The sequence below is a fragment of the Rhinoderma darwinii genome, chromosome 4 (genome assembly GCF_050947455.1).
Source record: "Rhinoderma darwinii isolate aRhiDar2 chromosome 4, aRhiDar2.hap1, whole genome shotgun sequence".
NCBI lineage: Eukaryota > Metazoa > Chordata > Amphibia > Anura > Rhinodermatidae > Rhinoderma > Rhinoderma darwinii.
In genome coordinates, this window is record NC_134690.1 from 156,035,170 (window position 1) to 156,278,962 (window position 243,793).

The window sequence follows — 243,793 nt, forward strand, 5'->3', positions numbered from 1 at the left end:
CAACGTGTGCATGTAGCCTTAGGGTCTTAACAATTTACGTCTTAACAATTTACGTCTGAAATTACGGAGCTGTTTTCAGGCGAAAACAGCTCCTGAATTTCAGACGTTTTTGCAAGTACTCGCGTTTTTCGCGGCGACCATTACGGACGTAATTGGAGCTGTTTTTCAATGGAGTCAATGAAAAACGGCTCCAAAAACGTCCAAAGAAGTGACATGCACTTCTTTGATGCGGGTGTTTTTTTACACGCCGTCTTTTGGCAGTGACGCATAAAATTACACTTCGTCTGAACAGAACATCGTAAGACCCATTGCAAGCAATGGGCAGATGTTTGCAGGCGTAATGGAACCGTCTTTTCAGGCGTAATTCGAGGCGTAAAACGCCCGAATTACGTCTGAAAATAGGCCGTGTGAACATACCCTTAAGCTTCGCATTCAAATCATTGGGACAACGCACAGTTAGTACATACAACACGCTTTTTTTTACGCAAGCCTATTTAAAAAAAATGCATTGTGTAAGAAAGAAGCGTCAGGTCAATTCTTTAATGCGTAAAACATGCTGAAGACGCTCCAAATGTTCCCATAGTCAATGGAAGGCCTAATTGCGCATTAAAAAATTTGCAAAAATCAATCACAAAACGTGTAAAAAAAACACGTGAAAAACTCGTCAAAACACTTGTATTTTAAAAAGCGCTAGCGTATTTGACACGTTTACACACTTTTTTTTTTTTGAGCGCCGGGTGAACGTGCCCTTATAATGATCTAATCATTTGCACCTGATCTGGTGCACCTTATTCTAATTTTAGATCTTTACTTTAGTGATAAAGCTGGATTCATATGTCGCGGTGAAAATGTGATTTTGCAAAAACTGGTTTTGCAGTGGTTTACGGCAAAAAAAAAAAAAATGCATTTTGACCATGACGCGTAAACCCAGAATAAAGCCTTAGTTACACATTGCAGTTTTGGTGAAGTTTTTTCTATGCAGTTTTTTTAAGCCATAACCAGGTGTCAATCGTAAAGGGAGGAATAGTATATAGGAAATATTCTACTTCACTTTATTTTTAGTCGACTACTGCTTGTAACTGCAAAAACGGCACCAAAGGAACTACACCAAACATCACTGTGTGAATGTACCCTAAATGTATTCACTTTTTCCACGAAAGGAAATTTCACATCTATCAATTTTTTGTTTAATAAATGATGTCATTTTTCTTTTTGCCATTATATTATCTTACGGATGTAGCAATCTTTATCTTGACTGATAACTTGTTGCAGCGTGTTATCAACAAAAGCCGTTGAAAAGTCATTGAAAAATTCAAGATAAAGGATCTTGCTACTGTTTATTTAATGCGTTAAAAGTCAAGATAAAGACGGCTACATCTGTATATACTGTTTCTATGAATATCAAATTTTGATATATTTATATAAATTACGTTATCTAAAACGTTACATGAAGTGAAAAATTTCACATGCCTAGGTAAGCGATACAATAGAAGAGAATCTTTGTCAAAAAAAGTATTCAAACTTCTATTCATCTTGGTAGGAAGACGTGAATAATTTTCCCTGGCAACAAATTGTGACAATGTGCCTCTGGCAGTTCCTGTGCAATTGACATCACAAACAATAATTTTCTCATTGTTCTCAGGTAGCACACTGGAATGGTTCCCTAACCTACAACTGACAGAAGAGCCCATAATTAGTACAAATAAGTGAATTAAAATCAATTAGTCTAATTAAGCACCCATAGAAGCCTCCCACTGACACAGTAACATCACTTTGTTTTTGTCTTCAGCTCACAAGTGGCAGAAGAGTATTTTTCTTTATATTAAAGGGGTTGACCAGGAATAATTTTTATTTTTATTTTGACTTAATTTGCCATTTACAAATAATTTTGTAAGTTACTATTTGTTTCAATGTGCCAGCGTTTCTTTAATGCGGCCACGTGACTGCAACTTCTGTAAATGTTTAACTCTGACGTTCCGTGACTCAGCCTGCACTTCGGACTGAGCCAAGGCACGGCTCGTCATCAATTACGTGTACAGGCAGTGGGCCGGGCAAATGTTCCCTGAGCTCTTCAGAGCTCCACCTCTGGTCCTGCTGCCTGTCCGCCTCCTCTCACAGCATCCACGTCCCCTCCTTCTCTCACGGCGTACTCGCTCCCACCTCCTCTCACTGTGTCCTGGACCCCGGCTCCTGTCGCTTGGGAAAGCCTTTGAAGCCCCTGTCCATCTATGGACAGTGACGTCAGTGGCTCCTCCAGTAGCGGAATCCCCAGCAAGAGCGGGGATTCCGCTGCTGCCAGGGATTCCGCTCCTACAGAAGCCCCTGGCGTCACTATCCATATATGGACAGTGACGCCAGGGGCTACACTTGGAGCGGAATCCTCTTCCAGATTGTTGCCGACGCTCTGGCCGGGCATTGCTCTCCTAGAGTGAACCTCTGGCGTCACTATCCATATATGAATAGTGACATCAGGACTACTTGTGGAGCGGAATCCCCTGCCAGGGCATTGCTGACACTCTAGCCGGGGATTCCACTCCTAGAGTGAACCCCTGATGTCACTGTCCATATATGGACAGTGACGTCAGGGGCTACTCCTGGAGCGGAAACCCAGGCCACTCGGTGGCTGATGCTCTGGCTGGGGAGTGTGCTCCTAGAGCAAGCCCCAATGGCGCCATCTGCAGGGGGTAGCGCTATCTACAGGGGGTTGGTGCCATAATCAAGGGGGGTGTGGTACTATGTACATGGGCACTGTGGCACTATATAGGCACTATCTACAGGGGACCCTGTGGCGCTATCTACTTGGGCACTGTGTGTGGCACTATCTACATGGGCACTGGCGCTTTATATGTTGGAACTGTCACTAGGGGCAGCTAAGGGGGAATTATACTGTATGGAAGCAGCTATGGGGCATTATACTGTATGGGGCAGAAATGGGGGCATTATACTGTATGCGGCAGCTAAGCAGGCATTATACTGTATGGGGCAGCTGTGGGGGCATTATACTGTATGGTGGCAGCTAAGGTGGCATTATACTGTATTGGGGAAGCTATGGGGGCATTATACTGTAAGGGGACAGCTATAGGGGCATTAAACTGTATGGGCTGCTATGGGGGGCATTATGCTGTATGGGCAAACTATTCGGGCATTATACGGTCTGGGGGCATCTGTATGGGCATTATAATGTATGGGGGCATCGGCAACGCTTTCGCAGGGGATTCCGCTCCAGGATTAACTCCTGACATTATTGTCTATATATGGATAGTGACTCCAGGAGCGCAATCCCCGGTTAGAGCATGGCAGGCATTACGCGCCCCTATTTAGCTCCAGAGCGCAGGAGGAACTTCTTAACGAGAGCTGGAGCATCCACGTTCTCTTCAGGTTCCCAAGACCTCTCCTCAGGACCAAAACCCTTCCAGTCTACCAGGTAGAAGGTCTTCCCTCCTCCCTTCTTGTAGTCCAGGATCTCCTTTTACCTCAAAGACATCGAAAGCACCACTGGGAGAAGTGGCCAGGGGATTTGATGTATCGGTTCAAGACCACAGGCTTCAGGAGGGACACATGGAATGAGTAGGGAATCTTGAGAGTAGGGTGTAGCCGTAGCTTGTAAGACACAGGGTTGATTTGTTGTAGAATTTCAAAAGGATCAAGCAATCTGGGTGGGAATTTGTAGGAGGAGATTTTCAGACGAACATTTTTTGAAGATAACCAGACTTTGACTCCAGGAAGAAATTAAGGAGGAAATTTTCTCTTTCTATTGGCAAATTTCTTCATGTGGTCGACTGCCTGCAGGATCATGGACTAAGTTTGCTGCCTGATGTGAAGAAAGCTTTCAAAAGAAGAATTTGCTGCAGGCACTTCAGATGTAGCCGGTACAGGAAGAGGAACACGTGGATGATGGCTGTAAACAATGAAGAATGGAGAAGAAGTATCTGACTCACTCGTGTAATTATTGTAAGAAAATTCATCCCTTGGAGGAAGAGGCACCCAATTGTCATGTTGAACAGATATAAAATGACAAAGATAATTTTCGAGTACTTGATTAATCCTTTCAACTTGGCCGTTGGATTGTGGGTGTTAACAAAAGTCTAATTTTACATCCAAAGTTTTACACAGGGCTCTCCAGAATTTAGACGTAAATTGTACACCCTGATCAGACAAGATATGGAGGGGTAGTCCGTGCAGATGTAAGAATATGTTAAACAAACAAATCTGCCAAACGAGGAGCTGAGGAAAGGCCAGACAGATGGACAAAATGTTCCATCATAGAAAAGCGATTCACGACTACCCAGATATTGGTACATCCAGCAGAAGGAGGAAGGTCGGTAATAAAATCCATGGCAATGTCTTGCCAGGGACCATTAGGAACAGGCAGAGGTTTAAGCATACCAGCAGACTTGGAATGGGTAGTCTCGTTTTGGGCACAGTTGGTACAAAAAGAGTCCACAACATCTTTAGGCAGTGTGGGCCCCCAGTAGTGACAAGACATAAAGTCCCGAATCTTACAGACAAAAGAGTGCCCTGACAACTGGAAATTATGACCCAAGATGAAAAAAAAAAATTCCGTCAGAAGGAGGAATGTCTCTAATCTGCAGAGGGTTAACAGAAATAATCCTACAAGGATCAATGATATGTTGAGTCATCAGTTTCAAATGACCGAGACAGGGCATCGGCCTTTATATTTTTATCCGCAGGACCAAAGTGAAGTAGGAACTGGAATCTGGCAAAGAACTGTGACCCATCTGGTTTGATGAGGGTTCAGTCATTGTACCGACTGTGAATGCGTGAGATTCTTGTGATAGGTGAAGATGATAATAAGATTAATAGCCCCCTCTAGCAGGTGCCTCCACTCTGTTAAGGCTGATTTGATGGCCAGTAACTCACGGTCCCAATGAAGTAGTTGTGCTCTGAGTTTAGAGAAGAAGCCACAGGATACTGCCTTACCATTGAAGTTTCTTTGAAACAGATGTGCTGCAGAACCAATGGAAGAAGAATCAACCTCCAACGAGAACTACTGAGACACATCAGGATGGTGGAGAACAGAAGCTGAAGTGAAGGCGCTCTTGAGGTTGGTGAATTCCGACTCTGCCTCAGGAGTTCAGAACTTAGCGTTCATTCCCTTCTTGCTGAGAGCTAAGATTGGAGAAGTAAGAGACGAGAAGTTTGGGATGAATTGATGGTAGAAATTTGTGAACCCAAGAAATCTCTGTATGGCACGGAGACCTTGAGGACGTGGCCACTCTAAGACTGACTTCACTTCTCCGGATCCATCTGGAGTCCACGATCTGAAACTATATAGCCCAAGAAGGGCAAGGATTTCTTCTCGAATACACACTTTTCAAGTTTAGCGGCAAGGGGTATTTGTTATTAACAGTGATTTAGTTTAAACCACCGTAGTCTATACATGGAAGGAGAGAACCATATTTATTTTCAACTAAGAAGAATTCAGCTCCGGCTGGAGAAGAAGACTTTCTGATAAACCCCCTCTTGAGGTTCTCCTTGACGTATGCTGACATGGCTTGGGTTTCAGGCAGGGAGAGAGGATAAACCCGTCCACGTGGAGGTGAAGCTTCAGGGAACAATTCAATAGGACAATTGTAAAGACGATGGGGAGGAAAGACCTCAGCCTTCTTCTTGCTAAAGACACCTGCAAAACAGGCATACTGTGGTGGCAAACCAGAGAGCGACTGAGATATTGGGGACTGGACAGGACAAGCCTCAGGCAGGCAGTGATGAAGACATTGAGAAACCCACTAAAGAACCTCTCTGGTGTTCCAGTTGAGGACAGGAGCATGTTGGCCGAGCCATGGTAGTCCCAGCAGGATAGGGTTAATAGCTTTTGGCAGAACATAAAATGCTATTTGTTCTGATTGAATAACTCAAACTTGCAACTTCAGAGGTTCTGTAATGGAGAAAATTGGGTCTGGCGAAGGCTGACCATTCACAGAAGCGACTGCTAAAAGGTCTCTCCAGAGAAGTAATGGGCAAATGGAGACAGTCTACTAAGGCCTGCTGGATGAAATTCTCAGCCGCTCCAGAATCCAGATAAGCGGTAGTAGCGTGTGATTCTTAAATAGAGGAGATTGTGACATAAATCGATAATTTAGGAGAGAGATCTGCAACTGGCGTCAGTCCACCTATTGTAGTCTCTCCTATCAACCCTAGGTGCTGGAGTTTCCCAGCTTCTGGGGACATTGACACACAAAATGACCCTTATGGCCACAATACAAACATAGCCCTGCAGAACGTCTGTGCTGCCGCTCCTGGTCAGACAGCCTGAGTCTGTTCAATTGCATAGGCTCGTCATGAACAACAACTGAAGGATGTAGCAGAGGTCTCTGGAACTTAGGTGCCAATCTGTAGGACCTTTTTTCCCTACAAACTTTATAGGCGCGTTCCTATAACCTCATGTGGATCCGTGTAGCCAGAAGAATTAAGGCAACTAAGGAAGATGGAAGAGCCACTATCTCATCTTTTATTTGAGGAGTTAAAGCTTGACAGAAGGTTGGCACCAAGGCCTCATTATTCCACTGCTGCCAAAGTACGAAGCTAGATAGCGTACTCTCCTACCTTCGATTCCCCTTGATGAAGAGTTAGAAGCAAGGCAGCCGCAGAAGACGTTCGGCCCAGTTCTTGAAACACAGTGCGAAAATTGTCCAGAAATAGATGTAGGTTGGAAGATTCCAGTCCCTCACATTCCTAGATAGGATTCGCCCATGCCAAAGCTTTGCCAGAGAGGAGGAAAACAATAAAAGCAACCTTGGTCAAGTCAGAGGGAAAAAGATGAGTGTGTAACTGAAAGTGGATCTTGCACTGATTGATAAAGCCTCTACAGGTTCCCACATCTCCATTGTAATGAGGTGGAAGTGGCAATGAAATTCCGGGCCCCTTTCTGATTGGAGTGCTGGCGGGCAGTGGAGTAGGTGGGGAAGTTACTGAAGCATGATCCAAGCATGTAGCTATAGCATTGACCACTTGCAGAAGCTGATCCTGGCGTGCTTGGAGATCTCACATGTCTGCTTCCATTGTTTGAACCATCGTCTTGGATTGACAAGCGGGATCCATGGCGTGAGCAAACTGTCACGGCTGTGGGGTATGTGGACCCACTGGGCCGCTCTGCCTTTGCGGAGAAGCAGCTGGCCAAACAAGAATCAATGAAAGTCTTTAGGACAAGAGTACCTGGGTAAAAGATTTGTGCCGGACTATTTGAAGCTTGGCTTGTGCAGGTCAATCTGAAGCAGGCTTGTGCTGGACTATAGTAAGCATGCTGGTGCTGGACAACAGGACTTGTCTTTGGTACAGGACACAGATACTGGACTTGACACTGACTGTTGACTTGGCACTGACACTTGACTTGGCACGCACATTTGACTTGGCATGGAAACTGAACACAGATACTGGATACGGGATACAAGATACAGGATACAGCTAGGGAACCATTAGCAGAGAAACACTGGGAAAGACACAACATTGCTCAAGCAAAGAGGGAGTGGGCAGAGTTCCTTCTAAAGTCCCAGGTGTGCTGGGATAGGTTAGGGGAGAAGTTAGTGGTGGGCGCTGGACCTTTAAGAGCGGAGGCAAGTGCGCGCACCCCATGGGCATCAGCCTGGAAAGTTAGCAGTGCGTGCTGGCCTCTCTGGGGTAGGAGACGCTGGCAAGGCTTCAGTGTCCTGCGGTCACCGCTGCCAGTAAGTGGGGAATGCCGGCGATCATCTTAATCATACTATATCTGGCTACTCTATAGATAAATATTAGGGCGCTGTCTAAATATTTATTTTATGCTGTTCTGTATTGCCCGGCACTATATAGTGCTCAGGTCGCTGACTGCTCCATTCACTTAGAAAGAACATTGATCAAATAGCTTCTTTTCAGACAATCACATAAAAACCAAAGGGCCTGTATTGAATTAGAAGAGTGGTGTGTTAAAGTATGTTTCTCATTTGAAGGTACAGTGCATTCGGAAAGTCTTCGGGCCCTTTCACTTTTTTCACATTTTGTTATGTTGAGGCCTTGTGCTAAATTTTAAAAAATTCAAGTTTTTCCCCATCATTCTGCACGCAATACCCCATATTGACAAAATGAAAACAGAATTTTACAAATTTTTACAAATTTATTAAAAATTAAATACTAACATTACGTATGGGCATAAATATTCAGACTATAACACTTGAAATTTAGCTCTGTGGCCTCCTAGTTCTCTAGATAATCTTTGAAATATTTCTACACCTTTATTGGAGTCCACCTGTTGTATATTGATTTGATTGGACATGATTTAGAAAGACACCCATGTCTATATATGGACTCACAGCTGACAATGTATATCAGAGTAAAAACCAAGCCATGAGGAGAAAAGTACTGTCTGTAGAGATCAGGAACAGGATTGTGTGGCGGCACAGATCTGGAGAAGGGTACAAAAAAATTTCTGCTGCACTGAAAGTTCACAAGAGCACATTGGCCTCCATACTTCTTAAATGGAAGAAGTTTGGAACAACCAGAACGCTTTCTACAGCTGATCTCCCCACCAAACTAAGTAATCGGGGGAGAAGGGCCTTGGTAAGAGAGGTGACCGAGAATGGTCACTGTGCCTGAGTTCCAAAGCTCCTATGTGTAGATGGGAGAAACTTCCAGAAGGTCAACTATCACTGCAGCCCTCCACCAATCTAAGCTTTATGGCAGAGTGGCCAGATAGAAGCCACATTAAAAGACAAATGAAAGCCCATCTGGAGTTTGCAAAAAAGCACCTAAAGGTGGGGGTTGTTTTTTTAGTGGCTGGGACAGGGAGACTGGTCAGCGTTTAGAGAAAGATGAAAGTACAGAGATATTATTTTTTTAAATCAGATACTTTTTATTGAAGAAAAATTTTAACTTTTCATACACATACAGTAGAAACATTGTATGACAATCCCAGGCCTCTGTGCAAAAATACATATTAAAAGAGAGCAGGATCATCACAACCACCATTTCAAAAAGAGTTTATACGTTAATGATCTGTACCATCGATTTGAAACTACACTGTTCAATCAAAGAGGCATCAGCACCATATACCTGTGATCCCCATATCTACTACACCACTCCCTAACGTGGCAGGTTTGAGAAAATTCTGCTCCTTAGTAACGCCTGCGACGCCATTCCTGGCGTGTCAATCTTTTGTCACCATTGTTGTTCAAATTTATGTAACGTGTCAAGTTTCAAATATACACCCCTCTCTAAATAATAGAGTAAAATAGGAAGGAAAAATAGGACCAAATATGCTAGGCGCTGCTATAAGTAACTTATTTAATGGCTGAAATGAAATACAGGCTACGCGTTTTGACGCAGGACATGCGTCTTCATCAGGCCATCCGCATGTCCTGCGTCGAAACGCGTAGCCTGTATGTAATTTTATCCATTAAATAAGTTACTTATAGCAGCGCCTAGCATATTTGGTCCTATTTTTCCTTCCTATTTTACGCTATACCTGGCGGTAAATTTCCGTTTACCGGTTTGGACCTGGGCAGCAGCTGTATATTTGATCTGCCTACACACACCCAGGGTGTGTCTGCTTCCAACACATCCCAAACAGTGGTGATTAACATGTAGGCTGATTCATTCCTTTCAACAGTGTTGTGCCTGATCAGCATAACTTCTCTAGGTGAGTAAAATTCACCTTATCTTTGGCCAATAATTCGTGGATAATCTGCACTATGTGGCGCCGTGTGTTGTTTTTCTTCTCCTCTTCCAGTATCTCTAAATAATAGCACAGAGTTCACTACTCATAAAAATGTGTCTATTGATGTGAGCGCATCACCTAGCCAATGTCTGGCAATAGTCTTTTTGTCAATAGTCTTCCTGGCTGGGTACAAAATCTTTGCTAGTTTCGTCATCACAGATAATGGTAGGTCTTCAACATATCCCAAAAGTCCTGATATAGGTGTTTTATAAATCAACTGACCAAAGACCTTATGAAGCAATGCATAGATCTCATCCTAATATGAGGACAGTAAAGGGCATGTCCTTAGATCTAATGCCCATTTTGCACATCAGATGTGGTGTATGGTAGACTCTATGTATAAGGACACAGATATTATTGAATGTTGCATCGCTACCACTGTAGCAGCCATAGCGGCTGCTAGCGGCACCACCGGGCCCCGTAGCTGCCGTGGGCCCCGTAGTGGCTGCTGTGGCTGCTACGGCAGTAGTTACATCACTGCATACAGGCACATATATACAAGACAGCTGTATATATACACACACATATACAGGCACATAATACATACATAGGCACATATATACAACACATAGGCGCATATATACACAAAGACACATATATACAACATACACACATACAAACACACATAGGCACATATATACACACTGGCACATATATACAACACATAAACACACATACACACACTTAGGCACATATATAAAAAACAGGCACATACAGTATATACATCCTATAGTCACATATACACAAAAAAACAGATGGCTTCTACAGTAGACACTTTTCTTGCAGGGGCAGGTTGTGGGCGGAGTCTCTCTCCTCCCAGAGTTTAGGTTTTGCTGGATAAGAAAAAAACATGCCATGAATAAGAACAACTGATTTGTTTAAAACGCGTAGGCTCATTGCATCCACCCCCTGTGATTGCAGCAAATTCAAGAAAATTCACAATAAACTGGAAAGTATTCCTTTTAAACCAAGGGCTGGATCAAAAAGTTGTTTTTTTTATCCTGTGGCACAGGTAGCACACCCCTAAAACCAGTCCTGGCTAGGTGTATTCAATCCAGCACCTAGCCATGCAGTCTGCCTTTACAAACATTTGTGAAAGTATAGGTCGTTCTAAAGAGCTCACTGAATCCCAGCGTGGTACTGTAATAGGATGACACCGTTGTAACAAGTCAGTCCGTGAAATTTCTTCCCTCCTAGATATTCTGCAATCAACTTTGTGTGATATTATTGCAAAGTGGAAGCATTTAGAAGCCACAGCAACTCAGAAGTGCAAGACCACATAAAGTGACAGAGCAGTGTCACCGAGTGCTGAGGCGCATAGTGCAGAAAAGTCACCAACCCTTTTCTGACTCAATAACTGCAGAATTCCAAACCTCCTCTGGCATTAACATCCGCACAAAAACTGGGTGCCGGTAGCTTTATGATATGGGTTTCCATGGCCGAGAAGCTGCATGCAAGTCTTACATCATGAAGCACAATGCCAAGCATCGGATGGAGCAGTGGAAACGTGTTCTATGTAGTGATGAATCACTCTTCTCCATCTGGCAAACTGATGTACGAATCTGGGTTTGGCAAATGCTTGGATTGCCTGCCTACAGTGTCTGACCTCACAAATGCTCTTCTGGATGAATGGGCAAAAATTCCCACAGACACACTCCAAAATTTTCTAGAAAGCCTTCCCTCGTAAATGGTTGTTGTTGTTTTAGCTGCAATTGGAAACCAACTCCACATTAATGTCTATGGATTTAGAATGTGATGTCATAAAAGCTCATGTAGGTGTAATGTGTAGGTGTCCCAATACTTTTGTCTATATATGGTATATACAGGGCTGCATAGCATTAAGGCGCATATTAGTATTATACAGCATCCAAGTCAAGGGCAGTGAAGTTTAATGTCTGCTTCCCTGGTGGTTTAGGGCAGTGAAAAGGTTAATTGACCAGTGGTTACTCTCCTCTAAAAGGCTTCAGCGTTGTCCTGGCTGTAACAGGAGATAGAACACTGGTCCTTCAGCTTCCTATACAGCTGCACAGTTATCAGAGTGCAGAGCGATTCAGGAGTTCTGTGCCTGATCACTTAGAACAGAGCTCAGGGAGTCTGCCTGTGTGGAGATTTTTTCTTACACCTTTTGCACACGACCGAGATCGGGCCTGTTCCATACTGTACAAAATGATACAGTACGGAACAACAGTTCGGCGGAGAGGCAGGGACTCCTAGCATCATAAAATGTCTACAATGCCAGGAGTCCCGTACCTGGTCGGGCCGGGAAATCCAGTCGACACTCGGGCCGTAAAACTCGGTCATGTGCAAGAGGTGTTAACAGGGATATCTTCTGGGCTGTGTGGCCGCACTGCTGCACAACTGAGGGGCAACACTGGTTGTAATATCATATAAAGGAAGGGGTAAAGTACACTCCAGTCAGTGTTAGCACACAACAAACACTAAAGTGTAGCAGTGGCCATTTCAATAAAAGTTACAAAAGAAAATTGTGTGAGTTTGGTTGATTCTCAATAACTATATTAAACTTGTTAAACTGTCACTTTGTTATTAATCTCAAATTCAGACAAAGTGGGTCTGTGTAAGAACATAATAATAATAATGGGAAAAATAGAGCACAATTCTCAAATAAAAAGTCAGAATTCTGAGAAAAAAACAATGCTGAGGTAAAAAATGCATGGCAAACTACACTCATGCACATTGCCAGGGGTGTAGCTATAGGGGGTGCAAAGGCAGCAGTTGCGCCCGGGCACTGGACCCTGAGGGGGCCCAAAATCTCCTCAGCTGCATTAAAAGATACCAGTATTACAAATGATATATAGTAGGTGTGGGCCCTGTTATCGTTTTTTCGTTGGGGCCAGGAGCTTCAAGTTACGCCTCTGCACATTGCCATACCACAGAATTGATCTACCAACCAATCGATATGACCAAGTGACCTAGTGTTTGGTCCACAAATCATGGTTCCAGTGCATTTGCTTGCACTTCCTAACAAAAAAACAAAAAACATTGCTGCCAGCCACATATGTCCTTAGATGCCCTTTGTTACTTGCTACCTCTGTGCAGAAAACGTAAAATGTTGTAGCACCAGTAACTCCATGGCACGTATGATCAATATATCCATATGTCACAATTCTGAGGGGTTTTTTTTTCTAAAGATCTGACTTTTTATTTTAGAATTTCATTTTTTGCCTCAGATTTTTACCTAAAATTGTGTTTTTTAGGTTTGTTTGTTTTTACTGGGCTTTTACGTGCACAGACATTTGTGATAAAGTTATAAATTCATTATCTATATTTATTATTAGTTACACAGCAATGAATGATTGTCACATAGTAATCACAACTACTGAAAGGTAAATACGATGGGTTGCAAAATAAGGAAAGTACGAAAGCAGAATGCTGAGCACATACAGTACAGTACCAAAGACGTGAAAATCCAACTGTGTACATATACTTGGATTATAAGAAAAGTTTACACAATGCCATCTGTTAAAACAGTAACTATAAGTTTGTGCCTTCTGTTTGTCGTAACGCTAAACTGTCTAAATTCTGTAGAGTTTCTAATTTGCTGACAGGTAAAGTGTTTGCTTTAAGTATATAATACACGTCAATGGAAATTTTCAGTTGACATATCTGTAAATAATATTTGCATGAACATCACTTGTATAGAGATGAGCGGTGTTACTTGGGTGTTTCTCATATCTTCTGCGCCAACCACCGATTGACTGATATGTAGTTACAGAGTACTGTAATGCTTCTAATGTACACAAAGCTTCTGCGTTGCACAAACCAATAGGATACTTCCACTAACTAAGGAATCTTCAAATTAAATAAAGCTCAATTTTAATGGTATACTCAATTTTGATGAAAGTTTACAGAGTACTGTGCCCTGAATGCTGTAGAGCCGAAAGAACAGCTGCTGTAGATCTTTTTTTATGAAAATGATTCTGGAGATTCATATCAGTAAATTAATAAATGGTGGAGAGGAAGCTGCTGAGGTACGTATTATAAGGAATAATGTTCCATGTACTATAAATTCTTAAAAGTAATAGAAGTCACGACAGATTTCCATTGTGTGCATAACTGAACTCGGCCTCATACTTTTATATGGTCATAAGACTAAAGGGGACATTACAATTGAAAATAGTAGAAAATATAACTTAGCTAATAAATGACACTGATAAATAAGGAATTGTAAAGGTAAAACATTCAACAAGCCCGCTGCGATACCGACTTTGATAATGCAGTAGACTGGGCTGCACGTGGTGAAATATGCTTTCAAGGAACCATGCTACTGCTGACTAGGCTAAGGTCCCCTCAGAATTGATCTTAAGACACTAGAAAACAGCATAGCATCTCCACCTGTTCATGCTAATAATACCCAACGCCTTACTCATGCTCACCAGATGTATTCCTAAAAATTGTGGACTCAGATCATCCACACTTGTCGCTTTACTGAGCCTGTTTGTCCTAGGCATTGACATGCTATCAATTTTAATCATCAGTGAAATTGCTACAGGAGTTTTATTGTCTTATTGATGCGTATAAATGTGTGTGTGTGTGTGTGTATATATATATATATATATATATATATATATATATATATATATACACCAGTAGAAAAAACTGCAGCACTCAAATTCAGTGTATAAATACCAGTAATGAAGGGTGCAAGCTGATAGTCCCGATCCAAAGACCATGTGTATATCCAAAAAGAAAATTCAGCAGCACTCCAATGATCAAGGTGAAAAAGTGGTGAAATTTATTATGCCAACATGGCAATGTCCAAATGTGTAAGTTTGTTTGTAACTATGTCACATCGTATATTTTTGCGTATACAAGTTGAATGTGGGATAACTATCAATCCAATAGCACCTAAATTACTCTGTATTTGCGATCGGTTAGTACTTACCGTTCCTAACATCTTATTCCCGTTCCGGTCCTTCATTGCTAAGCTCCGTGGTCTCGTGCGGTTCATTATGCGGTCCAACGTTGGTCTTTGTCCCTCCTCGGCTTCCGTAGTTTTTTCTGTCGCTGTGACAACCAGTGACGCTTGACTCAGCAGTCTTTTGATTTTCTAATATTCTGTTTCTTTAGATCTAACACACATTTGTAGTTAACAAAGTGATTGTTCTAATGCCCTGTATGATTATTCATAACATGCATATATAATAATCTGTTCGGTTTAATTTTTATCCTTACGGTATAACGGATCTAGCATAACTGATATACACTCGTAATATGTGAAATACTTTCAAATTATCACCATCATCCCCTTCTTTTATGTGTTAGAGATATTTGACTATTGATAATGTATGGTTTCGTTGTTATTGTAGTCCCGTTTTTTCTTGTGACCTTTAACCTGTCTGTTCTGGCGGTTCTTTTCCTTGCCTTCTGGGTGTATAAATAGGCTGGAACCGCACAGTCTGTATTGGCCTGAGGAAGACACCGGTTCGGTGTTGAAACGCGTAGCCTGTTTGACAAATAAAGTCCTTTTACTTAGATGGTCGTCTAAATCTTCATAGTGCTAACACTTTCATATAGCAGCGCCGTTGGTCCAAGTTTTCTCTTTTTGCAATCACCCTCTCAACTGACAACAAACTTCGTTTGGCTGTGTTTCGGACCTGGCTGCAGCTATCCATGCCTTTATGACACCTATTGGTGTCCACCACCCGAGGTGAGCGTAATTGTCACATCCATCGTGGTCTTCTGGTTTACCCGGCTCTTATTTTGTACTTTGTGGCGCCGTGTCCTTTTTTCCATTTTATTTTAGTACATACAGAAATGCACGCACGTACACGCCTTAGCATGCTATCAGTGAGGTTATTAATGGCTGTCTGAGGACTGTTATGTCACGTTGAATACACTTGGGCACGCATATCACCAACATTGGCTTCTGGCAGCTCCCTTTTCAATTGCAGATCAATGACGTCTCAGACGTGCTCGATGAGAGACAAGTTCGGAGACACTGCAGGCCATGGTAGCACATTTAGGCCATGCAGGCTGCTCACAGTAGCATGAGAAACATGCGTCCTGGCGTTGTCCTGTTGAAAAACGGCTTCTGAGACACTTTGGTGAAATGGCCATAGCACTGGTTCCACGATCAAATTAATGTAACGCCGAGCTGTTAGTGTACCTGAAATGAAGGATAGAGGGGTCCGGCTACCAAACATTATGCCACCCCACACTATAAATCCGGGTGTAGCAGTAGTGGGATGTTCCCTTGCAAAGGCTTCTTCATGGTGTTTCCCATTGGTCTCCAGACAAATCTCTGGTTGTCACTGCGTCCGAGACAAAAGCGGTACTCATCACTGAATGAAGGGGATAGACCTCCATTCCAGCCTCCATTGCCATCTTGCTGTGCACCATGATAGCCTTTCAGAGTGGTGGCGAGTGGTCAGTGGAAGCTGTAGCTTGACGTCTGGCTAGTAGCCCAATATCTTCTGATGGTTTGTGTCAACACTAGTTGCCGCCCTAGTCTTGGGATTCTTCTAATCAGACGATCCATCCATGCAGAGGTTAGCCTCTGCGCGTCTATTGTTAGGAAAACACTTGCTCCCTTAAGATCGCTATGACGACTTCCCTAGTTTCTAGGCAGTTCTTCCTTTGCCTTGAGCCTATCTCTTTTCCCAGTCCGTCTGCCAATAAGCTGTGGGGTTGTATTTATGCCTGTCTTTTCCACCTCTCCTTTGCTTGTGAATTTCCTCCTTTGATTTCTGATCAAGCTTCTGACATCACCTGCACTTCTGATTGTGGACCTCGTGTACATTGACCTCAGCATGTCTCTCATTTACTCTCTGTTTTCTTATTTTGATTATGGACTCCCGGCTGGCTTTAACCTTTTGCTATTCCTGATATCCGCTTGCCTTCTGTTTTGAACTTTCAGTTACCCTCTGGCTGTCTGGTTTCCAGCTCAAGTTTGCCTGCATTGCACCTCTCGTCCCAGAGTGCACTCTGCTAAGACAACCTGGATTCTGAGCAGCAAAGTCCATCCCACCTTGTGGTCGGCACTCGTGAACACCTCAGAGTAGCCTTAGACGCTGTCGATCAGAGTGGTTGCGGATTTGGGGTTGCAGGTTACGTGCACGCTCTCTCCCGGCAGACTCCAGCAGTGTTGAGGTAATCTCTAACATTACATATTCACAAGCCCAAAATATATTAAAACAATTCCACAATGGAACCTATGGTGGACCAGATGCAAGATTTGACTCAGCTGGTGCAAGGTCTGGCTATATGGGTTCAACAGCATGAAACTGCGCAGGCCCAAGCAGTCGCTCCTGCAGCATCGCCTGTTGAGCCGAAAGTGAACTTACCTGATTGTTTCTCTGGTGATCTTAAAGGGAATGTGTTGCCAGAAAAACATGTTTGTTTTTTTTTAATTAAACATTTAGTGTGTAGGTGATTAAACATTGTTCAAATTTTTTTTATTTTTTTCACGAGTCAGGAAATATTATAAATTAGATTCTAATTTATAATATTTCCCATTGCTGGTCACTAGATGGAGCTATTCCCAAAATTGCAGCATTGCATGTGGTAAAGCAACCACATTGCTTTATGCTGCAAAATTGGGTAAAAAGCCCTCGCTCTAGTGAGCTCTCAGCATCCCCCCCTCCTTTATCCTGGCTAGTGCCGGGATAAACGAGGGATTTGAACGGTCTAACCTCCTACACTGTGTGTCGCCATTTTTTGAGCTAACACACAGTGTAGTAGGTTTACATACAGTAGTAAACGTACACAAACACGAACATACATTGAAATCTCTTACCTGCTCCTGCCGCCGCGGCTCCCTCCGGCCCGTCCGCTCCGTCTGCTGCCGCTGGTCCAAGTGCACAAGTCCGGAAGCCGCGACCGGAAGTAGTAATCTTACTGTCCAGCCGCGACTTCCGGTCCACAGGAAAATGGCGCCGGACGGCGCCAATTTCAAATTGGACTGTGTGGGAGCGGCGCATGCGCAGTTCCCACACAGACAGCGTACACAGAAGTGGATGGGACGGGAGCCGTTCGCAGTCCCTATAGGACTGTGGCTGCCGTATTCCATGTCTGTATGTGTCGTTAATCGACACACACAGAAATGGAACAAAAAATGGCAGCCCCCATAGGGAAGAAAAAGTGTAAAAATAAGAAAAAGTAAAACACAAACACACAAATAAATATAAACGTTTTTAATAAAGCACTAACATCTTTAACATATGAAATTTTTTTTTGTGATGACACTGTTCCTTTAAGTCTTTTATTAATTTTCGGGGCAGCTGTAAATTATATTTTCGTCTGAGACCTATCTCCTCTGTAGCTGAGCAACAACGCGTGGGGATCATCATTTCACTCCTGCAGGGTGTGCCTCTAACCAGGGCCGTTTCATTGGGACCTGATGCCCCTGAACTTTTGTCTGTGGAAACATTTTTTCTGCTCTGGGACTAATTTATGGAGAACCAGAAGTCACTGCAGTAGCGGAGGCCAAGATGTTAATTCTATATTTCTTAATATGATTCCTCAAAATCGGTCCCTCTTTAACCCCTTAAGGACGCAGCCTAGTTTGGGCCTTAAGGCTCAGAGCCCATTTTTCAAATCTGACATATTTCACTTTATGTGGTAATAACGTCGGAATGCTTAAACCTATCCAAGCGATTCCGAGATTGTTTTCTCGTGACACTTTGGGCTTCATGTTCGTGGTAAAATTTGGTCGATATATTCAGTCTTTATTTGAGAAAAATTGCAAAATTTAGAGAAAATTTAGAAAAAATAGCATTTTTCAGAATTTAAATGCATCTGCTTGAAAAACAGACGGTTATACCACCCAAAATAGTTACTAGTTCACATTTCCCATATGTCTACTTTAGATTGGCATCGTTTTTTGAACATTCTTTTCTTTTTCTTGGACGTTACAAGGCTTAGAACATAAACAGCAATTTCTCATATTTTTAAGAAAATTTCAAAAGCCATTTTTTTAAGGTACCTGTTCAGTTCTGAAGTGGCTTTGAGGAGCCTATGTATTAGAAACCCCCATAAAGCACCCCATTTTAAAAACTAGACCCCTCAAAGTATTCAAAACAGCATTTAGAAAGTTTTTTAACCCTTCAGGCATTTCACAGGAATTAAAGCACAGTGGAGGTGAAATTTGCAAATTTCGTTTTTCTTTCTGAATTTCAATTTTATTCTATTTTTTTTCTGTAACAAAGAAGGTTTTACCAGAGAAACACTAATAAATATGTATTGTCCAGACTCTGCAGTTTTTAGAAATGTCCCACATGTGGCTCTAGTGCGCTCGTGGACTAAAACACAAGCCCCAGAAGCAAAGAAGCACCTAGTGCATTTTGGTGGTGCTTTTTTATTAGCATATATTTTAGGCAGCATGCCAGGTTTGGAGAGGTGTTGAGGTGCCAAAACAGTAGGAATCCCCCAAAACTGACCCCATTTTGGAAACTGCACCCCTCAAGGAATTAATTTATGGTTATTGTTACAATTTTGACCCCGTAGTTTTTTCACAGCGCGTATTTGAATTGGGCTGTGAAATTAAAAGAATGACAATTTTTCCAATAAGATGTCATTTTTGATCAGAATTTCTTATTTTCACAGGGAACAAAATGCCCCATTTTGTTGCCCAATTTGTCCTGAGTGCGGCAATACCCCATTTGTGGTGATAAACTGCTGTTTGGGCCCATGGGAGGCCTCAGAAGGAAAGGAGCGCTATGTGTTCTTAGGAGTCCAGATTTTGCTGGATTGGTTTTCGGGTGCCATGTCGCATTTGCAGAGCCTCAGAGGTATCAAAGCAATGGAAACCCACCAAAAGTGACCCCATTTTGGAAACAAAACCCCTCAAGGAATTTATTTATGGGTGTTGTGACCATTTAGACCGCACAGTTTTTTCACAGAACTTATTTGAATTGGGCTGTGAATTTTAAAAAAAAAACTTTTTTCCAATAAGATGTAGTTTTGGCTCAAAATGTCTTATTTTCACAACGAATAAAATACCCCATTTTGTTGCCAAATTTGTCCTGAGTGCGGCAATACCCTATTTGTGGCCATAAACTGCCGTTTGGGCCCATGGGAGGTATTAGAAGGAAAGGAGCGCTATGTGTTCTTTGGAGCCCAGATTTTGCTGGATTGGTTTTCGGGTGCCATGTCGCATTTGCAGAGCCCCAAAGGTATCAAAGCAATGGAAACCCACCAGAAGTGACCCCATTTTGGAAACTACACCCCTCAAGGAATTCATTTATGGGTGTTGTGACCATTTAGACTCCACAGTTTTTTCACAGAATTTATTTGAATTGGGCTGTGAATTCAAAAAAAAAATATTTTTTCCAATAAGAGGTAGTTTTGGCTCAAAATTTCTTATTTTCACAAGGAATAAAATACCGCATTTTGTTGCCCAATTTGTCCTGAGTGTGGCAATACCCTATTTGTGGTGATAAACTGCCGTTTGGGCCCATGGGAGGGCTCAGAAGGAAAGGACCACCATGTGGCCTACTGGAAATTTTCTGGTGCTAAGTCGAGTGTGCAGAAGCCCCTGAGGTATCAGTACAGTTGAAACCCCCGAGAAGTGACCCCATTTTAAAAATGACACCCCTTAAGGAATTCATCTAGAGGTGTAGTGAGCATTTTGACCCCACAGGTATTATGTAAAAGATAATGCGCAGCAGATGGTGCAGAGTGAGATTTGCAATTTTCTATATATATGCCATGTCAGTGTCCGATATATTGTGCCCAGCATGTGCCACCGGAGAAATACACCCCATAAACTGTAATGTGGGCTCTCCCGGGTACGGCAATACCCTACATGTGGCTGTTATTAGCTGCCTGGGCACACGGCAGGGCTCAGAAGGAAAGGACCACCATTTGGCCTACTGGAGCTTTTCTGGTGCTAAGTCTTGTACGCAGAAGCCCCTAAGGTACCAGTACAGTTGAAACCCCCAAGAAGTGACCCTGTTTTAAAATCTACACCCCTTAAGGCATTCATCTAGAGGTGTAGTGAGCATTTTGACCCCACAGGTATTGTGTAAAAGATAATGTGCAGCAGTTGGTGCAGAGTGAAATTTGCAATTTTCTATACATATATGCCAATTCAGTGTCCGATATATTGTGCCCAGCATGCGCCACCGGAGATATACACCTCATAAACTGTAATGTTGGCTCTCCCGGGTACGGCAATACCCTACATGTGGCTGTTATCAGCTGCCTGGGCACACAGCAGGGCTCAGAGGGGAAAGATGAGGAGGGGTAAGCTGTGCGAAGTGGATCAGAGCGAGTAAAACTGGGGTAAATTAAAAATAAAGGGATGTATGATAAATTTTAAAACACTCTTTCATACAGAGCTCTGGTTTTTCGGGACACGTGTCACATTGGTATATGGTGTCCTTCCTTATCGCCCTCTTATAGCAGACTCTGCACCTCTTTTGACTTTTTCCCTTCTTGCCAGTTTGGGGAACTTCTCCTAAAAAGTGTTGCCCTGGTACGATGCCTGTGGCCCCGCTTCCAGAAGTACTGTAAGGCTTCAGGACTTGATCTGACAAGTCCACCCCTCCCATGTACCTATTGTAGTCCAGGATGCAGTCTGGTTTGGGGGTCTCTGTACTGGTACCTCGTACAGGTACATGGGTACTGGTGTGGCATCTCTCTTGTCCTTGTACTTGACACACAATATGTTGCTGCTAGAATGTGCCCTGCTCTCACCCCTTCTGAGTGTTTGCCCAAGCAGAGTCTTAGGGAGGCCTCTCAGGTTTCTTCTAGCAGTGCCGCATGCCACAGGACTTCTGGAAGCGAGGCAGTTGAAGAGTGGGACGCTGGTATAAAATTTATCCAGGTAGAGGTGGTAACCCTGGTCCAGCAGTGGGTGCACCAAATCCCACACAATTTTTGTATTAACTCCCAGTAAGGGGGGGCATTCTGGGGGCTGAGTACTGGTGTCCTTCCCTTCATATATCCTAAATCTGTAGGTATACCCGGATGCCCTCTCGCACAGCTCATACATCTTCACGCCATACCTTGCCCTCTTACCCGGCAGGTACTCGCGGAATTGAAGCCTCCCTTTCAAATGTACCAGGGATTCATCTATAGAAATACACTTCTCGGGGGTGAATGCTGGGAAAACCGGGCACTGAAATGGTCTAATAGGGGTCTCCGTTTATACAAACGGTCAAAACTGGGGTCATCTCGGGGTGGGCACAGCTCATTATCAATATAATGTAAGAAGCGAAGTATTGCCTCATTTTTATTTTATTTTTTAGTTTCCAGCTCAGTTCTGAAGTTGCTTTGAGGGGCCCATATATTAGACACCCTTATCAAACACCCCATTTCAGAAACTAGACCCCTCAAAGTATTCACAACAGCATTTAAAAAGTTTATTAACCCTTTAGGTGTTTCACAGGAATTTAAAGCAAAGTAGAGGTGACATTTAATTAATTTAATTTAATTTATTAGGCACCATGTCCGGTTTGAAGAGGTCTTGTGGTGCTAAAACAGTGGAAAGCCCCCAAAAGTGACCCCTTTTTGAAAACTAGAGACCTTGAGGAATCCATTGTAGTTTTCTTGGGGTGCATGCGACTTTTTGATCAGTTTTTATTCTAATTTTAGGTGGCGTGGGGACTAAAAAAACAGCAATTTTACTATTGTTTTTTATTCAATTTTTTTTACAGCGTTCACCGTGCGCTATAAATGACATATTCACTTTATTCTGCGGGGCGCTACGATTACGGCGATACCAGATGTTTATAGTTTTTTTTATGTCTTATGGCGTTTGCACAATAAAATACATTTTGTAAAATATCATTTACTTTTTGTGTTACCTTATTCTAAGAGCCATAACGTTTTTATTTTTCCATCAGGAAAGTCGTGCGAGGACTTATTTTTTGCGTAACGAACTGTAGTTTCCATCAGTACCATTTTTAGGGACATGCGACTTTTTGATCTCTTTTTATTCCATTTTTTGGGAGGTGAAGTGACCAAACAATTGTGATTGTGGTACGGTTTATTATTATTTTCTCTTACGGCGTTCACCGCGCGGGATAAATAATGACATCGTTTTGTAGTTCAGGTCGTTACGGACGCGGCGATACCAATTATGTATAGTTTATTTGTTTATTTATATATTTTTATTAATAATAAAGAACTGATAAGGGAAAAAGGGGGACTTTTACTTTTATTACTTTTAAATCTTTTATTTTCTTATTTTTACACAACTTTTTTTTACTTTTTTACACTTCTTTTACTTTGTCCCACTAGGGGACATGAGGGCAGGAGGCTCTGATCGCTATTCTAATACACTGCACTACATACGTAGTGCAGTGTATTAGAGCTGTCAGCTGTTCGCTGACAGCAAGCATAGTGGGTCCTGACTTTGTCGGGACCCACTAGGCTTCCGTCGATGGCGTAGCCAGAGTCCATTGTTAGGATTCTGGTTGCTATAGTAGCCATCACGGCCCGCTATCGTGTAGCAGGCCGGCGATGGCAGCTTAACCCCTAAGAAGCCGCGATCGCTATTGAACGCGGCTTCTAAGGGGTTAATCGGCGGGGACCACCGCGATCGGTCCCTGCACACTAAGCTGTGATAGCCTGCTGTCGGAAACAGCAGGTATCACAGCTCAAGCACGCGCCGGGATTAAATGGCGCCGTGTTTACTCAGGTCAGTAATAGTACTGACCTGAGCGCGAACGTTCTACTTAGCAGGACGTACTATTACTGACCTGAGCGCGAAGGGGTTAATAAGGTACTATGGTTACACTTAATAATAGCTGATAAAGCCATGATTCCCTTATATTGACGTCATACTGAAACATCATCTATCTCTTAGACTGGATTCACACGAGCATGTTACGTCCGTAAAGAACGGAACATATTTCGGCCGCAAGTCCCAGACCGAACACACTGCAGTGAGCCGGGCTCCTAGCATCATAGTTATGTACGACGCTAGGAGTGCCTGCCTCGCTGCGGGACAACTTTCCCGTACTGTAATCAGGTTTTCAGTACGGGACAGTAGTTCCACAGAGAGGCAGGGACTCCTAGCGTCGTACATAACTATGATGCTAGGAGCTCGGCTCCCTGCAGTGTGTTCGGTCCGGGACTTGCGGCCGAAATACGTTCCGTCCTTTACGGACGTAACATGCTCGTGTGAATCCAGCCTTACTGGTTAGAAAAAATTCCAACATTTCTAGATTGGAGACAGTCTCATAGATACTCATAGACAGTCTACAGTCCTCATTGTCCCCTATCTCTTCCCTCTCCTGTCCCAATCTGGAAACCAAACATTATAATAACACTCTCAAAAATGCATTGGAAGAAGCAGCCCCCCCTACACTCCGAACCACCCGACAAAGACGACGACAACCCTGGCACACGCCTCAACTCCACACTATCTAATAATCTGTGCTGAAGACATGGCCACTTATTTTAAAATTAAAATTGACAACATCCGGCATGATATTATCTCCCAGTCCCCTACTATCATCGATCCCCTTCCCTCCCACACTCCCTCTTCTTTAATTTCAGCATTTGACCCAATAACAGAAGAAGTCACTAAGCTCCTCTCTTCTTCTCATCCCACTACCTGTCCTAGTGATCCTATCCGCTCACACCTCCTCCAATCATTCTCCCCAGCTGTCACTAGTCACCTGACTAAAATATTTAACCTCTCTCTTTCTTCTGGTATCTTTCCCTCCTCTTTTAAATATGCCATTGTAAACCCATTACTGAAAAAAAACAACTCTTAACCCATCCAGCGCTACTAACTACCGACCAGTCTCTAATCTGCCCTTCATCTCCAAACTCCTGGAACGCTTGGTCTACTCTTGCCTTATTCACTATCTCTCTGCTAACTTCATTCTAGACCCTTACAATCTGGTTTCTGCACTCTACACTCCACAGAGACTGCCCTTACTAAAGTCTCAAATGATCTCTTGGCAGCTAAATCGGATGGTAAATACTCTCACCTGATTCTTCTGGATCTCTCTGCAGCTTTTGACACCGTAGACCACAAACTCCTACTTAACATGCTCCACTCTATTGGCCTTAAACACACAGCTCTCTCTTGGTTTTCCTCCTATCTCTCTGATCGCTCATTCAGTGAGTCATTTGCTGGTTCCACTTCTTCTCCTCTTCCACTTGCTATCGGGGTTCCTCAGGGATCAGTCCTAGGTCTGCTCCTCTTTTCTCTCTACACAGCACCTATTGGACAAACTATCAGCAGATTTGGCTTCCAGTACCATCTCTACGCTGATGTCACCCAATTATATGCCTCTTCCCATGACATCACCCCCGCTGTAATACAAACACCAGTGATAGTCTGTCCACTGTCTCTAACATCATGTCCTCTCTCTATTTGAAACTGAATCTTTCTAAAACTGAGCTCCTTGTGTTCCCACCATCTACTAACTTACCCAAACCAGATGTCTCCATCTCAGTGTGTGGCACTACCATAACTTCTAGGCAGCACACCCACTGTCTCGGGGTTAGTTTTGACTCCGATCTTACCTTTACTCCTCTCATTCAATCACTTACATGTTCCTGTCATTTTCACATCAGAAACATCTCAAGAATCCACCTGTAATGTCAGGATAGGGAGACAGACAGGTGAGCCCTAATCTACCCGCCACTCAGTCCCTGCCTACTTGCACAGCCTGTCCTAGGCGACGGCGTACAACTGGGCGACGGTCCCTACGCTCAATATGTGCATGACAGACAAACAAGACAAGGGTACACAGAAGCAAAGGAAAGTGGGGCAGTTGCCCACGGCAACACCGAGAGCAACAGAGTAGTGGATGAGCCGAGTCAAACCAGGAGTGTACGTGGTAACAAATGCAGAGCAGGAGAATAGTCAGTCAAGCCAGGGTCAATATGAAGCAGAGGTCAATGGTAACAGCAGGAACAGCAGAGCCAGGAAACAGGAGAATCACAGGCAAAGGACAAACAGCAAATGAAGGTATACACCGCGTTCCAAATTATTATGCAAATGTTATTTTTCGCTGATTTTCCTAAATAGTCGATGCAAATGACAGTCAGTAGAATCTTCAAGCCATCAACCGTTGGAGTATAATGCGAATTTGTTTGAACAAATCTCCTAATGATAAGATTTTTTTTTAGAAGTAAAAATCTCAAAATGCACTGTTTCAAATTATTATGCACAACAGAGATCAAAACATTTTAAAGGTTGTAAAGAGAACTAAAATGTTAATTTGTTGAATGTGCAGCATCAGGAGGTCATATTTACAGAAATCAAAAGCTCTTTCAATAAAAAAAAACCTAGCAGGCCAAGTTACATGTTAACATAGGACCCTTTCTCTGATATCACCTTCACAATTCTTGCATCCATTGAATTTGTGAGTATTTGGACAGTTTCTACTTGAATATCATTGCAGGATGTCAGAATAGCCTCCCAGAACTTCTGTTTTGATGTGAACTGCCTCCCACCCTCATAGATATTTTGCTTGAGGATGCTCCTAAGGTTCTCAATAGGGTTGAGGTCAGGGGAACATGGGGGCCAGGGGCCACACCATGAGTTTCTCTTCTTTTATGCCCATAGCAGCCAATGACACAGAGGTATTCTTTGCAGCATGAGATGGTGCATTGTCATGCATGAAGATAATTTTGCTACGGAAGGCACGGTTCTTCTTTTTGTACCACCGAAGAAAGTGGTCAGTTATAAACTCTACGTACTTTGCAGAGGTCATTTTCACACCGTCAGGGACCCTAAAGGGACCTACCAGCTCTCTCCCCATGATTCCGGCCCAAAACATGACTCCGCCACCTCCTTGCTGACGTCGCAGCCTTGTTGGGACATGGTGGCCATTCACCAACCATCCACTACTCCATCCATCTGGACCATCCAGGGTTGCACGGTACTCATCAGTAAACAACACGGTTTGAAAATTAGTCTTCATGTATTTCTGAGCCCACTGCAACCGTTTCTGCTTGTGAGCATTGTTTAGGGGTGGCCGAATAATAGCTTTATGCACACTTGCAAACCTCTGGAGGATCCTACACCTTGAGGTTTTCTGGACTCCAGAGGCACCAGCGGCTTCAAATACCTGTTTGCTGATTTGCAATAGCATTTTAGCAGTTGCTGTCCTAATCCTATTAATTTGTCCGGCAGAAATCTTCCTCATTATGCCTTTATCTGAACGAACCCGTCTGTGCTCTGAATCAGCCACAAATCTTTACACAGTACGCTGATCACGCCTAAGTTTTCTTGAAATATCCAATGTTTTCATACCTTGTCCAAGGTATTGCACTATTTCACGCTTTTCGGCAGCAGAGAGATCCTTTATCTTTACCATATTGCTTGAAACCTGTGGCCTGCTTAATAATGTGGAACGTCCTTCTTAAGTAGTTTTCCTTTGATTGGGCACACCTGGCAAACTAATTATCACAGGTGTCTTAGATTGAGTACAATGATCCAAAGAGCCCTAAGACACAATACCATCCTTGAGTTTAATAGAAAAACTAATAAGTAAATGTTTATGACACTTAAATCCAATGTGCATAATCATTTGGAACACAATGTAAGTAGACCAAGGGCGGGAGCTAGAACTGTCTGGCCAGGCTGTGATAGGCTCTCCCACTCCTCAGCCTACCAGCCTGCGTGGTAGCAGATTGAGTCACTCTAGCAGACCTAGGAACATATGCAGGCTGATTAACCACTGGCATCGACACAGAAGCTGTGTCAGGCAAATCCTTTACAGTACCCCCCCTTTTATGAGGGGCCACTGGGCCCTTCCTAGGTGGACCTGGCTTGTTGGGGAACCGAAAATGGAACTTCCTGAGCAATAACCCGGCGTGAACATCCCGGGCGGGTACCCAAGTCCTCTCCTCAGGCCTGTATCCTCTCCAATGGACCAGGTACTGGAGGGAGCCTTGGACCATCCTGCTGTCCACAATCTTGGCCACCTCGAATTCTACCCCTTCAGGGGTAAGAACAGGGACCGGAGGTTTCCTGAGACGTCGGTCAAGACGTACTGATAAAAACATAACCTGATCTAGAGAGTGAGAAGAGGGATAACTAGCTAACAGGTTATTTCAGAGCGTTCGACAGCCCAATCTAAACTGGCACCTCAAGGCAGGATCATTCCACCGAGAAGCTACACACCCCTTCCTAAAGTCAGAACAGTACTCCTCAACGAGTCTCTTACCCTGACGTAAGGTCACCAGCTGATTCTCGGCAAAGGCAGTCTTGTCAGTCTTGTCATAGAGTCCGATAGCCGAAAAAAAAGGTCAACAGAAGAGAGTTCAGGTGTGTCAGGGGCCAAGGAGAAGGCCCATTCCTGGGGGCCGTCCTAGAGCCGGGACATAATTATACCCACTCGCTGGCTCTCAGAACGTGAGGAGTGGGGCCTTATACGGAAATAGAGCCTACAACTTTCCCGAAAGGAGAAAAAAGTCTTCCGGTCCCCTGAGAACCGGTCAGGCAACTTGAGGTGGGGTTCAAGAGGTGGGGTGGAAGGCACTACCTGGGTCACATCACGCTGGTTGCACCTCTGAGCCAGGTCTTGGACCCGTAGGGAGAGACCCTGCATCTGCTGAGCCAGGGCCTCAAGGGAGTCCATAGTGTGTCAGGGACCAGGGTAGAAAAGGTATATGGGCCTGTGATTATGTAATGTCAGGATAGGGAGACAGACAAGTGAGCCCTAGTCTACCCGCCACTCAGTCCCTGCCTACTTGCATAGCCCGTCCTAGGTGACTGCGTACAACTGGGCAACAGTCCCTACGCTCAATGTGTGCACAACAGACAAACAAGACAAGGGCACACAGAAGCAAAGGGAAGTGGGGCAGTTGCCCATGGCAACATCGAGAGCAACAGAGTAGTGGACGAGCCGAGTCAAACCAGGAGTGTACATGGTAACAAATGCAGAGCAGGAGAATAGTCAGTCAAGCCAGGGTCAATATGAAGCAGAGGTCAATGGTAACAGCAGGCACAGCAGAGCCAGGAAACAGGAGAATCACAGGCAAAGGACAAGCAGCAAATGAAGGTATAAGTAGACCAAGGGCGGGAGCTAGAAATGTCTGGCCAGGCTGCGATAGGCTCCCACTCCTCAGCCTACCAGCCTGAGTGGTAGCAGATCGAGTCACTCTAGCAGACCTATGAACAGATGCAGGCTGATTAACAACGGGCGTCGACACAGAAGCTGTGTCAGGCAAATCCTTTACACAGCCCTTTTCTTACTGAGGAAACAGCCAAAACTCTTATTGTTGCTCTGATTCACTCTCATCTAGACTACTGTAACTCATTATTAGTCGGTCTTCCCCTCACTAACTGCTCCCCTATCCAATCTCTCCTCAATGCAGCAGCCAGGCTCATCTTTCTGACCAACCGCTACACCAACACCTCTACCCTGTGCCAATCACTACACTGGTTGCCCATCTCCTCCAGAAATAAATTCAAATTTATTACTGTTCTGCCAACGACCTTAGATTAAAATCCTCCATAATCCGAACCTCCCACTCCCATCTCCAAGATTTTTCTCGTGCTGCACCAGTCCTATGGAATGCGTTAGCACAGACAATCAGATTAAGTCCCAATATCCACAGTTTTAAATGTGCCCTGAAAACACATCTTTTTAGACAGGCCCTATATTATTCCTTAATTTTACTCCTTTCCTTGGCCCCATTAGTCATCAGAATAAGATTCTCTCATACTCCTTGCACCGTACTGTATTTCATGTCCGTCATGCACGGATACTGGCTGGTGACCAGCTCATGCAGCTTTATGTGTACCACCCCATGTGTATAAAAGATGGCTGGACCATTGTACTGAACAAACACTTTTACATTTTGTGTCTCCCTTAATTCCTCATAGATTGTAAGCTCTTGCGAGCAGGGTCCTCACTCCTCAGGTTTGAGTTGTAAATTAACTTTGTCACTATGTAATGTCTGATATTGTTTGTTTCATGTTTCCCTCTAAATTGTAAAGTGCTGCGTAATATGATGGCGCTATATAAATAAAGATTATTATTATTATTATTATTATTATTATTGGAGGAACTGTGTTAATTGGAACAAGGGAACTCAAATAAAAACAAGAAATCCTGGTTTCCATGGCTAGAATATCTCCAAGATTCTAATATAAAAAACATTATAACTTTATATCCTTTTATCTAATTTTGTTAGATATATTATTTTCCGGCCTATAATTCCAAACTATACAATGCTAAATATCTTCATTCATGCACAAAAGGATCATTGGTACAATCCTTACCTTAAAGAGGCTCTCTCACCCGATCATAAGTGCCCTTTCTCCTACATAATGTGATCGGCGCTGCAATGTAGATAACAAGAGTGTTTTTTTATTTTGAAAAACGATCAATTTTGAGCAAGTTATTCACAATTTTAGATTTATTCAAATTAGTTTTAATAGACAACTGGGCGTGTTTTTACTTTTTTTTACCAACTGGGTGTTGTGAAGAGAAGTGTATGACACTGACCAATTAGTGACCAATCTGCGTCATACACTTCTCTCCATTCATTTTTAGCAGTACTCGCAACACAATCTTGTGAGATCACGCTGTACTGTCACATACTCCCACATTAACTTTACCGAAGTGTCTTGAGAATGAATAGACATTGCCTCCAGCCAAGCCGCGGTCTATTCACACTCCCAACACTTCGGTAAAGTTTCTGTGAATGACTGCACACGTGATCTCACGAGATCACGCTGTGCTGTGTGAGTAAGTCCCCAAGAAACTTTACCGAACTGTCGGGAGTGTGAATAGACATCGCATCCTGGCTGGAGGCAATGTCTATTAACTCTCAAGACACTTTGGTAAAGTTAATGTGGGAATATGTGACTGCACAGCGTGATCTCGCAAGATCACGCTGTGTTGCGAGTACTGCTAAAAATGAATGGAGAAAGTGTATGACACTAATTGGACAGCGTCATACACTTCTCTTTACAATGCCCAGTTGGTAAAAAAAGTAAAAACACGCCCAGTTGTCTATTAAGAAACTCATTAGCATAAATCGAAAATTGTGCAGAACTTGCTCAAAATTGATCGTTTTTCAAAATAAAAAACACTGTTGATTTCTATATTACAGCGCCAATCACATTATGTAGGAGATAGGGCACTTATAATCTGGTGACAGAGCCTCTTTAGGTAAAAAGGAAAAATATTTTTCCCCTATTGGTACTGTATACTGGATTCCATGTTAGTTTTTATGGCAATGTTATGCTACGTTATCTGCTATTCTTTACATAAAGGGTAATGTCAAATAGAGAAAGTGGACTAGATGCAAATCTCTGTATATTAAGAATTAATTCTTCATGATGTTCATCCTTGTGTCTATACCATGATATACCACCCTCTGTTTCAGTATAAATTGTGAAAAAAATCAGATAAAAAAGATATTTGAAATAAAAATAACTAACTCTGAGCAATGGTGAACGCATCTGATAAGCATTCAGACACATATACTATAAGTACTTTTCTGCATTCTCAAAGCTCAAAAACGCCCCAACTTCAGTCTCTAAGGATAATCTACATATTGCATGTGCATATTTTGCTGCAGAATTGAACCAGATTTGAAGCGAAATTTAACATCAGAAAAAGATCACCTAGTCTGATTTCTTGCTATAATGTACAGTAAATATTCTGTACATTTTATATATATATATATATATATATATATATACATATATATGTTACCAATGTAATTATTACAATGTAGTAAGTTTTCATAGACATCATTTACTTTCTTGTTTTACATATATATATATATATATATATATATATATATATATATATATATATATATATATATAGAGTAAAAAAGAAATAAAAAAAAGGGCAGCACTCACAAATAGTGAATAAAATAATGCTGGTTTATTCACCCATATGTTCACATATGTTTTCTTTCACAATTCGGTAGTAATGGTCTTTTTTTTTTTTTTTACTCTATATCAAGGTGGATTTTGAGCCAGATTCCACGGCTGTGCATCCCTTGTTGAAGAATTTTGGTGCTGACAGAGAGTGAGAGATAGTAAAATACAGAATACAGATAAGTGAGTTTGTTTCAAAGTGAGAAGAGAATAGATAGATATAAAATAATTTTATAAAGAGACAGATTTTAGAGAGAGCCAGGAGTCAGCGAGTGTCAGTGTGTTAGTTAGGCAGGCACAGGCAGCCATTGCTGTGAGTTGTTGCTTCTACAGTTATGCAAATCATTCTTATATTAATTTGTTAATCACCAATCTTCATCCAGTCATTTAAAAATACTTCAATAATATGAACCCAGGTGCTGATAACACGCCGCTGCCTTCTGAAATAGACGTCACTGACATGACGTCACTCATTGTTTTGCATATATCTATTAGGTCTACCACAAAAGGATGATTTTTTAACCGTTTTCTAATTATAAAACGCATAAAAAAATCTGACAGTGCAGTGTGTTTTTAAGCAGGCTGTTTGTTACCAACAGCTTCCATCCCTTTACCCATAGCCATATCTGTTTTGACATTACTAATGCTGTCTTGGCATTAAAGAGTTTAATAGGGTTGGATAGGGTCCTAGAAGACCTCAGGGCAATAGGGGTACTTTCGATTTGCAACAAATCTATTCGACCAGATCGAATTTGACTGCTGGTTCGATAGGATCAAACCTGAAATTAATTTCCGGAAATTCACTCATTTCTGCTCATTAGTCATTATTATTTTTTTTAGTTAAACAGTTAGTATATACATGATTAGACATTGTTCTAATTTTTTTATTTTTATCACAAGTCAGGAAATATTATAAATTAGATTCTAATTTATAACATTTACATGTGCTGGTCAATAGAGGGAGCAATTCCCAAAATTGCAGCATTGGCATGTGGTAAAGCAACCTCATTGCTTTATGCTGCAAAATTGGAGAAGACACACTCGCTCTAGTGTGCTCAATTAATCCCCCTCCTTTTTCCTGGCTAGTGCCAGGAGAAAGGAGGGACTTGAATGTTCAAACCTCCTACACTGTGTGCCACCATTTTTTGAGCGAATGCACAGTGTAGTAGGCTTACATACAGTGGTATTCACACAGTAAAACACGAACATACACAAACATATCTTACCTGCGCCTGCCGCCGCCACTGCCGTCGCTCCCTCCGCTCCGTCCGCTCCCTCCGCTCCTACTCCTTGAATCTGAACACATGTCCTGAAGCCGCGACTGGAAGTAGTAATCTTACTGTCCGGCTGCGGCTTCCGGTCCACATGAAAATGGCGCCGGATGTCGCTCGGCCGAAGACCTTCGTTTTGCACTGTGTGGGAGCGGACGGCGTACACCATAGTGAATGGAACGGCTCCCGTTCGCATTATCTATGGGGATGTATGTGCCGTATTCCATCTCTGTATGTGTCGTTAATCGACACATACAGAGATGAAAAAAAAATGGCAGCCCCCATAATGAGGTAAGAGTTAGAAAAAATAAAAAAGTAAAACACAAACACACAAATAAATAAAATGTATTTTATTAACACTCTAAAAGCAAATTTATATAAAAAAAAATTTTTCGCGACACCTGTCCTTTAAGGAAAATCTGAGTGCTAGAGAATACAATGAAATTCCAGATAATTATACGTTTCTGACTTTGTTGGTTAGCTTTCCTGTTTCATCTCGACAATGTTCTTTTGCACAAATTGAGGTCCATAAAGAAATTATTTGCTGAGTTTGATGTCTTCTTAGAGTCATGTTCTTTACCATATCAAATATCTTTTGAATAAACTCGAATGCTGACTATGTGCCAAGCCTTATCACCAAATGTCACCCAGACTCTTGAGATTGAATGGATACAGACTTCCAAATGGGTAGAGGCTGTAGAGACAGCCGACTCTATATTAATCTTCAAGTTATAAATTCAATTTTAAGCAAGCACATATGGATGGAATGTTCTGATTTCCACTTTCTTTCGGCATGTAATGAAAAATAAAATATTATTTCTAAGTTATATTTTTTAATAATAAACTTGATTATTATGGTTATTTTCAAAAGTTGTAGCTTTTATAACTAAGTGACAAAAAGTTGCTTTAGGCAAACAAGGAAATGCCATGGAAGTGTGCAATAACAATATTTCAATCCACGTATTTCAAAACTATTAGGCAATTTATAAATCTTGATCATAATGACAGGGGTGTGTTTTTGGGACAGAGGATACATAAGGCACATTGTGAATGAATGGTTGATATAGGGCATGCCCGAAAATTCTAACCAGTGCAGAACAGTTACCTGCAGTGATATTTCACTGGGCAGAAATTCTCAGAAAATATAATTTTAATGGAAAGCAATGGCAATAAAAAACAACAGTCCATTCTTAATCAAGGAGAAGAAAATGAGATGGTGAGACTTTTTTTTATTATGTTGTAAACTGCTGTAAAATGTATTTTATTGGTTGCAATTTCATTATGAGTCTCTGCAAGGTTTATTGACTTTACTGTCTGTGTAGGTATTGAGTTTAATCAATATTTTATTCATGGTTTATTTGGTGAGTAAGAATTGTCAAGTACTGTTGGTATAAGATATTATATTATTTCACGTGATATGTTTATTTGAATTGAATGCCATACTTACTGATGCTACATAAAATACAGAGATTATACCCACCATATTAACTACTTACAGAATATATCAGTGTTTTCAGCTATGTGAAAGTCATGTCAATGCTTAATAAAAATTTGTGAACTGCTCAAAATAATATGTTTTTTTCCCCACCAGCATTATCGTTATTTATTTGTTTAATAGTGACCACTATGCCAACGACAAAATGTAGCAAGTAAAACAGCAAGATTCATAGTAAATAAATGACAGAGTTGTCAAATGGATATAATGTATCTCTTATAATAAATGCATGTAAAGTAGACTACAATGTGAGTGATGTGTTATGTTAAAGAGAAATAAAGCCTACATTGCATAAATAATTGCATTTTAAACATATGATGGGTGAAGTGAATGAAGGTTTGACAATCGAAAATAATCTTATACCGATTTCTATATATAGCTTTTCCATGATAGGAAGCCATTTTTACACTTTCATCTGCCCTAGCCTTTTTCGCTTAGCAGATCCAAATTAAGCAACTGTCCCTTGCGTGTTTGCACCAATATCCAACAGTGCTATTATTTTGAAGCAGAAATACAAGCAATTATTGACACAAACTAATATAAAGTAGTAAAACTTTTGGTTATATACTGCCTACAATACTGTGCTGCACTGGTTACAAGTAAATATAACATACAATAGGGGCAGTAGGGGGTAAAACACTAAAGGTCTATTTTATTCACATAAGTCCAGGGTTAAATGCTGCAAAGCCCAATTTAATGGTGTTATCTCAAGGTTTTATAAACTCTATTGGGTGTAATAGAAAATGAATGATTCTTTCAAGAAATACACATACTGGGGCATTCCCACAATCTTTACTCGTATATGACTCTATTCTCATGAGAGATAAACTTTCATTGTCATAGCTGCTGTTAGGGTATATAGGACACGGCCAAACCTTACTGTTTAATAATTGAATACCATTGTATGGTTCTAGGCAGCATAAAACTCAGTTGGTTATAACTACAATCTAAATGATTAGTATAATATACAAAATAAGCATATGCCAAATAGATAAGCCCCAGAAATACATAGGGAACTTAGGGAACTTTATTATTGTTTGTAAATATCAAACCAGCAAACGCATCAATTTATCTGTTAATACTAAAGGACATGTCACTAGGGCAACTAAGTTGAACTTGTTAACTGGCCTGAATATCGCTGTCTCCCTGATTCCAAAGCTGGGTTGTTATTTTTTTGGATCCCCTAGAGATATGGCCCACTGTTGTGTTGGCTCCCTATATGCTAATTTTCTGTAGTTAGTCAACGGGGTGGAGCAAGCTTCCCTTCCTCTGATGCTGACCAATCAGTGCAAGGCAGCTTTAGGGTAGTGAAAGCCCTGTAGGCTAACTACAGCAAACTAGTATAGAATGAGCCAACACAACAGTGGGCCATATCTCTGGTATCGTGGAGACATCGCTATTTGGGTTAGATAACCAGTTCAACTTATATGACCTAGTGACAGCCCCTGTAAGTTTGCTTTACCAGTTGTCTGCTGATATTGTTTTGTTCTTCATGTTAAATATTGATACCTACCTGTTTTAAATGAGTAATATGGAAACAAATTTATGAAAATACTTTATTAAATACCTGCGCAATATGACATAGATAAGTCTGGTATTTGGTGATTATAGGTCCTCTGTCTGACTTGCATTATCGGTTCTTATGCCATTAGTTACTAATGTGAAAATACTTAAAATGATACTCCATGCAAAAGCTGAAACTATCTAGCCCCAGCTGATCAGAGAATTCAAGAGTGTTTCTTGGCAGACTGCTCCAGGACAGTGGTTGTAGTGACCCACCACTGAACCTGGATAGAGAATTACTCGCTGCAAGCACACAAGCATTACAGTCCTATGAAAAGTAACTTCAAGATGGTGTTGTAATACCATTCCAGTTTCTGCCCAAGATCCCATATTAAATAATCATTGAAAAATATTATTTACCTAATTATCTTTTGCTATTTTTTTTCAATATTGTGAGATACTTTATGCTGTGGCAACTATTTTTGTTTTTTCTTATAGGAAACATTTGGATATAAAGAACAACCCTACAAAGGTTTTCTCTGTTCTCTTGGATATATATTTACCTGTGGCTTTCTTTGGTTGATTTTCTATTGGAAGCCTGCATGGCATGTATTGGCACATTGTCTTCCATGCTGCTTGCAAGATGCTGACACGATATTGCTGAAAACAACTGTGAGTAGTGTTTATATAACTAGTAGCGGTCATATAGATGTATTAAATGAGAGCAGACACAAATATTAATTTATGTTGTTAAAATAGGTTAGAGAACAAAAAAGTCTTAACCCCTTCGCGCTCAGTGACGTAATATTCCGTCACGCTAACCAATACGTTCGCGCTCAGCGACGGAGTACTACATGCATTGCCATTTTCCTCCGGCGCGTGCACAAGCTTTGACAGCTGCTGTTTCCGACAGCAGGCTATCACAGCTCAATACGCCGGGACCTGCCGCGATGGTCCCGCCTCCACGATCGCCCCTATTGGTCAGTTAGTGAGTAACTGTCCAATAGTGGCGATCGGTCGCTTCACTTCCTCTCCCTGACCTCACATCCGCCCTGAATGCCCTGTTGGAGATAGTGAGGCGTTCAGAGCGGTTGTGAGAAAGAGAGAAAGAAGAGAAAGAGTGAAAAAAAGTGAAAAAATAAGTTAAAAACAACTTTTTTCTGCTTCCCACCTCCCCAATGAACTACCCAGTCCTGTACCCTTCCTCTTTGTGTCCCCCCCCCACGTTTTTGGTCAGTGATCTCCTATCACTGACCACTTCTTAGTCTTCAGGACCAATTTCTTGGTCCCTAGGGATTATTTTTTTCTTTTTTTTTCTTTATAAAACATATAAAACAAAAAAATATATAAAAATTTAAAAAAAACTTAATTTAGACAATTTAACTGGTTAGTTTAGTATTAGGGTTAGTTAGTGTCAGGGAACCATCAAAAAGCGTAGCTAGGTATAGCGTCAGGGAATTTAGCGTCAGTAATCCGTCACCGTAGTTAGATCTAGCGTTAAGAGTCCATCACCGTAGTTAGGTTTAGCGTCAGGGAAGCTCGGAATAATCTAGATAGGTTTAGTGTCAGGTACCCGTCACCGTAGTTAGGTTTAGTGTTAGGGAAGCTCGGAATAATCTAGTTAGGTTTAGTGTCAGGGAATAGTCGCCGTAGTTAGATTTAGTCTCAGGGAAGTTCAATTAAAATCTAGTTAGGTATAGTGTTAGGAACCCTCGCCCTAATTAGGTTTTAGTGTCAGGGAAGCCCACTTGTTCTATAAAAACATCAATATTTTTGGCTGGTTTAGGTAGTAGCCTATTGCTCCTAGTTAGGGAAGCAATCAAACATGTCCAAACGGACATTTAGTGCCGAAGAGGCATATTCATTTCTTGCCTCCGACACAGAGTCGTCGGGTGGTGAGACTCTGTTTTACTTATCCACCTCCTCATCCAGTGATGAAGAAGAGGAACCCCCTAGGAGACACCCCAGGACCATCACTGCAGTTGAAGCCCCGAGCGAAATGACCCCGCCGCAGTTCAAGCCCCCGAGTGAATTGACCCCATTTGCACCCCCACACCAGACATTTATGAGCCCCAAATCCCAGAGTACACGGGCAGCTCAGGGATAAAATTTAATATGGCAGGGCTCAGTGAAATGGAATTTTTCAAGTTCTTCTTCACTGATGACTTTATAGATTTATGGTCTCCCAGACTAATTTATATGCCCAACAGTATATTACTAAGAACCCCACATCATTTTATGCCCAATCCCACAGGTGGACCCCTGTAGATGCAGCAGAGTTGGCAAGTTCTGGGGACTTCACTTGAACATGGGGCTTCTGAAAAAGCCATCCATTAGGATCTACTGGAGCACGGACATCTTATACCACACCCCGATGTACCGTATGGCCATGTCCAGGATGCGTTATGAGGCAATACTTCGCTTCTTACATTATACAGATAATGAGCAGTGCCCACCCCGAGATGACCCCAGTTTTGACCGTTTGTACAAACTGAGACCCCTATTAGACCATTTCAGTGCCCGGTTCACCCAAGCATACACCCCCGAGAAGTGTATTTCTATTGATGAGTCCCTGGTACATTTTAAAGGGAGGCTTCAATTCCGCCAGTACCTGCCGAGTAAGAGGGCAAGGTATGGCGTGAAGTTGTATAAGCTGTGCGAGAGTGCATCAGGGTATACATATGAATTTAGGATATATGAAGGGAAGGCCAGCAGTATTCAGCCCCCAGAATGCCCCCCCTTACTGGAAGTTAATGCAAAAATTGTGTGGGATTTGGTGCACCCACTGCTGGACCAGGGTTACCACCTCTACCTGGATAATTTTTATACCAGTGTCCCACTCTTCAAGTGCCTCGCTTCCAGAAATACTGTGGCATGCGGCACTGCTAGAAAAAAATCTGAGAGGCCTCCCTAAGACTCTGCTTGGGCAAACATTCAGAAGGGGTGAAAGCAGGGCACATTCTAGCAGCAATATATTGTGCGTCAAGTACAAGGACAAGAGAGATGTCCTTGTATTGACAACAATACATCGCCACACCAGTACCCATGTACCTGTACGAGGTACCAGTACAGAGACCCCCAAACCAGACTGCATCCTGAACTACAATAGGTACATGGGAAGGGTTGACTTGTCATTTCAAGTCCTGAAGCCCTACAGCGCCAGGCGGAAATCGAGGGTGTGGTATAAGAAGCTGGCCGTGCACATCATACAGATGGCATTGTACAATGCGTACGTGCTATATCGATGTGCAGGCCAGAGGGGAACTTTCCTGGAATTTCAAGAGGTGGTTATCAAGAACCTAATCTTTAGGGACCAAGAAGAGGGGGCACCCAGTACTTCTGGAAGTGAGGCCACACGCATCATACCAGGACAACACTTTCCAGGAGAAGTTCCCCAAACTGCCAAGAAGGGAAAAAGTCAAAAGAGGTGCAGAGTCTCCTCAAAGAGGGGGATAAGGAGGGAAACAATATACCAATGCGACACGTGTCCCGAAAAACCAGGGCTCTGTATGAAAGATTGTTTTCTAATTTATCATACATCCCTTAATTTTTAATTTACCCTGATGCACTCCGCACAGCTTATCCCCCTCATCTTTCCCTTCTGAGCCCTGCCGTGTGCCCAGGCAGCTGATAACAGCCACATGTAGGGTATTACCGTACCCAGGAGAACCCACATTACAGATTATGGGGTGTAGATCTCTGGTGGCGCATGCTGGGCACACTATACCGGACACTGACATGCCATATATATATATATATATATATATATATATATATATGTAAAATTGCAAATCTCACTCTGCACCATCTGCTGCGCATTATCTTTTACACAGTACCTGTGTGGTCAAAATGCTCACTACACCTCTAGATGAATGTCTTAAGGGGTGTAGTTTTTAAAATGGGGTCACTTCTCGGGGGTTTCAACTGTACTGGTACCTCAGGGGATTCTGCATACATGACTTAGCACAAGAAAAGCTCCAGTAGGCCAAATGGTGGTCCTTTCCTTCTGAGCCCTGCCGTGTGCCCAGGCAGCTGATAACAGCCACATGTAGGGTATTGCCATACCCGGGAGAACCCACATTACAGCTTATGCGGTGTAGATCTCCGGTGACGCATGCTGGGCACACTATATCGGACACTGACTTGCCATATATATATTGAAAATTGCAAATCTCACTCTGCACCATATGCTGCGCATTATCTTTTACACAGTACCTGTGGGGTCAAAATGCTCACTACACCTCTAGATGAATGTCTTAAGGGGTGTAGTTTTTAAAATTGGGTCACTTCTCGGGGGTTTCAACTGTACTGGTACCTCAGGGGCTCTGCATACATGACTTGGCACCAGAAAAGCTCCAGGAGGCCAAATGGTGGTCCTTTCCTTCTGAGCCCTGCCATGTTGCCACACTAAGGACAAACTGGGCAACAAAATTAGTATTTTGTTCCCTGTGTAAATAAGACATTTTGATCAAAAATTACATCTTATTGGAAAAAAATGAAATTTTTTTAATGTCACAGCCCAATTGAAATAGGTGCTGTGAAAAAACTGTGCGGTCAAAATGATAACAACAACCATAAATTAATTCCTTGAGGGGTTTAGTTTCCAAAATGGGGTCACTTCTGGTGGGTTTCCATTGGTTTGATACCTCTGGGGCTCTGCAAATGCGACATGGCACCCGAAAACCAATCCAGCAAAATCTGGACTCCAACAAACACATAGCGCTCCTTTCCTTCTGAGCCCTCCCATGGGCCCAAACAGCAGTTTATCACCACAAATGGGGTATTGCTGCACTAAGTACAAATTGGGCAACAAAATGGGGTATTTTTTTCCCTGTGAAAATAAGAAATTTTGATCAAAAATTACATCTTATTGGAAAAAAAAATTATTTTTTAAATTTCACAGCCCAATTCAAATTGGTGCGGTGAAAAAACTGTGCGGTCAAAATGCTAACAACAACCATAAATGAATTCCTTGATGGGTGTAGTTTCCAAAATCGGGGTCACTTCCGGTGGGTTTCCATTGCTTTGATACCTCAACACCTCTTAAAACCTGGCATGCTGCCTAAAATATATTCTAATTAAAAAAAGGCCTCAAAATGCACTAGGTGCTTCTTTGCTTCTAGGGCTTGTGTTTTAGTCCACGAGTGGACTAGAGCCACATGTGGGACATTTCTAAAAACTGCAGAATCTGGACAATACATATTTAGTAGTATTTCTCTGGTAAAACCTTTTATGTTACAGAAAAAAATTTAATACAATAGAAATTCAGCAAGAAAAATGAAATTTGCAAATTTCACCTCCACTTTGCTTTAATTCCTGTGAAACGCCTGAAGGGTTAAAAAACTGTCTAAATGCTGTTTTGAATACTTTGAGGGGTCTAGTTATTAAAATGGGGTGTTTTATGGGGGTTTCTAATACGTAGGCCCCTCAAAGCCACTTCAGAACTGAACAGGTACCTTAAAAAAAAGCTTTTTACATTTTCTTAAAAATATGAGAAATTGCTGTTTATGTTCTAAGCCTTGTAACGTCCAATAAAAATAAAAGAATGTTCAAAGAACAATGCCAATCTAAAGTAGACATATGGGAAATGTGAACTAGTAACTATTTTGGGTGGTATAACCGTCTGTTTTACAAGCAGATACATTTAAATTCTGAAAAATGCTATTTTTTCAAAATTTTCTCTACATTTTGCAATTTTTCACTAATAAACACTGAATATATCGACCAAATTTTACCACGAACATGAAGCCCAATGTGTCACGAGAAAACAATCTCAGAATCGCTTGGATAGGTTTAAGCATTCGGACGTTATTACCACATAAAGTGAAATATGTCAGATTTGAAAAATGTGCTCTGAGCCTTAAGGCCAAAACAAGGCTGCGTACTTAAGGGGTTAAGGAGACTCTATCACCACATTATAAGTGCCCTATCTCCTACATAAGGAGATCAGCGCTATAATGTAGGCGACAGTAATGCTTTTTATTTAGAAAAACAATTATTTTTACCACTTTATGAGCGATTTTTAGCTTTATGCTAATTAGATTCTTAATGCCCAAGTGGGTGTGTTTTTACTTTAGACCAAGTGGGCGTTGTACAGAGAAGTGCATGACGCTGACCTATCATCTCTCCATTCATTTACATTGCACTAGCGATATAGCTATATCGCTATTGGCAGCCACATAGACACGGTATAACATTACTGCAGTGTCCTGATAATGAATATACATTACCTCCAGCCAGAACGTGATGTGTATTCATAATCCTGACACTTCTGTAGCATCTCTGTGAGATTTCCAGCAAGGCAAATGTAATCTAGCGAGATTACGCTGTAAACTGTCATTTAAAACGAGATTACGTTTGCCTTGCTGGAAATCTCACAGAAAAGATTCAGAAGTGTCAGGATTCTGAATACACATGACGTCCTGGCTGGAGGTAATGTATATTCATTGTCAGGACACTGCAGTAATGTTACAGTGTGTTTATGTGGCTGCACATAGCGATATAGCTATATCGCTAGTGCAGGGTGATTGGTCAGCGTCATACACTCCTCTGTACAACGCCCACTTGGTCTAAAGTAAAAACACACCCACTTGGGCATTAAGAATCTAATTAGCATACAGCTAAAAATCGCTCATAAAGTGGTAAAAATAGTTAGTTTTTCTAAATAAAAAGCACTGCTGTCACCTACATTATAGTGCCCATCTCCTTATGTAGGAGATAGGCCACATATAATGTGGTGACAGAGCCTCTTTAAATTGAATACTAAAAATGTGAAAGCAGATATTCTAGAAATATGTTGAAGTGATCATTCACATTCTCTCCTATCCCTTGGTGGAACTTGATGGACATAAGTCTCTTTTTCAACCGTATAACTATGTAACTATGTAATTATGATTTTTATACATCAATTGTTTTTTTTTTTATCACAGGATGAATTCGAAAAATATTTTAGAAAGAAGGTGACATGGATTCAACTTCAGGACCTGAATATATCACTGAATACAACATCCGCACAGCCACTGATTGCTGATGGCAAGTCTATCATTAACAAGGCCATTCGAAAAACAGATCTGAAGGTAATATATAGTACTGTATATCTGTGATTTCATATATTATTAGTAGTATATGATGTAATGTGATAAATAATCCACATTATAGTATTGATATTAGTATTTAACTATTGTCTGTTATACACAGATTTAATTATACAATTTTCCTTGTTGATTTTTTTTGTGAATGCTCATTTGGAAAGAGGCTTGGACGAATACATACAGTATTACTCATTATATACAGGGTATAAATAATACATTTTCTGACTAATGAAGAACCAATTGTTTTTAGTATCATAAACAAGCTAATTTTTGTTACAGATAATAAAATGACTCAGTTCATTAAAGTCTATGGTCAGCATTACCCATAGTTAGGCTCCGTGGAATATATTTTCTCAATGCAAAATTTATAAACTTCACAAAAAGTCTTTAGGGCAAACCTCCAATAAATTCCTGATCATTGCCCTGCAAACGCTCGTTCATCAGCTGATCATGTTGTTTATGCAGCGATGAATATCGTCAGCAGCACATCTCCCTGTGTAAACAGGGAGATATGCTTCCAACATGATGGAAATGTATAGGGACCAACGATCGTAGTAAGAATCGCTCGTCTCCATACAAAACCAATCATTGCTCTTTGTGAAAGGAACAAACAAGCGTCGATATGTTTTAGTGCTCGTTATCACAGCCCAAATTGGGCTGTGTAAAAGGACCTTTACTATGCAAGCTCAGGCTTTCCATTGTATTCCTTATCACTGCCATAGTTTAGGTTTTGAGTGCTTAGCAAATATAGGAAGTTTCATAACAAAGTGGCTTTGAGGTGGGAAACAGAGTGTGAAACAGAGGACTAGTAACCTACCACAAGCATAAATTTAGGATTCAATTTTGGCAGCAACCTATAGCGGAAACATTCGTTATTCATTCTATTTCTGATTAGGCTGGTTACTAGTCTGGTATGAGAAAATGAGTTCAGTTTTCAGAATTTGTGCTATACTTCTGAACATGGCACATGCTGGTTGATGGGTATGGCACAACTACTGAGCTGTGACAGCCTGTACCTGATGTAGCTCAATACCACTTTTTATTGTGTAAATGGGGCAGAATTATTTTGGATGCAAATTTCACAGTGTATGACTTGCAAGCCACACCACCTTTTTCTGATACTGCAAATTTAGAAGTCCCAGTGAAGTGACCGGAGCTTCTTAAATATGTCACTAAGCTTTATTAGGTATTATGTTGTACAGAATCTTATGGTAAAAAAGGCAATGAGGCCTTGAAATATTTCTCATTGACATTCACAGGTTAAGCTGATCAAAGTTCAAAAAGTCTGTTATGTTTGGGATGAAGAGGAGCAAACATTCCGTAGAGCAGGGTGAGTACAAAATCATACTGGTCTCCTATACAACCACATTATATACCAGTGTACACCCCATCTCATTGTATCTCATCTTTTCAAACCCTGTACTTGTGCTGTAGAGTTCTTGAGGACAACCTTACCTGTTACGACATTCATACAATATTTGCTTCTGGGTTAACAAGTGGAGAGCAAAGCATCAGGTAACTATACATGTTTATCATGTACTATATATACACCAGAAACTGAAATATATAATGATATTAAACAGAAGTGATGATGATGAATATTATTATTATTACTTTTCATTTAACATACTAGATTTCTCTTACATTGAGATACATGTATGAATGAAAGTTTGCACATTAACGGCAAAGTAGCAGAAATGTATGGGTGTTTCTTCCAAATTGTGGTGACAATATATACATTAACAAGTGGGAAACATCACAAAGAGATCATTGCCTATTGATGGAAACGGAAGAACTCATGTACATGCATAAGGTGGAGCCTTATCCTGAAATCGTGATCCTACTTTTCTTTGCAATAATGATCTTACTGTGAGAATCTGCCCCCCTTCTCAAGTATATATATATATATATATATATATATATATATATATATATATATATATATATATATATATATATATATAATATATAGATAGATATATAAAAAATTAAAGTAAGTGATGTCTATGAAAACTTACTACATTGTAATAATTATATGGAACCTTACATTGTTTTACCATTACTATGTTTATTACTCATATTTTCCTCTTTAGGCGTTCTATTTGCGGACCCAATGTCATTGAAGTTGATATTGAGCCAATCTGGAAATTACTGTTTAAAGAGGTAACTTTTTCATAATCTGTCTGAATTAAACATTTTCAGGAGCAATGCAGAAGCATAAACAGTAAAGGTACATAAAACAACCCGTAGAATCTAAATGATTAGCTATTAGAATGGCTTGAAATAAAGAACAGAAGAGGTAATTTTACATGAAAAATGTCAAAAGCAACGGAAAAAAAAACACTTTACAAGTTCAAGTTTAGGGCAGTTTAATGCATAAGAACATTGACATGCAGAATCAGGGACGTAAAGGTGTCTGTCAAAGGTGGCTCTATGCTGCCTCTTGTATTCTTCACAGTTCTAGCTTGGCTCGCACTTGTAGTAGCCTATGTTAAGCAATATACCAATAATAATCACAAATTATAAATTATAACAATGGAACCATTTAGAAAACAAAAGACGGCTCAAGGCAGGACTAGCAGTGAGCTGTGAACTGGAAATTAGCTCAGCATTTTAAGTTGTTGGAAAACCCATTTCAGGGAACGTTGCTGACACTGAAGTCTTTAGCTGATTGACTTCAAAGCTGTTAGAGAAATTCTACATTCTAGATACACTATATGGACAAAAGTATTGGGACATCTACACATTACACCTACAAGAACTTTTCTGACATCCCATTCTAAATACATAGACATTAATATGGAGTTAATCCCTCCGTTGCAGCTAAAACAGCTTCCACACTTCTGGGGAGGGTTTCGATAAGATTTTGGAGTGTGTCTATGGGTCTTTGCCCTATTTTGACTAGAGTGCCTGGCTTTCAATCTTCGTTCGAGTTCATTCCAAAGGTGTTTGATGGGGTTGAGGTCAGGGCTTTATTTTTATAAACCTGTGGCAATGGGACTGAATAAAGCACCTGAGTTCAACGATTAAGAGGTGTGTCCAAATACTTTTGTCCATATAGTGTATGTTATCTATGTGATATAGTTTGATCTGGTAGAATTTCAATAACAAAGAGAAAGCAAAAAGAAAATCCTGATACATTAGGTTAATTTAACTTTGTCAGCACCATGGACAGGGGTCTTGTGTGCTAATCATATAAATTTTCCTTGATATTGTGTCAAATGTGGTACATAATATTAAAAGTACTATAAAAGGGAACACATAAAAGTAATTTTTCAAATCATATGAAAACTGAGAAACATATTAACAAAGTGTGCCTGTTTTGCTGCAGCTTTTTGGATCTGATTTTTCCAAAACTACAGAAAAGCCCTAGTAAAATCAGCACATGTGAATACAACCGTACTGGCTTCACCAATTATATAAAATAATCTTTCCTACAAAATCTGTTGCATATAGTCCAAAAGTCCAAATATCAGCAACCCTATCCTATAAGCGACAAATTTAACAGCAGGGCAGCCACAATATTATACTATACCCAATAGCCCATGACAGCCAACATATATTCTTATTGGCTCAATGTAAATTATTAACTAACTGTATGAGACAACAGCTCCTGTTGTGTCGCCTTGGCCTAAATTTAGGAATAGAGAGAAATGAGTTTCTACATTGATTCCCATTTTCTTTCTATGAAGTGAATATTGGTATTTAGGAATCCCAGGATAAACACTGTCCAGTTTAGGCTCTGTTCACATCATGTTTTTCATTTAAGTCTTTGGCTTATATGCCAGAGACATTTTTAAAATTATGCGCTGAACATAAAGGCCCAACATATGTCACTGTATGCTATATATTGCCCACAGGCCCCAATGTTAAAAAAAATGTATACCATTCGGTATAGGTTTTTTTGCGGTCGCCCACTGTATAGGAAAGCGCAGAAGACTATGCTTTCCTATACAATAAAAATAATTGTCCACAGGACAATATCCACATGTCCAAAAGATATGGGCCCTGCACCTTTCTCTAGAACAGGGCCCCCTAACCCCCGTTCTACTGTACCTTCTGCCGCTGTTGCTGGGCTCCAGCCATTATCTGATGAGAGGCTAGATTTTTCTGTGGATATGCCACAAATGTCTGAAAATGGAACACCACATAAACACATGTTCCGCCTGCATAACGAAATATGTCTTATGTGCCGCTGATGAAGTGGTAAAAAAAACAAAACTAATACTTTTCAGTACAATATCTCCAGAATTGGGGCCCCACTTTTAATTTTGCCCAGGGCCACACTTTGTCTAAAGCCAGCCCTGGTCTGTGAAGTGCTTCATTTTTTTCAAAACCAGAACTAAGGATGTACAATTCTTGCAATATATCCCATGCATCAGGATATTATTGGATTAAAGAGCAAGAATACCTAGTTTCATGGTACAAGCAATAATTGTTCTCTTGTCTCTAATTTTTTGCAGGTTTTAAATCCTTTCTATGCATTTGAAATGTGTAGTTTGGCGCTTTGGTTGGCTGTCGGCTTCATAGCATATTCCATTGCTGTTATCATAATGACTCTCATATCCATTATTTTTACTGTGCATGATCTTAGAAAGGTAGGTAACACCATACAAACCATGTTAAGCCTCCAAGTACAACTAAAGTCCTAGAAGTTCACTCAGCTATGGGAGAATGCTTCACTTGTGTTGCACCACTATTGCCCGTGTCTAAACCTGGCTTATGATTGCAATCTATTGCCCAATCATAAGTCGGGTTTCTGCATGGGCAATAGTGGTGCAACTGAAAACAGCACTACAACTGCACACTAATATATGTGTTTTACTAGAAATGTAAAGTATTTTCAGAGGGTAGTTTATTTTAAACACAATGTTCTTACCATAAGTCAATATGAATTATATAAGAAAAAAAAAACAACAGATAATTTGTGCTAATTCTGGACAACCCCTTTAAAGGGATCCTGTCATCAACATCTTACCTGTTAAACTCGCCTGACCCCTCAATGGCCGCAGCTGTCCAGAGTTCGTTCCTGTTCTCTTCTTTCCTGAAGTCCTCCTCTGTCTGTAAATATCTTCGTTTAAACTCTTCCCGCCTTTTATGGTAATTATTTTTCCCTCTGGGATGCAGCTTCTTAACCCCGCCCACCGTTGCCACCTGTCTGGCCCTGACTGGCTAAGGATCTGTCAATCAAAAAGAAGGAGGTGGAGTCCACTCTGAGACGCTGGAGGAATGAAAACCTGACTCTTTTCAGATGAAGATTTGACTCTTTTCTGCTCATTTGCATACGGTGTGGGACCACTGAAAAACGGAATACTAAAGCTACAGAGCTTACTTAGAACATATTTATAGCTTAGATGACAATGATTTTTCACCCACTTTCACCAGGTATTGCTGGCTTTATAGCTAAAATGCTGGTGACCGGTTCCATTTAAACCTAGATTGCTGGAAGTCCAATAAATTAATAATATTTAAAACAATGTCAAGTTAACTTAATTTATTTTAATCAGTTTATTAATATTTTGCTTCTATAACTCAGGCTTCAGATACAAACGTAATGTAATTGTCCCTATGCTTTCCATGTTTCTCTTTTCTAACAATACGCTTAGCTTAATACAGGGAAGAAATGCTAGCACAGGCTTCAAGTATCCGTAGTTTCAGTTGCTGCACATCTCTTATCTTCATAGCATAGACAATTGCCTTCAGATGACCCCAAAGATAAAAGTCTAAGGGGGTCAGATTGGGAGGCATTTCTTCTGCGGTGTTGCTATCAGTGTCCGAAGAGTGGGAGAAGAGGGTTGCATTGACAATCCAACACAATGGGCAGCACTTTGAACACATTTTATAAGTGGTTAGAAACTTGTAAATAACTCATGAAAGAATAAAGTAACGAGATTGATTTATAGTTTTGTTAGAAAAAAATTATTTAAAGTACCAAAAATTTGTACATTGAAGAAATCACAGGAAAAAAAACAGCTGATCAAAAAAATTACACAGTAAAACGTAACCATTAATTAATATATTGGAACAAAAAAGGGAAAATGATTATCCTTCCAAATAGTGATGCAAAAAAAAATAATAATAAGCCCCCTCCCCTCACCCATATTATATCCCCCTCCCCTCACCCTTATTATTATTTTTTGCATCATTATTTGGAGGGATGATCATTTTCACTTTTTTATCGCAATATATAAATTAAAGGCTACGTTTTACTGTATAATCTTTTTGATGAGCTGATTTTTTCTGTGATTTATTTTTTGACTACATAATCACTGACTATACTTTTGACTTGCCAAAGCAGCGGTATTTGTTTGGTTCTGTGAGAATAATTTGTACTTTATTAATTTAAATCCCTGCTCAATCTGGGCTAAAGAGTGCTGTAAGTGGTGGTCCTACTCAGTAATGTCCAAAGTAAAAGGTTCCCTTTAAGCCCTGTATATAAAGTAAAATATAAGGTTCCAATCTCCCAGGAGGCAGCAATAAGCACTTTCCTGGCCTGCAGATACCCTCAGGGAAATGTCTGCCCAGGATTGAGCACAATTCATAGGTGCAAATGTCACCAGTGGCATGTTCAGAACAGAAGTGAAAGGTTTCCTTAGCAGAGAGAGAATAGTGATAATGGAAAGGACAATTCAACGTAAAAAGAGGACAACTATTTAGCAGTTATTCATTGTCTCCGATTTAAAGGCTACAAATGCCCTGCCTTTCTTTTAATCTGGTATTGTATATAAAATAATGTGATCTGATTTACTTTTTCAAATATAAAAAATGCAGTTCTGTATTTAAACAAACCGAGCTATAACTAATTTTATAATATATTAATATTATTTTATCCAAAGGAATCTGTAAAGCTTCACAACCTTGTAGAATCCAACAACAGTATCAAGGTGACCATACGGCAAAAAAATGGAGGTATGCTCCTTTAAGAATTACACGGTAGTAGAATGATTGATTGAATGGAATGGGCATGATAGATTGAGTATTTCTCTATAGTGTATATTTGAATCTGTATAATTCTATGTGCATGAAAAGCTTGAATTTTTGCACATTTAACATAATGTACAGACTGACATAACTGATCTGAAAATGATTATCCAATAGTGTTCTGTCCATACAATTGCCAGATAAACTGCAAGTTTTCCCTAAAATCTAAAAATCACCAGTAAATATAGATCAATGAGATTTCTTTTTCTGTCAGTTGTCTCATGCTCATGGCCATATTATTATCCATACTATACCTCTGTGTTCCTCTGATTTTATACAGGCGCACATGTCAGGTCTTTTTATGGCATGCTCCATTGCATGCTGTGTTACAGGGGTGTGCTCTCTCGTAAAAGCATCGATTTTAGGGGAAAATATTGTGCCTAACGAAGGCAATACACGTGGCACACAGAATGTCTGGAAATTGAGGACACACCAAATAATTATATTTGTAGGTGAACTTTCTATTTTAGGAGGAAGTTTTGCTAAACCGTTTAACTCTTTGGTAGTTCTAGAAAGCTAAATAACCAAATGGTCTTATTTCCTTCTAGTTTTTTTTGTGTTTTTTTTCAATGATTTGTTAAGACAGATGTTTTTAGTTTTTAGTTTCTTATGGCACAGGCTTATAAATTGTAATATATTGAAGAAGAAGAATACATTTTTAGCAATGTTTTAAATTTAAGATTGTAAATGTCTTCTTTTTTAATATACAGTCAAATATTTCTAAAATATTCCCATTATGAGTATTTCATTTGCAATACCTTCATAGTATAATGATCATGAAAAGTTTGAGATCTGTTATCTAGCTTAAGCAAGAAATGCTATCATTGTTGGAGAGTCAGACAAAGTGTAGAATTTACTTACTAGCATAGTATTCTGAATAATGGGTTAAATATGTCATTGTTAGTATTAATTTTCCGATATTGCTTTCTTGCAGAGTGTAAGGAAGTAGAATCCCGCTGCTTGGTGCCAGGTGATGTAATTGTCCTTACGGGAAAGAAGCTTTTTCTTCCATGTGATGCCATACTCCTGAGTGGAGGCTGCATTGTGAATGAAAGCATGCTCACAGGTATCATATAAACTGGGGTAGCCCAATTCTGAAAACCTAAAATTATTATTACTATAAAGCTTCATTAATTTTCCTTAGAATCTGTTCTCACTAGCGTCATGGCTTTAGTTTATAAAAGAAACATGACAGCTCTGCTGGATCAGCTTTTGTACGGATACAGACTTATCCTGACGGATACTGTTGACTTATAGTGGGGTCTGTCAAGCTTCTTGCTGGGTTCCTGTATTTTTGGCAGGATAAATAGAGTTTAGACTATGCTACTCGTCATGAAAACTGCCAGAAACCCTATTTATATGTCAAATATACCAGAGTGAACAGAGCAAACAACATTAATTCCCTTCTTTTGTAGATCACCATTGACTTGATGGTCCATGACATTGAGATGGTCTTTAATTTGTTTTTCATCAAGCATAGATAGTCTGTGATAACCATGCTCCAATAAGAATCATAATATTAAGCGCTTAACGCTGTGACGTAAAAATTTGTCACAGGTGTTGTCCTGTTACCGCAAACTGACGGACTATTACGTCAGAGCATTAACAGGGTAGTGTGTCTGCAGACAGGTCTGCAGACACAGTTTTAGAGCAGTGATAGCTTAAAGCTATCACTGCGGCAAGGCAAGGACCAGAGTTAGCCTTTGATCCGGCCGATTAACCCCTTAGATGCAGCGCTCAAAAGCGAGTTCTGCATCTATGGTGCGTACAAGTAGATCGGAACCCCACAATGAAATCGCGGGGTTCCGATAACTGCTCTGGCAAACCGGAGGCCTAACAATGTCCTCCGGTTTGCCAAGTACGGAAGCCTGCTATGTCCCGCCCAGAGGCGGGGCCTAAAAGGTGTCCGGCCGCAGTAACAAGATGGCGCTAGCTCAGAAGCTGAGCCTGCGACATCAGCCACTGGTGTCAGCTGTATGTTACAGCTGACACTGTGTTGTAATGGCAGGGAATGGAACTAGCTCCGATCCCTGCCATAAACCCCTTAGATGCCGCGATCAAACGCAATTGTGGCATCTTAGTGGTTTGTAGTGATCGGCATCGACACAATGTGAGCGTGAGGTTGCCGATCGTTGCTATGGCAATCGAAGGCCTAACAATGGCCTCCTGGTCTGCCACGTAAGATAGCCTATTAGGCCCCGCCCACATACGGGACCTAATAGGCTTGCTATCAGTGATTGACTGACAGCCCTAATGCATTGCACTACGTGGGTAGTGCAATGCATTAGAGTAAATATCAGAGGTGCAGGCCCTCAAGTCCCCAAGTGGGACAAAAAATAAAAAGTTGAATAAAAGTGTAAAAAGAAAAGTTTCAAGTTAATAAAAACAAACACTGACTATTTTCCTATAATAAGTCTTTTATTATAGGAAAAAAATGAAAACGTTAAAAAAAGTACACATATTTGGCATCGCCACATCCGTAACGGCCGAATCTATAAAACTATAATGTTATTTTTCTCACACGGTAAACAATGCAAAAAAAAAAACAATGCCATAATCACTATTTTTTTTTATCACTACCCCTCCCAAAACACGGAATAAAAAGATAGATCATAAAGTCTGATGTGCCCCAAAATAATACCAATAAAAACTACAACCCGTCCCGCAAAAATAAACAAGCCCTTACACAGCTTTTTTGACTGAAAAATAAAAACTTTCTGGCTCTCAGAATACGGCGAGACAAAATGTGCAGAGTGTCCAAAAGCGGATAAGATCGGGCATCATTTATCAGTGCGACATCGGCCACATATCTATGAATTATGATTTATTTACCCCATTATTATACCCTCTTATTATGCCCTGATGTACTCCGCACAGATTACATATGCCCCCACATTATAAACTGAAATACCAGCAAAGCCGCAAACAGAACAACTGCCAAGCAAAATATGCGCTCCAAAAGCCTCCATTTGGAACCCTACAGTGTGCCCAAACAGAAGTTTACGTCTACATATATGGCATCACCATACTCAGGAGAACCAGCTTAGCAGTTTACGAGGTGTGTGTGTCTTCGGTGGGACAAACTGGGCACAACATATTGTGCACTAAGATGGCATATCAGCGGAAAATTGCAATTTTCCCTTTGCACCATCCGCTGTGCATTAAATACTAATGAAAAAACACCTGTGCGGTCAAAATGCTCACTGCACCCCTTAAAATTCCTTAAGGGGTGTAGTTTCCAAAATAGGGGTCACTACTTGGGGGTTTGTTTTATTATTTGACCTCAAAGCCTTGAAATTGTGCGCCAATGCTGTGAAAATCACCAAAATAGACCTCATATGTGCATGTTGCTCTTCACTTCTGAGCCCTGTCATATGTCCAGGCAAATGATAAATGCCTTGAGGGGTGTAGTTTCCAAAATGTGGTCGCTTCTTGGAGGCTTCCACTGTACTCTGGTACATTATGGTTTTGCAAATGTGACATGGCGCCCAAAAACCAATCCAGCAAAATCTGAATGCCAAATAGCGCTCCTGCATTTCTGAGCCCTGCCGCGTGTCCAAACAGCAGTTTATGACCGCACGTGGGGTATTTCCGTACTATGGAGAAATTGCTTTACAAATGTTGAAGTACTTTTTCTCCTTTATCCCTTGTGAAAATGAAAAAATGCAACCTTTTTAGTGGAAAAATATGTTGATATTAATTTTTATGGCCTAATTCCAATAAATTTTGTAAAAGACCAGTGGGGGTCTAAATGTTCACTATATCCCTAGATAAATTCCTTAAGGGGTGTAGTTTCCGAAATGGGGTCACTTTTGGGGGTTCCTACTGTTTTGGCCCCGCAGACTCCTTCCCTTTTGAGCCCTGCTGTGTGTCCAAACAGCAGTTTATGACCACTTAGGTAGTTTTCCCGTAATCGGGAGAAATAGATTTTCAAATGTTGGGGTGCTTTTTCTCCTTTATTCCTTGTGAAAATGGAAAAATCTGAGCTAAAACTACATTTTATTACAAAAAATTTAGATTTTCATTTCCACGGCCTAATTCCACTAAAGTCATCAAAAAACCTTTGAAGTCAAAAGGCTCACTATACGCCTCGATAAATAACTTGAGGGGTGTAGTTTCCTAAATGGGGTCACTTTTGGGTGGTTTACACTGATTTGGTCCCTCAGGGGCTTTGCAAATGCGACATGACACCCGAAAATCATTGCAGCAAAACGTAAGCTCAAAAAGCCAAATGGTTCTCCTTCATTTCGGAGACCTGCCGTGTGTCCAAACAGCAGTTTATTACCACATATGGGGTATTACCGTAATCGGGAGAAATTGCTTTTCAAATTTTGGGGTGTTTTTTCTCCTTTATGCCTTGTAAAAATTGAAAATTTCTACGTTTTATTGGAAAAAATTTAGATTTTAATTTTCACGGCTTCATTCCACTAAATTTGGCAAAAAACCTGTTGGGTCAAAATGCCCACTATACCCCTTAATAAATTCCTTGAGGGGCGTAGTTTGCTAAATGGTGCCTTTTTGGGGGTGTTTCCATTGTTTTGGCATCACAAGACCTCTTCAAACCTGACATGGTGCCTAAAATACATTTGAATAATAAGAAGGCTCCAAAATACGCTATGTGCTCCTTTGCTTCTGAGGTCTATGCTTCAGTCCATAAGCACACTGGGGGCACATGTGGAATATATGTCTAAAAACTGCAAAATCTGGGCAATAAATATTGAGTTGCGTTTCTTTGGTAAAACCTTCTGTGTTAGGGTATGTTCACACGGCCTATTTTCAGACGTAATTCGGGCGTTTTACGCCTCGAATTACGCCTGAAAAGACGGCTCCATTACGCCTGCAAACATCTACCCATTGCTTGCAATGGGTATTACGGTGTTCTGTTTAGACGAGGTGTAATTTTACACGTCGCTGTCAAAAGACGGTGCGTAAAAAGACGCCCGCGTCAAAGAAGTGCATGTCACTTCTTTGGACGTTTTTGGAGCCGTTTTTCATTGACTCCATTGAAAAACAGCTTCAATTACATCCGTAATGGACACCGCAAAAACGTGAGTACTTGCAAAAACATCTGAAATTCAGGAGCTGTTTTCGCCTAAAAACAGCTCCATAATTTGAGACGTAATTTGTTAGGATGTGTTAACATACCCTTACACGAAAAAAAAAAAGGATTAAAAATGAATTTCTGCAAAAAAAAAATTGGCATTTTTCACAATAAAATACTGAATGTATCGAGCAAATTTTGCTACTAACTTAAGTACAATGTGTCACGAGAAAAAAATCTCAGAATCGCTTGGATCGGTAAAAGCATTCCAAAGTTATTACCACATAAAGTGACACATGTCAGATTTGAAAAATGGGGCTGCGTCCTGAACGTGCCAACAAGTCCACGTCCTTAAGGGTTTAAAGAGAATTTAGGGGGAAAAAATTGCGTGTTTAACTTAATTGCATTTTTGTTCCCTTTAACAGGTGAAAGTATTCCTGTCTCTAAGACACCTCTGCCTCACAGTGACTATAGTAGGCCATGGAAGGTGCACAGTGGAGAAGACTTCAAAAGACATGTACTTTTTTGTGGAACAGAAGTGATTCAGACCAAGTCCACAGGCCAGGGGCAAGTAAAGGCTGTTGTCCTAAGAACTGGTAAGTAAACCATCATAATATTCTAAATATACCTAGATAGGTCTTTATATAGTTATCTAAGCCAAATCTTATATGGTGTGGCTGGAGCCCACCTTTAAATATGACTCTTCATCCGGGACTAATGTACATATGTTTGTGACTGTTTAAAATGCGATTTTCCTCCATGTTGCTGCTTTTTTTAAAATACCAGTGATCACAGCTCTGAGGAACTGCAGTACTGCTGAACTGTATTGATGTCTGCACTGCTGTTGTATACATATTTTATTGATGAACTGTTATGCCCTGTATATGTGTTATGGTAATCTGGTTCTGTGTGCTGCTGCTGCTGCTACTGCCACTAGATGGCCCTGTTACACTAGCCAGGGCTGGCAACAGGAAGAGGAGATCCAAATGTAGAAATGTAGTATAAACCACATGGACTGGTAGGAGATCCTGCTTTTCCTAGGAGAATAGAGGTAGTAGTGTGCATGTTGAAAGAAGTGACGGAGGCCGCTTAAGAGGAAGAGTGTGCCAACTGCAGAAATGCTGCAGACAGCGCAGTAAAAAAGACTGTGGAATCCAGCAGAGTGATGTAGAGTCAAGGAGGGGAATCACCTGTGAGGACTGATGAGACAGAGCTGCAGTACAATTGTTTGAGTGAGTCCCATTAAGACAGAGGCCATGAGGACTGCCTAGTGAGGGAAACACAGACTGCTGAGGGAAGTCAAAGATACATGACGGCTGTAGAGAGAGTTTATGGCATGTGTCAAGAGGCCTTGTGTGTAAAGCTGCATGTCCTGTTGAGGAATCGGGTCAGTCACAAAAGGGCAGTTGAAGCTAGTGAGCACGTGAGCTGCTAAGTGTTGAAATAGTGCCAGTGGTATGGTGAAGCAGTTGTGCCCGACAGTTGTGCACTGTATTCTAGGCACCTGGGATGAGCAGGCTCCCTGCATTGGTGGTCCCTGCAGGTAGAGAATGGGTCTCCCTGAATCTTGGATCTGAGATGAGCGGGTGGAGGCTGGAACCTCCCTGCACTGCAATTGAGATGGTAGGTGAGGTCCATGTTTGTATGCCCCAAGAGAAAGAGAGACTGAAACCGATCATGGGCGGATGATTTCCCCCCACCCCCCCCCCCACACCATGAGGCCTAGGAGTATACCCCTGCATAAGGGAAGAGCTTGTTAGACTGCCCACTGTGTCCATGCTGTGTACGTAGAGACTTCATATAGTGATTGCTGTAACCGTCAAACATATGTTCCTGTGTGAGTAAAAGCAATAAGCTTATGAGCCTAAACTGCTGCAACCATTATGCATACGGACTGTACAAATTGTAATTGCCTTGTGCACTATTTACTGTTGCGTCATTCTTCTTCAGGGCGATGCTCCAATCCTACCACCCCTGGTATTTCAATAGCACTAAATTATTCTACAATTTCACTCAAAAAATAATGTAGTATATAATATTAAAATAAAACAAAGTATATTTACATTGATTATTTCTTCTCAACATCTATTTTTGGATCCGCAGGATTTAATACGGCCAAAGGTGATTTGGTTAGATCCATCTTGTATCCAAAACCTATGAATTTTAAACTATACAGAGATGCCTTCAGATTTCTTATGGTTCTAGCAACTGTTGCAGTGATTGGAACAATCTATACAGTTGCTGTTTTTGTCGTACAAGGGGTAAGATAAACAATTCCTCCCACTTCTCAATTGTTTCTTTTATGAAGAGTTTATGTGTTGCTTATTAAATGCTATGTACACCTTTGAGGGCATTTTTTATTTTTTTATTTTTTATTTTTAGATTAGTGAGATTAGAGTAACATTGTAATTAGTCTTTATTATAAAATTCCTTTTACTTTTGGAGATACAGCTGATCCATATTCTCTATACAAAGCAGCTGTATCTTTTTCTATGACCTGAATCCGTCAGTCTCGCGGACCTGACTGGTTCAGTATCAGCGGGTCCATGCAGGATCCACCTGTAATCGATCATCCGTGTCACAGAGACACAGGACCCGCCGACACTGAACTTGTCAGGTCCGCGGGATTGACGGATTCAGTGTAAAACGAACTATACAGCTGTTCTGTATAGAGAATACAGAACAGCGGTATCTCCAAAAGTAAAATGATTTTTTAATAAAGTCTAATTACAAAGTTACACTAATCACACTGACTAATCCATTTATTAAAAAATAATAATAATGCCCTCAAAGGTGTCCATAGCCTTTAATTAAATTTTTATCCTGCTTTATACAGAACATCATAGGGATATAAAACAATAAGGCTAGGAGGTAAGTGCTGTAACAAGAAAAACGGTAAGCCCTCATGAACACGACCATAATTATTTTCCGCAATTACGGATCCATATAAAAAACTGACCCATTCATTTCTATCGGTCACGGAAAACTTCCCATATATTTTTGGGTGTGCGTCCGGCCCGTAAAAATTACCTGCAAAAAGTAGGACATGTCCTATTTTTTGCATTTACGGATCGTGCTCCTATACTTTTTACAGTGAGCACGGTCCGCAAATGCCGGTGACACCCCACAGCCCGGTCGTGTGCGTGAGGCCTAAAAGAGGTGCACCCTCTGTCAGAGAGGAGCTAGCAAAGACAATATTTAATAAAAGCCTTGTTTATCCTTGTAAAATACCCTTGTATAATGAAAAGTAAAACATAATAATAATGAAAATAATAAGAATGAAAAAAAATTAAAATAATTATAATACATTATGCCTAAATCCATTTATTATTTATTATTAAATATCTGTGCTTGTTATCAGAGAATGGAATGTCGGAATGGAACATTTTTGCTAACATCTAGAGGCCTATATACGTAGACCTAATGCTTCTCAAATTTGAGCATTTGCTACAATTATATCCAGTATTGGCAATCATCTGTGAACTAAGCACATGCACATCATCAGAACTAATCTTTCCCTTTCTAATAGTTTAATACAAGGGCTCGGAATTGCCGCGTTTTTTTCCGGGCAAAATTTCGTAAGGAAAAAAACGCAGCAGAATACAGTAGCAGCATAGTGGATGAGATTTAACAAATCTCATCCACATGCTGCGTAAAAATTCAGAAATTTTTTGCAGCAATTCCGTTGTGTGTGGACAAGCCCTAAAAATAAATTCAGACAATATCTGTTCTAGCACATGCTCTGAGAGGATTTCATAGATTGGATACAGTTTTAAACTTTAAAATTAGTTTTGAACCCTTAGATGTGAGAAGTATTAGATCTGTATCAGTATTCCAAATGCAAACAATGAAGGTTTCCATTCACTGACAGGAGAGATCATGAAAATAGTGAGGAACTGAAACACAAAATATAATACAATGTTGAATATATTTGTACTGTACAATGATTATTTTCATAAGATTTGTATTCCTTCTTGAAATATTGCAATGTATTGTTAATTAGATATCAACAGGCAAGGAATGGGAGATTGGGAGCTGTTACATCTTAATGAGGATGTCACTAGTTTATTAATTCCCTATCTCCTAACTAATCTAATGGGCGCTGTGATGCTGATAACTGCAGTGTCATTTTTTGCTTTAAAAAACGTTTATAATTTGCAAAGTTATGAGCATTTTTCTAAAAAGGCTAATCTGGCTATACTTGCCAAATAGGAGGTAACAGCCTGAGATATGGCTGTTTGAAGTGATCCTCCTTCCCTCCAGCCTCAGTCTCTCACACTGTGTGAAGCAGCTTCATGCCTATAGGACAGCATCAGAGGCTGTGAGGTAGCTCCACCTCAGGAGAATCGCTGGTGTTACCGCCCACTATTCTAGTATAGGCTCATTTACATATTTAGAAAAAAGCTCATAACTTTTATAATAATATACTTTTTAGGACACAATTTTCACTACCATTATCCGTGTGACCTCGTCTATTAGATTAGCTAGGAGAGTGGGCATTACTAAACTAGTGACAGATCCTCTTTAATATCTATGATGGCAATTATGACTATGAAATTATATTTTCCATACTTTAGTGGGTTCACTATTGAGTTGCTGAATATACTGAAATCATACAAACATAATAGAACAATCCCAGCTGCAAAACTGACATTTATCTTAGTGCATCTTAGTATAATGAAAACTACTTTAAAGGCTATGTACACCTTAGACATTTTTATTAAAAAAAAAAAAAATATTTCAATCAGTAGGTTTAGTGCAACTTTCTAAATACATTTTATTAAAAATTATTTTTACTTTTTGAGATACAGCTTTGTATCCTGTATAAAGAGCAGCTGTATCTAGTGCTGAAACCTGTATCTGTCAGGTCCGCAGGACTGACGGGTTCAGTGTCAGCGGGTCCTGCGTGTCTCTGACACGCAGGATCGAGCTTTTATAGATCACATCTAAGTTATGAACTTAGATGTGATCGGTAACAGCTCGATACTGTGTGTCAGAGACACTAATCTCGTCACTGAACCCATCAGTCCCGCCGACCTGACAGATACAGGACTCAGCGCAAGATACAGCTGCTCTGTATACAGGATACAAAGAAGCTGTATCTCAAAAAGTTAAAATAATTTTCAATAAAATGTTTTTAGAAATTTGCACTAAACACACTGAAAGACATTTTTATTATATATAGATACAAATTTATGTATACAGTTAGGTCCAGAATTATTTGGACAGTAGCACAAGTTTTGGCATTTTAGCTGTTTACCAAAACATATTGAATATACAGTTATATAATGAATAAAGGCTTAAAGTGTAGACTCTCATCTTTAATTTGAGAGTATTCTCATCTTAATTTGAGGAAGGGTTTAGGAATTGCAGCTCATTAATATGTAGCTGCCCAATTTTCAAGGGACCAAAGGTAATTGGACAAAGCTATTTAATGGGCTGCATGGGCTATTCCCTCATTAATCCATCATAAATTAAGCAGGTAAAAGGTCTGGAGTTGATTCCAGGTGTAGCATTTGCATTTGGAAGCTGTTGCTGTGAACCCACAACATGAGGTCAAAGGAGCTCTCAATGCAAGTGAAACAGACCATCAGTAGGCTGAAAAAAGGAAGAAATCCATTAGAGAGATAGCCCAAATGTTAGGAGGATGATTGCAGAATCCTTTCCATGGTGAAGAATAACCCCTTCACAACATCTACCCAAGTGAAGAACACTCTCCTGGAAGTAGGTGTATCAGTATCTAAGTCTACCATAAAGAGAAGACTTCATGAGAGAAAATACAGAGGTTTCACCACAAGGTGCAAACCATTAATCAGCCTCAAAAATAGAAGGGCCAGATTAGACTTTGCCAAACAAAATGTAAATAAGCCAGCCAAGTTCTGGACAAGTATTCTTTGGACAGATGAAGCTAAGATCAACCTGTACCAGAATGATGGGAGGTAGAAAGTATGGAGAAGGCTTGGAATGGCTCATGATCCAAAGCATACCACATCCTCTGTAAAACATGGTGGGGGCAGTGTAATGGCATGGGCATGCATGGCTGCCAAAGACACTGCGTCACTAGTGTTTATTGATGATGTGACTGAAGACAGAAGCAGTCGATGAATTCTGAAGTGTTCAGGGATATACTTTCTGCTCTGATTTAACCAAATGCAGCAAGGTTGAGTGGACGTCGCTTCACAGTACAGATGGACAATGACCCAAAACATACTGCGAAAGCAACCCAGGAGATTTTTAAGGCAAAGAAGTGGAATATTCTGCAATGGCCAAGTCACCAGATCTCAACCCGATCGAGCTGCATTTCACTTACTTAAGGCAAAACTTAAGGCAGAAAGAGCCACAAACAAGCAACAACTGAAGAACGCTGCACTAAAGGCCTGGCAAAGCATCACAAAGGAAGAAACCCAGTGTTTGGTGATGTCCATGGGTTCCAGACTTCAGGCAGTCATTACCTGCAAAGGATTCTCTACAAACTATTAAAAAAACACATTTTATTTATGGTAATGTTAATTTGTCCAATTACTTTTGAGCTCCTGAAATGAGGAGGCTGTGTAGAAAAATGGTTGCAATTCCTAAACGTTTCACAGGATATTTTTGTTCAACCCCTTGAATTAAACCTGAAAGTTTACACTTCAATTGCATCTCAGTTGTTTCATTTCAAATCCAATGTGGTGGCAGGCAGATCCCAAATCATGAAGATTGTGTCACTGCCCAAATAATTCTGGACCTAACTGTATATATATATATATATATATATATACACACACAGTCCAGAAAAAATGAACACAGCACTCCAAACAAACTGAATATCATGCCATGTGCACGTTACCGGAGGATGAATCAGTTCCACAATTTGAATGTAGACAGAACCATAGAAGAAGGCACGGCACCAGGACTTCAGTGTAGATGAAAACAAGGTTGTTTAATTTCACCCCAAAGTGAGCTCAATTTCCAAAACCTAGCTTCCTTACTAATTTGAGGGAATTTTGCCACATTTTCCATTGATAAAAAGTTTAGTTTGATTTTATCTACAGCGAAATAGATACATTGTGATAAATGATTGTACTTGTTTAAACTGTAGGAATCTCCCACTGAAGTGTTAATAAAAGCGTTGATCATTATGACTACGGCTGTTCCTCCAGCATTGTCAGCCGCCTTATCTACAGGAATCATGTATGCACAGCGGAGACTCAAAAAGAAGGGCATTTTCTGCATCAGCCCTCAAAGAATAAATGTATGTGGCAGATTGAACATTGTTTGTTTTGACAAGGTAAGAAAACTTCCATTTCTAACTTATTACATACATTTTATTAACTCCAATAGAGTATTAGCAAAAATTCACATTGCATTTGTATACTTGTTCACATATGTATAAAATGAAGATGAAGTGACTGCAAATTTTCTATAAACAATATTTGGCATTTTACATAAGCTTTTGCTTTTATTTTATTATAGACTGGAACGTTGACTGAAGATGGATTGGATTTATGGGGTGTTCTTCCTTCCCATGGAAACTAGTATGTTCCATCACCACAATTAAATAGTTATATTTCTGTCATTATGTTTACAGTCTGCTCAGTTTTGTAAAACTATAGGCTTGGGTTTCACTGTGACTATTTCTGTGATATAGATAATGCATGATAATGCATTAGGCTGGGTTCACACGACCTATTTTCAGATGTAAACGAGGCGTATTATGCCTCGTTTTACGTCTGAAAATACGGCTCCAATACGTCGGCAAACATCTGCCCATTCATTTGAATGGGTTTGCCGACGTACTGTGCAGACGACCTGTCATTTACGTGTCGTCGTTTGACAGCTGTCAAACGACGACGCGTAAAAATACAGCCTCGTCAAAAGAAGTGCAGGACACTTCTTTGGACGTTTTTGGAGCTGTTTTCTCATAGACTCCAATGAAAACAGCTCCAAAAACGGACATAAAAAACGCAGCGAAAACGCCACGAAAAATGCAGCGAAAAACGCGAGTTGCTCAAAAAACGTCTGAAAAGCAGGGGCTGTTTTCCCTTGAAAACAGCTCTGTATTTTCAGACGTTTTTGGTCACTACGTGTGCACATACCCTTATAGGGGTTGTCCACTTTGGACAATCCCTTTGTGTTAGAATGGTCTCCCAGAAATCAGCTGATTACAGGTAGTCCCACTATCGGGTAACCCAGAAATCAGCTGTAATATGTGGGGGAAACCAGGCAGCAAGTGTTTATTTTCCCTGTAGCGCCACCACAGGAGAAATAAAGCATTACACATTTCCCATTGAAATCAATGGGCTGTTCATGCAATGCATGTTCAAGCTGGGTCTTCCAAAGTGAGGGACACTCTTTGTAGCACCTCTGGCTAATAGATGAGGATCCAGAACAGGAGACCCCAATCCATTTATTCAGAATACCCTAATAGTATATTTAAAAATAGGTTTTCTAAACTGAACAACCCCTTTAGGCATTAACGCGTGTGATGGCTTTAAGTTTGTTTGGTATGTTATAGGAAGAAAATTGTACATTATATTTTCATATTAATAACATACTGTAAAATATATTACAGTATATTGAAGTTACAAAGTTTTTTACTCGCAATGTTGTAGACAACCCTTCCTTACAGTATAAGATTTTATGATATTAACTTTTTTTTAATCTTATGTACTGTTAAAGAGGTTGTAACATTAGGGCAACTTCTGTCCATATGCCCTATGAAAATCATAGAGAGACCCCCCTGACAAAAGCAGAGAAACACTGCAAAGAACATCTCCGGCTTTATAGGGCTCTGCACAACCTTGTATTATATAGTCGCCCATTCATTTTAATGGGCACCATGTAATACCACTTTTTTCCGCAGTAGATATCCCCATTTTCCCAGGTTTGCCAAATGGCAATATCTCTTTTTTTCCTCACACAAAATATTGTTTTTGCCATATAAGACAAATACAGACCTGTATTTTAGCCTCCATTGACTTAAATATGGGACATTCACTACTGTAAAATATGTTAATCTGCAAATCAGTGTAAACAGTTTTGAAAAATTTAATTACTTGGTTTTCTAAAACTGAGATGTTAATTGGTTAAAGTGATTAACATGTTGCAAATACACCCAAGTCACAATGACATCGAAAGTTATAAAAAATTAATAAAATATATAAATTTAAAAAAATGGTCAAAAATGAATAAGACCTTATTACAAACTTAATAAAATAATAAAATTAATAATATTAAATATTTGGATACATTGAAATTGATGCTCTTTACACATATTGTAAATAAATGTTAACGTTACACATTCTTTTCTACTATTAGTTTCCAGGAGGTGCACAACTTCACCTCTGATAGTACTTTGCCCTGGGGACCTTTGCATGGAGCTTTGACAAGTTGCCACTCATTGGTTGCTATTGATGGAACAATCCAAGGAGATCCATTGGATTTGAAGATGTTTGAAGCTACACACTGGGTAATTATTCTGTTGTCAAAAGTGACCAGCACAAGCTAAAGAGCAATGAGCCAGGCTCTTAGAAAGATCATAATGAGTCTATTTGCTGTGATAATTTGTATTAATAGTTGACAAAATGTACTTCTAGCAAGTAAATTAGTAATCATTCAATACATTATGGTTATACCACAAGGCTTTGTAAGACCGCAATAAAACTGCGACAAAAATCTGAACAAAGCCTAAAACAAACTACCAGCTTTTATCAGCTAAATAATAAAACGTTTGAACTTATTTTCCATTAAAATGTCATATCAATATATGTCTCTTTTATGTTTCTTTATTCACTATCTTATACGTTTTATTAAAATCGTTTTCAGGAAGTGACACAGTCAGTTACAGAAAATAATGAAATGTTCTCATCTAGCCTCATTGTTAAGCCTGGAACAGGTAGAAGCATGGTGAGACTTAAATCCAAATCTTTTTTAAAACATACATACTATTTATTAATACTCTAATAGGAAATCATTCCAGCAGTTGAGACACAATACAGAGTGAGATGTGTCACAGAAATTTAGGATGGTTTAAATAGCCATTATTAGTAGTAGGTATTTTTGAGTAAATGCAATTAACATGGCAACCTTGTGAGTGATTGCCCACAATGTTTTTAGTCTATGAGATTCAAGTTTGCAGACACTTAATATACAACTGGTTCAAAATATTTGACTTCACTTAAAAGAGTTGTTTCAAGAAGAAAAACCTTTTTTTAACTGGTATCCAAAGTGGTGATCAGTTGATTGCTTCTGGTGTCCGGTTTCTCGAAGCCGTGTCTTTCCAGACACGTAACGCAATGGCGGGCCGGGTCCGCACAGAGCGACTTTCCTGGTTTCCTCACAGAGGGAGTCATGAGGGTCTTTATGAGACAGTCCATTTCATTCTTTAAATACAGTTTGGATGTTTCATGCTGCTCAAAATTTTCAGTGTGTGTGTGGGAGTGACATATTGCGAGAAAAAGGGGACTGAAAAAATTATTTTGTCCAAAAACATAGTCACAGCATCACATATATAAACCCAATTATTTGAGTAAAGAATTTACATTGCACTTTATTTAAATCACATTTACCGATCTTTTTAACCTTCTAGGGTCCAGCTGAAGGAATCACCCTTGTCCACCAGTTTCCATTTTCTTCCAGCCTACAGAGAATGTCTGTCATTACCCAAGAAGTTGGTCAGGATAAGCTTGTTGTATTTATGAAAGGGGCTCCTGAGATGGTGATAAAGTTTTGCAAGGAGGAAAGCGGTATGACTGTTTACCTTGTGTGATTTATATATATGTGCATATGACTGGATGATTTTATAAGAAATAACTAGAACAAGGAATTAACTGGTCTAAGCATCCTTCAAGTGTCATGTATGTTTGACTTTTACAGTTGAAAATAGACGTTATTATTGTTGTGATTTTGTAAAAAAAAAAAAGAACAGTGAAGCACATATAAAGTAAATTAGGAATGTTTTTGTAATTTAATATCTTAATTAAACATCATACAAATGATTTGTTCTGTTCATTTTAACTTTGTCCTATTGTATTTAACATATAAAAAAATCATTATTACAAACGAAATTATTTCTGGCCTGTAAGTGTAAATCAAAGGTAAGATAGCAAAGGATGGAAAATGTGTTGAGAAATAGTGTAAGAAAGTCCTAGGGCAATACACATAGCTGAGTCGTATGCACGGAGCCTGTATGGTGACACGGCAGAATAATAGAAACTACATGTGATGTATGGTACCTTTACAGGGCACCATATTATGGAGGTATTCTCCCCAAAATCAAGCCTACTAGGGTAGAATACGTCTGTAATACATCATTCCATGGTGAATGGCACCTTTGTGGAATCCTATAGGAAAAAATATTTTGAAGGAAATCAGAGGCATACGGAGGTACAGCAGATCCCCCATAGACTTATTTGGACATGGTATTATGGCTCTGTACAACTCGGAGCTTGTACGGACCTGTAATATGACTGTATGCATGAGATCTAAAATACACAGTGCAACTTTTGTTAATAGAATTTTTAAATTGGGCAATTTTTGTCTTTAAAATTAAAATCTATGTTTCTTTTTATTAATATAGTCCCAAAAGGCTTTACTCAAGAACTTCAGTTTTATACAACGAAAGGCTTTCGTGTTATTGGCCTTTCCTACAAAACCTTAGATCAGAAGATTGCAGCAGATGGCAACTTTATTAGGTACTGTATACCAACGTGTTATTATATCCTATTTAAAAAAAAGACTGTGGAGCAAACATAATAGCAAGTGTCAGAGAGACAGCGTTATATATTAGTGAAGCTTTACCACCAAGATTATTTTAGTTGAATAATTTCCTACATTAAAATAAATTAAATTAATACTAATTTCTTAAACAACTTATGCTAATCTAAGAGTATACCTGATACAGAACAACTTTGTAATTTAATTACTATTAAAGTTTAGTAGTTTTATCCTGCAAGTTCTGTGTCAATTTACTGCCACTAGGTGTCTCCCGTCCTATAATCTGCTGTCCACCACTGTTGTCAAGCAAAATCCTTCCCTAGTTACAGACTGACTGCAGAAAGTGGGAGTGTGTCTCTACCCTGCCTGCCAATACTAGTCTATGAAGAAGGGAGGGGAAGCATGAGGAGTGAGCAGAGAATGAAAGAGACAAAGACAGGCTGCCCATACATGTCTATGGAGAGAGAAGGGGCGAGCAGGAGCAGAGTGAAAAAGACACAGACAGACGTGCTAGAGCTTCCTGGCAAGAGTTATGTCTCACCTCAGTGCTGCATTCTCAGCTACACTGCTCATCACTTGTCTATAATCTCCTCGATACTGCTACAGCTTGTATATATGTAAAAGATAGATATATGAGAGCAGGATTCTCTTCTCTTGTATGTGTGAAGTGTATAGAAGACATGATAGCCGTTACGCTTCACTCACTAGCTCAGAGACAATTAAGAGTTAGAGATAGAGCCTGTAGAGGATATTGCTAAAACATGTAGCATACAAGCCATATAATGTTCAGAAAGTGTTATTCCTCATGTACACACATATGACAGCTTATTCTGAAAAGTTAAGTATGCTTTAATCTGTTCAGAAAGTATAAATATGCTAAGTTGATGATTAATAAAATGTGCACTTTATGCACAAAAGTATAGGGACACCTACACATTACACCTACAGGAGATTTTATGACAGCCCATTCTAATTCCATAGGCATTAATATGGAGTTGGTTCCCCTTTGCAGCTTAAACAGCTTTCACTATTCTGGGAAGGGTTTATTAAAAGATTTTGCAGTGTCTCTGTGGAAATTTTGGCCAGTTCATCCAGAAGAGCATTTGTGATGTCAGACACTGATGTTGGACAAGAGGGCCTGGCTTGCAATCTCCATTCTAGTTCATCCCAAAGATGTTCGATGGGGCTGAGGTCAGGGCTCTGTGTGGGCCAGTCAAGTTCTTCCACACCAAACTCACCCAACCATGCCTTTATGAACCCTGCTTTGTGCACTGGGACGCAGTCATACTGCAACAGAAAAGGCCTTCTCCAAACTGTACCCACAAAATTGAAGGCATACAATTGTGTAAAATGTCTTGGTATGCGGAAGAATTCAGATTTCCCTTCATTGGATCTAAGGGGCCTAGGCCAATTCCTGAAAAACAACCCAATGGCAGTATCCCTTTTCCATCAAACTTTACAGTTGGCACAATGCAGTCAGGCAGGTAACATTCTCCTGGCATTCACCAAACCCAGACTCATCAGACTGCCAGATAGAGAAGCATGATTTATCACTCCACAGTACACATTTGCACTGCTTTCGAGTCGAGTGATAGCCTGCTTTACACCGCACCATCCGACACTTGGCATTGCACTTGGTGATGTCAGTCTTGCATGTAGCTGCTTGCCCATTGAAAACCCATGCCATGAAGATCCCGAGGCACAGTTTTTGTGCTGATGTTAATGCCAGAGAAAGTTTAGTACTCTACAGTTATTAATCAGAAGAGTGTTTGCAACTTTTATGCACCATGCGCCTCAGCCCTGGACGACCTCGTTCTGTAGCTTTACGTGTGCTGCCAATTTGTGGTTGAGATGCTGTGGTTCCTAAGCGCTTCCACTTTGCAATAATACCACTGACAGTTGATTGTGGAATATCTAGGAGGGAAGAAATTTCACGGACTGACTTGTTGCAACAGTGGCATCCTTTTACAGTACCACGCTGGAATTCAGTGAGCTCTTTAGAACGACCCATTCTTTCACAAATGTTTGTAAAGGCAGACTGCATGGCTAGGTGCTGGATTTTATACACGTGTGGCAATGGGACTGAATGAAACACCTGAACTCAATGATTAAGAGGTGTGTCCTAATACATTTGTCCACATAGTGTATGTGAATTTTTTTTTTTTATTAGGTTACAATTGAATAATTTAGGGATAACCAAGTGATTACATTTTTTAGGGAGGATATTGAATCAGATCTGGAATTCCTTGGCTTGCTTATATTAGAAAACCGACTGAAACCAGAAACTAAACCTGTTTTGCAAGAGTTGAGCACTGCCAACATCCGGACAGTCATGATCACAGGTAATTCAAAGGCCTTTCTTGTGTGCCAGTATCTTGTAAATCTTGTCCTTTGTAAATATTGCTTGTACAGTAAAGTATCTAAAATGCATTCAGTAAATGAATGTGCAAATATAGAATATTTTTAGTAGGAGCAAATACAGATTCTAAAGCTAGTTTAATGGAGACACACAAGGCAATTGACCCAATTGATGGGCTCATATCAATTACCAGAACAAAAAAAAAAGTGGAGTAAAAACAGAAAATAGTCATCCATTTGAAACCAAATGTGTCATACAAACTAGACTGGGGAAGATTTACTAGTGTCTGGGTCTAGAATGTGTAAAAAAAAAATGCAGCTCACTAGACACTTAACTAGATCACAGAAGCTACAACATTTTCTTATTATTCTTTTATATTTTCTTAAAGATTTGTAAAACTAAAATGTAAATATATTTATCATATGGCATCGTACAAAGTACATTGTATTGCAAAATGTTTCAAATATTTGTACATTGTACTGTATGCAAATATACACAATTTTTTTTATTTACTTTGTAATTCAGTTTATCTCTAGTATAAAAATATTGATATTTGTTCTAAATTGCCAAATAATTGGGATTCTCAGGTCACAGTATTGTTTTACTTCCACAGGGGACAACTTACAAACAGCTATAACAGTGGCAAGAACATCCGGCTTAGTTCCAGCCAACAGTAATGTCATTCTTGTAGAAGCTGAAGAACCAATTGGACTGAGGTCAGCAAAGATTTCCTGGCATCCAGTTGACGGACTTGATCAAAGTTCAGAAGATATCCCAGTAAGATGTTTATTTCATGGAGTATATGGTCTGTTTACTTCTGAATGTTCATTGTACATATTTTACATATATTAAATTGTAAATTATACAGAGTGATTTGACATTATTTGCTTATTATTATACTATATTTATATTACAGGTGTCAATCAACATTGATATTGAAGGAAGAACAATTCTAGAGGAGGCCCAGGGGAACTATCACTTTGCCATGAGTGGAAAGACTTATCAAGTTGTGGTGGATCATTTCCAGAGTTTACTACCAAAAGTAAGATGGGTTCAGATACAATTTGGAAATTTACAGACTTATTATAAAATAAATGCTTGTTTTGTTTACCTAAAATATAATACTATTGATCAAATAGTTTTTTGCAGGCGGAATTTCTGCCTCAAAAATCCGTTTGGAAGTTTGAGGCAGATTTTCCTCTCCCTGCACACCGAGTTTCGCTGCGTTTTTCACAGCGTTTTTTCGCCCGCGGCCATTGAGCGCCGCGGGCATAAAACGCCTCGAAATACGCTTTCTCTGCCTCCCATTGAAGTCAATGGAAGGTCAGAGGCATAAATGCCCGAAGATAGGGCATGTCACTTCTTTTTCCCGCGAGGCGGTTTTACCGCTACGGGATAAAACCGCCCCCGCCTCCCATTGAAATCAATGGGAGGCATTTTAGGGCCGTTTTTGATGAGTTTTGCGGCGCGGTTCCTGCGTAAAAAAACGAGTCAAAAAACTTTGATATCAAATACTTATATTAATTGTAAAAGACAAAATATTTAGAAGCTCTCACTCACTTCTGTATTACTTACTTCTGTATACCATTTTTTTATGCGGTACTTCAACACTAATCCCCAAAATACTATTTTGCAGTATATACAGTATACAACCAGAACATTACACTGAATGCATAAAAAATAAATAAATATGTGAACTAGAATAGTAAAATAGCAAAACAGTAAAATGCAATCTGAGGATAATCTATGGTAAATCCATAGCAAATCCAACCCGTATGAACATGGCCTTAGTGAGAGAGACATGCCAACAGGAGGAAAGTCTGAAATTAGCAGCAGGTTACAAACTGCGTATCAGGGGGTCTAAAAATGTATGAAGGAATAAAGATTGCAGAATGAACCACTAACATACAGTATATAAAAATCTGTTTTCCATGTCAAAGATGTTCATAGCCTTTATAGAGCCTTTAGTGTTTTTGAAATGTGAAAACAATGGGGCAGATTTACTATCGTTATTGCACCAATTCTGGCACAAGTTGCACCTTTTTCTGCGCAGATTAATTTAGACAAATTAATTATTGATTTGCGCCAAAAAAGAACAAACTTCTCAAATGTCTAGAAAAGGGGTTGGCTTAGCAGAAAGGGGTGTGACTTAAATTGTGGCATCAAGCGCCAAAATTTGGGTGCAAAAAACTGGTGTAAACTAACTAACCAAGAAATGGTATAAGGAAAAATGTCTAACATGTCTAATAAGATGTGCCAAATTCATCATGCAGTGTAAATTTAGTGACGGAATAAGTAGACCAAGGGACCTGGGATGTTCTCCAAACCTGAGCCTCCCTTTTCCCCTGCCACCCTGCCATGCCGTGTCCGTAGTCAACACCACCTTTCCGTGCTGGCATTGACAATTGGTTGTTACCATTTCCCTTGTTAAAGAGGCTCTGTCACCAGTTTATAAGTGCTCTATCTCCTACCTAATGTGATAGGCGCTGTAATGTAGATAACAACAGTCTTTTATTTTTTTTAAAACATTTATTTTTGACGGAGTTCTGACTATTTTTCGTTTTATGATAATTTCTTCTTTATGCCCAACTGGGCGTTTTTTTTTTTTACTTTAGAGCAAGTGGGTGTTGTAAAGAGAAGTCTATGATACTGACCAATCAGCGACCAATCAGCGTCCTACACGTCTCTTCATTCAAGTTTACCTGTACTCACAGCACAGCGTGATCTCGCGAGATCACGCTGTGCTATCACTTATTCCCACATTAACTTTACCAGAGCGACGGGAGAATGACCAGACATCGCCCCCAGCCAGGAGGCAGTCTTTTCATTCTCCCGACGCTCCGGTAAAGTTATTGTGGGAGTAAGTGACAGCACAGCGTGATCTCGCGAGATCACACTCTGCTGTGAGTACAGCTGAACATGAATGAAAAGAACATAACAGCTCATGCTCTTCTCTGTGGAGTCTTGCTGCTCTACTCTCTGTCTTCAGGGCATGCCCACATGGCCATGTGACCATATGGCTGCAGGTTTTTCAACAGTTACAAGCCATGCAAACATTTGTTCATCAGACCTTATGTCTGCAGGTCCTTTTGCAGGTGCTGTACAACACAATTTTTTTTTTGCCAAAACAGCAATGTGCTTTAACTGTTTGGACAGCCACAGGCCCGCCGAGATCTCCATGCCCCGGGCGGATGCCTCAAATGCCCCTATGGTTATACGCCACTGCATATGCCTCTGTTCCTTTTCTCTAATATATCCATAGACATATTTATATGTCATAGAAAATTAAAGGGGTTGTCGAATCAGGGGCATGTGAAAGAGCTGTTCATGCTCTTGAGTACTTAACACAACCATTTACTACATAGTTCTCTATTCTTTCCCATGGATGCTGTATAAAGCAACATGTGTGTGGTCACCAGTAGATTCCCCAGTAAAGTCAACTAGTTATGATGGGTTTAACTACCAGGACCTAAAAGTGGTCAGCTGATGTTACATCATGGAAGCCCTTCTAAAGTTGTATTCTGATTGGTTGCTGTAATGTCCAGGGTACCCTATGATAACATTGATCAGCCAGAGTACAGAGACAGGAAGTGTTATCCTGTGGAAACATGTAAATAAGCTCTTTTTATAGAACATATATTATTTCAATTACTAATAATTTGATTTAGGATAATATATGGATTTTTTTTTCACATTTTTATACCACTCTAAAGATTTTCTGGTAGTTCTCATTTGAGTAAATTCCTAAATGTGCTACCAGAAAATCTGAAGACAAATAAAACAAAACTGAATGTTTTGCACCTAAGTCTACGATACACACGCAGAACAATAATAGTATTCCAAGTAAGGTCTCATGCACACATCCTTCACCGTTTTCACGTCCGTTTAAAACGGATCCGTGTGTCCGTTGTGATATCTGTGTGGTTTCCGTTGTCACTCCGCATCCGTTCCATTGTTCCGTTTTAAAATGACTTTGTTCTTCCATTTGTTTTCCGTTTTAAACGGTCCGTTAAAATACATCTTGTGTGTTGAATGCGGTGAACTTTGGCACACCCTGCTGTTGCTTGGCAATGGATCCGCGAAAAACGGACGGCATACGGATGCCTTCCGTGTGCCGTCTGTTGTTTTGACGGACCCATATGCTTAAATGAACGAGACGGACACTGAACAACGGACAGAAGTAGGACATGTTCTACTTTTGACAGAACGGACACACGGAACTGTTAAAACAACTGAAGTGTGCATGGCCTCATAGAAATGAATGTGTCAGTGTGCTATCCGTTAAAAAAAACAGATAGCACCCTGAAGAAAATACCTGAAGTGGGAATGAGGCCTAAGTATTTACCTATAAATGGATTGTAGACACACTGATGCTTTGTCAATTGGATACAATATAATGATTGTCAGATGCCGTGACACTTAAGTGAGACACAAGTTATGTACACCTTTGACATTGTTTTTTTTTTTTTTTTATAAAATTGTACATCAGTGTGATTGAAAAACTTCCTGAATACATTTTATTAAAAATTATTTTTACTTTTTGAGATACAGCTGCTTTCTATTGTGTATACAGAGCAGCTGTATCTTGCAATGAATCATGTATTTGTCAGGTCCATGGAACTGACGGGTTCAGTGCCAGAGGTTCCTGCATGTCTCTGACACACAGGAGCCACCTGTAATCGATCACATCTAAGTTATGAACTTAGATGTGATCTTTAACAACTCGATATGCAGGACCCACTGACACTGAACCCATCAGTCCCGCGGACCTGAGGAATACAGGATTCAGTGCAATATACAGCTGCTCTGTAGACATGTATTTAGGAAGTTGCCCCAATCATACTGATGCACTATTTTATTTAAAAAAAAAACAAAACAAAACAAAATTGGTGTCAAAGGTGTACATAGCCTTTACGGCCCTTTTACACGGAACAATGATCGAGCAATTGAGCTTGTTCCTGATAATTTTCCTGAGTAAACGGGACAACATTCAGCCGACGATCGAGCAAATGCTCGTTCATCGCCTGTTTAGATCAATTGCACGAACTATAAAATGGTCGCTAGTCAACAGCACAGCTCCCTGTATGCTGCTGACATGATGCAAATATGTGAGATGAACGATCGTAGTAACAATCGATTGTCCCAAAACTTCCCATCATTGCTCCTTGTGAAAGGAGCAAACAAGCGCCAATCAACAAGCTGTCTTGTTGATGAGCGCACATTTTCACGGCCCATATCTGGCCGTGCCAAAGGACACTTAGGCACTAGGTTGACCTGCATTTGTAGTTTGGTAACATTGATGAAGGTAAGGAAGATCAATCCAAACATCAGCCAATTTGATCTACGAGATAAAAAGCTAAGGAAAATGGAAATTTTTAAACCATCAGGGTATGTTCACACAGCTCCCGATTTTCAGACGTTTTTTACGACCGTTTTTGGAGCTGTTTTTCAATGGAGTCAATGAAAAACGCCTCCAAAAAACATCCCAAGAAGTGTCCTGCACTACTTTGACGAGGCTGTAATTCTACACGCCGTCTTTTGACAGCGACGCGTAAAATTACATGTCGTCGGCACAGTACATCGTAAGTCCCATTGAAAGTAATGGGCAGATGTTTGCCGACGTATTGGAGGCGTTTTTCCAGATGTAATTCGAGGCGTAAAACGCCTCCCTTACGTCTGAAAAAACGGTCATGTGAACCCAGCCTTATTGTCCTATGAAGAGAAAAAAATGAGATGTCCAGCCACATGCTTACAGAAAATATTCTTCTCTACAATGTACTGAATACAGAAGGGGTTATTTAGTTACTGATACTTTTATTCTGTAATAACCTAATATTTACAAGGCTATAGAAAGACATAATTCTTATTCTTCAGTGTTTTAATACAGTATACATGTGTTTTATTGCAGCTTCTGGTAAATGGAGCCATCTTTGCTAGAATGTCACCAGGACAAAAATCCAGTCTGATCGAGGAATTCCAAAAACTAGAGTATGTTTCCTTCCTAAATAGAAATATATTATCTATATAAAACTTAGTAATAAATAACAATTTAAACAGAGGTTTTTAGAAATTATTTTAGACTGCTGCTTGTAAGTCAATGAATTGGCTTATGATAAATGCTGTATGAGAATGAAACAGGGACTCATGTTTGGGTTGCTAGGTGGTCATATTGTTCCAGTATTAACATTATTAAATGTGTTTGAATACAGCAAAGGGACAAACACAAACCAAATTTATTCCTATGTGAGAAAAAGGAGATAACAATACATATGACTGCCAAATATGACCATAAGGTTTTTCATTTATAGCACTGAGGACTATTAAAATGGATGAAGGCGGTACCTACAGTGTTTTGCACAGAGCACAGCTGCAGTATAAAGCATAGGGGACAGGGCAGCAGCCTGAGCCCTTGATGAGACAGCAGGTGGATACAGGCTACTTTAGAAACCCATTTGACACGGTAGCTGGAAACACTGATTATAGATGGACCTTGATAGAGCAGACTTATACAGCATACAAATATTCAATACTATAGAAAATAAATAGCTGTTAGGTACCACAGAAAAACACTGACAGGGTTTTCCTTAAAATTGTATGCCTACGACTAAATACAAAAGTTTTATTTTACAAATATTAATTTGTGTTTTTGACCTTTTTTGGAAGTGATGTACAACATATTATACACTCATTTTGATTTTTCTTCAACAGTTACTATGTTTGCATGTGTGGGGACGGAGCCAATGATTGTGGAGTAAGTGAATATTGTTCCTCATTGTTAAATGACCATTTCAATTGTACAAGATGTGTGGGTTACCAGGTATCAGCACAACTTCCCTATAATGTAGCTGACTATCGAAGCTGTCAAATAGCAAACTTTTTATCTAAAAACATAAAGCAGGAGAATTATTGCGCACAAACATCTGATCGAGGATGACATAGTTGTTGCTGCAGTTTTACTGTTATCACCTGGGGAGAACGTAGCACTTTCCTATGGAAAAATAGTGATTTTACATGTCGCTGCTAATTGTGGTTTTCTTAGCACACATTTGTTGTATTGCCGTCATTGGGTAAACAAGCCGAGTGTAGGAAATGATGCTGTTTGAAAAAATAAAATAAAAATGGCATTATACTCTAGAATTGTGGTATTGACATATATTGCATGAATTCGATCTTTTTATTATCCTGTCTACCACAATGTAACATCTGGCTGGGGTTAGACAATTATCTACAGCTACCAGAATACGGAAAATCCATAAAATGTCAACATAGCCTTACAACAAGTTCTATGATTTCTTCTACCTAGGCGCTAAAAGTAGCCCATGCTGGTATATCTCTTTCTGAGCAAGAAGCATCTGTCGCATCTCCATTCACATCACATACTCCAAACATAGGATGCATCCCAGAGCTCATCAAGTAGGTCAAGCAGCATGTGCTTCATATTTGTATGTTTTAAATAATATGTGGAGAATATGGAGGATATAAAGCAAATTGATTTGTTAGAACTTTACATTTAGCGGTCCATTACTATCTTCACTATGTTATAATATTGGTCATGTATAATATAGAATGTATTAGAATAGCTATATATGTGTGTATATATATATATATATATATAATATATATTTATTTATTTATTACACACGTAATAGTTTATTGCTTTTTTGCTTGAGGTGCAGGACATAATACAAGTTAACTATTGTGCACATATTATACCATACTCTAAAAAATCTTGTTCATCGGGTTGATTCCCCGCCTTTAATCACTTAATTGAAAATTTCTCAACCTTATTCAGCATCAACATCAATTGGTATTTGTCAGCAAAAAGGTCATATGCAAGTAACAAGCAACTAGTAAATAATTGCTATATGCAAGTAACAAGCAACTAGCAAGTAATTGCTATATGCAAGTAAGGGCCTGTTCACATCAGCGTTGGCTTTCCGTTCAGGGGAACCCCTCAACGGAAAGTCAATCGGAAACCTTAGCTTCCGTTTGCATCACCATTGATATCAATGGTGACGGAAACATTGCTAATGGTTTCCATTTGTCACCATTCTGTCAGGTTTCTGTTTTTTTGACGGAATCAATAGCGCAGTCGACCATTAGCAATGTTTCCGTTACCATTGATATCAATGGTGATGCAAACGGAAGCTAAGATTTCCGTTTGACTTTCCGTTGAGGGGTTCCACGACGGAAAGCTCAGACGGAACCCCTGAACGGAAAGCCAACGCTGATGTGAATCGGCCCTAACATGCGACTAGTAAGTAATGGCTATATGCAAGTAACATGCGACTAGTAAGTAATTGCTATATGCAAGTAACATGCGACTAGTAAGTAATTGCTATATGCAAGTAACATGCGACTAGTAAGTAATTGTTTGCTATATGCTGTAGCACATACTTGCATGTTTTATTATTTTATCATTGGGGTTCTCCAGTGCTATTTTACTTTGTTTATCGGGGAGCTGTATGCTCTTACACGTTTATATTTTTTACAACCATGGCTATAGTGCTCAGACAAGCGTCTCCTATATGTGTGTTTCTCCACCATGATCTATGATATATTAAACAGTGTGAACATATCCAGTCCTTTCTTTAAGAGACTAATTTTCAGTCTCTTAGGAACCTTTAGGGTCACACCTCACGTGGCTTATTTGCTTTCGTTTTCCACATATAAAAAATCACTGAAGAAAACTTTACAATGAAAGCCTACAGGAAACATATTTCGCAATGCAAAAGATTGAAAAATTTGTCTAAGTTGCGGAATATTTTTTCCATTGCACATTATACAATTTTCCGCATCATATTGTTATACTGTGGAAATACAAGGCAAATATGCCACGTGTGATTGCACCTTGAAAGGGAGACATTTAAACATAATTTCATTGCTAGATTTATAAAGTATTTGCTAATTATTTTCATAATGTATACAGGGGCTATAGCTTTGTTTTTCTGATACAGAGTTCCAAATCCCCTATGTAGCCATAGAGTCAAATAATAAACTGTAACTGCTATTATTTAGAGTTTAGGAGCTGAAAGGGGTAATCCAGAAGTTTTAACATTTTACAGGACAGGGGAGAGTTTAAATAACTAACAGGTATTCATTCACCTTTTGAAACGCCCCGTGCTCCTGCGCTGACACCCGGTTGGAGCAGGGAGCTTTTCGAAAAGTGAGTAGTACCTGTCGGTTTATTATTTCATATGCTCCCCTGCCTGTCGTCAAAATGGAAAAACTCCTGGATAACCCTTTTTAATACATATGGATAATTATTGAGTTTAATGAGAGCTGTATGCAGTAAGCAACTCCTAAACTCCACCTACAGTTGGCTGCTGGCAGCCAGGAGTTTATTGCTTCAATCTATGTCTGTGCAAAAAAAATAATTCTGTTGATCATAAAACGGTATTCACTTTGGACCACTCTAAATATGAACAGAGCTTCTACACCACATCTAATGAGGATATAAAGCCTGTTCTGTAATCCTTGTACCTGCAATTTGATTATTGATTACTCAATGTGATGATTCACTAATGCACAACATTTGTTTTCTGCTTAGGGAAGGAAGAGCAGCCTTGGTCACATCTTTCTGTGTCTTCAAGTACATGACACTTTATGCCATGATTCAATTTGTTTGTCTACTGCTGTTATATTGGGTAAATTTACTTAATGATAGTTAATGGATTATGATATTTATTATTTTAATGGTATATTGCATAGAGCTGATATTACTTAGTTTATACAAACCAAATATAAAATCTTTTTAATAGGTGGATAAATGGTAGATAATTCAGTACAGGCTTAAATTGAAGATTCTGTACACCAATGCAAAAAAAATAATAAAAAATAATAGAATAGAAAAGAATACGTAAAAGATATGTAATGCATTTACAAAGTTACTCATTTAGTAATCTATCATACATAATATCTATTTTACATTTACATAATATTTTTTTTTTTCTGTAGCAAATAAATATCCTTTCCAACTATCAGCTCCTTGTCCAGGATGTGGCTGTGACTATAGTCGTCTGCTTAACAAGTAAGAAACATGTTAAATTCAGTATGATCTCATCCTAGGATATTTTACTAAGTTCATTTTACACATGTTCTGTAAGAGGGGCTTAATAAGTGATAGTGTCGCAAGGATAAGCAATGACTAACTGATTGTGGGGGTCCAACTGCTCGGACCCCCACAATCCTCATAATGAAGGACTTGCAGTGTAGTTAAGCTAGTTAAAGAATATGTACACATTTGTTAGCATTTTTTTTAATTATTATTAAGTTAATGCATTTAGTGTTTTTATACCCCTTTTAAAATCATTTTTATTAAAAAAGTAAAATTTTAAGATACAGCTTCTATATATGCTGTATACATAGATGTTGTATCGTTCTGTCAAAGTCGATTCCATAAGTTCAGCTGAACTGACGGAATCGCCTTTGACAGTACGATACAGCTTCTATTACAGCATATATAGAAGCTGTATCTTAAAAGTAACATTTTTTTTAAAGTAAAAGTGATTTTAAAAGTTGCACAAAACACTAAATGCATTAACTTAAAGATATTATTATTAATAATAATAATAATAATAATAAGAAGAAGAAGAAGAAGAAGAAATGCTAACAAAGGTGTACATATCCCTTAAGCTGAATGGTACTCTTTTATGGACAGTTCACATTTAGTTTTTGGCACTGATTTTGATGCAGAAACCACGTCGGAATCAGCGCCAAAACCAGCCAAAATCACTACCCATTGATTTCAATGGGAGGCATCAGCGTTTTTTTCCCAAGTGGCTTTTGGCCGCTCGCGGGAAAAAAGGCTGCATGCTCATTATTATTGCGGTTTCCGCCTCTGACCTCCCATTGAAATCAGTGGGAGGCAGAAAAAACCTGCAACGCTCGTTTATGAGTGTTTTTCGCTGCGTTTTTTGGCCGCGTTAGCTTCAATGGCCGCAGACACAAAAAAAAGCGAAGGCAGCTTAAAACCTGCCTCAAAATCCCTGAAGAAATTGTGAGGCAGATTTTTTCTGCCTGCCAAAAACTCAGTGTGAACAGGGTCTTACAGTTTCCTGCTAAGTGGGTGAATTGGAGCTTCATGGGCTCCAGATGTCAGGCACTCAACAATCCTAATGTTCTGGCATCACCTAGCAATATTCTATAACATTACAAAGTATAAATACCCCTTTAACAAATTGTGATTATAAAAATGTTTAGATACAAAGTCTGGTCAATAATAGGCACTTACTGGAATTACATTTACATTTTTTTTTTATAGAGGCTTGACAAAGATGCTCTTAAATAACATTAACATCAACTGTGATTTAGATACAGGGATTAAAGATCTTCTAAGGCTGGATTCACACTGGATGAAAATGATTCAAATTTTCCGCAGCATATGCGCAGTGTTTCCTCAGCATTTTTGCTGCAAAATCCGCACGTGCTACACATGAATTTGCTGCAGATTTTGCTGTAGATTTCACTATTTCTACATTGAAAGGCCCGCTGCACACGAGTCGGATTTGCTGCAGGAAAAATCAGCAACAAATCCGACCCAAATACCGAAGGGAATTCCATCCGAAAGTCCGCACCAAATCGTGCTTGACTTGGTGCGGACTTTCATCCAAAATTGCTGCTGCGGATACCAGATGATCGTAAAAAAAGTCAATACTTACCTCCCCCTGGTCTCCTATAATGACGCGTCACTCCTCCCAGGGCTTGTGTCAATCTTGCTGACCTCCTGGGATGACGTTTTCTCACATGTGATCGTTGCAGCTTGTGATTGACTGCAGCGGTCACATAGGATGAAACGTCTTGGGGAATTCCGCAACAAATATAACACCTTTCCGCAGCATAAATTGACATGGTGCAGTTTAATAAATCTGTGCCGCAGGTCAGATCCAGCACAGAAATCTATCAGAGCAATATATTACATTTAACAATGTATTACAGTCTGTTGCCAATTACAGATGCAACACCGGCAAATTTATCAATGCAGCAGAGCTAAGTTTTCCATCTACAACTCATCATATTTAATTAGAATAGGACCCATGCACGAAACTCTCCAGGCATCATTTGGATGCCGCGATAACTGTACTGCCCAGCATGCACTGTGTACCAGAGGATGCCCGATGTCAGATCTGGCAGGGGAATGTAATTGGATTGAAAAGGTAAATGACCAATTAAGCTCTGCTTCATCTACCACAAAAAACACTAATGTCCACAAATATTTTATCCGTTGAAGTAGCACTATGAAATTAAGACTGATCAATTGGTATAATTAAAAGTGAACTTGTATGATTTACCAGTAAACCATTCATTTTAAAGTGTTGTAATGTATCCTGTACTGAGGCTGTAATTGACTGATGCATTTTCATTTCCAACAAGCACCGGGCCATTGCTATGCAGTCACATATATTCTGCATGTTCACAATATAAAGTGTAAATAGAACACAGTCAGTAGATCTCTACAGTACTTGAAAGTAAAGAACTGATCAAGTTGTACTTTCTTTTTTTCTTTTTTCCCAGTGAGTTTAAACCATGCCTACCCCAAACTAGCTCCATACAGACCGCCAGCGCAGCTTATGTCGCCGCCTCTGTTGTTGTCAGTTGTATTGCATGTACTTTTCACTATAGCGATACAAGTGTATGGGTTTGTTGTTGTCCAGCAGCAACTTTGGTACTCTGAAAACCCTGACACGTAAGTATTTTTATGTGTTATACTGAAGACCTAAAATCATAGTTCTTGAAATTGTCCATTAGTTTGGAATATACCCAGTTATCCATTCACTTTGACATGTAGTTAGATAAAATTACTATTGCACTAAAAACAGAAATGTCCTTTTGGGGGAAATGGGTTGAACAAATTAAATTTGAAATTACTTATCTGTATTTCCTGGTATAATCATTTACCCCAAGTCTTCTCTCGCTGGATCAGTTAAAGGGGTTGTCTCAGATTAAAAAATGGGTCTGGGTTCTTTCCAGAATCTGTGCCACTCTTGTTCATGGGTTGTGTCCGGTATTGCAGCTTGATGACTTGATCCTTTTTTTTAATCTTAAACAACCCTATAACATTTAAGGGCTCAAGCACATGGGCATACAAACACTGAGTTGTTCAGAGCTGTAATGAAGCACCCATAGCAGTCTATGTGACAATACTGTACCTCCCTATACATCTAATATCATATAGAAGTATACAGACCTTTTCTCTGTTGGATTCATACGTAGGCTGACTGAAAAAACATATATTCCACATCAAATGCTTTTCTATAGTGGTATTAAAGGGAAGGTAGTTCAAGCTGTTAGGAAAGAATATCTCAGCGGGCGTACAGATATCAGCGGGCGTACAGTCTCCGTGCACACGGCTTTGCCTCGTGCATGGTGCCTTAGAGATTAAGTATTTATACAGAGGATGTAGTGGATCATGACTCCACCAGCAGTAGTTTAGGGTGTCAATGTCCTGGGAGAACTAACCTGGAAGAACCCAGGAGGTCTTCAGGAACAAGTGAGAGATGCATTTTTAGGTATTTGCCTGAAATTACTGGTTAAGGTGGGGGAATTTAACAGAAAATAAATAAAAGTAGAATCTCATCTAGAGGTTTGTTGAATGCAGAGAAGTAAAATATGAAAGCCATGCTAATGGGAAAACAATAACCTGTTATTATTTTTCAGTACTTGCATCTATGGGAATGTTAGTCTTATGAATATCAGTGCACTGAGTAACACCACAACTACAAATACACAATCAAGCCTTCAGCTGAATATGAGCCATAAAAGTTATGAGACGACAACGTTGTGGCCTCTGACTACTATCCATTGTATTATAGTGGCTTTTGTGTTTTCCAAAGGCAAGCCTTTTCGACAGCCAATATATACCAACTGTAAGTACAATTCTCTATTCATTGTTGTAAGATACCATGACAATATTACAGGAAATATTTTCCAACCATAAACCTTATTTTTTTTAGATGCATTTACTTCAGTATTGGTGGCCCAGGTGGGAATCTGCATTTTCCTGTTATTTGCTGACATACAGAGTATATACAATGTAATGGAGGTAAGTAAATAGTATATAGTGCTATAATGTATATATGGGATAGAGTTACAGTCTAGATAATATTCGAACAATTAAATATTGTGATAATGCAATAACATTGTGTAATTATAATTATCCTTTATAATCCATTCCACGATTATTACCTGTTTATTCCATGCTTGTACATTATGTGATTGTTTGACTACTTATAATGATTTGCATTTATACTGACTAATCTTTATCTCAGTATATCTCTTATATGATCAATGTAAAATGCCACTCACTAACCTAGTAATCTACATTCACCTTGCCACATACAGGGCATGTTTTGTGAGATTAGTGAAAAATTCATCATAACATAATTAAGAATCCATTGCGGCATCTTTTTAAATTAGAGTACCTATTAGTTGTCCTCATTAAAATAAGGCAGTGGTTTCTACCACAACAAGCAAGCAGAACCCCAAACTACTATTGGTGGGGCTGCAAGCAGTGCTGGATAAAGAAGACCATAGGCTCTGGGCTGTTCCTTACAATTGGGCCCCCCTTCATCGTGTCTATAGTCAACACCACCTTTCTGTGCTAGCATAGACAACTGGGTGCTACCATTCCCATTGTCAAATGGTTGTGTCCCTACTCACTGACAGCCTCCAATCATCGCTGGCAGTATCACACTATGTAGGGACACATCCTCCTGACATCGGGAATGGTAACACCCAGTTGTGTATTATTCCTGACCGGCTCAGAGACTTTTTGTGGAATACAATAATTTTCTATGAGACATGTAAAGAGAGATGGCCCCTCCTCTATAAGTCCAGTGACTCACAGGTGATGTGTTCTCTTTCCTTTTATTCTCCATCCGGTCCAGACACTTATGGCGACTTCTCCTAACCAATGCAAAGTTTTCTGCCGAGACATCTGTGACTCCTTGCTTCTGCAGCCCTCATCAGCATCTATAGCAAAACAAATAAATTTAGACCCCTGGCAGGACCCCTAAATTATTCCATACCGCAGTCCAGACCCCTAAATTATTCCATACTCTAGACCAGATTCATAAATTGTTCCATATCCCAGACCAGACCCATAAATTATTGCATAGCCCGGACAAACCACTAAATTATTCCAAACTTCAGACCAGACCCCTAAGTAAATTCAGACCCCCAGGCCCATACATTAAATCAGTCCCCTAAATTCAGACCCCAGACCAGACGCTAGAATAAAGACAGACCCTAGACCTCTTAAACTACTAAAATCCCCACACCAGACCCCCCTGAACAAATACTGACCCCATAGCAGATACCCTTAATAAATATAGACCCAGACCCCTTAAATACAGACCCCAGACTAGACCGCCTAAACTAATACAGACCGCAGACCAGACCCATTACATATCAGCTCACACCCTTCTCTATGGTCTTGCTGCTCTACTCTCTGGCTTCAAGACCCACCCACATGGTGATGTGACCTTATGTATGCAGGCCTTTCAAGAGTAACAAGCCATGTAAACATATGGTCATCTGACCTTATGTCTGCAGGAAAATTGCAGGTCTTGCACAAAAGCAGTCTTGTTGCATTTCTTTTGCTGTGATTCGCGGCAAAACCCGCAACAAACCCGCAATGTGCTTTAGCTCTTTGGGCGGACATGGGCCCTAAACCCCCTAAACTTCTCTATTGTAATCCACCACTGGCTGCAAGAGAAAGCTCACTAAATAGAAATTATTGTGAGCTACATACACAACAACTTAGCAAGAAAGTAATAATTCAAAGAGAATAGCATATCAATTAATGGGACTGATTTTTGTTCAGTCATTGGTTCCAAACATTTGCACTGATATATTTTAGACGTCTAATGTCCTTAAAGGACAAAAGAAATACAATTATACAATTATTATTAGTGTTGCCATTGTAAAATGTTATTTTGTATGGCTAGCCTAACTTTTAAGCAACCTGGAAACTGAAGGGTTTCACAAACTATATGACCTATAAAGCGCAGATGTGTCCTAGATTAAATCCATTTTTAGAAAATAGGCTTGTTATAAACTATATACATAAGAATTAGCACAATGACTAAACTTTAGAACTGGCTTAGGCAGCATGTGATGATGCCAAAGTGTGTGGGAGAGCTGAGCAATTCAAGAGGGATACATTTTTACAGTTGATGCTGATATTATCATTCTTAAAGTGTACCTCCAGTCATTGATTAGAACAACCGCCAGACATTTACATGTGCCGCCGAGAGATCAAGTGTTTTTTTAGCGTAGGCAACGATATGACACTGTACGCCTCCCCTGTAAAGTTTTATTATAATCTAAAAAACATATAACTGGAGGTACACGATAGGACTCCAGTATAGTCTGGTTCATTTATTCATACTACGACTCCTACACCTTATGTAAATTATTCAAAATGTATAATTAGGAATTGGTGTTCTGAATTTTGGGGAGTGGAAAGTATTAGAATTGAATATATAGCCTAATCAAATCTCTAATATATGCTAATACCTGTGTTTTCGTACTTAGATTGTGTGCACACCAACTTCTTGGAGAGTCACTATTTTTATCACCCTGGTGATCACAGTAGTTGTCTCAGTCTTGGCTGAAGTAAGTTCTGATTTTATGGTATAGAACTAGTAAATATATTTACATGGGTAATTATTCACCTGCTTAAAATGTACCACTAATAAAGTCTCAAATAATAATATGATGGAATGTAAATTGCAATTATCATATTATTACAGTTCCTTCTAGGAAACAAGCATGTTGACTGCCTAATTTCTACTATCAGTGTTTTCTATCTGAATTTTATGTAGCGTATTGAACGGTGTATTCTTTATTAAATATGTGCGTAAAGGCTATGTACACCCTTAACATCATTTTTTTGGTTTGTTTCTTAATAAAATTGTGCATCAGTGTGATTGGTACAACCTCCTAAATGCATTTTATTTGATTTATTTTTGAGATACAGCTGCTTTGTATACTGTATACTGTAACTTGCACTGAAACCTGTATCCGTCAGGTCAGCGGCACTTATGGGTTCAGTGTCAGCAGGTCCTGCGTGTCTCTGACAGGCAGGATCGAGCTGTTAACAATCACATCAACGTTCATAACTTAGATTTGATCAATCACAGGTGGATCACACACAGAACCCACTTTCACTGAACCTGTCAGTCTCGCGGACATAACGAATGCAGGTCTTAGCGAATGATACATTTGCTCTGGCGACAGAATACAAAGCAGCTGTATCTCAAAAAAGTAAAACATATTTTTAATAAAATGTATTTAGAAAGTTGCACCAATCAAAATGATGCACAATTGTATTTAAAAAAAAACTATGTCAAAGGTGTACATAGCAGTTAACGTTACAAAAATTGTATTCTTTATGCCCAAATTAATTGCAATTGTATAATTAAAGGGGTATTCCAATTTTAGTAAATAAATCCTATTGTTTGCATAATAAAATATATACACATATTTCTTATATACTTTCGGTATTACTTCCTCATGGTTCTCAAAATCTCTGCTTGCAGTAATTAAATAGAAGTCTTCATTGTTTACTTCCAGTGGATAAAAAAATCTGTCCTGATCATGTGATAGACATACAGGTACAGGACTGATTACAGTTATCAAAGCTGTGTCTTGTAATGAGCCATGCACCTGTGGGATCATCACATGGCCAGGACAGATTTCTAGCCCCTCGGAGTAAACAGTGCAAGTTCCAATATAATGACTGCAAGTAGGGATATTGAAAACCATGAGGAATTGGTTCTCAAACTATTTTTGAAACATTTTCAACTTTGCATTACACAAAATATAGTATATATATATATTTTGGTCATATCTTTACCACTTTTTATTTTTCTTTAAAAACGCAGTCCAGCTATATTTTTTGCCTACATAGTACAGCATGTGCTACTAATAAAGGATATTGTAGAGGCTCTTGTGTATACCTGTTTTAGTTGATGTGCAATTTATAGGTTGTCTGCCATCTTGGTTCCTCCTTCCCCTCTGATATGTTTCCCCTTATGCAGGATACATTTCCAATGATGCTTCTGGATTTGCAGATGCAGAGGGGGTGGTTTCGTCACACTGTACTTGATCTGCTCTAAATCTTATCTAAGTACAGCAAGGGAAACTTCTGTACTCACACTCCAGATTCTTCAGTGTATTCTATGTGATGCAGCTTCAGCCTTCCTTCTGCTTGTGATAGATTTCTCTCTGTCCGTTTCTACACAAGAGGCAGTGAGAAGCAGCATCTCATAGAAATACATTAGACTCTGCAGCTAATAATTGTATGGGCTCACCTACTATATCACTGCAATCCTACTCCCTAAAATGGGGCAGAAATAATCTGTTGAGGTAGCTCTATATGCATGAGGGACATACAGAGAAACAAGGGGTAGTGAGGGGAGGTATCTCAGAGCTGCTAATTGGGATTTGATAGGTGATGAAATGCTCGGGTTCACAGGAAGTCATCTACACAGGAGATAGTGACCTCCTGTTTACACATAAGAGCATGGTCTATATTGGTGGTCAGACTGAGATCCCATGACATAGCTGTCAATAATAAAACAGTTTAAAATGTATAGAGGCAACTGTGCTGGGAAGAAACAAATGACACTGCTAGACTATAGCTGGTGAGTTAGCATTTTATGTGAAAAAAAAATTCTGGAGTGCTTCTTTAAATACTACTTTTTTATTCGATTTATGCGTATTCTACAATGTGGTCATGATTCCCAAATGGAAACGCATTACAGGAATAAAATAGTACTGTATATTAAGAAACTTCTACCAATAAATGTACACTAATCTGTTGTTTGCGACTTTAAAATGATAGAACGTGGTTACATGAACATGACTATATAGATTGACTAGATAAATTGACCAGTTTAATCATGTTCCCTATGGGTAATTTCATGCACATTCTAATGTTGTAGTGTTCTTCAATATTTCTTTATGTGTTTATATTAGGAATTTGTAATAGAGAACAGAAAGCTTTGGCTCCTCATAAAGAGATTCTTAAATTATAAATCAAGAAGTCAATACCGAAAAGTTATAAGAGCCATTGAAATGGATCAAAGCTGGCCACCTATCAACCGAACATATGGTACAAAACCTGTCATCAGACATACGAATGAGAAAAGTGAAGTCTACAGCAATCCAGCCTACGAACACAGTGAAGCACTCAAGTAGCGCCATGAGATCCATGTGTCATCAGGTTACAAATAGCTTACCTACCTTGCCCTGCCTTTTGTCCATTGTCCTGAGGGCACTGGTACAGAACTTGTTAGGCTCATGTCACACTGATAGCAAAAAATGGAATGTACAGATCATTGTAAAGATATCACAGATATGTACAGACATGTACTCTCTGTACTAGTCTGTTATTTTAAACTTTCTCAATAGCCAACTTTTGACTAATGTATATATACTTTCTAGTTAATGTTGTAAATGTGTACTTTCATTAAATATATTTAAAAGAGTAGGATATGTAGTTGGTACAAGTGAATATATTTTTTATATCAGTATGAGTATCTATGAGAATGTAATAAAAGATGCATTTTTATTACTACTGAATGACGTCTTTCTGTGCTCCATACCAGGTTTTCCTCTAATTTCTAGTTTTTAAATATTATTTTCAGCATTTTCTCTTATCCTAAAGATGTAAGGGATGCTAGATGACTGCCACTCATGGTAGCTCTAACAAAGTCAAAGTAGTAATGAAATGAAGAAATTAATCGGCACTTACACCCTAAACCCAGGTGCAGAAAAAATCACACTGGAGCAGAAAAACTCGTTGGAAGATATTAAGAAGTGGTACTCAGTGTCAAATTAACATGTAGAGTTATGCAATCTTAATAAGTAAGAAGAAAAAAAGGAAGACACGGCACTCACCTAATCCAGATTTTCTTCACTTTATTTTCATAATCCTATATGTTAACACCACATGGACTAAAAGGACACAAACCAAAGGTGCGGTGGCCCTGGGCCCACTGAGATGGTGGGGCCCACCATGACCACCCCCGCCATGACCGCCGATCCCACTGCCCCTGCAATGGCCACGCCATACAGGACGGCCTACTGTCTGTCTGAGGGGGTGGCAGTGCAACTGAAACCAGCTGCCGCCACCCCCTCCTACACTCATTTTACTTGTGTCTATAGGACGCAGATACAATTACATGCATAAGCGCTGAATGGCGCTAACAATGACACTGATTGGCGGGGCTGTTGAAATGCGCTGATTGGCGGGGCAAGTCATTCTGTCCTGCCAATCAGTGCCCTTTAATGACGCAAGCGTCGTTCAGTCCCAGCATGTATGGTGCTATTATAATCAGGGAAACAGTGTATGGTGCTATTATAATCAGGGACACATTGTATGGTGCTATTATAATCAGGGACTCAGTATATTGTGCTATTATAATCAGAGACAGTGTATGGTGCTATTATAATCAGGGACACAGTGTAAGGTGCTATTATAATCAGGGACACAGTGCATGGTGCTATTATAATCAGGGACACAGTGTATGGTTCTATTATAATCAGGGACACAGTGTATGGTGCTGTTATAATCAGGTACACAGTGTATGGTGCTATTATAATCAGGGACAAAGTGTATGGTACTATTATAATCAGGGACAGTGTATGGTGCTATTATAATCAGGGACATGGTGTATGTGGTATTATAATCAGGGACACAGTGTATTGCACTATTATAGTCAGGGACACAGTGTATGGTGCTATTATAATCAGGGACACAGTGTATGGTGCTATTATTATCAGGGTCACAGTGTATTGTGCTATTATAATTAGAGGTGCAGTGTATGGAACTATTATATTTAGGGGCTTAGTGTGTGGCACCATGAGAATTGTATCTTCGTTTATAGGTGCAGAAAGGTTTGAAAAGTGAGAAGCTGAAGACATCTGAGCGGCAAACTGCAGAACTGGGTTGTGGTCATCATAGAGGTCTGGACCTGATGGAGAAGAAAAGAGAAAAAGAACAACTAGAATCTGAAAAGATGAGTAACTTTATGTAAATGTTTATTCTGCCTCTTATCAGTACTGTAGTCACTGTATGATTTGCAGCAAGATGATGGGTGGTATGATTTTTTTTTTTGTGAAACAGCAACTCCCAGAATATCCTTACCACTGTTCGGGTCATGCTGGGAGCAGTAGTTGTACGCCGTACAAACCTAATACGGCAGGGGTAGCCTGGCTGGTATATACAGGGATGATGGGGTTTATATACAGGAATGATGGATGTTATATACAGGGATTATGGTTGTTATATACAAGGATGATGGTTGTTATACAAGGATGATGGGTAGTCCAGCCATCATCCCTTCATTAACCCGCATCTTCCCTGTGTATACCAGCCATAATCCCCTTATATAACCCCCATCATCCCTGTATATAAACCCCACCATCCTTGTATATACCAGCCATCACCCCCTTACCTGTATATACTAGCCAGGCTGGTATATACAGAGATGATAGGGGTTATATACAGGGATCATGGCTGGTATATACAGGGATGATGGCTGGTATATTCAGGGATGATGGGGTATATATACAGAGGTGATGGGGGTTATATACAGGGATGATTGCTGGTATATAATTAGACTGCGCCTCTTCAGTTGTAAACATGCGTTGGGGGGCCCACTGGGTTGGGGCTCACTCAGATATGTTTTGCTCCCACTGTGCTAAAGCCCTAGCTACGCCTCTGACACAAACAAAGTACTCCAAAAAGACCTGCACTTTTGGGGTACTATGTTTGTTTCCTTGAAGCCCAAGTGGTTTTATCATATAGGATTACGAAAATAAAGTGAAAAAAGTCTGGATTTGGTGAGTGCCGTGTCTTCCTTTTTTTTTCTTCTTGCTTATGTAGATAGTTAAAGCAGTTGTCATCAAGGTTGTTTCAGAATCTGTCATATGAATCTGTATTGCTACTAAACATGGCCCTAAAATGCATATTTTCCGCATATGTCATTCACAGGATGTGAAAGGAAGAGTAATAACCCTTGTGGCTCATTTGTTTTCCCTCAAACAACATAGAATGTGAATTTTTTTTTATAGAAAATACCTTTCACTTTTATTCCTAGCATTTTATTTGTGTGTAAATCTTTGGTACTAAACACATCATCAGAAGTTGAAAAAAGAGGCTGTATGGTCATACATTATTTGCATTGACCAAGTAGATTGGCATGAGATTCAGCCAGTAATTTGCAGTTACAGATGTTTTACCATTAGGTTAAATGGTGCTCAAATGATGTATGATGCAAAAATAAACATGTTTGTAATTTACTTCTATTTTTGACATTGCAGTGTTATAAATTTAGACACTTACTTATGCACAATATGCCTCCCTTGTTGAGGCATCCTATAGCCATTAGTAGCGTTCACCCGGTAGCTACTGTATGCCCCACAAAATCATGTTGCACACTATCAAAACAGTTCAATTGTTAGTAACACATTTTTTCTCATTGTACTATACTATTACATGCACTAGGAGTGGTCTGCAGCAATTATCAGCGGCTCCTGTGTTACAAAGCACAGCAGCTGTGAGAGCCGCTGGTAATCGTATTAGGGACTCATAGGCACTCAGTGGGCTGCCTATGTCACTTTTAAGGGGGGAAACGCTTTGAAATACAGCATTTGTTTGAACTTTTTTCTCATTGTTTAAAGGGGTTATGTGGAGACCAAAAATGATTAGCAGTGTTCTCACTGCAGTATGTGAGTACACTGCTAATATACCTTGCAGTCCCTCGTCACACTGATTCTGAGATTTTCATCTATTTTTATAGCGCTGCCGGAGGATCGGAAGTCTAGATCCCCAGCCTTTATTGATGACGATACGACACGACTCTTGGTCATGTGACCGGCCTGGCTGCACTCTATGTACAAGCAGTAACAGTCCACCGGCAGCTCTATGAAAATCTGTAAAAATCTCAGAATCAGCACGATGGATTCAGCACAAGTGTACTCACATACTACAGTGAGTACACTGATAATAATTTTTGGTCCCCACATAACCCCTTTAATAATGAAAATACCTTTGGGAGCCTTTAGGATAGGCTATCAATATCAGTTCGGTCCAACTCCCCCACCGATCAAAACACCTTTGTGTGCCTCTGAATTCAATCAGAGGCACACAGACGTACAGTGTGGACGAATAGAGGTCCACGGGCCCCAAAAGCAATGTATGGGTCCTCAATACATGTTTTGCCACTTTTTTTTAAAAGTGTCTTCTGCAAGTATACTATTTATAAAAAAAACATTGAAAAAGGCCATACTTACTGACATAGGCAGGTTCAAACACCAGCTTGCAACCCGCATCAAGGGTCCTTTTCATCTTGAGAGAACCTACACTCACATTTCAAACAAATCACTGAAAAGGATTTTTATTTACTTAAAATTACAGAAAAGGGCCATACTTACTAATACAAGGGCAGGCGAAACACCAGTTCCCAGCAGGATGCAGACAAGACACAATGCTAGATGGAGGGAGATTGCTCAGGTGCAAAATACTGATGAACAACCCCTCGCACACCTCCTATTCATGAGGGTAGTGGTTGCTTAGCATTATCATTGCACACAGCTAAAGCTTCTATAAGAGTCACACGGTTACGTGTAGTGCACCATGATAGTCTTATCCTATTAGTTAGAGATGAGCGAACTTATCAAAAGTTCGGTTCGGCTAGTCCGCCGAATTTCACAAAAAAGTTCGGTTCGGACCGAACCTGTCACTTCCGTGCGCCGAGCATGCTACTGTCCGGGGTGCTGATAGAGTTAATGGGCTGCACTAACTCTTTCAGCAACCTTGACAGTACATGCTCGGCGCGCGGAAAATACAATTTAAATGTAATAAAAAAATAAAAATTATACGTTCGTACTTACTTTCCTCCTGTCCGGCCTCCAGCGATGACGTTTCATCCCTTTCGCCGCTGCAGCCAATCACAGGCTGTAGTGGCGGTCACGCACGTCAGGATGACGCTTCATCCCACGTGACCGCCTCTGCAGCCAATCACAGGCTGCAGCGGCGACATGGATGAAACGTCATCGCTGGAGGCCGGACAGGAGGTAAGTAAGTATGAACGTATTATTATTATTTTTGGGCATGTATGTATGTTGGCATGTATGTATGTATGTATGTATGTTGGCATGTATGTATGTATGTATGTATATATGTGCATGTATGTTGGCATGTATGTATATATGTGCATGTTTGTATGTATATTTGCATGTATATATTTGCATGTATGTATGTATGTTTGCATGTGTGTATGTTTGCATGTATGTATTTTTGCATGTATGTTGTCATGTATGTATGTTGTCATGTATGTATGTGCATGTGTGTATGTATATTTGTATGTATGTATGTATGTTTGCATGAATGTATGTATGTATGTTTGCATGTATGTATGTTTGCATGAATGTATGTTTGCATGTTTGTATGTATATTTGCATGTGTGTATATATATACAGTGGAGCAAATAAGTATTTGATCCCTTGCTGATTTTGTAAGTTTGCCCACTGTCAAAGTCATGAACAGTCTAGAATTTTTAGGCTAGGTTAATTTTACCAGTGAGAGATAGATTATATAAAAAAAAGTAAAGAAAATCCCATAGTCAAAATTATATATATTTATTTGCATTGTGCACAGAGAAATAAGTATTTGATCCCCTACCAACCATTAAGAGTTCAGCCTCCTCCAGACCAGTTACACGCTCCAAATCAACATGGTGCCTGCATTAAAGACAGCTGTCTTAAATGGTCACCTGTATAAAAGACTCCTGTCCACAGACTCAATTAATCAGTCTGACTCTAACCTCTACAACATGGGCAAGACCAAAGAGCTTTCTAAGGATGTCAGTGACAAGATCATAGACCTGCACAAGGCTGGAATGGGCTACAAAACCATAAGTAAGACGCTGGGTGAGAAGGAGACAACTGTTGGTGCAATAGTAAGAAAATGGAAGACATACAAAATGACAGAAGAGGCTGGACGCAGCCCGCAGGGATTAAGGGAAGCCGACATGACCGTCCTGGTAGGGAAAGGGTTAATTAGGTGAGGGAGAGTTGGTAGGAGCTGGAGGAGGGACGGGGAGGAGTTAAGGGGGACGGGGGGCCGTTCTGCGCTTCCCGCTGTTTCTCGGCATTGAGCCGGAAGCAGCGGGAGGAGTAACACAAGAACAGTAAGCTCCCCGTTGCCCGTGCTTTTAGGGATGGCAGAAGCCTTAATGTTAGAGCGGCTGCGTGCCGCTGCTGTGCACCACGGTCCCGGATGGCTAGAGGAGACCGTGGCTGCCATAACGAGGATCCCGGACGCCGTTTCGCCGCGTCGGGCACGGCGTTCGGGGTCTGTTGCAAAGGACAGGCTCCCCTCCCCCGGCCCCCTCACGAGCATGGCTATGGCGGCGGGGGGGGAGTCGGCAACAACCGCTCCTGCGCTGGGCGGGCAGAGAGCGTTGCCAGGGGTGACGGCGACGCAGGCCGGGTCGACCCGTCCCTCTCGGCGGTACCGACCTCCAGAGCGCCTCAGCCCGGAGGCAGTCCCGCGGACACGGCGTCGCAGAGGGAGCCCGATCCCGGACGCTGCAGGCCAGGCAGCTGGGAGGACCGCCCCTTCCCAGGCCCTGCGTCCTGGCAGGAATCCCAGGCCGCGACGGGGTCCGGCGGTAAGCAGGGAGTCGCAGGCTGGGCTCCCTGTCACCCCTCCCCCATCAGATGGAAGATGTGGAGTACAAGGTACGGCCGCCCCGCATGGTGATGTTCCGGCCAGGGGGCAGGCTTCGTCAGGATCGTCTAGACGGACGCCTAGATCTGCAGCGACGTCGAGGCAACAGGTCCGGTCGGAAGTCTGGGTCCCGGCGGTCGGGTGGCAGGTTGCCGGCCCATCGGTCAGCGCGTCCTCATCCCCGTTCCGAAGATGTCGTTGGGATGGACAGTCGTCTGCGAGAGAAGAATTGGAGGAAGGTGAACTGGACGTGTTTCGTCGAGGTCAGGATGGTCCGGCTGACGGGAACACAGCGCCTGTGCAGCCCGGTGAGTGTATAACTCCATCATTGTCTTATCCAGCGATTTTTATGTCGGGTGTCGGCGGGGGGGCTGCTAGCATTGCATCGGGGGCCGGTAGTGGCGCGGGCGGACGCGACGGAGCGGGTTTGGCAGACTTAGTGGGTTGCTTACGGGAGCTAGTGGGGCGCCTGGACAGGGCCGCGGCGCCGGTAGTAACGGAAGTGTCCCCTGCGGTAGTTTGGGAAGGCCCCAGGGACGTGGGATCGTTACAGGCGCGTCCGGTGGCGGCGGTTAGAGAGGCGGTCGCGGTGTCGGTACAGACCGAGGCGCAGAAGGACGGCGATCGAGTGCGTATTGATGATCGTGCTCGGGGGGAGGTGTACGTTTGTTTTGAAGGTCCGTTGGGGGCGCATTTAAAGCAGGAGGTGCGCGAGCGGATCTGGAAGGACGAGTATGTTGAAATTTTTTCTCTCTTGCCGCTCGCTAAATTTAATTTGGATAAAAGCAAGCGGGATGAGAGTAAAAAGGACGAGGAAGAACGGCGGCGGTATAGGCTTATCCCGCAGACGTTCGTTAATTGGTCGCAGGCGTTCGCCATATTGGCTAGTGTGATAGGGGAAAAGGCGCCGGAAAATTGTTCGGCGTTGTTTTGTTATTTGGATGCCATTGGGGAGGCTCATAGGGCGTATGGGGGTCAAGCGTGGCTGCGATACGATGAGCAATTCCGTCAGCGGAAGGCGGTTCGGTGGGACCAGAAGGATATTGCTCTCTGGTTACGGGTTACGGCTCCGGTTAGGCAGTCCTTTCCCGGGAGCGCCGGCCAGGGAGGCCAGTCTAGTCAGGTTGGACAAAGCGGCGGGGGAAAGGCGGGGTTTTGCTGGCAATTTAATGAAGGTCAGTGCAAGTTCGGGGCCACGTGCAAGTTCAAGCACGTGTGTTCCGAGTGTAATGGTGCATCACACGGGGCGGCAAAATGTCTGCGAAAAAAGAGGTCAGGTAACCAGCACGCGGCTGGTCAAGGGGGTGTCGCCGGTGAGGGTGGAAAAGATGGCCCCTTATCTAAATGAGTATCCGGATAGGGCGGCGGCTAAGTTGCTTTATGAAGGGTTTCGTGTTGGTTTTGTTATTCCTCCGCCTCCTTATGAGGTTCCGGTTACGCGGAGGAATTTAAAATCGGCTTACTTGCATGCAAAAGTCGTGTCGGAAAAGTTGTTAAAAGAAGTTTCGTTGGGCCGCATGTCGGGGCCGTTTGTTGAGTCGCCGGTAAAAGATTTAGTTGTGTCCCCGTTGGGTATTGTCCCTAAACGCGAGCCCGGAAAATTTCGTTTGATTCAACATTTATCGTATCCCAAGGGTTCGTCGGTAAATGACGGGATTGATCACGAGTTGTGCTCCGTAGTTTATACCTCATTCGATAAGGCGGTGGGGTTAGTGCGGGCTGCGGGTCCTGGGGCGCTGCTGGCAAAAACTGACATCGAGGCGGCGTTCAGGTTGTTGCCGGTCCATCCAGAAAGCCAACGGCTGTTGGGTTGTTTTTGGAATGGGGCTTTTTACGTGGATCGGTGCCTTCCGATGGGGTGTTCCCTTTCTTGTGCATACTTCGAGGCGTTTAGTAGCTTCGTGGAGTGGGTAACGAGGGGAGTATCCGGGGTCGACTCGTTGATCCATTACTTAGATGATTTTTTGTGCGTTGGCCCGGGGGGTTCGCCGGTTTGCGGTAATTTGCTTCATGCTCTACAGAAGGTGGCGAGGGATTTTGGGATTCCTTTGGCGCCGGAAAAAACGGAGGGCCCGGTAGCGACGATTTGTTTTTTGGGAATCGAAATAGACTCGGTGGCAATGGAGTGTCGTCTCCCGGCGGATAAGTTGGGTGCTTTGAGGCTGGAGGTTCGACGGGCTTGTAGAATGAAGAAAATGACGCTGAGGGAGCTTCAGTCGCTGCTGGGGAAGTTGAATTTCGCCTGCCGGATTATGCCGATGGGCAGGGTGTTTGGTAGGAGGTTGGCGGCGGCAACGGCGGGAGTGCGTGCGCCGCATAATTTTGTGCGGCTCAAGGAGGAGCACCGAGCTGATCTTCAGGTTTGGGATGACTTCTTGGGCCAGTACAATGGTCGCTCGCTATGGATGGCCCCAGCGCAGGATACGAGTGATTTGAATATTTTCACGGATGCGGCTGGGGCGGGTGGTTTTGGAGCTTACGGGGGAGGTCCGTGGTGCGCAGGTCAATGGCCGGCTAGCTGGGTGTCCAGTGGACTCACGCGGAATCTGGCCCTGCTCGAGCTGTTTCCCATCGTGGTGGCGGCTACCATTTGGGGGGACAGGCTCAGGGATAAGAAGGTCCGTTTTTACTGCGACAACATGGGGGTGGTGCTTGCCATTAATAACATCACGGCATCCTCTCCTCCGGTAGTTCAATTGTTGCGACATTTAGTGTTGGTGTGTTTGTCGTTGAACGCGTGGGTGGTGGCGGTGCATGTCCCGGGTGTACGGAATTGTATCGCTGATGCTCTTTCTCGCTCGCAGTGGGACCGGTTTCGGCAATTGGCACCGGGAGCGGAACGTCTCGGTTTGGCTTGTCCGGAGCATCTTTGGGATCTGGTATCGGTCCCATAGAACAGCTGTTACAAAGGTCTTTGGCGCGCACGACGTGGAGTGCTTATGCTGCTTGTTGGAGGCAGTGGGAGGAGTGGGTAAGAGAGTTGGGTGACGTCAATACGGATAGAGACAGGTTGGTGGCACTTTTGTACTGGTTAGGGGACGCCTGGGAGGCGGGGTTTTCAGTTGCGAAGGTGAACCGGTTCATATCTGCGGTGGCGTTTGGGTTTAAGTTGCGGGGTTTTCAGGATGTATCGAAGGAATTTCTGGTATCGCAGGCTTTGAAGGGGTTGCGCCGAGGTAGGGTGGAGGCGGATAGTAGAAGGCCGGTGTCGTTTGCTTTGCTTAGCTCGTTGGGCGGTTCATTAGCATCGGTCTGTCGTTCTTCAGACGAAATGGATTTGTTTCGGTTGGCTTTTTCGTTAGCATTCTTTGGAGCATTTAGAATAGGTGAGTTGGTGTCGCCAAGTACCAAACGGGCAGGGGGGCTGAGATCTGGGGAGGTGAGCCTATTCGTAGACCGGCTGGAGGTATGGTTGCGTCGATCTAAAACTGACCAAGTAGGGAAGGGTAAACTGATAGTTTTGTTCACCCTCCCGGGGTCGGTCATGTGCCCAGTAGAGTGCATGCGGGGTTTTACGAAAAATAGTGGGTCTCCAGATTTGCCTTTGTTACGTCATGTGGACGGGTCGTTTTTGTCCAGGTTTCAGTTTGGAGCTGTATTTAAAAAATGTTTGACGGCGGTTGGTGTTGCGGCAGGCTCATATTCATCTCATTCCTTCAGGATTGGCGCAGCAACGGAAGCAGGGCGCTGGGGGTTGGATGATGAGGGGGTGAGGCGTATTGGTCGTTGGGAGTCTAAAAGGTTTAAGTCCTATGTCCGCCCCCATAGGTTATAATGTTGTTTTTTACGCTTTACAAATGTTATATGGTGGTGCCTAACTGTGTTTTCCGTTTCAGATTCGCCTCCGTGTTTGGTGTGGTTGATGGGTCATTCGTACGTGCACTGGGGGGCTTTGAGGGCGGACGTCCGCCCGGATGGTCGCCAGTTGCGCATTCCGCGACAGGACGCGGTTGTGCATTGGCTGGGTTTTAGAGGCATGTCATGGAGCAGGGTGTTGGCGGAATTCCAGACATATGCGCGGCTTGATAGGGTTCCTGAGGTCTTAGTGTTGCACGTGGGTGGGAATGACTTAGGAGTCCGCCCCTTTCGTGAGTTGGTGCCGGATATCAAACATGATATGTTGTGTTTGTGGGTATCTTATCCCAAGCTGGTGATAGTGTGGTCGGACATAGTCCCAAGAAAGCATTGGCGGTTAGCTAGATCTGTGGAGAGAGTCAATAAGGCTCGCATTAAAGTTAACCGGGCGGTGTCCCGTTTTGTGGCAAGAAACGGGGGCATTTGCGTGAGGCATAGGGATTTGGAGTCAGGAGTGGGGAATTTCTGGAGGAGTGACGGGGTTCATCTGACCGAGGTTGGCATTGATCTTTGGAGCTTGGCGATAGCAGAAGGCATAGAAAGGGCGGTGGTGGTGTGGAGGAACTCACAGGCTTAAGGTGGTCAAGGCCTGTTTCGCTGTGCGGGGGGAGTCCTTGAGGCCAGTCAGTACAAAATGGTGGGGGGGTCGCATCGGGGGTATGCGTCCCCCAAAAAAGGTACATGGTTGAAGACTTCATCGGGTGTTATCCCTTTGAAGTGGTCTTCTGGTAGAAGGTATATCACTTGAAGGCTTCATCGGGTGTTATCCCTTTGAAGTGGACTTCTAGTGGTCGGTATATCACTTGAGGGCTTCATCGGGTGTTATCCCCTTGAAGTGGACTTCTAGTGGTTGGAGCCATCTGCAGAGGTGAACGGTGCTTCCGAGCTGGTTTACGGCTGGAGGTAATTGGTGGTTTGCAGATGGCTAATTCGGTGTGTTCTTAAAAAGGAACATCTGAAGGGGCTTCAAGGACTTCCTCTGCTCGGGTTAATGTTAACGTTAAATTGTTATTTACGATTCTGACCCATGTTGGGTCATGTGAATTATTAGGAGGAATTCTATGGCGGATTCCAAACTAGTTATCCGAATGTTTCGGATTTAAATTGTTTTATAAAACTGTGAAATTAATAAACGGCTGCTGTGGCCATTTCACATCCAACCTCGGTGTCACGTGTCTTTACTAAAGTGGGGGTGGGGGGATAGGATGATCTAAGGTTAACGCACGACTCTACCTAGGCAGGTCATGTCAATCGACATTGATCTGGGGCTCCATGCAAAATCTCACCTCGTGGGGTATCCTTGATCCTGAGGAAGGTGAGAGCTCAGCCGAAAACTACACGGGGGGAACTTGTTAATGATCTCAAGGCAGCTGGGACCACAGTCACCAAGAAAACCATTGGTAACACATTACGCCGTAATGGATTAAAATCCTGCAGTGCCTACAAGGTCCCCCTGCTCAAGAAGGCACATGTACAGGCCCGTCTGAAGTTTGCAAATGAACATCTGGATGATTCTGAGAGTGATTGGGAGAAGGTGCTGTGGTCAGATGAGACTAAAATTGAGCTCTTTGGCATTAACTCAACTCGCCGTGTTTGGAGGAAGAGAAATGCTGCCTATGACCCAAAGAACACCGTCCCCACTGTCAAGCATGGAGGTGGAAACATTATGTTTTGGGGGTGTTTCTCTGCTAAGGGCACAGGACTACTTCACCGCATCAATGGGAGAATGGATGGAGCCATTTACCGTCGAATCCTGAGTGACAACCTCCTTCCCTCCACCAGGACATTAAAAATGGCTCGTGGCTGGGTCTTCCAGCATGACAATGACCCGAAACATACAGCCAAGGCAACAAAGGAGTGGCTCAAAAAGAAGCACATTAAGGTCATGGAGTGGCCTAGCCAGTCTCCAGACCTTAATCCCATCGAAAACTTATGGAGGGAGCTGAAGATCCGAGTTGCCAAGCGACAGCCCCGAAATCTTAATGATTTACAGATGATCTGCAAAGAGGAGTGGGCCAAAATTCCATCTAACATGTGTGCAAACCTCATCATCAACTATAAAAAAAACGTCAGACTGCTGTGCTTGCCAACAAGGGTTTTGCCACCAAGTATTAAGTCTTGTTTGCCAAAGGGATCAAATACTTATTTCTCTGTGCACAATGCAAATAAATATATATAATTTTGACAATGTGATTTTCAGTTTTTTTTTTCATATAATCTATCTCTCACTGGTAAAATTAACCTAGCCTAAAAATTCTAGACTGTTCATGTCTTTGACAGTGGGCAAACTTTCAAAATCAGAAAGGGATCAAATACTTATTTCCTTCACTGTATATGTATGTATGTATGTTTGCATTTATGTATGTATGTTGGCATGTATGTATGTTGTCATGTATGTATGTATGTATGTATGTATGTTGTCATGTATGTATATATGTGCATGTATGTTGGCATGTATGTATATATGTGCATGTGTGTATGTATATTTGCATGTATATATTTGCATGTATGTATGTATGTTGTCATGTATGTATGTATGTATATATGTGCATGTATGTTTGCATGTATGTTGGCATGTATGTATACATGTGCATGTTTGTATGTATGTTTGCATGTGTGTATGTTTGCATGTGTGTATGTTTGCATGTGTGTATGTTTGCATGTATGTATGTTGTCATGTATATATGTGCATGTATGTATGTTTGCATGTTTTTATTTTTGCATGTATGTTTGCATGTATGTTTATATATATGTGCATGTATGTAATTATGTTTGCATGTCTTTATGTGTGCATGTATATTTGTGCATGCTTGTATATATGTATGTATGTATCTTTGCATGTATGTATGTATGATAGTTTGCATGTATATATGTGTGTATGTTTGCATGTATGTATATTTGCATGTATATATGTGCATGCTTGTATGTATGTTTGTATATATGTATGTATGTATGTTTGTTTGTATGTATGTCTGTATGGCCATGTATGATACTGTTTGCTGGCGCCCTGTATCTAAGTCAACTTCGCGGCAGGCTTCTATACATGGTATAACAGTCAGTATCACACATTAAACGGAATCTAAGCCTACGACATGTTTTATTTCATTTTTTTTTAATTTATTTTTTTACAGGTTTGGTGTTTGGACTACGTCGGTTTCGAGGACTAATTAGATTAAATTTTTTTTTCTACAATAAAATGGTTAATGAGGGTTGTGTTGGGGTTGCTTTATTTCAATAAAATATTTTATCTATATCTTTGTCTTTTCAAATTTTATTACTACCACTTTATTAATGGCCGCTGTCTGAGTGACAACATCCATTACTAAGGCGAGGCTTAGTGTTAGCCGTTGCAGAGGCTAACACTAACCACCATTATTACCCCGGTACCCACCACCACCAGGTGTGGCGGGAAGAGCCAGGTACGATCCAGTACCCGACCATCTGTTGTGATGGTCGGGCTCTGGGGCGGCCACAGGCTGGTATTATGAGGCTGGGAAGGGCCAAAAACAGTGGACCTTCCCACCCTTGTAATGCTAGGCTGCTGCTGCTGTGTTGTATCTGGCTGGTTATAAAAGTGGGGGGGACCCCACGTCATTTTTTTAAATTATTTATTTTAATTTTTTATTAAAAAAGACATGGGGTTCCACCCAATTTATCATAACCAGCCACATACAACACAGTGTTATTAGCCTGGGATTGGACAAAACCAGTGGCCCTTCCCACCCATGTAATGCCAGACTGCTGCGGCCTTGTATATGGCTGGTTATTAAAAATGTGGGGGACCCGTCTATTGCTAAATTTGTTAAATTCAAAAAAAAAAACGACGTGGGGGTCCCCCCCATTTTTATAACCAGCCCGATACAACACAGCAGCAGCAGCCTAGCATTACAAGGGTGGGAAGGTCCACTGATTTTGGCCCTTCCCAGCCTCATAATACCAGCCTACGGCCGCCCCAGTACCCGACCATCACAACAGATGGTCGGGTACTGGATCGTACCAAGCTCTTCCCGGCACCCCTGGTGGTGGTGGGTACCGGGGTAATAATGGGTGGTTAGTGCTAGCCTCTGCACCGGCTAACACTAAGTACCGCCTTAATAATGGATGCTGTCAATCAGCCAACTGCCATTATCTAGGCACTAATAAAGTTTAAAAAAAACCACAAAGACAATTATTTTTTATTGAAATAAGAAATCCCCAACAAAACCCTCGTTAACCATTTTATTAAAATTTGAAAAAACATAGATCTACGCAGTAGTCCAACGAATTGAAGATGTAGTCCAATCGGTACATCAAAATCTGCAACAACATAAAAAAACAGTTATCAATGTGAACAATACCAATACTTCTACTCAACTACACACATATATACACGCACACACAAACAACCATACACAAACACACACATGTATACACAAACACAACAAGATATACACACACACACACACATAAACAGACAAACACACACACATATACACGAACTCACACATATACAAACAAAAACACACATATCCAAACACACACACACACACACACACAGTTATACACACACATACACGAACACATATACACGAACACATATACACAAACACATATACACAAACACATATACACAAACACATATACACAAACACATATACACAAACACATATACACAAACACATATACACAAACACATATACACAAACACATATACACAAACACATATACACAAACACATATACACAAACACATATACACAAACACATATACACAAACACATATACACAAACACATATACACAAACACATATACACAAACACATATACACAAACACATATACACAAACACATATACACAAACACATATACACAAACACATATACACAAACACATATACACAAACACATATACACAAACACATATACACAAACACACCCATATACACAAGCACACACATACAAAAACACACACAAACATCTACACACAAACATATGCACAAATACACCCATATATACACAAACATATACACAAACACATATACACAAACACACCCATATATACACAAACACACACACATATACACAAACACACATATAAAAACAAAAACAGACAAAGACACATACCCAAACACACATATATACACAAACACACACATACACAAACACGGTTTCTTTTAAATGCTGCTGGGGAACCCGCTCGATCCACTATATAAGGCTGCGCTACAGTGCAGCATTTAAAAGAAACAGGATCCTGACCTGTCCATAGAGTTTAAGGCAGCACAGAGTATTTCAGGAGATGAGCGTGCAGATTCAGTGCTGCTGTGAACTCTGCTCTTACCATTACGTAGCTCTCAGTCTGTTACCTCTCCTCCACTCCTGTCCTCCAGAACACCTTCACATGATTGACAAGTCACCACGTAATGGTAAGAGCAGAGTTCACAGCAGCACAGAGTATTTCAGGAGACGAGCGTGCGGATCTTGTGCGGGGTGGTGACTTGCCAATCATGTGAAGGTGTTATTGAGGACAGGAGTGGAGGAGAGGTAACAGACTGAGCTACGTAATGGTAAGAGCAGAGTTCACAGCAGCACAGAATCTGCACGCTCCTCTCCTGAAATATTCTGTGCTGCTGTGAACTCTGCTCTTACCATTACGTAGCTCTCAGTCTGTTACCTCTCCTCCACTCCTGTCCTCAAGAACACCTTCACATGATTGGCAAGTCACCACCCCGCACAAGATCCACACGCTCATCTCCTGAAATACTCTGTGCTGCTGTGAACTCTGCTCTTACCATTAAGTGGTGACTTGCCAATCATGTGAAGGTGTTATTGAGGACAGGAGTGGAGGAGAGGTAACAGACTGAGAGCTACGTAATCGTAAGAGCAGAGTTCACAGCAGCACTGAATCTGCACGCTCCTCTCCTGAAATACTCTGTACTGCTGTGAACTCTGTTCTTACCATTACGTAGCTCAGTCTGTTACATCTCCTCCACTCCTGTCCTCTATAACACGTTCACATGATTGGCAAGTCACCACCACGCACAAGATCCGCACGCTCATCTCCTGAAATACTCTGTGCTGCTGTGAACTCTGCTCTTACCATTACGTGGTGACTTGCCAATCATGTGAAGTTGTTCTTGAGGACAGGAGTGGAGGAGAGGTAACAGACAGAGCTACGTAATGGTAAGAGCAGAGTTCACAGCAGCACTGAATCTGCACGCTCATCTCCTGAAATACTCTGTGCTGCCTTAAACTCTATGGACAGGTCAGGATCCTGTTTCTTTTAAATGCTGCACTGTAGCGCAGCCTTATATAGTGGATCGAGCGGGTTCCCTAGCAGTATTTAAAAGAAACAGGATCCTGACCTGTCCACAGAGTTTAAGGCAGCACAGAGTATTTCAGGAGATGAGCACGGGCAGCCGTTCGTTTTTCCGAGCCGTGCTCCCATTATGCACACGGCCGTAAAAACACCCGTTATTGCGGGTCGTAATTACGACCCGCAATAACGGGCTCATAGACTTCTGTTACCCACGGGTACCTTTCCGTTTTCTCACGGGAAGGTGCCCGTGCCGTTAAAAAAATAGAACATGTTCTATTTTTCTATTTTACGGGCCGTGCTGCTATAATTATAATGACAGCACGGTTCGCAAAAGCGGCCGGCTGCCCGTGGCCGGCCGTGCTCATAATTACGAGTCGTAATTACGAGCACGGCCCGTAAAATAAAAAAATAGAACATGTTCTATCTTTTTAACGGCACGGCACCTTCCCGTGAGAAAACGGGAAGGTACCCGTGGCTAACAGAAGTCTATGGGCCCGCTATTTCGGGTCGTAATTACGACCCGTGATAACGGGTGTTTTTATGGTCGTGTGCATGAGGCCCTGTAATGACGGGTGGCTACACTAATTACGTCCGTAATTGACGGACGTATTTCGGCCGCAAGTACCGGACCGAACACAATGCAGGGAGCCGGGCTCATAGCATCATATTTATGTACGATGCTAGGAGTCCCTGCCTCTCCGTGGAACTACTGTCCCGTACTGAAAACATGATTACAGTACAGGACAGTTGTCCTGCAGAGAGGCAGGGACTCCTAGCATCGTACATAACTATGATGCTAGGAGCCCGGCTCCCTGCACTGTGTTCGGTCCGGGACTTGCGGCCGAAATACGTCCGTCAATTACGGACGTAATTAGTGTGTGTGCACATACCCTAAATAGTCACTGTCCAGGGTGCTGAAAGAGTTAACTGATCGGCAGTAACTGTTTCAGTACCCTGGACAGTGACTACCGATCACAGTACCTGTAAAAAAAAAAGACGTTCATACTTACCGGGAACTCCCTGCTTCCTCCAGTCCGGTCTCCTGGCCGTTGCCTTGGTGACGCGTCCCTCTCGACATCCGGCCCGACATTCCTTGATGACGATGCAGCCCATGTGAGCGCTGCAGCCAATCACAGGCTGCCGCGGCCTCTGCAGCCAATCACAGGCTGCAGAGGCCTCTGCAGCCAATCACAGGCTGCCGCGTCAGAAAAGGTCGGACTGGAGGAAGAAGAGGGACTCGTCACCAAGACAACGACCGGGTACGTATGAAATGCTTTTTATTTTATTTTTAATCAGCAGCCTCTTTTCTCTATCAGTGATTGATAGAGATAAGTGGCTGCCGATTTGTATAATGTTTTTGACCGGGTTCGGTCAAAACGGGTACGGCCGAACCCGGTGAAGTTCGGATTCGCTGCGAACCGAACTTTTCCGGAAGTTCGGACCGAAACCGGGTTCGGTTGTCCCGGTTCACTCCTCTCTACTATTAGTTATATTATAACATACATATATATATATATATATATATATATATATATATATATATATATATACAGTGAAGGAAATAAGTATTTGATCCCTTGCTTGGACCACGCTCCAAATCAACATGGTGCCTGCATTAAAGACAGCTGTCTTAAATGGTCACCTGTATAAAAGACTCCTGTCCACAGACTCAATTAATCAGTCTGACTCTAACCTCTACAACATGGGCAAGACCAAAGAGCTTTCTAAGGATGTCAGGGACAAGATCATAGACCTGCACAAGGCTGGAATGGGCTACAAAACCATAAGTAAGACGCTGGGTGAGAAGGAGACAACTGTTGGTGCAATAGTAAGAAAATGGAAGACATAAAAATGACTGTCAGTCGACATCGATCTGGGGCTCCATGCAAAATCTCACCTCGTGGGGTATCCTTGATCCTGAGGAAGGTGAGAACTTGGGGGGGAACTTGTTAATGATCTCAAGGCAGCTGAGACAACAGTCACCAAGAAAACCATTGGTAACACATTACGCCGTAATGGATTAAAATCCTGCAGTGCCCGCAAGGTCCCCCTGCTCAAGAAGGCACATGTACAGGCCCGTCTGAAGTTTGCAAATGAACATCTGGATGATTCTGAGAGTGATTGGGAGAAGGTGTTGTGGTCAGATGAGACTAAAATTGAGCTCTTTGGCATTAACTCAACTCACCGTGTTTCGAGGAAGAGAAATGCTGCCTATGACCCAAAGAACACCGTCCCCACTGTCAAGCATGGAGGTGGAAACATTATGTTTTGGGGGAGTTTCTCTGCTAAGGGCACAGGACTACTTCACCGCATCAATGGGAGAATGGATGGAGCCATGTACCGTCAAATCCTGAGTGACAACTTCCTTCCCTCCACCAGGACATTAAAAATGGCTCGTGGCTGGGTCTTCCAGCACGACAATGACCCGAAACATACAGTCAAGGCAACAAAGGAGTGGCTCAAAAAGAAGCACATTAAGGTCATGGAGTGGCCTAGCCAGTCTCCAGACCTTAATCCCATCGAAAACTTATGGAGGGAGCTGAAGATCCGAGTAGCCAAGCGACAGCCTCAAAATCGTAATGATTTACAGATGATCTGCAAAAGAGGAGTGGGCCAAAATTCCATCTAACATGTGTGCAAACCTCATCATCAACGACAAAAAATGTCTGACTGCTGTGCTTGCCAACAAGGGTTTTGCCACCAAGTATTAAGTCTTGTTTGCCAAAGTGATCAAAAAACTTATTTCTCTGTGCACAATGCAAATAAATATATATAATTTTGACAATGTGATTTTCTGTTTTTTTTTTTTATATAATCTATCTCTCACTGGTAAAATTAACCTAGCCTAAAAATTCTAGACTCTTCATGTCTTTGACAGTGGGCAAACTTACAAAATCAGCAAGGGATCAAATACTTATTTCCTTCACTGTATATATATCTTTAGCTATTTAAATGGTCAAGACATAACAATGTCAATATATAATAAACCAGAAATTAATGTCTCAAAAAATGCACATTTATTTAATCAATAAATATAATTTAAATTTTATTAGTTCACAATTGCACAAACATAACCCCCCAACAAATATGTACTACAGACATATAAAGAACATTAATACAAAATCAACCAGGTGTAACACCATCATAGTCATAATTCATAGTTGATCTACAGATAACAATAGTTACAAGCACGGGCAGTTAATCAAAAAATAAATAATAATAATAACCCACGCCTGTATAGTACTCAAGGCAGTAATCCTCAAAAATATAAACAATTGCAAGTAAGTATACCTGTGGAAGACATGATGGTGGTTGGACCTTACACCAGGAGAAACACACCTCGACGCGCGTTTCGCAATTTTCGTCAGGAGGTGAACGTGCTACTCAAAATCCTGGTTTAAATATTAAATGGAGAGAGCGATAGCCAATGGCGCATGCCGTATCACGTCCACAACATACATCACTCCATCAGTGTCAGTGCTGCCCATCGCTACATGCAGTATTGCCCATAAGTGATGTCCGCCAATAGTATGACAACTTCCGGTCTGCGGCAGAAGAGTACAGCAACACGCATGCGCACGATCGCTGTAAGTATAATCGATGCATAGAATTTTTATTCTTAAAATGTTTTTAGAAAAAGATAATATATTCGTACAAAATAACAACCGATCCATGCCATGGTACTGAACCAGTATATCTATCAGGGAGAAAAAGACAAAATATTATAATAGACCCAAAAAATAAATCTCCAAAAGAAAAAAAGGGGGGGTTGAAAAAGTTAAATAATTTGTGGTATGAATAATAATAAAAATAAAAAGTAAAATAAAGAAATATAAATACAAAATATAATATATAAATATAAAAATATATATAAAATAATAAATAAGAGTTGGGGAACAAGAAACCCCAAAAATAGCGCCATTGTTCAATTGCCAATCACTACACCACTACATTAAACCAAAAATTTAATAATACATATTTATATTTATGCATGTGAAAAACATGTACAAGTGTAAAGGTAATTTAAGAAGGCTACCATTGTTTTTTATACAAAAATAACCTAAAGAGTTGAAAAAAAAACAAAGTGAACATGAAATGATTCCCAACATGAGCCAAAAAATGCCAGCAAACAGGACGGAAGCCCGAGCCATCCACCATACGAGGGTCCAATCGCACAGCGATACAGAACAGGCGACCAAAACCTGATGCCAGAAAATTTGACAATTGCCAGGAAGACAGACCATGCGCACACTAGGACAATAAAGAGCGGATTCATAAAGTGCAAAAAGTGCAAAAAAAACTAAATTATAATATTACTATTATGAAAATAAATTCATCATATTACCAAATTAATTAAAAAGTAATAAAGAATATAAATACATAATCAATAACTAAAATAATATAATAATAAATTTCTAATGTGTAAAAGCCATACTAAATTGGTGAAAATACTATTAAAGATATATATAAAAATATATCTAAGTGCCACAAAACCATGTGATGTAAAGCATTATGGAGAACAATTAAAAACAAATATCCTCCATATTCATAAATAATTATCAAAATACCATCAATTAAATACATAACCATTTAGTTTATCAATATTTATTATTCTTGCCACCCCTCCCCATACCTCCCTCCTCCTCTTTAACCTCTTCAGGACCAAGCACATTTTGGCCTTCAGGACCAGACCCATTTCTTCAAATCTGACATGTGTCACTTTATGCGGTAATAACTTCGGAATGCTTTTACCTATCCAAGTGATTCTGAGATTGTTTTCTCGTGACATATTGTACTTTAGGTTAGTGAAAAAATTTGGTCGATAAATTCATTGCTTATTTGTGAAAAACACCAAAATTTTGAGAAAATTTGAAGAAATTATGATTTTTGTCATTTTAAATGTATCTGCTTGTAAAACAAATAGTAATACCACACAAAATAGTTACTAATTAACATTTCCCATATGTCTACTATATGCTTGCATCATTTTTTGAACATCCTTTTATTTTTCCTGGACGTTACAAGGCTTTAGAGCTATTTCTCAAATTTTTAAGAACATTTCAAAAGGCTATTTTTTTCAGGGATGAGTTCCGTTCTGAAGTGGTTTTGAAGGCCCTATATATTAGAAACCCCCATAAAACACCCCATTTTGAAAACTGCACCTCTCAAAGTATTCAAAACAGCATTCAGAAAGTGTTTCGACCCTTTAGGCATTTTACAGGAATTGAAGGAAAGTAGAGGAGAAATTTTAAAATTTCACTTTTTTGACAAAATTAATTTGTAATAATTTTCTGTAACACGGACGGTTTTACCCAAGAAATGCATCTCAATATTTATTGCCCAGATTCTGCAGTTTTTAGAAATAGTGTGCTAATGGTCTGAAGCACAGGCCTCAGAAGCAAAGGAGCACCTAGTGGATTTTGGGGCCTCCTTTTAGAATATATTTTAGGCACCTTGTCAGGTTTGAAGAGGTCTTGTGGTGCCAAAACAGTGGAAACCCCCAAAAGTGACCCCATTTTTGAAACTACACCCCTCAGGGAATTTATCTATGGGTATAGTTAGCATTTTGTCCCCACAGGTTTTTTGCTAAAATTATTCGAATTAGTCTGTGAAAATGAAAATCTGGAAAAACTTAGAATTTTCAAATTTTTGCAAGGAATAAAGAAGAAAAAGCACACCAACATTTGTACAGCAATTTCTCCCGATTACGGAAATACCCCATATGTGGTAATAAACTGCTGTTTGGACCCACGGCAGTGGTCAGAAGGGAAGGAGCTCCATTTGGATTTTGGAATGCTGATTTTACTGGAATGGTTTTCGGTGCCATGACGCGTTTGCAACGCCCTGGAAGGACCTAATCAGTGAGCATTTTGACCCCAAAGGTTTTGCAGAAATTAGTGCACACTGGATGTTGCAGATTGAAAATTGCCATTTTCCACAGATATGCTATTATAGTGCCCAATGTGTTGTGCCCAGCTTGTACCACTGGAGACACACCCCATAAATTGTTAAGCAGTTCTCCAGAGTACAGTAATACCCCATATGTGATCATAAACTGCTGTTTGGGCACACTGCCAGGCCCAGAAAGAGCGCCATTTGGCTTTTGGAGCACAGATTTTGCTTGGTGGTAGTTTTGTTTAGTGTTTTACTGGTGTTTCAGTTTATAAAGTGGGGGCATATGTAAGCTGTGCGGAGTACATCATGGTATATATAAGCTGGGCGGAGTACATCAGGGTATATGTAAGATTGGCGGAGTGCATTAGGTCATAATAGGATGATGTAATAATGGGGTAAATTAATAATAAAATTAATTATCCATGGATAGTGACGTATGCTTTGAACCAATCCTTCATGCACAGGCCTGATTTTTGGGTGCAGGAGTTGCACTTCCTAAGGGTGTCCGTGGTATTGTACAAAATGTCCGCACTCCAGCATTGCCCAATCTTTGACTTCTTCACTAGCCCCATATGTAGCACAGACCCCAAAATGTCATAGTTTTTCGCTACATTTACAGGGTCTACCAGTTGGGGCTAGTAAATGATGACGTGGGGTTTTAGGTGAAGAACTGCTGCACATATAAATTAGTCTGGGCCGTTGCTTTGCATTATTGCGTTCAGAGAGTCATAACTTTTTATTTTTCCGTTGACGAGCTGTGTGAGTGCTTGATTTTCATGGGACGAGCTGTCATTTTTATTAGTATCATTAGTACATGTGATAATTTGATCAGTTTTTATTACATTTTTAGGGAGGTGAGAAGACCAAAAAACAGAAATTCTCTCGCCGTTTTTTTTAGCAATTTTTAACGCCGTTCTCTGTGCAGCAAAAACAACATGTTTACTTTATTCTGCGGTTTGATACGATTATGGCAATACCAAATTTATGTAGCTTTTATATGTTTTACAACTTTTACACACTAAAAACACTTTTTTCTAAATAAAATGTTTTAGTGTCTCCATATCCTGGGAGCCATAACTTTTTAATTTTTTTGTTGACGGACCTGTGTTAGGACTTGTTTTTTGCGTTACAAACTGTAGTTTTTATTGGTACCATGTTTGGGTACGTGCAACTTTTTGATCACTTTTCATTAAAAAAATGTAGAAACAACGTGACCATTGTTCTTTATTGTATTTTTTTTTACGGTGTTCACCGTGCGGGATAAATAATATGATATTTTTATAGGTCACGCAGATACAAACGCGGCGATACATATTTTGTCTCTTTTTCCATTTTTTTCTAATTATAAAGGGCTTGATCAGGGAAACCAGGCAATTATTGTTTTTAATATTTAAAACTTTTTATTTATTTATTTATCTAAAACTTTTTTTTTTTACATTTTTTTCACTTTTTATTTTACACTTACCAGGGGACTGGGAGATCTGATCTTCTGATCCCCAGTACAATACACTGCACTACTTATGTATGTACTTGTGTAGTGCAGTGTATTGTAACTGTCATTTTACAACTGACAGTTGAGCCCATTATGTCCTGCCTCGAGCAGGACCTAATAGGCTCCCATACCTGGCAACCAGGAAGTTGTTGCTAGGCTTCCCGGTTGCCATTGCAACCATCAGCACCCCACAATTTATTGCGGGGGGCCAATGGGGTACAGAGGGAGCCCCCTCCCTCTGTGTCAATCACTTAAATGCCGCTGTCGCTACTGACAGCGGCATTTGAGGGGTTAAACGGCAGCGATCGGAGAGAATTGGGATCGCCACCGCTGCAGCGGGATGTCAGCTGTATATTACAGCCGACACCCGCTGAGGATGAATCGTGCATAGCTCCTGTGCCCGCTTCATCCTCAGGGCGTTACTGTACGCCCATTTGCGGGAGTGACCCACTAAAAAGGAAGCACAGTAACGCCCATTTGCGGGAAGGGGTTCATTTTCTTTCTTAATTATTTTTTCGCCTTTCTTCTCCATTTTTTATTTTTTCATTATTTCATTAGAATCCTCAAATATAGCTAGTACCAGTATCTACATCAAAGTCAATCAACCAGGATCTGTCAAACAATAGCAAATATTAAAAATAATAACACATAGAACAATACTTATAGAAAAGATGCAAAGCTTTGCGATTCATTTAGACCCTTTGGGGACATTGTGTCAAGTGTCACAATCCACTTCATCTCCTTCCGCAAAATATTCTTTAAAGATATCACCACCACAATTTCCTTTGTAAATACGGTCTATCCCCTTAACCTTAAGCAACCTCCAATTTCTGCCATGGTAGTCCCTGAAATACCTAGCAAGGGCCTTACTTCTATCACTAAATCCCTGCTCGCAATCACTATGAGTGATCCCTTTGATGTCACGGAAGTGTTCCATCACGCGCACATTGAGTTCCCTTGTGGTCATCCTCACATAGATTTTGTTACAAGGACAGTGCGTGTGATAGATCACATTCCTAACATTACAATTGATAAAATGCAAAATCTTGTATGATTTGATACAATCCGACCCTGAAAAAGAATTAGTTCTCTCCATCACTTGACATGCACCACAGGATCCACAGGACACATTAACCCACTTGGGTCCATTAGATCCAAATATATACTTATTATTTATTGGGGGTACATAGTGACTCCAAACTACCATATCTCGTAAATTAGGACTCCGACTAGGTGTCATGGCTGGGCCTTGGTTCAATATCTTATACTGACGTTTGTCCATATGCAGTATAGACCAATGTTTCCGAAAAATATCACAGATAACATTCCATTCCTTATTATACCTGGAAATAAATCTTACCACATTACTGTCGGATCGATTTTTTGATCTAGGTTTCAAAAGATTGTTTCGTTTAAAAGTCTGTGCATATTCATAGTCCTGATTAACATGGACTTTATCATAACCTCTCTTGAGAAATCTCTTCGTTAGATATTTAGATCGATTTTCAAAACATTCATCAGAAGAGCAGATATGTCTTGTATGCACAAACTGCCCTCGTGGCATAGGCTCTAATGACATGCCTTGGATGGGAGGAGTCAGCCATCAAATAGGAATTTACGGAGGTACTTTTTCTGAAAATATCCGTGACTACCCGACCATCGGATTCAATCATGATTCTCAGGTCTAAAAAGACCATCTGTGTGTGACTATATTTACTCACAAGTTTGAGATTCATATCATTCCTTTTTAGATAATCCAGAAACAGTTTGAGATCCTGCTCACTACCCTGCCATACAAAAAGCACGTCATCTATAAATCGTCTCCAAGACAACATGGATAGCTCATAAGGGTTTTGTTCACACAATATTATCTGCCGTTCACAAAAACCCATGAATAAGTTTGCGTATGATGGAGAACATGTAGCAAACACGGCCGTACCACGACTCTGAAGATAGTATTTATCCTTGAAAACAAAGAAATTGTGACAAAGCACAAATTCCAGTAATTCAAGGACATGTTCAATAGGATTAGGGGCTAAATTACCAGTCTGTAAGAAAAATCTACACGCCCGTAGACCATGATTATGATGAATAGAGGTGTAAAGGGACTCAACGTCACTAGTGATGATATACATGCCTTGTTCAAGTTTTAAACCCTCCAGAGATAACAAAATATCCGTAGAATCCCGAATATAAGAAGGGAGAGTGTCAACGTGTGGTCTAAGATAAAATCAATAAACCTGCATGAAAGTTCACATATACCCCCTATTCCAGAAATAATCGGTCTACCCGGAGGGCACTAGTATCCTATTAGTTATGCCTGTACTATTAGATCAGGCGGGATGCCCAACACCTTTTAGGATAGCCCATCAATATCAGATAAGTGGGGGTCCGACTTCCGGCACTCTCATCAATAAGCTGACTGAAAGGGCCACGAAGTACCATTTATCGTGGCCGTGCCAGGTACAGCCACTAACCGAAAACATCTTTAATAAATAACAGTTCCTGTTCACAGGAATATAAGAATGCACACTTAATTGTATAACTAAGGTGTCATGCAGTATTATTATCCACAGTACCAATGCAGAATAAACTTGAATGTTCATGCATCTACAATTAATAGTAATGATGAACATGGTTAGCTTGCAGTGTGAAGTAAGAAATACATCTCTGTGATCAAGTCAGTTTGTACACAATAAGTGACTAACGCAATAAGGACAATAACGCAGCTGTCATATTACAAATATTGTAAAGGCTGTATGATAATTCTTATTCAAATAAAGATTATGCAATTGTTAAATTCAAGAAACACCCCAGTATTCTGAATCATTACCTGAAGGGTAATGAGAGTGTCTATTTGCCGGCACTGTGATTGTGAAGAGAACAACACACTGAAGAACGTTGTGAAACTTGTCACAGGACTATGGGGATACTCGTGCAGGATGACTCCAGAGCACTGCTTAATAAAGGACAGGACAATGAGATGGTAAACTTTCCGCAACTACTTTCCAATTGCTTGTCATGTTCTGTCTCATAAAATGCTTTCTCTGTATACCTGCACTATGGCATTGCATTTTATATGTTCAGTTCTATGGCAACTGAAGAAGCAGCTCTTGTGCATTGGTATATGTAACTCTAGATTTAACGGCTAGGTACACCTTTGAATGCTGTTGTTTTTTTCCTAAATCAATGGGTTTTTTTAAGCACTTTTTGAATTGACTTTTATTTATTTTACTTTTTATGATACAGCTTTTATGTATCCTGTATACATAGAAACGGTATAGTTCTCTCTCAGCTGATTCCGTCAGTTCAGCTGAACTGATGGGTCGACAGAGCGGTTCCTGTGTGTCTCTTGTGGATCATTCCATAGTGATGTTTATTGCTGGAAGTATATATACTTGGGTGGTCATGTTGAGTGCATTTATAGGAGGGTACTGTGAATGTTTGAAAAAAACGAGTCGATCCAGCCATAGTAAACTTTGTTTTCTACGTTCCAATGACAGGAGCCATTCCTGTTGCTCTTTTACAGGAACATAACAAAGAAGAAAACTGACAAGTATGTCTTTATAGAATATTTAATAAAATGATCCAGACCAAAATATCAATTTTACTGATTAATAAAGAACCTTTCATTTCTGAATACTTACAAATTTCTGAAATTAACAAGAGTGACACTTTTAATATATGCAACCAACTATTAAATAGAAAGGTAATATTAAAAAGTTACTAATTTTATCTTCATATTCTATTATACAGTAAAAATCATGCCACTTTAGGTAATTCTTCTTCTTCTTCTTCTTCTTCTTCTTCTTCTTCAGAGGATTGCAAGGAAAAGGTTAGCTGTAAACCCCAAAAGCTTGGTTTGTCTGAAATTAAAACATCAACATTTGTATTTATAGGAGTTCCTAATTCATAGGGAAAGTCCAATATTCCACCCTGGATATACAGAGAAATACATATTTTGTGAACTGCCAGAAAAGTAAATACCCAATGTTCAGTGAATAGCAGGTTACATAAAACAGTTTGTATAAGGACAAAGCATGCCAACTATAATAAACACAAATTACCTTAGGGCTCAGTTGACACCTTGCATTTTGGTGTTTTACTTTTTGATAACAAAAGCTGAGACTGGATCCAACCTACTTTTTTGGCTTAAAAGTTGTCTGTCAATTGGGTCTTATGGAAATTCCCCCATCCCGAGAATGCGGATCCATGTGTGGGCATTCTCTATTAGGCTTCGTTCACATCTGCGCTAGGGCTCTGTTCTGACATTCCAGAGTTTTCAATGCCCTGACAGACACAAATGGATACCATAGTTTTCCGTTTCCATCACCATTGTTTTCAGTCGACTACGCAATTGATTCCATCAAAACTACGGAACCCTTGCACAGCGGAGACAAACGCAAACCATTGGCAATGGATTTGTCACTATTGAAAACAATGGTGATGGAAACGGAAACCTATGGTTTCCGTTTGTGTCAGTCAGGGTCTTGTTCCCACGGAAAGCTCAGACGGAACGTCGGAACATGACCCTGGAGCAGATGTGGACGATGCCTTATACTCTGTGGGAGAGACAGTAACAGCCAAATAAACTGTGGTGGCAAAACCTTAACATGGTTGTCAAGTTTAAAATAGGATTCACTGAAAACAATTTATTTTTATAGCTTTCTAGATAAATCATCCATGGGAAACCAAATAAAAAGCTTTGGGAGGTACTTACATAAAGCACTAAGTGCAGGTGCTGTGGTTCTAAAACTTCACTACATGATCTTAAGCAGAAAATTACTTCTGGTTTCTCGGTTTCTAAATCTGAGGCTGTAACTAATCCATTCCTATAATTTTTCTCCATTTCATCTGCACGTTTCAGACAACAATGGCTTTTCGTATTATCTTTCTCAGCGTATATACAGTACATACCTGACAAATTACTTTGATAGGATTATTATAGGGTTATGATATCCCTCTTGTGCCACATGCTGGCATGTTTTGCTGTGCAGTTGCTATAGGTGTGCACAGGGTGTGCACCCATAAAATGCTGCTATGGGTGGCACCCATAAAATGGTGGCAATAAAAACTACAACTCATCTTTCAAAAAGCTTTGTTGACAAAAAAATAAAAGGTTATAGCTGTTAATAACCTGTAGGGGGAGATCTGTATAAAGCACTATGCAGTGAACTCCCTCTAGTGGTGACTGTAGGCAGAAATATTTTTTTTATTTACCTTAAAATGGTCATATAAAGTGATTTGAAGCACTGACCTAAAAAAATAATGTTGTACCTTTTTAAATGAAGTAAAAGTGCGTAACATTTGGAAGTATTTTATCATATTTACTGTGGACATCAATGCACTTGGAAACTTCCCTTGTTCAATAATTAGTAGTTTATATATTAACTTGCTTTATCAATTTACTATAGCTAGCACTGGAATCACATGACTCCTTTGCATAATAGGAATGGTCATTTAGAGGGAATGTAACAATGTTTCTTTGATAGTTTTCATGCGTAAGAATGTTGCAAATGACCAAAAGGAAAAAAGAATTGTTACTTTTGGGGCGCTTCCCCTGCTTTTGTTACCTTTAAAAAAAGTTGGTTGAGCTTAGCGAAAGTGGGGGTGGCCACCTTCAGCCCAGCATAAAAATAATCCGATTTTATTCACTCTCGCATGGATAGCTGAAGAAACTACAAATTTATTAAATGGTGTGTGCCTCGTAATAAATTTGTCGCAACCTACTCTAGCTTGTTTTTATTAAGTCTGGTGCAGTCTTAATCCATCTTCCCCTATGTGTTTCATAAATTCAAGCAATATTCCTAAAAGAATAAAACGATTTAACCCCTTACATGACGTATACATCCGTCACAAGCGTGAACCTTTGGTGAAATAAATCAATTTTTTATGTGGAGTGCTGCTTGTTCGTTACTAACTGGTGGTATCTGTCACAAGCGAGTGCTAGTTCCCACTGTGAAATAGTTATATATACGTCACTTGGATCTTGTGGGTACTGCCACTGATCATTTTACTCAGCCGGACTCCTGTTCCAATGCAGTTTAACCCCTTAGATGCCATGGTTAAGAACGACCACATCATCTAAGTTGTTTGACAGTTGTTTCCCTCTGTTAGCCCATTGGCGCCAATCGACACAATCTTCGGGTTTCTATGGGTTAACATGGCAGTTGGAGGGGGGTAAAAAAGGCCCTCAGGTTTATCACGGTTGAAAGCCTATTATTTTGTTTTACACTGATACGCAATAATGATTTAGAATAATATGTATTTCAAAGCATTATACAAGCAATCAAAAGATTGCAGCTTCTAGTCTAGTGGGACAAAAAAAGAGTAAAGTTAGGATCATAATCGTAATGACCTGTAGGAAAACGATAACAGATTAATTATATCCTATTGCATATGGTGTTAAGAAAAAAATTAAAAAACAATGGTGGAGATTTTTTTCCTCTTTCCTTTTGTAAAAAAAATTCTGAAAGTCAAACAATAAAATACTTTTCAGCTAAAATGGTATAAAAAAAAAACCCTACCAACAGGGCCCGCAAAAAAACAAAAACAAGTCTTCATACAGCTATGTCGACAGAAAAATAAAAAAGTTGTGGGTCTCGGAATATAGCGATACAAATTTTTTTTTTAGATAAAACATGTTTTTATTCAGCAAAAGTAGTAAAACATAAGAAAATTACATAAATTTGGATTCCACTGTAAGCCTATTAATCCATAGAATAAAAATATGACATTATTTATACCACACGGCGCATGGCGTAAAAGAAAAGCGCAAAAAAAGCGTGGCAGAATTGCTGTTTTTATTCCATCCCCTCACTAAACCAGTTTATAAAGAGTAACCAATAAATTATATGTTTCCCAAAATGATGGCAATAAAAACTACAACTCGTCCTTCAAAAAACAAGCCTTGTTGATGGAAAAAAAAAAAAGTTATAGCCGTTAACCCATAAATAACAGTAATTGTCTTCCCGTAAACTACACTGCCACATGGATTTCAATAAGAAATATAATTTTAAATGGTATTTAATGAGATCTATAAAGCAAATAATGTTTGTTTTTTCTCTTTCATACAGGAAATATTTGGATATAGAACAGTTCTGTGGCAGAAAGCCCTTTGCATTGCTGGTTATATATTTTCCTTTGGATTGCTCTGGCTTTTCTTTTACTGGAAACCTGAATGGAATGTATGGGCTTGCTGCGCCCCGTGTACACTCCAAGAAGCAGATGCTGTATTGCTTAGAGAAACGGTAGGCAACCGACATGCTAGTGTTCACATTAGAGGAACGAGTAAGTCCCTTCAGCTTATTCCCTGCACAGTAGCGCTCTCGGCCTCCCGTTATTCAGGAAACTGCAACAAAGTCACATGCAAGTTTTTGTTTTTTTCATGTAACTAATTAAAAAAATCATCAAACATTGTAGTCATCTCATTATCATCAGAGGCGGATTTGAAGAAAGGTATTATAAAACTATTATCGCTAGTATAAAGAATAAAGCAGATAACACAGGACACAACACTGTCAATAGGTAATGGACATCTCCCCTCCTTCTCCCTGCACAGTGACCTCTGTACATGTCAAATCAACAGATCGCTTTCTAAGGCTGGGTTCACACGACCTATTTTCAGGCGTAAACGAGGCGTATTATGCCTCGATTTACGCCTGAAAATACGGCTCCAATACGTCGGCAAACATCTGCCCATTCATTTGAATGGGTTTGCCGATGTACTGTGCAGACGACCTGTAATTTACGCGTCGTCATTTGACAGCTGTCAAAAGACGACGCGTAAAATGACTGCCTCGTCAAAGAAGTGCAGGACACTTCTTTGGACGTAATTTGAGCCGTTTTTCATTGAATTCAATGAAGAACAGCTCTAAATTACGGCCGTCAATGACGCCTCACAAAATGCGAGGACGAGCAATTACGTCTGCAATTACGGAGCTGTTTTCTCCTGAAAACAGCTCCGTAATTTCAGACGTAAATGCAGTTTACGTGTGCACATACCCTAACTGAGGATTCTTATGTCCATGTGGATTTTGTAAAGCAAATCTGTGAACTGCTGTACAGAGCTCAGAGCAGCAGCTCAGGCAAGATGGCTACCCCATAACATGAACAAAAAAATAATATAAACATTATATACATTAAAGAGGTTACCCCAGAATCAAAAAATATGACCTATCCATAGGATAAGTAATAATTTTCTGATCGCTGGGGGAACCCACCGCTGGGACCACCGCCAATCGTGAGTATGTGGGTGCTGAACCCTGTTTCTCCTCACTTCTCAACCGCAGTGAGGAGGTCATTGAATGGAGCGGTGGTCGAGCATTACATATGGATTGTAAACAGAAAGGATAGGCAAATATAGGCGGTGTGTGAGCAGCACAGCTAAGGTATATATTATATATTATTATACAGGGGGGTGCTAAAGTAGGTATACAGTTTAAGGGCCAGTTCACACTGAGTTTTTTTATACGTTTTTTGGCGTGGAAACCGCGCCTCAAAATGCGCCAAAAAACGTCCGAAAATGCCTCCCATTGATTTCAATAGGAGGCGGAGGCGTTTTTTTTCCTGCGAGAGGGAAAACCGGCTTGCGGGAGAAAGAAGGGACATGCCCTATCTTCGGGCGTTTACCCCTCTGACCTCCCATTGACATCAATGGGAGGCAGAGAAAGGGTATTTCGTGGCATTTTATGCCCGCGTCGCTCAATGGCCGCGGGCGAAAAACGCTGCGAAAAACGGAATTTTGAGGCAGATTCTCCTCCTGCAAAAAAACTCTGTGAACTCAGCCTAAATAGTATTTTATAGAATAATAAAACAACTAAGTACAATCTTTTATATGCTGAACTTGGCGTCCCTCACTATTTACACATTGCTGTAATCTAGTTTTTACACTCTCACTTTGACACAAAGTTTTTGTTCTTTATTGGTATTAAATTCTTGGCATGCTTCTTTTATAAACTGAATCATGTTATCAACCGTGCATGTTTTTTTTGAATATACCTTATCTATGAGATCTCCCGAAAAAGAAAAAGTCCATCGGGGTAAAGTCTGGTGATTGCGGTGGCTCTTCAACCATCTCTGGTCTACCTATCCACTTATTGGGTAATCTTTAATCCAAAAAATAATGCAGCACTAAAGCATAGTGAGGGGCTACATCTTGCTGAAAATAGAAGTGTTCATGTTCATGCTCCAACTTCAATTGTGGTATTACATGTTCTTAGAGCATGTTAAGCTACAGGTCTGAGGTAACCTTTGTATTGTAGAAGATGGGTCCAATTACCCCTTTACATGAAGGGGCCGACCAATCTGTAACCCCAGGTGGATTCAACTGTTCTTCAATTGTACCAAGAGGGTTTTCTGTTGAGTAATAAACACAGATGCGCCTATTAACAGCACATGAAAGTTTGAAGTTGGCTTCATCGGAACAAGTTATTTTTCTAATAATGCCGAATCCTTGTGTTTCTTCATCCAAAATTACCTCACAACATTGTAATTAGACTGAAGAATCTCCCCCTGTGTACCTACTTATGCACCCATCTGGATATAATATATTACAATTTGTTTTATTTTTAAGATTTAGCCATATTAAAACTTATATAAATATCTCAGAAAACACCTTTAAAGGGAACCTGTCACCAGCATTTCACCTATTATACCAGCAGCAATACCAGGTGGTAGCAGGTGAAAAATCATTTCTATATAACCTATAATTGTCTTCTTAGTCGGCTCTGTATTTTTAGTATTCAGTTTTTAGTGTTCCCACACCATATGTTAATGAGCATAAAAGAGTCATATCTTCGTTTGAAAAGAGTCATATCTTCATTCCTCACGTCTGTCCGAGTTTACCCCGCCTCCTTACTTTTGATTGACAGCTCCTTGCCTTCCCCCAGCACACAAAATCCTGCACTTGTGCATTGATATACCCTTCTGCTGTGTGCGCACAAAGGGATACCAGATTATTATGATAAAAAGAGCAAAATGTTTGCAGACCGTTATTTACGATCGGAGGAGGAGTTTAGGAGAGGGGATAGCGGCAATTAAATTTTGATAGCAGTGGCAAGTGAGGGATAAGTAAAGTTCAATAGGTGAAATGCTGGTGACAGGTTCCCTTTAAGTTTCTTTTCTTTCATTGAAAGAATGCATTCAAAAAAGTATTTAGCTGGTAAACATTTGAATCTGTTTAACAGACACTTTTTTTTGTTAGTATTTTTTATTCAGACGATCCAAGCAAGTATTATGCAAATGAATGCAACCATATGCAATATGTTTGAATTTGTCTGACCATTGACTTTTATTCTTAAAAAAAAGGCATTAACAAACCACACTATTTCTCACCTCCAAAGTATATATAGACATAAACCTATGCAAAATATATGCCAATACATAATCATGCCTCAAAAGGACAAACTTCTGCTATATATTGGCCCCAAAGCATAGAAACCTACAGTATATGTTTGTAGATTTTTGTTTGTTATACTAACCTTTATTTTAGATATACTGCGTGGCCCAAATGCAATGTGATCAGGGACTTAATCTTTATTAAAAAAAAATTGTCAGGGGCATGGTAAAGCACTACAACAGATGGTATGCTTTTCAGCTGAGCTCCGCTGGGATTGCCTGCCCTCCAGAATAATCCAGGCTTAAAGTAAACCTACAGTGCTAAACTAGAGGCGTTCTTTGTTCAGTGCGCCACGCTGAACATTTTGAGGGTCAGATCGTCTTATTGGACCGAAATCTGCAGTTGCACGCCTAACATACAATCCTCAGCCTGCCGGCCCAGAGAGGAAGCCATTGGAAGCCTCTATCATTTACTGTGGTCACACTCTGAGTCATGCTTACCTTCGGGAGCATTTCCCTTCGAAGAGCTGCTGAGTTGGCCCAATCTGCTTTGGCACATTGGACTGCCACAAAGGTGAGGTGCTGGAAGACAGTTTCATGTCATAGGTTCAACATGGCAAGACAGAACACAGCAACAAGATACAAGGTAGTTATACTTAATCAACAAGGTATCTCCCAGGAAAAGATTTCAAAGCAGACTGGAGTTTCAAGATGTGCTGTTCTAGCTCTTTTGAAGAAGCACGAAGAAATAGGCATTGTCGATGACCGTAGATGCAGTGGTTGGCCAAAGAAACTTAGTGCACCAGATCAAGGACACATTTTGCTTACTTTCCTTGGAAATCTGAAGATGTCCAGCAGTGCCATCAGCTCAGAACTCGTAGAAACCAGTGGGACCCAGGTACAGCCATCTACTGTTCAAAGAAGTCTAGCCAGAAGTGGTCTTCATGGAAGAATTGTGGCCAAAAGCCATACCTCAAAAAAGGCCAAGTGACTAATCTATGCATGAAAACACATCAATTTGGATGCAGAAAAGTGGCAACAGGTTCTCTGGACGGATGAGTCGAAGTGTGAAATATTTGTCTGTAACAGAAGGCAGTTTGTTCGCTGAAGGGCTGGAGAGCGGTACAATAACGAGTGTCTACTGGAAACAGTGAAGCATGGTGGAGGTCCCTACCAAATTTGGGGCTGCATTTCAGCAAATGGAGTTGGCTGTTTGGTCAGGATTATTGGTGTCCGCAATGCTGAGAAATTCCAGCAGATACTTATCCATCATTGCAATACCATTAGTGAGGTGTCTGATTGGCTCCAAATTTATTCTTCAGCAAGACAATGACTCCAAACATACGGCCAATATCACTAAGAACTATCTTCAGTGTAAAGAAGAACAAGGAGCCCAGGAAGTGATGATATGGCCCCCACAGAGCCCTGATCTCAACATCACGAGTCTGTCTGGGATTACATGAACAGACAGAAGCATTTGAGGAAGCCGACATCCACAGAAGATCTGTGGTTAGTTCTCCAAGATATTTGAAACAACCTCCTTGCCGAGTTCCTTTGAAATTTGTGATTAGTTTACCTAGAAGATTTGATGCTGTTTTGAAAGCAAAGGGTGGTCACACCAAATTTTGATTTGATTTAGATTTATATTCTGTTCATTCACTTTGTATTTTGTTAATTTAAAAAAACAAAACAACTATTAACAATTCTATTTTGAAAGCATCCTTACTTTGCAGCATTTTTCCACAACTGCCTAAAACTTTTGCACAGTACTGTAACTATGTATCCTACATGTCATAAAGCATCCAAAAGTTAAACTATTCTGCTGCAGGTTCTGAAACTCTCAATTGCTATTTAATGTTGGCATTTTTTTTTTTTTTACATAATAATCTTCTGTCATGTAAATGGCTACATTGATCTGTGGATATTACCTTGTGGCACGGAGCCCACTGATTAGCCTGGGACATAAAGGCACAATTCACATTAGATAATAGTCATACTGTTCAGTGCCATAGTTTCAGCTTAACTTTATCAGAAGCATTCAAGCTGTCAAATATATTGTACCAAACATACAACACTGTTTTATTTCAGACCGGTATAACTGCTAATGTAACCAGCATTGTAAGCTGAAGGAGCCGGGCACTTCACATATGCAGTCAGGATTCTGAACTTTTGTCCCTAGTCCGGGAATAATATAACATTAATCAGTCTGTAAATATTATCCGTGTATTAGGCCTTTTGCACACGACCGTAATCGTTTTTACTGTCTGCAAATATGGACACGACGGCTACGTCAGACAATTGCAGACACATCCGTAGCCGTCTGCAATTGCGGAAGCACACATAGTCTTCTGTCTGTCCTTGCCGAAATTGTGGACAAAAATAGGAAATTTTTTGCGGATCATTTCTACGGCCCGGACAGACATTCGTAAATATACAGAAAAGTGTCCGTGGCCAATAGAAATGAGTGGGTCCGCAAGTTCGTTTGTAATGACATTTATCGTAATTACGAATGAAAATTACGGTGGTGTGCATGGGGCCTAACATATCTGCAAATAGGCATTTAATTTTTTCAAAATACTATTTAAACTCTTAGGCTAAGTTCACACTTGCGTTGTATAATCAGTTACTCTGATAAGTTTTTAGATCAATGGATGTTATAAAAATAACTCAAAAATCAAAAATCCAATATTGTCTTTATTCAGAAATCTCACTTCAGTCCACAACATGTCCCTTGCTTATCGCGTAGCTATTTTCCTACATGGTTTTATAGCACATATTTTTCAGCCTCTAGAGGTGTGAGTGAAAGCAGATGCCTTATAGATTATTTTCCTCTATCTCAGACCCGGATGGGAGGTAAATGTTTCTGAAGGGTTTTATCGCTAATTTCCCAGTGACGCTGGTTAATCTTTATGCCCCTGACATAGTCCAAGTTGACTGGTTAACCCTAGATAAATTGCTTCTTTTTGCGGAAGGGGGTCATAATTCTTGGTGGCAATTTGAATCTTGGCCTGGAGCCCACTGTTAATACCTCTAGACGAACCAGCTCCCTTTCACACAGGGCCCTGAGAAAGTTGACATCTCTACTTTGCTTCTTTAGATTAGTTGATATTTGGAGGCTGCATAATCCATCAATGAAAGACTTGAACTTCTACTCACCGACACATCATACATATGATCCCTAGATTTAATCTTTATTTCTGAATGACATTTACAGGATGCGGTACATTCTGAAATTAGTACCATAACGATTTCAATCATGCTCTCTAATCAATCCCTACCTGTGAGAACTTGGTCATGGACTCTTAATGAAACATTGTTGGCAGACACTTAACATAAAGATAACATCTCACGCCATAACTGAATGCTTAATGATACACCAGATATTTGGAAAGCTACCATTTAGGAGGCACATAAGGCTGTCATAAGAGGAGAACTTATCGCCCTGGGCAATAGACGTAAAAAGCAAAAAGAAACCAAAATGAATACGCCTTTCACCAAAATCTCACCGCTAGAAAGTTTTAGAAAGAAAATCTAGGTAATTAGAGGGTTATTGAGGATTTGTAAAAACAATTAAAAACCTTCATAATATTAGGACGCAGCCTAGTTTTGGCCTTAAGGCTCAGAGCCCATTTTTCAAATCTGACATATTTCACTTTATGTGGTAATAATGTCGGAATGCTTAAACCTACCCAAGCGATTCTGAGATTGTTTTCTCGTGACACATTGGGCTTCATGTTCGTGGTAAAATTTGGTCGATATATTCAGTGTTTATTGGTGAAAAATTGCAAAATGTAGAGAAAATTTTGAAAAAATTGCATTTTTCAGAATTGAAATGCATCTGCTTGTAAAACAGACAGTTATACCACCCAAAATAGTTACTAGTTCACATTTCCCATATGTCTACTTTAGATTGGCATCGTTTTTTGAACATTCTTTTATTTTTCTTGGACGTTACAAGGCTTAGAACATAAACAGCAATTTCTCATATTTTTAAGAAAATTTCAAAAGCCTTTTTTTTAAGGTACCTCTTGAGTTCTGAAGTGGCTTTGTAGGGCCTATGTATTAGAAACCGTGATAAAACACGCCATTTTAAAAACTAGACCCCTCAAAGTATTCAAAACAGCATTTAGAAAGTTTTTTAACCCTTCAGGCATTTCACAGGAATTAAAGCAAAGTGGAGGTGAAATTTGCAAATTTCATTTTTCTTGCTGAATTTCAATTTTATTAATTTTTTTTTCTGTAACACAGAAGGTTTTACCAGAGAAACACTACTAAATATGTATTGTCCAGATTCTGCAGTTTTTAGAAATGTCCCACATGTGGCCCTACTGCGCTCGTGGACTAAAACACAAGCCCTAGAAGCAAAGAAGCACCTAGTGCATTTTGAGTCCTCTTTTTTTATTAGAATATATTTTAGGCAGCATACCAGGTTTGAAGAGGTGTTGAGGTGCCAAAACAGTAGGAATCCCCCAATAGTGACCCCATTTTGGAAACTACACCCCTCATGGAATTCATTTAGGGTTGTTGTTACAGTTTTGACCGCACAGTTTTTTCACAGCACGTATTTGAATTGGGCTGTGAAATGAAAAAAAAGTCATTTTTTCCAATAAAATGTCATTTGTGATCAAAATTTCTTATTTTCACAGGGAACAAAATACCCCATTTTGTTGCCCAATTTGTCCTTAGTGTGGAAATACCCCATTTGTGGTGATAAACTGCCGTTTGGGCCCATGAGAGGGATCAGAAGGAAAGGAGCGCTATATGTTTGTTGGAGTCCAGATTTTGTTGGATTGGTTTTCGGGTGCCATGTCGCATTTGCAGAGCCTCAGAGGTATCAAAGCAATGGAAACCCACCAAAAGTGACCCCATTTTGGAAACTACACCCCTCAAGGAATTCATTTATGGTTGTTGTTAGCATTTTGACCACACAGTTTTTTCACAGCACCTATTTCAATTGGGCTGTGACATTAAAAAAATGACATTTTTTCCAATAAGATGTAATTTTTTACCAAAATTTCTTATTTTCACAGGGAACAAAATACTCAATTTTGTTGCCCAATTTCTCCTGAGTGCATCAATACCCCATTTGTGGCAATAAACTGCCGTTTGGGCCCATGGGAGGCCTCAGAAGGGAAGGAGCGCTGTGTGTTCTTTGGAGTACAGATTTTGCTGGTTTGGTTTTCGGGTGCCATGTCGCATTTGCAGAGCCCCAGAGGTATCAAAGCAATGGAAACCCACCAGAAGTGACCCCATTTTGGAAACTACACCCCTCAAGGAATTCATTTATGGGTAATGTGACCATTTAGACCCCATAGTTTCTTCACAGAGCTTATTTGAATTGGGCTGGGAATTAAAAAAATATATATTTTTTCCAATAATATGTCATTTTAGCTCAAAAATTCTTATTTTCACAAGACATAAAATACTCCATTTTGTTGCCCAATTTGTCCTGAGTGCGGCAATACCCCATTTGTGGTGATAAACTGCCGTTTGGGCCCATGGGAGGCCTCAAAAGGAAAGGAGCGCTGTGTGTTCTTTGGAGTCCAGATTTTGCTGGATTGGTTTTCGGGTGCCATGTCGCATTTGCAGAGCCCCAGAGGTATCAAAGCAATAGAAACCAACCACAAATGACCCCATTTTGGAAACTACACCCCTCAAGGAATTCATTTATGGGTGTTGTGACCATTTTGACCCCATAGTTTTTTCACAGAACTTATTTGAATTGGGCTGGGAATGAAAACAAAATAATTTTTTTCAAATAATATGTAGTTTTGTCTGAAAATTTCTTATTTTCCCAGGGAACAAAATACCCCATTTTGTTGCCCAATTTGTCCTTAGTGTGGCAATACCCCATTTGTTGTGATAAACTGCCGTTTGGGCCCATGGGAGGGCTCAGAAGGAAAGGACCACCATTTGGCCTACTGGGGATTTTCTAGTGCGAAGTCATGTATGCAGAAGCCCCTGAGGTACCAGTACAGTTGAAACCCGCAAGAAGTGACCCCGTTTTAAAAACTACACCCTTAAGGCATTCATCTAGAGGTGTAGTGAGCATTTTGACCGGAGACCTACACCCCATAAACTGTAATGTGGTTTCTCCCGGGTATGGAAATACCCTACATGTGGCTGTTATCAGCTGCCTGGACACACAACAGGGCTCAGAGGGGAAAGACGAGGGGCTATAAGCTGTGTGGAGTGCATCAGGGTAAGTAAAATTGGGGCAAATTATATACCAAGGGATATATGATAAATTTTAAAACACTCTTTCATACAGAGCTCTGGTTATTCGGGACACATGTCACATTGATATATTGTGTCATCCATTATCGCCCTCTTATAGCAGACTTTGCACCTCTTTTGACTTTTTCCCTTCTTGCCAGTTTGGGGAACTTCTCCTGGAAAGTGTTGCCCTGGTACGATGCGTGTGGCCTCACTTCCAGAAGTACTGGGTGCCCCCCCTTCTTGGTCCCTAAAGATTAGGTTCTTGATAATCACCTCTTGAAATTCCAGGAAAGTTCCCGTCTGGCCTGCACATCGACGTAGCACGTACGCATTGTACAAAGCCATCTGTATGATGTGCACGGCCAGCTTCTTATACCACACCGAATGGCGCAGTAGGGCTTCAGGGCTTGATCTTACAAGTCCATCCCTCCCATGTACCTATTGTAGTCCAGGATGCAGTCTGGTTTGGGGGTGGCCTTTCCTTCATATATCCTAAACCTGTAGGTATACCCTGATGCACTCTCGCACAGCTTATACATCTTCACGCCATACCTTGCCCTCTTACCCGGCAGGTACTCGCGGAATTGAACCCTCCCTTTAAAATGTACCAGGGACTCATCAATAGAAATACACTTCTCGGGGGTGTATGCTTGGGAAAACCGGGCACTGGAACGGTCTAATAGGGGTCTCCGTTTATACAAACGGTCAAAACTGGGGTCATCTCGGGGTGGGCACGGCTCATTATCAGTATAATGTAAGAAGCGAAGTATTGCCTCATTTATTTATTGTTTTAGGTTCCAGTTCAGTTCTGAAGTTGCTTTGAGGGGCCCATATATTAGAAACCCCCTATCAAACACCCCATTTTAGAAACTAGACCCCTCAAAGTATTCACAACAGCATTTAGAAAGTTTATGAACCCTTTAGGTGTTTCACAAAAATTTAGAGCAAAGTAGAGGTGAAATTTACATTTTTTTTTTGTCAGAAAATCCTTTGTATACCATTTTTTTTATAACACAAAAGGATTTATCACATAAACGCAACTTAACCAGTTCAGGACCGGGCTATTTTGCGCCTTCAGGACCAGACACCGTTGAGCCATTTTTAGCACGTGTTAGTTAAATGGCTATAACGTTTTTATTTGTTGGGCTAACGACGTGATTTTAGCGACGTTTTTTCCGTAGACAATGCAGGTTTCATTTTTTATCGTTTTTATACACACCTTTTTTGCGATTTTAGAATTTTTATTCATAAAGTTTGAAAATAATAGTAAAAAAATAAGCTTTTTTACGTTTCAGCTATTTTTTTGGGGTAATAACATAGTTTTAACCTAAAATAGACCTTTTATTTGTGATCGTCATTGTCTACCGTAAATTTTAATATATTACATGTCTATATTAGGGTAATTGGGTCAGCGCTAGCGTTACAACAATGTTTGGCGGGGGGAACATGTTTTTTTGGGGTGGGTATTTTATGTGTATTTATAATTTAATTTTTTTTTGCACTTTACTTTATTATTTTTTTATTACTATGGTCTGTCCCCCAAAGGTCAAAAAAGACCCTTGGGGAACTTTATATATATTTTTTCTTTCTTTTACACCATCTTTTCCACTGTAACTGGAGCTGCACAGCAGCCCCAGTTACAGGGGAAATCAGCCCTCTCATAGTGACGATTGTCACTAATAGGGCTGTGCTGGGTCTTGTAAGACCCAGCAGCAGTCTGTCACTAACGGGACCCGGCGATCATGTGACCTGTCACATGATCACCGGGAGGAATAGAGACAGCGCCGCTGCTGTCTCTATTCCTATACACAGCGTTCATTGAACGCTGTGTAAAAACACATCGGAGAAGACACAAGCAGTGAAAGCTGCTTCTATCCTCTCCTCAGGGTCCCCGGCAGTCACTGACAGCCGGAGACCCGACATTCAGCTGCCCGATCGCGCGGGCAGCAAGTTAAAACCCGAGCCGTAAAAAGTCTATGGCTCGGGTTTTAAGGACCCTGACCGCAGGCCGTAAATATACAGCCAGCGGTCGGGAACCAGTTAATACTTATTGCCCAGATTCTGCCGTTTTTAGAAATATCCCACATGTGGCCCTAGTGCGGTAATGGACTGAAGCACTGGCCTCAGAAGCAAAGGAGCACCTAGTGGATTTTGAGGCCTCTTTTTTATTAGGCACCATGTCCGGTTTGAAGAGGTCTTGTGGTGCCAAAACATTGGGAACCCCCCAAAAGTGACCCCAATTTGGAAACTAGACCCCTTGAGGAATCCATTGTAGTTTTCTTGGGGTGCATGCGGCTTTTTGATCAGCTTTTATTCTATTTTTAGGTGGCGTGGTGACTAAAAAACAGCAATTCTACTATTGTTTTTTTATTCTATTTTTTTTTTACGTGCACCGTGCGCTATAAATTACATATTCACTTTATTCTGCGGGGCGATACGATTACGGCGATACCAGATGTTTATAGTTTTTTTTTATGTCTTATGGCGTTTGCACAATAAAATACGTTTTGTAAACAATCATTCACTTTTTATGTTACCTTATTCTAAGAGCCATAACGTTTTTATTTTTCAATCAATAAAGCAGTGCGAGGACTTATTTTTTGCGTAACGAACTGTAGTTTCGATCAGTACCATTTTTAGGTACATGCGACTTTTTGATCTCTTTTTATTCCATTTTTTGGGAGGTGAAGTGACCAAACAATTGTGATTGTGGTACGGTTTATTATTATTTTATTTTACGGCGTTCACCGTGCGGGATAAATAATGAAATAATTTTGTAGTTCAGGCCGTTACGGACGCGGCGATACCAATTATGTATAGTTTATTTGTTTGTTTATATATTTTTATTAATAATAAATGACTGATAAGGGAAAAAGGGGGATTTTTACTTTTATTACTTTTAAATCTTTTATTTTCTTATTTTTACACATCTTTTTTTAACTTTTTTTTTACTGTATTACTTTGTCCCACTAGGGGACTTGAGGGCAGGAGGCCCTGATCGCTATTCTAATACACTGCACTACATGCGTAGTGCAGTGTATCAGAGCTGTCAGCTACTCACTGACAGCAAGCATAGTGGGTCCTGACGTTGTCAGGACCCACTAGGCTTCCGTCTATGGCATAGCCGGACGCCATTGTTTGGTGTCCGGTTGCCATAGTCACCATCGCCGGCCGCTATCGCGTAGCAGGCCGGCGATGGCAGCTTAACCCCTAAAAAGCCGCGATCTCTATAGAACGCGGCTTTTAAGGGGTTAATCAGCGGGGACACAGCGATCGGTCCCCGCTGTAGGAGCTGTGACAGCTGCTGAACAAGACAGCAGCGTCACAGCTCCTGTATGTGTCGGGAGGACGGCCGAAACGGCCGTTACTCCCGAGACGTACTATTACGGCATGGAGCGCGAACGATACAGCTGCCATGACGTAATAGTACGTCAAGGAGCGGGAAGGGGTTAAGGCTGCTAGAGATTTCAAAATACGTATATTTAAACAGTATGCCCATGGCGATAAAGCTTCCAAACGAAACCCTCTGCTTAGTAAAAAATAGAAAAAAAATCCTAGAATTTAGACTAAAAAAGGGTTTTACAATGACACTGCTTATGCCAAGGAATTCGAGAAATTTTCAAGGAATTCGAGAAATTTTATGAAAATCTTTATAACCATAATCACTCAGACTCTTCTGCGATCCTCGTTGACATTAGAGCAGACTATTTCCCTTTTACTTAACCCCTTAATGACCAGCCTATTTTAAACCTTAATGACCAAGGTATTTTTGCCATTTTTCCATCGTCGCATTCCAAGAGCTATAACTTTTTTATTTTTGTGATGACATAGCTGTATAAGGTCTTGTTTTTTGCGGGACAAGTTGTATTTTTTAATAGCACCATTTTGAGGTACATAGAATTTATTGATCAACCTTTATTAACTTTTTTTTGACGGGGAATAGAAAAAAAAACCAGAAATTTTGCCACACTTTTTCGCGTCCTAAATCTACGCCGTTAACTGTGTGGAATAAATAACACAATAATTTTATTCAGCGGGTTGTTCCGATTGCAACGATACCAAATTTGTATACATTTTGTATGTTTTACTACTTACACAGTAAAAACGCTTTATTTGTTTTTGTGTCTCCATATTTGAAGAGCCATAACTTTTTTATTGTTCTGCCGATGCAATTGTTATGAGGGCTTTTTTTGCGGGACGACTTTTATTCGTACCATTTTGGAGTAGATGCGACTTTTTGATCACTTTTTATCACATTTTTTTTAAGTCAGGATTCACAGAAAACAGCAAGCTTTCCATAGTTCTTTATTTAATTTTTTACGGCGTTCACCGTGCGGGTTAAATAATGTAATAACTTTATAGTCGGGGTCGTTACGGACGCGGCGATACCAAATATGCATAACTTTTTTACTTTATTTTGGTTTTTTAATAGTAAATCAGTTTGTAAGGGGAAAAAGTGGGTTTTTCATTTTTTTTCCACTTTTTTTTAATTAACTTTATTAAACTTTTTTTAACTTTTTTACTAGTCCGACTAGGGGACTTCACTATGCGATCCTCCGATCACTATTGTAATACACTGCAATACTTTTGTATTGCAGTGTATTACTGCCTGTCCGTATAAAACGGACAGGCATCTGCTAGGACATGCCTCTGCCATAGCCTAGCAGGCATTCACTACAGGCAGACCTGGGGGCCTTTATTAGGCCCGTGGCTGCCATCGGAGACACAGACACTCGGCGATATTATCGCCAGGTGTCGGTGGGAGAGAGAGTGGTTAAACGGGTGAGATCGATACTTATATCGATCTCACCCGGCAGAGCAGGGAAGCCCCCAGCTCTCAGCTACCTCTGGCAGCTGAGAGCAAGGAGATTTGACAGCTCCCTGCTCTGTTTATTTATTGTGATGCAGCGCTGTAAAAAGGCTTATGCATCAGAATAAAGCCCATTAGTCTCCGCCGTGAAAAGGCGTATTGGCGGTCACTAACGGGTTAAAGAGAACCTTTCACCTGCCCATATACGTACAGCTGAGTGCAGCATGTAATAGGCAATGCTGCACAAACACTGTTTCACTTTGAAAAATGTTTCCTATCCTCCTCCGTTTAGATATCGATGCCGTTATATTTAGCGCCCGATATGTAAATAACCCCCTGAACTGTCAATGGGGCATGTAAATAGAAAGGGGGCATGTTACTTATCGCTGTGACACTGTCCAATCAGCTACGGAGAGTGTCACAGCTGCTTGTGGTCTGTGATCTCTCTCGCGAGATCGCAGTCTTTCCCCCCTGTCTGATACGAGATGGAGATGCTGTAATTTAGTCACTAATCTGTAAAATAGCAAGAAATAAATAAACTTCTCAATGCACACATCCAAATTTACTTTGGACAAGGACATACTGGATTATAATAGTACAGAACAATATGTTGCCGTATTCTAAAGAGAATTTATATATGTTTAATATGTATATATTTGCCATTAGGATTTTCGTAATGAAAGTTATGTAATGTCAGGCTCACAAACCTTCTATATAAAGGTAAAAGAAAGACTTGGCTGTACGTCATGAAACTGGAAGACACTTTATTAAATAAACAGAGGCGTAATTAATAAAATAAACTAAAGTAAATAAAGGGATGATGAAAGATAAGTATAGTATAGCACACACATGGTTTAGAATGAGATTCTACATTAATTTTTTACAAATATTTTTTATATAACATAATACAGGTCTTCTAAGGGTCCTGGATCCTGTATGACAGTGTCAGATATTGGTTGCTGTTCCACTTTCCTCCCAGGAATGGATTGAGAGGCCCCTGGGCCATAAGGGTCATGGTCACCTTTGGTCTCCATGCTAATTTTAATTTCTAGAGGTTTTATGTGACCTCCCTCTCAAACCTGCATTACTTAGTGGCTTCTTCCAATAGCTGCATGATATTACATCCCCATGGACAAAAATTTACTGTGGCAAAGGATTCTAAGGCCAACAGTCTTTTGAAGATGTTACCACAGAACATGACATTACACATGGATACAACGATAATATGGTCCAGAGCATGGCGAATCGTGGAGGAATTTTGACATGTTTTTTTTTTTCTACCAGAAACTGTACAATATACTGTATTTTTATAGAAGTTGGATTTTTTTCTGTTAAAGAGCTCAAAATCCTCTGCTTTCCTTTACACAGCCAAAATTAAATGCCAAAATTCCTGCTGCCTGCCGCTGCTACTACATATGGATTTTTACTCCTTCCTTTGAACTCAATGAGAGCTGTATAAATCTGTATGCAGTGAGCTCCCCCTAGTGGTATTTGTATACAGTTTAAGGTTTATAATTTACCTCTGTGATGGGAAGATTCTAAGCTGTCAATAACACCCACTTTCCATATCTGTGTAAGGACAGTTGCAGCAATTGGCTAGAGCTGCAAGAAGTATGTCATCCCCCACTGTGGCAGTGGCTTTTTACATAAAGCTGTGCTAGTGCCGGTTGCTTAAATCCCCAGTAATCATTGCTTACATGGGTTCCAGGAATATCCCTCTATCAACTTGGTCCAGCATGTAAAACAATATGTTTTCCAGTACAATCCTGGTAGGTGCAAGGCACTACCCAAAAACGGAATAATCTGCAATCTGCATTGCAGTTGTCATTGACCTGTATGTTATGTTATCGTGTTAAAAAAGTAGCTACCGCTGGGTATTCTTAACCACCTGATCTAATGTATATGTGGGCCTTCAGAGTTTACGCTGATAGCAGCTGTCGAGAAGAAAGAAGGATCGGGTTTGTTGAACTTCAACATGCCTTTCCTTTTTTCCCACGGGATTCAAGCTGCTACCAGAGATGTCTAGCAGTGGCGTATTCCCCACTCCTCAATTAAATAAACATGTATGCTTGGCCGAACATGCGTATAAATGGGGGGAAGGAAGAGGGTAAAATAATTCTTGGCAGAACCAGCATTTTGCAACAGTTATCTAATGTATATGGCCACCTTTAAAGTTGTTGAACATCTTTGCAAACAATTTTTTAATGCTCCAATGCATCTAAATTAAAAAAGTAAGCAGCACCTTTGCAAGTAGTCTTAATTAAAAATATCTTACCATTTTGTGTCCACAGATCCCATGCAGACTTATAAAGTCAGACTACAAATAAATACTGTTTACTCTAAGGGGGAGTTCACACTGAGTTTTTTTTAAAGAGTTTTGACGCGGAAACCGCGTCGGAAAACGCGACAAAAAACGTCCGAAAATGCCTCCCATTGATTTCAATGGGAGGTGGAGGCGGTTTTTTACCGTGAGCGGAAAAGCTGTCTTTCGGGATAAAGAAGGCCTTATCTTCAAGCGTTTACTCCTCTGACCTCCCATTGACATCAATGAGAGGCAGAGAGAGCATATTTTGCGGCGTTTTTGGCCTGCGGCGCTCAATGGCCGTGGGCAAAAAACACAGCGAAAAACTTAGCGAAAATCGTCGTGCAGGCAGAGCAAAATCTGCCTCAAAATTCCAAATGGAATTTTGAGGCAGATTTTCCTCCTGCAAAAAATTCAGTGTGAACCCAGCCTAAGGCTATATTCACACCACAGTGGAAAAAAATGTCCATTAAAAACTGGTCAACTATCAGTTTTTCATGGCCGTTTTGCATCAGGGTGTCTCTAAATTTTCATCCATTTCCAGTCCGTCTGTCCATTTTTCATGGCCGTTTGACATCCGTTTTGCATCAGTTTTTCATGGCCGTTAAAAAAAACTGATGAATTTCAATGGTCAGGCTTTTTTTTGTCCCAGCCCCCTGAAAACACCCAAAGGAAGGTCACATGCAGGGCCGGCCCTAGGATAGATGGCGCCCTGTGCGAAATGATCTTCCGGCGCCCCACCCCATCATTAAAAAAAAATGCCCCATAAAAAAATTATAATGCCCCTTTAGTGCCCCCATACAGTATAATAATAATATTTAATAATATCATATATTACAACCCCTTCAAGGACACAGTATTTTGTCCTCTAATTGTGCCCACAGTATTATGCCCCCTGTAGTACCCCTACACAGTATAATGTCCACTTAGTGGCCCCCACACAGTATAGTTCCCCCCTGTAGATTTTGCCATATAGCCTCCCTGTAGACAGTGCCATAATCCCCCACCTCCTTTTTGTAGATCGTGCCATACAGCCACCCACACCTCCCCCTTGTAGACAGCGCCCCCAACAAAAACAAAAATTTTACTCATCTAGGCCCCGTTCCCATGACGAACTGAGCTGCTCCATGACGGGACCCTAGTACAGAGTTTACCAACCTTTTCGGACTCGAGGCAGCACTGGAAAAACAAAATTTCCTCAGGGCCCCCCTACCAAAAATTGTTTTGAGAAAGACAGAAAACGGCTAAGAACAAGCACTCCACTCGTAGGGCATGTTCACACACGTTTTTTGTAAGGCAAAAAAAATCTGCCTCAAAATTCCTTCAGCAACTGACAGCGTTGTGTGACCTTTTTTTTGTGTTTTTTCTTAAGCTGTTGAAGCGAATGCAAAAGACGCAGGAAAAAAAAAAGCTCCAAACGAGCGCCGCAGGTATCTTCTGCCTCCTATTAATTCTAATTGGAGGTCAGAGGTGGAAACCACTTGAAGACCATCAGCCCCCCACTCACAGAAAAATGACCATCAACCCCCCACTCACAGTAAAATGACCATCAGTCCCCCACTCACAGCAAAATGACCATCAGCCCACCACTCAGTAAAATGACCATCAGACCCCCACTCACAGATTCCCCCTGTAGGTAGCGCCACACAGCCCCTTGTAGGTAGCGCCACACAGCCCCTTGTAGGTAGCACCACACAGCCCCTTGTGGGTAGAACCGCACAGCCCCCTTGTGGGTAGCGCCAGACAGCCCCCTTGTAGGTAGCGCCACACAGCCCCTTGTGGGTAGCACCGCACAGCCTCCTTGTGGGTAGCACCACGTAGCCCCTTGTAGGTAGCACCACACAGCCCCCTTGTGGGTAGCGCCAGACAGCCCCCTTGTAGGTAGCGCCACACAGCCCCCTTGTAGGTAGCGCCACACAGCCCCCTTGTAGATGGCGCCTCACAGCCCTCTTGTAGAAGGCGCCACACAGTCCCCTTGTAGATAGCGCCACACAGCCCCCTTGTAGATAGCGCCACACAGCCCCCTTGTAGGTAGTACCACACAGCCCCCTTGTGGGTAGCGCCAGACAGCCCCCTTGTGGGTAGCGCCAGACAGCCCCCTTGTAGGTTGCGCCACACAGCCCCCTTGTAGGTAGCGCCACACAGCCCCCTTGTAGATGGCGCCTCACAGCCCCCTTGTAGAAGGCGCCACACAGCCCCCTTGTAGATAGCGCCACACAGCCCCCTTGTAGATAGCGCCACACAGCCCCCTTGTAGATAGCGTCACACAGCCCCCTGTAGAGTGTTCCACACAGCCCCCTCTCGGGAGGTCCACACAGCCCCTTGTAGGGAGTGCCGCACAGTCCCCTGTAATGAGTGCCGCAAAGCCCCCTGTAGAGAGTGCCGCACAGCCCCCTTGTGGGTAGCGCCACACAGCCCCCTTGTAGATAGAGCCACACAGCCCCCTTGTAGATAGCGCCACACAGCCCCCTGTAGAGTGTGCCGCACAGCCCCCTGTAGGGAGGGCCGCACAGCCCCATGTCGGGGGGGGCACACGGGGATTCCGCTCCTTCAGGGAGCTACGGTGGCGCTATCCTGGAAGGGGGAGGGGGTTGATATCTACAGGGGGGCACTATAGCAGAGCAAGGGAGGTATCTCCCTGCTCTGCTGTCTACTAGCGCCGCTGTAGCTGAAGGGACCTACAGTGGCGCTAGTAGACAGCAGAGCAGGGAGATATGTCCCTGCTCTGCTATAGTGCCGTCGCTACCGCTATAGTAGCCACAGCAGCTGCTAGCGGCGCCTCCGCCCTCATGCCCGGTGTCACCGCTAGCAGCCGCTATGGCTGCTACAGCGGTAGCCACTAAGTGAAGAAGCGCCCGGGTGCGACTGCAGTTAGTGTGTGTATTCCCGCTGGTAGTTGCAACGGCACGGGGATACACACACTCGCTGGCGCCCCTCTTGCCATGTGGCGGCTGGTGCCCTGTGCGACCGCACTGGTCGAACATAGCTAAGGCCGGCCATGGTCACATGTTCCCATAAGAAACACTTTTTACAGCCTCCCTGTATATGATGCCACACACCTCCCTGTATATGACGCCACACACCTCTCTGTATATGATGCCACACACCTCCCTGTATATGATGCCACACACCTCCCTGTATATGATGCCACACACCTCCCTGTATATGATGCCACACACTTCCCTGTATATGATGCCACACACCTCCCGTATATGTTGCCACTCACCTCCCTGTATATGATGCCACACACCTCCCTGTATATGATGCCACACACTTCCCTGTATATGATGCCACACACCTCCCGTATATGTTGCCACTCACCTCCCTGTATATGATGCCACACACCTCCCTGTATATGATGCCACACACCTCCCTGTATATGATGCCACACACTACCCTGTATATGATGCCACATACCTCCTGTATATGATGCCACACACGTCCCTGTATATGATGCCACACACCTCCCTGTATATGCCACACACCTCCCAGTATATGATGCCACACACCTCTCTGTATATGATGCCACACACCTCCCTGTATATGATGCCACACACCTCCCTGTATATGATGCCACACACTTCCCTGTATATGATGCCACACATCTCCCTGTATATGATGCCACGCACCTCCCTGTACATGATGCCACACACCTCCCTGTACATGATGCCACGCACATCCCTGTATATGATGCCACACACCTCCCTGTATATGATGCCACACACCTCCCTTTATATACCACCAGTGGCGGATTAAGTAGACGATAGGCCCTGGGCTGTTCCACAAACTTGGGCCCCCCTTCCCCACCGCCGCTCTGCCGTGTCTATAGTGAACATCACCTTTTTGTGCGAGCATTGACAAATAGTTGTTACGTTTCCCCTTGTCAAAGGGCTGTGTCCCTACATACTGACAGTCTCCAACCATCGCTGACAGTATCACACTGTTCAGGGACACTTCCTCTTGACAATGGGAATGGTAACACGCATTTGTCTATTAGTCCTGGGTACATAAAGATATGTAGAATACAAGGATTTCCTACAACAGACATGTCAGGAGAGGGAACAGATCCCCTATAGATCCATTGACTCACAATTGACGTCTTCTCTGATGGGAGTCGTTATCTTTTTGTCTTCATCTGACGCAGACAATTATGGCAACTTCTCCTGATGATACATCTTTGCCTATCACGTCTGCAGCCATTTCCAGCCTCTATAGAAACACACAAATTTAGACACAAAGGCCCAGAACAATACATTAAAGGGGTTGTCCGGGCACAGACAATTTATACTGATGACCTATCGATGTGCCTGGACAACCCCTTTTACTCAGACTAATAAATTTGGACCCCACACTAGAACATAGAATACATACAGAACCAGACCTTCTAAACTATTCCAGTCCCCAGACCAGACCCCCTAAATAAATACAGACCTTAGACCAGACCCCTAAATACAGACCCCAGACCTGACCCCCTACACTAATAATGACCCTTGACCTGACTCCCTTAATACAGACCCCAGACCAGACCCCATAAACTAATACAGACCCCTAAATAAAGACCCCTAAACTAATATAGACCCTAGACCAGACCCCTAAATACAGACCCCTTAAATACAGACCGCAGACCTCAAACTAATACAGATCACCTAAATACAGACCCCAGACCTGACCCCCCTACACTAATAATGACCCCAGACTTGACTCGCTTAATACAGACTCCAGACAAGACCCCCTAATACAGAACCCAGACAAGACCCCTAAATACGGACCCCTAAACTAATACAGACCCTAGAACAGGCCCCCTAAATAGACCCAATAAACGAATACAGACCCCAGACCAGACCCCCTAAATACAGTCCCACACGTCAAACTAATACAAACCCCCTAAATAGAGAACCTAGACCCCATAAACTAACACAGACCCCTAAATAAACAGACCCTAAACCCCTTAAACTGATACAGACCTCAGACCCCCTAAATAGAGACCCCAAACCCCTTAAACTTATACAGACACCAAACTTCCTAAATGCAGACCAGACCAGGCCCCCTAAATACAGACCCCACACCAGACCCCATAAATACAGACCCCATAAACAAATCCATCCCCTTATACTTACATAGCAGCTCACCTCAGTCTTCTCTGTGGAGTCTTGCTGTTACTGCTCAAGGACCTGCAGTCATGTGATCAGTAGGTCTCTAAACAGTAGTAAGAACTTCAGAGATGAGGTCATGTGACCTTATGTCTAAAGGTCCTTTTGCAGGACATATACTGTAAAGGATCTGCCAGACACAGCTTATGTGTCGACGCCCGTGGTTAGTCAGTCTGCACCTGCTCCTAAGTCTGATAGAGTGACCCCTTCTTCTACCACTCAGGCTGGGAGGCTGAGGAGTGGGAGAGCCTATCACAGGCTGGCCATACGGAGCTAGCTCCCGCTAGCTCCCTCCCGTATTTATACCTTAGTTTCCTGCTCCTCCTTTGCCTGTGATTCTGCTTGTTTCCTGGCTCTGCTGCTGCTGCTTGTACTATTTGTCCTCTGCTTCATATTGACCCTGGCTTTACTGACTACTCTCCTGCTCTGCGTTTGGTACCTCGTACACTCCTGGTTTGACTCGGCTCGTTCACTACTCTTGTAGCTCACGGTGTTGCCGTGGGCATCTGCCCCATTTCCCTTAGCTTCTATGTACCCTTGTCTGTCTGTCGTGCACATAGTGAGAGTAGGGACCATCGCCCAGTTGTACGCCGTCGCCTAGGACGGGCCGTTGCAAGTAGGCAGGGACTGAGTGGCGGGTAGATTAGGGCTCACCTGTCTGTCTCCCTACCCCGTCTTTACATATACAATGCCGTTTCAGTGCGGTTTTGCCGCAATTCGCAGCAAAGTCGAGCCAAAAATGCAACAAAACTACATTGTACTTACGCCCTATGATGATCCGCCATTGTATACCACACTTCCTCCCTGTATATGCCACACAGCCCGACATGAATGCCCTACATGCCTTTGCAGTTTCCTGAGTAGCTGAGTAAGGGGGAGGGGTTAGCTGCTACCAGGTGGTATAAATCAGGCCTCACTACTCTGTAGAGCCTGCTCTGTGGCTTGAATAACAAGTGGTTTGTATATTAAGTGGAGTTCCAAAAACCGGAGTTCAAAAGAGGAGTTAAAGCCCAAGTAAGTGCTCTTCTACTTCTTTATCTTTTTGATTAACACCTGTTCGCTGTTTTATTTGTAACTGGGATAATGGACAGCAAGATTGGAGGTTTTCTTCAGTGCACAGTTTGCCATATGTATGCACGACTGGAGCCGGAGTTCCAGGGTGAATATCTCTGTGGCAGATGTGAGCATATTGTTCACCTGGAAGCTCGTATTAGAGATCTGAAGGAGCAGAATGCAACACTGAGGAGGATAGACAATTTTGAACGGAGCTTGCTGCTCACAGAGCATGCAGTTAGTGGGTTACAACTGGAGGGTGAAGACATGGGTGAGCAGGATCAGCTAAGTAGCTGGGTTAATGTAGTTAGGGGCAGTAGAAAGGGGTCAAAGACAAGGAAGGCCGATCCGGTTTCTGACATTCCAGGCAAAATTGCCAAGTTGGGTGATGATGCGAGGGTGTCAGTCTCAGAAATGGCAGCCCTAGTGGATACTGATCTCCCTAACAGCCGGGAGAACAGCCCAGCTAGTAGTCGGCGGGATGGTAATGCAGGTAAGCCAAGACAATTGATAGTCGTAGGGGATTCTATAATCAGGAAGACGGATAGAATTATTTGTCGCCAAGACCACCTCAACCGAATGGTTTGCTGTCTCCCTGGTGCCAGGGTTCGGCATTTGGTGGAACGGGTGGACAAATTGCTGGGAGGGGCTGGTGATGATCCAGCTGTCGTGGTCCATGTCGGTACCAACGACAGAATAAATGGTAGGTGGAGGAGCCTTAAGAATAATTTTAAAGAACTAGGCTACAAGCTGAAGGGAAGGACCTCCAAGGTTGTATTCTCAGGAATACTGCCTGTGCCATGCGCATCACAGGAAAGACAGCGGGAGCTTAGGGAGTTAAATGCATGGCTGAAGTCTTGGTGTAGAGGAGAAGGATTTGGGTTCCTAGAGCACTGGGCTGACTTTTCATTGGGGTACAAACTGTATTCTGCAGATGATTTGCACCTAAATGGAAGGGGGTCCGCTGTGCTGGGGGAGAGAATTCTAGCTGGGGTGGCGGAGTATTTAAACTAGGGCAGAGGAGGGAGGTCAATGTAGAAAAAAAAGGCGTAGCCAGGTTAGAGAGGGGTCAGACTATATTGGTGGGGGGAGAAACAGAATGTGGGGAGAGGACTAGACAACAAGATAAGGAGATCCTTTCGTTACAAAACATCAGTGTAAATAAAAAGGAACGATTAATGTCAAATCACATTTCTGATAATAAAAGTGAAAAACTGACAGGCAAGTTAAAGTGTATGTTCACAAATGCCAGAAGTCTAGCAAGCAAAATGGGGGAGCTGGAGGCCTTGATACTGGAAGAAAATATAGATATAGTTGGTGTTGCTGAAACATGGCTGGACTCTTCACATGACTGGGCTGTAAATCTACAGGGTTTTACACTTTTTCGTAAAGACAGGACAAATAGGAAAGGTGGTGGTGTATGTCTGTATGTGAGAAGTGATATGAAGGCGAGTGTGAAAGAGACAATAGTGGGTGAAGACTGTGAGGAGGTTGAAACCTTGTGGGTGGAACTAGAAAGGGAGGTAAACACTGAAAAAATTACTTTTGGTGTAATCTATAGACCCCCCAATATAACTGAGGAGATGGAAGTTCAGCTATATAAACAGATGGAGCGGGCTGCACAGGCGGGTACTGTAGTGATAATGGGAGATTTTAATTTCCGGGATATTAATTGGTGTCATGGTTCGGCTTCAACTGCAAAGGGGAGACATTTCCTCAACCTGTTGCAGGAAAATTTTATGGGCCAGTTTGTGGAAGACCCGACTAGAGGTGAAGCTCTGTTGGATCTGGTCATTTCTAATAATGCAGATCTTGTTGGGAATGTCAATGTTCGTGAAAACCTCGGTAACAGTGATCACAATATAGTTACATTTTACCTATACTGTAAAAAACAAACGCAGGCTGGGAGGGCAAAAACATTTAATTTTAAGAAAGCCAATTTCCCCAGGATGAGGGCTGCAATTCAGGATATAGACTGGGAAGAACTAATGTCAAATAATGGGACAAATGATAAATGGGAGATTTTCAAATCTACTTTGAGTTATTATAGTGCAAAATTTATTCCTACAGGTAATAAGTATAAACGACTCAAATTAAACCCCACATGGCTTACACCTTCTGTGAAAGGGGCAATACATGACAAAAAAAGGGCATTTAAAAAATACAAATCTGAGGGTACAGCTGTAGCCTTTGTAAAATATAAAGAGCTTAATAAAATCTGTAAAAATGTAATAAAATTAGCAAAAATACAAAATGAAAGGCAGGTGGCCAAGGATAGTAAAACAAATCCTAAAAAATTCTTCAAGCATATAAATGCAAAAAAGCCAAGGTCTGAACATGTAGGACCCCTAGATAATGGTAATGGGGAGTTGATCACAGGGGATCAAGAGAAGGCAGAGTTACTAAATGGGTTCTTTAGCTCTGTATATACAACAGAAGAAAGAGCAGCTGATGTAGCCGGTGCCAGTGCTGTTAATATATCAGTTGATATACTGAATTGGATGAATGTAGAGATGGTCCAAGCTAAATTAAATAAAATAAATGTGCATAAGGCCCCGGGACCAGATGGGTTACACCCTAGAATTCTTAAAGAGCTTAGTTCAGTTATTTCTGTCCCCCTTTTCATAATATTCAGAGAATCTCTAGTGACTGGTATAGTGCCAAGGGACTGGCGCAGGGCAAATGTGGTGCCTATTTTCAAAAAGGGCTCTAGGTCTTCCCCGGGTAATTATAGACCAGTAAGCTTAACATCCATCGTGGGGAAAATGTTTGAGGGGCTATTGAGGGACTATATACAGGATTATGTGACAATAAATAGCATTATAAGTGACAGCCAGCACGGTTTTACTAAGGACAGAAGTTGTCAAACTAACCTAATCTGTTTTTATGAAGAGGTGAGCAGAAGTCTAGACAGAGGGGCCGCTGTGGATTTAGTGTTTTTGGACTTTGCAAAGGCATTTGACACTGTCCCCCATAGACGCCTAATGGGTAAATTAAGGACTATAGGTTTAGAAAATATAGTTTGTAATTGGATTGAGAATTGGCTCAAGGACCGTATCCAGAGAGTTGTGGTCAATGATTCCTACTCTGAATGGTCACCGGTTATAAGTGGTGTACCCCAGGGTTCAGTGCTGGGACCACTATTATTCAACTTATTTATTAATGATATAGAGGAAGGGATTAATAGCACTATTTCTATTTTTGCAGATGACACCAAGCTATGTAATATAGTTCAGACTATGGAAGATGTTCATGAATTACAGGCAGATTTAAACAAACTAAGTGTTTGGGCGTCCACTTGGCAGATGAAGTTTAATGTAGATAAATGTAAAGTTATGCATCTGGGTACCAACAACCTGCATGCATCATATGTCCTAGGGGGCGCTACACTGGCGGATTCACTTGTTGAGAAGGATCTGGGTGTACTTGTAAATCATAAACTCAATAACAGCATGCAGTGTCAATCAGCTGCTTCAAAGGCCAGCAGGATATTGTCGTGTATTAAAAGAGGCATGGACTCGCGGGACAGGGATGTAATAATGCCACTTTACAAAACATTAGTGAGGCCTCATCTAGAATATGCAGTTCAGTTCTGGGCTCCAGTTCATAGAAAGGATGCCCTGGAGTTGGAAAAAATACAAAAAAGAGCAACGAAGCTAATAAGGGGCATGGAGAATTTAAGTTATGAGGAAAGATTGAAAGAATTAAACCTATTTAGCCTTGAAAAAAGACGACTAAGGGGGGACATGATTAACTTATATAAATATATTAATGGCACATACAAAAAATATGGTGATATCCTGTTCCTTGTAAAACCCGCTCAAAAAACAAGGGGGCACTCCCTCTGTCTGGAGAAAAAAAGGTTCAAGCTGCAGAGGCGACAAGGCTTCTTTACAGTAAGAACGGTGAATTTATGGAATAGCCTACCGCAGGAGCTGGTCACAGCAGGGACAGTAGATGGCTTTAAAAAAGGGTTAGATAATTTCCTAGAACAAAAAAATATTAGCTCCTATGTGTAGAAATTTTTCCTTCCCTTTTCCCTTCCCTTGGTTGAACTTGATGGACATGTGTCTTTTTTCAGCCGTACTAACTATGTAACTATGTAACTATGTAACATACTCACCGATGCAGCGCTGTCTTCACGGGATCTGCTGCGACGCAATGACACTCACTGATGCAGCTTATCTTCACGCGTGGTCTCTCATCTTCAAGAAATCTGTGAAGGCGGCGCAATTGCGTCATCGTGTCGCCTTCGCAGAACCTGGGAAAACGAGAAACCACACCTGAAGAGGTCGGTGCTGCATCAATGAGTGTCATCACGTCGCCGATAGCCAGCGAGTGAACTAGTAGTTCCCTTGCCAATCGCCATGTCACAAATCCATTTTTAACGGTTGTTACATGTATTAACAGCCGTTAAAAACGGATCCATTGACTTCTATGGGGGCCGTCAGGCCGTGAAAACGGCCAAAAATAGGACATGTCCTACTTTTTGACGGCCATTATTCACGGGCCGTTAAAAAAACGGCTGTCACACTGCCGTTTTTCCATGTCGTCTGAATAAGGCCTGATTCTGCAGCCATACTGCCTTCAATCTGTCTCCTTACTCTTGTTATTTTATATTTAATAGGTTAGCAAGAAGTTACAGATAGATTACAGATTAGAGTTAGACAGGAGTCTATTTTTACATTTTCATTTTTTATTTTAGATGCATTGGAGCAATGAACAATTAAAGCTTAGTTGAAATGGTGTACATATTAAGTTGGTTTATTAAAGGTCTTATCCGTAGGAATAAAATTGATTCAACATCAGATCGGTGGGGGTACGACTTTCAGCACCCCTGCCGATCAGCTGTTTTGAAGTGGCCTTGTGCGGGGGCTGCTTTCCCTTCATCGCTCACGCTGCTCCATACTGTGAAAGGTTGACACACTTGTAGTGGCGGATCACAGTATTACAGCCTTCTCCCATTCATTTGAGTGGGAGAAGGCTGTAATACTGTGAACAGTATCCTGGATAGGCCATCAATTTTATCTCTATTAATAACCCCTTTAACCCTTAATGTCCAGCTAAACATTTTTCATTTTGCCTCCCTGCATTTCAGTAGTTATAACTTTTTTATTTTTTCATTGACGTGGCTGTAGAAGGCCTCACTTTATGCAGGTGAATTTTTTTTTCCGCAGTTTCTTATTTTTTATTATTATTTTTTTCATCCCATTAAGGGTTTACTATCTGACATGTTTTTTTTTAAACTTATATTGTATTAGTATACTTCAATATGCTAACACATATATAATACTCTGTGTCACTATGACACACACTGCTGTGAAGGAAACTCTTACAGCAGGCTTATTGAACAAACAGCCCTGGGGTCCTTTCTATGTCCCAGGGGTTGAGTGAATAGAGGTCCCCCAGTCCCTAATCAAAGAGGGGCGCCCTCTTAGATCAAAGTGTTAAACAGCCAGGATTGGAGGTTCATTCAATCCCGGCCATAGAACAGGGAGATGCTCTAAGAACAGGAGCTGTAAGTACCAGGAGAAGAAGCGCACAGTGAGGCACTTACTTCCCTCTACTGCAGCGACGCCAAAATACATCACTGCAGACTGAGGACCTGCACCGCCCACCATCATAAGACAGTGGGCGGTTGTTAAAGAGTTAAATTAGTCCATAGTCCATTTTATTACATAAAAACCATCACCCGTAGTTTTACTGTAAGCATATTTGTTAAATCTACTTTTTATCTCTTTAAAAACGTAGAATATTGTATTATTTAAAATATCAGTTGCTGTATGTCATTATTTTTCCCTTTCAGGATGAGTTTAAACGATACTCAAGAAAGAAGGTTCAGTGGATCCATCCCTCTGAGCTGAGCTCAAATGAATTCTTCATTGAGGATGACAACTGTATCATCAAGAAATCAATCATAATGCCAGATCTGAAGGTAAATGCCCACATAAACAGAGCTATTTGCTTATGGTATGATGAACCTATGTACACTCTATGTTTTCTATTTTAAATACAAATTTAAGTTCCCCTCTACTTTGAGGAAAGAAATGGATTTGGATGAAGAAATGAATACTTAAAGTCTAGATTAAGTGCCAAAACAATGGGCGATATTTATAATGCCATTTGCGCCAGTACTGTGGTGGACAAAAGTCACAAATGTTGGTGCACGCTTTTGTGACTTTTTTCACTTTCACGATGCTCTCGACACTTTTAAAAAACAATAAGCAGGGCTTGGTGGGACCATCCGCGGCTCAACAAATTGACTATAATTTATGCCATATATTGGTATAAATTATAGTGTTAATCTACTCCAACTCATACTGTAGCTGGCATAGACTTCAATTTGTGGCGTACGGACAGCCTAATATACGACAAATTTATTAAGCGATATCATTAATTATATAATGTAATGGCATATGATTCACACTAATCTGTATTCGGGAGAGCACCCAATTGCAGTGGATGAAGTCCAGCAATCCACTCAGAAATACATATATAAAGATTATATGCAATGGGGCTACACACTGTATAGTCCAGATAAAAATTCAACACTCTGTCTCCAGGAAAAGTTTCTCACCATCCCCAATATCAAGCAGGTTAGATGTGGTAGATAAAGTTTCAGAACACACTTGATTTTTATACTGCACGGTCTCCCAGCCTTCACATATAGAGGTTCTGAATAGGATAAAAGCAGATGGACATCGCGAAGACAGCAGCGTTGGAAAAAAATACTTTATTCCATAAACTCACAATGTGACAAAGTAAAAAGCGCTCATGAGTTTTAAAATCTCCATGTTGCACGCCAAGACTTTATTGCCCGACCCTACCATGGGTTTCGGCTTATCCAGATTCTTCCCGGGGCATGGCTGAGGCGTTCTTTGGTCTCTCATTAAATACACAAGGATTATTTTTTTTTAGCAAATAGTTTTATTTTTCTAAAAGTGGTAACACATACAACAAAACATATGAATTTGGTATCGTCGTAATTGTATCAACCTGTAGAATAAGGTGAATATGTATTTTTTACCGTCTGATGGATGCCGTAAAAACAAAACCCCCCAAAAATGGCGTAATCGCAGTTTTTTGCCTATTTCACTGCACAAATATTTTTTTTCAGATTCCCAGTAAATTATGCGGTACAATAAATGATGCCACGAAAAACTACAACTTGTCCCACAAAAAACAAGCCTTCATACGGCTATGGCAGCGAAGAAATTAAAAAGTTACGGCTTTTGGAAGGCGAGGAGGAAAAAACAAATGAAAAAACTGAAATTGGCCGTGTCCTTAAGGGGTTAAAGGATATTTTGACCAGTAGCTACATCAGTCACTAAGGGTTTCTATAACTGTAGAAAATGCAAAGCATGCAAAGAAACAGGTTTAATCACACAGCATAAGGGTATTCACGGTATTCACTTTGATGCAAAAGGATATAAAATTCTAGAATATATCACAGGCGACACAGAGAACGTGATCTATTTGATCTATCATTCGTTAAAATATGTTGGCCGAAAAGGCCGCAAATTAAAAACTAGGATGCGGGAACACTGCCACAATATAAGAAAAGGGGTACTAAAGCATAGTTTATCATTTCGGGTGATAAATAATGGATTTACTTTGGTTTTAACACAACTTATCTTTTTAGGTTTTATGACATTATTTTCTAGTTCTGAAAATGTTCTTTCTACCAGTTTCGCCGTATTAGCGGAATTCTTGGATTTCTTATGAATAGATATTTATATTATATATATATACGTTTTCATATATAATTCCTTTTTCTTTTGCTTCATGTAACAATACCCTTGGTCCTTTCTAAATTTTTCTGGGATTATTGCATTGTTTTTCATATGTTGTTTAATCTACAAGCTGTCTATACATTTCTTTATTATAATCATTTAGATCCAAAATAACGACCCCCGCAGCGTTTTTTCGGCCGCAGCAATTGAAAGAAGCTAGTGCTGCAGGTTCTTTCTGCCACCCATTGATTTCAGAGGCAAAAACCGTGGCAAGAAAGGACATTCTGCTTTTTTTCCCGGCGAGCCGCCATTAGCCATCCAGTAAAAAAAAAAAAAAACGCCTCTGCCTCCCATTTAAATCAGTGGGGGGAGGGGGTGCCTTTTGGCCATTTTTTGGTGCTGATTCCGACGTGGTGTCCGCGTCAAAATTTAGCACCAAAGACCTCTATGTGAACAGACCCTAATGGAAAACATGCTAATGGTTTGAGAATAGGTATTCTATGTGTATAGATGCAGGTGTGTCTAAGGGCAGATTCACACGAACGTTGCGTTTTTGCGCGCGCAAACAACGCAGCGTTTTGCGAGCGCAAAAACCATTTGACAGCTGCGTGTGTCATGCGTGTCTGATGCGCGGCTGCGTGATTTTCGCGCAGCCGGCATCATAGAGATGAGGCTTGTCAACGCCCGTCACTGTCCAAGGTGCTGAAAGAGCTAACTCTTTCAGCACCCTCGACAGTGAATGCCGAACACAACAGCGAAAAACCTGTAAAAAAAAAAGATAAAGTTCCTACTTACCGAGAACTTCCCGGCCGTTGCCTTGGTGACGCGTCCTTGGTGACGCGTCCTTGGTGACGCGCCTCTCTTGACATCGGGCCCCACCTCCCTGGATGACGCAGCAGTCCAAGTGACCGCTGCAGCCTGTGATTGGCTGCAGCCTGTGCTTGGCCTGTGATTGGCTGGAGCTGTCACTTGAACTGAAGTGTCATCCCGGGAGGTCGGACTGCAGGAAGGAGACAGGAGTAATCGGTAAGTTAGAACTTCGTTTTTTTTTACAGGTTAATGTATTTTGGGATCGCAAGTCACTGTCCATGGTGCTGAAACAGTTTAACTCTTTCAGCACCATGGACAGTGACTATCTCCTGACGTCGCGTACCGATAATTTTTTTGCCGGGATCGGCCAAAACGAGTTTGGCCGAACCCGGTGAAGTTCGGTACGCTTGTCCGGCTTCGCTCATCGCAAAGACACTCCGTTTGGATGTTCGGAAACAGAAAAGCACGTGGTGCTTTTCGGTTTTCATTCATCCTTTTCACTGCTGTAGCGCGAATCACGCTCGTCCCACGGAAGTGCTTCCGTGTGGTGCGCGTGATTTTCACGCACCCATTGACTTCAATGGGTGCGTGATGCGCGAAATACGCAGAGTTATTGAACCTGTCGCGCTTTTTGCGCAGCAGACAAACGCTGCGCAAAAAGCACGGACTGTCTGTACTGCCCCATAGACTTGTATTGGTCCATGCGTGCCGCGTGAAAACCACGCGGCCCGCACGGACCGAATACACGCTCGTGTGAATCCCCCCTAACAATGTGCTGCACAATGCGTATTTAATGAGAGACCAGAGCACGCCTTAGCCATGCCCCGGAATCCTCTGCAGAACCACTTTATGTGAAGGCCGGGAGACCATACAACAGAAATATCAAGTGTGTTCTGATACCTCCTTGATATTGGGGATGGTGAGAAACTTTTTCTGGAGTCCGTGTGTTAAATTTTTATCCAGACGATACAGTGTGGAGTCCCATTGCATATACGCTTTGCACGTCATTAATTATATGTATAGATTTCATTAATATTATACATTATACTGTTAAACTAACTTAGCACTAGAAATGGGAAAAATTTTAAACTGAAATTTGGAAAAGCTGTGTCATAGGCAGAACTAACATACCAAAATAGGTATATTCTCTGTAACTGCAAGATTCAGGATAATAAACTGATGGACAGCAGAGCTCCATGACACTGGTCAAAAACAGAATTTGACATCATGCATTGAAAGGCCTCCGGCACGCGGCCGTAGCTGTCTGCATGGTCCGTGATTACGGCATGGATGGAGCAGCAATTTAGTCCACTTAACGCAGCAGGAATTGACATGCTGCGGTCCCAAAATTATGCACCGCAGGTCAATTTCTGCACGGAATTTTTACGCAACATGTAGATGAGATTTGTTATATCTCACCCACTTTGCTGCTGCTGTATTCTGCTGCGTTTTTTCAGTTCGCAATTCTGGACGGAAAAAATGCAGCAATTCCGCAGCGTGTGGATGAGCCCTAATGATACTAAGTAAAGCACTGTTTTAACGGCTACCCTACCTAGTCTCATTGCATGTCACTCGGTAGGTTTCCATTGCTGCTGATGCTACAGCAGTAGCTATAAAAAGTGTGTACTAATCCCATCATCTGTTACCCAAAGTGGCATAACTGCTTGTCACGTGAGAAATTTACCAGTGTAAGTGTCTTCGCCAACTTGACTTAGCTTAAATATAAATGCTTGATTACTTGGCAGACACCAGTCATTGTGTGTTGGGATAATACCTCAGTTGTTACCTTCCCAGAAGTCAGTAAACCAAACAATATACGGGGGTTTTTTTTTTTTATATCTTCACAGAAAACATAATTTTAAAGTAAAGGGATTATAAACCTTTGGCCAGTATATAAGATTCAATGATTAGCCAAGGAAACTGGCAGCCGCCAGACATCCTCTCTCTCCAAGTCCCTGACTTCCGAATTGGTTCCGAGCTAGTCACATGTTCCTAAGTTATCCTGGTATGACCTTTGTTGGCAGTACACACCCAGCTATTGCACTTATTTAAAATAGAATGATTGTTTTCAGGTTATGATTTAGACTTAAAGATTCTCTGTACACAACATATTTATCTCTTAACCCCTTAGTGACCAGCCCATTTTAAGCCCTAATGACCAAGCTATTTTTTTTTTCTATAGTCGCATTCAAAGAGATCTAACTTTTTTATTTTTCCATCGACATAACTGTATGAGGACTTGTTTTTTGCGGGATTAGTTGTACTTTTTAATGGCACCATTTTGGGGTACATATAATTTTTTTATTAACTTTTATTAACTTTTTTTGGGGGGAATAGAAATAAACCCTGAAATGCCGCCATTGTTCTATGCGTTTTAAATTGACGCTGTTCACTGTGCAGCATAAATAACACATTACCTTTATTCTATGGGTCAGTACGATTACAGCGATACCCCATATGTATAGTTTTTTTGATGTTTTACGACCTTTACACAGTAAAAAGTCTTTTGAACTGAAATTATTTGTTTTTGCATCGTCGCTTTCCAAGAGCCGTCATTTTTTTTTTTCCATCAATGTAGTGATTTTTTGGGCTTGTTTTTTGCGGGGCGAGGCATAGTTTTGATTGGTACTGTTTAGGGGTACATAGGACTTATTGATTAACTTTTATTATGACTTTTTTGGGGGGCAATAGAAGAAAACAGCAATTTCGCCATTGTTTTTTGCGTTTTTTTAAGGTGTTCACCTTGCAGTTTAAATTTCATATTCATTTTATTGTTTCAGTCATTACGGTCGTGGTGATACCATATATGTCTACTTTTATTTATTTTTTACACTTTTACTAAATAAAACCTATTTTTATGGAAAAAACTGTTTTATTTTTTTTACTGTCATTTTTATGAATAATTTTTATTTCACATTTATTACTTATTTTTTTAGTCCCACTAGGGGACTTCACTGTGCGATCTTTAGATCGCTGCTATAATGCTTTGATATACTTAGTATACCAAAGCATTATTGCCTGTCAGTGTAAATCTGACATGCCTCCGGCACATCCTAATAGGCATATGCCCAGGGCAGACCTGGGGGCTTTTGTCAGGCCCCGGCTGCCATGACACCCCATCAGAGGCCCGCGATTGCATATGCGGGCCGCCGATGTGTGAGAGAGGGAGCTCCCCCCTCTGTTAAATGCCGCGGTCGCTATTGCCGTGAAAAGGCGGAGGCCCAGCCTAATGCCCCTTAGTGACCGACGTGAAAAGGTGTATTGGTGGCCACTAAGGGATTAACAGTTATTCTGACATATATTGAGTAACTTTTGTAAATACATTACATTACATTACTTATCTTTTACTGTTTCTAAGTTACAACATGTATTATAGTCCAGAGCTGCATTCACAATTCTGTTCGTTTTAAATGAAGCTTGTTGTCAGACACATCTCAAACCAGTTTTGCAAAGCTCCTATAATGTAATTCAGCAGTTAGTGATTTCTACATCAGATTACTGTACAATTCTTGGTGTTAAGATGACACTTCCCAGACTACAAGTCACCAGCGCCATCTATGTAGACATTGAGCCAGCAAGAAATGCTGGGTCATTTCGGTCGAAAACCTGAAGAACTGTGAATGCAGCTTTGAACTATAAGGGTATGTGCACACACACTAATTACGTCCGTAATTGACGGACGTATTTCGGCCGCAAGTACCGGACCGAACACAGTGCAGGGAGCCGGGCTCCTAGCATCTACTTATGTACGATGCTAGGAGTCTCTGCCTCGCTGCAGGACAACTGTCCCGTACTGTAATCATGTTTTCAGTACGTGACAGTGGTCCTGCAGCGAGGCAGGGACTCCTAGCATCGTACATAATTATGATGCTAGGAGCCCGGCTCCCTGCACTGTGTTCGGTCCGGGACATGCGGCCGAAATACGTCCGTCAATTACGGACGTAATTGGTGTGTGTGCACATACCCTCATACAGGCTGTAATTTAGGATTGGTATCAAGTAATGCAATGCATTTACAATGTTGATCAACTTTTTATATAGATTAATTCTAATAAAAACATTGGTACCAAATATGATAAATTAAAATGGTTTAAGGGCATGACCAGACGTGGCGGAGTTCTGCATACACTGTCCGCATCAATGCCGCACAGAATCTGCGTTGCAGATTCTGTTGCGGCTTTGCCTAAAATGGGCATTAAATTGATGCAGATTAGCCATTGCGTATTCAGGTGAAGAGTGCTTCCCTTCTCTCTATCAGTTCAGGATAGAGAGAAGGGACAGCCCTTTCCCTAGTAAAAGTCAAAGAAATTCATACTTACCCGGCCGTTGTCTTGGTGACGCGGTCCCTCTTTCGACATCCAGCCCGACCTCCCTGGATGACGCGGCAGTCCATGTGACCGCTGCAGCCTGTGATTGGCCTGTGAGTGGCTGCAGCCGTCACTTGGACTGAAGCGTCATCCCGGGAGGTCGGACTGGAGGAAGAAGCAGGGAGTTCTGGGTAAGTATGAACTTCTATTTTTTTTACACGTTGATCTATATTGTGATCGGAAGTCACTGTCCAGGGTGCTGAAACAGTTACTGCCGATCGTTTAACTCTTTCAGCACCCTGGCCAGTGACTATCTCCTGACATCGCCTAGCAACGCTCCCGTAATTACGGGTGCACACAAGTAGTCACCCGTAATTACGGGAGCCCCATTGACTTCTATGGGCCTGCCCGTGCCTTAATAATGGCCCGTGATTACGGGCGTTTTTACGTTCGTGTACATGGGGCTTCAGTCTGGCTATAGACCTAGAAACAGATAGGTCCAGACAGAATGAAGAAATGTCATGTTAGTAAAACCAATACGCTACGCAGCACACATAACATCTGCGGACTTCATTGCGGAATTTTGACTCTCCATTGAAGTCAATGGAGAAATTTCGCAATGAGTCCGCAACAAGTCCGCTACACGTCCGTAACAGCCAGTGTATGCTGCGGACAACAAATTCCGCACCTAGTTGGTCAACTTACTCAGTAATTGATTGTCTCCTACCTACCGCACTTGCGGTTTGGTTACTTCTCTGTGTGGTCGTCGGGATCTTTGTCCTGCCTCTTCCCCTGTTTGCGGCCACGCTGCTCATCGGGCCAGCGTGCCCATTTAAAAAATCTCCCACTCCAATTCCTTTTGCTCCAGGACTATTTAAGGCACCTCCTTAGATCACCTGGTGCCTGGCAACTTTGGTGAAATCTAGTTGTGTCCCTGTTTGCATCCTCATACCAGTCCGCACCTCGCTACCGGCTATAAGTTGTATCCAGCTACTCGCTACCATCCTGTATCCAGCTATCCGCTACCAGCCTGTATCTAGCTACTCGCTACCAGCCTGTATCCGGCTATCTGCTACCAGCCTGTATCCGGCTATCTGCTAACAGCCTGTATCCAGCTATCTTCTACCAGCCTGTATCCAGCTATCTGCTACCAGCCTGTATCCAGCTATCTGCTACCAGCCTGTATCCAGCTATCTACTACCAGCCTGTATCCGGCTATCTACTTCCAGCCTGTATCCAGCTATCTGCTACCAGCCTGTATCCAGCTATCTGTTACCAGCCTGTATCCGGCTATCTGCTACCAGCCTGTATCCGGCTATCTGCTACCAGCCTGTATCCGGCTATCTGCTACCAGCCTGTATACAGCTATCTGTTACCAGCCTGTATCCGGCTATCTGCTACCAGCCTGTATACAGCTATCTGTTACCAGCCTGTATTCGGCTATCTGCTACCAGCCTGTATCCGGCTATCTGCTACCAGCCTGTATCCGGCTATCTGCTACCAGCCTGTATCCGGCTATCTGCTACCAGCTTGTATCCGGCTATCTGCTACCAGCCTGTATCCGGCTATCTGCTACCAGCCTGTATCCGGCTATCTGCTACCAGCCTGTATCCGGCTATCTGCTACCAGCCTGTATCCGGCTATCTGCTACCAGCCTGTATCTGGCTATCTGCTACCAGCCTGTATCCGGCTATCTGCTACCAGCCTGTATCCGGCTATCTGTTACCAGCCTGTATCCGGCTATCTGCTACCAGCCTGTATCCGGCTATCTGCTACCAGCCTGTATCCGGCTATCTGCTACCAGCCTGTATCCGGCTATCTGCTACCAGCCTGTATCCGGCTATCTGCTACCAGCCTGTATCCGGCTATCTGCTACCAGCCTGTATCCAGCTATCTGCTACCAGCCTGTATCCGGCTATCTGCTACCAGCCTGTATCCAGCTATCTGTTACCAGCCTGTATCCGGCTATCTGCTACCAGCCTGTATCCGGCTATCCGCCTTTATCCAGCTATATGCTGTCAACATAATAGAAAGTAGTAACGATCGCTCTTCCCCATACATTACTACTGATCATAACTCCTTGTGAAAAGAGCAAACGTTGAATGGCGCTCGTTTTCACCGAATATATAGACCGGTGTAAAAGGACCCCTAGACATTAGCACTTCAAATAGTAAATATAATCAATTCATTAATTTATCAGATTTTTGCTGTTAGGATGTAAACTTAATTAAACACTAATTGTAACCCTGGCAATGCCATTACCTACTTCAATGTTATAGGACATGTAACAATAACCTAAGTGTCATAGCTTCTGGTGCGGATCCACTGTTTAATTATTCCTGAGTGACACTAAAGTCAATTAAATTTAATGAAGTCTCTCGGGGGTTCCAGACATTTTGGTTGGCAAGAAAATCATTACAAACTTTGCTGTCCTTGCCGTTAAAAATACCAGAATGTAGACTCGCAAGTTGGAACCGAGCCTACAACAATTATATTCACACTGTCAGTCAATGTTTGCCTTGAGAAATAACAAGAAAGAAATAAAGAAATTCTTTGCAACAATTCTCTATAAGCCTCTGATAACAAATAGATAAATAAACGAATGAAAAAAAAGCATAATCCTATTTGTATAGGAGATGTTGTGGTTATTACACAGAAAAAAAAACCTTTATATTATTTAGCAGGAGCAAATTGCTGTAAGATAATAATCTAAACCTCTTTTGTTAATTCTAATATTACAGACTATCAGATAAAAGATTCTTCGGGCTGCACTGTCAAATAAATCTTCTTTGTCTTAACAGGTTCGATTCATTTGGGTGCAGAAAATCAAGTATGTCTGGTTACACTCCGAGAAATGCTTCCAGAGGGCTGGGTATGTGGAAATGGATTATGACAAATTGGGACATGGTATTTTATACATTATGCAAGTTACAAGAATGTATTCAAGCCTTTTTCCTGGGTTTTCTGTCCCGTTTAATAATAATGATGCTTTGGTTATTTTTGTATCTATTTATAACGGGCAACTGGTGCCCCTTGGATGTTTTCTCTGTAATTCCTGACTCACCAATATTGTACACAGTGGGGCAGATTAACGAGTGTCTGCACCTAGAATTTGTCGTAAACGCACCACAATTTGCTGCATTTTGGCACAATTTGATGCATTTCAACAGATATATGCACCTTTCTAGACACTTTAAAAAAAAAGTTCAGAAAAGGGGGCATGGACTAGCAGTAAGGGAGCTTGGCTTAAAATGCGCCAAATTGCTCCAGATATCTGTCACAAAATTCTGTTGCAAAAATAAGCCAAATCAAAGGTGGTATAAGGAGGAGAAAAGTGTCTAACAAGTCTAGCTAGATGCACCAAATTGATCATAGAGCAAGCATCAATGTGATAAATTTGGCACATCTTCTAAACTTACACAAATTAGTCAATCAGTCCCAGTGCTTCAGAGTAGCAGTCTGTGTTTTATAATAAATAATTTTTACACCCCAGCCACCCATTTTCTAGGACATCTCAGCACTAATAATTTTTTGTTTTATTGGTGAGAAAGTGATTAATTGTATTTCTACCGATATCGAAAACAGCAGAGGTGGTATCACATAGCTGTTTTCATATTATAGACTACAGTATACTGGAGAGTGACAGCGTATGTGCAGCTTCATCTGTTCTGCAAACAGGAGACACAGGAATTTGAATATAATATGTGACCCTGTGTGGTGAAGTCAAGGACTATATCTGAGGCCTCTATAATGTGCTAGGTTGACCGCTACTGATCTAGATTTACAGAGATTTTTCTATCTATCTATCTATCTATCTATCTATCTATCTATCTATCTATCTATCTATCTATCTATCTATCTATCTATCTATCTATCTATCTATCTATCTATCTATCTATCTTTCTATATATCTACAGCCAGAAGACAATTATAAGCTAACACTAAATGATACTTGCCATCTGCAACGATTAACCCTTTCCTGTCACTGATCTGTAGATTTACGTCGGGAAAGTGTATTTAAATATTGCGCCCACTCAGAAGCAGAGTGGGTGTCATAACTGCCAGGTTTCTGCTGTGTTCAACAGCAGCGACCCAGTGGCAATGCTTGAATTCAGAAAAATTTCTATGGGGGAATTATACTGTATGGGGCAGCTATGGGGGACATTTTACTATATTGTGGCATTATACTGTATGGGACAGCTATGGGGGCATTATACTGTGGGGGCAGTTATGGAGGGCATTATACTGTGAGCTATAGGGGCATTTTACTGTGTGGGGGCATTATACTGTGGGGGGGGGGGCAGCTATGGGGTCATTATACTGTGGGGGACAGTAATGGGGGAATTATACTGTGGGGGCAGCTAAGGGGGGTATTATACTGTGTGGGGCAGCTACGGGGAGCATTATACTGTGGTGGTCAGCTATGGAGGACATTATACGGTGTGTGGGGGCAGCTATGGGGTGCATTATACTGTGTGGGGGCAGCTATGGGGGGCCTTATACTGTGGGGGCAGTTATGGGGGCATTATACTATGGGGGCATTCATGGGGTCTGTCGGGCAAGGCAGCCGGGCATGGCGTGCGCAGGGGTCTGGTGGTGTTGGGGAGGGGTAGGGGGGCCTAAGCTGAATTCTTGCATCAGGGCCCATGAGCCTTTAGATACCCCATTCCCAGGCAGAGTGCTAGTAGACATATATAGACAGTGAAGTCAGGGGCTGTGTGGCACTACCTGGGAGGAGGGGGCACTAAATTTATGGGGGTACAAACTGGGGGCCTAACTTCTATATGGGGGCATAAACAGGACCTAACGTCTATATAGGGGCACAAAATGACAATTTTTGGAATTTTACTGCCGCCGTGAGTTCCCCCGTAAAAGGGCCCACTAAGTCTGTGTCGCCCAGGGGCCCACATAAACCTGGAGCTGGCCCTGCCTATAGCAGCTGGGAGCCTTCTGAATGCTCCCAGTCCTGCTATAGGAAGATTGCTATTGAGACCTGCCTGTGGCAGGTCTCAATACCACGGCACTGATTTTGCCATGCACTGCAATACTGTGATATTGTAGTCTATGGCAAAAGTGATCTAATGATCGCAAGTTCAAGCCCCCTAGGGGGGGGGGCTGAATAAAATGTTTTTTAAAAAATATAAAAATTCTAATCACCCCCTTTCCCTAGATCACATATAAAAATAAGTAAACAATAATAAGCATAAATATATTAGGTATCCCCGCGTCTGAAAATGGCTGAACTCTAAAAATATAAAAACATTTATCCAATACGGTGAACGTCGAAGCGGGAAAAAACGTAAAAATGTCTGAATCACAGTTTTTTTTACCACTTGCCACTTTGCCACCCACCCAAAAAAAAGAATAAAAAGTGATCGAAATGCCCGACATTCCCCAATATGGTATTAATAAAAACAAAATCTTTCCACGTACAAAAAGACGCCTTACACAGCTCTGTACACAGAAATATAAAAAAGTTACGGGGGTGACAATATGGCGATACAAAAACGTTGTTTCTTTCAAATTTTTTCATTTTTTTAAAGATGCTAAAACATAACGAAAACTATATCAATTTGGTATTATCGTGATCGTACTGACTCGCAAAATACAGATACTATGTCAATTTTACCGTACAGTGAACACTGTAAAAACGAAACCTATAAGAATATGGAGGAGCTGCTGTTTTTTTCGCAATTCCACCCCATTCTGAATTTTATTCCAGCTTCCCAGTACATGACACATACAGATGTAGCCATCTTTAACTTAATTCTGAGAATTTGCTGCAGCGTGATCTCACAGAACAAAAGCCATTGAAAAATTCAAGATAAGAGATCTAGCCATTGTGTATTTAATGCATTAAAAGTCAAGGTAAAGACGGGTACATAAGTAATATTAAATAGTACCATTAGAAAGTACAATTTGTCCCGTAAAAATTAAGCCCTGAAATGTCAACAAAAAAAAAAAAAAGTTATGACCCTTTTGAAGGCTTGGAGGAAAGAACAAAGGCATAAACACAAAAATTTGTCTCGTCCTGAAAGGGTTACAAAGTAAATGGGGAAAATAATATAATAAATTGGCAGAATGGGCCATTCTATTCTCTTTTTTTATTTTAACTTTTGAAATTTATCTTATCTGATTTACTTTATAATAATTTTTTTATTCAGGACACTGGAAGACATTTACTCCTGTTCACAGATACACTCAAGATTTGGATCAGGTTTAAGTAAAGAGGAACAAACGTTAAGGTATGATGATTGGCTTCATCCGTCATCTGAAAGATATGTATGTGCTGTAAGATTACTTTTACTCACTACCCGAGTTTCATTGAAAGACATAGTAGAACAGTGATAAGAAGTAGTCTTCATATGCACATAAATAAAACCAATGTCACTACTCCAGTAGGTCTAGATGAAACTTGACGTTTCCTCACATTCTAGTCCTGACAGCAACTTGTGATAGTCCATAAATGAATGAGATGTCTAATAACCCCTTTTGGCCTGTATATTAAAGCTATTTCAACCTTAGACGGAGGCTTCAGTGGCACTGGAAAAGATCCATGCACAGGGCAAAAACATTTTATAATGCTAAGAATGTTCCTTATAGCAGTTCAAGGGCAGAACGTGAGACTCTGCAACCAGAATTCAATATCTAGATAATCTTAGGGTATGTTCACACATCAGCGTCCGTTACGGCTGAAATTACGGTGCTGTGTTCAGGAGAAAACAGCTCCTTAACTTCAGCCGTCATGGCATGTTGAGGCGCTTTTTCGCTGCGTCAATTACGGACGTAAATGGAGCTGTTTTTCCATGGAGTCAATGGAAAACGGCTCCATTTAACGTCTGAAGAAGTGACAGGCACTTCTTTGACGCGGGCGTCTATTTACGCCCCGCCTTTTGAGAGTGGGGCGTAAAAAAAATGACCGTCGGAACAGAACATCGTAAGACCCATTCAAATGAATGGGCAGATGTTTGCCGACGCTATCGAGCCGCATTTTCGGACGTAAATCGAGGTGGAAAACGCCCGAATTACGTCCGTAAATAAGCCGTGTGAACATACCCTTAGAATAAACAAAAAAGCTAAGCACTGACTGAGAGTACTCTACCCTCAATGAGTACTTAACTTTTTCTTGGGAAATCTTTTTCTTTTTTGTTTGTTCTAGAATTCTGTCAAGGATGGCACCATGTAATATTTGATACAAATGTATAGGGGTTAAACTTGAAAGTAGATTTACTGTACCAATAATCTTACCATAGTTGACAGCAGCGGGGTTTTCCTAACTGAATAAGACCTCATGAATGGTTGTAACCTAGATCAATGATAGGTAACTGGTGCCATCTTATCATGATAAATATTTGTCCAAAGGTATTTAACCACTTTGGCTTGTATCCACTCACTGAAAGTAGAAATTATATTGTGTTGAAGAAAAGTCTAAGGCCCAGTTCACACAGGTTTTTTTTACGCTGATTTTGTAATTATTTAGCGCATAAAAGAGACAATTCACAAAAATATTTTTTTTTTAGCTCAGTATTTTGAATACATTAAAGGAATTGTCCACTAACAGACAACTGATGACCTATCCACTGAATAGGTCATCAGTATATGATCTGTGGGGGTCCAACACCCAGACCCCGCACTGATGAGCTGCTCCAGTGGCCTCCGGTCACCGGACGTCCATGCCAGAATCAGTTGGCTCCGGTTATGGAATAGCGGCCGACCTGCAGTACTGCAGCTCTTCTCCTATTCAAATGAAGAATAAGAGTAGAGCTGCAGCTCTGCAGCACGCCCGCTATGCAATGTACGGAGCCAACTGCTTCTGGCTCCGTACACTGCATACTGTGCAATGACATCCGGTGCCCGCAGGCAGCCGGGGCAGCTGATCGGTGCGGGGTCTGGTTGTCGCACCCCCACAGGTCATATACTGATGACCTATCCGGTGGATAGGCCATCAGTTGTCCGGTAGTAGACAACCCCTTTAAGTACACACTTTTGTTTGTGCTTGCTTGATTTTTTTTTGGAACTGGTTCAGTTTTTTGAATACATCTAAATTCTCTTTTCTAGGAGAATTGTTTGTGGACCTAATGCCATTGAAGTTGAAATTACTCCAGTGTGGAAACTGCTCGTCAAAGAGGTTACTTCACATGCTGTCAAATTACTTTCTATTCCACTTTCCTCCAAAACAGTTGTTTGGCCTGTATTTTAGTAAAGCAGCTACTGGGAGTGTGTCCTGGCAACTAACTGACATTGATTGGTGCCAATTTATAGTAACAAAGCACCCTGTGGTTGCCACATCAAGAATAACAATAGGGGAGATTTACTAAGCACAATGATCAAGAATCCCAGGCTCAAATTTTCACCTAACTCAACAGTTTTAATGTGTCTAGAAAAAGTCAAGAAATGTGACAAATGCTGTGCACTATTTAAAAAAAAAAAATTGGCGCAATAGAACATAGCATATTTCTCAGTTATACATAATGTAAAGATAAATAGGACATGTAATATGCATTGTCCGAAATAAATGTAATTATATAATAATTCATAATGTAGTAGTAATAAAAATAATTACAAATGGTTTGTTTTATTCAAGTCACTTTTAACGCCACTTTTATTTAAGTAATACATTATAAGATTATATTATATTGTAAGATTATATTATATTGTAAACCTGAATAAACGATTGTACCAATGTCACCACCATTTTAAAAATGTTCTGAGCTAATTTTCTACTTCTATTTTATTCAGGCAACCAGTAGTACTATGGATTCTTATTGAACAGAATACAAAACACTGTACTCATGTCTGTATATTTTTGTTTTTGCTAGGTATTTAATCCTTTTTATCTTTTTCAAGCCGCCAGCCTTAGTTTATGGTTGGCAGAAGGATACATTGAATATTCTATAGTGATTATAGCAATTACCGTGCTGTCCATCATTCTGACTGTTTATGACCTCAGACAGGTATTGTATGTTTTACTATATACTGTGCAGTTATAATGCAGATAGACACTAACTAATAATAATAATGATAATGATAATGATGATAGTGATAATAATAGAAACTCAATCATAAAAGTAATATTTATAATATAACTTTCATTTTGGTCAGGATTTTGCATCAGTATTTGTGAGCCAAAACCAGGTATGAAACACAGAGAAAAAGTGGAATAGAAAGATTTGCACTTCTTCTGCGTTTTGGACTCACTCCTGGTTTTGGCTCACAAATACTGATGGAAAATACTGACCAAAATACTGCAATGTGAAAGTGGCCTTTAGCTCTGAAAAAATACAGATGCTTTTATTTCTATGCAAAGGGGACTAGGGATGCCTGGGGTGTATTTTTTTTTTTTTAATATTGTGTTTTTTTTACTTTTAAGAATATGTACACATTTGCAATCCTTTTTCTATTGCACTAAGTAGAGATGAGCGAACCGGGACAACCGAACCCGGTTTCGGTCCGAACTTCAGGAAAAGTTCGGTTCGCAGCGAATCCGAACTTTACCGGGTTCGGCCGAACCCGTTTTGACCGAACCCGGCTACATTTTGGCGCCTGCCACATGTTACATCTAAAATGGAGGATTACAGAAGATCACCTGACATCAGGCTACCCCATAATGCCTTGCAAACGGCTCTCCCAGCCAATCGGGAGGCAGCATAGGGGCGAGCTCAAGCCTGCAATAAAAGTCTATGCACGGAGCTCAGCGGCCATTTTACAGACAGGAGCTGTAGGGATAGCATCTCTGTGCAGTAAGGGAAAGCTTTAGGAATCTAAAAGGCAGGAATTCAGAAATCGAAGGGGCTCATCCACTACTCACTACTCAGCCAGTGTGTGAATACGCTTTTATAAGGGGCTCATCCCCATTGCATCCAACTTGCAATACAGGCAGCCTTTGTAGTAGTGGTAGTAGTAGTACTACAAGGCCCAGCATTCCCTGAGTGCACTGCAGCGAGGCTGATTGAAATTCTCATTCATTGCCATTTGCCAAGCCAGTGTCCGTGTGTGAATACGCTTTTAAAAGGGGCTCATCCCTGGAATAACAATCCAACTTGCCATACAGGCAGCCTAGAAGTACTACAACGCCCAGCATTCCCTGAGTGCACTGCAGCGAGGCTGATTGAAATTCTCATTCATTGCCATTTGCCAAGCCAGTGTCCGTGTGTGAATACGCTTTTAGAAGGGGCTCATCCCCATTGCATCCAACTTGCAATACAGGCAGCCTTTGTAGTAGTGGTAGTAGTAGTACTACAAGGCCCAGCATTCCCTGAGTGCACTGCAGCGAGGCTGATTGAAATTCTCATTCATTGCCATTTGCCAAGCCAGTGTCCGTGTCACGTGTGTGAATACGCTTTTAAAAGGGGCTCATCCCTGGCCGTTATTAACAGGAATAACAATCCAACTTGCCATACAGGCAGCCTAGTAGTACTACAAGGCCCAGCATTCCCTGAGTGCACTGCAGCGAGGCTGATTGAAATTCTCATTCATTGCCATTTGCCAAGCCAGTGTCCGTGTGTGAATACGCTTTTAAAAGGGGCTCATCCCTGGCCGTTATTAACAGGATAACAATCCAACTTGCCATACAGGCAGCCTAGTAGTACTACAAGGCCCAGCATTCCCTGAGTGCACTGCAGCGAGGCTGATTGAAATTCTCATTCATTGCCATTTGCCAAGCCAGTGTCCGTGTGTGAATACGCTTTTAGAAGGGGCTCATCCCCATTGCATCCAACTTGCAATACAGGCAGCCTTTGTAGTAGTGGTAGTAGTAGTACTACAAGGCCCAGCATTCCCTGAGTGCACTGCAGCGAGGCTGATTGAAAATCTCATTCATTGCCATTTGCCAAGCCAGTGTCCGTGTGTGAATACGCTTTTAAAAGGGGCTCTGAAATGTCTGGGAAAAAAAAGGTTGTGAAAGGACGGGGTAGAGGAAGAAACACCCATGCCGTCTCCTCTTCCAGTCCAAATGTTGGATCTGTTGGTGCCAGACCCAGTAGCAGCATTTGTGGCACAAGACATGTGCCCAGTTCCACTAGTAGCAGCTGCCATGTGCCTGCTAGTAGTAGTATCAGCAAGCCAGACTTGTCCATCTCCTCCGGTGGGCGGGTTACTTTAGACAATACGGCCATTGTGGACTGGTTGGCTGGCTCGCGGTCATCTCAGCAGGAAGACTCTGACGATCTGGCTTCAAGCCAGGTTTCGTTGGATTCCAGATCCTCTACAGTTCCTTGGCACGGTGACAGTAGTAATATAGGTATTTCTAGCGTTTCCATTCCATCATCTATGTCTTCGCTCCCCGTTCCTAGCGGGAAGCCATCTTTCCTGAGAGTCCTAAGAGACATCTCCTCGGGTGCGAAGGAAGATACTGAACAACATAGTGATGATGATGATTTGTTTTCCGCGAGTCAGCCAACGGAGTGTGTTGCGGCGGTGGTGGAGGTGGAAGCGGTGACCGAGACGCATAGCTGCGGTAGTGGGGGTGTTGGTGGTGGTAGCCATGGTGGCAGACGCAGTAATGAGGGGGGGCATGGAGCCCGCCATGATGTCACATCACATTCACAACACAGTGACAGAAGTGGCGGGGATGATGAGGAAGGCTATGATGATGATGTTGTTTTAGACAGGACGTGGGAACCAGGTGACGAGGTGATGACGGCGTCAGAGGAGGAGGGTAGTAGTGGCGGCACTGGATGTGATAAACAGCCAAGCCGAGGTAGGGGCAGAAGTCAATCTGCAAAACGTTGCAGCGGTAGGGTCAGCTCAGGAGCCGGTGACGGCGACACAGATGCTGGTGTAGGCTCCCGAAAAAAGCCTGCCAGACAAGGGGCAAGCTCGGGTGGTTGTGGTGGTGGTGGTGGTGGTGGTGGTGGTGGACGTGGTACTACCTCTTTACGGTACTCTGCCGTGTGGCAATTTTTCTGTACCTTCCCGGAGGAGGAAAACATGGCACAGTGCCGTATCTGCAAGCAGAAAGTAAGGCGTGGGCAGGGCAGCAATGTAGGAACTACTGCTCTACGTAAACACAAGGAACGGCATCACAAGGCCATGTGGGACAATCAACATGCCCCACCATCATGTACATCTAATGAAGACCCCTCTTCCGCTGCTGCTGCTGCTCCGAGTCCCTGTCATCTAAGTAGTAGCCAGGCCTTATCCACCATGTCGTTGTCATCATCATCATCACTGTCATCTAGTGCTCCTCCTATGTCCCGTCAGTTATCCATTACGGAATCGTTGTCCAATAAGCAACAATATATACCCAGTCATCCACTTGTCGTGCGGCTTAATTCACACCTGGCTAAGTTGTTGGTGGTGCAGTCGCTGCCGTACCACCTGGTCGACTCCGCCGGCTTCAAGCAATTGATGGCGTGCGCTCAGCCTAGGTGGCGAATACCTAGCCGACATTACTTCTCCAAAACAGCTGTCCCTGCCTTGCACAAGCATGTGGAGGAAAAGGTGTCCAAGTCCTTGCAATTATCCGTGTGCAGCAGGGTACATGCCACCGTCGACACGTGGAGCAGCAACTATGGGCAGGGACAGTACATGTCTTTCACGGCCCACTGGGTCAATATTTTGCAGTCCGATGCACCACCGCAGCAATGCCAGGCATTACCACCTCCACGCTTGTATGTTTCTAGTTCAACTCCGGACACCAGGCGCCTACCATCCTTCTCCTCCTACTCCTCCTCCTCCTCCTTGCCTTCCTCCTTGGAGGTCTTCCCGTCCCGACAGGACACAGCGTATCTTCCACTCCTCCTCCCTCCTCTTTTCATAGGTGCAAGGTGAAGCGCCACAACGCTGTCTTACACCTGCTGAGCCTGGGCGAGAAAAGCCACACAGGGCAGGAGCTGCTGCTGTGCATCAAGGAGGAAATCGCACGCTGGCTGTCTCCTCTGAAACTCACACTGGGCAATGTTGTCTCTGATAACGGCAAGAACGTTGTGGCTCCACTGCGTCTAGGTCACCTGACACACGCTCCTTGCATGGCACATGTGATCAATCTGGTCATAACACGCTTCTTAAAGTCATATGTTGGTTTGAAGGGTGTGCTGGCCATGTCCAGGAGGGTTTGCGTTCGCTTTAGACGTTCGTATGCATTTAAGCACGCCCTCCTGGACTTGCAGCGTCAAAACAATCTCCCAGAACACAGCCTGATTTGCGACGTTCCAACACGATGGAATTCCACCCTGCACATGTTGGACCGTCTGTACGAACAGCGGAAAGCCGTGAATGATTTCCTGATGCAGCAGACGGGCAGCGTTTGGAGCCAGTGTAATTTCGAGCTCAGGCACTGGCAGCTGGTTAGAGACGCATGTCGCGTTTTGAGGCCCTTTGAAGAGGCCACACGATTTGTGAGCCGTGATGCTAGCGGAATGAACGATGTTATGCCGCTGATATTCATTATGGAGCAAACGCTCACAGCGATGATTCAGCAAAGGATGGAGGAAGGATCACATCTGGCTATGGATGTTGAGGAGGAGGAGGAGGAGGAGGATGAGGAAACAGGACCTGAAGAGGAGCTGGATTTGGAGATGGAATCAAAGGAAGGGATAGGGGACGAGGCAGACGCACAACATGACAGTGATGGTGGTGATGACGAGTCTGACGACGACCTTGATGATGGACAACCATGGCAGTATGGGGCGGAGATGGAACCAACCGGGCCCTCTGAAACGCTGGCCAGGATGGCGAGCTGTATGCTTCGTTACTTGCGCGCTGACTGTCGTATTGTTAGCATGAAGCAAAGAGATGACTACTGGATAGCCACACTTTTAGACCCTCGGTATAAAGCCAGAATGGGGGAGTTTTTTGCGCCTTCCGAGAGGGAGGCAAAATTGGCTTATTATAGAGAGAAGCTATGCAGCCAGCTTGTCATGGCTTTCAAACGGCAGACACCCGCTGCAAGCATGTCTGACCGGGGGGCCACTCTCCGCTCCCCACTGTCTCATCGTTCCACCGCCTCTGGCATAGCTACCTCTGCAATAGGCGGCAGCCGTGGCAGCAGCGGCAGCAGCAGCAGCCAATTCAGTTTGGAAAATATGATGACAACATTTTTACATCCAATACCCTGACCTGACACACATCGTAGCACTAGTCACCAAAGGGATGTTCACCATCTCCAGGTGCAGCACCTAAACAACCAAGTTCACTCGTACTTGGACTGTGCCCTTTCTCCGTCAGAAATGCTGATCCCAGACCCCATGGACTTCTGGGTCAGCAGATTGGATCATTGGCAAGAACTGGCCCAGTTTGCCATGGGTGTACTGTCTTGTCCACCCTCCAGTGTAGCGTCAGAGAGGGTATTCAGCGCAGCAGGGGGCTTCGTCACCCCTAAGCGAACAAGATTGTCCGCCAACAGCTTGGAAAATCTCACGTTTCTGAAAATGAATCAAGCGTGGATCGGTAAGGATTTTAAAACCCCTGTGCCTGATGCCACTGATTAGATCTGACATTGCTGCTGCTGCTGCCGCTGCCGCCTGCTACTGCCGCCTGCTACTATGGGATTCTGTCCTGTCCACTCTTTTTTTAATGTGCTGCTACTACTGCTACTACTGCTTGCACCCTTGCTGTCTGTGTTGGCTAGTACCTCTACTACCACCAATACACCTACACTGCCATCTGCTACAAGCAGGCCTGAGGCCTGCCCCACTACAGGGCTTTGTCCTCCTGTGACTGTCCAGTCTCTTTTTTTTAATGTGCTGCTACTACTGCTACTACTGCTTGCACCCTTGCTGTCTGTGTTGGCTACCTCGACTACTACCACCAATACACCTCCACTGCCGCCCGTCTGCTACAAGCAGGCCTGAGGCCTGCCCCACCACAGGGCTTTGTCCTCCTCTGACTGTCCAGTCTCTTTTTTTAATGTGCTGCTACTACTGCTACTACTGCTTGCACCCTTGCTGTCTGTGTTGGCTACCTCGACTACTACCACCAATACACCTCCACTGCCGCCCGTCTGCTACAAGCAGGCCTGAGGCCTGCCCCACCACAGGGCTTTGTCCTCTTGTGACTGTCCAGTCTCTTTTTTTAATGTGCTGCTACTACTGCTACTACTGCTTGCACCCTTGCTGTCTGTGTTGGCTACCTCGACTACTACCACCAATACACCTCCACTGCCGCCCGTCTGCTACAAGCAGGCCTGAGGCCTGCCCCACCACAGGGCTTTGTCCTCCTGTGACTGTCCAGTCCCTTTTTTTAATGTGCTGCTACTACTGCTACTACTGCTTGCACCCTTGCTGTCTGTGTTGGCTACCTCGACTACTACCACCAATACACCTCCACTGCCGCCCGTCTGCTACAAGCAGGCCTGAGGCCTGCCCCACCACAGGGCTTTGTCCTCCTGTGACTGTCCAGTCTCTTTTTTTAATGTGCTGCTACTACTGCTACTACTGCTTGCACCCTTGCTGTCTGTGTTGGCTACCTCGACTACTACCACCAATACACCTCCACTGCCGCCCGTCTGCTACAAGCAGGCCTGAGGCCTGCCCCACCACAGGGCTTTGTCCTCCTGTGACTGTCCAGTCTCTTTTTTTAATGTGCTGCTACTACTGCTACTACTGCTTGCACCCTTGCTGTCTGTGTTGGCTACCTCGACTACTACCACCAATACACCTCCACTGCCGCCCGTCTGCTACAAGCAGGCCTGCCCCACCACAGGGCTTTGTCCTGTGACTGTCGTCCAGTGTCTTTTAATGTGCTGCTACTACTCACCCTTGCCAATAAAAAGGGTCAATTTTTGGAGGGCTTGTGAAAAGCCATTGCTTGTTGCTTTAATGCTTTTACATCCATGTATGGAAGAACCCCGGCAGGCATCTGCCAATAAAAAGGGTCAATTTTTGGAGGGCTTGTCAAAAGCCATTGCTTGTTGCTTTAATGCTTTTACATCCATGTATGGAAGAACCCCGGCAGGCATCTGCCAATAAAAAGGGTAAATTTTTGGAGGGCTTGTGAAAAGCCATTGCTTGTTGCTTTTACATCCATGTATGGAAGAAACCCGGCAGGCATCTGCCAATAAAAAGGGTCAATTTTTGGAGGGCTTGTGAAAAGCCATTGCTTGTTGCTTTAATGCTTTTACATCCATGTATGGAAGAACCCCGGCAGGCATCTGCCAATAAAAAGGGTCAATTTTTGGAGGGCTTGTCAAAAGCCATTGCTTGTTGCTTTTACATCCATGTATGGAAGAACCCCGGCAGGCATCTGCCAATAAAAAGGGTCAATTTTTGGAGGGCTTGTGAAAAGCCATTGCTTGTTGCTTTAATGCTTTTACATCCATGTATGGAAGAACCCCGGCAGGCATCTGCCAATAAAAAGGGTCAATTTTTGGAGGGCTTGTGAAAAGCCATTGCTTGTTGCTTTAATGCTTTTACATCCATGTATGGAAGAACCCCGGCAGGCATCTGCCAATAAAAAGGGTCAATTTTTGGAGGGCTTGTGAAAAGCCATTGCTTGTTGCTTTAATGCTTTTACATCCATGTATGGAAGAACCCCGGCAGGCATCTGCCAATAAAAAGGGTCAATTTTTGGAGGGCTTGTGAAAAGCCATTGCTTGTTGCTTTTACATCCATGTATGGAAGAACCCCGGCAGGCATCTGCCACTAAAAGGGTCAATTTTTGGAGGGCTTGTGAAAAGCCATTGCTTGTTGCTTTAATGCTTTTACATCCATGTATGGAAGAACCCCGGCAGGCATCTGCCAATAAAAAGGGTCCATTTTTGGAGGGCTTGTGAAAAGCCATTGCTTGTTGCTTTAATGCTTTTACATCCATGTATGGAAGAACCCCGGCAGGCATCTGCCAATAAAAAGGGTCAATTTTTGGAGGGCTTGTCAAAAGCTATTGCTTCTTCTTTTACCACCTTATATGTATGAACCCTGGCAGGCATCAGCCGCCTAAAATGGTTAATTTTTGTACCTTTTTTAACAATGCATTAAGCATACAACATGCACAAGTGCAGTGGTTTCTGTTAGTTATCTCCGTGTCCCATCCGTTTTCCTAGAGCCATACATGTTGGCGTAACTTTGACACCAACTTTGCATTAAAGACTGCTCAAAAGTACTTGGATACACTCATGGGTGACCTAAGAGTGTTATACAGGGCTTCTAGGGCTTTAAAACAGTGTTATACACGATTTTTAGGGGCTTTCTTGTATTACAGGTTCGGTCAGAATCGAACTTTTGCACGAAATTCGGCGAACTTGCCGAACCGAACTTTTCATAAGTTCGCTCATCTCTAGCACTAAGGCCATGTTCAGATGTCGCGGACATGTCACAAATTTGCATTGTAAATCCTAATAATCTACAGTACAATCCATGTGATTTTTCAAAATCTTATCCACACAAATCTGTGCAGATTTTAGGGCATGCTGCAGTTCCTTGAATCTGCAGACTGCCCATTTTGTTGCAAAATTGTCCCAAATTTTCACTGTGGACTTTACAGTGCATAGGGTGAAATCCACAGCAACATCCAAGGCAAAGTCTGAATTTAACACTACTTAGCAAAATATATCTTCTTGCTGACTTAGGGCCTGTTCACATTACCATCGGGTTCCATTTGGGGATTCCGTTCATCTATTCCGTCAGAGGAACAGATGAAGTGAAAGCCCAAACGGAGACTATAGCTTCCATTTGCATTACCATTGATTTCAATGGTAATGCTTCGGTTGCAGTTGGTTTCCGTTCCGTAAAGTTTCCGCTTTTTTAACAAAAACAATAGCGTAGCTGACTACAGTATTGTTTCAGTGAAAAAATAGAAACTTTACGGAACAGAAACGAACAGAAGCCTACTTCAACGGAAGCATTACCAATTAAATCAATAGTAATGCAAACGGAAGCTATAGTTTCCGTTAGACTTTCCGTTTATCTGTTCCTCTGGTGGAATAGATGAACGGAAACCCCAAAGGGAACCCGACGGTTATGTGACCAGGCCCTTAAAGACAGTAGACGAGAGGGCAGATACAGACTCCAGATGAAGTTGGAACAAATTTATAAATAATCCTATGAAATATGAATAAATATGACACTCAGTGGCATGGTTGCCAACCTGATTATTATTATTATTTTTTCTGTATAATACATCCAAAAATCATAGAATTTTTTTTCCGAACAAATTGATAAATCATAATAAGTCATAAAGATTATAAGTGTTATATGTCTATAGCTTAGAATACTAATGAACGCGTGTACTGTGACCTCTAAAATGAGGATAATTACAATCCCAATATTCTGTACAAGCTTCTCTAAAAATCACAGATGAATCAATTTTTTTTACGGACTCTTATTTTTACTGACTGTCCAGGACTTTACAGATGGTTGTCCTGCTCAGAGGCATCGGTATGAAAACACATATATCTTTCAAGCACTACTTTTGATACATGACCCCTATTAAAGTGTAGGATGTTCCTGTAATAGATGTCTTCTGCCTCAACAGGCATACAGGACAGAAGGGGAGTAAATACTTGTGTTAGGCTATGTTCACACGGGGTCTTTTGCCGAGTTTTTTGACGCGGAAACCGCGTCGCAAAACTCGGCAGAAACGGCCCGAGAACGCCTCCCATTGATTTCAATGGGAGGCGTCGGCGTCTTTTTCCCGCGAGCAGTAAAACTGCCTCGCGGGAAAAAGAAGCGACATGCCCTATCTTCGGGCGCTTCCGCCTCCGACCTCCCATTGACTTCAATGGGAGGCAGGAGAAAGCGTGTTTTATGCCCGCGGCGCTCAATGGCCGCGGGCGAAAAACGGCGCGATAATTGCTATTCACACGGAGTATTTTGGGGGAGGAATATCTGCCTCAAAATTCCGTTTGGAGCTTTGAGGCAGATATTCCTCCCCCAAAATACTCCGTGTGAACATAGCCTTAGTGATTCAGCAGTTCCCCCTCCTTTGTTTACCTTACTAACAGAGATGAGTGAATTTCCCTTAATTTGTTTTGGCTTGACTGGGGGTTAGCTTCCATTCGACCAGAAATAAATTTGTTGTGAATTGAAAGTGTCCTGAAAAGTCTGACACTCCGAGGTCTTGTAGGACTGTATGCAACCCCCTTCAAGCTCTTTAATGCCAAGACAACATTAGTAATGTCCAAGTGACAGGAAAATACTGTATATGGCTATGGGTAAACAGATGGTTTAAAAACGCACTGCACTGTCAGATATTGTTATGCTTTTTAAAATTAAAAAAAGTTCCAAAAAATCATTTTAAAGAGAATATATCATATGTATTATCTACCACCACTAATGCCACAACTACATGTGACAGTGTCCTGTAAAGGGAAGGTGCAATGGCTTTTCACTCTATTTATTTGAAATCAAATTGTCACTTTGACACAGACTAATGTATAACGGCGCTGTATAACTGCTTGATGCAGAATAATATGCCAATTTTTTTGGCACTATTATTCGCAATTAGATATATGCAAAACAATTTGTGACATCACAACCATGACGTCTGTATTAGCAGGCAGCAGCACACCATTAGCATCAGGATTTTAATTTAAATTAAAATCTATTTATGAGAAAAAAATTGTCACTTGGACACAGACTGAAGTATATTGTCGCTGTCGCTGTATAAATGCTTGACACAGCACAATAAGACCATTTTTGATGGCACTATTTGATATATGCAAAACAATGTGTGACGTCACGTCCTAAACATCTGTATCAGCATTCAGCAGGACACTATCAGCACCAGTATTAATATTATTGGACAAGTTTGTGAATAATGTGATGAAGGATGGTGATTTACAATCACAAATTAATGTAAGAAATGAATTGTATAGCTGCAGCAGCAATCACTCACAGCAATGGCTGCCTGTGCCTGCATAATACACTGACACTTACTGACTTCTATTTCTCTCTAAAATCTATCTCCCTCAAATTTATGTAAATCTAACTATATTTTCTCTTCTCCTCACCATTAAACATTTACTGACACTAATCCACTATCTATCTGCAGCAGCATTTTCTGGTGTGGCTGTTTATAGTGGCTATGACTCATATGACTGTCATCCACCGAGTCATCAGTGACTGACACTCCTATACCTCTCATGATTGGCTGTACTAAAAGGAGGGCCATCTGCAAAGCATAATGGGGAAGCCCGCCAGGTCATGTGATCCTTCTTTTGTGTCTTCTTCAGATCTGTAAAATGGCAGTTGCCATTTTGAACTATATGTGCGGGACAAATCCCAAAAGTTTCAGATTTGCTTAAATCTGAAAGTTTTGGGAAAATTGATTCTTGTAGAATCGATTCGCTCATCTCTATACTAATCTTGTAAGACAAATTATTCTAGAGACCTTTCTCGGTAGATCGTTATTTACGGTATCTATGTTCTTAACCTGTACAGCAATCTGTAAAACTGAACAGACTGGTGGAATCCAATAACAGCGCTGTGATCACTGTGCACACAAGTGATGGTGGTAAGTAATTTCTTCAAATACAGAGTCAGCTATTTAAACTGTATTGTGATAATATTTATAAGGGAATGTCTGGTTTTAGCAAATAAGGTTCTTTGATTGTATAATGAAAGGTTCTGCAATTTTGTCATATTTTTTTTGTGTAAATAAATCATGGTTTTATTGCGGATGCAAATGAAACAGATCTGCCAGCTTTAGTCTACCTTGAAATATGTTTCGCATCTTCAACATAACAATAAGGGCTTATTCAGACGAACGGGATATACGTCCGTGCAACACGCGTGATTTTCCCACGCGTCGCACGGACCTATATTAGTCTATGGGGCCGTGCAGACATGTGCGTGATTTTTACGCAGCGTTCGTCCGCTGTGTAAAAGTCACGACATGTCCGTTCTTTGGGCGTTTTTCACGCATCACGCACCCATTGAAGTCAATGGGTGCGTGAAAACCACGCATGCCACACGGAAGCACTTTCGTGCGAACTGCGTGATTCGCGCAACAGCTGTGAAAAGGATGAATGAAAACAGAAAAGCACCACGTGCTCTTCTGTTTACAAACATCCAAATGGAGTGTCATAATGATGGCGGCTGCGCGAAAACCACGCAGCCGCGCATCATATGATGCTGCCACACGGAGCTGTCAAGTGCCTTTTGCGCAGGCAAAACGCCATGTTTTTTGCATGCACAAAAAGCACACGCTCGTTTGAATCCAGCCTAAGGGTAACAATAGCACCGAAAAAGGCCATACTTACAAATGGACACAGCCAGGTCAGAAACGCTGATGAAGGCGAGTGAGCAGGTGCTTTAAATAATAATAGCCACTCCCACTAGTCTTGAGGGGAGTGGTATGTGGTGCATGGGATGTGTAGTAAGAAATAATAAATGAATAGTGTATGTGCAAGTGTAATAATGTAAGTGAAATATAGGGGGCAGTAATGAGTAAAGTGCCTAAAAAATAAATGAATAATGGGATGCAAGTGTGTGAAACATGGAGGGATAGTGTGTAAGTCATGAGGCGCAACGTGTGTAGCCAGGTAGAAGCCTATTTGTGACGCCTTGATAATTCATAGAGCAGGCTACCCTGCTTGCTAGGCCAAACAACAACACACCATGCTCTCCCAGCATCAAAGACCCGGCTGTGTCCAAAAGAAGCGAATATAAGTAATAATGAAAAATACCTGGGGTATTAGTGATCATTTTGGCCAAAAGGACGCAAGCTCGCAATCCACAGGGTAGCCCGCTCTATGAATTATCAAGGCGTCACAAATAGGCTTCTACCTGGCTACACACGTTGCGCCTCATGACTTACACACTATCCCTCCATGTTTCACACACTTGCATCCCATTATTCATTTATTTTTTAGCCACTTTACTCATTACTGCCCCCTATATTTCACTTACATTATTACACTTGCACATACACTATTCATTTATTATTTCTTACTACACACCCCATGCACCACATACCACTCCCCTCAAGACTAGTGGGAGTGGCTATTATTATTTAAAGCACCTGCTCACTCGCCTTCATCAGCGTTTCTGACCTGGCTGTGTCCATTTGTAAGTTTGGCCTTTTTCGGTGTTTTTGTATAAATGTCCTTGTTTTTATCTGTTTTGTCTGTACATCAGGAGCTTTTCGCTCCAGTTAGGGAGTTAGGGACTCGCAAGTCTGGGGATCCTTGTCGTGGATTGCGAGCTTGTGTCCTTTTGGCCAAAATGATCACTAATACCCCAGGTATTTTTCATTATTACTTATATTCGCTTCTTTTGGACACAGCCGGGTCTTTGATGCTGGGAGAGCATGGTGTGTTGTTGTTTGGCCTAGCAAGCAGGGTAGCCCGCTCTATGAATTATCAAGGCGTCACAAATAGGCTTCTACCTGGCTACACACGTTGCGCCTCATGACTTACACACTATCCCTCCATGTTTCACACACTTGCATCCCATTATTCATTTATTTTTTAGGCACTTTACTCATTACTGCCCCCTATATTTCACTTACATTATTACACTTGCACATACACTATTCATTTATTATTTCTTACTACACACCCCATGCACCACATACCACTCCCCTCAAGACTAGTGGGAGTGGCTATTATTATTTAAAGCACCTGCTCACTCGCCTTCATCAGCGTTTCTGACCTGGCTGTGTCCATTTGTAAGTATGGCCTTTTTCGGTGTTTTTGTATAAATGTCCTTGTTTTTATCTGTTTTAAGGGTAACAATAGGTCATTAATCCCCTTCCCGCCGCAGCCCTTTTTCATTTTCATTTTTTCCTCCTCACCTTTCAAGAGCCATAACATCTTTATTTTTCCATCGATATAGCCCTATGAGGGCATGATGTTTACGTGACGAGTTGTAGTTTTTTCGTAGCACCATTTAGTTTGCCATATAATGTACTAGGAAACAGAAAATTATTTTTATTGTGGGGTAGAAAATGAAAAAAACAGTGATTCCTCCAATGGTTTTTTGGGCGCTGTTCTTATGGAATTCACTGTGCAACTAAAACAACATGTTAACTTTATTCTGTGGGGCAATATGATTACGGCGATATGAAATATATATAGTTTTTTCTATATTTTACTACTTTTACAAGTAAAAACCTAAGTGTAAAAAAGAATTTATTTTGTGTCGCCAAATTCCGAGAGCCATAACTTTTTTTATTTTTCTATCGATTAAGTGGTATGAGGGCTTATTTTTTGTGGGATAAGCTGTCGTTTTTAATAATAACATTTTGGTGTACATGCGACGTTTTGATCACTTTTTATTTCATTTTTTGTGAGAGATTAGGTGACCAAAAAATAGAGATTCTGGCGTTTACAATTTTTCTTTTTTACGGCGTTCACCGTGCGGATTAAATAATGATACATTGTAATAGTTCAGGCTTTTACGGATGCGGTGATACCAATTATGTTTATTTATTTCTTTTTTTACTATGCTCTAAGGGGAAAATGGGAAAAGTTTATTTTTTTAACTTTTAATTTTTTACATAAAAAAAAACTTTAACTCATTTTTACTTTTTTTATTAGTCCCCCTAGGGGACTTCAACCAGCGATCATTAGATCGCTTGCACGATATACTGCAATACTAATGTATTGCAGTATATCGTGATTCTGACAGGCAACTATTAATAGGTGCACAAAAATGGCAGACCTGGGGGCCTTCATTAGGCCACCAGGCAGCCATAGCAACTATCGCACCCCCCCATGATTGCATTGCGGGGGGGGGGGCACGATGAGCTGTTAGAGGGAGTTGCCCCCTCTTTCTAACCGTTTAAATGCTCTGGTCGCTATTGACCACAGCATTTAACGAGTTAATTGAGCAGGATCGCGCTCGAGCGTGATGACGCTAGTTACTCTGAAGTGTCGGCTGTAACAAACAGCCGACAACGGCATCGTATGGAGCGGGTTCACACCGTGAGCCCGTGCCATACATCCCCTACCCGACTTTGGCGTATGGATACGTCAAATGTAGGGAAGGGGTTAAAGGGGAAATCAAATGAAAATGATTGTCTAATATATCATAAATACATTTGATAATATCATATTGGTGAAGTCTGTTATCTTTGACCCAGGGGCGAACGCAGAAAGCTGAGGGCCCCTGTGTAAGAACAGTATATGGGCCCCATGATCTCCAATATCTTATCATAAATCATCCACTTCTTTCTTTCTAACAATTTATCAGTAATTTTAGCCATACAATGCTTAATCTCAGGCATTTACATGCAATCTAATAAACAGACTGTTTTAAGTTGATAGTGGGCCCACTTACCTACTGGGCCCCTGTGAAGTTGATATGTCCGCCACTGCTTGGACCACCACTGATTGTCAGAACGGCAAGGCTCATTGGAGTGAGGAAAGCCTTTTTGCCCTGCTCAGAGATTTCTGTTATGGGAAATCTGACACATGATTCAAAGGACCCATTCAAACGGGAGTGTGCTTAAAATGTTGTTGTAATGACGGGGGTGGGGAGACAGACAAGTGAGCCCTAATCTACATGCCACTCAGTCCCTGCCTACTTGCAACGACCCGCCCTAGGCGACGGGGTACAACTGGGCGACGGTCCCTATGCTCAATAAGTGCATGACAGACAAACAGACAAGGGTACACAGAGCTAGGGGGAGAAAGGGGCAGTTGCCCACGGCAAGACCGTGAGAAACTAGAGAAGTGAACAAGCCGAGTCAAACAGGAGAGTACGAGGTGCCAAACGCAGAGCAGAAGAGTAGTAAACAAGCCGAGTCAAACCAGGATTGTACGAGGTACCAAACGTAGAGCAGGAGAGTAGTCAGCAAGCCGGGGTCAATATGAAGCAAGGACAATAGTACAAGAAGCTGCAGCAGGGCCAGGAAACCAAACAAGAAGAGTCACAAGCAAAGGAGGAACAGGAAAGGCAGGTATAAATAGACAGAGGGCGGGAGCTAGCTCCGTCTGGCCAGGCTGTGATAGGTTCTACCACTCCTAAGCCTGCCACCCTGAGTGGTGGAAGATGGAGTCAGTCTCACAGACATAGAAGCAGGTGCAGACTGATTATCTATGGGCGTTAACCCCGAAGCTGTGCCTGGCAGATCCTTTACAGTTGTATCAGATTCCCAGTGACCGAAATCTCAAAATCCTTTTTCCACAGCTCAATCACTCTATAGCAGTGCTTCTCAAACTGATAAGCAGCAAGTAACATAATTGATTCTTTTAGTGGAATTTTTAATATCCTACTTGGTTCAGGAGATAAATTAGAGGTAAATTGAGATTTTTTTTTTTCATTTTGTCATGGACTAGGCATGGGTGGTGAAGCCACGGTAGAAAAAGTTTGAGAAACTTTGATCCCAAACCATTACAATATGATCACACAAACTGACCTTAGGCTAAAAACCTTTATCTGATACTGCACTGCCCACACAGACACATCTTATTCCTGACGTAAACAAGTATGTTCCTTCATTGGCAGCAAGTAAATATCTTGAAAACTGGCAGAGATTAAAATAAGCTTTCATTAAACAGTGATTAAGCTTTATTTACATAGAAACTGAGAAAAAATCTTTTATTAATTTAATAAGGAATTATTTCAATGATCTGATGTTCTGTTATGATTATACAAGCTTTTCCCCATAGCTACAGTAACTTCAGCAGAATACAAACTGCTGTCATGCGCGCTCAGGTTGTACATAAACAGCAGCCTGTATTGTATTCTGTTGACCAGTCTTCAAGGCAAAACAGGTCAAAATAAAAATTTGTCTCAGCCTGTAGGATGATTATGAAATAGCAAGAACAACGCTATCTTAAGAATTTGTTACACCTACAATTTCCTAATATATTATTCAAAGTGGCTCCAAATCGGACCTTTATATTGACTACAAATTATATATTTTTTCTATAGTACTTAAGCTGTCAAATTCCAACCCCCCCCCCCCCCCCCATTTCTGGGACTTTATCCAGTTCTTATAACTTATTTTATAGGTAATGAGGAGATGGAATCCAGGCACTTGGTCCCTGGAGATCTAATAGTTCTCACAGGAAAAAGGTTTTTTCTACCTTGTGACTGCATTTTACTAAGGGGCAGCTGCATAGTGAATGAAGGCATGCTCACAGGTAAGCTGAATTGCTATCCTTTATTCCACAGCTAATAAACCTGGGATATCATAGGAAACTTTTGGACTATATTCCACTGTATGTTGCTCTGTCGGGTGCCGTATGTTCGAGTTAGTCTTACCTAGAAGAAATGCAACAACATTCATATGGAATAATACAGTAAACAACCTCTGTATAAAATAATACAAATACATTAGGGCCCCATGGTACATACAGTATGTCAGCCGTGTGCATAAGGACAAGTTTACATTTGCATTTCTTAAAAAGGCTATGTCACCAGTTTAATACTTCTCTATCTCCTATCCTACCTAATCTAATAAACGCTTTGATGCTGATAACTACTGTGTTGTTTTTTTTTTAAACGTTTATTATTGACAAAGTTCTGATCATTTTTAGATTTATGCAAATTTTTTCTAAATGCCCAAATGACCAATCAGCGTCATACACTTCTCTTCATTCATGCCCAGCTTTATTCACAGCACAGTGTAATCTCGCGAGATCATACTCTGACGAGACTTCCTACCGCAGTTCCTTCACCAGAGCGACGGGAGAATGACATGACATCGCCTCCAGCCGTGCCAGGACGTTTATCCTCCTCAGCAGCAGTCCTGTCACGGCTGGAGGTGATGTCTGGTCATTCTCCCATCGCTCCGGTGAAGGAACTGCGGGTGGAAGTCACGTCATAACGTGATTTTGCGAGATCACGCTGTGCTGTGAATAAAGCTGTGCATGAATAAAGAGAAGTGTATGGCGCTGATTGGTCAGCGTCATACACTTTTCTTTACAACACCCACTAGGTTAAACGAAACAAAAAAACGCCCTGTTGGGCATTTAGAAAAAATTTGCATACATCTAAAAATGATCAGAACTTTGTCCATAATAAATGCTTTTCTGAAAAAACAACACAGTAGTTATCAGCATCAAAGCGTTTATTAGGTTAGGTAGGAGATAGAGAAGTATTAAACTGGAGACAGAGCCTCTTTAAAAAATGTTGTTTTTTTTTGCTTTTTCAAATTATTTGAACACATTGAAAATCCAATGACAAATTTAGTTTGGATCAATCCATCATCCATTGATGCTAATGATAAAATTATGGTTTCTCTAGGAAAACAATTATACCAGCCTCAGATCATTAAATAGCTTTTTATAAAGTCAATAATCTAAGCGGTGTTCACATTTGACTTTTTATTCCCTATTTAAATAATTTTTACCCCAAAACACAGCTAAAAACTGTGAACAAAGCCTAACACCAAACAGAACAATATAGTGACAGTCACTTTACAGTGTCAAATTAGGCAATAATAAGATGAAATCCCTGCATGTAGCTGTACCACAACTTCCAATAACATTTCTATAAATTGTCTTCCTGTAGGAGAAAGTATTCCAGTGACTAAAACACCTCTTGATCGAGTGACAGACAGCACCCCTTGGAAAATACAAAGTGGGGAAGATTACAAAAGACATGTGCTATTCTGTGGAACGGAAGTCATCCAGACTACAGCATCTGGCTCTGCTCCTGTAACCGCTGTTGTGCTACAGACTGGTTGGTATATTGTCCACTATTGTATGTAAATATAGAAGTCTTTTCAATATTCGTTGATTAAATCAATTTTCTTTAGTTCTAAAGAATGTCCGAATAATTGAAATATATTCTAAGGTAATAATATACACTAAAATAGGACTCACATATGACTCAAAGTTGTATTGCCATCATGCTCACATGTAAAGCAGGCAGCAATCAAGCCAAAGTCCATATCAACCTGTCAACAATTAGTAATCAGAATTTTCAAGTCAATCCAGGGGAGAACCACTGGGGTGACTACCATTGCCATCCATTATAATACGTCTAAAGATTTGCATGAAAAGGACTGCCTGGTAAAGATCAAACATCATAACATAAAGGAGGGATCCCTGGTCAGGATCCTCATGCAGAGTAGAGAGTGTCTCACTTTGGAGGACATGGATGTAAAAATACAGTACCGAGCTGAAACTGATCCAAACTTTTTATCTGAGTTCCCTCATATATCATATTTCTGCTGTCTGTCGTGTACCATTGACTTACAAATGGTCTGAGTGAATCCCATTAGAAAACAGTAAGAATGTATCAAGATTTCTAGTAATCCTTTTTCTATTTATGCTAAAAGATTCTAACTTTCTACTACTGTAAATTAAAGGGGTTGTGCCATCAATAGAATTGGCAATATATAAACTCAATATACATTTTAGAGTAACTTTGTAAAGTATTGTTGTTTTTTTTATTTCCTTGCAGAAATACAATTATTATCTGCTTATAGTAGCACCCCCTGGTGTTCAAAAGTATAGGTCTCTGCACGTCATTCTAGTAAAGCTCTGTTAGACCTGCAGCTTCGGCTCTTATCAGTGAAACATACAGAGGGAAAGAAAGCCCAGCGTGGGCAGTAAAATGTACACAGACTGCAAGAAGTGAGAAAAAAGCCATTACTTCACTGCTTGTGCTGAACAAAAGTTCTTATTCCTTTCCATGATAAGGAGGAGAGCAGTATGGACTGGTGAGGAGGTTATCTAATGGTTTTAACCCTTATTGCTTGAAGTCTGTGTACTCTGAAATGTAGAAGTAAGGCATATGTCTAGCCTTAAAGATAAGCCTGTTTCTTTAACTGTATTGTACTGTGCATGCACATCTGACATTCTCTAAAATGACGTGCAGAGACCTATACATTTGAACACCAGGGGGTGCTATTACAAGCAGATAATTACCATATTTCTGCGAAGAAACATTTATTTTTTAATAACAATACTTTACAAAGTTACTCTAAAATTTATATTGAGTTTATATATTGCCATTTCTATTGATGGCACAACCCCTTTAAGTTATTTTTCTGGGATTTAGTAAACAGTACTATTACAACAAAATTTGTGTTCTGTACCATGCAAAGTGATTAAAATGATCTATCAGTATCTATCAAATTTTTGTTCTCTCAAAATCTTAGTGCTACTTTTTAACATGGGTTTATGTTTCTGACCAGTGCAGGTTCTTCCCCTACAGGTTTCAATACAGCAAAAGGAGATATGGTGCGATCAATTCTGTATCCTAAGCCTATGAATTTCAAGCTGTATCAAGATGCGTTTAGGTTCTTGATGTGTCTAGTTGCTATAGCTGTGATTGGATTTATATATTCTGTGGTGTTATTTACAGTTAAAGGGGTAAGCTTTATGTATATATACCATGTTGGTGTCTTCAAACTTTCATATGAATGTGTATCTGTAGCATCTGAAGTTATTATATACTAATACAATATACAGTCAGGTCCTGAATTATTTGGACAGTGACACAATCTTCATGATTTGGGATCTGCATGCCACCACATTGGATTTGAAATGAAACACTGAGATGCAATTGAAGTGTAGACTTTCAGGTTTAATTCAAGGGGTTGAACAAAAATATCCTGTGAAATGTAATAGGAATTGCAACCATTTTTCTACACAGCCTCCTCATTTCAGGAGCTCAAAAGTAATTGGACAAATTAACATTACCATAAATAAAAAAAAAATTTTTAATAATTTTTAGAGAATCCTTTTCAGGCAATGACTGCCTGAAGTCTGGGACCCATGGACATCACCAAACGCTGGGTTTCCTCCTTTGTGATGCTTTGCCAGGCCTTTACTACAGTTGTCTTCAATTGTTGCTTGTTTGTGGGTCTTTCTGCCTTAAGTTTTGTCTTATGTAAGTGAAATGCATGTTCGATCGGGTTGAGATCTGGCGATTGACTTGGCCATTGCAGAATATTCCCCTTCTTTGCCTTAAAAAACTCCTGGGTTGTTTTCGCAGTATGTTTTGGGTCATTGTCCATCTGTACTGTGAGGCGACATCCAAGCAACCTTGCTGAATTTGGTTGAACACTGAGCAGAAAGTATATTCCTGAACACTTCAGAATTCATCCAGCTGCTTCTGTCTTCAGTCACATCAATAAATACTAGTGACCCAGTGCCTATGGCAGCCATGCATGCCCATGCCATCACACTGCCGCCACCATGTTTTAAAGAGTATGTAGTGTGCTTTGGATCATGAGCCGTTCCAAGCCTTCTCCATACTTTCTTCCTCCCATCATTCTGGTACAGATTGATCTTAGTGTCATCTGTCCAAAGAATGCTGTTCCAGAACTGGGCGGCTTCTTTACATGTTCTTTGGCAAAGTCTAATCTGGCCTTTCTATTTTTGAAGCTGATTAATGGTTTGCACCTTGTGGTGAAACCTCTGTATTTGCTCTCATGAAGTCTTCTCTTTATGGTAGACTTAGATACTGATATACCTACTTCCAGGAGCGTGTTCTTCATTTGGGTCGATGTTGTGAAGGTGTTTTTCTTAACCATGGAAAGGATTCTGTGATTATCCACCACTGTTGTCTTCCGTGGACATCGAGGCCTTTTGAAGTTCACGAGATCACCAGTGCCCTCTTTTTTTTCAAAAATATACCAAACTTTTGATTTTGCCACTCCTAACATTTGTGCTCTTTCTCTGATGGATTTCTTCATTTTTTTCAGCCTAACTGTTTCACTTGCATTGAGAGCTCCTTTGACCTCATGTGGTAGGTTCACAGCAACAGCTTCCAAATGCAAATGCCACATCTGGAATCAACTCCAGACCTTTTACCTGCTTAATTGATGATGGATTAATGAGGGAATAGCCCATGCAGCCCATTAAATAGCTTTTGAGATAATTGTCCTATTACTTTTGGTCCCTTGAAAAAGAGGCAGCTACATATTAAAGAGCTGCAATTCCTAAACCCTTCCACAAATTAGGATGTGAATACCCTCAAATTAAAGCTGAGAGTCTGTGCTTTAAGCCCATATTGATTATATAACTGTATATTCAATATGTTTTGGTAAACTACTAAAATGCCAAAACTTGTGTCACTGTCTAAATAATTCTGGACCTAACTGTACATGCAATGATATTGCATATAGCGAACTATTAACTTCCACGCAAAACAGTCATTCTACTGTAAGCATAGCTAAAATCCTTTACTTTGTTGTGTTTCGATAAGTTGAACTCACAGAAATTAAAGGTCTTTTTATTGCACCTGGGAAAAGGAAAACCATCAGGGATGTGCATATCTAGGATACTAAGCGGTGGGTGAGAACCAAAATAACAATAGAGTACCCATATTCAATCATTTGCAAACAGTGCTCACCCTGCAATCTACGAGAGACGGCTGACACATTTCTTACATTCACAGACTAAAATTATTTGATTAGTGGTTGCCCCTAGTCAACTGTTTGAATGGAGTGGCTTGACTCAGCTTTCTTATCAGTCCCATAGAGAATGACTGGAGTGGCAGCGCGCATCAGTGACCGCTGCACCAATCAAATAAAGAGCTTGGGACCTCCGTTCTCGTGATCTGTGAGGTCCCAGTGGTGAGATCCCCATGGATCAAACACATCAACTAACCTGTCGATAGGTGATAAGTTGTTATGGTGGGTCAACGCTTTAAAATACTACTTGTGAAATACCCTCAATTTCAAGGCTTGTGTTCCCTGCAGTGGCACAAGACAGAGAGCCAGGATGCCCGCTATGCTGTCCCCTACAGTTTCAAATAAAGTCCTCATAGAAGTGATGTTGAATCTAAGACAGAAAATATACAAAATCACTATAATTTTTTGGTCAGGCTTTATAGGAGTTTTCTACAATGAATTGGCCAGGTATTTATTATTTTCTTACTTTAAGGGTATGGTCCCACGTGGCAGTGGAATTCTCCAGCGGCCGTTTTTTACATTTGTTTCAAGACATTTTAGGCAAGTTAGTTCAGACATTGCGGAAAACTCCTCTTCACTGCGGATTTCAGCCTTTGCAATGCAAAAACTGAAATCTGTGGCAAGTCCGCTGTCTTTTCTGCAATGTCTGTATTACCTGTCAAATGTGAAAATGTTGGTGCAGATTCGTTGCGTAATTGCCCCAAATCTGCTTCAACATTTGCAGCCGAAAAAACTCCGCCACGTGTGTACATGCCCTAAAGCTTTTTAACATTTGGGGTAAATCGGGAGACCTCATACACATTAGATAGTAGGCAAATCTTGCTGAACAACCAAGATATAAGAAAGAGAAAGGATATGTGTTAACTATAGAACAATGTTTTACCCCAATTGGTAGAGAGGATGGTAAAAAAATAAAATAAAAATGCCTGTCCACACTATATCCACAGCGACCCCTCTGTCTACGCTTCTACTCACTATTTCTTAAAAATAAATCTGGTTGATTTGACAACTTCTGTCCTCAGTAAAGCCGTACTGGCTATCACTTATAATACTATATTATGTCACATATTTCTGTATATAGTCCCTTAAGATCCTCTCGAACATTTTTATGTTTGGTCAGCTTAAAGCGTACCTAACTTTTCAGGTAACTTTTCAGAATAAACTGTCATATGTGTGTACAAGAGGGATAACACTGATTCTGGCCATTATATGATTTGTATGCATAATTTTTTTTTTGCAGTCTTCCACCCTGCAGGCTTCCTCCCTAATTCTCAGTTTTCCCTCAGCTAGTGGGTGGAGCCTAACTGCTATTATGTCTTCTATACACTGCACACGTAGAAGAGGAAAATCCTGATCTTCTATTTCTATCATATATATATATATATATATATATATATATATATATATATATATATATATATATATATATATGCTGTAGCAGAATGGACGACATTATACAGCAGTAATGAGCAGTGTAAGTGAGGGCCCAGCAATGGTGTGACTTAAATTTTACCAGAAGCTGTAGCACATCTGTATGTGTCTCACTCACTCTGCTGCTGCTCTCCCCTCGCCATGAACTTCTATGGGCAGCAGTATCTGTAGCTCATTCTCTGCTCCCGCCTCTACCTCTCATCTTTCTATAGACTTCTATGGCAGCGGCATCAAATCTGTGTCTCTTTCTCTGCTCCTACTTCTTCTACCTTCTTTCCCTCCCCTCTAAGTAGACTTCTATGTGCAGCATTTATGTGTGTGTGTGTGTCTCTCACTCCGCTCCCTCCTCCCCTTTTTATAGACTTCTTCGACCAGGCTGTGAAGAGACACCCCCAAAATTGATATACAGATGTAGCCAAGTTTATCTTGACTGATAACTTGCTGAAGAGTGATATCACACAAAAAAAGCCATTGAAAAACTCAAGTTAAAGTTTCTCGACACTGTGTATTTAATGCGTTAAAAGTCAATATAAAGATGGCTACATCGGTATATTAGGTACACTATTCGATTAACATAAGTAGTTTGAAAAGTTAGTGTCCACTTAAGGATGAATTCAAGGAATATACATTTATAGCCAAAATTAAATGCTGCTTATTTGGAACCTGTCATCAGCATTTTTACCTATTAAACTCTACTCACCACTCGCTGGCCGCTGCTATCACAAGTTCATTGCCATTATTCCCTCTCCTAAACTCCTCCTCTGACTGTAAATAACGGTCTGAAAACTTGTAATAATCCGGTGTCCCTTTGTGCGCACGCACACCAGAAAAGGACATTGATGCACAAGTGCAGGATTTTGTGTGTGTTGGGAGGGAGGCGAAGAGTAGTCAATCAAAAGTAAGGAGGCGGAGTTAACTCTGAAAGGCTTGAGGGATGAAGATATGACTTTTCAAACAAAGATATGACTCTTTTATGCTCATTAACATACGGCAAAGGAACACTAAAAAACTGAATACTAAAAGGTACAGAGCCTACTTAAAAGATAATAATAAGTTACATAAAGATTATTTTTCACCCTCTACCACCAGGTAGTGCTGGTTTATTAGGTGAAATGCTGGTGACAGGTTCCCTTTAAAGTGTCCCTCTAAGTCTGATTTCCAACCCTATCTGACATTAGCCGTAGAGAAACACTAGTGGGTGGTACTATTGCTGAGACAGCCGTACGACACTCGGAAAGTATCCTACCTGGTTTCTTTTAATTATTCTGCATTAGTGTATTTCCACACTCGAAGTCAGATCAGGTGGGAGATAAAACTTGGAGGGACACTTCAATTAGCAAGTAAAAGTAATGACACTACTGAGCATAAAGAGAGACATGACTAGTAGTATGATTTGCTACTATGATTTGCTACTTCTTGTCTTTTATTCAACCTGTCTTTGTTACCATCTTCATTAAATATAAACCCTTCAATTTGAGTATATTTGGACTTTTATTTGTATATATAATGTAACAAGGGCTAACATGCCATGGTTTATATTCTAGGGAACAGCACGAGATGTTATTGTCAAGTCACTAATTGTAGTTACTGTTGCGATACCTCCAGTACTTCCTGCAGCAGTAGCAACAGCCATCATGTATGCTCAAAAACGGCTCAAGAAGAAAAAGATATTCTGCATCAGTCCTCAGAGGATCAATGTGTGTGGGAGAATAAACCTGGTTTGTTTTGATAAGGTAAGAGTTACTTAAAGTGGTTTTCCCATCAGGACAACCTCTGTACATACAGTATGCATTATCAGAGCATATGGATGACATGGATGATATGGATGACATATGCCCATGTATTTACATATTATACATTAAAATACCACTAGACAATTGTACAAAAGAAAACCTTTGACAATATGCAAAACTTTTGAAATATGGCATTCTTACTTTTGGAATTTTCCAGTCCTATATAAATAAAGCTTCATCATTTTATAATGAATTACCCCTGCTAATATATTGTCTGTTCCATTCTCAACATATCTCTGTTTGATGTCAATGATTGAAACTTCCGTAATTGAAAGACACTTTTTATGTGTTAGGTCTATTTGAGGGTTTGCTACCATGTAGCATAGTCTCCAGGTTGATAGCCCTTACCTACGTACAAGGTTGTATAAACCTTTTAATGTGTTACTGTTTCTTCAGACGGGTACTTTAACTGAAGATGGTCTTGATTTGTGGGGGATAGTGCCATCAATTGATAGCAGGTAATTATTTTATTAAGTCTATTATATATTATTGATATTTCTTTTTTTGTTTTACTAATTTATAAATTAGCATAGAAGCATATAATGCAATCCTAATCTAACATTTATGTTTTTTTTAGTCTATATTCCTCTTTTCATATGCTGTATATCTTTCTATATGTATGTTCACATGTGGCAGATTTGTGTTACAGAAGTGTCTAGGACTGAAATCTGCCCGAGACATATGAATGAGGTTTAGAAACCCCCCATTGAGATGTATACATCGCGTTCCAAATTATTATGCAAATGTTATTTTTCACAGATTTTCCTAAATAGTCGATGCAAATGAGTCAGTTTAATCTTCAAGCCATCAACCGTTGGAGTATAATGCAAATTTTATTGAAGAAATCTCAAAATGCAATTTCAAATTATTATACACAAAAGAGATCAAAACATTTTAAAGGTTGTAAAGAGAACTAAAATGGTAATTTGTTGAATTTGCAGCATCAGGAGGTCATATATACAGAAATCAAAAGCTCTTTCAATAAAAAAAAACAGGCTGAGTTACATATTAACATAGGACCCCTTCTTTGATATCACCTTCACAATTCTTGCATCCATTGAATTTGTGAGTATTTGGACAGTTTCTGCTTGAATATCTTTGCAGGATGTCAGAATAGCCTCCCAGGGCTTCTGTTTTGATGTTAACTGCCTCCCACCCTCATAGATATTTTGCTTGAGGATGCTCCAAAGGTTCTCAATAGGGTTGAGGTCAGGGGAACATGGGGGCCACACCATGAGTTTCTCTCCTTTTATGCCCATAGCAGCCAATGACACAGAGGTATTCTTTGCAGCATGAGATGGTGCATTGTCATGAATGAAGATAATTTTGCTACGGAAGGCACGGTTCTTCTTTTTGTACCACGGAAGAAAGTAGTCAGTCATAAACTCTACGTACTTTGCAGAGGTCATTTTCACACCGTCAGGGACCCTAAAAAGGCCTACTAGCTCTCTCTCCATGATTCCAGCCCAAAACTTGACTCCGCCACCTCCTTGCTGACGTTGCAGCCTTGTTGGGACATGGTGGCCATTCACCAACCATCCACTACTCCATCCATCTGGACCATCCAGGGTTGCACGGCACTCATCAGTAAACAACACGGTTTGAAAATTAGTCTTCATGTATTTCTGAGCCCACTGCAACCGTTTCTGCTTATGAGCATTGTTTAGGGGTGGCCGAATATTAGCTTTATGCACACTTGCAAACCTCTGGAGGATCCTAAACCTTGAGGTTCGCGGGACTCCAGAGGCACCAGCAGTTTCAAATACCTGTTTGCTGCTTTGCAATGGCATTTTAGCAGCTGCTCTCCTAATCCTATTAATTTGTCTGGCAGAAACCTTCTTCATTATGCCTTTATCTGAACGAACCCGTCTGTGCTCTGAATCAGCCACAAATCTTTTCACAGTACGATGATCACGCTTAAGTTTTCTTGAAATATCAAATGTTTTCATACCTTGTCCAAGGTATTGCACTATTTGACGCTTTTCGGCAGAAGAGAGATCCTTTTTCTTTCCCATATTGCTTGAAACCTGTGGCCTGCTTAATAATGTGGAACGTCCTTCTTAAGTAGTTTTCCTTTGATTGGGCACACCTGGCAAACTAATTATCACAGGTGTCTGAGATTGATTACAATGATCCAAAGAGCCCTAAGACACAATACCATCCATGAGTTTAATTGAAAAACTAATAATTAAATGTTTATGACTCTTAAAACCAATGTGCATAATAATTTGGAACACAGTGTATTATCAGTCAATGCAATCTCTCCAAAATATTTCAAATTTCAGTCTCATTTGTCAAGTTTAACCTGTTAAAAAGGATTTATCAGTTGTGGGAAAAAACCCAGAAAGTGAGAGTAGATACAATCTCATGAGATTGTGCAAGATACTGTATATAGATCAGGCTTCTTCCTGGGAAACGTTTTGTTTCTGCTCGCACTCGGAGCCTTAAAAAGGGTTTTCCTTTTTAGAAAACCTGTTTTTATATACATGGTACGCTATTAGGGAGTTCTGAATTAATAGAAGGGGCTACCATGTTCACTATCCTCATTTGTCAGCCGGAGTGGAGAGTGGCTATAAAGAGCATCTCGGGAGGAACTAACTGTCCTTCATTACACAGATAGCCCAGTGATTGGAATGGGCACTGTGTAATGCTTAAAGGAGTTGTCTAGGCACGGGGCAGTTTTTTATACCAAGCAATGACCTATCAGTCATTATTTTATTCTTCTGAAATTCAGCCTGAAGCTTGAATTCCACAGGGGGTTTTGATTTTAATCTTACTGCTTTTTTGCTGAAGCTTTGTAGTGATTTTCAAGTGTAAATCGACGCAGTTGTGCGATGTGGTATTTGGCCATGTGACTATTAAAGGGGAAGCACATGGTTTCAACCTGCTTCACCTCTAATAACCGCACAGCCAAACACCACATCACAAAACCGTGGCTATTCGACCTAAAACACATGCTTTTTTCACAACAATTAAAAAAACACATAAAAATCACTACAAAATCGCAGTAAAAATGCAATAAAAATGCGTTTAAAACGCCTTGTGGAATTCCAGCCTAACCATAGCTAATAACAATGTGATTGCTAATTTCCTTCTTTTTTTTTTTAGGTTTCAGAAAGTTCATATGTTTACAAATGGAAATAATTTGTCCTGGTGCCCACTTCTAGCGGCAATGACATGCTGCCACTCATTGTTAATTTTGGATGGGAAAATTCAGGGAGATCCTTTGGATGTTAAGATGTTTGAAGCCACACACTGGGTAATGCTGCCATCTCATGGGAGAAAAGATATTATAAGGCTATCCAATATATTTTCTACAAGGAAATCATTGAAAAAACAAATTATGCAATCTATTAGGACTACAAACTAAAAGTATGGACACATGAATTAAGTCTGTGAAAAAACACATTTATTAAAAAAAAAAAAAATTAATGTTATTACAAATGTGTGATCACATACATGAGATCTAAAACCCAGCTACACAGATAACAGCGGGATCTGACTAAACTAAGAAACATTTGAGATAAGGCCACACGGAGCGATACTGACTCGGCCGTAATGGGGCCAATAAGCGTGCTGACACCATGTTCGGCGCATTTGTCAAATACTCTGTTAATGGCTACGCATTGTTGCATTGTTTGTTTGCATCGCGACCGCGTCAGTGCCTCTTCATGTAGCCTTACCCTTACAACCACAAAACAAATTATTATATTGACTAAGATAGATCACAATCTACTTAAATCAACCCTATCAACAGAAAATACAACATCATGTAACGCCTTGACCGCTTCTTTTTTTTTTTTTTAAAGTGTTTTTATTGTACAATAGTAGTAAATCACAAAAAACATATACATTTGGTATCGCTGTAATCGTACTAACCCACAGAATAAAGTAAATATGTCATACACAGCATGGTGAACTCTCCAAAAACAAAACAATGGCGAAATTGACGTTTTTTTCCAACCACCCCAAAACAAATTTTAAAAACGTCTTACAATACATTTTATGTAAACCAAAACGGTGCCAGAAAAAATTCAATGTGTCCTGCAAAAGAAAAAAAAATTCTCATATATCGACAAAAAAGTTATGGCTCTTAAAAATAGTAAAACATGAAAAAAAATATTTGGTATTGCCATAATCGCACTCACCCGCTGCGTAAAGTTTACGTCATTTATACCGTGTGGTGAACAAAGTAAAAACAAAATTCAAAAAACAATGATGGAATTGCTGTTTTTCCTACCCCACTTCCCCCCAATTATTTTTTTTATCAAAGTTATGTTATGGTGCCATTAAAAAATAAAACTTGTCAAGCAAAAACAATCCCTTGCATGCAGTAGCGGATTAAGAAGACCATGGGCCCTTGGCTGTTACCCAAACTTGGGCCCCCTTCACCACCGCCACCCTGCCGCGCCGTAACTATTGCTAACAGTACCTTTTTGCACAAGCATTAACAAATGGGTGTTACGATTCCCCTTGTCACAGGGCTGTGTCCCTACATACTGACAGTATCACACTGTGCAGAGACACATCCTCCTGACAAGGGGATTGGTAACACCAATTTTTCTATCAGTCCTGGACTGCACAAAGACGTTATGTGGAATACCAGGATTTCCTATAATAAATATGTCAGGAGAGGGGACAGATTCTCCAGTGACTCACAGGTGACGACGTCTCAGATGCTAGTAGTTTTTTTTCCCTCTTTTCTTCTCCATCCGGTCCAAAGCTCATGACGACTTCTCCTGGCCATAACCCATTTCTGCAGCTCTTAAATATAATATCACCATGCACTGCGCCCCTGAATATAATTGTGTCACACACTGTAAAGTAAAGCACCACATACACAGTGCCCCCTGTAGATAGCGCCAACCCCCCTGTAGATAGTGCTACACACACACACACACACACACACACACACCTGTAGAGAGCTCCACAAACACAACACCCTGTAGAGAGCGTCACACAGCCCCCTATAGATAGAGCCACACAGTCCCCTATAGATAGAGCCACACAGCCCCCTATAGATAGAGCCACACAGTCCCCTATAGATAGAGCCACACAGCCCCCTATAGATAGAGCCACACAGCATTCCCCCTTGTATATAGCGCCACACAGCGCTCCCTTCTTTATTTATAGTGCCACACAGCGCTCCCCTCCTTATATATAGTGCCACACAGCGCTCCCCCCCTTGTATATAGTGCTACACAGCGTCGCTACAGTGCAGCCCTGGGATGTCATTTTATCCAATATGACTGCTGCAGTCTGTGATTGGCTGCAGCGGTCACATGGGGTGAAACATCATCCCAGGAGGCCGGCCCGGATGAAGAAACTGAATTCTGGGCAAGTATAAGATTTTTATTTTTTCTAAATTGCGTTTTTACATAACATCTGTTATTTGTTGCGGGTTTTACCTCCCATTGAATTAAATGGGGAAAACCCGAAACAAATGAGCAGCGTTTACGCAAATACAATTGACATGCTGCGGAATAAAAAACCGCACCGCAGGTCAATTTCTGAGCTTTTTTTCCACTTATCATTTACACAGCGTGTGGAGAATTGTTCACTTCTAATCTACTCTGCTGCTACTGTATTAGGGCTTGTCCACACTTAACGGAATTGCTGCGTATTTTCCACCCAGAAAATACGCAGAATACACTAGTGGCAAAGTGAGTGAGATTTACCAAATCTCATCCAGACGCTGCGTAAAATTTTCGACCAGACAGTTTGTCCTGCGGTGCGTATTTCTCGTACTGCAGCATGTCAATTCCTTCTGCGGAAAGTGACTGAATTGCTGCGTTTTTTCAGAGGAGACACTGAGAAAAACGCAGCAAAATACGCAACATTTTCTGCAGCAAAAATGCAGGAAAGGGTGCCTTTTTTCTGCAGCAGAATTTCTGCTAGTTTCTGCGGAATTGCTGCAGAAATATATACAGTGGCGTAATTACCGCTATAGCAGCCGTAGCAGCTGCTACGGGGCCCGCGGCATGAGGGAGCCCGTGTCGCCCGCCGGCACGGGCCCCCATCATGGCCGGAGGCTCCGCTAGCAGCCGCTATGGCTGCTACAGCGCGATGCCACTGAACACTACGGCAGAGCAGGGAGGTATCTCCCCGCTCTGCCATTAAACAAAAGACATGTATCCCCTATCCACAGGATAGGGGATACATGTGTGATCACTGGCATTGATAGGAAGAACGGGGGACTAAAAGTCCCCTGAAGTCCTCCATCACAAACCTCGGACTTCCCGGGTCTGTGTCGGCAGCGCCGTAGAAATGAATGGAGCGCTGGTCGCGCTTGTGCGCATGCGTGACCAGCGCTCCTTTGATTGTGGATAGGGGATACATGTCGTTTGTCTTTTCACACTGTAGGTCGCATTTTTTTGGGGGGTTGGGGACGCTGTATGGCGTTCCCTACAGGGGGGGGGCTGTATAGTGTTCCCTACAGGGGGGGGCTGTATGGCGTTCCCTGTGGGGGGGCTGTATGGCGTTCCATACAGGGGGCTGTATAGCGTTCCCTACAGGGGGGAGCTGTATGGCGTTCCCTACAGGGGGGGCTGTATAGCGTTCCCTACAGGGGGGGCTGTATGGCGTTCCCTACAGGGGGGCTGTATGGCATTCCCGACAGGGGGGCTGTAAGGCGTTCCCTACAGGGGGGGCTGTATGGCGTTCCCTACAGGGGGGCTGTATGGCGTTCCCTACAGGGGGGCTGTATGGCGTTCCCTACAGACCCCCCCTGTAGGGAACGCCATACAGACCCCCTGTAAATAACGCCATACATTTCCCCCTGTAGATAACGCCATACAGTCCCCCCTGTAGATAGCGCCATACAGTCCCCCCTGTAGATAGCGCCATACAGTCCCCCCTGTAGATAACGCCATACAGCCCCCTCTGTAGATAACGCCATACAGCCCCCCTGTGGATAGCGCCATACAGCCCCCTCTGTAGATAACACCATACAGCCCCCTCTGTAGATAGCGCCATACAGCCCCCTCTGTAGATAGCGCCATACAGCCCCCTGTAGATAATGCCATACAGCCCCCTCTGTAGATAGCACCATACAGCCCCCTCTGTAGATGGCGCCATACAGCCCCCCCCTGTAGATAACGCCATACAGCCCCCTTTGTAGATATCTACAGAGGGGGCTGTATGGCGTTATCTACAGGGGGGTCTGTATGGCGCTATCTACAGAGGGTGCTGTATGGCACTATCTACAGAGGGGGCTGTATGGCGTTATCTACAGGGGGACTGTATGGCGCTATCTACAGAGGGGGCTGTATGGCACTATCTACAGAGGGGGCTGTATGGCGTTATCTACAGAGGGGGCTGTATGGCGTTATCTACAGGGGGACTGTATGGCACTATCTACAGAGGGGGCTGTATGGCGCTATCTACAGAGGGGGCTGTATGGCGCTATCTACAAGGGGGGCTGTAAAAAAGGCACTATCTACAAGGGGGGGTTGTGTGATACCTAGGGGAGGGGGGCCCCCAGTCAAACGTTTCTATGGGGCCCAGTCTTTCCTAATTACGCCCCTGAATATATATATATATACATACATACATACATACACGCTATATATATATATATATATACATAAACACACAAACACACACACACACACTCACTATATACACACATACAAACACACACACACTATATATACACACACACACTATATATATATATATATATATATATATATACACACACACACACACACACACACTAAATACATACATACATACATACACACACATGTACACATCAGAGACACATGAGTATGCACATTATACACATATAAAGTACACATTGTAAACACATTATACACATATAAAGTACAGATTGTAAACACATTATACACATATAAAGTAGACATTGATTATACACATATAAAGTACACATTGTAAACACATTATACACATATAAAGTACACATTGTAAACACATGAATATGCACATTATACACATATAAAGTACACATTGTAAACACACATGCACTTACCTTTTATGTAGGATATTTGTGAAGGGCGTTCAGCAGGTTGATGTGGTGGGAGCCTTCACTGCAGCTCTTCTCCTGCTCACAGCACGACACAGAGCCCGCCGACAGTCTCCCCTCCCCCATGTCCCGACTGCTAACAGCAGGAGGAGAGGTGTGTAGAGCAGGGAAGGGGGGCTGGAGGGGGAGCTTCTAAAGCAGCACAGGGAGAGATCGCAGCACAGACCACGGCTGCTAAGTAGTAGTGAAGCTCACCTCGCCACATGACAGGTGCGGTCCTGGCATCGGGGCTCCCTCCGGTGCTAGCGACGCCACCGGGCATGAGGGGGTTCGGGTGGCCATGGGCCCCCTGGGAGCCTTGGGCCCCGGGCGACCGCCCGAACCGCCCTAATGATGATCCGCCACTGCTTGCACGGCTCTGTCGACAGAAAAATAAAAGTTATGGCTGTTGGAATGCAAAAATGGAAAAAAAATTGCTAGCCAAAGGCTGCATCCTTGAAGTGTTAAATTGCACAGTATTGGCAAATTTAGTCTCAGCCCAGAATATATGAATTTACGTTGTTGACAGATCATGCATTTGCATGCATGTTTTTTTGGAGTTAAATATTGAACATTTTATTGAATGCTTTTATAGGAAATTGACCAATCCTATCAAACGGACAACTATGAAGATATGTCAAGAAAACACCATCTTATTGTAAAGCCAGAAATTCACACTAATGCAGTAAGTAAAATAAGGCAGTAATAATAATAATAATAATAATAATGATGATAAAAATAACAACAATAATGATAATAGGAATAATAATAATTTAACATGGATTGTATTGGTCAATAGTTTATGTTGTAGAAACTAATCATATATCAACATACACTAGCTGGCCAAAAGTACGTGGACATCTGACTATCACACTTGTATGAGCTTGTTGGACATCCGATTTTAAAATCATGGCAATTAATATAGAGTTGGGCCCCCTTTTGTATCTATAACAGCCTCCACTATTTTAAGAAGGATTTACACAAGATTTTGAAGTGTGTCTGTAAGGGCCTGTTCACATCACCGTTCGCTTTCCGTTCCGGGGTTCCGTTGGAGGTTTCCGTCGGGTGAACCCCGCCGCAACAGAAATTGAAACTGAAACCACAGCTTCCGTTTCAGTCACCATTGATAGCAATGGTGACGGAAACATCGCTAGTGGTTTCCGTTCGTCACCATTCTGACAGGTTTCCGGTTTTCCGACGGAATCAATAGCGGAGTTGACTATTGATTCCGTCGGAAAACCGGAAACCTGCCGGAATGGTGACGAACGGAAACCATTAGTGATGTTTCCGTCACCATTGAGATCAATGGTGACTGAAATGGAAGCTGTGCTTTCACTTTCACTTTCTGTTGCGGGGTTCACCCGACGGAAACCTCCGACGGAACCCCGCAACGGAAATGAACGGTGATGTGAATAGGCCCTTAGAATTTTTACCCATTCAGCTAAAGGGCATTTGTGAAGTCAGACACTAATGTTGGATAAGAAGGTCTATAAGAAGGGGGTTTTACACAGGACGATTATCGGGCAGACGAGCGTTAATATAACGCTCATTGACGATAATTGCCCTGTGTAAAAAGCACAGCGATCAGCAGATGATCGAGCAAACGAGCTCGATCATCTGCTGGTCGTATCGTTTTAAAAAAGTTAAAGATTATCGTTGTCGGCAGCACATCTCCCTGTGTAAACAGGGAGATGCGCTGCCGATATGATAATAATGTATGGGGACGAGCGATAGGAGTAACGACTGCTCGTCCCCATCCATAGATCTGTGTGACAGGGGGAAGCGAGCGCCGATCAACGATGTCTCGTTGATTGGTGCTCACTGTAGCGACGGAGTGTCGGCCAATGTAAAAGGGCCTTAACTCAACATATGGAAGCATACAATTGTTGAAAATGTATTTTGTATACTGTAGCATTAACATTACCCTGCCCTGGAAATAAGGGGCCTAACCCAAACCCTGATTAGTGTCCCTCCTGCACCAAATTTTACAGTCGGTAGGTAGCGTTCTGCTGGCATCCGCAAAACCCAGATTCGTCCATGAGAAACTAAGCTATCACTTCATTGAACAAATTTTCACTGCTCCAGAGTTTTCACTGCTCATGGCTGAGCTGTTGTTATACCTCGACGCTTCCACTTCAAAATAATAGAACACTTGACAGAAGCAGATTCAGTAGATCAGAAATGTCATGAACTGACTTGTGGCAAAAGTGGCATCCTGAATAAGGCCAATGCTGGTCTATGGAGATTGCATATTCTGTGTGTTTGATTGTATGGGTGTGGTTGAAATATTACAACTCAAAAATTAGGAGACATATAATTTGGCTACAGATTGTATATACAGTATATATGTTCCATAAAATTTGGAATTCACTGGAAATAAATTGCATATGGAAATCCATTTTATATTTTTGTGGACTTTTTGAATGTATGTATTTCCATTACGGGAGTAAACTATATGACTATACTAAGCATTTTGATTTTGTATACTTTAGTGCACTCTCTTCGCTTCACATTTATTCTCTGATGATTTTAAGTACTGTGCACAGCTAGTCCCATAGAGAGTGAATGGAGTGGTACTACACTTGCTCGGCCACCACTCTCTACCCCACCGATCAGACATTGATCATCCTGTAGAAAAGTGATAAATGTTGTTTATGAAAAAAACACTTTAATCTGAAGTCTTCAAGCTCTCAAGACATTCTTAGGGTTTCCTGATGAAGATGGTGCAAAACACCCATCTAGGCCTGGCGTAATATTAGGCCTATTGCACACCTTGGGTATGTTCACGTCAGATTTGCCTACTGCAAACCTGGCGTGTATTTACAAGATAATCCACAACAGAAATACAAGGCTGACACTCTGATTTCTGCCGCGGCTGTGCAGTTGATGTTACACACATCCGCACGAGATGTAGCACCAACCACGTGTGGCTAATCTGCGGTTTTTCATTTTGCAATCCACGAGAATAAACATGCTCATTTGTCTCTCAGATATCTCTCACAGCATGGAAGAAAATCTGCACAAATTTTTCCGAAGCATGTGAATGTGGTTACAAAACCCCAAACACATATATTGGAGGTGGAATGTTCGTGGATTTGATGAAGATTCCAGTGTGGAATCCATGCCAAAATATTCATCAAATCTGGAACATGGGACCTGAGGGTATGTTCACATGCAAAGTCAAAAACGGCTGAAAATGACAGAGACAATTACACAATTCTGTTGCGGAAGTTCCGCAGCATTTACGCTATGTGGGATCCCGGCCTTATTGTTGTGGTTAATATATTTGTGACTGGAGGGTGACAAGACGTTTGTAGGTTATCTTACCATTGTTTTATTACTTGACCATTTTTATAGTTTGTTTGATATGGTAGTGAATATTGTCAATTAACACAATGAAAAACATTACAGTATTGAAAATAAAATAAAATAAAACACTTTATAATCCAGATTTGGATGCAACAATATGGCTGCCATTTCCCCTTGCTAATGAATAACTACAATGGTAAACTCTGTTTTAACAGAGCTTCCACTTAATGCTAAAGGAATAAAAAATAAAATGGTTGTCAAATACAATTTATCAATCTGAATTTCTGATTTAAGATTTTTTTTATTATTTCTGAACTTTTTTGTTAAATCTGTTCCTTTTCTTTTAATGAAATACAACTGTATATCTGTTGCTAGGATACAGTGGATGGACTTATCATACTACAACAATTTCCATTTTCCTCAAGTCTCCAACGTATGTCTGTTATATCCCAAGTTATAGGAAGTGAAGAACACTTGGTTTTCATGAAGGGAGCGCCAGAAATGGTAACAAACTTTTGCACCCCTGAATCAGGTAATGGTTAATATAATATAGATGGATAGATAGATAGATAGATAGATAGATAGATAGATAGATAGATAGATAGATAGATAGATAAATCATATTGCAAAGTAAATTTTTAGAATGAAGCAAAATTGGTGACAGAATGACAGAATCTAATAATGCAGATTAAGCTTTATTAATGTAAAGCCATATTTATAACAGCTTATTTTGTGAAAATCCCCTTTTTCAGCCAATGCATATACAGTGGGGAATTGCCATACTTTACCCACATATGCCATACAGTGTACACATACACCGCTCAGTCATAACATTAAAACCACTCAACTAATATTGTGTAGGCCCTTCTCATGCCACCAAGACAGCTCTGACTTGTCAAAACATGGAATCCACAAGACCTCTGAAGGTGTCCTGTGGTATTTGCTAACAAAAATGAAAAAGATCCTGGGTAGTTGGTGGGCGCAATACACAATACTAGCTAGTTGCCGTTAGGCAAGAAAAGCCCTGTTTTCCAGCTACCATAAAGATGAATGATAAATAAATAAAGTAAATTCTTTAATGTGCTATATATAGCAATATGACAGACCACATGAAAATTAAAATTGTCACTGCTTGATTGCCGGGTGAACGTATGCAAGACAGCTGCCCATGCACTAGTGTAACACACCTATAAGCCAACGTAACACGACCGCTATCGTAGCCGTCAGTGATTGAGGTGTGTGCTTTAGTTTAGCCAGCAAAAGCAGGAATTAAAATTTGAAAAGCCCCCCCGACATGTTTCGTTACTGCTGTAACGTCCTCAGGGGAAATGGGGCTAATGGCGGCGCGCCGGGAATTCCTCCCCTCTTGTAAAGTCCGTCTATGATGCAAACCAAAGTACGTCAGTGCCAACTACCAATCACCAGGAGTGAAAGGATACCAGCCTCCACAGCTGATCCGTGGACCAATAGGAGACCATTCGGGGAGCCAATCATACAGGGGGAGGTGCGCATGCGCACACTTACCAATCGGGAACATAGTCTAAAAAGTCCTATAGTGATTAAATAGCTATACAGCGTCTACGCTGGTCCATTTGGGGACCGCGCATGCGCAGTGGTGCAAAGTCGCAACTTAGAAAAAAGTGGAAAAAAGAATAGGATTACAGTGATAATGATAAATATAAAGCAGGCAGTAGCGCCTGTGTATACATAAGAGAATAGGACTTCAATTCGCTGGACCGAGAGGTAGCAGAGCCCCGTAAGTAAGTAATATAAGAGAACCTAATAGTACAAGAAAACCTGTATGATTATTCCAAAGCAAAGATATACGTATGTGGTATCCACTATTATTAAGAGAGATGGAAACATGGACCAATAGGAAGCGGCAGTGTGCGCGAAGCACATACATATCATTCAGGGACATGGTTCAAAATGTACATAGTTAGTGGACAAATGCACAGCATATACAAGGATCCAGGTAGAAATGACGCATGCGCAGATGGATGATATCCAGACTTAGAATGGGTCGGCCGTATAGATAAAAGAGGTAGCGTTTACAAATTCATAGATTTCTCGGACTTGTTTTCCCTGGACTAAGGTGTAACCAAAAATCAAGTGCCCGCAGCAAGACAAGACGCAAATAATGCAATTATTCTATTAAGGAGCATATATAAATAAATAAATAGATCTCCACTTCATCCTGCATCGGAATTAAATGCTGATGAGCTACAGGGATTTCAAAGTCCATTGGGCTGACTATATGTCAGATGGATATCAATTCCAAATATTGATTCCAAATGTTAAGGGGAGAATGAAGGGGCCGCCATAAAAATGTGGTCCTAGATAGTATAAAATTTTTATTATTTTTTTTATATTTTTTTGGATATTATTGCAAATAGAAACCCGTAGGAATTACGAAAGTATCCACAATTCATCGTTAGGGACAGGTATAGAGCTAAACTATCCACTCATATATCAATAAATACTGTGTGTATATACGTCTAAGAGAGAAGCCACAGTATACATCAGGGACACATAAACAAGAGATCAAAATCAGAAAAACAAAACAAAAAACAAAAAAACAGACAACAGAAACAACATCAGAGAAAAGCAGTGAAGGTGAACCCCTCATTCAGGCCCTGCGGGGTCATGGTGCCGAGCCGATGAATCCACCGTGCCTCTTCCTGTAGGAGTCTCCGGTCTAAGTTACCCGCCCTGGGGCCCAGTTTAAGCTGGACGACACCCCAAAACTGCAACAACCGAGTATCACCCCCATGGAATTTATGAAAATGCCTGGATAGGGTAGTATCTTCTTTATTATTGATGGTACTACGGTGTTTGGAGATTCGTCTCCTCAATTCCTGGACGGTCTTGCCCACGTACAACTTGGGACATGGGCATTTCGCTATGTATATAACTCCACTAGATTGGCAATTAATAAATTGTCGAATCTCATACAGTTTGCCATCCACTGGATTAGTGAAATTCTTGACTGTTGGCATGAGAGGGCAAAAAGAACATCTGCCACATGGATGAGATCCCTTGACAGATGATTTTAACCAACTAGGTGGAGCACTAGATCGTCTAGAGTGATGACTATGTACTAGGAATTCCCGCAGGTTTTTCCCCCTGCGATAAGTAATGCTTGGACTCGCTGAAATTGCGTCCCTAAGGTCAGGGTCAGCAGTAAGTATAGACCAATGTTTCCGTAAGATATTAGTGACTTGCGGAGAGCAAACGTCAAAAGTACCTATACAACGTATGGCACTGGGTGATCCAGAAATGCCACGTGTGGCCTCTTTATCTAGAAGTAAACTAGGTCTATCAGATGCCTTGGCCCTGGCATAGGCCCTATGTAGCCATTTTTTGGGGTATCCTCGTGCCAGGAATTTATGATACAGACCATCGCATTCAGTTTGGAAGGATAAGTCGTTGGAACAATTTCTCTTGGCTCTCAAATATTGGCCGATTGGAATTCCTTTTTTGAGAGCGGGTGGATGATAACTATCCCAATGAAGGAAGCTATTAGTGGCTGTAGCTTTGCGGAAAATATCAGTTTGGACACTGCCACCAGGGTCCAAAGAGATCTTGAGATCGAGAAAATTGATCTCATGATCATGTATCTCATGAGTGAATCTCATCCCTATTGTATTATGGTTAAGTATAGACATGAAGTCAGTGAAGGTATTGACATCTCCATCCCAAAGGATGAGAATATCGTCAATGTAACGCCCCCAAAATAAAATGTGAGAAGTGAAGAAAAGTAGGTCATCAGTGAAAACGATAGTGTCTTCCCACCACCCTAAAAATAAATTTGCGTAAGTGGGTGCACAAACAGTGCCCATGGCCGTGCCCTTTGTTTGATGATAGTATTTTTTGTCGAATACAAAAAAATTATGTGTGAGCAAAAAACGTAAAAGTAATAGAACGAATTCATTGTGTAATTGGTATTGAATGCCTTTAGTGCTCAAGAAGTGTTCAACGGCAATAAGGCCTAAATTGTGCTGGATATTAGTGTACAATGACTCCACGTCTATACTGGCTAACATGGTGGTAGGTGTGACATTGATCTCTTGGATCCTGGTGACAGTGTCTTTAGTATCTCTTAAATAGGAGGATAAAGAGGAGACAAATGGTGACAAAATCTCATCTACATACAGGCTAATGCCCTGGGTCAAATTATCATTCCCTGATACAATCGGCCTACCAGGAAGAGGACGAGTGGCCTTATGGACTTTGGGCAGTGCATAAAATGTTGCCAGAGTGGGGGTTGGATTGTATAACTGTTTGAATTCATCAGGGGTGATGAGTTTAGTTTTTTTGGCATCGTCAAGAAGAGCAAATAGCTCTGCTAGAAATTCATCGGTGGGATTGCTCCCAAGAATGGTATAAGTCGTATTATCATTGAGTAATCTGTGGACCATGGCAACATAGTCACCCCGGTCCATAATCACTATGTTACCTCCTTTGTCGGAGGGTTTTAGGACCAATTCCTCGTTTCTGCACAACTCATCCAGAGCCCCTCTTTCACTGTCACTGAGGTTGCCAAAAACCCTTGATCTGTCCCCTCTAAGTTTCTTTAGATCATGACACACCATTTTGACAAAAATGTCGATGTGACTATACTGTGCGAAGGGGGGGGTAAGTTTAGATTTGGGTCTCAGTGATGAAAGAGGGCCGACAACCGAGGTGGCCCCAAATTCATTTTCATATAGCAGACCTTCCAGGTCCCTAAGTGTATTGGCTTCCTCACGATTCTGACTAGTACAGTCATGTGCACTACTTTTAAAATATTTATGTAGGGCCAGTTTCCTCGCGAACAAATTGATGTCCTTGGTCCATATAAAATCGTCGTATGGAGGAGTAGGAGTATATGACAACCCCTTACGTAGCAGTGTTTCTTGGTGAGGATTCAAAATGCAGGAGGACAGATTGAATATCTGCATCTCCTCGTCCCTAAGCATATTATTGCTAGGTGTTGTTATTTTGTGCCCCATCGTGCATTGACTGGTCCTAAAAAAGGAAAGATAGTAGGGGGAATCACAGAGGTATTGCCAGTGTTGTTCCCTGCATATGAGGTTGTATTTGTGCCAATGGGTTGAGGGGTGGGTGGTATGCTCAAGATGTTTGACAGGGATACCGGAACAGATGTAAAAGAGGTGGACTGCGAGTTGGAGGTGGTAGGTGCACATGACTTGGTACGATAAGGAAAATCTATTGTGGTTTGCTTCGGTGCCACAGGTGTTCTTTTAGAAAGACTCGGTCTGTTATTCTTTATTTTTCGTTTTGTTCCCAATCTAAGGCTGTCATTACACTGTCTAGATTCATCCGTACCAGAAGTGTCTGATTCAGAGAAATCAGTAAAGACGGTAGTGCGTTTCGGAGGATGGTATTGCCGTGTTTTATATGTATACACCTGTCCTATGTCAAAGTCCCTACGGTCGCGGATATATTTCCGATGCTTGCGTTCTTTAATTTCTCCTTGTAATTTTTCAATGTTACTCTGCAATTTGTTTTCTGCCACACTAAATTCAGAACTAGACTCAAACACCCTTATATCAGCTATTTCCTTTTCCAATTGAACACCAATTTTATTATGATTTTGTTTTTCAAAGTCCAAAAGATAATGAAGCATCCGTAAGGAGCTATCAGTTAGAAGTTCTTCCCAACCTTTCATAAAGGTGGTATCGTCACGATGTGAATTCGGTATGATGTTAATGCGTAGGCCTCTGTACACTATTTTTTGTTGAATATATGTGTCAAGGCTGGCTATTTCCCAGCATGATCGAACATATTTCTGATATGTCTTTTGTAGGTCCCTGAATGCAGTATGGACATCAAACTGATGTAAGGGAATACTCTCAGTAGAAAAAACATATGCCACCTCAGCAGATAGCGTTTCTAAATTAGGTTTTTTGGATAGGAAACCTGCCATAACCAAGGTATACGATTAGTAAAGTGTTCCTAAGTAGGAACAGGATCAGAAAAGTGGGTAATTAACCCAATATCAATGCTAACAAAAATGAAAAAGATCCTGGGTAGTTGGTGGGCGCAATACACAATACTAGCTAGTTGCCGTTAGGCAAGAAAAGCCCTGTTTTCCAGCTACCATAAAGATGAATGATAAATAAATAAAGTAAATTCTTTAATGTGCTATATATAGCAATATGACAGACCACATGAAAATTAAAATTGTCACTGCTTGATTGCCGGGTGAACGTATGCAAGACAGCTGCCCATGCACTAGTGTAACACACCTATAAGCCAACGTAACACGACCGCTATCGTAGCCGTCAGTGATTGAGGTGTGTGCTTTAGTTTAGCCAGCAAAAGCAGGAATTAAAATTTGAAAAGCCCCCCCCGACATGTTTCGTTACTGCTGTAACGTCCTCAGGGGAAATGGGGCTAATGGCGGCGCGCCGGGAATTCCTCCCCTCTTGTAAAGTCCGTCTATGACGCAAACCAAAGTACGTCAGTGCCAACTACCAATCACCAGGAGTGAAAGGATACCAGCCTCCACAGCTGATCCGTGGACCAATAGGAGACCATTCGGGGAGCCAATCATACAGGGGGAGGTGCGCATGCGCACACTTACCAATCGGGAACATAGTCTAAAAAGTCCTATAGTGATTAAATAGCTATACAGCGTCTACGCTGGTCCATTTGGGGACCGCGCATGCGCAGTGGTGCAAAGTCGCAACTTAGAAAAAAGTGGAAAAAAGAATAGGATTACAGTGATAATGATAAATATAAAGCAGGCAGTAGCGCCTGTGTATACATAAGAGAATAGGACTTCAATTCGCTGGACCGAGAGGTAGCAGAGCCCCGTAAGTAAGTAATATAAGAGAACCTAATAGTACAAGAAAACCTGTATGATTATTCCAAAGCAAAGATATACGTATGTGGTATCCACTATTATTAAGAGAGATGGAAACATGGACCAATAGGAAGCGGCAGTGTGCGCGAAGCACATACATATCATTCAGGGACATGGTTCAAAATGTACATAGTTAGTGGACAAATGCACAGCATATACAAGGATCCAGGTAGAAATGACGCATGCGCAGATGGATGATATCCAGACTTAGAATGGGTCGGCCGTATAGATAAAAGAGGTAGCGTTTACAAATTCATAGATTTCTCGGACTTGTTTTCCCTGGACTAAGGTGTAACCAAAAATCAAGTGCCCGCAGCAAGACAAGACGCAAATAATGCAATTATTCTATTAAGGATCATATATAAATAAATAAATAGATCTCCACTTCATCCTGCATCGGAATTAAATGCTGATGAGCTACAGGGATTTCAAAGTCCATTGGGCTGACTATATGTCAGATGGATATCAATTCCAAATATTGATTCCAAATGTTAAGGGGAGAATGAAGGGGCCGCCATAAAAATGTGGTCCTAGATAGTATAAAATTTTTATTATTTTTTTTAATATTTTTTTGGATATTATTGCAAATAGAAACCCGTAGGAATTACGAAAGTATCCACAATTCATCGTTAGGGACAGGTATAGAGCTAAACTATCCACTCATATATCAATAAATACTGTGTGTATATACGTCTAAGAGAGAAGCCACAGTATACATCAGGGACACATAAACAAGAGATCAAAATCAGAAAAACAAAACAAAAAACAAAAAAACAGACAACAGAAACAACATCAGAGAAAAGCAGTGAAGGTGAACCCCTCATTCAGGCCCTGCGGGGTCATGGTGCCGAGCCGATGAATCCACCGTGCCTCTTCCTGTAGGAGTCTCCGGTCTAAGTTACCCACCCTGGGGCCCAGTTTAAGGTTTTATTCCATGGGGGTGATACTCGGTTGTTGCAGTTTTGGGGTGTCGTCCAGCTTAAACTGGGCCCCAGGGCGGGTAACTTAGACCGGAGACTCCTACAGGAAGAGGCACGGTGGATTCATCGGCTCGGCACCATGACCCCGCAGGGCCTGAATGAGGGGTTCACCTTCACTGCTTTTCTCTGATGTTGTTTCTGTTGTCTGTTTTTTTGTTTTTTGTTTTGTTTTTCTGATTTTGATCTCTTGTTTATGTGTCCCTGATGTATACTGTGGCTTCTCTCTTAGACGTATATACACACAGTATTTATTGATATATGAGTGGATAGTTTAGCTCTATACCTGTCCCTAACGATGAATTGTGGATACTTTCGTAATTCCTACGGGTTTCTATTTGCAATAATATCCAAAAAAATATAAAAAAAATAATAAAAATTTTATACTATCTAGGACCACATTTTTATGGCGGCCCCTTCATTCTCCCCTTAACATTTGGAATCAATATTTGGAATTGATATCCATCTGACATATAGTCAGCCCAATGGACTTTGAAATCCCTGTAGCTCATCAGCATTTAATTCCGATGCAGGATGAAGTGGAGATCTATTTATTTATTTATATAGGCTCCTTAATAGAATAATTGCATTATTTGCGTCTTGTCTTGCTGCGGGCACTTGATTTTTGGTTACACCTTAGTCCAGGGAAAACAAGTCCGAGAAATCTATGAATTTGTAAACGCTACCTCTTTTATCTATACGGCCGACCCATTCTAAGTCTGGATATCATCCATCTGCGCATGCGTCATTTCTACCTGGATCCTTGTATATGCTGTGCATTTGTCCACTAACTATGTACATTTTGAACCATGTCCCTGAATGATATGTATGTGCTTCGCGCACACTGCCGCTTCCTATTGGTCCATGTTTCCATCTCTCTTAATAATAGTGGATACCACATACGTATATCTTTGCTTTGGAATAATCATACAGGTTTTCTTGTACTATTAGGTTCTCTTATATTACTTACTTACGGGGCTCTGCTACCTCTCGGTCCAGCGAATTGAAGTCCTATTCTCTTATGTATACACAGGCGCTACTGCCTGCTTTATATTTATCATTATCACTGTAATCCTATTCTTTTTTCCACTTTTTTCTAAGTTGCGACTTTGCACCACTGCGCATGCGCGGTCCCCAAATGGACCAGCGTAGACGCTGTATAGCTATTTAATCACTATAGGACTTTTTAGACTATGTTCCCGATTGGTAAGTGTGCGCATGCGCACCTCCCCCTGTATGATTGGCTCCCCGAATGGTCTCCTATTGGTCCACGGATCAGCTGTGGAGGCTGGTATCCTTTCACTCCTGGTGATTGGTAGTTGGCACTGACGTACTTTGGTTTGCGTCATAGACGGACTTTACAAGAGGGGAGGAATTCCCGGCGCGCCGCCATTAGCCCCATTTCCCCTGAGGACGTTACAGCAGTAACGAAACATGTCGGGGGGGCTTTTCAAATTTTAATTCCTGCTTTTGCTGGCTAAACTAAAGCACACACCTCAATCACTGACGGCTACGATAGCGGTCGTGTTACGTTGGCTTATAGGTGTGTTACACTAGTGCATGGGCAGCTGTCTTGCATACGTTCACCCGGCAATCAAGCAGTGACAATTTTAATTTTCATGTGGTCTGTCATATTGCTATATATAGCACATTAAAGAATTTACTTTATTTATTTATCATTCATCTTTATGGTAGCTGGAAAACAGGGCTTTTCTTGCCTAACGGCAACTAGCTAGTATCCTGTGGTATTTGGCACTAAGACATTAGCAGCAAATCTATTAAGTCCTGTTTTTTGTGAGGTGGGAACTCCATGGATCGTATTTGTTTTTACAGCACATCCCACAGTTGTTTGATCTAATTGAGATCTGGGGAATTTGAAGGGCAAGTCAACACCTAGAAGTCTTTGTCATGTTTTTCAAACACTTTCTTAACAATTTTTCCAGTGTGGCATGGCCCATTATCCTTCTGAAAAAGGCCACATTTAAGGGAATACCATTGCCATGAAGGGGTGTACTTGGTCTGCAACAATGTTTAGGTATGTGGTACAGGTCAAAGGGAGATCCACATGATTACCAAGTCCCAGGGTTTCCCAGAGCATCACACTGCCTCTGTTGGCTTGCCTTCTTCTAGTAAGGTGCATCCTGGTGCCATCTCTTCCCCAGGTAAGTGCACACGCAGTTGGCCATCCAAAACATGTAAAAGAAAACATGATTCATCAAACCTGACATCGTCTTCCCTTTCTTCATGGTCCAAGTCTTATGCCCTTTGTAGGCACTTTTAAGGGTGGACAGGGGGGTCAACATGGGCACTCTGACCGATCTGAATCTTCAAAGTCTCAAACACAGCAAGCTGCAATGTACTATGTGTTCTGACACCTGTGATCATAGCCAGCATCACATTTTTCAGCAGTTTTTACTACAGTAGCTCTTGTGTGGAATTGGACCAGATAAGCTATCCTTTGCTCCACACGCACATCAGTAAGCCTTGGGTATCCAGCCTGTCGCTGGTCCACCTGTTGTCCTTCCTTGGACTACTAACCACTGCATCCCGGGAACAACCCACAAGACCTGCCGTTTTGGAGATGCTCTGACAAATTGTGATGGCTATATAACTGGATCAAAGTCGCTCAAATTGTTACGCTTGCCCATTTTTTCTGATTCCAGCACATCAACTTCAAGACCTGACGGTTCACTTGCTGCCTAATATATCCCACCACAAGGAAATTGCAACAAGATAAACATTGCTATTCACTTCACCTGTCAGTGGTTTAAATGTTATGGCTGAACAGTATATATCCTGGGAGCGCCCACACAGTGTTAAACATTTCCCATATAGTGCTAAATAGGGGTATGCTTTGAGAACATAATCACACAGTGCTCACATAGTGCAAAATTATGGTACTTACCTCCTGCTTATTCACTGAGAAAAACATGCAGTGCAACTAATAATTTCTCGTCTGCATTGTTAACCCTATAAAAAATAACTTTTGTGAGTCTCGAAGACCCTCCCTGCTGTCAGGACCAATACGTTCTCAGTAGTACAGGGAAGAGGACAAATGGGAAAACCACAATTTTTTGCCAAACGTCACTGCCCTTTCTATGACATTTTTTTAAGCAATCTGCTTTGAGCTGAAGACCTAATTAATCTGAGACAGGCAGGTTACTAAAAACATAATACCCCCATTAAAACCCCCCGTTGTATCCATAGAACCTAGACTGCCTGGCATGATGGCTGCATTGGCAATGTTCTAGCAGAAAAGGGAATAAGCAGTTTAGTGAAGATCATGTCCCTTGATTTTCAAAGAGACTATGGTAATAATCAGATTTTTTTTAAAAATACGGTACTAGGTGGAAAATGGTTTCAACTTTAATAGTAATGTGTGGTAGCAGGAAAAATAATTAAGAAATGTAAAAAAATGTTTCCTCAGTACCTGAAAACTTTTCCAGTGAGCTCCAGTTATACACACTGCAAGGTTTCAGAGTGATAGGTCTGGCATATAAAAGAGTACAATGTGCAAAAGACATGAACACAGAAAATTACACAAGGTAAATACTCATTGTTTTATGAAATTTGTTTATAGAGTTTGAAACTAGATGACAACTCTTCTGTTAGTATTTCTATAAATATTCATCAATAAAAAATAGTTTAAGGACTTATTTTTATAAACTGTTAGGGTATGTTCACATGGCAAAAAGAAAACGGCTGTAAAATACGGAGCTGTTTTCAAGGGAAAATAGCCTCTGATTTTCAGCCGTGTTTTATGCATTAAGCGTTTTTTGATGCATTTTTATGGCTGTTTTTGGAGTTGTTTTTCTATTGAGACAATGAAAAACGGCTCAAAAAATGGCTCAAGAACTGACATGAACTTCTTTTTTACAGGACGTTTTTTTATGCGCCGTTCTTACAAACAGTTGTGTAAAAAAAACACCCTGTGGGAACGAAACACAGTTTTTCCCATTGAAATCAATGGGCAGATGTTTGGAGGCGTTCAGCCTCCGTCTATTCAGTTGTTTTTCGGGGGGCTTTTACGGCCCGAAAAACAGCTGAAAATAAGTCATGTGAACATACCCTTAACATAAAATAATATGTTCTCCTAAACATGTTACATTATCAATCTACACTTTATTTTTTATTTTAAAGGGAGGAGGTGGAATCAGATCTTTTATTTCTCGGTCTTCTGATACTAGAAAATCGGTTAAAACCAGAAACCATTCCAGTTTTAAGGGAAATGAACAATGCATTAATCCGGACTGTTATGATTACAGGTACAGTATATACCATACATTACCTACTCTTTAGACAAATTCCTCCCCATCTCATTCATAAGTATGGGAGGAGGGTGTTTCTCAGTGGGAGAAATAAGCACAAGAAGGTGTCTAAGGGTATGTTCACATTGAGATTTTTAACTAGTTTTTTGACACGGAAACCGCGCCGCAAAACTCGTCAATGATTTCAATGGGAGGCGGAGGCGTCTTTTTCCCGCGAGCGGTAAAACCGTCTCGCGGGAGAAAGAAGGGACATGCTCTATCTTCGGGTGTTTACGTCTCTGACCTCCCATTGACATGAATGGGAAGGAGAGAAAGCATATTTCACTGCGTTTTATGCCTGCGGCGCTCAATGGCCGCGGGCATAAAACGCTGCGAAAATCGGCGTGCAGGGAGAAGAAAATCTGCCTCCGCCTGCAAAAAACTCTGTGTGAACCAAGATTCCATCATTAGTAGAGAACTGTCCTTGCGATTTTATACTTTAATGCTTACACTATAATTTTTTAAATATATTAAACTGGACATAGCAAGAGCTTATGTTAAAAAGCATTTCACCCATAATAACAGATTACCTGGAAATATTAGTTCCTGAATTGTCCACTTGTTTGAGGTCTCTGAAAATTCTGCGGTTTCTGGGCTATTCTAATGGTTACAACCACTAATGGTGGCCTTTAAAATTAATATATAGAGGTTGTCACACAATAATGTAGTCGGGAGGAGACACTTTGATGTAACAATGGGAACCCTTGCTTATCATTTGTTAATTTATATTAATATTCTTATTAGACATACTGTAGGTGTAATGTTCCTGGATACAGACAAATGGCAGTACTTTACATTTAAAATTCACTTAAAATAAAAATATATACAAATCAAATTTATGAATCATTGATGAAATTAAAAATAATAAATATAGCATTTAAAACCCAATTTCTTAAAAAATAAAGTTTAGCAAATACTCAATAGGCTGAGTTCACACCTGAATCAGGTCTTTACTTTGTTCTGCTCCGTCAGGAGCAGAACAAGGGAAAACTGGAAGTGATGGTTCCGTTACACCAGGGTCTCGAACTCGGCTGGGTAAATGGGCCGCACATAGAAAAAATGTAAAGTTGACGGGCGCATTACACTCTAATTTGATACAATACAAAATTATTGTTAATCAATTAGTTATTTGAACTACTATAGAAATACTACATTACTATAATAATACTATATTACTATAACAATACTACATTACTATAATAATAATAATAATAATAATACATGACTATAACAATACTACATTACTATAATAATACTACATTACAATAACAATACTACATTACTATAATACAACAATACTAAATTACTATAATACTACAGTACTATAACAATACTACATTACTATAACAATACTACATTACTATAATACTACACTACTATAAGAATACTACATTACTATAACACTACTACATTACTATAACAATACTACATTACTATAATACTACATTACTATAACAATACTACATTACTATAATACTACTTTGCTATAATAATAATACTACATTACTATAACAATACTACATTGCTATAATAATACTACCACATTGTTACGTTGGGTACGTGGACCCACTGGGCCATACCGCCTTGACGGTATGGCAGCTGGCCAACAGGACACAGGTGACAGTTTATAGTTTGTATAGTGTACCTGTGGTAGCTCGGACAGTAGTAAGACAGGCTCGGCTGGGACTGGGCAGCAGGCAGGTGCCAGGCGTGGTATACAGCACAGCACAACTTCAGCTCAACACGGCACTTGACCAGGATAGCACGGGATACAGGTTACAGGTAGCGGGTACGGGAAACACTGGGAACTAGGAAACACTAGGAGACCATTTGCTTAGACAAACTTAAGGTAAGACAACAACGCTCAGGAAAAGCAGGAAGGGGCTGGGCCCCCCTTATAGTCCAGGGTGCTCATGGGCTAATTTTGACTTTAACTCAGGTGCGCGCTGGCCTTTTAAGAGCGGACACAGCTGAGGTAAGCGGAAGTGAGATCTGGCGTCTCCTGAAGAGGAGGCTGGGGCCAGTGCTCGCAGATCCATGGCTGCGGCCGTCAGGAGGTGAGTGAGCCTGATGGCCCGCGGCCATGGGCATGACAGTATCCCCCCTCTTACGCCCCCTCCTCTTGGGACCAGAGCGAGAGAGAAACTAAATCAGAATGGTAGGAGCATTGAGGTTCTCCTCTGGCTCCCAGGACCTCTCTTCTGGACCAAACCCCTTCCAGTCCACCAAATAAAAAGTTCTTCCTCTTACTCTTTGGGTGTCCAAAATCTCCTTAACCTAAAAGGCGTCTGAAGGATCGCTGGAGGCAACCGCCGGGCTAGGAGTCATGGTATAGCGGTTCAGAACCACCGGCTTCAGGAGGGAGACATGGAAGGAGTTGGGGATCTTGAGGGTAGGAGGCAGCTGAAGCTTGTAGGCGATAGGATTGATCTGCTGTAGGATCTCGAAGTGTCTGAGGAACCTGGGAGCAAATTTGTATGATGGTTGTAATGATGGGGGTAGGGAAACGGACAAGTGAGCCCTAATCTACCCGCCACTCTGTCCCTGCCTACTTGCAACGACCCGCCCTAGGTGACGGGGTACAACTGGGCGGCGGTCCCTACGCTCAGTAAGTGCACGAGACAAACAGACAAGGGTACACAAAGCTAAGGGAAATGGGGCAGTTGCCCACGGCAACACCGTGAGCAACAAGAGTGGTGAACGAGCCGAGTCAAACCAGGAGTGAACGAGGTACCAAACGCAGAGCAGGAGAGTAGTCAGTAAGCCAGGGTCAGTATGGAGCAGGATCAAATAGTCAGAAGCTGTAGCTGGGCCAGGAAACCACACGAGAAGAATCACAAGCAAAGGAGGAACAGGAAAGGCAGTATAAATAGACAGAGGGCGGGAGCTAGCTCCGTCTGGCCAGGCTGCGATAGGCTCTCCCACTCCTAAGCCTGCCATCCTGAGTGGTGGAAGATGGAGTCAGTCTCAGAGACATAGACTCAGGTGCAGACTGATTACCTATGGGCGTATACACAGAAGTTGTGCCTGGCAGATCCTTTACAATGGTATGATGTTGTCGGATATTGCTAGAGGAAAGCCAGACCTTCGTGCCAGGGAGAAATTGAGGAGGTTCTCTTCTCCTCATGTCTGCCTTCCATTTCATGCGGTCGACTGCCAGTAGGATGGAGGATCGAGTCTGCTGCCAGGTCTGCAGGAAGTCCCTAAAAGCAGAATCAGCTGCTGGTACCTCGGACATAACGGGCACCGGGAGAGGAATTTGTGGGTGTTGGCCGAAGACAATGAAGAACGGTGTATTCCTTGTGGTCTCACTAGTGTGATTATTATACGAGAACTCAGCCCACGGAAGAAACTGCACCCAGTCATCATGCTGCTTGGAGATGAAGTGGCGTAGGTAGTTCTCCAAGATCTGATTGATCCTCTAGACTTGAGCATTGGACTGAGGATGGTAGGCTGAGGAAAAGTCCAATTTCACATTGAGGAGTCTACAGAGGGCTCTCCAGAACCTGGAGTTGAACTGGACCCCCCGATCAGACACAATATGCCGCGGCAAGCCGTGCAGGCGGATGATATGTTGGATGAAAAGGTTGACCAGTTGAGGAGCAGAAGGAAGACCGGTCAGTGGATCGAAGTGGGCCATTTTCAAAAATCCACCACCACCCAGACAGTACTGCATCCCGCAGAGGGAGGCAGGTCCGTAACAAAGTCCATAGTTATATGCTGCCAGGGGGCATCGGGCACAGGCAGCGACTGGAGCAGGCCAGCAGGTCTGGAGTGAGCAACCTTGTTAGCTGCACACACCGAGCAGGAAGAAACAAAGTCCATGATGTCTTTGGGCAGGCAGAAATGATGGGCAATCAGGACTTGTGCCTTACGGGTACCCACGTGACCTGCCAGTCTAGAGCAGTGTCCCCAGCGGAGGATTCTCCCTCTGTCAGCCAGGCGAACAAAGGGCATGTCCTTAACTTACAGGGGGTTGACAGAGACAATGCAAGACGGGTCAGTAATATTCTGTGGAATTTCCATGGTGTCCTCTGTCTCGAACGACCTGGACAAGGCATTAGTCCTCACATTCTCATCAGCCGGGTGATAATGGAGCTCAAACTGGAACCTGGTAAAGAAGAGCGACCACCTGGCCTGACGAGGGTTCAGCTGTTGGGCCATCTGGAGATAGGTGAGATTCTTGTGGTCCGTAAAAATCAGGATGGGATGAGCTGCACCCTCTAGTAGATGTCTCCACCCCTCCAGGGCCAATTTGATGACCAGTAACTCCCGATCCCCAATTGAGTAGTTGCGTTCTGTGGATGAGAAGAGCTTAGAGAAATAGCCACATACCATTGACTTGCCCTTGGAACCTCTCCGGAACAGGAGTGCACCAGCACCAACAGAGGAGGTGTCCACCTCCAACGAGAACTGTCGAGAAACATCTGGATGATGGAGGATAGAGGCTGATGTGTAGGCACTCTTCAGGCTATTGAATGCGGACTCTGCCTCTGGAGTCCGAACCTTGGCGTTCATGCCCTTCTTGGTGAGGTTAGAGATAGGAGATGTCAGTGAGGAGAAGTTTGGAATGAACTGTCTGTAAAAATTGGCAAATCCCAGAAAGCGCTGAATGGCCCTTAAGCCTTGAGGGTGTGGCCATTCCAGCACGGTCTTTATCTTTTCAGGATCCATCTTGAGACCTCGATTCGAGACGATGTAGCCCAGGAAGGGTAGTGCATCTCTCTCAAACACGCACTTCTCCAACTTGGCGTACAGACGATTCTCACTTAACCGCAGCAAAACTTGACGGACATATCTCTGATGAGTCATAGGATCTGGAGAAAAAAATCAAGATGTCATCAAGATATACCGCAACACAAACATAGAGGAGGTCACGGAAGATGTCATTAACGAACTCCTGGAAGACCGCGGGAGCATTACACAGGCCAAAGGTCATTACTAGATATTCATAGTGCCCGTCACGGGTGTTAAATGCAGTCAACCCGGCGACTCCTGATTAGGTTGTAAGCCCCATGCAGGTCCAGTTTGGAATTTTTTTGGGCACATATACGATCAAACAGTTCTGAGATCAATGGCAACGGATACCTATTTTTCACCGGGATCTGGTTGAGACCCCGGTAGTCTATACAAGGATGCAGGGAACCATCCTTTTTCTTAACGAAGAAGAACCCGGGGAGGAAGACTTCCGTATGAAGCCCCTCTCCAAGTTCTCTTTAACATAGGCGGACATGGACAGAGTCTCTGGCAAGGAGAGAGAATATACCCTGCCACGGGGAAGGGAAGCACCAGGGATCAGCTCGATAGGACAGTCATACGCCCGGTGTGGGGGCAGCGTCTCAGACCTCTGTCTTGCTGAAGACGTCCGAGAATGCAGCTTAATGACCAGGCAATCCTGCCAATGACTGAGGCAGAGGAGGCTGAGCCGAACTAATCTGTGCCAGGCAATAGTCGAGACCCTCGGGCCCCACTTGAGAACCTCTCCAGAGTTCCAGTCCAGGACTGGTGCATGTAGTCGGAGCCAAGGCAGACCCAGCAGCACGGTATAGTGTACCTGTAGTAGCTCGGACAGCATTAAGACAGGCTCGGCTGGGACTAGGCAGCAGGCAGTCACCAGGCATGGTATACAGCACAGTACGACTTCAGCTCAACACGGCACTTGACCAGGATAGCACGGGATACAGGTTATAGGTAGCAGGAACGGGACCCGGCCGAGGTAAGCGGAAGTGAGCGCTGACGTCTCCTGAGGAGGAGGCAGGGGCCAGCTCTCGTAGATCCATGGCTGCGGCCATCAGGAGGTGAGTGAGCATGACATACATTACTATAATACTACATTACTATAATAATACTACATTATAGGGATGCACGATGCATCGAAACGTTGATACGGTTTCGATACTATGCATCTCCAAACGGTTCGATACCGTTATTTCATGCATTTCAATACTTAGCTGTGCGGCCGCTCAACTAAGTATAGTAACACGTGAATGTATGAGAGCGGGGTTGCAGCTGTGTAATACAGCCATTGCCCCGCTCCTGAGTCCTGACATGTGCGCGCGGTCAGGATGAGGTGATGCGGCCAGCGCTGCACTAATGAGCGTCGGCACGGAAGACAGAACATGGCGGGCACACTACAAAATGTCCCCCACGTTCTGTCCTCGGTGCCTGCGCCGCCGCTTATTAGTGAGAAGGGGGGATGTCCCTTGGATCGCATCACAGGAATCCATGTGAGGCGACTAAGGGACATACCATATATTGGCAGACAGCCCAGGGTCCATTGAAGGACCCCAGGGCTGTCTTACCATATTTCCTGTTGTTAGTATGTCCTAACAACTGCCTGTGTTCTATCAGTACACAGGCTAATGTAATGGCATATAGATATATGCCAGTACATTAAAGTTTAAAAATAAAGTAAAATCATAAAGTAATATTAAATAAGAAAAAATACACATACACATTTTTTACAATAAACATTAAAATAAGTCTCAATACATAAAATATACACATATTGGGTATTGGCACGGCCGTAATAACCTTCACAACAATTTTTTTGCATAATTTATGATGTGTACGCTGTAAAAAAAATAAAATAAAAACTGCTTTCTTTCACTTATTGTGGGGCACGAGGTGTGATGAATTTAACCGCCATGTGCCTCACATTAATACTAATTAACCCCATCATGTACCTTACACATTAACCCATTATGACTGAGAAACATGATGGGGTTAATTACTATTGTGAGGCACATTCAAAATTTATCAGAAAATGGAAGAACTTTTTTTTTTTATTACTGTTGGCAAAGTATAGTTTTGGTATCGAAATCGCAATACTACACAAAGTATCGGTATCGAAGTCCAAATTCTGGTGACATCCCTACTACATTACTATAACAATAATACATTACTATAATAATACTGCTAGGTTTAAACCAGAAATTTGCGAGTTTACTCCACGTGCTTATTTTAACAATCCAGTTTTCCAGTTTATGTGTCGCTAAATGCAGTCTGATTGCTCAGTTGGTAGCGTTTGGCAGACACAAGAATGTCAAGAATGAGCAGTGCCTTTTTAGATAGTTCCACAGTGCTCTCTGTAGATAATGCCACAGTGCCCTCTGTAGATAATGCCACAGTGTCCTCTGTAGATAATGCCACAGTGCCCCCTGTAGGTAATGCCCCAGTGTCCTCTGTAGATAGTGCAACCCCCCCCCCCCCAACACTCTGGCTGGGGATTCCACTCGTAGAGGGAGCTCCTAAGGAGCAATCTATAAGGGGGTGTGCGGCACTATCTATAGGGGCTGTGTGCGGCACTATCTATAGGGTGTGTGTGTGTGTGTGTGTGTGTGTGTGTGTGTGTGTGTGTGACATTGCCGAGGCACTGGATGGGGATTTTGGTCTAGGGGGGGCCCCTGACTTCTCTGTCAGTGATGTCAGGGGCTCCTCCAGGAGAGGAATGGCCGGGGGCCAGAGCGTCGGCAACGCTCTGACTGTGGATTCCACTCCTAGAGGAAGCCCCAATGGAGCTATCTACAGGGAGGGGGGTGTAGTGCTGTCGACAGAGTAGGGTGTGTGGGGCGCTATCTACAGGGGGTGGCACTATCTACAGGGGGCTGTGTGGTGCGCTATTTACAAGGGGGGCTGGCACTGTCTACAGGGGGTGTGTGCGGCGCTCCTCTTTTGGAGGACTCTCTGCTGTCCCGAGGATGCCTCGTGAGCTTCAGTGCAACGCGGGCCGTATGTTTGCATCCCCTGCATTACACCATGGACACCACCGGTGGCCCATTGACTTTAATGGGTTTCGTCGGGCTGTTCGTGGTTTTACCGGAAACAATAGCACAGCACGCTGCGACATTGTTTCCAGTAAGCTCGGCTGGATCTGCGACAGTTGGCCCTGACGGAGCCTTCAACGCAGATGTGAACGAGGCCTTACATGACAATGAATAATATACACATATTTGGCACCCCCCCCCCCATAATTGTTACAACACATACAATGGAATAAACACATTATATTTTTCCACTACAGGTGATAATCTTCAGACAGCAATAACTGTTGCAAGAAATTCTGGCATTGTCCAAAAATATACCAACGTCATTTTAATTGAAGCATGTGAGCCAACTGTGAGCTGTCCTGCATCTATTACATGGAGAAATATGGAAAATGCAGATGCTAATGAAATGGCAGTAAGACACTTCCTAAGTTCTAGTATGGTTTCTACTTAATTGATGACCATTCCATACATAAGATGTATATATATATATATATATATATATATATATATATATATATGTATAGTGTGTGTGTATATATATATATATATATAGCAGAAGAAAATTTGCAGCACTCCAACATGAAAAAAATGGTGGTTTATTCAATCCAAACTAACAGCAACGTTTCAATCCTACAATAGGATCTTTATCAAGCCTATTGTAGGATTGAAACGTTGCTGTTAGTTTGGATTGAATAAACCACCATTTTTTTCATGTTGGAGTGCTGCAAATTTTCTTCTGCTATATATCATTATACGTCCTAGGATCGGGACGTTTTGCTGGGCACCTGGTCGATTATTCATTAGTGAGTGCTGCTGTCTTCTTGTGTGCTATATATATATATATATATATTGTTTGTTTGTTAAAGAGACAGTCTGATGGATAAATGTTGGTTTGGTTAATGCAAGGAGACCGCTATCTACTGGAATGCATGTGCCTTCTGTAAAATTTGGTGAAGGAGGGATAATGGTCTAGGGCTGTTTTTCAGGGTTTGGGTTAGGCCCCTTATTTCCACTGAAGGGTAATGTTAATGCTACATCATTCAAAGACATTTTAGATAATTATATGCTTTTAACTTGCGAAACTGTGCGAACAGTTTTGGGAAGACGTTTTTCTGTTTCAGCACGACAGTGTCCCTGTGCACAATGTGAGGTCCATAAAGACATGGTTGGGGGAGTTTGGTTTGGAGAAACTCCAGTAACCTGTAGAGAGCCCTGACCTCAACCCCACTGAACACCTTTGGAATGAATTGGAACACAGATTGTGAGCAAGGCCATCTTTTTAACATCCTTCCCTCAGCTCATATATTCTCTTTCGGCTGAATGGCTGCAAATTCCCATAGACACAGTCCAAAATCTTGTGAAAAGTCTTCCCAGAAGAGTGGAGGCTGTTATAACCGCAAACAGCAGCCCAACTCCATCTAAGCGTCCATGGTTTTAAAATTGAATGCCCAATAAGCTCTTATTGGTGTCACGGTCAGATGTCCACATGCTTTGACCATATAGTGTAGTGTAGGCAATTACTAAGTCAAATCTAAAAACTATTTCTACCCTTCAAACAGGTAAAATAACTGAATAGACAGGTGGCTAAAATTGACAGAGCAGCCTCAATTGCAGGAAATAAAATACACATGTTAATACATCGTTTTTGCCACATTTTAATATATAGTTTTTACGATTCGGTAATATTCGGCAGTGAATACACCCTAATAGCAATTGTTTGTTTATCATTTAACAACTAGTATGCAATTCATAACTATTTTTGATGTGTAAGCAAATACATTAGTCTTTTCTTATTGTCTTCCAACAATTTATTTTACCAACAGGTGATTGAAGTTAATAAATGTAATAAATCCCAAGAAAATATCAACTATTGTTTTGCCATGACTGGGAAAGCTTACCAGGTCATAGTGCAATACTTTTACATCTTATTGCCAAAGGTACAATACAGTAATTCTGACAATCAAGTATTTGGTACTGTTTATTATACTTTACTCAGGGCCGGATTCTTCATTAGACACAAGACACCCATGTTTATGTGAGCCCTGTAAGAATTGGCACCTATTCCACATGGTCAGAACTAGATTATAGTTAGTACAGTACAAGTTGGTCCCTATTCAAAACATAAACTAGTACATGCTATATAGCTCTATACTGTAAGCGTTGATAGAGGAGTATTTTGTTTTACTGTACTTGTCGATCCCAGGTATTCATTGACTACTGGCCTTTTTAATGTTTAACACTATACTGGCTGATCAGGATCCTATCATGCTCAAGCTACAGACTCCCGACTTGTAAATCCCATGCACACTATGCTTAATCCCACAACTAATATGTTTCCAATTTGGGATAAATGAAAATTTCACTAAAGGTGAAATAATATTTTTCTATTTTCTTTCTTTTCTACAATAGTTATTACTAAATGGTGCCATTTTTGCAAGAATGTCTCCAGGTCAAAAATCGAATCTAATAGAAGAATTTCAAAAAATGGAGTAAGTTGTATAACATTAATCGATTGCAGCGTACTTATTGACTTTAATCTTATCTCAAGTAGTTCAGATTGGCTGCTGATAACCAGGCTAAGGACCTTTTTACACAGGCCAATTATGTGACAAAGGAGCGTTCATATGAATGGTTGTTCCCAATCATTGCCTTGTGTACAAAGGGCAATGATCAGCTGATAAACGGGGAAACGCTAGTTCATCGGCTGATCGTGTAGTTTATGCAGCAATAAATATTATTGTTGTCGACAGAAAACAGGGAGATGTGGGGCCGACATGATGCAAATTCATGGGGTGATCAACGTTCATTTTTACGGCCAATATTGGTCGGTGTAAAAGGACCCTTAGGCTGACAGGGACATAAGATGCATGGCGATCAATTTTCTAGCTCAACCTTTGACTGATAGCATTTGAAACATTTGCAATCATGCACACATGCAGCAAAGACACTAAAAAAGTAGTTGACTGCCATCCAAAAAAAATCCACATGAAAAATCTAAATTTAAAATAAGGCCAATTCATATTCGACAATCTGGAAAAACTGTTGAAAACCACAATTTTGACTTACAATTATCTTATGTCTATGGCCAGTTTTAAATTTCTCCTTATCTAAGCCGATTAAAAATTATTGTAATGCACATACTGTATCCTGACATAGAAAAAGGGAAATATTTTTTTGGTGGAATAGTAGAGTTTTATATCCTTAAATAAGAGTACAGATGTAGCCATCTTTAACTTGACTCTGATAACTTGCTGCAGCGTGATATCACACAACAAAAGCCATTGAAAAATCATTGAAAAAGTCAAGATAAGCGATCCAGCCATTGTTTATTTAATGCGTTAAAAGTTAAGGTAAAAACGGCTACATCTGTATATAATATAATATACTCTCAATTAAACAAACAGTACCCTGCTAGTCTTCCCTCCTTATTCTACTATAAAAATATTCCTCCAATTATATAAATAAAAACCTTGTGATGTGCTTGCTAGCAGCACTACTTAAAAATACAGCCAATAAAAAGCAAAAAAAAAGCCATGTTATCAGGGTGCAGCGGTCGCACGACGTCCAGATATCAGAATACTTCATCATGATAAATAATCCATAAAATTACATGTAATATGTTTACAAGACATACAATAAAAAAGAGTGATGGCATCTATGCAGGAAAAAAATGTTAGTGCTTATTAAGGCTATGTTCACACGGAGTATTTTGGGGGAGGAATATCTGCCTCAAAATTCCGTTTGGAACTTTGAGGCAGATATTCCTCTCCCTGCACGCCGATTTTCGCGGCAATTATCGCGCCGTTTTTCGCCCGCGGCCATTGAGCGCCGCGGGCATAAAACAGCGAGAAATACGCTTTCTCCTGCCTCCCATTGAAGTCAATGGGAGGTCAGAGGCGGAAGCGCCCGAAGATAGGGCATGTCGCTTCTTTTTCCCGCGAGGCAGTTTTACTGCTCGCGGGAAAAAGACGCCTCCCATTGAAATCAATGGGAGGCGTTCTCGGGCCGTTTTTGCCGAGTTTTGCGACGCGGTTTCCGCGTCAAAAAACTCGGCAAAATACCCCGTGTGAACATAGCCTAACACCGCCAACACATGTGTGCCACGTTTCAACGTGGCACTTATGTGTTGGTAATGTGAATAAACATTAATATCTTTTGCCTTCATGGATGCTGTCACTCTTTTTATTTTGTGTCTTAGAGACAAGTTACAAGTTTTCACCTGTGGAGGTCTCGGAGCTGAGAATGAAGGGGTTGCAGCCATGGGCGGATATACCATTGGTGCAACCTGTGCAGTTGCACAGGGGACAAGTATGCAATGGGGCCCACTGTCAACTTAAAGCAACCTTTTTCTGTCTATTAGATTGCATATGAATGTCTAAGTTAATGAATGTTATTGCTACCAATTACTAATGGATTGTTAAAGAGACATAAAGGGGTGATTTATGAGGGGATATTGGAGAGCAAGGGGCCCTTACACTGTTTTTGCACAGGGGGCCCCAGCTGTCTGTGTCTGCTCCTGGTTGCAGCACTAAGCGGAGAGCAATGTACATTGGGTCAATGGTCCAATGTCCTTTTTCTAAATGAAACTGAGTTGTCAGAGGGGCACAGCAGTCTATGACACATCTTCACCTCTCCTAATAGAAGCTGACAAAAGTTAAAGGCAGCATGACCCCCTCCCAAGGGCCACAGGTCCTTCCACTTGTAATATAGTCTATGGCCCGCCTTCACTCCTCCTAAATGAAGCTGAGAGAAGTAGATGAATGTAAAACCAGGGTGACAAAGCCCCTTCATTCTACTTATCGGAGAGCTCGGTGTCCTGGTGTTGGTTTTTGAATTAGTCACAAGAAATAGATAGTTCTACTTTGTACCCAATATTATAGATTCCATAAGGGGATCTATTGATATATAGATTACTCAACAAGTCACAGCGATTTAGTATGAACTGATATTTTATTAAGGACTTAGGGTTTTATATATATATATATATATATATATATATATATATATATATATATATATAATATAATAACTCTCCACATTACATCCTTTTGCAGTTACTATGTGGCAATGTGTGGAGATGGAGCCAATGACTGTGGAGTGAGTAATCATAAGACTTAAATGTGTTAATCTTCAAGAATAGAGCAATATATTGGAAGCTGTAATCCTAAGAAAGCATTTACTGTATAATAAAAAAAGGACATTTATTAACCCCCTGATTATCTCGAGCTGTGCTTGTTTAACTGGAAAATGACAATACTGTTTTGAACGAGCATAGCTCGGGCCTCAATTTGAGGCAGGGTTTACATTGTGCTTTTTTTCCTTTTTTACACACTGCTAAAAAACGCATTTGATAAGAACGCATGAATTTTTGTAAAAACACGTGGTTTTTAAATGTTACAACAGTAATTGGGTTTTTCCTTTAATAGTTAGGGTATGTGCACACACAAAATCAAAAACGTCTGACAATATGGAGTTGTTTTCAAGGGAAAACAGTTCCTGATGTTCAGCCATTTTTTAAGCAACTCGTGTTTTTCGCTGCATTTTTTACGTCTGTTTTTGGAGCTGTTTTACTAGAGTCAATGAAAAACGGCTCCAAAAACGTCTCAAGAAGTGACATGCACTACTTTTTCGCAGCCGTTTTTTTATGCGACCATTTTTCAAAACGGCCGCGTAAAAAAACACCCATCGGAACAAAACATACCCTTGTAGGCTTACAGCTGAAACACTTTGTAAAAATGCACATGTAGTTAAAAAATTCACACCTAATAAAATTAAAATAAACCTACTTGTTGTGTCACACCAGCTTACCTGACAGAAAACTACTTGCAATGTCACAGCAGCTCACCTGCCGAAACACATTTGTAAAATTACAGCAGCTGACTAAAACCCACTTGTGCTGTCACAGGAGCTTACCTGACTAAAACCCACTTGTGATGTCACAGGAGCTCACCTGATTAAAACCCACTTGTGATGTTGCAGGAGCTTACCTGACTAAAACCCACTTGTGATGTCGCAGGAGTTTACCTGACTAAAACCCACTTGTGCTGTCACAGGAGCTTACCTGACTAAAACCCACTTGTGATGTCACAGGAGCTTACCTGACTAAAACCCACTTGTGATGTCGCAGGAGCTCACCTGATTAAAACCCACTTGTGATGTTGCAGGAGTTTACCTGACTAAAACCCACTTGTGCTGTCACAGGAGCTTACCTGACTAAAACCCACTGGTGCTGTCACAGGAGCTTACCTGACTAAAACTCACTTGTGATGTTGCAGGAGTTTACCTGACTAAAACCCACTTGTGCTGTCACAGGAGCTTACCTGACTAAAACCCACTTGTGCTGTCGCAGGAGCTTACCTGACTAAAACCCACTTGTGATGTTGCAGGAGCTTACCTGACTAAAACCCACTTGTGCTGTCGCAGGAGCTTACCTGACTAAAACCCACTTGTGATGTCGCAGGAGCTTACCTGACTAAAACCCACTTGTGATGTCGCAGGAGCTTACCTGACTAAAACCCACTTGTGATGTCACAGGAGCTTACCTGACTAAAACCCACTTGTGATGTTGCAGGAGCTTACCTGACTAAAACCCACTTGTGATGTCGCAGGAGTTTACCTGACTAAAACCCACTTGTGATGTCGCAGGAGCTTACCTGAGTAAAACCCACTTGTGATGTCGCAGGAGCTTACCTGACTGAAACACTCTTATGATATCGCAGCAACTTACCCAGTGTCAGACTGGAGTACCTTGGGCCCACCAGAGGAAATAATTCTTGGGGTCCACCCTTCAGCTATATAGAAATAATGTGCCTACTCTTGATTGTGTAGTAAAACGTGAGCAGTAAACTAAAGACCAAAAGTACCACCACATAGTGACCATATAGTGGTAGATACCAGCCCTATACAGGCGCTCTGTAGACCATATAAATTAAAGGGGTTTTCCCAACTTAGACATTTATGGCATATTCACAGAAAATGCCAAAAATGTCTGATAGATAGCTCTGAGACCCACACCTATATCGAGGACTGACCGCAGAATCCAGACAGAGACTAGTGGAGAGAAGGCGGTGCATGCAGCTCTCTCCATTCTGTTCAATGGGAGTTACAGAAACAGCCGATCAAGTGCTGCTTGGCTGTTTCCGTAACAATCATACAACAGAATGGAGAGAGCTGCGCAGTAACGCGATGCAGTGACGACATCGCGCCGGCCTGCACGGGGATCCTGTCCTAGCATCTTATAGGCTACAGGCCAAACATCGCCTGTACCCTAGTGAATGGTGGAGAAGGGAGCTGATAGCTCTCTGTTCTGCCATAGTACTCAATTGTATTTGCATCCTGAGGACACAGATACAATTGAATGGGGCAGTCGCCCGGCGATGCCACTGATCCGGACAACTGGCATCCGGACCAAGGTCCACCAGATGAGGACCCCTGCTCCATGTCCTCTAGTATGCCACAGGCCTTAAATGGCCTGTGGCCCTCAAGACTAAACAGCGGGGGCAGGGAGCCAATGAATCTCTGCTTTGCTGCTGGAGAGAAAGAGCTCTGTGCCTGGACCTATCAGAGGATCCTACGGTACTCCGGTGGACCAGTCGAAGCTGAACTTACCCACGAAAAGACAATGACAACAGAGGGCCCTCGTGCATAAACTGCATATGGGCTCCTTGATTTCAGATTTCTAATTTTATGACAATGGGGGTGCTACCTCATTCATGACTGTGCAAAGAAAATCCATTACCTGTAACGATGGGGGTAGGGAAACGAACAAGTGAGCCCTAATCTACCCGCCACTCTGTCCCTGCCTACTTGCAACGACCCGCCCTAGGCGACGGGGTACAACTGGGCGGCGGTCCCTACGCTCAGTACGTGCATGAGACAAACATACAAGGGAATACAAAGCAAAGGGAAAGGGGCAGTTGCCCACGGCAACACCGTGAGCAACCAGAGTGGTGAACGAGCCAAGTCAAACCAGGAGAGCACGAGGTACCAAACGCAGAGCAGGAGAGAAGTCAGTAAGGCAGGGTCAGTATGGAGCAGGATCAAATAGTAGGAGCTGTAGCTGGGCCAGGAAACCACACGGAAAGAATCACAAGCAAAGGAGGTACAGGAAAGGCAGGTATAAATAGACAGAGGGCGGGAGCTAGCTGAGTCTGGCCAGGCTGCGATAGGCTCTCCCACTCCTAAGCCTGCCAGCCTGAGTGGTGGAAGCTGGAGTCAGTCTCAGAGACATAGACTCAGGTGAAGACTGATTATCTATGGGCGTTAACCCCGAAGCTGTGCCTGGCAGATCCTTTACATTACCTTTGTACAAATCCACCAGTTATAATGAGACATAGATAAGAAATAGCATAGCCCCTGATATGTCATCTAATAGATAGTAGAAACTACACTTTGGAGCAACAGAATTTGTCATTTGTGGAGTCCAGGCTTTAACTAGAACATTTATTCCCCTTTGTGCTAGTGATCATTGGGGTCTCAGTACATGGACCCTAACAATCACAACATCTGATATGACTCTGATATGTTGTAAGTTGTTTGAAGTGAGAGCTATGCTTTAAGTGTGCATGAAGTTGCTTAATAGGAATTTTCAACTATCTGAAATTAGGGAAAATATTTAATTTGGAAATGACAACTATACCAATTTTACATGAAGCATTTTCTCCAGCTAAAAGATTGGGGTTAAGTTACTATTTGGCTAAGAGGCATAAGTGGACAGCATTAATTCTAGTCTCTAGAGCAGAATATATGTGTGGGTTCAGATACCATAACCCAGGAGACTCAACTATTTTACTGAATGTGTGTATTTCTGCTGTATGTAGTGAGAGCTTGGACATGTGTACTTAGTGAATGAATGAATGAATGAATGAATGAATGTATGTATTTATGTATGTGAATGTATGCACAGTATTTGTGTATGTGTGCTTATATGTAGATAGTGTGCGTATAGAATATGTGCATAACTAAATGTGTGTGTATATATGCTTGTAAATAGCAAGTGTATGTACTCACTACATACATGTGCTGTCTGCTGTTATTTGTCAGACAGGGCTGATTTTTATTCCCAGTCTGGCCCTGGTCAATATTGGTGGGTTTAGACAACTTTTTTTCTCATCTGCATTTCCAGCTGTATACTAGATTGGGTCATACACAGGGAGAAAAAAAATATTCCAAATGATCAGGGAAATATTGGCACTGCAGGGCACAACAGTGTCTATTTAACCATCAGGACTGGATCCTAAACAGGGTCAAAGACATGAGATTTTATTTTAGTAACCTTTAGTTTTGACTGGAACGTCTGTCAATCTTATGTTTTCATGTTCATTGTACCTGTCCAACAATTATTTTACTCCGGGAGAGACATTTTTACAAGTAGCTTCTCTCCCTATCCCTGTCAGGCAGGATAGCTGTTGACCAAACAAGAGAACAGTCTAGTCCAACTAGGAGATGAAAACACTGGACTTGCATGCTATGCCCTAAAATCACCAGGTTAGCTGTTGCATTAGGACTAGTCTCCTACCTGCTTGATCACCAGAGACTCGATCAGTACAGACTGGACAACAGCCTATCACAAGTCACAATTACTGGATTCGATCACATTGTGTGAGTGGATGTTATTTCATTAAGATATCTTGTTAATTTTAAACATGTGGTTAGTATTTTTATTTGTTTCATTACTTTATTAAAACATAAATGAAATGTTTTGCACATAATACTGTGTGCTTAGAAGTTTAACTAACTATAGAACTTCCTTTGAAAACTTTGCGTATGTGATCAAGAATTCACCAAACATCTACAACTGTGATAATTTGAAGAGGGTTGTTTGCTATTGTAGGCTTTAAAAGTTGCGCATGCTGGAATATCTCTATCTGAGCAAGAGGCATCTGTGGCTTCACCGTTTACATCTCAAACCGCAAATATTCAATGCGTTCCTGAGCTCATTAAGTAAGTGATTGTCCCTACTATTTCACTGGACAAGTTTATTATGTTATTTCATTAACTTATGCTTAGTTTACCTTGCTTTATTCATGCTAAATATTTAGCAGGTGTTTATAAGATCCATATTATTAACACCCAATTCTAGTTTACATATATTGACTTTGACAACCATGATTCTTTTGGCAAACATAAAGAGATGTCACAACCTTGCCCTGTGCATTGTTACAAGCATTACTGAATACTTTTATAATCTTATTTAAGGTCCTGACCTGTAACACTATACAGAATGAGTAATGAAATGACAACTCTGTGGCTTTAAAGGTTGATTGGAAAGGAGGATTTATGAAGCAAATGGTTGTAGTAGTTTCCTGATTAACTCATCTAGCTCCAAACAATATTTATTTATTTTTTTTAGTTTTGGAGACAACGTATGATATGCTAAATTAATTAAACCTAGAAACTGTGATTCTGCAATTTTAGGCTGTGTTTATATTTGATTTCAGATTCCGTTGCTCTGCTCTGTCATAGGAGCAGAACATTGAGAATACTGGTAGTGCCAGATACGTTGCATGACAGAAACGAACGGCGCCCAACGGAACCCATTGACTTCATTGAGTGTCGTCTGGTGTCCGCCATGGTTTCCATCATTTTGTCGGTCAAAAACAACAGAATCTGTGACGGAGACCCCAAAAAGAGACAGAAGAATATCAGTGTTTAGGCTGTTCTAACTAATGTGTTTCTGTAATTGTATAGGGAAGGTCGGGCTGCACTCGTCAGTTCATTTGCTGTCTTCAAATATGTTACACTGTATGCAATTATACAATTCATTTGCCTGCTCCTTCTTTACTGGGTAAGTCATTTTATTTGTTTTGTTAAGGTGCGTGAGAACTTATACTTTAATTTTACAGTGGCATAAGCAAACAATGTAACTCGAGTTGTGTTGTTGTCTAAGTAAATATTACTTGCCAAGATGCATATTGTTTAATAAGATTATTTCAGCTGAATGAACATAAGAGAAATCTAAATCAAATCAATATTTGGTGTGGCCACCCTTTGCCTTGAAAACAGCATCAAATCTTATAGGTGTCACAGGTCAGCAAATATGGTGTGCGACAATTTTTTTTATAATTTTACGCCACAAAGCTGGTAAAAATCGCCTGATAAATTCCCTCCATATACTGTAGTATTAACAACTCTGGACAGAGTATTACAAAATCATGTTTCTGTACAAAGCTGGTCATCTCACGTCACTCATCTCGATATATGTCGAGCCAAGAGGAAAGCTGAGGAAGGACAGTAGGACTCACCTTAAGCTTAAGGTTATGCAATAAATCTGGGATTGGTGTGGGTCTGACATCTAGGAACCCAGTCACTGTTCCCATCAGAGAAGCAGCCATGCATGCACAGTCACTCTCTACTAAGGTATTAGAACTGAGTGATTACATCTGTGTACACCACAGCATACTCCATTGCACTATATGAAAAACTGGAAAAAAAAGTGTTAATGGGAGATATAAAAGCAGCTGAGTGAGTGAGTATGCTTGGATGTTTCTATATCTTCCATTGATTTTAATAGAGCGTGAGCGCAGAATTATTGGTTCTTTTAGCAGTTAGACCTCTACAAATTACACTTGTATGGTATATGTACTTGATATACCACACATCCTTATGAATGCTGCAGATTAAATGTGCGTTTCTCAACTGGGAACAAGTATACAAGCCAACTAGCAATGGTAATGTAGTAACACATTTTTGTCTTGCAGCAACTGAAATCGGTGGGTCTGTATCAATACCTTGTTCAGGACGTGGGAGTGACAGTTGTGGTCTGCTTGACAAGTATGTTAATCACTTGCAAATACAGCCTATTTAGGTTTTTATTTATGTATGCATTTTCTTTCTATTGAGCTTCAAAAGCATTGCCTGAGATAAGAAAAAGTGTCTGCTGGAAACATTTATGTTGAACGGAGATGAACACCAGACACAGCCCAAGGACAAGATTGGCGCCCTTTATAGAAGAAAGGAAGAAACTTTAGTCTATTCCAAGACAATATATTTTAGCTGCCTCCTTCCGTCCTCAGTATTCCCAGTATTATGTGCAGATTGCATGCAGAGGGCAGAACAGGAAGTCAATGAGATGAAGCTTCAGCCAATAGCTGCAGAGCAATAAGTGATGTCAGAGAAGGCGAGTCATTATGGCAACTTCCCCTGTACAGACCAATAATATGTAGTCGTTTTGTTACTTCCTGTTATTATAGTGTTCAGAACACCTTGGAAACTTACATTTGATCGATTAAAGTAAAGAAATACATGACCCTGCTATGTTATATGACCCTAGAAGGTCTATTTTACTCATTGAGACAATTTGCTCAAAGTATCCCTTTAAGAGAGAGTTTATGAGAAACTAAAATATGTTTATCCGGCATTAATAACAGCCAAGAGAGCTGGTTATGACACATTAAGTCACTTTAAGGTCACAATCCAGTATGTATGGTAAGAAAAGACAGTGATGTGTAGCAGTTAGGCCTCCACTGCTTAATGAAATTGTGGGCCACTGAAAATAGGTATCAGATGACTACGAGCATCTACTCTGGTAATGTCAGAACATTGCACAGGCTTTAACAACAGGCTTAAGCGTCTTATTAAAGGAACAACAAAAAGTTCCTAACTGTATAATGCATGACACAATCCGCTGTGTTGGTGGCGCACAAATCTCACCACTTCATGACATAACTACAGTTATCATCATATGCCCATAGGACCGGATGGCCATGTGAAACAGGCTCAATCTAGCCCACCGAGCATAAGATAAATCCTCAGGTCCCAGGTGCTGACTACATAAAGGGGTCCAGCTGCTAGGGTTTATCTATTTTATGGGATTATTTTACACATATCATATTCCTTATTAATTTGGACTGAAGTATAGTGAAAACAGCAAACAGTACATATCCATAGCACATGTTCTGTATATCTAATTTTGTGAGAACTAATTTTGTGATACTATTTGCAATAATACATGGATTATTAAGAGACTGAGCCGATTCTCTAAGGTCCTGAATGAGGATTTTTTTCCTCTTTAGTACCAACGTTCAATATTCACTTGCCAATCTATTTTCACAAGATATATTAAGTGATATCTATGCAGATACATGGACGTCATACAAGGTTACATTCCAATTAAACCAATACACGTGTAGTCATGCAGGTTTGGCAGAAGCAAAGGTATAATTACTGCTTAAACCTACTGCAACAGATAAGCCAAGCTTTTATTTATAGTGATACACTTGTTTTAGTATTTATTTTAGCAATTGTAAAGAAAACCGCCAGCAGGTAGGTCAGAGTCAGGCTGCACCTATTGTACTGGACAATAACATTGTAAAGAATTCTGACAGTGGTTATGATTTAATGGTTACATTGTTATAGGGTTCCCCTTGTTTTCAGATGCCTCTTGTCAACCACTACAACTAGAATATTCCAATAATGCCACGTGTTTTGATTTGAAGATTGATAAAGTCTTAAGGGAAGATCTTAAGGGAAGATCTATGAGCTCATTTTAATAGCAAGGAGAATACAAAGTGTCCATTGTGAAATATTGGGTATTTTAACTGTACAGTCTGTCACATAGTAAAAAGGATGGTGCTGCATCGGTAGTTAAATCTGAAAATAAGGCAAACACTTCATGATAGTCTGTGAGAATTTATAAGGTGAGATGATTTTGCTATGCGTGGTTTGACCAAGGTTATTGATATGCAATTATGCTAAATGTTATAGGTTTACATATAATGACCTTTTTCTCTCTTCGTCTTATAACAGTGAGTTTAACACAAGCTTATCCCAAACTGGCCCCATACAGGCCTCCAGCACAGCTGATATCACCCCCTCTCCTGTTATCAGTGATGGTAAATATTCTTCTCAATATGGCCATTCAGATCTGTGGCTTTGTTCTGGTACAGAAGCAGCCATGGTACAGCACATCTAACTTCAGGTATGTTCTCATTAAATAAAAAAAAACATTTCATATCCAAAATGCAATCCAGGCTTATGTCAACCAATTAGTCTATTGTTTTGTTAATAACCTGAAAAACCAGTTTGGAGACACTTTTATTGTTAGATTAGAGAATTGAATTGTGAGCTCCCTGCAAAGTGGGCATGCACATTACATGAAACTTGGCCAAACCCGTTAATTTTGGTAAGATCGTCCGACGATCCGTATCGGGTCCTCCTGACTCTTCTCTGATTTCAGGGGAAAGAGAACTGGGCATGTTGAATTTTAACAAGCCCAATCCTTTGTTCCTTTTGGGAAATATGCTGCTGTCAGAGGTGTCTGGCAGCACCATATCCCACTCTCCCTATTGAAAAAAGCATATACGCTCGGGCAAAGATTTATGGGTCACTCAGCCGACAGCTATTTAATGTGTATGGTCACCTTAAAGAGAGCACTTCTGATAATAATAATGTACAGCAGAGGGTGTGGAATAAAATTTCCTTAAGGGTGAACAAGTAAATTATGTGGGACCTTTACTGCCCAACTGCTGATTTGTCAAGGATGAGGAGTTTACCCCTTTCATACAGTATGGATTTATACAGCTCCAGTTAAATTTAATGAGAGCTGTATAAACCTGTATCAGTGATCATATATTCTTTATTAAAGACATATATTATGAAGTTAATCAGAACTGAATTTTGCACCAATATAAAATTTACGTACAGCTACGTGGCAGTAATTTACATGGCAGTAATTTATGTGGCAGTCACCAGTGCCCTTGTGCAGCTCATGAATATTGTATGTCCATTTCTGGCTCTGCAGAACACAGCTGCTGTTTTTTTCTAATTTATATCATTTTTATATTTATGGGGTTATTTCCCTGTTCTGTTTTTTAGTGCTTGTGTAACCAGTGTTAGTCTCAACTTTACAAATGGAAGCACTACAGAATTTCAGGAATTTTCTGAGTATGAAAATTACGAAAGCACAACTTTGTGGTCGTTAACAACTATTAGCTGTGTAGTTGTTGCCTTTGTATTCTCCAAGGGAAAACCATTCCGAAAACCTATATATACTAACTGTAAGTATACTCTTCTAAACTATAAAAACTAATTTTATATTTTTTAACAATTTTAAAATAAAGAAAACCACAAATCTGATTTTATCGGCTTCTAGATACAATGCAATCAAAGGTTTTGATGCAGATATATGTCAAGTGTTCTCTGTGATTATCGAAAAAAGACGTAGGTCTCACAAATTTATAAATAAATGTTTTAAAGGGGTATTCACATCTCAGACTTTTATAATATATCCACAGAATATGCCAATAGATGCAGTTCCTACCTTTGGGACGCACACATCTCAATAATGGGGCCCCCTGACTCCTGTCCTACCTTCTGCCACAGTCACTGGGCTCCAACTATTGAGTAACGAGGTGGCCGGGTTATACAAAAATAGCTGAGCGTGTTTTGATGCACTGTTTCCGGAACTCTCACAGAAGTGAATGAAAGTTACCGAAACAGCGTAGGACACTGAACTATGCTGTTTCGAGAACTCAGCAGAGACCGAAACACTGTGGCTTGTTACGCAATTTTTGTAACCCTCGTTCACTTCTGTGGGAGTTCTGGAAACAGCATAGCAAAACGCGCTCAGCTGTTTCTTGAAAACCTGGCCACCTTGTAACTTAGTGGCCGGAACCCAGCGACAGCGGCAGAAGGTGGGATGGGGATCAGGGGTCATCGTTCTAAAGATAATAAGTCCCAGAGGAAGGTCCCGCATATATTGGACATTTATGGCATATCCTGTGGGAAAGCCATAAAGGACCAAGATGGGTAAAGATGGGTAAACCCCTTTAAGTTAGTTAGATACTTTAGAACATCTGTACAGATGAGATAGTATAAATCTGCTACCAGGATAGACTCCTTTAAATTAGGACATTTACAAGATACCATAAAAGTGTTGGGCTTGTGCAATTTACACCCACTACTAAAGAGTCAGAATGAGTCTCAATGAGTTATACTGTCCACTAGTTTTAAGTTGTATACAAAGTTTAATGTGAGTCGTCTTAGTGTTTTTATCTGGCCAAGTGGAATCAGTAATATGTGGTACATGCTATTTATTCAAAGAATATGTATTTCATTTTAAACCCCCAAATGGCACTTTGGGTGCCATATGTTGTATGCAAATATAACCACTAGCTTGCTCCATCTATATAACCCATGTCTAAATTTCCAATAAGGAGATACCCAACTCAGGAACCGCTTCTATTAGCCATAATAGAGAAGCAATATAAAGAGCTCTCGCTTTGATGGACTCTGAGCGACCATGAAATACAAATGTAGCTAAGTTTATATTGACTCTAATAACTTGCTGCAGTGTGATATCATACAACAAAAGCCATTGAAAAGCCATTGAAAAAGTCAAGTTAAAGTTTCTGGATAGAGATGAGCGAACTTATGAAAAGTTCGGTTCGGCTGGTTCGCCGAATTTCACGAAAAAGTTCGATTCGGACCGAACTAGTTCTGACCGAACCTGTAATTTCCGTGCGCCGAGCATGGTACTGTCCAGGGTGCTGAAAGAGTTAATGGGCTGCACTAACTCTTTCAGCAACCTTGACAGTACCATGCTCGGCGCGCGGAAAATACAATTTTAATGTAATAAAATAAATAAATACGTTCATACTTACATTTCTCCTGTCCGGCCACCAGCGATGACGTTTCATCCATGTCGCCGCTGCAGCCAATCCCAGGCTGTAGTGGCGGTCACGCACGTCACGTGACCGCCTCTGCAGCCAATCACAGGCTGCAGCGGCCTCTGCAGCCAATCACAGGCTGCCGCGGCCTCTGCAGCCAATCACAGGCTGTAGCACCCTCTGCAGCCAATCACAGGGTTTGTTTGTAATCGTTTACCGTAGAGACACACATTGTGTTTTTAACCGGGCGTGTTTATGTGTATGACGCTGACCAATCAGTGACCAGTCAGCGTCATACACTCTTCAACATCTGCACGCTCCTCTCCTGAAATATTCTGTGCTGCTGTGAACTCTGCTCTTACCATTACGTAGCTCTCAGTCTGTTACCTCTCCTCCACTCCTGTCCTCAATAACACCTTCACATGATTGGCAAGTCACCACCCCGCACAAGATCTGCACGCTCCTCTCCTGAAATATTCTGTGCTGCTGTGAACTCTGCTCTTACCATTACGTAGGTCTCTGTCTGTTACCTCTCCTCCACTTCTGTCCTCAATAACACCTTCACATGATTGGCAAGTCACCACCCCGCACAAGATCCGTACGCTCATCTCCTGAAATACTCTGTGCTGCCTTAAACTCTGTGGACAGGTCAGGATCCTGTTTTTTTTAAAATGCTGCTGGGGAACCCGCTCAATCCACTATATAAGGCTGCGCCTCCATCCTCTTCTGCCCCAGTCACTTATTCCCAAGCACTGTAAACTTTCAGATTGGTTGCGCTGTGAATATTCGGAGAACGTGATTGGTTTATGTGCAGGGTAATGAACATACAGACAAGCAGTAGAAGACTGACTAAGGGCTGAGCATTTCATTGAATTCAGTCTTCTACTGCTTGTCTGTTTGTTCATTACCCTGCACATAAACTAATCACGTTCTCCGAATATTCACAGCGCAACCAATCTGAAAGTTTACAGTGCTTGGGAATAAGTGACTGGGGCAGAAGAGGATTGAGGCACAGCCTTATATAGTCGATCGAGCGGGTTCCCCAGCAGCATTTAAAAGAAACAGGATCCTGACCTGTCCACAGAGTTTAAGGCAGCACAGAGTATTTCAGGAGATGAGCGTGCGGATCTTGTGCGGGGTGGTGACTTGCCAATCATGTGAAGGTGTTATTGAGGACAGGAGTGGAGGAGAGGTAACAGACTGAGAGCTACGTAATGGTAAGAGCAGAGTTCACAGCAGCACAGAATATTTCAGGAGAGGAGCGTGCAGATGTTGAGGAGTGTATGACGCTGACTGGTCACTGATTTGTCAGCGTCATACACATAAACACGCGCAGTTAAAAACACAATACACGCCCAGTTGGACATAACGAAAAAAAAACGCCCAGTTGTCCATTTCAAAGCTCATTTGCATATATGCACACGACCGTAAAAACTCCCGTTATTACGGGTCGTATTTGCGACCCGTAATAACGGGCTCATAGACTTCTATTGGCCACGGGTACCTTCCCGTTTTCTTACGGGAAGGTGCCCGTGCCGTTGAAAAAGATAGAACATGTCCTATTTCAGGCCATAATAACGGCACGGGCAGCCCATAGAAGTCTATGGAGCTGCCGTAATGACGGGTGGCTACATGTGTGCACCCGTCATTACGGCAGCGTTGCTAGGCGACGTCAGTAAATAGTCACTGTCCAGGGTGCTGAAAGAGTTAACTGATCGGCAGTAACTGTTTCAGCACCCTGGACAGTGAATTCCGATCAGAATATAGAGTAACCTGTAAAAAAAAAAAGACGTTCATACTTACCGAGAACTTCCTGCTTCCTCCAGGTCGGTCTCCCGGCCGTTGCCTTGGTGACGCGTCCCTCTCGACATCCGGCCCGACATTCCTGGATGACGATTCAGTCCAAGTGACCACTGCAGCCAATCACAGGCCAATCACAGGCTGCAGCCAATCCCAGGCTGCAGCGGTCACTTGGACTGAATCGTCATCCAGGGAGGTCGGGCTGGATGTCAAGAGAGGGACGCATCACCGTTGTCTTGGTGACACGTCCCTCTCGACATCCAGTCCGACCTCCCGGGATGATGCGGCAGTCCATGTGACCGCTGCAGCCTGGGATAGGCCTGTGATTTGCTGCAGTGGTCACTTGGACTGAATCGTCATCCCGGGAGGTCGGACTGGAGGAAGAAGCAGGGAGTTATCGGTAAGTAGGAACTTCTATTTTTTTTACACGTTGATGTATATTGTGATCGGAAGTCACTGTCCAGGGTGCTGAAACAGTTACTGCCGATCTTTTAACTCTTTCAGCACCCTGGACAGTGACTATCTCCGCCGGGTTCGGTCAAAACGTGTTCGGCCGAACCCGGTGAAGTTCGGATTCGCTGCGAACTGAACTTTTCCCGATGTTCGGACCGAAACCAGGTTCGGTTGTACCAGTTCGCTCATCTCTATTTCTGGACACTGTGTATTTAACGCGTTAAGTCAAGATTGAGGTTGCTACATCTGTATAAAACATTCATGCGTGTACTGCATGTGTGCCTCCTGTAGCTGATTAAACCACATACATCTCTGAAATAATATACTGGTGGGTCATTTACGGGATATACAGCTTTACATTACAAGAAATTGTGTATGTACATTAACATAATACTGCTGTCATTCTTATTTTGACAGATATTTTTTTCATTCTACTGCCAATACAATTAGCAGTTTGTATCTTCATTCTGTTTGCTGATATTGAACGCATATACAGAGGTTTACAGGTGAGTATTCCATTTATTTATAATATTACTTTGTATGCCATTTATTTACAGTAGATTCAGATTTTTCATTTACTCAGATTTTTTATTTGCATTTTCCATCATAATATCATGATATGCTATTTATTTGAATATAACATTGCATTTACTGAATGTCAAATTGCAGCATCAGTAAATTTTTCAGTATCTCAAAATGTTACACACTATAATAGTACTGTAAAATGTCCCTGCATTTACCCTATGCCAAGGCCAGTTACAACACAGAATACAGGCTGAACACTGTGTGCTCTGATTTGTTACACATTAATATAGGAAAGACTATATATTTAAATTACATTTGTAAAATACAAGTCATTCTAATACGTTTTTTGTTCTTTTTTCTCATTATAGCTGGTCTGTACTCCCACTATTTGGAGGGTAGCGATTCTTATATTGTTGATTATTTTCTTCCTTATATCATTTATTGTTGAGGTAAGATGACGTCTTGTTATAAAAATATATAATTTCAGAAAATATAAGAATCCAAATAGGATTTGGGATTAAAATCAGAACATTCTATGATCAGGCAGCGGAAGAGGAAACACGTTGGGTGGCAATGTCACATACTGTACATACATAGCTTTAACCACCTAAGGGAAGCCTGTCACTAGATATTAGGGCACATACAGCGCTGTATATAGAGTACATATATCTGGGGATGGTAGGAACCAGCATTAAACTAATTAAAATCACCCAGTGCAGAATGGGAGGAGTGCAAGATAAAAAAAAATGGAGGCAGTCACTAACCCCACATATATGAATCACATAAACAACACAAAAGTTTGAGCAGCACATTCCAACAAAATGATACAAAACGTGTATGCAGGTACAAGAACGCCTGTGACTGCAAACTTATACAGCACACAAGAAAATGGTGACAGCACACTGCGAACACTAATGTCACCTGGACTGCCTCCATTTTTTGATCTTGCACTCCTCCCATTCTGTCCTGGGAGATTTTAATTTATTTAATACTGATTCTTACCATCCCCAGATATATGTAGGCTGAGTCCCAGTTCTGGGTGTATGTGCAGAGTAGGTCCACACCTATAGAGGACGTCTTGTCGTGGCAGGTGGGCTCACACAATTTGATCAAAATGTGCACTAAGAACCTCCCTATTGTAAGTAGATTCAGCAGTAATGCATAGTTATTTATATTTAGTGGCTTAGGTGACATTGGTGTTCGCAGTGTGCTGTCGCCATTTTCTTGTGTGCTATATAAATTTGCAGTCACAGGCGTTCTTGCACCTGCATACATGTTTTATTTCATTTTGTTGGAATGTGCTGCTCAAACTTTTGGGTTCTCTTTGAAGATGCAACTATTTTGGGCCTTGAGGACACTGATTTGTTTGTTTTTACATTACTGCGCTTCCAGAGCTATAAAGTTTTATTTTCCGTTGAAAATTAGCGGTTACTTTAAATGTAATGAAGAACTTTTATTTAAAAAAAAAACATTTTTTAGTGGGGTGGAAAAAAAAACAGCATTCCACCATTGTTTTTTTGGGTTCACTTTATACAGCATCCGCCTTGCGGTATAAATGATATGCTATTTCTGTTCTGCAGGACGATTATGGCGATACCACATTTATTTTTTTATGTTTTACTAAGTTTGCGCAATAAAAACACTTTTTTTTTAAACATTTGTTTTGTGTTCCCACATTTTTAGACCCAAAGTTTTTCCTTACCGTTGACGAAGCTTACTAAGGGCTTTATTTTTGCAGAACGGGTTGCAGCTTTCATTGGTACCATTTTGGAGTACATGGGACTTATTGATTAACTTTTATTCTTCACTTGGTTCAGGGATGAACAAAATAATGCAATTCCACCAGTGTTTTCTTTTTTTTTGCATATTAATTATATAGTACGAGTCCTTACATTTGCAGCAATACCAATTATGTGTACTTTTTAAAAAAATATATTTATTTTAAATTATAAAGCATTTTGTAAGGGAAAAAAAAGTTTTGTGTGTTTTTTTCTTTGGATTTTTTTAATGTTTCTAAATGTATTATTTAACTTTTGTTTACATTGTTTTAAGTCCCACTACAGGGCTTGACAATGCGACCGCTTACATAGTTCTGTATAACAGTATATTATGCCTGTCAGTTTAAAGCTGACAGGCAGCCTATTTGGCCCTGCCAAAACCACTCTCACACGGGCTTACAAGTATTGATGAAAAATACTGACCAAGATATGGTAGTGTGAATAAGGACTCGGATTCTAAAACTCTGAAGTTACTTGGCACAAAACCTCATATGTACCATATATGATAATTTAATGAATGATGTGCGTAGATGATGCAAGGGTTTCTTTTTATCTAATATATTAGACTATTATCTACATTTGAGTGTTATCTACTATGACCCATTATCTAAACATGAACAAGTATTCAATTATTTCTAATATTTACTATTGGTGTTTTATTTTATTTTGTAGGAATTTGTTATTGAAAATAGACGACTTTGGCTGTTTTTAAAAAGAATCTTTAAATATCAGTCTCACAGCAAGTACAGAGAATTATACAGAGCTCTTCAGAACGATCTCAGCTGGCCTCCTATCAGCATGACACAATATGCTAACTCACTGGAGGAAGGATACAGGGAACCTTTCTATAGTAACCCATGTTACAATTCTGATGAAAATGGAATAAGTGGAAAATAAATGAATTGTTAAATAATTCTGGGTATTTGTCACTGTGTAGAAGACAACATAAAGCTCAGCGCAATAACCATGTTTACTCATGTTGTGATATTGCACATACTAATCTTTTGGAAATGCTTTTAGCTGTGGACGCAGATTGGAATATTCCTTATGCTCGCTGTTACCAGCTACAATAATTCCTATACAGTAATTATATGCGCTACTAGCTCATGAACTGCCAATGTAAGAATTCTTCTGTGCAAAGATATTAAATTATTTTGTTGAAAGATCAGAAAATATTTAGTGTTACAAATATGAAGCAGTAGTAATAAATAGCAATAGGCAAATTTGTTTTGCTGCATTGTACATATTGAAAAAATGCAAAAATGCTTAAATAATGATAAAACGGAGGGACGTGGCTTGCACATCGACCGGAACGGCCGCACTTTCGTGGAGCTCCGTTGCACCTTTGAAAATCGGGCTCCACCTGGGTTGCTACACCCAACCAATCTCTGCCATATTCATGCTGGAATCTTCAGTAGACCACAAGGAGTTGGGAGAGACCGTGATAACCTGTAGGTGAGCTTGTCGGCATATGTGGTCTACTGAACGGCCCGAAGACGTGGCCTAAATTTCTAGTGGCGGCTGAAACTGGAACCTCACGCTAATCCTTTATAGGAATTTGAAGCCATTGAACCTAGCGACCAGGACTAGGAGATACCCCTACATTCCCTTGAATATTCCAGCAGTCTCTGCAGTGATTTCTTAATTGTGGCCTAGTCCGCACATTAAAGCTGCGGCCTAAATTACAGCCGGCCCCAGAAGTGCTTCTGGTACAAGGGGCACCAGAATCACTATAAACCTATACACCTGTTGGGGTTACTTTTCCAACGTACTGGGGCACTGTTTTTACATATTACTGTGGGACACATTTCAGCTGGCCACATTCTTGTTACCTGAGACTACTACAACTCCATCACTATCCATTGTGGATGGCTATATAAACTTAGCACTACTGTGGAGAGACACTTGATACTCAGCAAATATTCCTCCTTTCTAATCCCATACGGTGGCTAATAATGAGTCCCATAGAATAATTCTACCCACTATACAGGGCAGCAAACCGCTCACCGATAC

The 243,793-nt window shown here is 41.3% G+C and overlaps 1 protein-coding gene and 1 pseudogene across 1 annotated transcript; both read left to right on the top strand.

Moving 5' to 3' along the window:
* The first annotated feature begins 33,914 nt into the window (after positions 1-33,914).
* LOC142759515 (putative cation-transporting ATPase 13A4) lies at positions 33,915-88,344 on the top strand. The gene is made up of 30 exons (XM_075861761.1): positions 33,915-33,977; positions 36,258-36,431; positions 42,689-42,835; positions 44,110-44,180; positions 44,285-44,365; positions 44,944-45,013; positions 47,314-47,448; positions 49,687-49,759; positions 50,766-50,897; positions 55,298-55,468; positions 56,976-57,133; positions 61,954-62,142; positions 62,328-62,389; positions 64,173-64,323; positions 64,680-64,760; positions 65,443-65,599; positions 66,433-66,547; positions 68,787-68,911; positions 69,542-69,705; positions 69,845-69,970; positions 74,837-74,916; positions 75,637-75,679; positions 76,232-76,341; positions 78,479-78,575; positions 78,886-78,958; positions 81,442-81,613; positions 82,585-82,793; positions 82,881-82,969; positions 85,465-85,545; positions 87,913-88,344. Exons 1-30 carry the CDS (start codon positions 33,915-33,917, stop codon positions 88,132-88,134), a joined length of 3,621 nt encoding a protein of 1,206 aa, XP_075717876.1. The 3' UTR covers positions 88,135-88,344.
* A 26,789-nt stretch (positions 88,345-115,133) lies between these two features.
* LOC142759516 (putative cation-transporting ATPase 13A4) lies at positions 115,134-242,693 on the top strand (annotated as a pseudogene).
* Positions 242,694-243,793: the final 1,100 nt, after the last annotated feature.

Coding starts and splice junctions, on each gene's coding strand:
- LOC142759515 (XM_075861761.1), top strand. CDS start 33,915: ATGGAAAGCAATGGCAATAAAAAACAACAGTCCATTCTTAATCAAGGA. Junction 69,706..69,844: donor AAAGTTCAGAAGATATCCCA/GTAAGATGTTTA, acceptor TTTATATTACAG/GTGTCAATCAACATTGATAT. Junction 74,917..75,636: donor GAGGAATTCCAAAAACTAGA/GTATGTTTCCTT, acceptor TTTCTTCAACAG/TTACTATGTTTGCATGTGTG.